The sequence below is a fragment of the Trichoderma reesei genome (genome assembly GCF_000167675.1).
Source record: "Trichoderma reesei QM6a unplaced genomic scaffold TRIREscaffold_1, whole genome shotgun sequence".
NCBI classification, from domain to species: Eukaryota; Fungi; Ascomycota; class Sordariomycetes; order Hypocreales; family Hypocreaceae; genus Trichoderma; species Trichoderma reesei.
Window position 1 is genome coordinate 793257 of NW_006711148.1, and position 239763 is coordinate 1033019.

A 239763-nucleotide genomic window follows, 5' to 3' on the forward strand; every position below is an offset into this window, starting at 1 on the left:
GACGCAGCCGATTCCTTCTTTTCCGTCCTCTTCGTCACCCTCCCTTTGTCTTGTGCGCTGTGCTTGTTTGCAGCCCGTTCTGGTTTCTCCCGACTGTTGCACCTGCATCCAACGCATCCGCGCATCCGCCAGTCCAGTCCTTCTGCCTCCCCGCCAGTTCTGCCGACTCTCACTTCTCTCCCTCTCCCTCATCCTCCCTCTCCCTCTGCTTCGGCTCACTTTGTCCCCGGCCGTTTGCTTGCTTGCCTGTCGCTCCCTCAGACTCCCTTTCCTTGGGCAACTCTCGCCGCGCCGCCTTGAAACGACTACCCTCAACCCTACGCCCATCCAAAAAGCCGCTAGTCAACTGTCCAGCAACTTGCGACATCGCCGTTGAAATTAAAAGAGGCTCCCGCTGAAACACGCAACAAAGAGCCACGCTCAGCTCCGAGCCTTCGACCACTCACTGCTCACCCACGCACCTCATTCACTCATCCGTCACTACCTACTCGTTACTATCGATTTCTAGTTGGTGACCCACCGCCCGTGGTGCTATGTTCAGTCGACGACACAAGAGCCAGCACGTCGACAGCCGCCGGAAGAAGGGAGACTTTTCGAGCACTCTTGGTGACCTGGGCCTCATTGCCAGCCCACGGTCGACACGGTCGGCTGGCCCTCGATTCAGGCCTGAAAGCAGTGCAACGGATGCTCCGTTCCATCTTGAGGGTAGGCATATCTCATCTCCCGCGCCCTCCATATAATACGCCCATCCCATCCCACCCCCCCCCTTTAGACTAGATGTCATACTAATACCATGCGCCGCGACTCGTTCCCATAAACACCCCCTGCCTCCCCTTTGCCACCAATGCTCCCCTCCCCACGATGAAGATTTATTTCTACGCCTCTCTTTGGCAATTTCACTAACCTTGACTCCTTCAGGCCAATCCTCCCTCAAGTCTCCAGCCTCGCGCAGCACCGTCTCTCTCCAGCAGCGAGCGCGGTCTGGAAGCTCTGCAAGCACCGCCACGTCTAGAAGGGTAGGGGGCATCGACAACAACGTCATGTCGAGCAGTGCGGATCGCGGCCGCATGCGGCGGGACAGGACGTTCGTCGGCAGCGAGTGCGCCGTCTGCGAGGAGCCATTGGAGCACACGCTGCGCGGCGAGCGCATCCTGCAGTTCTCCTGCTCTCATGTCTCCCACGAAGCCTGCTTCTACGAGTTCATCCGCGAGATGGAGGCACAGTACTGCCCAACGTGCGATGCACCCCTGCATCTCGACTCCAGCCGCGGCGGCAATGTCCTGGACATCAGTTCGTCCTCTAGACGCACGGAAACGCAGAAGCATGCCGCTAATGAAGATGTAGACAAAATCAGCAACATGGTGCGCACTGCTGGCACCGAGTCAAGGGCTGGCACCGCTACGCCGGCGCCTACCTGGGAAGGCCAGGGATCGTCCCACGTAGATAATAGCACACCGAGGCGACAGCAACAGCAACAACAGCAGCAGCAGCAGCAGCTGGCGCACACCCCAAGCGTTGGCAGATCCAGCGTTGGCAGGTCGAGCGTTGGCAGATCGAGCCATCGCGATATCAGGGACTCTACCTCGGAGCGCTATGCGTCTACGAGACATACTCGCAACGACAGCACTGGCATGGCCTCTTCAAACGGCTATCCCGAGACTGCCCAGAGCGGCTCTCAATGGCGCCACGACTATGACATTCAGACAATGGAGGCAACGCCCAGCAGCCCCCGTGCCGCTACAAGAAACCCCATCCCACCTCCTATCGTCACCATTCGTTCCGAGTTTCCCACCATTAGCCGATCTCGCCAGCAACAGACTCTCACCTGCCTCGTTACGGTCGAGGTTCCCGACAACAACTGGCGGCCAGACCCCGAGGATATCGGCTCGCCTGTGCAGTCGCAGTTGGCCATCAACCCGGGCATTACGGAGGCGGCCCCTCGCGCCATATCGCCTGCTCCGACGCCGACATCCAGCGCTCCACGCTTTCACCCATACGAGTCCGCCGAGGTTCTCGAGGAGATGACGGAGAATCTACGCAACCGCGTCGACAACTGGCACGGGCTGGAATTTAGCCGCTTCGGGCAGCTGAGGCTGTGCGGTACACTGCGGGTGGGCAAGGACAAGGTGTCTTGGCAGGAACTCGAGTGCTATCTCTTTTCAGAGATGCTCATCTGTGTCAAGGAGAAGAAGCTTCCGGCTCAGTGGGATGATGGCCAGCGAAAGCCAGCCACCCGCTGCACGCTTAAGGGGTCCATCTTGATCAAGAAGCACCTGAATGACGTGACGGAGACGGGTGCCATTGATGAGAATATCCTGACGCTCAACCTCTCCGTGGCCGAACTGCCCCAGTTCCATCTCAGATTCGACAACCGGAATCAACTGAAGCTGTGGAACCAAGCTCTCTTGGACTTGAATGCGGTCGACTTTGCGCCCTCTGTTCGGAGCCCCGACATGGACCGTGGCGAAATGTCTGAAAACGACGAGGACCCCGACTGGAACCGCGTTGGCCGCCAGCGCGTATCCTCCATCGCCTCGTCCTGGGGCCACAAGTCCGCCGCGACTGCGATGACCGAGTACACCAACGTGCCCAGCAAGGCGGCTCGCCTTCCGACCCCTGTTCACGTTCCGATTGACGTTGTCGTTGTTGTCCCCATTTCCTCGTCCATGCAGGGGGTCAAGATCAACCTCGTCCGCGACGCGCTGAAGTTCATGGTCAGCACTCTCGGCGAGAGGGACCGCATGGGCCTCGTCACGTTTGGCTCTGGGGGCGGCGGTGTGCCTATTGTTGGTATGACCACAAAGGCCTGGCCCGGTTGGTCCAACGTCCTGGGCTCGATCAAGCCAGTTGGACAAAAGAGCCACCGCGCGGACGTGGTTGAAGGTGCCAACGTCGCGATGGACCTGCTGATGCAGCGAAAGCACAACAACCCTATTGCCACCATTTTGCTCATTAGCGATGCATCGACGTCTGATGCTGATTCCGTGGACTTTGTCGTCTCTAGGGCAGAAGCTGCAAAGTAAGTTGGCCTTGAATTGCATCGTCTTCTCCACGTGTCATGTACTAACAAGACTGCCACAGGATCACGATTCACTCATTCGGACTGGGAATGACGCACAAGCCCGACACAATGATTGAGCTCTCGACAAGGACCAAGGCATCTTACACATATGTTAAGGACTGGATGATGCTGCGGGAGTGCTTGGCTGGCTGCCTGGGCAGCATGCAGACTCTGTCCCACCAAAACGTGAAGCTTAAGCTCAAGCTTCCCGAAGGGTCGCCTGCCAAGTTCCACAAGATTAGCGGCGCTTTGCAAATCACCAAGCGAGCCACAGGACGGGATGCGGAAGCGTCACTCGGCGACCTGCGCTTCGGAGATAAGCGTGACGTGCTGGTGCAGCTCGTGATCCTCCCGGACACCTCTTCTCAGGAAACGCTTGCTCCGGACCCGTGGGACAACATTGTCTCAGGGCTTGAGGCTCTTGGTGGCTCGGCGGATACGGATACCGAGAGGACTCTTTCGGTCGAGGAGGTACCCCTGATCCAAGCTGACCTCACCTGGGGTGACATCTTGCGGGATGGCACCACTGCGCAGATGCCCCGGCCATCCCTGCTGGCCATTACAATGCTCCCAGCAAACCATGGCCAGAAGAACAAGTGGCAGAACACGCCGCCCATTCCGCCGCACCCAAGCGTTGTCCAGAGACGCATGGAGCTGCTGACGTCGGACATGCTCACGCGTGCGCTGACTCTTGTGAGCCGCGGTCAGCACGACCGCGCTCATACGCTGCTGAACGAAACCCGCTCCATCCTCAAAGGCCTTGGAAAGGGCGGCCTACCTCCTGTGCCCCCTAGCAAATCGCTGCCCTCTACACCGCACCCGGGCAATGACGGGTCTTCGGCATCCGGAACGCCCGATCGGAGGCGTAGCCCGTCGCCCAACTCGGCAGCCTCATCCTCCGGCAACAACATGCCTGGCTCTGCCCTTGGGCCTCCTCCTCCTCTGGGTCGAACGCGTTCCACAGATGGGCTGGCGCTTGGCGCTGGCATCGATGCCACGACGGTATCTGCTCTTGATGCCGAACTGGAGAGCAGCCTGGAATGGATCAACCATCCTGCCGTGTTTGGCCGCGACAGCCGCAAGGCGGTGCTTCAAGCGATCGGAGTCATTAGTTCCCAGAGGGCCTTTACATCCCGGAGCCCCGTCGAGAGTCTGTGGGCGAACCGGATCAGTGGCATCAAGCGCCTTGCAGAGCGGAGCCGAGAGTGGCGAGAAGAGGGCGGCGGCGAGGGAGGAATCACAGAAGAGGCTTGATTCGACTATCTCTAGTCGAGGACGAAGGACGATTGTGTCTACTTCGTTTATAGCATGATCATTGGCGTTTGGGGAGGCTGGCGGGCTCTTTGCCTTTTTGCTTGTTTTCTTAGCAAGCTCTACGACGGCCTCATGGACCTTTTCTTTTTCTTTCTTTTTCTTTTCTTTTTCTCTTTGAACGCTACTCGGATTCTCTCGGAACGTCTGGACGTATTCACGACTCTTTTCTTGCACAAGATAACTTGTTTGCCGGAGTGCCGGCGATACTATCAAGCATAGAAATCTATGACGCTGCAAGCTTCTCTCGCAAAAGTATACCCCTCAAGACGCACACACACACACACACACACACACACACACGCACACAGACTCTCTCTATTCCTTGTGGATAGCCAGAGTAGCCGCTCTTCTGCTTGTTTCCTGACGTTTTGGTCTTTGACCTCCTTTCCTTTCCCTTTCTTCTTTGGGGCGTCGACTTATCTGAATCCCGCGGGGCAGAATGATGGACCTCATTGACATCTTTTCACTCTCGATGATATTCTTGAGGAGGAAATATATGCTGCGCATTGCTTGTTTTTTTGTACTGTTATTGAGTGCGACTCGTCCCTAGACTCTGTGTATATTTCCTTTATCCCCTCTTGTCTTGTATGTACATTGGACGGATCAGGTTGGAATTTTGGAAGATGGTGATCATCTTAGGGAATACTTGGCGGAGAGCAAGTTTGCGCGAACTGAGCAAGGATGCCCTTACGTGTAACATACATATTTTCCCATTCACATGTTATGGCTTCACGAGAACACAGCGGATCGGGTGGAGGCCCTGTTTTCAGTTGTGAGCGTTAGATAGTTTTTGTACTTTGATGCTGACTACAAGACTTATGGGCGTATTTTGCCGAGCACTTTGCTTCCATGACGGTCTTGTTGAGTGATGTACTCATATAGGTGTGTGTTCAAGAGGGCTGCTGGAGGTAGCTCATCTGGTAGTCGTAGAGACGCGGGAAAAGGGGGGGGGGGAGGCCCAGAGACGAAGCTAAAGATGTGAAAGATTCTATTCCTGTCCTTCTAACACTTGACTTGCTTCTCTTTCAAAGATGTTGGCCCGTGAAAGCTATTCAGCTCAGATCAGTGAAGACATGTAACAACCTTCTCCAGGGCGATTCAGAAGACGCATGCTCACTCATTCCTTCTTCTCAGCAGGAGGATTCGCCAACGCCTCGAGAATCTCCTCAAAAGACTGCACAATCTCCTCCGCATGCCTCTCCTCCCACTGCCTCCTCGTCTCCTCGCCCAACTTGCCCTCCCCGACAGCCAAGAAGGCATCCGGACCGACGCCGCCCACAAACGCAAGCTGAGGCCTCGTCTCGACAACCCTGAGCCCAACCCCGGAGAGCGAAGTAACGACCTGCTCGGAGGCAATTTTCCCGCCCGAGATGCCGTAGCTGATGACGGCGGCGGGCTTGCCGGCCCATTCGTTCTTGAGGTAGTCGATTGCGTTCTTTGTGCTTCCCGCCATGCCGTAGTTGTATTCGGGGACGAGCAGGATGTAGGCGTCGTGGGAGGCGATTTCGGCGGACCAGCGCTTGGAGTGCTCGTGGATGAAGGTGCCGCGTGCGGGAACGTTGGCGGGGACGACGGGTTCGTTGAAGATGGGGAGGTTGAAGGGGGCGAGGTCGACGATGGAGAGGGTTGCTTTTGCTTTTGCTTTAGGAGGGTTTGAGGTTGAGGTTGGGGTGGAGGATATGTGGTTTGTGAGGATGGTGTGTATGAGGGTTGCGATGGAGGGGCCGACGCGGGGGGTGCGGGTGCTGGTTATGATGAGGGCGACGTTGGGGGGCATTTTGTATGATATATACTGGGTGTGATTTGGGGGGGAAAAGGGGTTGGAGATATTGTGTGACTTGGATGTTGATGGGTTGAGTTTGAGATGAAGGTTGAGTTGAAGAGAGTTGTGATGTAGGGATGGGTGGACTGTTATATATATATACGTGTGACTTTTACTCCGTCTATCTATAGATGTAATGAGCCTGTAAGAGTGTATACAACTGTCGTGTTGCGGATTACATCAAGACCTTCTCTCCTGATAGCCTCATGGCTGGCAACGAAGAGCCCCTATTTCCGAGATCCATCAGTCCAGAAGCAACTCCGTTTGAGAAAACCTCTCTTTGCTCCGGAAAGCAACTGCTCGGTTAGACAATGATGGAACAACAACAACAACAACAACAAGGGGTACCATGAGAAGATAGGCAGATGATTTCTTCAACATCGACCAGGCAATTCAGTCCTCTACACTCAACGACACTGACAAAGAGACTTTCGATGCCAGGCCAACAAAAGACAAGCAACTGGATCCCGGCGTCGTCCCCCCTGATTCGCCAGTCTTTCAAGCTTCAAGCTCAACTACCTCCTCCTTACCGCGCGGCATGTCCCCCCTCCTCCCCTCTCTAGTCCCAAACACAGTACCAAATGAGAAATATCGAAAAGAGGAAGAAAAAAAGAACTGGGAATGCAGAGCTGCGTCCGGCGCTGTGATTCTTGATTGGACGGTTAAGCGGGTGGTCTATGAGATTTGCTTGATCTGTAGTTCTGAGGCTGTAATTCCGACATTTTGCTGGGCCGTTGTATATCCGCGTAATATATCGGCTTTACGGAATACCTCAAGACGACTCGTGTTGCTGCAACGGCGCGGACTTGCGATTCGTGTGCCTGTGGCTGCATCTTGTAGAGTCGTGTACAAGTATGGATACTTAAGTCGACAAGGCTCAGCGATGCCTCTAGTCAAAAGTCCGCAGGATGGAAAGCTCGAGTCGGAATTAACAGGTTGAGCACACAACATGCCTTTCCTACCCCTTATACAAGTTCCAAGACCAGGGAGCCATCAGGTAATTTGTACTCCAAAGATTGGTCCATATTGCTGCCATTCCACAGAGCAGACTCACATATATGTGATTAATATTCTATCATTTTTTCCCTGTCATCATATTACATAGCCTGCCTCAACATGGTCCGGGATATCTATGCTTTTATGCTCCCTCCACCCCTCAACCCCCATTCAACATTGTCCGTTTAGTCCTCATCCCAGTTCTGTGAAAGAAATAGTTAGCAAAGAACAATACCATAAACAGATTCTCATCACCAGCTTCAACTTACAGGGTTGGGGCCAGGAGGCTTCGGCCCTCCGGCTTGTCTCGCCACGATAATCTGGTCGACTGACAGGACCGTGCGGGCAGCCTCTGTGGCGAGATTGATGGCCCAGCTCTTGGACGCCAGCAGGTCGAGAATGCCCGCCTTGGTGGCGTTGAGCACTCCATTGCCCTCCTCATTCTCCACGTCGACGCCGACATCGCCGCTCTCGCTCTTGTGGTGAGCGGCATACAGCGTGCTGATCACCTCGGTGGCATCCAGGCCGCAGCTCTCGGCCAGCGTGCGGGGAATGACCTCAAAGGCCTCGCCGTACTTCTTGATGGCGTACTGGCTCAGGCCGGGCGTCTTCTCACCCTGCGCCTGGATCTTTGCGCTCAGCGAAATCTCCGTGGCACCGGCGCCGGGCACCAGCCTGGGGTCCTTGGTGATGGCCTTGACGACGTTGACGCCGTCATCAACCGCTCGCTCAATGTCGTCGAGGTGGTTCTGCGTGGCACCGCGGAGGACTAGCGTAGCAGTTCGCGTGACTTCGTCCTCTTGCCTGAAGACGGTGACGCGGTCGCCACCAATCTCAAGCGTCTCGACAACGTCGATGCTGCCCATCTCGTCGGGCATGGGGGCGCCCAGCCGAGCCAGGGGCGTGGCGCCGACGACGCGGCAGATTCTTCGCAGCTCGAACTTGCTGAGGATGCGGATGTAGAGGATGCCGAAGCGGTTGAGGTAGTGCGAGGCCAGGTCGCCGATGCGGTCGCCGCAGACGACGACGCGCAGGCCCGAGTCGTAGAGCTCCTTGATGGCCTTCTCCAGCTGCGCCTCCTCGCCCTTGGTGAAGTCCATCATCTCCTTTGCGTTGTGTAGCAGCACGGTGCCCTTGGTCTCCGTCTGGCTCGTGTCGATGGGGCACGTGAAGACGCCGACCTTGGCGCGGCTGGCCTTCTTGATGGACCCATCGGGCTCCTTGGGGAAGACCATGCCCTTGACGACCCTGCTCTGGTCCAAGCTGCCGCCCATGATCTTGACCACTCGGATGTTGTCGACGTTGAAGTTGGCGGGGTTCTTGGGCAGCACGGCCAGGACGGCCTCGGCCACGAGCTTTGACAAAAACTCCTCGTTTCCGTTCTGCTTGCTGGCGATGACGGTCCGCAGAGCCTTGCTCAGCTCGGCCTGGTTCTGAATGTCGCCCACCTTGTCGACGGCGAGCTCCTCGAGGGTCTCGAGAGCAATCTTCTGCGCCTTTTCGTAGCCAATGACAATGTCGGACGTCTTGAGGCCCATCCGCAGCAGGTCCTCGGCCTTGCGCAGCAGCTCGCCGGCCAGGACAATGACGAGGTTTGTGGCGTCGCCCATCTCGGCCTCCTGCTGCTGGGAGGCCATGACGAGCAGCTTGGCGGCGGGGTGGACGACGTCGAGCTCGCGGAGGATGGTGGCGGCGTCGGAGGTGAGGATCATCTTCTGCAGGTGGTTGATGACGACCTTGTTGCGGCCGTAGGGGCCCAGCGACGTCTGGACGGTGGAGGTGATGGCTCGGCAGGCGTCGATATTCCGCAGCACGGCGCCATCTTCTGCGTCGTAGCTGTTGGGTTGAGTGAGACGTTGGGTCAGTTGCTGCTGCTCTTCTTCTCTGTTTGAATACCTATCTGGAGAGGACTTGCAAAGTGGTATCACTTGTCCTGCCTGAGGTGGGTGGCATGGCGGGGTTGGAGCAGCAAGCAGCAACTCACCTGTTGTAGCCCTTTTTGAAGAGGCCCGCGTTGGGCGCGTTGGGGATGTTGAGAGACATGGCGGGCAGAGAGAGAGAGAGACACGGGAGGGTAGATGAAGTGCAATAAACGAAGCTGCCTGATATCCGGATCCTCACCCAGACACGCAGAGTTTGGGGAGTTGTCTCTTTTGGAGCTCCTTGGGAAAATCTTGGGGGGTCGTGAGTTGCTGGCAGCCTGGGGCAACTTTTTGTGGCGCTTGGCCAATCAAGGCGGCGTCTGGGGAGGAAAGGGTGTTAATCCGCCCGCCAGCAGAAAGGGCTGCCCCTCCAAGGCCGCTTCTAGCAGTGCATGGAAGAGGCCGAGAATAGGGGTTGCTGTAGGTATTAATAAGGTACCTCTAGTAGTTACGGGTGATGAGGGTGCTTTATTTGCGCCCAAGATGTTGCAAATCGGACATGACATCAAATACTCTTTCTACAAAGACTGTACTACTCGCTTTATGTACGGCGCCTTGAGGTGAAATTGTATGTATACCTGAAGAGATATGACGAGAGTAGCTGCAAGTACTGTACTGAGGCATCTTAGGTATAGTAGTCGCTGCTAGTAGTGGTACCTTGGACACGGACAATGCCTGGGTAAGTAGGCAATTCTTCAGCGACCTGTGTTCAGGAGACTGCTGTTGATGTCGTTTCCTGCATCCATCTCCAGATCCTAATGACTTTTTCGACACTTGAATATATCAGAGCCTCCTCTTAGCAGTCTGCAGCTCTTCCAAAGCCACGACGATGCATGGCCGGCTCAGAACTGGACCCCAACTCCCATTCATTGGACGGCTGCTGAGTAACGGCCTGATCCCAGCAACTGCTCGGCGCCTACATAGCCCTGCCCAGCTGCAGCAGCCGGGCTCTTCTTAGTGGCCGCTCACAGCTGAACCGCCCGCTGAAGCGCAGCCTCGCAGCAGCTGCAGCAACTGATTGAACATAAACCGGATGCCCTCCAGGTTCCAACAAGGCTCATCCTCTTCCACCTCTTTCTTCTCCTCTGCATCTCCCCCACACCATAGAAAGACTCAATTAGATGAAACTATAGCTGTGCTTCTGTCCTCTCTGGTCCCTTTCATTTCTTGCTCATCTCATTGCAATTCATTATTCCCTCTTTCTTTTTCCGTCTCCAGCTTGTTGGTTCTGTCTCTTTTTTTGTCTCCCCTTCACTTACAAGCTTTGCAACTCCTCCCGTATCGCTATCGCACGCGTTAACCCGCGCCTTGTGGAGCGTTTTCTGCGTCCACAGTCTCGTTTCCTCCTCGCGCAGGTCCGCTTTGGCTTGTTTGGCGCTGTGCTCGCTCGAGCCTCTCTTGTACTGCCTACATTCCATCGCTGCCTGCCTTGACCAAGTCCGTAGGTACTTGTACATCTGCGCATTGGCTTGGGACTGTTGGAATTGCCCACCTCCCGCTGAAGCGCAAGACTACGTACCTCGACTTTTATCATCAATGGCGCCCCAGCCTTGTGAGTCCTAAAGCCTCCAGCTTCTTTTCTGCCTTCCTCGTCCTCCCTTCAACAACGTCCAATCCCTCCCTCGACCATCTCGCCCGCATCACGCCGTTCCGCCCGTTGCCGCACCGCGTCAACCTGCGATTGCGAGACCGTCGCGGCTCGACAAATAAAAGAGGCGCCATCGCCATTCGCAACACCCACGCCTCGCTCTACCTACCCAGTCGCAACTTTTCAAGTCTTCCTTCACGCTTTCACGGCGAATCGATCTCGCGGCTCTCGACTCTCGACTCCCAATCCTCCTCGCTCTCCTTTCATCCTCGACGAACCGCGCCAGCCATGCCTTCCAAGAGGAAATTGGTCTCCGAGGCTAACACCGAGCCAGCCAGCGTGCCGTCGACGCTGCCGCCCTCCGTTGAGGAAGCCTATCGCCGGAAATGCGTCCAGCTCAAGAACCGCACCACCGAGGTCGAAGAGGCCAACGACGCCGCCCGGCTCCGTCTCGCGCGCATAAAGCGCCAGGTCGAGAAGCTGAGGATAGAACGAGCCTTCCTGCTTGAGCAGCTCGCCAAGCGCACCAGCACAAACGTCGAAGACTCCGAGGGCAGCCCCAGCCCGCCTCCCACGGTATGCCTCCTAGCGACTTTATTTCAGTCTTTTTCTGCTTCTTCTTTTCTAGTATCTACGCTGCGCCATCCGCCCTGGCCAGTTGCGATTTTTCTTCTGCTTCTCTTTCTTTTTAACCATCGCGCGCGTTGCTGCTGCTCCCCTTTCGCCCCCCTCTCTCTCCCCCCCAACTTTTTTCAGTGTTGATATTTGAGTGAAACAACAATAGGCAACCTCCTTCGATATCCCCAATGATCCGAATGCTAACCCCCGAAAGCCCAAGGATAAGCCGCTGCGCATCAAGAAGGGCCACCGGAAATCCAACGCCCCAGCCGACGCGGACGCCGACGCCGACGTCAAGGCTGGCTCCGCCAAGGAACCCACGTCCCCGGCCTCCGAGTCCAACAGCCAGGCCAAGCGGTCGCGCCCCAACGGCATGGCCAAGTCTCCGCAGCCAAGCAAGACTCCGTTTGAACTGTACTGCGAGGAGGCCCGGCCTGTGCTCGAGGCCAAGGAGAGGGACGACAAGGACGAGGCCGATGTCAACATTGACGAGGAGCTCAAGCGCGACTGGGAGGAATTACCGGAAGCCGAGAGGGAAGAGTGGCAGGCCAAGGCCGATCAGCTGAACAAGGCGGCACAGGAGGAAGAGGACAAGGCCGCTGCAGATGCCGAAAACAATGACAGCTCCAAGAAGAACAGCCCCAAGGCTGAGGCGGACCCCGAGGCCGATCCCGAAGCTGACCCTGAAGCTGACCCTGAAGCCGAGGCAGACGCAGACCCTGAGCCCGAAGCTGAAAAGGCAGATGCCCATGATGACGACGTCGAGATGAGCAACTATGACACCGAGGACCAGGAGACTCAGATGGACAAGGATGCCGATGATGAAAAGGATTAGAGAAAAAAAAAAGAAGAAGAAGAAAAGGGGGGTACAGACTACAAGTTGAGACGGGAGATGGCAGATGGCAGATGGCAGACATGTGCCAAAGGCGTTAACTTTTTTTGCTTTGCTTTTGTTTCCATTTTTTTGATGTGTTTCTTTTGGTACCAGGACACGGAAGAGGTTTTGCTTTTTGGGGCCTCTTACTATGGCATTCTTCAACTGCTTTTTTCTTTTCTTTTCTTCTTTCTCGCATCACTAAAAGGTTTTGTACGAAGGCATTTGTAATCTGGAAACGTTGGGGGTGGATGTGTATACAAAGGTAGCTCAGCCAGTCGTCTGAATTGAATCAACGGCGGATAGACATTCTCCATTATTCTCCATTCTCTTTACTCGCGATCAGGATATGCCTAATTCTCAAGAATGCGATATTGCTCTGTTGCGCTTCGATTCCAAGTGTAAGAATGTCACTTTATGTATATCAAACTTTGATGCTTTCCCAGCCATTGACGCCGCTCATCTCCGTGGTGATCCCAATCGCTTCGACAAATCAAACCAATTACCCATGGGCAAAAAGAACGAGAAGGAAACAGAAGAACAAATTCCACTTATCCTTTTAACGCAAGTCCGTGACTCCGATTGTTCCCAAGAAACGTACGAGCCCTTTGCCTATTACTTTCGTTTCAGATTTCCCCCGCGTACAAATCGACCACAATGTTGATTGCAGCCACCAAAATCTCCATGGCAATCAGGATGATAACTGAAATAATACAGTTAGTATCCCTCCATCACACAAAACAAAGGAAAAGAGAGCAATATATGATCCAAGGGGGGGGGGGGCGTCAACATACCAATCCACTCAAGCATTTCGCCGTGGCCATGCGTCAGCTGGTCTTTCAGCACCGCCAGCAAATCAGCAATAACATCCAACCGCTCCGTGACCAAGCCAACGCGTTGATCCATCTCGAGATAACTCCTGGCCGCCTGATAAAGGGGCTCCAGCTGGGGCTCCACCCAGAAGAGCTCAGGCGTGTCCAGCACGGAGCCGTTGAGATGGATGTTGATTCTCAAGATGAAGAGCTCTCCGATTTGCATGTTGATCTGTTTCCGGCTCAGGGCGATTTTGCCCGTCAAGGCGATCTGAGTCGGGATGTCCTTGCAGGTGTCGATGGTGGAAGCGATGAGTTCTTCAAAGAGAGATGTCTGTGAAGCCGCGTTAGTCGACTGCATACCTTCCTACCCATCGCCCATAGCGGATTTCACATCAATGCCCATCTTACCTTGACGCTCTGTGCCAGAGCATGCGAAATGGCCAGCTTGGTCATGTAGTTATTCTTGTCTCTCAGCGTGATGAAGTCGTTGTAAATCCGCGCCTGGTATTCCCTGGTGTAGTAAAAGTTGAACTGCTCCGTCTCGACATCATCAGGCGCCAGCTTCTCCAGTTCAAACTTGGCAATGTCTTTCAGGAACTTGGCCTCTTGCGCTTCCGTCATGCCCCAGATCACCACCACGCCATAGTCGAACAGAAAGACTTCCGGCGTGTGGATCTCGATATCAAAATCTGGTACAGAATCCTTCATGGACGTGTGCTCGGGCATAGAGGGACCTAACAGCTCTTCGCTGGGAAGTTCGCCAGCCTCCTCTCGAGCTTGGTCAATCATGAGGCCCTCCCCGTAGCCAGAGTCTCGGTTATCGTGGTGCAGGGACCTGAATCGGTCCCGGTCGGCCTCGCCGTCCACCGGTTCGCTGCCCGTTGAGTGCCGCCGTCCCATGCTATGCTCCGTAACGTCGTGATTACGCTCTGTCACCTCATGGTGTCGATGGCTTTTGCCGTACATGTAGGGTGTATAGATACACTCGTCGATGAGCTTGGGATTCGCGCCGCGAGTCTTGCCTCGACCCTTGAGAAACCTCATGAGTCCGTCCATCTCGTAGCGATTTGCGGTACAGTAGGCGGTGACGCGCGGCAATCGATCTCGGTCTGCTTTTCCAAGTCTGGCAGCATCTCGTCGCGCCGTCGGGTCTTTGATCCGGGTATACTGGGCATAGACATCCCTTCCGCTTTCCTCGTCCTCGGCCTCGTCTACGAGATCTGGATTCGGCAGCAGCTTGAGCTTCTCCGTCTTCTTGGTGCTTCTCTGTGGGCCAATCTTGGGTAGCCCCTGTGCCGACGCAACGGGCACGAACCCCTGACTGTTGCGCCTGCGAAGCTTGCTGTTCAGGGCCGCCAGCATCGGCGGGCCAACGGGAGCGCTACCACTCGCCTGATGGTTCGCATTATGGGAGGCATAGCTCCTTGGTAACCGCTGAGGCTCGGGCTCGATGGTTCGGCTGACGGGGTTCGCGCTAAAGGTCACGGTCCGTACGGGCTTCGGTCGAGAGGCGTCGGACTGAGGCAGCAGGGGTGTCGTTTCTCCAGCGCTCTGGTTGGCAGAGTCGGAGGAGTCCATTCTGGATGGCAGTGGCTAGGAATTGGGAGCTCTGAAGTTGGAGAATGAGGAGCCAAAGTAGGGGCCGCAGGCGGTTGTAAGCAGACCTGCCCGGAGACGGCTGTTCTATCAACAAGACGAGTAACGGATAGATACAAGAAAAAGTTGACAGGCTGTTGAATAAAGGGTATTATCGCTTGGGCATCGAAAAGAGAGACGGCATTGGAAGCGATTGAGCCAGAGAGCAACGGACAAGGCAGCCTGACAGGTGCTGTGATGAAGTTTGTGCAATCCGCGAGACTTGCAGATTGCCCAGCAATTGCTGTTCGATGACGGAGTTCAGTCCAATTTTCCCAAGCCGGTCCAGGCGAAAAGCGGTCTAGGCCCACCTGGGAACGGGGCCTGGACGGTGCAGGTTATGTAATCAGCAGCAATCTGGCAGATTTGAAGGCTTCTACAGCACGCTGATTGGCAGAGACTGAAGCACGTTTGCTATGAAACTAAATAGAGCCCCACTAGAGCTTCGTGCAGGATCCGGGACGGAAACACGAGCAAACGGGTATGTACATGCGGGACTGCAGCAAAACACGTGGAAAGCCAAGTACCTAATGCCTAGTAATCTTCTCTGAATCGGAAGATACAAGAAACAACATTCATCTCAGCCTTCAGCGCAGCATTATATGTGGATTAGCTGGTTGTGAATCGTTCTAGTGTCATGCTTCATGCGGTGCTCATCCGAGCAAACTCGGTACTTCCTGATGAATCGCCTCGAGCGTCGTATCATCAGCTGGATTACAACTCTCCAAACACGCACCATCAGATTCTAAGATGCTTCAGAGACACTCATAGAATATTGGCTTACATGAACTCATGGAAGCCATCTTTCTCTCGGGTATTCTTTGTACATACATACAACAGCTGATGCTCATTTGTCCTGGATTCGCGTCTCCATCTTGAACCCGCCATCACGAGCCCGATCAATCAGGCCTTGCCCAAGGCAGCACGGCGTATAGAAGCCTCCTTCTAGCCCGAGGTCATCTTCCAACACCGTTCGGGCACCCTCGCAGCAAAGCATGGCCGTTACTGTAGACATAGTCAGGAACATCCAATACCCAACAGAAGGATCGATATGTGCCACTTACAAGCATACATGCTACCGTTGTACCAAGCTCGACAACAGGCCTGCTTATTAGTTGGCGTCTCCGTGTCAGGGTTCGCTATGCCACGCCACTCAACCTCCTCCTTCTCCATTTCATCCCTCGATGGCCCTGTGCCTGGTTCTGGAACGATTCTGCGAAGAACCGCCCTGACTGGCGGCCCTGTAGCAACCAGCAACACACCAATGACGATTGCTAAATGGATAATTACTCCATGCAACCAATTGCGAGCCCTGTGGCATTCTGCCCAGTGAAAGTTTGGCCCGTAGAATTCGTCCTTGCGACTTGGAATTTGCGACAAGAGCCCCCATGAGCGTTCTACTACTGCCTGGTCGGCCGGATTGGTAAAGGCAGTGGTAACGGTCCCCAGATTAGGTACATGGTAAACGCCAAAGACCTTTTGCCAGATAGAGCGGCGATGTCTTTTTGGCTCGTTCGGGTGAGGCACAGGTGAGTGTGCAAAGGGCTTTCCAGACTCAGCCAGCTCGCTCACGGTGAAGTAGTCGAAAAGTGTGAGGAGAGTAGAAACGGTGCCTCCAGATGGAGCTGCTCTATATCCAAAGCTTTCAGTATGCACGCCTGAAAAGAGGCGGGGAAAGAATAGGCATTCAACGAACCGTATGTTGTGAATCGAGATGGTGACATCCTTTGTCTTGACACCCATCTGCTTTCGAAGCGTGGTGGCCAAAGCCCAAGTGCAGAGATCTGCCGGAGCAGACTCCAGGCCGATCTGGGGAATAAGAATAGCGCCGCTCCTTTTGGCGACCTTTTCGTACTTTTTAATCATCTTGTACGTCCAGGGACTCTCGCCGGTAATGTCAAAGTAGTGTGTGCCGGCTTCGGCGCATGCCTTGACTGCATGCTCTCCATGAGCGCTATATGGGCCGACGGTTGTTATCAAGACGAATGTCTTGTTCACCAACGCGCTCAGTTGTTGATGGCTGTCCACGCCCGCCGTTTCAATTGCTGGGTATCGTGTTGTCAGTCCTCTCGTCGGACTACCTGCTACGGTGAAACAGGCAGGCTGGAGATGATGGCTGCCGACATACCTGGCGGATTCCGGTCCGGATTCAGCTTCTTGCAGTCTTCAGCAAGGGCATGGAGCTTCGACTCGGAGCGACCTGCAATTGCCCACCTCGTATTGACCGGGAAGTTGGCGGTGATGTACTCGGCTGCCAATCGGCCGGTGTAACCTAGGGTACGATGTGCATGAGCATCGCCGTGCATCACCCTCGCCCAGCTTGAGGATTACATACCAGTGGCTCCAAAGACGACCAAGTCATACTGGCGATTGTGCTGCTTGAACGGCATTGTGAGGTCAAAGGTCCTGTTGCAGACCTGAGGACTCTGAGAGGTAAAAATCTCCTACAACGGCTAAGGTAGGTGACACGTCCAGTGGGCTGAATCACACAATCGTCTGTAGGGAGGTTTACATGAAGGGAAAGGAAGCGGCGTAATTGAAGAATTGAGCGTGTTCACAAGGTTTCCCAATATTTCCAACTTCAACAAACTGTATGAAGACTCTAGTAGTCAAGCTATAATCAGATTTATTTGCGGCTCGGTGACACTTATGATTTCAGAAATATTAAGGATACAGCCGACAACAGCGCCTGCATTTGGTCGCTGCCTTGCATGGTTGATGAAATCATTCGCTCATGGCCAATCGCCCGCCGTCGACCGCCACCCAATCCGAGCAACACAAGAGTGCCCGCGGTCAGTGGTGGAAAGGTACGAGAGTACTTTGCGTTTACCAGCTGTCACGTGACACAATTTGTCTCGTTATCGATAAGCGCACTTTGGAAGAAAATTGTGGTGGGGCTTCGCTTGGTCCATCGCTCACGTGCGTGCCCTAAGGAAAATCACAACTCCAGCTTCCCAGCACATTTTCGCGAGAGCAGCCTCCAACCGAAGTCAAGCAACCAAACATCCCCATCCCTACCACAAATCCGTCAAGATGACCAAGCGCACCAAGAAGGTCGGCGTGACGTACGTATACTCTCTCGATGGAACAGAATAAAGAAATCAGCATTTGCTAACCTATCTGCAGCGGTAAATATGGTACCCGGTGAGTCTTACCACAAGCACATCCGTCTCGAACCCCATTCCGATATATCGATCCCGAGCCCGACGAACGAGTCTTCAATTGCATCCCTACGGTTTTTTCGATGAAAAAGAATGAAAGAAAGAAAGAAAGAAAGAACCGTCGGTGGCTGCGTCTATGGCAACTCGCAATGCGACACACTCGGGACTCGAATGACTTCGAATGGATGGGACACTCAGGACGGACTGGCAACTAATACGATGGCTATAGTTACGGTGCCTCCCTGCGAAAGCAGGTGAAGAAGATGGAAGTCACACAGCACGCCAAGTACACCTGCACCTTCTGCGGAAAGACCACCGTCCGAAGAAAGTCTGTCGGTATCTGGAACTGCCGTGCCTGCAACCGAACCATTGCTGGCGGTGCCTACACTGTTGCGTACGTCGCCCACACCATAGCCACACAGCGCTCACTCGAACACATCTTACGAGCCAGGCCCGTGGCCACTCCCCGGGAAGCGATCTCTTACTGACCTTTTTTTCTCAACAGCACACCCGCTGCCGCTGCCATGCGATCAACTCTGCGACGATTGAGGGAGATTGCTGAGGTTTAAAGGTGTTTTCTTGGTAAAACGGTGGAGGATTCGGCTTTGCTTTTTCGGTCTGGTGTATGGGGGACATTGTTTGCGTGCATACACTACGAGTTGACGAAAAATGAACGTCGACGCTCGATCTTTGGTCATAGACACCGGTCGATAGGCAATGAAACAAAAAAGGGAAACTGCATTATCTCCGGACACCCGAACCGAGAATGACTCTGGTACCACCATCGACTGCAGCGCTTCGTGAAGGAAACTTGTCGGACAAGATTTGCGTGGGCCAGACTTGCACGGCCATCCTGTCGCAGATCGACGAGGATTGGGTCGATCTATCACGCAGCGGTACCATGGACCGCGAGCATTCGCTCCGCAGCGCTATTCATGCAGAGCTTCCTATTGCAACCATGGAAACACCTTGGATTAGTATTGGTCGGCAGTGCTTTCTGTGGCATGAGCCGTACACGAACGGCATGTACCCGGTCACCTGCTCGCCACACGTGAACTCTCCAAGCCTGAGAATTCATCCTGGACGAGGTAATCATGCGTGTAATCAGAAGAAGTGCTCCTGGTTTTCACACGATGAACGATCCAAGAGCCGTGCCTCGAAGGCCGGTCACTGGAGGTACTACTGACAGTACGATGATGTTGACATTGTTACTGACACAGTGCTCGTCCTCGCTCGTATTCATTCACAAATCACAGCTCATGGCCTCAATGACGAGCCGACAGCGAAAAGGATGAGTGGGGTTTTGGGACAAGAAAGGCGGCACAGCTCTCGTCGGTCCAATGCAAGTGTCTCATACCCGGGCTGCATCAGATGATGACGGGAGGTCCACAGCTAATGCTTCCTTTGCTCAGGTCGAATCTTATTCCCTGCCTTGGATGCCTTGCTGCTGCTACTAATGTCGCGAACGTATCAGTAATCGTAGTGAAAAGGCCACAGGATCGTGAGGTGCAAACTGTCCGAGGAGGCTTGTCATCTCACGCCTTGGGCAGAGAGAACAAGGGAGGCGAGGTATTACAGTCTAGGCCAGTTCAAGTCCGACCCGTCAAGTGACGAATGCAGCCTTGGTTCCTTGCATGCGCGGACGGGGCACGCGTAAAGTGCCTCTTTTTTTCTCTCTTATTCTGCCGACTGATACATGCCTGTCTTGTCTTCTCTTGTTGCTTCGATTAATCAGGGGGGTTTCTACATTTGGTGATATTATGTAGTAGCTTTTTTGGTCATGTCGTCTTCTGGCTTTCACATACCAGTACATGGGTCGCTCGTGGCACCAGCAGAAATTCGGGTGACTGTCTTGGCCCTCTTATCAAATCGACAGACGTAAATGCCGAAGGAGAGGCATCACAAGGGCCAAACCGTCTCGACATCCCCATCGACCCGTCAATTCCCCCTCTCAAACCCCCGCTTAGCCCTTCCAGCCGCCTCCCCTGACTAAAGTCGATTTTCAATCGCAAGCTGTCCACACGCATTCCATGCTCCAAAAACGGCTGGGACCTTTTCTCTCCCTCTCTCTCTCTCTGCCCTCCGTAGGTACGGCATATGAATATGCAATCTTTCATGTGCGTAACACCTTGTAAAGCCCTCTCCACACGCCGCCCTACCTGTGCCACTTGCACTCAAGAGGTACATACAACTCAGGTACAGGTAGCACGAAGTTACCACCCGGGCATCACGCTTCGTCAAAGATGCATTCCGCCATGCAGCTTTACGGCATCCGGCGTACTACTAAGCAGCAGCAAGCAGCAGCACAGTTGCCCCCTCAATTGCAAAAGCACCCTTGTGGCCGCTCCCCTCTTGGACCAATTGCGCCGTCATGATCCGTCACTCACGAGAACGCTGGCCGCAGCACGTGAGACTGACGAGCCCATTTTGGCAGGCACCATGTCCATGGTATAATACTTCGAAGGTACCTCTCTTGGTATCTTCATTCTGCCATATTCTGCCTCAACACCATATCAAGCATTTTCACACGGTAGGGAACAGGGTGAGGTAAGCAATCCCTGTGCAGGTGCTGAGTATAATAAAGCACCACTAGTTCGCATCATCTCTGATAGCTCAATGCCAATATTCTCAAGATATCACGAGTATTGCCTACCTATTCCCCCAGAAAGGACGGCTACAGCTGCAAGGAGAGGCAGGAATGTGCAATGACGGGCATTTGGGGAGCTGGAACTGGAGCCAGCCGTACGTCGTCTTTAGTACCTAGTAGGTACCGTGTCTCCTCATCGAGAGTACCTCCAGAGTACCCCATATCGCGCATGGTCTTTATCCCTCTTTCCCTAGAGGCCCAGCGGGCATTTTCCTTGGGGTTCTCGTTTCCGGTGCAGGCTGCCATTGAATGTAGGAGACGTCACGCCTAAAAAGTGTACTTGCAACGCCGTGGCCGCCAAACAACGGCCTGGGAACTTTTGTCCCAGCTCTTGTCCTTTACAAACGCCAAAGTCTAGCATTGCATCCCAAGAATGGAAGTCCAGCGTCTTCTTTTGATGAAATACTGAGCATTTCAGACTCCTAACGTACCGTAGTTTACCTACTTGGACCAATCCCGCTGGATCCTCCCGCCGCCAAACGATTGATGACTGATCTGATACGAGGTGTGACGTCCCAACCACAAGGCAGAGAGAAAAGCCTCTCTTCTTAGTACTGCATACCTGGTAGGCATATGTAGCGTCGTAGTAGCACTCCCTCTCAACGGACGGCCAAGGTATGACGGTACCTGAGATCAGTTAGTGCTCAAGTTCCGGCCGGTACCTCTCGAGGTTCACTCGTAGAATCTTCAAGTCTGCGGTAGGACGCGGCAGAAAAAAAACGAAGGACAGTCGTGATCAAAGCCCATCCGAGACACTCCTGCAGAACTCACTTCTCCCTGCCCCTTCAAGTGGTAGCCAGGCCTCTTACGCATCGCTACCTTACTCGCCTTGACGATTCTCCCAGTCTCTTCTCCAACTTCTCCAACGCTGCTAACATACCTCCAGGCTACCTCTCAATACACCCAGCAGTTGATAGCGCTCTCCGGCTTGCCGCGTCCCGACTCACTCACACGTTTCCCACCCCCGACCTTACTCACTCTTCGCTCTCCCGCTGTCAAGAGAAAAACCCCCCTTCACCTTCGCCTTTACCTCTGGCTACCTACAGTATCTTACTCTCTGCGTGTGTGCGCATCTTCCATCTTCCGCCACCGTTTCTCCCAGCGTCCAACAGCGGTTCAATTGACAGGCGTGGCGCCCCGAGCGCTGTGACTCGCCGACTGGCCCCGCCGCAGACCCCTAACAGGCCTGGCCTGGCCTGCGCTAAAGGTAGCCTCCAGTTTGCCAGAGCCCGCCTTTTCTAGGCTGTCTCTTAGCTGAACTCTCCCTCTTGCCATCCGAATCCTCTGGTGTCTTGTCTCGTCACTCTAACGGCGCTTCTGCAGAAAGGAAAAAAAAAAATTGGCCTTTGCAGCAGAGACGAAAGAAGGGAAAACAAGCCAGCAAGGTTCACGGCCGTTTGCTATTCGACCCTCACAGGCTATTCTCCGGCTACTGTCTCCTGTACGTACCTCGCCTCACCCGCCTTCTTCCCTCTCTTGCGCGCGCCGCCATCCTTCTTCCTCTCGTCCCCAACTCTTCTTACCCGTGCAACCAGCTCGCCCACCTCAACCACTAACAGCATCCGTCATATTAGCCTTCATACCAAAAACCCAGTTTCTCTCGCTGCGGCACACGCCACACACCCGTCGTCTCCCACGTCTTCTTTTCAAGACATCTTGAATCTTTTTCTGGTCCATCGGGGATCGTTGAATTTGTCGTCTTCTTTTTATTTTTACATGTTTCCATCAGTTCCTGGCGGCCATCAACACGACCGGCACCATGTCTGAGCCTGACCAGTGCATCATATGTTTGGATCCGCTGCCGCGCCCCTCGGCTGCGACTGACGGCGCCGTCAACGCCGCTGCAGCTTCCATTGCTGAGGCCGTCGAGGGCGAGTCGAGCTATCTCGACATTGTGGCCGCTCTCGATGGCTGTGATCACATCATCCACGATGCCTGCATCCGATCATGGGCCCAAAAGACCAATACCTGCCCCATTTGCCGCAATCCCTTTCACACTGTCCGAGTCTATAACGGCGTAGACGGTGAGTACCCGTAGCTCTCGCAACCCCTCTGTTTACCGATCTACATACCTATCCCTGCACAGAAGGCGGGAGGTTCTACAAACCACAACGATGCAGCTGCTAACGTAGCTGGGTTATCTACAGGCATCGCCGTTTCTACCTACGAAGTCGAGGACAAAAAGCAGGTTGCCGAGTTTGATGTGCAGCAGTGGCTCGGAGAGAACCCGGAAGAAGAGGAAGAAGAATCCAACCCATGCCCCATCTGCAACTCGGCAGAGCGAGAGGACATCCTCTTGCTTTGCGACGGCTGCGATGCAGCCTACCATACGCACTGCATCGGCCTCGACTACATCCCCGAAGGCGACTGGTTCTGCATGGAATGTGCCCATCTGAATCAGCCGAATGAAGAGCAGCCAGAGTCGGGAGCGGCCTCAGAGATCGCCCCGACACCTTCAGCCGCTCGTCGTTTAGCCACTCGAGCTCACCGGGGTTACCACGTCCGCACTCGAGCTCGCCTCAGGCGGGCACGCCGCCAAGCGCGCAACATCGAGTGGCAGGGCGCCTGGGGGCAGTTCTCCGGTCGCTTCTACGAGATGAGCGAGCTCGATCTCGATAATCACGACGACGAAGACGAAGACCTCGAGCGTTTCCGCAGGTTCCAGCAGCTGGATCGACGGGAGCTGCAGCGGTGGCAACAGCGAATCAGCATTGCACAGCGTCTTGGCGTGCAAGACTCCTTCGCAAGCAACATACCGCCGCAGATTAGCGAACGCCTACACCCCCCGCCACCACCCGTCGAGGAGACGCGGGACGAGAGGCGCGCCTGGGGAGCATTGGACCGAGCTCGGGAGGCCGAGGCTTCCAGTCCCCGCACTCGCAAGAGAAAGGCTCGGTCTGTGACGGCCTCGCCTACTGAGCAGCCCGCCCAAGAACCCGAGAGAAAGCTCAAGCGTCCTCGAACCCGACGACTGCCAACGCACGGCGAAGGCTCCGCAGCGACTGCACTCCCAACAGCCGCCGGTCCGTCCTCGGCAAGACTGCCCAACGGGACCTCTTCGAGAAGCAACAATGTCAGCAGCGCCAGCCGAGATGATAGTGAGCCGACCCTAGTTGTGTCTTCCCTGCTCAAAGAGCTGGAGCCCAACATTCACTCCGAAGATGAGGCATCCGGTGTGGCCTCTGGTTGGCGCCCCTTTCACGAGGCATCATCGCCAGCTCTCTCCCCATCACCCTCGGCATTCAGCAGTCCCCGGGCTCTTTCAATAACACCACCTCCGTTGCCCAATCTCAATGGACGTCCATCATCTCCAACCCTGTCTCTCAGCACGCACATCGAACCAGTTTACCCGCCTGCTAATTACTCACCCACCCGCTTTAGCAGCAGCGACCACAGCGACTCCGAAGCGCCTCCTCTCGTCAAGCCGGAGCCTCGAAACGGCGGCCGACCCGAGAACAGACTCGAGAGTCGCCCCCTTGAACTTCGGCAGCCTCGGCCTCGGCGCGCCCACGAGATGTCGCCAGAGTCCAGCCCGACGCGCGGCGGCGATGAGAACTCGATGAGACACACAATGACGACGGAGGAGAAGAAGAGCGTCAATGACATTGTCCGCAACGCTCTGAGACCGCACTGGCGGGCCCAGAAGTTGACGGTAGAACAATATGCGACAATCAACCGTGACATCTCACGAAAGCTTTACGACGAGGTGAAGGACGCGTCCTCACTCGATGACGAATCTCGACGACAAACCTGGGAGAAGAGGGTCACCCAGGAGGTGGCCCGAGCAATCTCCGAACTCCAAGCCTGATCACGGGTGCACAGCAAGAAGCATTTGGTTTGGCGTTTCAAGGCTTTTGTCGACGGTCCATATCATGGTTTGATACCCCCAGCCTCATTGACGGCGATGTGCATTTTTAGTTAGGGACACCGAGGTGTAATAGGAGTCGGGCATTTTGTTTTGCAGTTCTTGTCATACTGATGGCGCCTGTCGCCCCATGCTACAACGCATTGCGGTTCGTGCTTTGAATATGTATCGTACTGGTCATACATATCTCCCCTTTCTGTGGGCGAATTCTAGGGCTTTAGAACTAGGCAGCTGAAAAAACAGTTGGAATATCTTCGATTCGATGCAGCGTGTGCGGCAAGAGGCTGTGCACCTGATTGAAGAAATCTTAGCCAACAGGTCTGATGACTCAAGAGAAGCTTTACCGGCGATTGTAAAAAAGAGGAATCGATGAGCCGGTAAAACGTCTCAGGATGTCAGGGACGTTTCCTCTGCGCTCGACCGGTTGGAGTCATCGTGTTTTGGTAGAATCGTAAAGGGAGAACATCTTGTATTTCGAATTCGCTTCGCGATCACGGACTTAAGGCGACAAGAGACAAATGCCGAAAGAAGGAATATACAAGAGAAGATCACGGGTCATTGGTACAAAGCAGTGTTTGGAAGACACCAAGAAATCGCAGTTAAAACGGGGGCAGGCAAGGCACACATAAAGGGGGGTATGTTGGGACCACCCGACGAGGAACTCAGAAATCAGCAGGAATCGCAACTGGGACGACGGGATGTAAGCAGTATCTATCTAACAGAACCCAGTGGGAAAGATTGAAGAAGGTGCCGCTAGCGAAAAAGACTGCAATACTCTCTCTCGGCACACGAAAAATGATCAGGACGCTGTGGAGGTGGAAACAGCAGGTCTCGACGATAAGGAAATGGTGCCTTGGAGAGAAAAGGAAAAGAAAAGAAGAGGAAGAAAAAGAAGGGAGGGAGCAGAGATAAAGGTGTGTGAAACTTTTTTGTTATTGTGGCCTGAGGCAGCAGATTGAATCAAGCCCAAGACCCATGGCAGAGCTTTTAACTACCTACGCTTACCTAAGGCATGCAGAGAAGCACAGACAGAAGATGCAGCTGGATTCAGCAGTTGCTTGGTTATGTAACCCACAGCAGTTTGCACTGTGTTATGTAAGTTGGTTTCGAGGTACGTTGGTGGGGTTGAGGTACGTACCGCTGGATGGGAAAGAACCAGACCACCAAAAAAGTTCGAGGCGCAAGACATCACAGACAAAACGAGTTTCTGGTGGTTTGGCTTTTCTGTTGTACAAGAGCAGCCCCAGCGCAGAATCCGCCATGATGGCAGCCTCAAGTAGAGGCAGCAGAGCCGTTCGCGGCATCCTATCATGTGAGTTCTTCTCCTCTACAGAGCCTCTCCGGCCGCCAATTGATCGGCAAGGCATGCAACTTCATGAGCAACATTTGAGACTGACCAGGTGCCCGCATATATCAAACAGCCTCCACGCTGTGCTCCAGATGCGCAACCACATACAGCCCTCGAGCAGCGATATCCTCCCGCTTCTACTCTGCAGCCACAACAACAACAACGACAACAGAAGCCTCTGCCGTTGCCGCCAGCACTCCTCCGCCGACGGCAGAAACCTCCCCCAAGACGCCGTACCCGTACGACATCCGCTCCGGGCTCATCCTGACGCGGCCGCCGCTCCTGACGCGGACGCTGCACCCGTTTGAGAACGCCTTCTTCTTCTACCAGAAGCGGCTGGAGGAGCGCCTCAACACGCCCTTCATCACGAGCATATACTTCAAGCCCGACACGGCGGCGCAGCTCGACTGGAGCATCAAGGTGCAGGAGCGCGGCGGCACCGTGGCCAAGGAGCTGGGCACGTACCACGGCAAGAGCTCGCGCGCGTGGGACGACGAGCTGCGCGTGGGCGACCCGCTGAGCGCGCGCGAGACGGTGCTCGAGAGCCTGCTCAAGGACGCCGCGCCCAGGGTCAGCGACGACGCCGAGGTCATTGCGCCCGAGGACGTGGTGCCCGTCGAGAGGCCTGCCGAGAGGGTCTCGGAGGCGGACCGCAAGGGGGATGTCAGGAGGCTGGATAGGCAGATGGAGAGGACGCTCTATCTTGTCGTCAAGGGGGCTGATGGGTGGGGGTTCCCGGCGGATGTCTTGCAGGATGAGAATCTCCACGAGGTACGTTTTGGAAATCGTTTCCCTTTTTTTCTTTTTTTTTTTTCTTTTCTTCTTCTTCTTCGGGGTGTATATATCTGAGGGAGACACATGAGACGGAGAAAAGAGAAAAGTGTTGTTAGCTGACTTGGGAGGAATTAGGCTGCAAAGAGAGTGCTCGACCAAGCCGCGGGCGTCAACATGAACACATGGCTCGTCGGCCGCGTCCCCGTCGCCCACCTCGTCCAGGAGCCCGTCTTTGGCGCCGACGGGACGGTCCAGAAGAGGGGCCGCAAGACCTTCTTCCTCAAGGGCCGCATCATGGCCGGCCAGGCGGACCTCAAGGGCAATCCGTTTGGGTACACGGACTTTAAGTGGCTGACGCGGGAGGAGCTCGAGAAGGAGCTTGCGCCCGAGTACTTTAAGGGGGTGAGGAACATGATGGCTGACCGGTAAAGAAAGAACAGAATGGGGCGGTTGGGTGTGTGTGATGATATACATATACATTTTAAAAAGGATGATGAAATGGATGGGGCTTGTAACATTAGGAATTTGTATAATCTACATTATTATACAAGGGCTTTGCGGCCGCTGATGAATGTGTCTGAGGGCCTCAGACCCTCGTTTCTCAAAGGTAGTTGTGGGCTTCTGATCTTGACACGCATGCGAAGTACATGAAATTGAAAGTGAGACCAGAGGATGCCTAAGTATTTTTTTCATCTTCTCATCAGAGTTGAGCACTCCCCTTCATTATACGTCGTCTACACTTGATGTTAGATCATGTACACAAAACCCAAGAACGGAATCCATTTCGAGATGGACAGGCAATGACAACCAGACGACTCTGTGATTTGAATAAACCTCCTTTGCATCAAGCTCTATACAAAGTCTGGCGTCAAAGAGAGCTACCATATCGCAATCAACTCTCATTTCTTCATCAGAAAAACTCGTCTCCCAATTTAGCCAGCATCATTCCCTGCATACAAGAGTCGTACAAAAGTGACAGCAATAGTTATTAACCATCCTTTCAAAAAACAAAAAAGCACACGGGTGACCGCTTGTTCCCAACGCCCTTTACTCCGCTGTCCGCTTTCCGAATTTCTTCCAGAGTCGTCATTCACCACTCAATGGTGGTCCTATGTTCAATCTCAGCCAAGGCTGTGATAACTGCTTGTTGATAATATACAAGCAGCACAATGAGCCTCTTTAGTTTGGCTTGGCCTGGCCCTCGACAAAGTTGAGAGCATCCTCCGTGCTGACGCAGTTGATGGAACTCGTCTTGTTACGGAACGTCACGCCATAGCACTTGTCTGCAATGTGAACAATCTCGGGTCGGAACGTGGTGCAGATAAACTGCGTGCCGGCCTCGTTGGAGATGGACTCGAGAAGCGAGGCGACGGCGGTTCGGTACTGCGCATCCAGGTTGGCGTCGACTTCGTCAAAGATGACCATGGGGCTGCTTTCGGTTTGCTGCAGCGCAAAGATGAGACAGAGAGCGCATAGACCTAGCAGATTACGCACGCAGTTAGCAATCAACAAGTCACGACTCAAGGCATCAGCCTGCACTGTAGACTCACTCTTTTGACCACCACTGAGCTGCTGAATCTTTTGCTGCTCATCGAGATGCTTCGAGTTGAAGGAGACGCTGATGCCAACTCCAATGTAGTTCTCAACACTGCCTCGGGCCTCTTCGTCTGATTCTTCGGGTTCCTGACGACGATCCGTCTTCCTCTGGATAACCAGACGGCCGTGGCCGGCCGGCACAAGCTTGCTGAAAATGGTGGTAAACTCCTTGGACACCTGCTTGAAGGTACGCTCAATGGCCTCGTCCTTGCGCCGGTCGAGGTGCTCCACGAGCTCTTCGATGGATCCCTGAGAGTCGTCCAGCTCTTTCCGGCGCTTCATCAACTGCTCTTGCTGCGTCGTGAAGTTGTTGTACTGCTCAAAGGCCTTTTTGTTGACGTGCTTGTACTTTTTCAGTGCTTCGTTGACCTTTTTGAGTTTTGAGGCAATCTGGAGAACGGTTAGTTGGCTTCCATCAATCTCCGGAGAGCTAAAACTTAGGGTGATGCAACGACATACCGTATTGGCCTGCATATTCTCGTATTTGTCAAAAGCCTCCTCGGGCAAGACTCCCAGCTCCCGAATGTTCTTTGCGCATTCCGCGGCCTGGGCGGTCAGCAGAGCCTTGCGCTGCAGCGTCTTCTCCATCCTCTTCTGCTGTTTCTCGATTCGGTGGGAGATTTCCAGCTGGTTCTGCTCAAGGTGGAGTTTTTCAGACTCGAGCTGCTCCAGGCGAGAATTGAGCTCGTCGATCTGGGCCTCGGTCTGGCTCAGGTCGGCCTCGACAGCCTTCAGGGCCTTCTGCGCCTTCTTCAACTCTCGCTCGGCCTCCTTAAGGCCACCAGACGCACCGCCAACCGCCGAGTTTTCAAATGCTTGGCTGTTGAGCTGGTCCAGCTTCATCTGAAGATTCTGCCGCAGGTCAATCTCCAGCAGCTGCTTCTGTCTTTCCAGGCCCCTGCGGGTGTTGCTAAGCTCATTCCACTGCTTCTGCAATTCCTGGACTGCGCGGCTCGACCCTTCAAGCTCGCGTTCCTCGGCAGCCGTCAGTGTCTTCTTGAATTCCGTGCCCAACTCGGCCTCGTGAGCTGCAACTTCCTCCAAGAATCCATTCATGTTCTTTTCGACTGCATCTCGCCTCCTGATGGCCGCCTCGAGACGGTTCCTCTCGTTCTCAATGTGGGCAGACCTGCTTCGGAGCTCGTGCTTGAGCGGCTCGAAGCCGTCTTCAGCCTGTCGGAGCCTCTGCTCAAGCTTCTGGACTTCAGACATTGCGGCGGTAATCTCCTGGTCCTTGAGCTCGATCTGTCTGCGAATGTTGTGCGATTGTTCCGTAAGCCGTTCGTACTCTTCCCTCCACTTGTTGGCAGCCTGTACGGCTTCCAGCCGTGATTTCCGGGGATCGATGTAACCACCGGTCATGGCACCTCGTTTGTTGGTTGTGTCGCCTTCTGCGGTGATACCATCCACGCCGTGACTCCTGGCATACTGCGCAGCCACGGCAAGGTTGGGGCACACGACAACCTTTCCGAAAACCTGCTGGAAGGCCTTCTCAAACTTGGGGTCGTACTTGATCTTGTTCAGGAGGGGGACTGCATCATTGGAGTTTGGAAAGTTCACTTTGCGAGGGCGAAGCTGCGCCAGCGGCATGAAGGTGACTCGGCCACCGTGCTGCTTGTACATGGTGTCCGCGAGATAGGTGGCCGTGTCGGCATTGTCCACGACATAGTGGAACAAGCTGGCGCCGGCAATCTGCTCGACGGGCAGTCGATATGCGTCGCTGACATCCAGCAGGTCTGCCAGCGTTCCGTAGGCACCGGGGATATCCTGTTCCTGCTTCAGCCGGCGAATGGTAGCCAAGCCGCGAGCAGTGGCCCCATCCACTGCCTGGGCCAATTCGCGCTCAGCCTGCTCCTTCTCTTGCCGGGCGTTGGAGATTACAGAGTTCAGTTTGTCGTCCTCTCGGCGGATCAGCTTTCGTTCGTCATTCAACTTGTCCAGTGTCGCTCGTGCCCGGGCAGCTTGGTCCACGACCTCGCCCCTGTCGCCACTCCAATTGGCCAGACGCGAGCGCAGCTCTGCAATTTCTCTCTCGCCCTGTTCGATTGCGCTCTGGATTCTGGCAACCTCCTCATCGGCATCCAGCTTGTTTGCTTTCTGTGTGCTAATGGTCAGGTTGAGTTCCTGAATTTCTTGCCTGAGCCAGGCATCGCGCTCGGCCTTGTTCTTGAACCTGGAGCCGCGGCTCTGTTTTGCGAAGAGACGTGATCGTGATGCCTCGACGGCATCTAGCTGCCTTCTGGCTTCGTCTTCTTGCTTCTTCGCCTGGTTGTATTGGGGGAGGAGCTGAGCCAGCTCTTTTTCCTTGGCCTTGATCTCTTTCTGCACGGAGGCGAGTTCGGAGTCATGTTGCACCCGGGCCTGTTCTAGTGCAGACTGTCCTTCCCTCAGGTTCTTCACCTTGAGCTCCACCTTGGCCAGCAACTTCGCATTGTCACGCCTATCCTCTTCCTGCTGGCGTCGGTCAATTTGCAGAAGCTCCAGCTCCCTCTGCAGCTTGTGGATTTCGGCGTCGATCTTGGAAATCGCCTTTTCGCCCGCTAGGAACTGCGCGCGGCTCGAATCTGTGCTTTCCAGGCCGTCTTGCCTAGCATTGTCGATCTCCTCGAGGGCCGCCTGGACCGTGGTCTGCTCTCGGTGGTGGTATGCGTATTCCAGGCATCTCCTCTCTCGGTCCTTCTCCTGAAAGCCGCGCAGCTCTTCCTTTTCCTCTTCGAGCTCCGCCAGTCTCTCCTTGATATACTCGAGAAGTTCGTCAATCTTTTCTCGCTTGTTGTTCGTCTCCGTCATGATTTTGAGAGATTCGGCGCGGCGGGCTTCGTAAACTTGCGTACCCGCAACTTCCTTGAGCAAGTTTAGCCGCTCAGACTCCTTCATGTTTGTCAAGGCGGTGACGCGGCCCTGAGGGACGATGTAGTAGGGGTTAGAACGCGAGAAGCCTGCCGCCTCCAGCAGGTTTGTGACGTCTGTCTTGGTCACGACCTTGCGGTCGACGGAGTATTCGTCCTTCTTCAGGCCGATTGTGCGTCGCAGCACGACTTCCTTGCCTCCGGTCGGGAATCGGTCGTCGCTGTTGTCAAAGATGATCTCGACATAGGCCGACATGACGGCCGAGCCCGAGCCCTCGTGGAGAAGGCCCTGGCGCTCTTCACGACTCATCTGCGTGTATGCGTCGCTGAGGACGAAGCGCATCGCCGCGAAGAAGTTACTCTTTCCGGATCCATTGCGGCCAACGATGACGTTGGTCTTGGGGGAGAAGGGCTCGATGACCGTCTGGTCCTTGTAGCTGTTGGCGGCCAGTTAGCACACAAGCTCGGGTGTCTCTCACACAACAATGGCGGGGTTGCGCTGCAGCACCTTTTGAAGCCTTGGATGATGATTTGCTTGATATACATGGTCGGCAGCGCGGGCGCCGATGCGCGACATCCGAGAGGCCAGGGAGCTGCAGACTGTTGTGTCTTTTCTGCCGCAGGTTGCGCAAATGCAGCAGAGGGAAGAAGTTGCTGATATGCGATGCGACGCGTCTTTGTCTGGCCCGCGATTACCTTAACGCAGAGACTTGCTGAAGTCGCGTTGCACCAGCCCATCTAAGATTAGCGCCTCAGATATCAGGTGTCGATAGGACATGCACTTGGCGTCCACTCAGGCCTGTGCTTACCACCTACTAGAAGTACCTACCCTACAACTGAGCGATAAATCATGATAACATCTCAAAAGATGTAGCTCTTCCTTGCTTCTTGGCTCTCTCTAGATGTCTCCGGTGCCATGTGGTGTTAAGCCACGGCTAATACTAGAGTCCCCTACTATGACGATAGATATGTCCTAAGGAAGATTATGATTTCTTGGCTGCCACTCATCAGTGGCAGGCAAAGGTGGTGTAGACAGCATCGACGCCCAACACAAAGCCCGCTCGTTCACCTACCAACCTGGTAGATGTTGAATCGGTCTCATGTTTCCTATGTACCCCCCCGCCAAAAGGATGAAGTGACAGCTGGATGCCTCATGTAACAGCCCGGAGACGGCTATGGATTTTGAAGGCAGCATCAAAGTACAGGAGCCACCTTTGTAATTCCACAGCTGGTACAGGGCACCCACGTATCCCCCCGATTCGACAATCTTGACGCCGGCCGACATAAGGCTGATACACGACAACAAATCGTGTCTTACCTACTAGGTACTTTGCAATAGAACAGATAGCTCATCAGGCTCCTCTTGCTCATATCCCTCCTCCATGTCCGCTGTCTTCACGATACCCATCACAAGCGACGGCAAAAGCGCAAAACAGGCCATGACGGTCCATCGTGCATAACGGATCGTCACGGGCGGGTCGAATTGCAGAAACATACCAGGCTCCGCGAGTCAAACAAGCTGGGGATCGCTGGCGTGTGCCGGACCAACCACTGCTGCGCAACAGGGACACAATAGCGTCTCACGGCAATTTTAGATTACGGCCAAACGGGTCGGTCGATCTGGACAAGCCAGATCTGGCCTGCTCCAACCAACCCGGGCCATTTCTTTTGTCTCAAAGGACCAGCCAGGCGGAGAAAAATTTTGCGACATGGCATGTCAGGGGCGGCGCGTTTGGGGAGGGTTATTACATACACTGGGTTGCGTTGTGCTGCAATGAGAGGAAAATGACACTCGGGAAAGTGTGAAGAATGGATGCTGTCCCATCATGATCCCAGCGCCGGACGACAAGCAAAACCACCTGGGAGCCATGGCCCATGCCGTTGCCTGAAGCTGGAAGCCGACGACTCTTCATCGTACCCGTCAGCCTGCCGAGCGCGTCACAGCCAACACGGCTTTACCTTACCTACTAGTACCTTACCTCAGGAGGGTACAGTATGCGTGTACTTTGCATGGAAGGGAGAAGGAACAAAAGGAAGCTTGGAAGACGGATACCCAATATGAAGGATCCGACATTTGCCGGGGTCAGCAGCTGGTCTGTTTGCTGCTGCGCTCGCGATAGCGCCACAAACTCCCTCTCATCCATGCCAGCTTCCACAGAAAGGTGCCATCATGAACGTCACCAATCATGTACTGGTAAGTCATCGTCAGTATCGTCTACACTTGTCTGTAATCATCGCACGTACTTCCCGACGTCTCGGCGACAAATCTGCGTCCTGGTCGTCCGAGCCATGTGTCACTCCATGGCGGCTGATGCATCGAGAGCAGCTGGCGGCGTTACATTCAGCACGTTTCGTTGCAGCACAGTGGTTGCATCGAGATTCTGACGCGCCCTGTCAGGATGGTTTGTTTTCGAAGACGTAAGAAGCGTGGCGTGCTGCCCGAAAGCTGCTGGGCTGGCCTCGAGGCTTCTCTGGCCTCCAATGGGCGGCGGCACCACTTCAGCCGGCATACTGCCGCATCTTGAGATGCACCTCCATGCAGCCAGCTTGTCACTCTACTTCAAGTTGTCGACCTGATCTGGCCAACAACTTAAGCAACGCCCTCGTTTGCTCCCCCACGAGCCGCGGCTAATTGCACAGCGCAAGCTGCAGGAGGAGCTGGAGACAAGATGAAGGGCAGCGCAGCGCGTCATTACCTTGGGTTTTGCTTGAGGCTCCTGTGGCTACATACGACAACATGGTTTGAGAGGAAAAAGCTCATGGGTGACAGCTTTCACGGCTTGGAACAGGTACACTCTACCCATACCATCGCGATGGATGCAGCAGCAAGCCCAAGTACACGAGACTCGTGCCTGGATCCAGCCAGTGATCGATGGGCTCCAGCTCTGGAAAATGGGGGACGAAGGGCCCCGCTTGGGGCGCGCTAGCGAAGCATTAGGGACATTAAGCGAGGCGCCGTTGGTCGCTGAGACGGCGCAGCGTGTATAAAAATACAGGCATAGACATATAGAAAGCCCGGCCTGCCCTCCACTCAATTCTCCCCGTCCAGCCCTGCCCGACCATAGTCGCATCCAGCAAAACCCGCGCCCTCGCCCGAGCCCGAGCACAAACCGAACCGCAGCGCAGGCAGACGGGCGCCACCGGCCAGCGCTGCATTGATTGCTACCTCGAGCTACGTGTCAGCGCTGCGCGGGCTCTGCTGCCGCTGATACCTGCTATCACAGCTGCGTTTGCTTTGCCTTTGCCCTTGCACGCGCTGACTGATCACTCACGCCCAACTCGTCACTGCTCCGTCCATTTCCTGGTGCTCTTGTCTGCCCTTGGGTCACTCATTGATTGCACGGCAGCTGCACTTTTACCGGGAGTGCCTTTGGGGGAAAAAGACCAGGTGCCAGCAGGTAAGGTACCTTGTGCCTCACACCCCCGGCTGCGTGTTTCCAGGTACCGCCGTCCGCGCTCTGCCTGTGCTTTCCCGCGCCGTCATTGGCGTAGCTCTGCTCTTTGCAGCGGATCCCTCCCCAATCCAGTTGAGCAGCGCAAGGCGCTCATTGGAAGCCGCACGAACCACCACGTCTGAGCTCTTTGCAGTACCTGAACTGACAGGCAACCCACGCCAGCTTCGGCACATCCCAGCTGAGGCCGTAACATCGCCAACGGTCGCATCGCAGTTGCATCACGCCGCTATCCTTTTGGATTGGATTCACTTGCTGTCAGCCACGTCGGTCATCTGGCTGCACTGCTGTCCTTTCGGTGCATCTCACTGCATCGCCTGGACTCTCCCTCACTGAGCACCTCGGCGCTGTCCCTCACAGGCAAGTAGTACCTTACTTTTGATTTGTTTTCTGTTTGTTTTCTCTGCTGGGTTGATGAGGTCAGGTACCTTGTTGGTCTGATTACGCCATTTCCATCTCACTTCCCCCCCAATCCCTGTCGCCCTAGCACATCCCGATGTACCCGGTACAAGCACTCGCCTTATCTTATCGTCTTCGTGCATGCATCATCGTCAACATACACGATCAGCATGCCTTCCATTGCACTCCGTCTGCCATTCTCCCTCGATGCAATTCATTTCATTCTCCTTCACCTCTCCCAGCCCGGCTGCACCTCTCTTTCACATCATAAACGGACACATCTGCGGCTTGTATCGCAATGCACGTTGCCTCACCAGCACCTCTATGAAATCTGTTGCCCTGTCACGGCTCTGCAGTTGATGAACGCTGCTTCTCTTACCTTCACACTTCCCTCTCCTAGCATTGATGCACACAATCTCTGGCACCAGCATATCGGTCACATGCGTTTGATGCGCTTCGAAACTCTCTGAGAAGACCGCCTGAACAGGCAGCCAGATGTGCTCTCATCTCAACCCTCCGCAGCATCAGCATCATTTTACCTCGGACCTTGCACACTCTGCCAGAGTCTCACTCTTGCCTGCTCACTCATCCAACGCCAGAATCGGAACATCGTATTGAAAATGCGCTAACCGACTCAACAGAGCCTCAGCTGATTATGCCATGAGCCCCAAACTACCCTTTACATACTCCTTTAATATTACACGACGACGCCATGGCTTCTAGGTATGCCCTCCTTCACTCACCTCTTCTGACAGGATGACCAGTAGCTAACTGTATGGCAGACTTGAACGATTAGTTACGTATGTACTCCCGCTCCTCTTGCTCCTCAGTCTCTGGAAAACTTTGATTCCACGTATCGCAAGTTTCGCATCCCCTTGCAGCTAACAAATTTTCACAGCATCCTCGAGACGGGGAGCACGAGGCTCATTCGGGATACAGCAGTCAACCAGCTTGCTGACTGGCAAAAACAACACCCCGAAGAGCTATTCAACCTCCTCTCGCGGGTCATCCCGTATCTCCGCTTTAAAGACTGGGAGACGAGACAGACGGCAGCCAGAGCCATTGGTAAAATCCTAGAAAATGCTCCGCTCTATGATCCTAACGCGGGAGATGCGCCGACTGAGCCCAAGAAGGAAGAGACTGCATATGAAAACGGTACGATCAAGAAGGAAGAGGATGGTAGGGTGGCCTCCATTCTTTCCGATGACGACGTCTTCAGATTTGAGACGCTCGATGTCGACACCATTCTCAAATTTGGACGGCCGCTTCTACGGGGTGGTGGCATTGAGTACAATCTCGCCTCCCTCGATCCTCAAGCCCGTCTAGCATACCAGAAAAAGACACTTCTGGGTCGGTTGGGCTTACTCGGGAGAAGATTTGAAGATGAAGAAATCATCGTGGGAGATGCAGTGCCCAAGACTCCCCTTGATGCGCCTAATGGCGGCGGCATGATCAAATCCGAGGGCGCGCAGTCACAGGGTCAACCGGCGGAAGAGTCTCAGCTGAGCTCGAGGCAACTCAACGTTTTGAAGCGGAAACGCAAGAAGGAAGCGATGAAGGCGCAGGGAAAGGGCGGCTTTGGAGATCTCTCCTTGCGACGGACGACGACTGCTGGATCCGAAGGATTCGGCGACGACTCCCCGATGGAACACGAGTCCAAAAAGAATGGAAAAGTGAATGATTACTTCAATCTCGACCGTCCCGCCGACATTGACGAAGACGCTAAGGTGGTCAGCGAATTCAAGGGGCAGGTCATGCCGATTGGCTCCGAACTTGAAGCTGAAGAGTCCATGGAAGGCGCCGAGTGGCCTTTTGAGCGACTTTGCGAGTTCCTCAAGGTTGATCTCTTTGATTCCGCATGGGAAACGCGACACGGAGCTGCCATGGGACTGCGAGAGGTCCTCCGTGTCCATGGCGGTGGCGCCGGCAGAGTTCGGGGCAAATCAGTCGAGGAAAACAATGAGCTCAACCGTGTATGGCTCAACGATGTTGCCTGCAGACTCTGCTGCGTGTTGATGCTGGATCGCTTTACCGACTACAGCTCTGACACGTCTGTCGCGCCGATCCGAGAGACGATTGGCCAGACTCTTGGTGCTGTTCTCAAGCATGTGCCCCCAAGCTCCGTCTACGACATTTACAGAGTCCTGTATCGAATGGTCATGCACGAAGATTTCAAGCTTGACCAGCCAATCTGGGCCGTCTGCCATGGTGGCATGATTGGGCTGAGATACGTGGTTGCGGTCAGAAAGGACCTGCTGCTTCAAGATGGAGACATGATTGATGGCGTCATCAAGGCGGTAATGAAGGGCCTGGCGGACCGTGACGACGACGTTCGCTCTGTCAGTGCGGCCACTCTGATTCCAATGGCTCAAGAATTCGTCACGATGCGGCCGCAAGCCCTCGATGGCCTCACCAATATCGTGTGGGAGAGCCTCTCCAACCTGGGAGACGACTTGAGCGCCAGCACGGGCCGAATCATGGACCTTCTCGCTACGCTCTGCAGCTTCCCCCAGGTCCTCGAATCCATGAAGACGTCTGCTGCCGAGGACGAGGAGCGATCCTTCACTCTGCTGGTTCCCCGGCTCTATCCGTTCCTGCGACACACCATTACTTCGGTTCGCCTTGCTGTGCTGAAAGCTCTGTTGACCTTCGCGAACCTTGGCGATGAGACGTCTCAGGGCTGGCTCAACGGCAGGATCCTCCGCCTTATCTTCCAGAACATCCTTGTTGAGCGGGACAAGGAGACTCTCGAAATGTCCCTGGAGTTGTGGGCTGCCTTGGTTCGCTCATTGGCCAAGAATCCCGCCATTCTTGCTGACGAGTTCGCCCCTCACATCGATCCATTGATGAAACTGACTCTGCATCCCATCGGCGTCTCGCGGCACCCGATCCCTATGCACGCCGGCCTTTTCCAGAAGCCATCCGGGGGCACCTACTCGGCTCCAGGCCCAGTACAGTCCGGTAGGCGCCTTTCCTCGCCTGAGGGTGCCGAGAGGCCGGTGAAGCGCCGTCGAAAGTCTACCAAGGTGGAGGAAGTCACCCCGGCCAACCTGACGCACGATGTGGACGGCCACATGATGCAAGGCGACGTTGATCTTGTTGGCCTGGATATCTTGATTCGGTCAAGAGTCTCAGCTGCCAAGGCCATGGGCCTCATCATGTCCTTGGTGCCTTCAGCGAACCTCGACGACTACGATGCCCTACTTGTTCCTGGCCTCACCTCCGCTTTCTCCTCCACGCAGCTGACTGCCTGCCTTGTCATCGACGAATTCGCGAGAAACTGCCAAAATGCCGAGGATCCCGCCCGCTACCTGGAGCACCTGCAGCGTATTGTAGAGTCAGAACGGCCTTCGGCTTACAGGGATCTAGTGACGTTTGTCCAGAGAGCCAGGAGTCAGTGCCAGCAGTTGCTTCACCTGTTCCGAGACCATGGAAAGGTCTCTCATAGCAAGTTGCCAACCTTGCCGGTCGTGGTTCAGGGCGAGGCCGAAGCTGGCCCCAGTGCCTTTTCGATTGCCACCGCTGAAAAGTGTGTGGGCGAGGATTTCGAAAGGTTGCGCAAGATTATGCCTCCGGGTCAAAAGTTGATCGCTGGCCAGCAGCTGGATGAGGCCCGCGAAGATACATTATTGGCTATCCAGGAGGCCAAGGCATTCAAGGAGGCCCGCGACGTCAGGATCAAGGCGGGCGCTGCGTGTGCCATGGTCGCAATGAAGCTGTTGCCGAAGAAGCCCAGCCCCCTCATCAAGAGCATCATGGACTCCATCAAGACTGAAGAAAACCATCAGCTCCAGAGCCGCTCGGCGGAAACCATTGCAAAGCTCGTGCAGCTGTTCACGGAGAAGGGGAGGCGCAATCCCGCAGAAAAGGTGGTGGCCAATCTGGTCAAGTTCTCCTGCGTTGAGGTGGCAGAGACTCCCGAGTTCCCTGTGCACGCCAGCAAGACCAACTGCATCCTCTCCATGCAAAAGGAAGAGGATCGTGTCGACCACCCAGACGCCGCTAAGTGGGCGAGGGAAGCCAAGGCTGCCCGAATCACTCGCAGAGGCGCCAAGGAAGCTTTGGAAATACTATCCAAGACTTATGGCGAGGCTTTGTTCGAGGCCGTGCCCAGCTTGCAGGGCTTCATGCGGGATGCCCTGGTCAAGGCCTTTACAGGGGACCTGCCCGCGGAAGCTCGGGACCCTGAGCAGACATTTGGCCAGGAGATTGTCGATGCCATGTCGCTCATTCGAACAATGACGCCCACCCTCCACAAGAGCCTTCATCCCTTTATCATGGAGATGATGCCTCTAGTCATCAAGGCTCTGCAATCAGATCTGTCGGTGTTCCGCTACATGGCCGCCAAGTGCCTGGCTACCATCTGCAGTGTCATCACGGTCGAGGGAATGACGGCACTCGTAGAGAAGGTCCTGCCGTCAATCACCAACCCGCTTGACCTCAAGGTCCGCCAAGGCGTCATCGAGGCCATCTACCATCTCATTGCCGTCATGGGCGACGCGATCCTTCCATACGTCATCTTCTTGATTGTGCCCGTCCTTGGCCGAATGAGCGATTCCGACAACGAGATTCGCCTCATCGCTACCACGTCTTTTGCAACGCTTGTCAAGCTGGTGCCTCTCGAGGCCGGCATTCCCGACCCGCCCGGCTTGTCGGAAGAGCTACTCAAGGGACGGGATCGTGAACGGACCTTCATCGCTCAGCTCCTCGATCCGAAAAAGGTTGAACCGTTCCAGATCCCTGTGGCGATCAAGGCGGAACTTCGATCATACCAGCAAGAAGGCGTCAACTGGCTCCACTTCCTGAACAAATATCACCTGCATGGCATTCTCTGCGACGACATGGGACTTGGAAAGACTCTGCAGACCATTTGCATCGTCGCCAGTGACCACCACCAACGACAAGAGGAGTTCGCCAAGACTCAGGCTCCTGATGTCAGACGGTTACCATCTCTGATTGTATGCCCCCCGACACTGTCGGGACACTGGCAGCAGGAAATCAAAACCTATGCGCCTTTCCTCAGCGTCACTGCTTACGTCGGGCCGCCAGCTGAGCGCAAAGCCATGAAGGACAAACTCGGGGATACGGACATCGTGATTACATCATATGACGTGACGAGGAACGACTCGGATGTCCTTGAGAAGCACAACTGGAACTATGTTGTGCTGGACGAGGGTCACTTGATCAAGAATCCCAAGGCCAAGATTACCCAGGCCGTGAAGAGGCTGTCAAGCAACCACCGGCTCATCCTCACTGGTACACCGATCCAGAACAATGTGTTGGAGCTTTGGTCATTGTTCGATTTCCTCATGCCCGGGTTCCTCGGAGCAGAGAAGGTGTTCCTGGACCGATTCGCGAAGCCCATCGCGGCCAGCCGATACAGCAAGGCATCGTCAAAAGAGCAGGAGGCCGGTGCCCTGGCAATCGAGGCCCTCCACAAACAGGTGCTCCCATTCTTGCTCCGCCGTCTCAAGGAAGAAGTGCTCAACGACCTGCCGCCCAAGATTCTGCAAAACTACTACTGCGATCTCAGCGACCTGCAGAAGAAGCTGTTTGAGGACTTTACCAAGAAGCAAGGCAAGAAGATACAGGCTGAAGCTGGCAGGGATGACAAGGAGGCCAAGCAGCACATCTTCCAGGCTCTGCAGTACATGCGAAAACTGTGCAACTCGCCCGCCATGGTTATGAAGCAGGGAAGCGACGTGTACAACGAGACGCAGAAGATTCTCCAGAAGCAAGGAACGAGCATTGAGGATCCTGTCCATGCCCCCAAGCTCACCGCCCTCAAGGACCTCCTGATTGACTGCGGCATCGGTGACGACAAGGACGAGTCCAACGACCCGCTCTACCAGCCGATCAAGCCGCACCGTGCCCTCATCTTCTGTCAGATGAAGGAAATGCTTGACATGGTTCAGAACAAGGTGCTCAAGGAGATGCTGCCATCTGTGTCCTACCTAAGGCTTGACGGTTCGGTTGAAGCGAACAAGCGACAGGACATTGTCAACAAGTTCAACAGCGACCCCTCGTACGACGTGCTTTTGTTGACCACCAGCGTTGGCGGCCTCGGCTTGAACCTTACGGGTGCCGATACTGTCATCTTCGTGGAGCATGATTGGAACCCGCAAAAGGACCTGCAGGCCATGGACCGCGCTCACCGAATCGGCCAGAAGAAGGTGGTCAACGTCTACCGTCTCATTACTCGCGGCACGTTGGAGGAGAAGATTCTCAGCCTTCAGCGGTTCAAGATTGATGTCGCGTCCACGGTAGTCAACCAGCAGAACGCGGGTTTGGCAACAATGGATACGGATCAAATTCTCGACTTGTTCAACCTGGGCGACTCGGGACCAAGCCTCATATCTGACAAGCCGCAAAACGGCATCGATGGGAGGGAAGAGGATATGGTTGACCTCGAAACGGGAGACGTACTGCGGCAGCCGAGCAAGAAGGCATGGCTGGACGACCTGGGCGAGCTGTGGGATAACAAGCAGTATGAGGAGAGCTTTGACTTGGAAGATTTTATGAAGACTATGGCTTGAACTGGGAAAAGGGGAACTGGCGTCTAGGTTCTCGAGGTTTTCGAGTAAGAAAACCCCGGCTTAAGGGGAAGGTTTCCGGTCTGGAAGACCTGCAGCAGGAAAGGAAACAAGGACTACATACTTGGTCTTTGTGGGCGCGACCGGGTACTACTATACTGCATTCTGTTTTTCTCTTCGTTTTTTTGTTTCCCATTCTCTTTTCAAACACCAAAAAACTGACTCTCAAGGCTGCCCCTTGGCATACAGAGTAAGAAGGTATTCAGGTTAGATCAAGGTACTACCTCCTAGTGGAATGAGCGACGGCGCGACGTGTGTCTTTGTATGAGTAACTGGAAATAAAAAAGGCTTCAGTGAGGAGGGTGCGTTACATGAAGCGAAGAGAATTGAGCGCTTCAGCCCGATTGTGATTGATTCGAACGTATACCTACCTACTAGTAGGTAGTAGATGCATATACCTTGCTGATGATATCTTACCTAGTACTAAGGTATGGAGATCGAGCTTCGCCAAAGCTTCGGCGGACTTCTATCGACAAGGAGTGTGCCCCACCTCGACTCTGTGGTACAATTGGTCTGGTGATGTCAAGCTGGGCAGCTTCCCACTCTCTCCTTCAAGCTCGCATTTCTGTCCATCTGCAGCAACAAACAGGAAGACGACCACAATAGCATCACTCCAACGACTCCATTTCGTACTCGCAGTGTTTCTATCCGCTCCACTGACTGCCATAGCTGAGCTCTCGGAAGCTCCCACAGCTGCCCGCCATGCCGATCGACTACAGCCGATTTGTACGCATCCCCCCCCAAGCCATGGATGGATGCAGTGTCCGCCCCCTCCCCCTGAATTGCGCAGGTTCACTGACCGTGAGATGGAACAAAATAGGATGCAATCGAGGTCAGCGACGACTCGGACATCGAAGTGCACCCCAACGTCGACAAGCGGTCCTTTATCCGCGCGAAGCAGAACCAGATCCATCTCGAGCGCCAGCAGCGCAGGAACCGCATCGCGGCGCTCAAGTATGAGCGCATCATCAACAGCACCCTGCTGGGCCGGATAACGGCTCTGCTCGACTCGCTCAAGGCCGGCGCCTCCGAGGCCGAGACGGGGAACCAGGCCGAGATCGCCTTCAAGGCGGTCATCTCCACCGCCGGGAACCCCCAGGATGACCAGCCGCCGCCGCGACCAGAGGGCGTCTTCAACGACGACCAGCCGCTGCCCACTTACTCCAAGATGCTGATGCAGCTGCTGGACCAGGTGAACAAGACGCTCGACGAGAAGAAGCCCGATGATCGGTACAAGGCCATGATGGAGGAGCTCCAGGTGCACATCGACAAGATCAAGGAGCTGCAGGCCGAGCAGGCAAAGGAGCTGGAGACGCTGGAGAAGGAGGAGGGCAAGAAGATTACGAGCGACAGCATTCACGACGGGTTCAACAGTTCGTACATCAACAAGTCCGGGCCGTCGGAGAAGAAGACGAAGGAGGAAGAGACCAAGGTGGAGCTTCTGAACCCCAACTTTTCTTCCACATCTGGACCGGCAGCATCGTCGTCATCATCATCAGCAGCAGCAGACAAGGTCGCGGTGAACGAGGATGACGAGGTGGAGGCGTCGCCCAAGGCCAAGGAGTTTGCCAAGATTCCCATGACCGACTACTCGGCTAGTCTCAAGTTCCTTGCCCAGAATCCAGAGATCCTGACGGAGCGAGAGACGGACGGGTTGCTGGTGCTCGCGTTCGATGCCGCCCTGGAGCGAAAGGATGACTTGGCTCGCCAGTGTGTTCACCAGGCACTCCTGCTGCAGTACTGCCGTGCCCTGGGCAAGGATGGCGTTGCGCTCTTCTTCAAGCGAATCACGACCAAGGGCCACCAGGCGCAGGACGTCTTCTACAAGGATGTGCAGGACACATACATGAGGATCAAGAACCGGTCGCTCGAGATCATCGCCGAGCGGGCCAAGGAGCCGGCCGAGGGCGTGGAGCAGATCCAGCTGCATGCCATGGAGCCCGGCACCACGATCAACATTACGATACCCCCTGCCGACAGCGACGATCCGGATGTCATGGCGGCCCGGAAGATCTACGACAGCTTCGATCCCGAGATGAAGGATGCGCTCGAGTCTGGAAGCCTGGACGAGGTCAACAAGGTGCTGGGCAAGATGAAGGTGGAGGAGGCGGAGGAGCTTGTGGCCAAGTTTGGCGAGGTAAGTCGAGCACGCTGATGACTTTGTTGTTGTTGCAAGACGAGATGTCATGAATACCCAGCTTACACGTTTGTTCTACCAATAGGCAAACATTCTCAGTCTTGAGGAAGAGCTGATTGATGCGACGACGGAGGAGGGGCAGAAGCAGCTGAAGGCGATGGAGGCTGCGGCAGCTGCGGAGAGGGAGGAGGCCAGGGAGGCTGAGGTGGAGGAGATTGGCGATCCTGAATGATGGTGATGGGTTAACCAGCCAAATTGTCAGCTTGTTGTGTGTTGGGAGAGAAGGGGGGGGGGGGGGGGGGACGAATGGAGGCATGAGATGATATGGGCAAGGAATGATTATGATACCAACTACAGAATGGGAGCTTGTGGCATCAATCGTATTAATTCGCAAACAGCAGAGCCTTGATTGCGGAAGGTTGACTTGTTGTTGTTGTGAGGTGACAATGGCTGCAACCATGTGATGACAATTCAAATGATTCAAGGTGCGTGTGGCTGTGTTCTGTTCAAGTGATGGGCATCCTTAGTATGGCCCGGCTTGAAGATATGTGCTACGCTGGTAGGGGGACGAGATAAACATGAGCCTGGCGGAGATCAATGTCCTGGGGTCGGGGAATATAAAGCTGGGCTTGCATATCGAATTCTCTGTTTGAAGACGGATTCGCTTAGAGTACCTATCACAATTTACTTGTCTTTTTTGCCTAGGTACAACAAGCCCGAGGTAGGAAGTATTGCGAGTACCTACCTTACACATCTAAAACAGTCCCGGCTTGTGGTTCTTCCCACTGCGGCGCCGCTACAAGAGGAGGCTTACATAGGATTCTGGGGATTCGAGGCTGAGCGGTTTGATGGATTGGATGGATTAGAGGGATGGTTGGCTAAGTAGTGAATGGAGCGGGCGAAGAGACGTGGAGACTCCACTGACCGCGCGGCCTTTTCCTGGGGTAGAACGGTGAGATGAAGTGGCTCCGAAGGCAAATTCTGTAGATATTACTAGTGTGTTGTTCTTTGTACTGTATTGATGATGATTTCTTGTCTGTGTTGGTGATGATGGCTTGGTCATGTCTTGTTTGACGTGGCTTGCATGAGATGCGTGGGTGAAGAGATGGATTGCTGAGTACTATTTCTTTTTTCCCTCCGCCGAGGTTTACGTATGTCCTGCCTTCTTGGGAGGGGAAGATGTACGATGATGGATACAAGGCGTGGCTGAGATGGCGATGAGATGGGCAGGATGCGATGGCTCGTATAGGTAAGTTGTTGGCAGTTGTGAAGTTGGAATACGTAGTAGTTCCTCCGGAGTTTGGACATACTGAAAGGAACGCTTTGGGCTTGTATAGCCTGTCAAATACGAGATTGTGGAGGAGGAGGTTCATGGATTGAATCGGCGTTGGACTCGTATGAATTGAATGCCAGCTCAAAAAGCTTATCGCGTACCTAATTTTTTTTTTTTTTATCTTGATTTATTAACAAAAGAAGCAGCGCGAGGATATCAAAAGTGTCATTGTCATGGAAAGGTTGCCTTGAAGAGGGTTAGTGGCGCAGGTTGCCTGCATGTGGGATGAGATATAAATAGGTAGCTGATCTACTAGTAGGTACTCTTCGGTAGTATTAAGGTACCTATCTTGTTGTTTTATCTTGGGCGAGGTGTTTCATTCTTTACTGTGTGGTAATGGGTACCTCTATGTACTCGTAAGTGATTGGATTCCACCGACACAGCCTCTCCTCGTCACACTGATGTTTCGTAACTGGTACAGTATAGACACAGTATAGTACATAGAGTACGGCGAGCCATTTGTAGAGGCCATTTGCTGGGTTGCCTTGCAATAATACCTACCTACCTTGGTTTGTGGCACGTTTTTGGGCGTTGTCGGGGCTTGAAGATGTAAGTGTTACGGAAGAGGTGGTAGGTAATAATGATACAGACTATATCTTCTCTACCTTATTGCTAGGCACCCCATCTCATCATTTCGTCTTTATAGATACAGTACTGTATGGTTCAATATCAACCAAGTAAAGAATCTTCGTCACCTTGCGAAATTGATACTGTATCACCACCAAACAGAGCCGCCTCCATCAGATCTGCAAATGCCGCCCCGTCTTAGCCCAGGGGTCTTTCTCTCTCCGTCTTGTGCAGTTTCAGCGCGTCTCCACTGCTGACGTCTCGAGGCGCAGCTCCCGATAATACTATGTACCTAATACACTGACAAAACTTCCAAGGAAAGACGCAGGGATCCATCCGCTTAGACAGCAAGATTGTCAGTTCAATCTGTTTCGCTTCTTCGTGCTCGATAGGGGGTCCAGCGAACTTCTCTTCTCTCATACACTACACCTTTTCTTCTTCTTCTCCATTTCTCTCACTCTCTTGCAGGATCAATCTTTTCTTTTATATCGTTTTCCTTCTTTCTATTCTGGTCTGGGGATCGTTTATCAATACCTCCTTCGCTTCTTCATAAATGCTTTGCTAGTGTTTCATGGATTGACCTCTTTCGCATCTGTATTTCCCCTTTCGTCGTCTCGTCCCATTCGTGTCTCTCGCTCTTGGATACCTACCAATATCAAAGATCCTGTACATCTTCACTCTCACAACCTCGCAAGGATACATATATACCCAGTCATATCCCTTGCCCCCTTTTCATATCAAACTCCCATACATCGCTCAGACTTGATCGAAAAACTTGGTACAGCCAAGGTAAGTGATGCATGGATCGATCTAAGCGACTCCATCCTCACCACCTTTTACATGAGCATCTGATAGCTGACAAGGGGGGCAATCTAGGGGGGGGTGCAACGCCTGATCAAACCTCATCTCATCCAAGTCATTCAAGGGCAAAGAACCTTCAAGAAAAAAGCCCCAAAGACAAACATGCGCTTCTCGCTGTCCGGCATCTTGGCCGGCGCCCTGGTCGGCATCGCCGGCGTCTCGGCCATGCCCCAGCAAGCCTCACCGGCCGTGGCAGCCTCCTCCTCCTCCGCCTCAACCTCCGTCGTCTCATCACCGGCATCGACCTCGTCATCATCGTCAAACTCGTCGTCGTCGTCGTCGTCGTCCCAGGTCTGCAACAACTCGCCGGTGCTGTGTGACCGCCACTACAGCGACATCACGCACATGGGCGCCCACGACAGCGCCTTTCTGCGCGACGACAGCACGGGCAACTCCATCGCCGGCAACCAGTTCCTCAACGCCACGCTGGCCCTCGACGCCGGCCTGCGGCTGCTGCAGGCGCAGGTGCACCACGAGAACGGCACGCTGCGCCTGTGCCACACGTCGTGCGGCCTGCTCGACGCCGGGCCGCTCGAGAGCTGGCTGGCCCGCATCGCCGACTGGGTCGCCGGCCACCCGTCCGACGTCGTCACCATCCTGCTCGTCAACTCGGACAACGCCGACGCCTCGCAGTTCGCCGCCGCCTACCAGCAGGCCGGCCTCGCCAAGTTCGGCTACGTCCCGCCGAGCGCCACCCAAGAATGGCCCAGCCTGCGGTCCATGATCGCCAACAACACGCGCGTCGTGTCCTTCATCACCAACATCGACGCCTCGTCCGCGAGCCCCTACCTCCTGCCCGAGTTCGACTACGTCTTCGAGACGCCCTTCACCGTCCTCTCGCTCGACGGCTTCAACTGCACCGTCGACCGGCCCTCGGACGCCGGCACCGCCGCCAACGCCTTCTCCCACGGCTTCATGGGGCTCGTCAACCACTTCAAGGACGAGGAGATCACGGCCGGCATCAACATCCCCGACACGGAAAACATTGCCCTCGTCAACAGCGCCGCCACCTCGGACGCGGGGAACCTGGGCCAGCACATCCAGCAGTGCAACGACCAGTGGAACCACCGCCCGACCTTTGTCCTCGTCGACTTCTGGGACAAGGGCGACACGGTCAAGGCCGCCGACGACAGCAACGGCATCAGCCAGGCCAGCGGGAGGACCAACGCCTCGGCCGACAGCAGCGCGAGCGATTCCTCCTCGGCCGACGGGACGAACCAGACGCGCGAGTTTGGCACGGGGGCGCTGATTGCCTTTCTGGCGGCGACGCTGCTGATGATTTAAGGGGGTAGTAATTGTATCTCAATGCGGGAAGAATGTAAGCCTGGATACGAGAGAGGCCGGACCCTGGGGGGAAAAATGAGATATCGGGGCATCTTTGAGGGGACATTCATTTGGCATTCATTTAAGCGAGGCGTTTCCCTTTTTTCCCTTCTTCTTCTTTTGTTTTTCTTCTTCTTTTACGAAAAGGCAATCTAGACTGCATTGTGTTGGGCTTCATTTCTTCCATATAGAGCAAAAAGGAAACAAACCAGTCTCTGTTATTTTGAGGTTATAGATTTCGCTTCAACTAAGCATTGAGATGACGAATGAAAAGTGCCTCTTGCTATATATCGCAATCAAGACTTTGACGGTCAAGAGTTGATGTTCAGGTCGTCTCTTAAACTGTGTCAAACTTGCTACAAATCATAGTCTGAGTTATCACGCACACAGCCTGGCCTGACAAAAGCCGCTAAAAACCAACCATATTCGATAAACGATCCAACCCCTCCATACGTACATACATACATACATGCATCATCCTCACCTCTCAAGCTCAACCTCGTCTCACCACCTCTTCCTCTCAAAGAACACAAAAGCACCACCAACTTTCCCTCGACAAATCCCTTGAATGCTCCGCCTCATCTCCCCCTCACGGCAAATCTACGCTTCCTACCCATTCCGCCGAGCATTCACCACCACCGTCGCAAAGACCATGGACTACGACTCCATTCCGACGCCGGCATCGTGCTATGCTGATTTCTGTCTGATTCCAGTCCGTCATTTTCCCCCTACCAATCTCCCACTCTCTCAAAAGAAGAGAAATCAAAACATACTTATATCGGGGTTTCCTGAATGCTGAGATGCTGGACAGGTCGGCACGGGAAGCGTCTCCGTGGCAGAAGAAGTCGCCCAAGTCCAGCGCGTGCTCAAGGCGAGCGGGCTCAAGTACACGATGCACTCTGCCGGAACGACAGTCGGTAGGTTTTTTTTCTTCTTCTTCTTTTCCTTTTCAGGTGCTCAACAAGGGGCTTGAAAAAAGGAGGGAGGTTCGGGCTGGCTGACGTGCTTGTGTGTGTGCAGAGGGCAGCTGGATCGATGTCATGACGGTAATCGGCAAAGCCCATGCCGCGGTTCACGAGAGGGGCGTTGTCAGGGTTCAGTCGTCCATGAGGGTTGGCACGAGGTGAGTTTCCTTTTTTTGTGTCTTGCGATGCTCCTTCATCTAGTACTACTTTTGATAGTACCTTTGCTGGGCTGACGGCTTTTTTTTTGTCTCTGACTGACACTCTGACAGGACGGACAAGAAGCAGACTGCAGAGGACAAGGTTAAAAGGGTGGAGGATCTGCTGAGCAAAGAGGCAAAATGATGACACGTGAGATAGCCTCATGAATGTGATCAATCGAAGACGCAAAGCAACTGCATCATCATCATCAATGTGCATGGTATCATTAGATTACTAGATACTTTTCCCTTTGCCCTTGGAGTGGAAATCTCATACAACTCAGCCCTTCCCATGCCCAACCATCAGCATGTGAGCAACAAGTCATCGGAAACGATCCCCAGCATCGAAATGTACAGGAAGTTTTCGTACATATTACACCATTTCATACTCGTCCCCCCCCCTCTCTCCCCTTGCCACAAGTAACGCCGCCTTGTCGTGCCATCGTCCAACACTTTCCCGTAACTTAACCTCGCATCGTCATCCGCTTCTGCGACTTGCGCAGCTCCTTCTCCCTCTCCTTCTCGAGATACTTCTTCTGCGCCTTGGCGTCCAGGCCCTTGAGCTCGGCATCTCGCTTGGCCTTCTTGGCCTTTTCCTTCTCGAGCAGGCGCTCCTCGTTCTTCTCCTCCTCAATCGCCTTCTTGATCTGCGCAATCATGGCCTCGCGGGTGGCGCGGACTCGCTTGAGGACCTCGGGGCGGAAGTGGGCGTCCCTGACGAGGGCGTCGGGGATGCGGAGGAAGTGCTCAAACAGGGGCAAGAACTGGTCATACTTGTTGTTGGACGGGAGGCGGTACTTGAGGAACAATCGCTTGCGGGGGGTCGTCTCTTCCAGGCGAGTGGGCTTCTCGACGGGCTGGTCAGAGATGATGATGTAGTCGAACAAGTCGCCCGCCTTGGTGACGGCCTCAATCAGCTCAGGGGTCAGGAAGGTGTCAGTGATCTCGGCGCTCTCGCTCATGATAGTCAGCCACTCGGGCAGCTTGGAGTTGTCCTTGGTAGCGGTCAGAGAGACGTCGTAGCGTTCGTCGCGCAGCCTCTGCATGCTGGACTTGTTGACAATGGCCCAGACAAAGCCGTCGTACGTGCTCTTGCTGTCCTTGGGGCGCGCATCCACACCGCCGGCCGAGGGGGGCAGAGTGAGCTCCTCCTTGCCGTCAAAGGGGTAGATGGTCGCCTCGACAGCCTCCTCGGGGGCGGGGAAGGTGTCGGTGATGAGAGACAATCCGTGCTCGATGTAGTGCAGGAAAGGGTTGAACCTCTTGGCGAGGGTGATCTTGACGTCCATGAACGCAACGTTCTGGCGACCAGTGGCATACGAGGCAAACTCAAAGAGCGACTTCTCCTTGATGAACGAATTGGGGTCAAAGTCGGCATCGAGCGTGGGCACGCCCCGGAAGCCGACGGACGCGAACTCGCGCTTCATGACGGGGGCGTGAGCCTGGATCCAGGCCCTGGCCTTGGCGCGGTTCGCGCGCGTGCCAAAGATGTGCAGCAGGAAGATGACGGAGGCGATGACGAGGATGATGCCCTCGGGCTTGAACTCGGACAGCGAGTGGCGCTCGTGGACGTTGTACCACTTGGTCCAGACGACGTCGCCCGTGGGCTGCGCGGCGGATCCGGTCAGCGTCGCGGCCTGGGGAGCGGCCTCGGGGACGGCATCGGGAGCTCCGGCGAAGTCGGCAAAGTCTGGGGGAGCAAACATAGGGTCAGCCTTGTCTTGTTCATTCTCTGGTGGTGGAGGCTGTCGCCATCATCACAGACAAGTTGTGACGGGGCGAGTTATAGTAGAATCCTCTGACAAGAGAGAGGGGGAAAAGGACAACTTACCAGAGTCTGGCTTGGCGGCAGCAGGCTGCTCCGGCTTTGCGCCTCCAAACATGTTCTTGAGGACGTCGGCCATGGCGGATTGGCGAGATCAATGGCGAGAGGTTGGAGGAGGAGGAGGAGGAAGAAGAAGAAGAAGAGACGAGAGAGGCCAATTGAGCCAACGTGGATTCTTTTGCGGAGGTTCCCCAAGGCTGTTAGAGTGGGGTCCAGCTTTCTCTGCGCTTCCTGCTTTAGGTAGTCTGTCTGGGGAATTTCAAGTTGTTGCTCGATACTGGTCTTTTTCTAGGTCTTGTACTGTAACAGAGAAGAGGCTGGTTGATGCCCGTCCTTCTGAAGCAGCTTTACATCCAATTGGTTCGATCAAATTTGTGATATAATCCATATAGGCAGTTCAATGTCCGCAGTAGTCACTTGAATCTCATTGTGCGTCCCTCAAGGGTCTCTTCGCCCCCCCATGTAGCTCGTCAGAGCTTAGCTTCCCCAACACATGCAGACTACAGATTGTACTACTGGCAGGCGGTACTAATACAGTGTGATTACCAGCATTGTCAACCATTCGTAGCTATCAATTGAGCTACAGCCTTGTTCGTGTGCGTATGTCAACCATTCTTATCATGGGTAGTATGAGCATTGAAGACAAGATCCATCAAATCTGACAGTACCTTACATCAAGGGATTGATTATCAAGCCTCTCTGACTGAGTAGCAAGCCTCTTCAGTACCTAAGAAGCACGATCTACCCCTATAATCAAGACTATACATTTTACTATACAAAAGTCATATTAAGATAAAAAAAAAAGCTGTATATAGGCCAAACCTCAGGTTAGCTGTTAGGGTTAGTTATTAAGGTTAGGGTTAGTGGTTAGAGTTAGGGTTAATGGGTAACATTAGTTATATATGTACTGGGAAAGTAATGTGCGTCTTGAGGCATCCCCGAGTTGGACTAATGGACGATTGGCAGCTTGCACCTTGAGAGGCTTGCTACTCAGTTGGAGAGGCTTGATAATCAATCCCTACATCAACCTTAACCGAGTGTTAGCGCTGCCTCGTGGAAACAAACACATATGACGTTGCACTCCAGCGGTCCATTCCGGGCTGACTAACACCGCCAACAAGACGCTGTTGCCTGGTCAACCACGGACCCGACATCTTCAAATGCCCAACGTGAGCATCCATCACGTTGAACAAGTCAGGATCGCCAAGCAAAGACCCAAACAGCACAAGCTTGTAAATCAAAGATGCGACGCACAACAGCTACCCGGCAATATGGAAAGCAATCCAAAAAGTCCACGGCGGAGAAGATGTTTGCGGAACTGGTTCAAACTCCAGTCCGAGAGCCGCGAGCCAAACAACACCAATATGCACAGGCAGTCGAGGACCCAGTCACGCCCCTGACGAGGAGGATATCAGAGATACAAATCTACGACACCCCTAGGGGACCCATCAAGCCAAAGAGGTTCTCTGAGAAGGACCCGCTGATTGTGGTGGATGAGGCCGAGGTGCCTGATGTCTCTGAGCTCAAGGTGGACGTGGATTCACCCCTTTCGCGAAGGACGAGTGCCATCAAGAATGAGATTCCGAAAAAGAGAATATCGGTCCTGGAAGATGAGGTCACGCTACACCAAAAAGTCAAAGTAGAAGAAACAAAAGCCAAGCCGAGAAAGACCAGGTCAAGGCTCAGCCCGGTAAAGCGCACATCTCCAACAGCGCATGAGTCCCTGCGAGTCCTCACGTGGAGCGATGTCTGTCCTCCCGGAGACCAGATTGTCAAGATTGCCGAGGCCTCATCCGCAGAGGTATACCGCGTCACCAACAAGCGAGGCACGAGCATCATCAAGGCCATTCGACTCCCCTCGCCAATCAAAGCGCTGACCAAGACGCAAGTGGCCGCGGGTCTTGTCGACGAGGAGCCACATTCAGAGAGCGACGTCAACAACGAGCTGCAAATCTCCGAGTGGCTGTCTGATATTCCCGGGTTTGCCGTGTACAAGGAGCGGTATATTGTCCAGGGCAAGACGACGCCGGAGCTTCTCGAAACGCATCAGACGGTCCAGAAGAAGATGAAGAGGGAAGACCCCGGAAGAGCGCAGTATTATCCATCACCGAGTCGGTATCTGGATGATACCAAGTTCTTAGTGGTGGAGCTAGGAGACGCGGGAAAGTCTCTGGAGAACTGGGAGCTGGACAGCGCAGACCAGTTATGGGATATATTTCTATTGGAGACGATAGCGTTGGCGAGGGCTGAAGAGGTTGCCATGTTTGAGGTCAGTACATTTCAACCCCTACTTTTCCAACCACCCAATCCTGTCAATGGCAGTGGTCTAACTCACCACAGCATCGAGACTTGCACGAGGGCAATCTCTGCATCAAACAAGCACGTCCTCCCAGGAAGAGGCCTCCTACAGCAGACGGCTTCTTTGGATACTCGGGCCTGGAAATCACAATTTTGGACTACGGCCTTTCGCGAGCCGAGGACTTGTCCAACGATGATGCCGCGCCCATTGTGTACGACCTAGAGAGAGACCTCAGCCTCTTCACCAGCACCTACAATCCGCAGTGCAAAGTATACCGGCAGATGCGATCCTTTCTGCTTCGGGCTGACAGAGACTGGCTCCCACCAGAAGCCCACCACGTTCCATACGCCAAGGGCATCGACGGGCCGCTTTCTTGGGATGTGTATGCGCCTTACACAAACGTGCTCTGGCTGGCTTACACCTACGAGTACCTGGTGGAGAATTTCCAGGGGACCAAGAGGGAGCTTGCAAAGTTCACCAAGGAGACGGCAGAGCTGTGGAGGTATCTGAACCCAGACGCTCCCAAGAATGTGCCTTCCTTTGGATGCGCGGCCGACGTGGCCTGCTTTGCGTTGGAGGCTGGCTGGATACGGCAAGACGAGCTTTTGGAGGCATCGACTTCGGTGATAGACCACGAGGAGAGCATCATTGTTGCGAAGCAGGATGTTGAGGCGTCGCCGCGGAGGACACGAAGACAGCGCGGGGCTGCATCATGAGAGACCTTTTGCGGGGGACAGGACCAGGAGATGACGATCATGGTGATATATAAGTGTACATAAGACGTCTGGTGTTTTGGGTGCTTTACTGTTGTCTCTTATGGCCATCTGGAAACGGTTCAAGATACTTACGAAGCTAACGACGATGCATTGATTGGAATTCCCGTTGAAATGGGTAGCACACACAAAGACGGCCGCTGGACGCCAGAGACACTTTTACCTAGGTAGACGAAGGGAGATAGATTCACATGCTTCCGGGTCACCTGCCAACTCCCCTCGAAACCGTGACATTCCGTAATAATACTACTACTACCGCACTTTATGGTCACATTCAACACGACACGACTCCTGCACTGACCCGAGACGAGCAGCCCCATCCATGAACGCGCAGGCCCCCGAATGAAATTGAAATGAACAGCAGCACCGCAGCGCGATGGCGGGCTTCTCGAACGGGCTCTTCATCTCCGGCTCTTGGCCTCAAGGGTTGATCCCTGCCACAGCAAGAGAGCATCCATCAGGTGTTGGCCGCAAGTAGATCGGATAGCGGAGGTTAGCGCGGTACCCAGTGTCACACAGCAGTCTGCGCGACAGGACAGGTAGCGGATAGCAGGCGCCATCGCAAGCCGGCCTCGGTTGACCTCTGCTCAGCTGTGTGGAACCCGCGCAGGCCGCTCTGGAGGTGCCGAGGCTCAGACAGCAACAGCTGGGGCCGTTTTTTGGGAGGGAGGGAAAAAAAGGCTGGTCTGCCCACCGCCAGCCACAGTCAATAAGTAGTAATAATAATAATATGACCTGAAGTGCTTGCAGGTCGTCGGCGGTGGACAAAAACACACTCCATGACAGACCAGCGCAGCTGAATCATCACTCTGTTTACCTGCCTACCTACCTTACTTCTATCTCCTACCTACCTACCTCTACCTACCTCTACCTACCTACTACTAGAACCTTTCCTTAGGCCTCCCGCTTCCGTGCTACTTGTAATAGGTACCTACCTACTTACCTGTTATATCTGACATCGCGCCATCATCTTGTTACTTGCTTCGTCTCCTCTCCCTTGCCATCCCTTTTCCTCATTGATCCCGGGCTCGAATTTTTTGTCTTCTAGCGGTGCGCGCATGGCATAGGGATAGAGTAGCCCTTGATTGGCGCTTGCTTCCTCTCCTTGTTCATACCTACCGACCCGGCGGACCTGGCCTGGGCCTCCCAATCCCGACTTGACTGACGCCATCGCCGACTTCCATCATCCTCATCGCCTCTCGCCCGGTCCGTCGCCGTTGATCCGGAAACAGCCTCGCCCTCTCCTCGCCATGGCGTACGGCGGCTCTTATACCGCCTCGTTCAACCCGGCCACGTCGAGCAGCGAGTCCTTTGGCAGCGGCCTCTTGGCCTCGTCCATCTCCTCCCTGTCGTCGTCCGGCTCGAAGCGTATCTCGCCCGTGTCCAAGACGTACCGACAAGCCTCGACCCTGTTCCTGACGCGTCGCCTGCCCGAGGCTCTCAGCACGCTGCGCCCGATCATCACACCGCCCAGCTCGGCCGACGATGGCGAGCCGGTGCCCGTGGCCAAGTCGTCGCGAGGGACCCGGATCAAGGTCTGGAGCCTGTACTTGACGCTGCTGAATGCAATTGTCGAGCTGGAGCCCGAAGAGGGCAAGGAGGCCTTTGGCAATCAGGAGTGGAGGGCGCTGTGCACCAAGGTGCGGGATGGCTCCATCTGGGAGGAAGTGGTCAAGAATGGCTACCACGGCGTCGAGGGTGATGTTGATGCGGACGTGGTGATTAATCTGTGAGTCTCGACCCAATACCCGCCTCTGTGCCAAATTGCACGACTTCAAGCACCGCGACTGACCCAAATGCGCGATGATAGCGCGACGCTGCTGCTTGCGCATGCCCGTGACCAGAGTCTGAATCAGAAGAGGCTGGAAAACTTCCTCGCCTCGTCAAACATTCCCAACCTTGATCTCAACGACTTCACAGCGCCGTCGCGTCGCTACCAGTCTCCCGCTAGAAGAGCCAATGGCGCGAATACCCCGGGAGATCTCAATTCCCGCGTCAAGCTCCTGGAGCTCTATACTCTCCATGTCCTTCCCCAGAACAACGAGTGGGAATATGCTCGCGAATTCATCAACGTCAGCGCCGTGCTCGATGAAGAGCGCAGAGAGGCTTTCTTGCAAGCCCTGCAAAGCCTGCAGGAGGAGCAAGAGGAGCACGAAAAACGAGAACGGGAAGAGCGCCAACGACAGGAGGAACAGCTGCAGCGGGACATTGCCGAGGCGAAGCGGCTCAAGGCTGAGAACGAGGAGAAGGAACGGAAACGGCTCAACGAGGAGCGGCAGATGCGAGAGACCAGCGAGGGCGACTACGGCATCGAACAGACGCCCAGCTTTAGCGGAGTAGGGAGAGCACAGCCGCCGGGATCGCCCCAGAACAACGTTGCGCGCCCTCCACGCCCGACGGGCAAGTCGCGATCCAAGGCCGCGACTACGTCCGGGTCCACCACCATCACGGCCCGGGCTACCATGATCCTGTCGCGGTTCCGAACCCTGTTTGAGAGCCTCGCCAGCTCATTCAAGGGCAACCCGGCCGTAGTCATGAAGCTGCTGGTCTTCACCATGGGCCTGCTCGTCATGCTGGGCCACAAGGCCACGAGACAGCGTCTGGAGCAGATTGTGGGCAAAGCTTGGGCAAAAGTTGCCGCAACAGTGGGTATGGGTACCAAGGTCAGTTACATTTAAAAAGAGCGGACGCGGGCCCCGGGAGACTGTACACCATTGAATTCTTTATAATTATTTTCCTTTGTCTGTAATTCTCTCTGAGCTGCATGGAGATGGAGTTTTTTTTGTTGGATACCTAGCTGGTATTTGGCTGTACTGCAGTCGTCCCAAGTCCTCGCGGACACGATATAATATTATGATGAATACGCCCTTTTGCTCTTGATAGCTCTGTAGATTTAAAGTCATCTTGTAAAGCCTGGTATATCGGGTGGTAGTCTAACAAACTCTTGTCGATACATGTGATGTGTTTGCAAAGCCAGATCCATAATTCAAACAGGCTGCGATGATGCCCCTATTACTCGTCTTCCTAACGCCGAAAACTCCATTCCAGATGTACAGACGCACACATTCTTCAAATATGACATGAAAGGGTTCTTGCGTGCTCCTCCACAACCGCCGTCCTGCCCAGACCCGGGCCACCGCTGTGTTAATAATTCGCTTGCCGATTCGTTTTCTTTTGGTAAAATAACTGCAAAACATGGCAACGTTAGCATCCAAAACACACGCACACACACAATTGGACGTCCTCCCGGAGAACAACGCGACAATATCGCGTAACGAGAGAGAGAGAGAGAGAGAGACCGTAGGGGGAAGAACCAGAGGGGAAAGAAGAAAACGTACGTCTGTCCTTGAACTGCCCAGATTGATAATCTTGGGACACCCGTCGCGATCCTTCTCGAGGCGCGTGCACTCGTAGCAGTAAAAGGCGTCGGAGATGCCCTCGCCGCCGCAGACGACGCACTTGTTCTGGTAGTTGCCGAAGCTGCACTCGTCGCAGATGCGCACGAGCGTCGTGGGGCGGACGTAGGAGTCGCAGACGGGGCATTTGCCGTCGCACTTGTCGCAGAGGCGGCCGATGGCGATGCCGGGCTGCTTGCGGCACATGACGAGGTCGCTGTAGGGAGTGAAGAGAGAGGCTTGGTTAGTATCGTTGTGTTTTGTTTGGCGAATTGGGAGAGAGAGAGAGAGAGAGGGGATAGGAATGGGGATAGCTTACGGATGATGGCGAGACATTGTGGGTGAATGAGAGAAAGAAAAGAGAGGGAGAGGTTTGTTAGGAGATTGCTGTTGTCGCTGTTTGTTGGTGTTGAGGTGAAGAGAAGAAGGGATTTGAAGTTTGATATATCAGAAGAATGTGAAGAGGAAGAAGGCGAAAGAAGAGTTGCGAATAGCGCTACAGATTCCAAAGATCGCCCAGGGACAATCTAGTAACAGCTGCAAGCGTGTGGATTTCTCATCAGCCTTGCAGTGACGTTAATAAGAACTGAAAGGGCAAAAAAGAGAAGAGCTGGAGGCGAAAAAAAGTGATACTAGTACCTACTACGTACAGCAAGAAGCGGCAGCTTATTCACCAATCAACGCGCTAAAGAGGCAGCTTTCCGATGGTGGGGGGAAAAGAGACGCCAATTGAACCAGTCAATTGTTTAGTAGGTCAAGCTTTCTTTTTCCTTTCGCACTCAAGCCTTGAGAACATCTTTTTTGTTTCGTTTTCCGGACAAGAAACACACAGCCTCTCAGCCTTGTCATATCGCTTCGCATCGGGTTTTTGGTCGAGAAGTGTCATTTGTGTTGCTTTTTTAATTGACGAGGTAGCCTGCTTTTGGCGACGACAAATGGCTACGATGGGGGAGACGGAGCCGGAGACGTAAGTGTGGGCTGCCGTTCGTGATCGCAAGCTCGAAGACTGACAGGCAATGTTTGCCTTTTGTCAGGGTTGAGCTGCGAAAGCCGGTTGAAGAGAGCCAAGCGACTCCGGAGAAGGCTCCAGACACGTCCCTCAAGCGGAAAGCCGAAGACGAAGCCCCCGAGGAAGATTCCTCCAAGCGCGTGAAGCACGACGGCGAGAGTGACAATAGGGACGATGATGGCGCACCTCTGGAAAGACAACCTTCGCCTAGTCACGACCACCGCGACGGCAAAGAGCCAGGCGACGATGCTGCGCCTTTGCGACGAGAACCGTCGCCCAGTCATGACCACCGCGACGATACTACATCTTCCCAACGGCAGCCATCGCCCAGCCATGAGCGCCGCGACAGTGAAGAGCCAGGGGACAATGCTGCATCTTCGCAACGACAGCCATCTCCCAACCATGGCCGTCGCGACGACGATGCAAAGGAAGGCGCACCGTCAACCGCCGCGGTAGAGGACCGGCGCAAGCAGGTTATGCAGGAGGAGAAGCGGCGCGGGAAGCGACTGTTTGGCGGCCTTATGAGTACCCTGAGCCAGACTTCTAACACGTCTCAGCAGCAGAAGCGCCGACAGGAGATTGAGCGTCGGCAGCAGGACCGCATGCAGAAGCAAATGGCTGAAGACGACCAGCGGAGAAGCGAGAGGCTGGAGAAGCTGCGCGCCGTGCGCATGGCGGATCAGATTGTGTTTGAAGAACAAGTGGTATGGCGATACGATGGGCACTTTTGATATGAGGAAGGTTGATGATGCTAACTCGGGGATGCTTAGATGAAGAAGAAGCACGAAAAACGACTGGCCATGGCGAGGTTCTTGCGGACCAGAGCAGAGCCTGCAATCGTATGCACCCCTAGGCTTGTTGGCCATCTCTCTCTATTGGATGACATACGCTAACGCTGGCCATGTGCAGTTCTATCTTCCATGGAGAACAACAGCCGCCCAAAAGGACACCATCGAAGACCAGATGCAACAGGCGAAAATCGCCAACGACAAGGAGGCAGAGCAGTTCAAGGCCCGAAGGCAGCGGCATATTGAGCGGTATGGTCCCCCAACGAGGCAACGAAGCGTGACCCCTGATGAACCCGCTGCCGCGAGAGCGCCCGAGGGCGAGAGTCCGCCCCAAAGCCCTCGCCACGGCAGCGCGGACAAGCCACAGGTACAGGAGCGGAGAGCGTCCTCCGACGGGCACAAGGGACACCATGACGAGCTTGGTGGCGACCTGGAGGAGGCAGAGGAGGACATGGTGATTTACTGACTTACCCCATCGATGATTTCCCCCAGGTCTCCCTTGCGCTGCTGCTGGAGGCCCCTTTGTGATACCTTTTTTTCCTTGTTCTTCTTTCCCCATGTGATTACCGAATTACAGGTTTGTTCAGCTACACTACGGTGTCGTTGTAGTTCTGCTGTCCTGGAGGCTGCAGACATGTCGTATAGTCAAGAGACATTCGAGAGACGGGCACTGCTACGTGTATAACTGGGGGCGTCGACATTGTCACCAATTTACGGCTATGGCTATGTAGAGCAGACATTGTCACCATGACTAGCAACCTAGCAGCCAAGAGTTTTTGTGAGATGCGTGGAACACAGAAAAAGAAGCATATGTCGACGGGCCAATGAATGTAGTGGAGAGGCTAGTATCAATACCATTAACTCAGGTTTCCAGATGCAGCCCTCTATATCCCGTACAGTAGCTCCGGCAGATCATTCAATGATCAACGGCGACAAATATTGCTGCATTTTGATACAACAAGTGTCCATGCATAGGTAGGTAGTAGGTACCCACGGTCAGGTCTAAACGAAGCTGATACATGTCATAGCTTCCAAACTTGGGATAGATTAGGTACCTACTGATACTTCGCATGCCCCATTCATGTCTCTTCCGAAAGACGCAGACATGTCGACCAAGAGCAGCCTCGGCACTTGTCCAAACCCCTGCTCTGATACCCACGGACGGGGGGGTTTGAGGTAAAACTCCGTAGTCGTACTACTACTAGGGGGGTCTCAAAAACGACCGCGTTTCCCATCCTAGCCCCACTAGGACGGGGGGCACGTTGATTTGCAAAAGGGTCGTTGATTCGCAAAATACTTCAGTCTTGGTGTGCATGCCATATAAATTAAAGTACCGATTTCCAAAACCATTATCTCTGCTCTAAAAAAAGCTTTTTCACTTAAATCCAGCATCGCCTTGCAATAAGGAGCAGCCTGGTAGTCTTTCTACTCTAGAAATCGCAAGATTGGTGGTTGTTAAGGTACATCATATTGTATGGCATACACACTATAAGTGGTGTATCTTTTTTTTGCGAATCAACGGTCCTTTTGCAACTCAACGACCCCCCCGTGATAGTCCCACTATCACGGGGAATGCGGTCGCTTTTGAGACCCCCCTAGTACAGGTAGGTAACTACCTACCAAGTCCGCTACTAATACTTGTTCGGTGAAGACCGCCGGCCGAGGCACGGAGTGGGGGGGTTTTTTTCCTCGACGCTGTGGATGTCACTGAATTGTCACACATATATAGGTATATATGACGGCTCTCGGTGTGTGGTAATTGCCTGCGTCGTTGTGTAACTGTGGCATTCATTGAGTCTACGAGGTACATTGCATAGTGTTGGCTCTCTGCTGATTGAAGGAGTATAAGAAGAGGCTTGAGCCAGACTTGAAGCAGCTTTCATGTTTCTTTTGTGATACGGAGCCCCTCACTGTTCCTTGAACCAAAGGCAAGTCTTTCTGTCTCTCTCAGTCTCTCTCAGTTTCTCTCTCTCTCTCACTGCATACAAGATGTAATGAAGTACACAATTTAGACGGGAGCTCGATCTTCTCAACTGAATACCTTTCTAACAAGACTTCCACCACGCAGCACTGGTCGCCCCTTCTCCACAACCAGTCAATCGTCCGCAAAAGAAAAAGAAAGAAAAAACATGGACACCAGCAAGCTCAAGCCAAACGACCCCCGGGTCAAGTACGAAACCAAGCAGATCCGCGGCAAGACATACTCGTACATCCTCGGCGAGCCGCAAGGCCCCAAGCTCGAGACGGTCGTCCTGGTCCACGGCTGGCCCGACATGGCCTTTGGCTGGCGCCACCAGATCCCCTACCTCATGTCGCTGGGCTTCCAGGTCGTGGCCCCCAACATGCTGGGCTACGCGGGCACCGACGCGCCGCGCGACCTCTCGCAGTTCACGCTCAAGAGCGTCTCCGCCGACATCGCCGAGCTGGCGCGCTCCTTTGTCGGCCAGGATGGCCAGATCGTGCTCGGCGGCCACGACTGGGGCGGCGCCGTCGTCTGGCGCACGGCCTACTACCACCCGGAGCTCGTCAAGGCCGTCTTCTCCGTGTGCACGCCCCTGCACCCGCTGAGCGCCGAGTACAAGCCGCTCGAGGACATTGTCGCCGCCGGCCACATGCTCAACTTCAAGTACCAGCTGCAGCTCAAGGGCCCGGACGTCGAGGCCCGGATCCAGGGCAAGGACATGCTGCGGCGCTTCTTCCGGGCCATGTTTGGCGGGAGGGGCCCCAACGGCGAGGCGGGCTTCAGCACGAGCGACGGCGTTCACTTTGATGTCCTTGACAAGATTGGCGCGCCGCCGCTGCTGGACGAGCAAGAGCTGGAGTACTATGTCGAGCAGTATGCGCTGCAGGAGGCGCCTGAGCTGCGTGGCCCGCTCAACTGGTATCGCACGAGGGAGCTCAATGCAAAGGACGAGATGGACCGCGCCAAGAACGGGCCGCCGCTGAGGTTTGAGATGCCGGCGCTGTTTGTTGCGGCGAGCAAGGACAATGCTTTGCCGCCGGCCATGTCCAAGGGCATGGACGCTTTCTACAAGGACCTTACCAGGGCCGAGGTGGATGCTACGCATTGGGCTTTGACGCAGGCTGGGGATGAGGTCAATCGGGTGATTGGAGAGTGGTTGAACAAGGCGCTCAATGGTGCGACCAAGGCTGCGTTGTAGAAATCGAGGAGAATATTCAAATGATCATGAATTGGGCTAACATAAGGAAACCCCCGACTTGCTTGGATCTCAGCATTTGCTAGACATCTGGTAGCAGCTTGCTGTAACTCCCTTTTGTACATGTTGAGCTATGACCGTATACCCCTGAATATAGTTCCCGTAGAATCTAGTTGTGCCGTCCATATCGTTTCGAGGTTGACAGGTATCAAGTAAACATTTCTTCGTGACTCTGCCTCCAACATGTCTCCAAGGTGTTGGGGATCGTGTGCCGCGTTTCTTGGGCGTTGCTGGTGTTGAACAAACATGCTGTTGCTTTGTGGCCACACGCACATACACACACACGCCGCTTTGGGGAGATTCCGTTCACTGCTTCGCGCCCCTTCTGCTTTAGTACCTTCAAGAGTCCATTAATTGATTCATTCCTGGCGAGTCATTTCACTTCAGAGTGTTTTTGTAAGCATCAACAGTCGGTGCCTTGGAGGTGGACTTTTTGTTTGGCTTTCCACACATGGGACATGCTGTGTGCTAATGTGAGCTTGGGTGTTCATGTGAAGGGGGAAAAGGCGGAGAGACTCACAGTCCGTCTGGTAGGCACACTTCTGGCAATAGGAATGGCCTTGAGTGATTTTGGTTTTGCACTTTGAGCACGAACTATTCCCACTGTCAGTCAAAAGCGCAATGCACATATAGAGAATGCGATTGCGTAGGTAGGATGGTGCACATACCTGGAGTACTGTGCGTATGGATTCTTTGCTGCTTTTGACAGCAGCTTGCTCTGGAGGCCCGTTAGCGAGCATTATCGAGGAATGACGGGAAGCAGTCTTCGTTTACCTTTGACACTCCGGTGTTGCCCAGAGTTGCTGATTTGGAGCTGCCTGCCTTTGCGCTGGCTGGCGAGCCGTAGTACATTTCGCTCTTCTTCTTGACCTCTGGAGTCGCAAGCTTGGTGCTCTTGGTGAGCTTCAGACACTTGCTGCACACCATCGCGGCGTCTGAATGGGGGGTTTATCTGATTGAGTCGGGTTGAGTATCGATGGATTTGATAAGGAATATGTCAGATAGCGTTCGATACTATTGTCCGTGGTTCAGCTTGATGGCCGCATGCTCGACTTTCTGGTGTTTGATGGGTGAATCGCAGTGGCAAGGCTGACATCAACGGCAACGCGAAACCCGGCACTCCGTACGGCTTCCGCGGCCATACTGTTCCGAATTCCCAACGACCAGCTGCAAAGTATCCTCAACCGTGCTCTGGCATTCGGCAAGGTACCATGCTCGCACAATCTCGCTGGTGGGGGACTTTGTCGCAAAAGGGACAACGCTCAGGGGGACCCGCCAAACAGGCCTCTCAGCAGTGGAGCAGCAGCAGCACATCAGTGCAGTTCAAGGCGAGGTCCAGCCTGTGGCATCCCCCCAAGCGATCCATGGATGCGCTAGAGCACTTGCAGAGAGAGCGCTGGAGCCCTTGGACGACGTTGACCCCGGACGGCCCCCTTTCAGGCCACTTGGCGCAAGAGAGCTTCCAGGTCATCAAGGGTTCAAGACGGGCTCGTATGCATCAGATCAAATCAAACAGCATCCCAGGGGAGCGCTGGAGAACTTGAGCTTACAGGTGTTTGGCATTGATCCGTGCTCCCAGTCTATAATTATTACCCTACGGGGGACCTCTCGGGTATCAGCGCCTTGGTCGCAGAACTGCACTGAGCTTTCGTGCCCCCAAGATTCAAATCGTCGGGTCCAACTGCGCCTCTGTTTCACTGCCGACAGTGCTGACGTACCAAACGCCTGAGCCTCGACAGCGTCCCGCTACGGAGTGGGAGCGATTTAGCGGCAGCTCGCCGAAACGAGGCTGTGCAGGGACGGGAACCTTCATTGGATTGGAACACCTTCTCGAACGCTTTTTTTTAGCGGAACAGCATCAGACTCTACAGCGAGCGGCCCTGCCCTATCGATATCGCGGGACCAGACCAGGTGTCGACCCCGATCGTTCTCGAGCTGCTGTGCGAGTCCGTCTCCTGCATACCTAACCTAAGGAACCTCTACCTATAGACATCCAATACATTCGCATCCACCCGCGAGCGGCTGCGGTTTCACATTCCAGCCCTCCCACGGACGCAGCGAAACAGCCGCGAAACATCCAAAAACACCACAACACACACAGCTTCTCGGGCTGGCCCACCCTCATCGAAGCCCGCATGCGTTGCCCCTCCGCCTCAGCGACCGCCTAACCACTGCTCGTCCTCCGGCATGGCTGGACGACATCCCATAGGAGGCCATGGCGGGCCCTCGACCACCGACGACCTGCTGCTCGACCTGGACAATGAGCAGCCCGTCTACAACGCCGGCCAGCGGTCGGCCCTCAATGACGACGACCTGGCGCGGGCCTACGAGCACGACCACGACAACGACCCCCAGAGCCGCCCGTCGGTGTCGTACGACGACTTTGTCGGCGCCGAGCCGTCATATCCCCCAGCAGGGCGCCCCGGCCTGGCGCAGGCAGCGCAGCCGTCGGGGCAGTCGTCGGGCCCGTACCACGCTCAGCAGTTCAGCCAGTCGTCGGACCTCGACAACTTCCCGCGCTACGCCGACGACTTCGACGACGACGACATGTACTACCAGCACGGCGGCGCGGCGGGCGCGGGGCCGGCGTCGGCTGGCAGGGACAATGCGAGGGCCCGCAACAGCGTGCTGTCGCTGGGAGGCGGCCTCTTTGGCAAGCTGAAGCACCGCCTGGGCATGGGCCAGGGCTACTCCGAGATGGACCTCCCCTTGACGGAGCCGGGCCACGATCGAGGCGGCCCCATAGCGGGCTCGTCGCAGCCGCCGGACCAGCAGCCCGCGGGCAAGAAGGCGGGCAACTTCAAGTTTGGCTTTGGCCGCGGCAAGCCCGATCCCGCGTCCCTGGGCCCGAGAATCATCCACCTCAACAACCCGCCCGCCAACGCGGCCAACAAGTACGTCGGCAACCACATCTCGACGGCAAAGTACAACGTCGCCACGTTCCTCCCCAAGTTCCTCTTTGAGCAGTTCTCCAAGGTCGCCAACATCTTCTTCCTCTTCACGGCCGCGTTGCAGCAGATCCCCGGACTGTCGCCCACCAACAAGTACACCACAATCGGACCCCTGGCTGTTGTGCTCCTGGTTTCTGCTGGCAAGGAATTGGTGGAGGATTACCGGAGAAGAGTGGCGGACAATGCCCTCAACACATCCAAGGCGCGAGTCCTGCGCGGCTCGACGTTTACGGAAACGAAATGGAACACCGTGGCCGTGGGCGACGTGGTTAGGGTCGAGTCCGAGGAGCCGTTCCCCGCCGATCTGGTGCTTCTGGCAAGTTCCGAGCCCGAGGGTCTCTGTTATATCGAAACGGCGAACCTGGATGGCGAGACCAACTTGAAGATCAAGCAGGCCCTCCCCGAGACGTCGACGCTGGTGTCCCCCAGCGAAGTCAGCCGGCTGGGAGGTCGCATCAAGTCGGAGCAGCCCAACAGCAGTCTGTACACGTACGAAGCGACGCTGATCATGCAAGCCGGAGGAGGAGAAAAGGAGCTGGCACTGAACCCTGAGCAGCTGCTTCTCCGAGGTGCCACTCTGAGAAACACTCCCTGGATCCACGGCATCGTCGTCTTCACCGGCCACGAGACCAAGCTGATGCGAAACGCGACCGCGACGCCGATCAAGCGGACCAAGGTCGAGAGGCAGCTCAACTGGCTCGTGCTCATGCTGGTCGGCATGCTGCTGGTGCTCAGCGTCATCAGTACCATTGGAGACTTGGTGATGCGAGGCGCCACCGGCGATTCGCTTTCGTATCTCTACCTGGACAAGATCGACAGCGCTGGCGTTGCGGCCTCGACGTTCTTCAAGGACATGGTCACGTACTGGGTGCTCTTCTCCGCGCTGGTCCCCATCTCCCTCTTTGTCACGGTGGAATTGGTCAAGTATTGGCACGGCATCCTCATCAACGACGACCTCGACATGTACTACGACAAGACGGATACGCCGGCCACTTGCCGAACGTCGAGTCTGGTCGAGGAGCTTGGCATGGTCGAGTACGTGTTCTCTGACAAGACTGGCACGCTCACTTGCAACATGATGGAGTTCAAGCAGTGCTCGATTGGCGGCATCATGTATGCCGAAGAGGTTCCCGAGGACCGCCGAGCGAGCGGCGCCGACGACGAAGAGACGGCTATTTACGACTTCAAGGCGCTCCAGGCCAACCTGACCCAAGGCCATCCGACCGCGGGCATGATTGATCATTTCCTTTCGCTGCTCGCAACCTGCCACACGGTCATCCCCGAGATGGATGAAAAGGGTCAGATCAAGTACCAAGCGGCCTCTCCCGACGAAGGTGCCCTGGTGGCCGGAGCGGTTACCATGGGATACAAGTTTACTGCACGAAAGCCAAAGTCGGTCATTATAGAAGCCAACGGGCGAGAGATGGAATACGAGCTGCTGGCCGTCTGCGAATTCAACTCGACGCGCAAGCGAATGTCTGCCATCTTCCGCTGCCCGGACGGAAAGATTCGAGTCTACTGCAAAGGTGCCGACACCGTCATTCTTGAGCGGCTCAACGATCAGAACCCCCACGTCGAAATCACCCTGCGGCACCTGGAGGAGTACGCCTCGGAGGGGCTGCGGACGCTCTGCTTGGCCATGCGCGAGGTGCCCGAACAGGAGTACCGCGAATGGCGCCAGATCTTTGACACGGCGGCGACGACGGTGGGCGGCAACCGAGCCGATGAGCTGGACAAGGCTGCCGAAATCATTGAACACGACTTTTACCTCCTGGGAGCTACTGCCATTGAGGACCGCCTGCAAGACGGCGTTCCGGAGACGATCCACACGCTGCAGCAAGCCAACATCAAGGTCTGGGTTCTGACAGGAGACCGACAGGAAACGGCCATCAACATTGGCATGAGTTGCAAGCTCCTGAGCGAGGACATGATGCTCTTGATTGTCAACGAAGAGTCGTCGGCCGCAACTCGTGATAACATCCAAAAGAAGCTCGATGCCATCAGGACGCAAGGCGACGGTACCATTGAGATGGAGTCCCTGGCGCTCGTCATTGACGGCAAGTCCCTGACATATGCGCTCGAGAAGGACATGGAGAAGCTTTTCCTCGATCTCGCCATCATGTGCAAGGCCGTCATCTGCTGCCGTGTGTCCCCCCTGCAAAAGGCCCTGGTCGTCAAGCTCGTCAAGAAGTACCAGAAGCAGTCGATTCTCCTCGCCATTGGCGACGGGGCCAACGACGTCTCCATGATCCAGGCGGCGCACATTGGCGTCGGCATCAGCGGTGTTGAAGGTCTGCAGGCCGCTCGGAGCGCCGACGTGGCCATTGCCCAGTTCAGGTACCTCCGGAAGCTGCTGCTTGTCCACGGCGCGTGGAGTTACCAGCGCGTGAGCAAGACGATTCTGTTTTCGTTCTACAAGAACATTGCCCTGTATCTGACGCAGTTCTGGTACACGTTCCAAAACGTCTTCTCCGGCCAGGTCATTTACGAGTCGTGGACGTTGTCCTTCTACAACGTCTTCTACACCGTTCTTCCGCCGCTGGCCATTGGCATTCTGGACCAGTTCATCTCTGCGCGCCTGCTCGATCGCTACCCCCAGCTGTACATGATGGGCCAGCAGAATTCCGCCTTCAAGCTCAAGGTCTTTGCGCAGTGGATCGCCAACGCCATCTACCACTCCCTCCTCCTCTACGTCTTTGCCGAGCTCATCTGGTACGGCGACGTGATTGACGGCCAGGGGCAGACCGACGGCCACTGGGTGTGGGGAACCGCCCTGTACGGCTCCGTCCTGCTCACCGTGCTGGGCAAGGCGGCCTTGGTGACCAACAACTGGACCAAGTACCATGTCATGGCCATCCCGGGCAGCATGGTCATCTGGTGGGTGTTCATCGCCGTGTACGGCACTGTGGCGCCCAAGGTCAAGATTTCCCCCGAGTACTTTGGCGTCATCCCCAAGCTGTACAGCAGCCCCGTCTTCTGGCTGCAGATATTCGTCCTTGCCCTGCTGTGTCTGTCGCGCGATATTGCTTGGAAGTACGCCAAGCGCATGTACTGGCCGCAGACGTACCACCACATTCAGGAGATTCAAAAATACAACATTCAGGACTACCGGCCTAGGTATGTACACGTGCCCAGCACAGCCCCTCTCCTCCCCTCTTCTTGCCCCAGGAATCCATCTGCGGTTTGAATAGAGGCATGTCTATATATGAGAGAGAGCCACGCGCTAACGTGCCATGACAGGATGGAGCAATTCCAGAAAGCCATCCGCAAGGTTCGGCAGGTGCAGCGTATGCGCAAGCAGCGTGGCTATGCCTTTTCGCAGGCCGACGAGAGCCAGACGCGCGTGCTTCAGGCATACGACACGACCAAGCACCGAGGCCGATATGGAGAAATGGCCAGCTCACGACCTATAGACGGGATATAAAAAAAGCAAAGAAAAAATTGGGGGGAGGAAAGAGCAACAGTTTTGTGTTTTAGGGGTGGGCTGTAATGATTTTTATCTGCCATCACGTCTCATGTCATCAAGAGAGAGAGAAAAAAACAGAGGAGGGTGGTGTTACTCCTTGGGGGGGTGAAAGGACGAGGAGGAGAGGGCAAGCGGCACACAAGGGAGGTGCGTCCCTTTTGTCCTCGTTATGCCGATTCGGAAGCCAGACGAGGGCTATGATGGTTGATTTTGTTTGCTGTTTGCGGTTTTTCTGAAACTAGCTATTATGCCATATATGATGTCTTTGTCTGGGGTGTCTCTTGTTGGGTGTTCTTTTCTTGACATTTATTATCATGGCTTGTTACTGAAGGGGATGTGAGATTTCTAGGTAGAAGGATAGGAAGGCGGTTGAATGGAAATTTACATTGACATGAGATGCTTGGTTATTTGAAGTGAGGAGAGGTAAGAGTGATGGTAGTGTTGGTATATGGATGATGTTGCACGGTGCGATGCATTGAGCTTGAAATGAAACAGCCGTGGAGATTCGATGTTCACTGAGAAGAGTTGGCTTGTATACTGGTTGGGTATAGATATCTCGTATGTCTTGTGCCTCATTCGCACGATGTCTACCGTACGATGAAGAGGAAGCTTCCGCCTGCCGGACGAGCTTCCCATGCCGGAGAGTAACTCTCTCTCTCTAATCTATAATAGGTACTTTGCCTTGGGCCTTACGGTGGCACCGTTTGAAGCTTATATCAAGTCACTGACAAAAGTGTGTAAAGGATGGATAAATCTCCATAAACAGATTGTTTCGAACGGACCTTGGGTGAATATCCCGTAGCAGATGGGACAATACGACACTAGATTATTGACAAAGAGTTTCGGAGACACAATGTCACACAGGACAACAACAGACTCCTCCCCCACGGATAAGATAGATTAGAGTGGCGGAGATCCGGAGATGCACCCTTCTGCATGACTTGACGAGAAGCGCAAGAGTCTCTACCAGGTATTTCTGTAAGGGGACTCGTCGTACGAGTTTGAACAGCAAATACCTAAGCAAGAGAGGAGTATGAACTTGCACAGCATTATATGTGCGACTACCTAGATACGCTGTGTCACATGTTTATATGCCGCGATGCTGTTGTATCGGCATCTGTTGCATTGTATACCTAATTAGTTGTCTTGATGTCCTTAATACTATCTTCTAAAGTACTAGGTAGTTGATACTATGAATAGTCTACCTACTTTATATCGCACGCAAGGGGCGAAGACAATGCGTGGCGTTGCATGAGGCAGTCTCGCGCACCACGACACGACACAAAGAGCACTTTATAGGTAGGTATGTACCTAGTTTTTTGGCTCCTGTTCATCCCGAGGCAGGTGCACTCTAGATAGAAGAGGACTAGGCAGTGCTGCGTTTCCATGGCTTCAGATAGGTACCTATCTACCTACCTACCAACCAAGGTGTTACCTTATTTTGTGTATGACAGCTTTTACCTTAGGTAATGAGCAGCACTTCAAGACGGACTCTTTAGAAGAAATCAGAATTCGAGAGCCAGCTCAACAACGGCAAGAGTGATACTGGTATTTGTCATCTGCCTACATTGCTGGATGTGTTAAATCAGGCAAACCTGACACAATATCGGTACACAGTCTCAATGCCTGATGCAAAGCCAACTGATATCACATCCGATTCTACCTAAAAGCAGCATCATGTACGAGACGGTATTCTTGACCTGCATCAAGCTTTCGCCCCCCCCCCCCCCATATGCGTACGTCCCGTATCACAGGCATCAAAATCCCACCGATATCCCATGCAGGTCCCCCTTCCATCTCTCACAGCTTCCCCCCCTCTGTAACACCACATGATGTACAGTACAAGCCACGCTGCACCGCAGCTCTCCTACATAATGATACTACTACTAACACCACCACATACATACAGACAGACCCCAATTTCCCCTTACATATCCCCCTCCCCTCTTCACACCAAAAACGGAAAGAAAAAAAAATAAGAGGAGAGAGAGATAAGGTCCGTATCATTGGTATGAGAGATAACAGCTCTGTAGCAAAAGATTGACATCTTGCATGCTTATCAGCTGGTTCTCTTGATTCTGAATCCTCAGGCCAGAAGACGCGCCGACATCGCTGATGTACTCGAGACGATTGCAACCCAAACCAATCACATCCATCACACTTGTGCAGAATGCTGCCTTTCAGCGAAAATTTAACCATGTTCAATAACATTATCCTTTATTCATTGATTTCTCAATTGCTTCCTTGCCATCTATGGGTTCTGTTCGCGTCCCCAGAGATGCATCGCCGTCTTTTGATAAAGTATATACATAAGTTGACTCCCATGTACAGTTGCCCACCAAACATCAAATTACCATCCAAGTACCCATATGCCGTGCTTTATATCTAACCCAGTGGACGTGTAATAATCTTGTGCCAAGAGGCCATAACAGTCTTTGTGAAGTACTAAGAGAAACAGGAGGAAAAGGGAAGTGAAGAAAAGGAAAAGAAAAAGAATCCACAAGTCGAGTTCGACAAGATGTCGAAGCGAGGCGACGTAACGCTCCGGGGTCAGGATTGGTGGATTGCAGTCACACTATGCGGTGCATGGTGACAAGCAAGAGCGGCTGATAAGAGAAGCTCGAGTTGGGATGTTGAAAAAGCGCCGTGAGGGGCCCAGATTGAAGCCGTCCAAAGTGGGAAAGGATCCGAAATCCCCTCGCTGCCGGACCACTAATGACAGTGATCGAACAGTGAAAACAGTTGAAAACATCAAAACTTTTGTTGTGCGTAAGTGTGTATCTCCCTGAAGAACGCCAAAGGGAAAAAAAAAGAAAGGAAGAATAGAAGAATAACAGTTGTGCGGAGTGTGGTGCGAATGGGCTCGGCAACAGCAAAGGAGCCGGACGAGACCAGGACCTCAAGTCGGTTGGAGGTGGCACAACAGCGTGCTGCCAGTCGACGGCGAGACCCTTGCCGCTGGGCATCCGCACCCCTGTAACCCCGCAGTCCGAATCAATGCGCCGTTTGGCCAGAATTCTGGCAAAATGCGGAGGCGCGGTGTGCGTCGGAGGTCCCATCACGACATCTGCACGCGCCAGTCCTTGTTCGTCTGCGTCTTATTGCCTGGCCACCCCCACAGCGGTGGCCGACGCTCCCAGGCCAGTCTGGTGATAGGCCGCTGCGAGCCCAGCTGCTGCTAGCCGGCGTGCCGTGCGCAAGGGGGGGGAAAGGGGCCGCTAGAGACGCTCGAGGCGGATGGGACTGCAGCCAACCGCTTCGTCCCATCTCAGGGCCTCAAACAATTAACCCCCCCGCCAGCACACCCACCTGGCTGCGTCCGAAATCACCGAGTCAGCATGGGGATGACAAGCTCGACGCTCTTTGGCCGCGAGCTGCCGCCTGGGGTCCTCGAGGGCAGCGGCCGGTCCATGGCCCCAGACCCTGCCTCGTGCGAGTAGGTGCCCCCGTAGGCCAGGTCGAGGGTGCTCGGGTGGCTGTACAGAAGGCTGGCCGATGGTCGCGTGTACGAGTTGTTGGGGCTGGTAGCTGAGCTGCGGCTGAAGGGCCAGATGCCACTCCCCGACGGCGACGGGGGGCTGGGTGGCCTCACGTTGAGGGATCGCAGGGCAGACATGGCCGAGGTGTGGTAGTTGAGCGCGGTGTCTGGTGAAGCCGGCGGAGAGTTGGTGAAGTGCATCGAGCTGGGCCGTGAGGGCGAGGCCCGTGGCACAATGTCTCGCGGCTCGGACCCGGCCAAGGACTCGGTCAGGATGCGGCGCTGGTTGACGTAGACAGAGGAGTAATAGCTGCGAACCGACTTGGCCTGCGCGGACGAGTCTTGGTCTACCCGGCGGCATCTACACACATGTGTGTTAGTGGACGTGATCAACCCAGCTCCTCCAAGGTTCGTCGTCAAGAAGAGAAACATACGCATCGGAGCAGTACAGAACCAGCTCGTCGTGGGTGTGGAATTCCTTTTCGCAAATCATGCTGCAGGAACACAAAAGGTCAGTTACATGGCCTCAGCAGCGTCACAAACAACAGGAGTGGCTTCCATACCAGTACTGAGGGAAGCTCTCTCGCTCGTCGTTGTCCCAAATCTCCGTGTCGGTCTCGCGACCACCTCGCCCCAACTTCTGGGCGGCGGACGGAGTGTGTCGTCGAGTCATGGTTGGTCGCTTGTACTGAGCGGGTGTTGCGGTCACTGCCTTTCGCACGTCTGTTGTCGATGCGGTGGCAGTGTAAGGGCCGGACTTGCGTCGCTGGTGAGGCATTTGGAATGCAGATAGAAGAGGAGCAAGGGAAAAAGTGCGTGGGCGAACTCGAGGTGTTATCCTGGCAGCTCGGAGAGCGTGGGGGAAAACTACCAGGACCGTCCAAGGCGTGAGACGACCAAAATCAGGGAAGCCAGACAGAACGCTGTGCTGGCTTTATCTCCGGCAGGCAGCGCAGCCAAATCAGGCGGGTGTATGCGACACGTCGTATTGGAGAGTGCGCGAGATTAATAAGAGAGTGACGCTTTGCTCGACAGGCGTGACTTGGGCTGAAGAATGACGGGAGGTCACACCGGCGTAGAGAGGGTGAAGATTGATCGACAGGACCCGGAAGATGGAAGGATGCTGCAGATCGATTCGTCGGGCAGATTTGCTGTTATCCACTCTTGGTGTTCAGTTGACAGGAGCAGAGCGTCGACTGCTGAGTAGCTTAAAAGGGCCAAATATAGCAGTGGTATCGACGGTCAGATGATAAGCACCGCAGAGGGTGAGATGAGGTGGATGGGAGGGCGTTTGGTGTAAGTGGTGGCACGGGATGAAGGTCTAGTGCTGGGTTGACCGGAGGCTGAGCTGGACTGTGATGTGTCGTCGATAATGGGGTGGTGGTGTAAGGCGTATTCGCAGATTGATGGAGGAAGGGAAAAGAACGGATGAGGAAGTAGATTTGAACGAGAGTGAGAGGAGGAAGAGGAGGAGGAAGAGGTCGGAAAAGACTGGCGTGTGAGACGCTTTTGTTGTCGTGCTTCTGCTTCTCCGTATTTGTGCAGGCTGTAAGAGGTACTTGTATAATATGCAATCTGATGGCAGCCGAAAGCGGAGACTCGCAGTTCACTGCTTGGTGACAAAGTTTCCAGCAGGGCGATCGGCGCGGACGGGAGTAACTTTGCGTCCAGGGCGGGTGCCAGCAGCAGCAGCAGGTACCGATGGTGACACACTGTCGACGCCGGGCTCCACAATGTCGCGATAGTGGTACTTTGGCCCTCGACTCGGACTTTGCTTGGGGGGGGCAGGCAGCGATGACTCTTTTGTTTTTGTGGGCTCTCTTGTCTCCTTTTTTCTTTCTTGCGTTAAGCTTCTTTTTGTGAATGCTATTTTTTTTTCTTCTCCTTTATTCCGCTTTAATATATTTTCCCCTTCAGAAACAGAAAGAAGCTTTCCAATGTTTCAAAATAAAACGTAAATTGTGGAACACAGTCTGGCAGGCTCTTGTCGAAGTCGGGCGTGGTGCGAATCGCTCGGATGAAGCCTCGGTGGTAGGGCTGGACTCGTTCGGGCGGATGTACTACCCAGTACTCGTGTGGAGGTACCTGTAAGACGGGATCGCGCCGGAGAGGTACTTGTGTGCACAGGTGGGAGCGGTCGCAAGGCCGTAGCGTTTATTGAGTTGCTGACGTGCTTATGGGCCAAGATTCGTACAGTATTAGAAGCTGGAGCACGAATAATACCCAAGCATGGGGTGCAGCAGTTGGTTTCAGTTGCTTGTCTTGCTTCTGGAGACGGCTGGTCGAGGGCAAGGGTCGGCGTGAGGTGAAGTGTAATACAACCACAAGGTGAGATGCCGCCTGTCTGTACGATGCAATGGCGAGGGCAAAGAAACTTGCTCGAGTCCAGTCAAGACAACAAAAACTTGCTCAAGAAGGAAAGAGAAGGAATGAGAGAAATACAAAATCCTCTCGTGATCCGGGGATGCTGAGGAATTAATAACCCAAAGTCTAATACCTCCAAGGCACCGCCAATGGCCACGGCAGCTCCAGGTACCTACCACGCTCACCAATGCTCCGAGCCTCCTCGTCCCTTCTCGCAAAGCCCTTTAGCATCGTGGCTTCGCTGCCAGGCACGAGCAGAGGAGGGCCAATGGGCAGCAGCACGCGTTCCCACGCAGAGTGACGAGTCGTCCGCGCCTGGTGGGCTGAAGTGGACGGCCCCGACTTGAGCTAACAGTGCCAACGATGGGCCTCTGCTCGTTGTTCCGAGTGGCGATCGACGCACGGGGGACCGCAAAAGGGCGGCCAGGGGGGTGCAGTGGCAGCGATTCCATTTAATGCACGGTACGGAGGACGGGAACCGATCATGATTCATCAATCGAGCAAGTGCATTAAACAGCTATTGACACGGCATCTTAGGTATGAATTTCCAAACATGCTGAGCTTTCCCTCCATCGGGTTGAGGAGCCCAGGCAAGATGCTCCCCTTTGCGGCCTTGCTCGTTTCGTCATGAACCGCTGCAATTTTTTCTCACTGCCTGTGGGTGAGCACTCGCAGGTAGCAGTTACCGTGCACCCTGCTGGCCGGCTCGTACCCAGTACCTGTGCTCCGCCCAACATGCATCCGGCCAGGTTCCAGGGACCCCAGGGCTCGTACCATGCACCGGTGGAGCAACCTTGAGTTGGCACGCAGCGGCAGTACCGGTACTCCATCCCGCCCACTGGCAAGGTTCCTGCGGGCCAGGGTTCTTCCAAGTTCTCTCTTCCAAGCTGCTTCGAAACCCGCTTTCCCCTTCGGAGCTCTTGTACGGAGTACCGCGCAAGCTATGCGGCCATCAGGTAGTGGTACCTCCTGTGTCCAATTTCGCTGTGCCTGTTTCTGTGTGCTCGCAGACACCAGACGAAGATCAGAATCCTTCGACGCCTCTTCCTTCTGCCGCTGGCGGCTGCCATTGGCCGTCCCCCAGTCGCAGTCCTCGGGCGGCGTCAGGGCCCGGTGGCTTGCTGCAGGTATTGTGGCATTTCCCTTTGTGTTTCTTAATCATAGCGGCAGAGTGAGACCATTCCTCGCAGATGGTAGCCATGGCGGCGCCCCTTGTCGCATCCGTCTCAACGGTGTAAGCCCCTGTGAGCATGCACGAAAAAAACTTGTCTTCACAAGTTACGGATACAAACCCTTACGATCGCAGACAAGGACAGCAAAGGCAAAAAGGGAGATTGAGTGGTCTCGTAGGGGGGGGGCCACGGCAAAAAGGGGATCAAGCAGGAAAACTTTTCTTTCATTCATGCACTGACACGAAGCCTTGCAGCTAATACCTTGACTACTACCTCACCTACAGCATGTATGTATCAGCCGCAGCGCATTTTACAGTGGGTGAAGCAGGACAGTGGAGTAGAACAAAGTAAAATTTCACTTTGAATCATTCTATTCTCATCGTGCCTCATCCACAGTCATGCCATGAGGCATCTGCTGTTTTCCAGCATGGCAGAAACGCCTGAAATCTCTGCAAAAAGTCCATCCTGATCCCGTCAGGGCGTGGGCCCTCCCTCTTGAGACGGAAGAGACGGCGCAGGCTGACGAAAGCAATCCGTCCATGGCACAATCCGCAGCCATCCAGTCCAGCGCGCACGTTTCCCGAGCGGCTCCAGATTTCCTTTGCTCTGGTGCACCCGCCGAGATCCAATCAGCGAGCTCCGACGTCCGAGCCCTTCGGGGGCCACGGGGGGGTTGTTTCTTCTTTCCTGTTCTTTCGTCGGGGATTTCCCAGGGCCGATGGCTGCCCGTTCCTTTCCTTTCACTTTCTATGTCCCCCATTATGATTAAGTATTATGGAGTCTCGGGTGTCTATTTCTTCTGTTACGCAAGTGTGATGTGTGAACATGAGTGGTGGTTTTCTGTCAATCTGAATTTTCATGGTCAGGTATTAAGATATTTTCTTGTTTGCATCTGTCGTTTCGCGTAGCCTGTTGCTAAGCTCAAACTGGTAATTATCTAGCCATCAAATTCAAGCATCACAGCTTTTGCAGGGTTCAAGGAAAGAGCCATCACGGTGCTTCCCAATGCCCCGCCTGTCCGCTCACCTTGATGTCCGGGCCTCCGTTTCATGACGCACCGTCACTGTAATTCTACCGTATACAAATCTCTTGCCCTTTGGTTTTCGAAACTCCGAGCTGCCGCCGTCGAATTCTTACTCTTCCTACCTGCAGTAGGAACTTAAGGTAGGTACTATGATTATTCGCTTCTCTCTTCTTTGTCATCAATCATCCCCGACATAGGTACTGTACAGTAATATGTCCACGCCATCAGGGTCGTTTACGTGTCACTTGTGCGTGTCCTTTCCTCGACATCCTCTCGACATCCTCTCGACATCCCCGGACTCCGTTCGACCGCCCAGCTCGGCCCCGACGACTGCCTGCCTACTACTACTACTACTACTACTACTACTACTACTACTACTACTACTACTACTACTACTACTACTACTACTACTACTACTACTACTACTACCACCTATCAAAGAGCTCTCCGTCTTCTTGGCAGTTGGTCCAGCTGCTCCGTACTCCGTGCAATAGCCTGGAGTGCATGCGGTCTTGGCTACTGCTTCAGGCCAGCAGCTGAACTGTGCGAAACATAGCCGAGCCATCAGTCGATGCAGGTCGGCAGGCTTCCAGACATGCAGCTTGCTTCGCCAACGTGATTCGCTTCGTCGTCCAGTCCAGTCTCGCCATGGCCCTACAGTACAAAGTACTATTGTCTGCTAGTCTGCACGGCGAATTGATGTGACTGATCGCCTTTGTCCCGTCCCGCTCTGGTCATGGTACAATCACTGAAGACCTCTTCCATACAGAATTACACGTGGTCTCGACGTTGGTGCTTTGTATCGCTACCAACAACTTGTCGGCCAGAAACTTGACTCGTCGTCTGTGGGGTTTACCCATTGCAACCGCATCTTCAGTGGCACATGCCGTCTCAAGCTCTCCCCATTTCGGGGAATGCTCGTGCAATGGATCCGGCTCTCGCTTCAGTCGAATCTAAATCAACCTTTGCGGCCACAAGTCCTGGTGCCTGAGACACGGAAGGTTATCGGCTGCCTACGAGTATGCCGCCATGCTACAGGACGCATCGCATTTGCTAGCTTCAACACGCAGCGTTCTATTACCTGTCAGACTGAGCCCAAGCAACGGCAGAACATCCGTCTTAGGGCTGACGGGCCACGGCTTCCGCTTGTCAGACAGAAGCTGGCTTTTACTTTGCCTTTTGTGCCTGAGCGCTCCGCTTCCCAACCGCTTGTCGTCGTACCCGTATTACCGCTGATACGCATGTTGTTTGGGGCGAAGCATCGTAAGGGAACATGAGCTGATGAGCTGTTGTCCAAGGCTTCTGTTGACCCGTCGCCCCTTGCTCCCCTGTTTAGTTGCCCGGCGATGTATCCACCTGCGGCCTGCGACTTGTTCGGTTACGGCCATATTCGGCGCCAAACATTGCGACTCGTTCTCCAGACTCCAGGCTCGTGGGATCCAAGTCCAGAGCCATCTTCGCCTAGGACGGGTCTCGCCTCATCGGCCCACACAAAGGTAAATGAGGAAAAATCGCAAAATCACATTCAGCTGTTATCGGTGCCTGTGCTAAGGCATGAAGAGCTCAAGCAAGAGGACGGACAACTAGTAATATCACGAGGTAAGATGCCAGGTGAAATCCCTCGATGGCTCATCTGCCATTGATAGCCGCCGGCTTCTCTAGGCTGTGGGGTGCTTCTCCAACGACCCCAAGTTTTGCTTTTCCCAAGTTGAGGAATGGCCAGGATGATCGTGGCCCAAATCAACCGCCAAACTGCTCCCTTGATACCGCCATTCTCTGCAGGAGCAAGTGTCGATTCCGGCTGAAAGGCATTGTCAGGCTCACTGGGAACCACTTGCTCTTTTCCCTTGGGTAGTCTGTGGTCTTCTATAAGCACACGTTAGGTGCCACTGTATGTACAGACTCGACTCCATCGTGAGCATCGCTGCTACGGTATGGGCAAGCTGCACAGGGAAGCCACCCGTTTCTCCCGGCATACCGCCAGACGGCCAACCTGCAGCTTGGGGGCCGCGGGTCCGTTTTGATGGCCGTCTCCCGCCCCTTGCCCAAGGACTCCGAGCCGCAATGCGAAGTTGCCACTTCCAACACCATCACCGCCAGTTCGGACAAGCCCAGCTTGTCCGCCTTAACAAGGATGTCGGGAGGGATTCTGCCAATCAAGGCATCCCACGCATCTAAAGTCTTGATGGCCTCTGCATTGCGTCCCAATTCCAAGCCGGGAGGTACTGGCAAGACTGGTTTGACTTTATCTGGTATAGATTGGTATTCCTCAGACGGCAAACCGAGATGAACTGAGGGAAGAAGAAGAAGAGGCGGTGGCAACACCTTGGCACCTGGCCTATTACAGGCCATCATTGCGAGTGATACGAGTGGTAGTACTAGGTATCTGTCTTGCCATCGTCGCACTTGATGCCTGCTAGGCTAGATGCCACCCCGCAATCTCATCTCGGGCTTCGATAGCTGATGCAAAAGCGGTGCAGGTTGATGACATCCGAAGCACGTCCGTGCTCCTGCCGGTCTGCTAGCATGCGCATATGTATGCACGTCTCATCCAGAATGTTGACAGATGTCATGAGCCATCTGCCTGAGCAGAGCTGCGACTCGAGTGTGACACGCATGGCCATTCCATCCATCCGCTGGCCAAAGGGCTGTCGGACCCTTGCTGGCATACTACGTGTCGATATGCTTCTTCGCCAAGCTGCTAGTAACGCACCGGAAAACCTGGCTTATCAACCCGGCCGGCTCTCTATTACTTTGTGGGGTCAAAAACCTACATTCACACTTGCTTCGCTTCCCTGATTCCAGAATGCCAGCGAACACGACATGACAGGACAGCCGACCCTGCGGCACTGGAGCGGGTCAATCAACCACATGCAAAGTCCTTGTCCTTGTCCTTGTACGAGAACAAGGGCATCCGTTGCGCCTCACATTTGCGCCGGATTGCTCGCCAACCCGCCGACGGAGCTCTAGAAGAAACAGGAGGAAAATGCGATGGGCACATGGATCAACTTGGACGGAGACGGGGGCCAGTATTAGCTGGCAAGACTCCCCGCCGGATGGATCTGCGCGGGGACGGTCCGGAGGGCTAACATGGCGCCCCCGTTCTGCTGCTGGAGCACACACGAGTAATGCCGCCCTGGGCAAACCGCCCTTTTTGCATGAATGCTTCGTCCCCTGACTAGCATACGAGTATACTACGACTACGAAGGCAGCTTTGTCGCTGATGTCCGTGGCCTGCCCTGTGAGTGCGGCCAACTATTACAAGCAGAGGACGGAGAGAGGGTCCTTTCGCGCCGTTGTGTGCCGCTGCGTCCCGTTTCTCGGTCTCGATCTGGATTGCGTTTGGGGTAGATTAGGGCTGGATGTTTAGGGTTCTCGACGATTGGGGACCGCTTCCAGACGCGCAGCGGTTTGTCTCATTGCGAAGCAAGCGGCAGAGTCAAGAGGGCGTTGTTCAAGGCTATTAGAGCCTACAGTAGGTACAATACGGTAGAGCATGGCATTGTGTCTCTAGAGTGAAGCCGGCCTGATCCACCATCTCTGATGGAAGTAGATTGATCAAGATGGGGGCAATGTCTCGAAGTACAAGCGCTATACATCTTCCTTCGTAGACTTTCCTCTTCTCCTGATGAATAGGGGGGGCGATGGTACATCAATCAACTCATCAAGTTTCGAGTCAGTACGGGCTCGAGAGTGGGTAAATGTTCAAACGAGGGTTCCCGACGACAAAAGTTTGCGTGTAGATTCCATTCCACCTCATTTGCACCTCATATGGCTTGATAGTGGCGCCATGAGCGCAGGCAACTCAACCTTCTGTGTCCCATCTTTCGTCTACAGTGCATAATTTGACTTTGTTTTTACCCCCTTGAGGAGCGAGACCGGAGTCGATTGCACCATTGTTTCCAAGTGTTTTGCATTATAAGTGGCTGGCTGTATCAACGCAACTGTTATGTAAAGATTATGTGCTCGGATTCTCACAAGGAGATGATGCCTTTTGAAGGTGTAGTTTCGTCATGACAGACTTTCGATTAAGCAGTTTACTCTTGGATTTTCCGTCTACTCTAGAGGCTGACTGTACTCGCCCAGGCATTGACGTAAACTTGAAAGAAACTCGGTCATATATTCTGTTGCTTTTTAGAGGTTGTATATGGCTTTGTTCGTGCGTGTGAATCATCAGTGAGACGAAGACGGCCTTTGGCGACTGATCCCTTCAAGTTCCGTCATCCATTCATCAAGGGGCAAGTCGAACGATGGCAGATCCAGCGAGCTTTCATCCGTGACTGTAATACTCGATCCAGCCGTTCCTCTCCCGTCATTCATCTTGAAATCCCCGTCTTGCGGCCGAATCGAATGGTAGTCCATTGCGACGCACTCGCCAAGCTCCATATCAGGCGGACAACTCGTCTCCAGCTGCTGCGAGGCGGCCACCCTGAGCGCAATCTGCAGCGACGCTTCGTACAATTGCTCAAGCCTCTCATCGGCGTCCTTTGGGTTCAAAAAGCGCGTCACAATGGGCCGAGAGACGTGCCATTCCTTCCAAATCGTTCGCAACGCCCCGAGATGGCCTAGGAGAGTGATGTACGATTTATACATGCCGTATGCTTGGGCCGTAGGAACCTTGCTCTGCTCGCCGAGATGGAAGAGGGAGAGAGCGCGGAAGGATTCGCTCGAAAGTGAATGATGTTCGTCAATGCCGGTGAGCAGCTGCAGAAGCATTTGTCGATCGTGAACGGTGCACAAGCCACCGATCCCTTGACCGCTCAGATGCTGCGTGAATGCCTTTAGGGCTCCTCCGACGTCGTTTGATGAGGAAGCGCGCTTTTCCCATGTGCGAATCTCGAAACCTCGATGCAGCCATTCAGATGTCGCTTGGACAATGCCCGCCGATGCGGAAAGTCGAAGGGCCAGCCCGATCAAGGCGGGAGGGAGCGCTATGCCGTCGAGGGAGAGTCTCGCGCCGAGATTCCCAAGGAAGCCCAGGATTTCCAGATGAGCGGCTGCTTTGTCAGGATGTTGGTCGAGGACCTGGAAACAGGCGTTGCGTATTGCCCGGGGGACATGTTCTTCTGTAATACCTGAATCATTGCTGGGGTGCCTTCGATTGAGAAAGTATGTCTTTGCTGCTCCTTCGAAGCTTAGGCTGTGGAAGACCAGTCGACGGATGCCGGTGATGGATACTTGGGCCTTTAGAGCAGCAGTCAGCTCGGACGGTGACGACGGTGGCTCGCTTCGATTTGCGATGCTGCGGTGGAGGCTCTTGTACCGCAATATCATCCACTCCAAAAGGACCTGGTCGTCTTGTAACGCATGAGGAGGGATTCCGTTCTCCCGACAAAGTGTCTTGAGAAATGCCGGATCCTGCCTTGATGTCGATCTCTCAGGAGTTGAAGAGGATCCTGAAGTCGGTGCAGGAGCTTCGACGCCATCGATAGCCGTTGGTTGGCAGCGAAGAGCCGCCGAGAGGACATCGTGAGAGTTGAGTCTCCAGATGTTTGTCGGATTCGACAAGATCTCGTCTGCTTTCCGCCGTGACTCGGCGATTTGCTGCCGCAGTTCCTCCAGCTGTTTCTGGGCCTGCGTTCTCCTCGGATGGACGTCCCATTTCCTCTCCAACCGCCGCTCATCGCTCTCGTCCACCTGGCGTACAAACGGGCTCTCCTCTGCATCGAGGTCCAGCAGCAGATCCGGCATCTCAAAGAAGTCGTCTCTGACGGGAATCGCATCCGGCGACTTGGGAGGCCGCTTGTTGGCTATGGTGTAGTAGACCTCGTTGTTCTTGTCGAGTCTCCGCACAAAGGCCCTGCATCGCTTCTGGTTACGCGCCACAGAGCGCTGAGCTGAGGTTGTAAGTCGGAGCGTCCAGACGCTTTTTGAGAGTATCATGTTGAGCGGCGTTTTGATGTAAGGTGAGCCCCCCATAAGATGCTCGATTTCCAGGCTTTTTCCTGGTCCTTCAGGGGCCAGTTATCGTGAGCAAAATATGAGGTTGCATCGGGGGTTTGTCGAACACATGGTGAAGACGGCACGGCACAATATTACCTACCACCTTATACGGAATGCCTATCTTACCTTACGGCTCAAGCAGCAGGTACTGCTCCAGCGAGCCAAGCTACAGCGGCCGCGGAGGTACCCAACGCTTACCCCGGATTCCGCTAAATCGTCAGCGGATCCGCGCTGGATCTCCCACTAAAACAGAGCGCTGAGGCGCTGCAGCTGGTTCCATACTCTCAGTGGGCTGAGGCTGTCGGAGGCCGCAGTCACGTAATTCCGTGTCTTTGACCCAACGCAATCTTAGTACTAGTACTACTAGTAGTAGTATGATCTCGGACAGTGAGGCGTTCGAAAGGTTTCTCCAAGTAACACCAATCTACGTCCAATTCTACATCCCGGCCATCTCGAGAGAATTCATCACCCTCGCCAGACTGTATCGCTGCGAACATTATTGCAGAAAAGTCATCTGATAGTTGACTTGTCATCTTCTGCCACCATCGACGTCAACCCGAAATCAAACGCCTTGTCTTGATACACCGGCCATCGCGTCTTATCTCGCTTCCAAGGCTTCATCAACTCGCTTGACAACAAGCCCACTGATTATGGCGCCGCCGGCAAAGAAGAGACGCACCAGGGCCGCCGCAAAGGCCGAAGCCGCAGCTGCAGCGGAAGAGCAGGCACAACAGTCAATAGCTCCCGAAACCACAGCCCAAGAGCCTCAGGTCGAAGAGCCTCAGGTCGAAGAGCCTCAGGTCGAAGAGCCTCAGGTCGAAGAGCCTCAGGTCGAAGAGCCTCAGCCCATCGAAGCGACAGAACAGCCACAGACTGTCGAAACAACGGAAGAGGACCAGCCTATGGAAACAATGGAAGAATCCAAGCCTGTGGAAACAATGGAAGAATCCAAGCCTGTGGAAGCTCTTGAAGAACCCCAACCTGTCGAAGCCGCTGAAGAGTCCCAGCCCGTCAAAGACGCCGAAGCCCCTCAGCCCGTCCAACCGGCTCCCGAAGCGACTGCCGAAGAGAGCAAGAAGAGCGAGGAGGATGCTGCAGCCAAAGCCAAGGACCGCATGGCTCGGTTCAAGGCGCTTCAGGCCCGCGCCAAGAAATCATCAGAAACCAACTTCAAGGAGGCCACCCTAGAATCGCAGCGCCTCTCCACGAACCCAAGCGAGCTCACTGCTCTGCATCGAAGGCACGCGATTGCGTCCCACAAGCTGCTTAAGGCAGACACCGAGGAGGCTGGCGAGGACTTTGAGCGGAAACGCGCCTGGGACTGGACCGTGGACGAGAGCGAAAAGTGGGATAAGCGCATGAAGAAGAAGGGGGCGCACCGCGACAACAACGCCTTCCAGGACTACCACCAAGAGGCCAACAAATCCTACAAAAGGCAGTTGCGCAACGTCAACGTCGATCTGGAAAAGTACGAGAAGCAGAAGATGGCCGCTATCGAAAAGGCTGCGGCGTCAGGTGGCCTAGATATCGTGGAGACGGAGGACGGCGAGCTCATTGCCGTGGACAAGGACGGCACCTTTTACTCGACGGCCGACACGACGTCTTTTGCGCAGAACAAGCCCGACAAGGAAGCCGTCGATCGATTGGTCAAGGATCTCCAGCGCGCAGAGGAGGTCCGGCTCAAGAAGCGAAAGGAGCGCATGGCGCAGAACGGCGAGGACGGAGATGTCACCTACATCAACGAGAAGAACAAGCAGTTCAACCAGAAGCTGTCTCGGTTCTATAATAAATACACAGCCGAGATCAGGGACAGCTTTGAGCGCGGCACTATGATCTGAGGCGCTGATCCGGGTATGGATATAAGGACTCAAGTATATGAGAAGGGGGTTTTCTGTTATTGTTTCTCAAGATTACACTGCACATATAGACGCACAGCAACTTTGCATTTTTAATGACACATGGACTCTGTTCATTTACAGCATTGTCTTCCTCCAGCCCTTTGCTGCAAGCTCCTCAATCTGCTTCAGTTCGACTGGACCCTTTATCGTTTCATCTGCAAGTGCCTCGACGACGGCTTCTGCAACCGTCTCAACCTGGAGAGGCTTGGTCCCTGCCGCGCCCATGAAGCCCTTGAGGATGTTTCCTGTCAAGCTGTTGAAGACGGACGCCGCGCCGGCTGCCGCAGCGATGCCCATGGTGATCTTGCGTGAGCTGTCATACATGAACGGAGGCCGCATGAAGATGCCGCGCATCTCGGGGAAGTTGGTGGCGATGGCATTCTCGGCCTCTCTCTTGGTGGAAATGTATCGCTGAGGCAAGACCGGCGCCCCGGCCGCGGCGGAAATGTAGCAGAAGGCACTGGTGTTTTCGGCAGCGGCGTGCTTGGCTAGTGAGATGGCGCTATCGCGGTTCATGACTTCGTACGACAGCTGATCCTTGGGGTTGGGAGGCTTGATGGCTGCTCCGGGCTGACTGTGGATGGGGTCGACGCCCCTGTCCCGGGCCGAAGCAAAGGCCTTTTGTAGCCCTGTGATGGGAGACTCGCGGCCTGAGATGACGCCTTTGTAGTCTGCCTCGAGGAGGATGCCGAGGCTGTGGACGACGTAGTCTGAGCCTTTGAGCAGAGGTGCGTATGTTGAAGGCTCGAGGATGTCGGCGCGCTCCCAGGATACTTTGTGAGCCCATGGAGGGGGTGTTGCAGATGACGATACTGTGTCCCATCGAGGCTCGCCCGAGCGACTGTTTTGATGTGGCGAGTTTTGTGTAAGCCATATATTCACAGCGGCTTTTATTTGGATGATGTTGATGGACTGAACTTGTAATAAAGGTGATATGCATGGAGTTTAACAATAATTACCTGATTGATGTCACATCCCAGCCTCTGGCTACGGCATATTTGCAGATGCGGGAGCCCAAGAAGCCGTTGCCTCCACAGACTATGAGCTTCTTGGCCGCTGCTGACATGACTGGTGATAGTGGTGCGATTCAATGGGGGCGGCGGTTTGTAGCTGGAGATGGCGATGACACAAACGGCCTTTTGACTGGTGTTATTGTATTTTTTCTGCAGTGGTGATGGTGAAAGAATGACAGATGTGAGTCAAGAGGGAATCATGAAACTTGCATTGACAACCGGAGCATGTGAAAAAGTCGATGAAATCATGCATCACGCCTCAGTGAGGTAAGAGCAAGAAGCTCAGCCCACAATGAGGCTGAACGCCTCGAGCTGCCAAGAGCTTGGGCCATACGCGAATCTCATTGGCCAACCAAAATAATGGGTCCCGATGACATTTCTGCAAGGCTGAGAAAGCACCAGCGCTTTTCTTTGCCCTTTCTCTCCAGATCACCGTGAATGCGCCTTCCCCTTCTCTTATTTTGTTTTGCAAAAGTTCCCATCAAAACGCGCGACTTTCTGTCTGCGCCCTCTTCAAATCCTCACCATGGCGCCGTCGAACCAGTTTGGCAAGCGCGTCAAGCTGACGCAGGTCCGGCGGCCGTTTGTCGTCGGCAGCACAGCGCTCCCCTTCTCGGACACGAACCCGCGACCGCCTGGGACGCCTGATAACCACACGCACTCATGGCAGGTCTTTGTGCGCGGCCTGGAGGACACGGACATTACGTACTGGCTGCGGCGCGTCCAGTTCAAGCTGCACGAGTCTATTCCAAACTACGTTCGAAGTAAGTTCTCTTTGGCTCTAGAATATGGTCCGGTTTTCGGCGGAGTGGCGCACGTGGCTAATCGTCGTCGTTGTTGTTTCTACCAGTGGTCGAAGGAGAGCCCGGCAAGCCGTTTGTCGTCAACGAGACGGGCTGGGGAGAGTTCGACATCACGATCAAGCTATACTACGTCAACGACTCAGGCGAGAAGCCGCAGACGCTGTACCACTACCTGCGCCTCCACCCCTACGGCAGGACCGAGGAGGAGAAGCAGTCGATGCTGGCGGCCAACGGCGAGGTCCGCGCGTGGAGCTACGAGGAGCAGCTCTTCAACGAGCCGTACGAGGCCTTTTACCAGATCCTCACCAGCGGCGCCGTGCCCAAGGGATGGAAGCCGGCGGCAGGAGGAGGAGGAGCAGCAGCAGCAGGCGGTAAGGGCAAGGGCAAGGGCAAGAACCGCGCGCCGCCGCCGCTGCCCGCGCCCGACAGCGGCGAGGTCTGGGAGCGGACGGCCATGATCCCGAACACGAACCGCCCCGGCCAGCCCTTTAGCCGGGAGACGGAGGCGGCCGAGATCAAGAAGCTGGCGGACGCGCAGCAGAAGACGGAGGAGATGACGCGGCAGCTGCTCGCCGAGCTCAAGAAGAAGGAGGAGCAGCTGGCCAAGCTCAAGGCGGAGAACGCGGCGGCGGCGGCGGCGGTGGCGGCCAAGACTTCGTAGAAAGGAGTTGCGCCTTCATCGCCGCGGCCGGTGCGGAACCGCAAGAAGCGCCGCCGGGATTCGTCGTGATGTCGGTTTGGAAACAAGCCTTGCCCGACAAGCCCGGAGCCGAGGCCGGACGAGTCGAAGCCGTGGGATGAGCAAGAGGACCATCCGGGCTGTTTAGCGACACTGTATGCATATTCGGCACCAGATCCCCCGCTCCCGTCACTCTGAGCTTGGGGGCAATGGGGAGCTGCCAATGTTTGTTTCAAGCATGATACCGACACCACAAGCATGCCATCTCCGGGCTTGCCTTTGGTTGGGCCAGCCGCTTGCCAGCGCATTGGGCCACCGTTGCGTTCCACCCCTTTCTTTCCTTGGAAGTCTCTACGCAAGCAGCATGAAAGGGCACTGGTCTTTGAGCGAGGGGCAAGCAGCATTTTCCGCAAGGCCGCAGCAGACGGCCGCATGAAAATGAGGGGAAGAAGCCGAGTCAAGCGCGATATTGTCACCAATGGCAAACCACCTACTACCGAATTCACAATGTTGACGGCCCCCTTCTCGATGGGATTTTTTTTGGGTGGGGGGGATTGGCATCCGTTCCCCCAAAACTAATGAGCAGGGTTTATGGAGATCTACTAGAGATTTCATACTTTGCACGACTTCAAACCCCCCTCGATCCATCTGGTTTAGCTATATCATACGAGAAGAGTTCGGGGCAAGAGGAGAAATCAAAGAAAGAGGGGTTGTCAGGTGAAAGGACCGTGCAAACGAGTCACCACCACCACCACCACCACCACAACCGCTGAGACACCATTACCCGCTCTAGCTGCATTGGCCTCCATCTCCCTTTCAAGCAGTACCATTGGGCAAGACACACAAAAAGTGAGGGGAAGTGAAGATGGGCATCAGATGGTCGGTCGGGCCACAAAGACAACGACGACGACTACGACGACAGCGGCACAGACGCATGAACCCCACCGCTTTGAGGTCGTTTATGCCCTACCCTTTTGTTGTGGGTAACAGCTGCATAGTAAACCAATCTGATAACAGATACCCAGCTTCTACTACTACATCGTAAATACAGTAATATATGAGAGATATATGTAAAGTGCTCGCCCTAAGCGTGAACCAAGCACCCAAGAATAAGTCATGTCTGCTGCCCCCTCTCTTGTGCCTCCCCCACCTCTTCAATTTTGACCTTGAGGATTCTGGCAAGTGATCATGTGGACAGAAATATATACAAAGTAGTGTGGTTGTTACCTACTCTCCCTACATGGAGATGTCAGGACATGTATCCATATTGTTTCAGACTCTGGACGCCTTTTAACTAGTATCGCTGTGAATATTCTTCGAATTGGAGTTGTGTCTGTTTGTCTGTACCTAGTAGTAATATCTCGACCCCGCGAATCCACACACTCAATGCGCCCCCCAGAACCAGCTCCCAATAGTATCCAATAAATCGTACAAGTACACGATGATAGTACACAGAAACTTGGTACTGTAATAGTTGTACATTCTGTCAGTGCGCTCAACAAGAACGGAAGAGAGACATCAGGAGAAGAACATAAAAATAACAGATTGAGTTATACAGTGATATGCCTTGGGAACGCTCAACGCTCAGACAACGACAGATAAACGCCAGCCAAATCATGAGGGTGCAATGCCCAGGGACTGTCATGAAGGAATCCCGCTGCTCGAAATGCCATGATGTCCAGGTCCAAGGGCTCACAATCTCCATATCATACACGCCCGAATTGGCACGGCTGGCCCACCAAAAGAAGGGAAATGAAGGAGAGAAAAGGACAAAAGAAAGTCAAAAAAGGCACGCATCCATCAAGTCGTACACGCCCACTTGCTTGCAGACGGCTCCATAGAGAGGGAAAGGGGGGGGGCAGCAGACCTCTCGAGAAACACGGAAAAAGTGACACACTTCTTTTGGACCCAATCGTCTTGTTCAAAGTGCATATCCGGGTATCAAATCATGCAACCAAAACAAAAAAACACCATCCCTGAACCCCCCACCCCGGTTTTTTAAATCCTAGCCAATCTTTGTTTTCTTCTGCTCTTCCTCGCTTGCTTCTGCTTTTTGATCTTCCTGCCTGCCCTCTTCGTCCCGCTGCGTACGAAATTTTTGATGATGCGTGCCCTGCATTCCCCATGACCCCTCTCTTGATAAACGCCGAGGTACGAATAGACCAATGTGGTGAGCGTACGTGCATGTTGTGTATGCCATCAAACAAAGAAAATGAAACAAAAAAAAAAACAAGTCTAGTCCAATCTGTATGTCCGCCAAACGGTTTCAAAACAGTGTGAACAAGGCTGTACAAGGGACGAGGAACATTCAGGCTGGAATGCGCATATCACGTCCTCACTGCCCAAGGCTGATGTGAGAGCTCAATGGCATGGAGACTGGGGTGATGCCTCGTATGCTGGGGGCGGGGCATCCTCCGCCTCGTTCCACTTGCCCCGTTGCTGGGACCGCTTCTCATCGTAGACGCGGCGTGCAATCTCGCTCGCCATCTTCATGACCCAGTCTTGGTCCAGGACATCAGGCGATGTTTGGGCCGCGGCGCCAGCCGCCTCCCGAGGGCTGCCCTTTTCGAGACTCGGCCTCCGGCTGTTGGCCGTGGCGTCGGCAAACATCTTCAAGTCCTTCAGGGCCGAGGTGAGCTCCTCTAGCGTGGGCGGGTTCTCGCCAACGTCGGGGACGAGCGTCTGTGGGGTGAAGTGGTCGCCGGTGAAGTGGTCATCCTGCAGCTCATCTGCCTCTGGTATCGAATTGTCAAACAGCGGCTCCGAGAGGGGAACATTGACAGAAGTGGGCGTGCTGGTTCCAGCTTCGGATTGGCTCTCAGGAGTTACGGCTTCAGACTTGGTCTTCCTGAGATTGACCACGCGGTTCTTCTTCTTGCGGCCGGGCCGTGATCGAGGATTGCCACCTACACTGAGGCCCATGGAGGAGTTGACGCTTGTAAGTGTCGGCCGCGACGATATTGAGCCATGAAGCGTGCTTCCTGTGTCGGAAAATGTATATGTTGTGCCCGTGGTGCCAGTGTATGAGTTCGTCCGGACTCGGCTTGGGGATGAGACAGATGGGGTAGCGACGTCGTTGCGATCGGCACAGCCCGACCAGGCTCGGAATACAACGTCTCGTATGCCGGGCGTAAACAGAGACAGGGTCCGATGTGAATCTGTGAGCGCTGCGAGACGCAGCAGGTTCTTCTGGGAAAAGAGAGACTGTGTCTCGCCTCCGCCATTCAGAGAGATTTCGGAGATGGCGCTTGGGTCCAGCACGTTGCCATTGGCATCGACAGGGTCCAGAGGCGGGCTCGATAGCGGGTTGACTCCTTCTTCGTCCGTCTCTTCTTTGGGGGTTTCGACGCCCTTGTTGGCCTGATCGGGACACCACAGTTGCAGGGACAGTCGATGGATGATCGCCGGCAGCTCGTCCATCATCAGGTTCCGCAACTGCTGCTCAATGGTCCGCTGCAGATAGTCCCGCACGAACTGTATCGAATCAAAGGTCGAGGAGACCTTGAGCGACTCGAGTGGGTCATTGCGAAACACCAGGGTCAGTCCTTTCTGTTTCGAGAAGACCAGGATGATAAAGGCCGATAGCTTGATTTCGGACAGGGTGATGGAGAGGGGGATCGTGAGGCCCGATGCTGCGGCCAGCGGCTGTGGCGAGGTAAACTCCGGCTTGGAGAAGAGGTAGGTGTTGAGGGGATTCGCCTATCATCGTTCGCGTTAGCCATGCACTGCTCCGGACATCCAAGGCTGCTTATGCGTAGCACTGCCAGCCAATCTCTCAAAAGGAACTGCTTCTTCAGCTGGTGGGAAAGGTGTGCGTTGCACAGAGCTAGCAGAATAGCGGCAATGCCGGCAATGGCAAATTGCATCCCGGCAGAGCGGTATTTCGAAGCTTCATGCCCAAGCTTGCCAGACACTCGTCCAGCCCATTGCCACTTTTCGATGCGGGCGGACTGCTGCCTCGAGCAATTCTCCCAAAGAAGGATCTCGGCTTTCGAATGCATTGTCGTGGTGGCGCCAGCTTTAATTTGCTTCGGGCATTATCGGGTTTTGACGCGGCGCGAAGGGAAGCTTCATGAAGCCGGAAAAAAAAATCGGTGGTGCAGGGATAGAGCATGAAGCTCTGTGTGTTCCAAGCAAAAGCTGCTGCCAAACGTACCTGAACCCGCGTCTTGAGCGTCAAGTAGGCGTCTCCGGCGTAGGTCATCTTGAAGATGCCTCGGAATCTATCTTCTGCCAGGTCGCCGATTTCCAGGATTTCGAGGTCGGGCGGCACGGTGCCGAGATTGAACTCGCTGACGAGGATGTCATCGACGATGATTGGGGGTTTGGGCGACTTGTTCAGCGCCTTTGTGAGCAGGTCCCGGGCGCGCGAGTAGAACTCTGCGTCCGCCGTCAGAGGCGACCAGTTGAAGTTGAACGCCATGTTGAAATGGCTGTTATGATCTCGGGACCATGGGACGCAGGGTGGTCATGAGCCGCGAGGCTGCTCTTCTCGATTTTGATCTTGATTTTGATTTTCCCCTTGCGTTCTATGGGTGGGGGATCGATCGTGGGAAAAAGCGCTTGGGGTTTGCCAGCAGGGGTTTGCAATTTTTTTTTTTTTTTCGATGCGTCGTTCCTCTGGCGAATTGTAGCGATACGGAAGAGCGATGGTTGGAGGAGGGAAGCGAAGCCAATTACTGATGTGAAGCTCGAGGATAGGAAGAGCGTCAGGGTGTGAACAAGAGAAAATCGGATGCGAGAAAGTCCTGAGCCAAAGGTCACGAGGAGGCACGAGGTGGGAGCAGCAAAAGCCGTGGAGATGACGCTATTAAGAGGGTTTCTGCAAGAGCTGAGGCCCAAAGGCCGTTCGGAGCGAGCTGCGGAGCGAACCAAGGGCACCTCACCTCACATTGAAAAGCGGGCAGGAAATTTTTCACGCGTTGGAGCCCTGGAGCTCGGGGCCTCCACCCGCTACGACGCGGACGCACGGATGGTGCGGTAGGTGCTGGAAGCCGCTGAAACAAACCCGCTAGGCCGTCGCTCAGCGGGGCGCTGTAGGCGGGTTCGTCCGCGGTCTCTGGGAGGGCTGTGACGTCCACTGGAAACCGAGCACCCTCTGCTGTGATACCGTACTGCTACCTAGGTATAAGGAGCAAGGGACCCATTGAACTCCCGACATGCACGTACGGTGCTTGATACTGTGCAGCGCTCTTGAAGCCGTGGATGCCGGCAATGATGAGCTGCGATAACCCCGAACGCTGAGCTTCGCCATCTGCCCACTTTGACCACCTGCAGCTGGATTGGCAATGGCAATGGCCACCACCACTGGCAAGCAACATAAGCGACTGTTCAAGGGCAAAGTGATATGCAGGGCTAAGTGTCTGCAGTCCCCCAGGACGAAACGGCGGCAGCGTTAGCCGGATTGGACGGCGCATGTCTCCTGATCGCGAGCACTTGGTTGTTGCAGTTTGCTGCATCATCAGCTGACGGCCAAGCCCATCGATCGGCTGTCCGGAGGTTTGATGGCACCAACCAGCCTTGAATGTTTCTTCTCCTCTCTTGATAGTACCTACTCCTCGCATGCCTACTACCCAGTGCGCATTATGTACCTACTCTTATGAGGTGAGTGGAGATAAAAGGGAGCTGGATGCCAAGATCTGCATCTGCAACAGACGCCGCCAACCTCTCTTCAGTACTGTAAATGTATGTATGTACTGTGGAGGCATTGCGATGTCGTCAAAAGGGCAAGTGAGTCAGTCAAGGTATCACATCCATGGATTATAGTACTAAGGTACTTTTAGTCCTCGCAGGCCTGCCGCAATAACACATGTAGTAATGCGACGAGACAGCAGCGCGTCTTGCTCACTAATTGTCCTGGACAAAAGCCAATCAGTTGCATCCAGGCGACGCGCTGTTGATCTTCTAGCAAGTCTGCATAAGGAGACGAAAGGAGCTAATCTCACCACTGCTGCTTAATATCGGCAAAGTTGACCAAACTCGGCATAAGAGGAGAAAGCCCAGCCGGGAGGAACAGGAACAGGAACAGCTCGGAGTAACGCAGCCCTTTTTCCAGAGGCACTTTCCGGAACGCAAATCGTGCGCGATGCCCGGTGGGGAAAATCGCACTGTGCCAGCGGTCCCCCGTATCACCATTTCCGATGCAAGGGGACGAAAGAGGCAACGAAGAAGAAAAAATGTGGCGGAAGAACCTGAGGGACTGGATGTGACAGAACAGGAGGCGCTATTCGTGTCTTATCGAGAGGACAGACTGGGTGATGGGAGAAATATGACAGGAATAGTATCATATGTTCGCCACTTTAGTAGTGGAAGCACCTTGGGCATATTTCAACGTTGGCCGGATGCATAGAAGAATTTGGCGTACTAATACAGCAAATAGGTAATCACTACAACCACAACAGTGGAAATATACAACCCAACAGTGAATGGAAAATTCACCATAGAACAGCTTGGACAAAGCGAAATCTCTGGCGAAATCGGAAGAACATTCTGTCAGGCGATTCAGGGTGCATATACATGCTCGTGCATACTCGTAGCAGATTAGCTATAGGTTAGTAGGTGGTTGCTGTAGATCCATGAGGTAGAGGTGGAGCAGACGTCAAGACTTGTTGACTTCATCCACCTGCTTCGTAGCACGGACACACAGGCACAGTTGCTCATTGTCAATATCAAGCAATTTGCGATCCCGCTTACCTTGTGATATCCGCCGAATCGCAGCAACATGCATATGCACTTGCACACTATGTAAAAGCACTCAAGTCCCGTGCGATTCGCACGACAGCACAAGCTTCAAGTTGTTGCTTACGCATCTCTTGCCTGCTACTACTTAGTACTGTAGTAGGATCCTCGTATGGGGACCGTGTGCTGCACCTCGACGTCAACCCTACTATCGAGTGCATGTGGCTGGCTCCCTAAATGACATCACAGGGTCTGCAAATCCGGGGCAAAAAGGGTGCCCTCTCCTGGGTAGCCACAGTACTTGACAAGTACCTCTTTGGAACAGTATCCGCGGCCTTGTAGCAGTCTGTTTTTTTATTCTTCTCTCTTCTCAAAAGATGTTGGAATCGGTTCCGTGATAACACCCGTAGTCCGTGATAGAAGGAAGATGGGTAGGTAGCACACCACCTTTGGAAAATGGAGAAAAAGAGACGACAGCTGGTGCTCTGTGATGCATCACATTCGGGTCATACATGCATACACGTACACGGTCAGGCGCACACTTGATCGTGGTGCAGCTGCAGACGACTTTAAGTCGCCAGTGACAGCTTGCGAGCACGGAACGGGGTACAAGTTGAAGTACCTCCCACGACGGAGATCAGCTCGTTCAACTGAGCCAACCTGACAGAATAGGTTTGTATGCAGTACCTCGCCTCCTTGGTGTCAGATGGAGCAATTCTAGGTTGCAGGTACTTGAGCAGCGTAAAATGGGTGGTAGCATTGACCCACCATCGCCGGCATCGTGACATCAAAAGGCGGCGGTGACATTCCCAATCCCAAGGCAGAAGAAGAGAGACAAGAGGAACACACAAGAGAGACAGTTCGTGTCAGGAGCTTCAGCAGGGCGCGAGGAGGCCGCATAGCCCAAGGAAGCGCCATCAGCCTCACCTGTCGCCCGCCTATGAGATGCCCCGGACGGGCTCGCACGCAAGCGGTGCAACCTCCCTCCCTCTCGATCCCAGCAGCACGCCGTCAGCACAATAGGTTGAGGTGTTCAGCCCTGCTCCCCCCCCTCCCAGCTGCTCCAAGGCTGTATACATAAGCCCGCCGAGGTCGTCGGTGTCTCGTCGCTGTGATTGGCAGCGAGCAGAGATTCGAACCGTCTTAGCAGCAACCACCACCGCGCTCTCGGTTCTGCCGTTGTCCTGAAAGAGCCCAGCGCGAGCTGCGGAGTCAAGGGGGGGAAGGGGAGAGGCATGCACGTCACTAGATGCGACTTCAGCTGCCTGTGCCAAGTCGGCACCAAAGTCCCCTCAATAATGAATGGGAATCCGCCCTCGTTTGCGGCGAGGGGTCTTGAAGTGAGCCTTTTTGTACGCCACCGCGAGAAAGTGGTGGTGGGCAGCAATACCTAGGTTGGTATGTAATGGAAGGTGCCTTATGGATGGCCTGAACCGCTCTGCTACGTACTTACTGCATAGGTACCTGGGTACGAATACAACCATCCATGACAGATGCCCGCGGCTGTGGTGAATCGATGCTAGAACTTGAGTACATACCTAACATTGTAGCACCAGGCACAAACGCAAACTGGTGGTGGTGGTGGTGGTGGCTTCCAGCAGGCTTCCGATCAGGTTCCAGCTGTCAGATTCGCAGCTCAGATCACCGGCTGGGCTGAGCCACTCGACAGGATGCCGACCTGCCTGGCCACTGTACTAGACTGCTGTAGTAGTACATACACACACATACTAACATACATACCGGCCTCCCATGCCTGACCCGGCACATAGTATGTATGTATATCTACTCTATCCCATCGGTCTGCTTGCCGTTGCTCATCGACGCTCGCGGCGTGCTCTGCTCGTGCCTGCGGCTCTCCTTGTACCTGTGCCAAAGGTGCGTACCTTCAAATGTCCATCCTGTTGTCAGGTATTAGCGGTGTAATTTAGACCGCAAGTCAATCAATGGCAGCCATGGTCATAATAATAATAATAATAATAAGCTGGCCATAGCGGGCGGCTTTGCCTCCGGTCCTCGATCCGTCGACTACCTACTACCTTACTATACTATACCATACCTATCTTACCTACCTACCTACTACTACTACTACCTGCCTACGCAAAGCTTAAAACTACCTATCGACCATCAACAAGCCACATTTTCTCACTTCCCCCTTTCTCGCAACCTCACCCCGGCCAAGATCTCCTGCAAAGGCACCTCTCGTCGCCTCTCGCCCTCTTCCGCCTCGCCTATCAGCGAGACTCACGTCCTGATTCCCTCGCAAGGATCATAACCGCCGCCACGCTGCTCCTGCTCTCCACCATTGGGTCCCGTCGTTTCATTCGGCGTCGACCTGCGGCCAAGCGACGAAGAACGAGGGGTGGCAAGACCAGAAGAACAAAAGAAGAGAAAAAGAAAAATTGAACACGAGAGGTCCCCCGATGAGAACACCTGCGTTACACGGCACAAGATAGCCCTGGGATTCAACACTCCTACTTGCTTTGGACAGCGACCTGCGCATCGAGCACCTTGCGGCGATATCGCTTGTGCCCGTCACACGCGGCGTCTTCCTCCCTTGGGCTGCAGCACACAGCACACACACACACACACACACACAGTATCTGCACCTACCTAGGCTCGATCCATCCATGCCTCTCGACCGCTGGGCTGGCCTCTGTGCTCCCTGAGACTCTGCCGCTCCAGCGCCATCCCACCCCCCCGACTCAGTGCCTTGCAGCCCCTGCGGAGGTCTTGCAGCAGGGCCTGCAGGACGGGGTCCAGCGACCTGCGCCCGTCCCCAATCATGGAGGCGCAGGCCTTCTTGCAGCTGCCCCCCCAGCTGCTCTACGACTCGGCTTCCAATCACGGGTCCTCCGTTGCCGGCGGCGACTGTTTCGACGACGACTTCCTGTCTGATGCCGGCAGAGACTCGCCCTCCAACGCCGACTCGCTGGCCGAGGACTCTGACGATGAGGCTGTTCCCGGCGCTGTCAGTTCGGCCGACATGGCCCGGCTGCGCGCCATGAGCTACGACCGCTCCCGCAACCTCAGATGCGCCTGTTCCTGCGCCTGTGCCTGCGACTGTGCCCGCGACTGCGACGAAGACCGCAGCAACGGCCAGCCCTGCGACAAGGCCTGTGAAAGGGCCTGCGACGACGAGGGCGAGGGCGAGGGCGAAGGCGAAAGCGACGGCGACGGCGACGGCCAACAGCGCCGCGACCAAGCTCGGCCCCGAGCTCGAACTCGACGACACCGACATCGACACCGACATTTACAGACAACCCCGATCCAGGCGCTCGACATGAAGATCGACGGCAGCAGAACCAGCACTGGCGGCAGCGGCATCGACGACGGCGCCGACGGCGCCTACCACCCGCTGGTCAGCATCCTGCCGCGAGGCACAAAGCCCGTCAGGCTGGTCGGCGAAGGCGCCGCAAACGCCGTCTTTGAGATCAAGGTGCCCCCCAACAGCCGCGTCGGCGCGCAGTTTCAAGGTACGTTGACCACCTCACCTATCCTTCGTTCCCTTTGCGCATTTTCCCGTCTCAGAGAAGGCGGGCGCCGTACGACCAATGACGCTCGATGGCGATGGCAACGAGCGGGCTGAACCCCCACAGCCTGGCAACGTGCTGGAGCCTCGAAGCACTCACCCATTCGTTCGTCCACGCTAGGTGGTGGTTACACAAGGCCGAGTGCGCAAACTGCTTCATGCTAATTCGTGCCTTGTGCTTGACTCATAGGCAAACTCCTGAGGGTGGCCAAAGCCCCGTCTCTGGGCCGCGCTCCCACCTCCTCCGACTACTACTTCCGCCAACAGGAGTTCTTCATCCGCGAGATCCAGCCACATCTCGGCGACCATGCCGTGAACCAGGAGCTGGTTGTGCTGCACAAGTCCGGCATTGTGGACGAGCTCAACGCCATGCTTCGGGACGTTAACCACCTGCGCAAGCCCAAGTTCCAGGCTTCTTTTATTGGCCACGCCTCCTGGGGGTTTCTGGTGGAGGACATGCGGCCAAAGGGTGAGTGTGGTGTACTTGGTTAGCCGTCTGCTTACGCTGTCTCCTATACTGCCCGCTTTGCTCTCAACGTCTTGCCCGTCTGCCAACTCGGTGCTAACAAATGTCCCTTCATAGGCGATGACGGCTCCCTTCTCATCGAGTTCAAGCCCAAATGGCTGCTGCAGTCACCCAGCGCCCCCAAATCCGCCATCAGGTGCAGGCAGTGCGCCCTGGAGCTGCGCAACTATCTGAAAGCCCCCAGCGCAAAGGCGCCGCGCCCTGAAAGACGGCCATGTCCGATCGCGATTGCGAACCCCGACTGTCCTCGGCAGGTCTCGTCACCGTTTCGAATCGCTCCGCAGCTCGCCGGCCTGCAGGACGACAAGCGCATCCAGACCATTCTCGACAACATCATCAACCATAAAGCACTCCGAAAGCTGAGGGATTGCCAGAAGAGCCTTGATGACGTGGGGCCATTGCGACCCCCTACGAACCTCGACTTTGTCGTTGCCATGACGCTGCGGGACTGCACATGCTTTGCGCTGGTGCCTGCCAACGATGAGGGGGAGATCAAGCTTCGGTTTGGCGACTTCGACTACAAGGACCCGGAGAAGAAGTTTAGCCACTGGCGCGGCACGGAGCAGGACCTCATCGAGGGGGGCTTTTACACCGCGGACTGGGTCGTCTGCGGCGATACCCACTATCACCCCCCGTCAATGTGTGCCCTGGAGTGGTCCGGGCCGCCTCGCACGGGGGACGCAGTCATTTTGTTGATGGAAGACGGTCCCCCGAAGACTCATAGCAGACGCTCCAGCTGCCTGAGCAGCGACATTGCCTCGTCTCTGGGCGCGGGGAAGACGGTGTACAGGCACACGACGGATCTTGCGACGCTACACAAGGGCCTGGAGCCTTTCAAGAGAGAGACGGGAGGCGCATCGTCCACTTCCATATATCACAATCCTCTGAGGTGTGATCCTTTGGCCAGAACATGATGGAACTTGAATTCTTGTTACTACCTTTTCTACTACCTCACTGGATGGACTGCTTGCTTTCTTCTTCTTCTTCTTCTTCTTCTTCTTCTTCTTCTTCTTCTTCTTCTTCTTCTTCTTCTTCTTCTTCTTCTTCTTCTCCTTTGAACCCTTCTCAAAACTTTTTCACGTTTCTACCTTTCTTCAACTTTTCATCCTTTTATTACCTGCAGAGCATTTGGTATTGGGAAATCGAGCACACAAAACAAAGAGGGCGTCAAAAGGCTAGATACCTGAGGTATACAAACATGCATGTGAAGGGGGGAATTGCACCGGATTTGATGGCTTCATGGAATTCGTTGGGGTTGGGATGGGAGAGAGGGGGGGTGATGGCCGCATGGAACACAGAACGGCGGCATATTTTGAAGGTTCGCATGGTGTTTTTACACGTTACCATGATCGTCTTCATCAGTACATACATGTTCGTTTCTTGTTTTTGTATTCTTTTTTTCTATCTTCTTACTTGATACCTCTTTTCTCTCGCACATCGCCCGTTCTTTGTTCTGTCACTGAGATAGATTAGATTGCTCATTGGATGCTTTCTAACGAATGCCTCGGAAAAAAAAAAAATCACACAACAATACCCTGTATGCAATATTGTACACGCTCCAATGAAGATACAAAACAAAAAAACAAGAACCGCCTTGCAAACAAATGACCCATTAGATCCAAGATGCTAAATCCCAGATATCGTAAAGCTCAATAAGCTGCCCGACGCGAGGCCGGCAACCAGGCACAAGCCCATGAACCCGCCAGTCGCCTCCCGCTCGTGCTCCTCCACCCACTCGCCCGAAGCAATCATGAAGCTCGATCCAACCCAGCCATTCGTCACGCCAAAGACCAACTGGACGACGAATAAGTAGAATAGGTCGCTCGGTACGATGGCGCCCCGGCCATTGATGTTGCAGAGGAGATAGAGCGGGAGCAGCGCGATCCTGGCCACGGCCAGCGCGAAGAGCAGGCGCGGCCTATGTGTGAGGGAAAAGGGCAGCATGGTGGCGACGCGGCCGGCGAGGTCGCCAAGGTTCCAGAAGAGGAAGCCGACGGGGATGAAGACGGCGGGCTGGAAGAGCAGGCCGCCGTCGTCTGTGTGCACGGAGAGGATCTTGACGGTGAAGACGGGGAAGAACATTGTGACGGCGAAGACGAGGGCGACGCCGCACGCGAGCCAGCGGAGCTTGTTGAGGAGGTGCAGCAGGGGCACGACCTTGCGGGTGGTGGTGGTGTTGTTGCGCTCGGCCTCTTCGATGCTGGCCATGGAGGAGGCGAGGTGGTCGGGGATGCGAGCCGCCACGAGGCGGTTGTGGCGCCGGACGAGCGGGATGATGGCCACGAGGGTGACGAGGGAGATGACGACGGCGGCGAGGAAGTAGTAGAAGGCGGAGGACTCGCCCGTCGTCGTCTCGCCGCCCCGGCCGTCGGCCGCTGCCTTGTTCTCCTTGCCCGGCGGGAAGAGCAGCACGGAGACGACCTGCGCGATGGACGGCAGGACGCCCGCGACGCCCTGGCCGACCATGAGGGCCTGCATGTACTCGGGGCGGGCGAAGCCGGCGGCGAAGGCGAAGGCGCCGTTTTGCATCAGCCCCGCGGCCCAGGAGGTGCACGCCACCATGGCGAGCACAAAGGCCAGGTACTGCCGCGGCGAGGCATCGAGGAAGACGGCCGTCGAGGCCGTCAGCAGGCTGAAGATGACGGTGTTGATGGCCAGGGCGAGGTTGATGCGGAAGGGGTACGAGGCGGAGTGCTGGATGTGGGAGAGGATGAGGGCGGAGACGAGGTTCGTCAGGGTCGAGACGGTGAGGATGGTGGACTGGAAGTTGGCCTCGATCCAGGAGTCGCCGGCGAAGCGGGCGGCGAAGTAGGGGGCTGCGGCGAGGAACATGTTCCTGCGATGGCGCGTTAGCAGTCAGATATCTATTTGATCTGGTCCATGCGTGAAGAGAGAGAGAGAGAGAGAGAGGAAAGCTTACCAGGCCCAGAGCATGGCCATGCCGAGGAAGCAAAAGATGCCATATTCGATCCACGAAAAGGGCACCTGTTGGCCGTCCTCATCTTGGCCGCCTAGAAGAGCCGAGTCTTCGTGCGTGGCTCCTGTGTGGTCGTCCACATCGTCCAAGGACTGGTACTCTGGCCTCGACGCCATTCTCGTCTCGCGGCCCGTCGAGCCGGAATAGAAGAACGCTGGAGACGATTGCGCGCCGGTGATGGTGGTGATGATGATGATGCCGTTATCGTGACTTGTTCCCGGGAGCCAACGTTCCGGTTTCTTCTTCAGATGGTTCCGCGTCGTCCAGGCAGAGACCTTCTGCAAGTAAGAAAGGGAAAGAGGGAGGGAATTGTGGTGTATCCCTCACGCCCCGTCTATCCGGGCATCTGGCGAGTCGGTCGCGTGAGGAGGCCGACGGAGTGAACTCGTGACGTTTGTGAAAGGAGCATCTCGAGGCAAGTCAGTGGCAGTGACGTCTGGGGTTCGACAAGGTAATACTTGCGGGCTGCTACGGCTGCTGCAGGGCGCATCTGGTCACTGCGCTGCAGCTGGTCAGGCGCGGGCGTCGATTACTACTAGGTAAGGTAAGGTACTAGGTATATGGACCGCCAAGGGCTGCTGGAGCGGCAGGGCGGGTTTAGTTGTCGCTGCTACATGTACCTATCACTACCGGTGAATACCTCCGAAGAGGCTGGGGTCTGGTGGCTGGGCATGTACTCGCGGATACTGTTCCGATGTAAGTCAATCAATCAGTCAGTTAAGGAACCTCTACCCTTGAGATGAACAAGCTGGTCGTACCAGAAGATGCCTGTAGGTGACTTGAATTGGATCCCGATGGGTTTAGAAATATCAATCACCTGAAATCGAGAATTGACAGCGGATTGTCTGACACATTTACACGCCACCGTGGGACATGGCTTGGAGTCTTGGACCTGTTGTCGCACCCACAGTCGACTCGTGGCATCAATACTATGTAAGTCGGACGTTGCACGATGAAGGAGTAACTCGAAACTACTACTAGGAAACAAGGAAGATTATGAGATGTGGCTTTATCACGGTATTATGATTGCACGGTATTACTAGTCTGTTTCTTGTTTACACGACACCCAAGTTGCTTCAACCCTCATCGCGGAAATGCCCACGTGATGGACACTCGGTGCGCGCAAGCTTCCATGTCTTGCAGCTTTGTTCTACATCAAGGTAGGTATGCAAGATGACTGCGTATCTACCTATACCTATGTAGTGCCAAGGCAGCTTTTATTTCATCAGCCCAGGGCTCACTCGGTTAGACTGATACAGCCTGAATACAGAGAAGCCTGACATGATGAATTGAAGCAATTGAATACAAATGCCTGCTATCTACTAGATACATGACCAGCCATGTGCCCTTCAAATCCCCTCGTCTTCCCAGCCACATGTATTGACAAAGGTGAGCACAACAGACAAAATCGCACCGGAATATGTACAAATATCAACATGAATCGAAAAGGCAATCGCCACTACTGCCTCGCCAAGTCCAAAGCACCAGAATCTCAAAACACCAAACCTCACATACCTCCCTAGACATGCCGGGTGCCTCTCATGGAACCCCACCCCCCTATCCGAGAAGAATGTCCACCTGATCCCTCACTTGTGCATTCCATGCTTTGAGCAAGATATGCCCAATGCCCCTCCGGTAGCAGACTGTGCCGATCCTCTCAATCCACAGCACGTTGACAAAGTCCAGTATGCCGTCCGCGTCCTTGTTTTCTTCGAACCGCTCCGGCGGAAATATGAACGAGCCCTTGCGCTCCATTCCCGTGCTGATGGCGATGAACTCGAGCTTTTCGCCTCCGTCGTAGTTGGACGTCTGGACGCCCATCCAGGCATCGTGCGCTCTGAATTCGCCAATCCATTTCCCAGACCTGCCCCAGATATTTCCAATCGCAATCTGTGGGTTGGATCCGTCTTTGGGCGCCATGGTATCGGCAAGGTCAACGTCAAAGAGACCAGCAGCCGTCCTGAAGGACAAGAGCGGCCCCGGGAAAGTCTGCTCGGCCGGGGTCGGCGCATGTGGTCCGTCTTTGGGGGGATCTGTGACAGGCACGGGATACTTGAAGACGGTCGTCCGGTCGCTGTCGTGCTTGAACGACGTTCCGCTTCTCGACCAGCCACGGGGCAGCGGTGTCCCGGCATTCTTGCGCGACCGGAGATCTCGATACCGCAGCCCGTTGTTGGCTACGGGAACTGTGGTAGCTCTGTCTGTAAGGTGCCAAGTGACGGTGGGCTTGATTCGGAAGGTTTGCATGGCCTGAAGCCGCTTGTGGTTGGATCCTATCTTCGTCGGACTCGTCTCTTCGACATAATCTGCCGCGGCCTTCCACAGAACCAGGTCGACAGGCACCCCATCGAACCACCACCCCATCCATGACCATGATGGGAAGAAAGGCGCTCGCGGGGGCGCCCTCCGTCGTATTGAAGCCTGAGGACGCCAGAGCAGAGCAATGTCGAGGAACATGAGCGGCATGCCGTACATGAAGCCGTCTGAAAACGTACGGGACAGCATAGAAGTGATACCCGAAAAAGCTCTCAACGTGTCCTCGACATAGGTCACCCTCCTTGCGCTATAATCGGCCGCGATGCGGGCATACTCATCCAGGTCGGGCCATGGAGGATGCTTATAACCGAGAATGGCAGAGGAAAGACGGTTGACGCAATCGTGTCGACTGCTGGCCCGCAGCTTGGGAATGATGTTTATCGAGTTCTTCTGCCAGAGGTTGCAATGGCATTCCCAAGTTACCGTGTCCTGGAAGAAGAAGACAGTGCGGCGCGAATAGAGCAGCTCCTGAAGAGTCCAGCCACGGTTGTTCCACTTGGACTGCCGCAGCAGTTCACTGTGGTCCTTGCTGCTGCTGCTGCTGCTGCTGTTGCCGGCCTTGGAGTCGCGCTGATGTCGCCGCGGGCTGATGGGAAGGAGGCCGGTGTAAAGGTCGCCATATGCCGCGGCAATGGTGAGATATGCATTTGCAAAGATGTACGGCATGTGTCGGACATGGTTCTCCTTGTCCACCTCGTCATCTTGGACGATGCAGAGCTGATCGACCCACAGATAGCGGAAGCCCAGTTTCCTCGCCATGTACATGGCGTCGAGAATCGTCTCGGGAAGATCCACCTCTGGGAGGTCCGACTGGAAGGCCTCGATGTTCGACTTGAGGAGCTGCACCACCGTGGTAGGACCGCCTCGACGCTGGTTCAGGGGCGCCCAGACATAGCTCAGGGCAAGGTAGCGATCCGTCGGCTTGGCCTTGACCAAGCATCGCTCCACCGAGTCGACGAGGTAGACGGGCCGCCAAGTCTCGGCATCCGGATCATCGCCGCTGCAGTGATGGCTATGCTGGGCGTTACACGTGTCGAGCCATGAGCGGATCCGCGTCATGGGCGACGACTTCTCGGCGACGGACGACCGCCGCTTGGCGGGGGCCGGCGGCGGCGGCGGCTCGTTCTTGACCCTCTCCTTGGTGTCTTTGCGGACCTGGTTGAAGGACCCCAGCAGGCGGTTTGCGATGCTTTGGCGCCTCGTGGGAGGCGGCGCATGCTCATGAGGCGCATGAGGCGCATGATGCGGTGCTGAAGTAGAGACGCGCGCGTGAGGCTCTGCTTTGGGCGGAGGAGGCGGCGGCGGCGGCGACTCGCTGCCAGACGAGGAGAAGTCGCTTTCAGGCTCTCTCATGATATATGCGGCGATGATGGCGTTGGGAAGAGGCGTCCGGATAGGTATCTAGTAGTGGTTGGTTGATGGCTGTGATGTCGCCGAACCGCTCAAGTGACGATGAGTCGCTGGACTGAAACCGAGGCCGAAGGGCTGCAATGACATGGAAGGAAGCGAAAACGGACAAGATGCTAACAGGACGACCTGATGCCAAAGGGCAGCCCCCTCATGGCTGACCGTAGGACAAGAACTGAGGCGACGTGATGGTTGGGTGATGTTCTGGCCTGGACGCTGCTTGGGCGAGGTAAGGCGCTATATTATGACGAGGCATGTCGTGCTACGGCGGACTGCCTACCTAAGGTATCAGGTTTGGGCTGTGTGAGAGGCGACGCGTTGCTGCGCTACTGGAGGTAACCTTGTATTACCTACTGCCTGCCTGTACCTGTATCGGTCTGGTGCCTGTATCTTAGTATTTGTACCTGTAACCTGTACCTTCATTGTTTGATGCCCCTCCATGGATCCTGAAATTGATCGATTTAACAGACCCTGCTTGGCTGAGACACTATGACGTCGGGCCTGATTGGTCAGGTAAAGCATCATCTATGTACCAACGTGGACTGCTGTCTCTATTTCTCTTGCTTCGATCTTGTCTGCTGTACCATGTCCGTGAAGATCATGTATGAAGCCGACTGGGCTCATTTGTAACAGTTACTCTCATCCCAGGCGGGTTGTTGATTGTTGATTAGCGACACGATACAGGGGCAGAAACTCAAAATTAGCCGAGTCCCAATCCAGGCACATGTACTCAATACCCCCCCATGGTCATCAAGTTACTGCGACGACAAGACACTGCCCTCGTATTCCAACCATCATCACCAAGAACCTACCAAGGTACTTTGATAGAATCTTCCGGTTTGACTACGAAAATTGAGTTTGTCAACATGAATGCATATTCTTTCCAGCACACACTCTCGTCTCTCAAAAGTCTGCACCATCCCTTCGTTTCTCCTTCTGAGCAAGGCATGTACAATCACAGAAATCCCCATACCTCAGCCAATGGCTTGCTTCTTCTCCGCAATCTTCAGCATCAGCATTAGCTGCTTCTCGCTAGCTGCTGCTGCTGTGGGGCTTACTCTTCAACCTCTGCTATCTTTGATCTCATCTTCCTCCCGTCTTCCTCTAATTCGCCACCACAAATCACCAACACACCTTTGAGCTATGGACATGTCCTCTGTCTCTCCTCAAGATCGTTCTGGCTAGGAGATATAGTGTCCCGAAAAGCGCGGCGAGAGGACTATCAGGCCACCACAGCCAAGTTCCAATTGCATCTGCTAAGGTCTGGAATCCAATACCACGCATCGAGGTCGAGAACCTTTTTTTCCCCCTCTAATTTGACCCAAGCAGTTCATAACCCAGAAGAGCCGTGGAATACAAATAGAGAGTCGAGCATCGGTTTTTTTTTTTTCCCCGAACGTGAGGCTGTAACCATTCAGCTGCACGATCAACGCATTAAGACGACCTTTTGAATCATACAGGTGCAGCCGTACTCCTGTCTCGCCGTTTCTGGGGAGTTTGGTGTTTGGTGACCACGACATCACATGTAGCCCAAACGTCTGCCGGAATTACTTCCTCCACGGCTACATGTGTATAAATCCTCGACGAGATACTCACCTTGTTCCCGCGACATTCGACTATTCTGGGGGGCAAAGTATCTGATGGCGTAGGAGGTGAATCAAACACTATGGGAGCTTCCACGTATCATCAATCCTGTCAAGTTGGCAGAGTGCGCATTGACATCCGTCATGAATCAAGCAGCCATTCAGGCTCACACCAACTGCACACCGAAGGTGGCATCCGGTCCCAGTCATGTTTCTTTCTTTGTTTCACAAGATATCATCATACCCTTCGTCCTGTCAAAGTCGATCAACTGTATGAGTGCTCCTGCTGTTGTTGGACGGGACTTGCGACGAGATGAATGAAGTCCTCCAGCGCCACTGCTTTACGCCTGGCCATTGTATCAGCTCGCTGTCTCAATTTAAATCTGAAATCAGATTAGGGTGGAGGAGTCTAAGATAAATGACGGTGAGCAACAAGGCAGAAGCTGAGAAGTTGATGCTGCCCATAATCTTTTACCCGACCATGAAGCACAATCCATAACTGAGACCAGTGAGTCTCTTGTGGACGGGTCCAGGTTATATGCTAGTGATATAAGGCTAGTAGCTAGTAGATTGACAGAAAGACCTTAGGTATTTTGATTCTCATCTTTGTGGGAGAATCACTCATGCTTACCCTGCTGTGTCAGACGCCTCAGGAGGAAGCCCCAGGACGGACAGCTTTTGTTCACTAAGTGTAGATTCATGATAAGTCTTTATCCCTGTCAAGTCTGTCGTTGCGTGTTTTCCCTACGTTGAGAAGCCGCCATGGTCCAGATCCATTCCGACTTCACCATGAGAGCATTGCTGATGTTGGTTCCCTTTTCCCTCCTATTACAGCATTCTATTGGAAGATATTGCCTCATACTTCGATGGTGAAGAGGCCAGGGCGAGTAGAGGTGCTTGGTGCTGCTCTGCTTTTGAACATGAGATAGATAACCTGAGTATGAGAAAGCAGTGAAGAAAGGCGACCTAATCGTGCCATTGACCTCATATAGCTTGATACTCTCACAACAGTCACGGCAAGATTCCATCATGTAGGTAACTGGTCAGCTTTGTCTATTGGCGCCGCTACTTGGGCATGCACATGCGTTGGGATTTCCATTATCATAACAGGAAATCTCATTCTGGTATTTCAGATTTCTAGCTGAAATTCGTTCTTTTTTTTTTCTTCTTCATGCTCATCCCATTATGAGAGCCCCAAAACCCAGCCCAAAATAAGCAAGGCAAACCGAAAGATCCGACACCAATGCAATGACCATGACGCGCAAAAAGGAAAAGAGTAGGCGACGCGCACGTTTATGCGGAGGCCAGATCCTTCTTGAGGGTGCCCTGGTACTGCTTCTTCTCCGCAGGGGTCTGGAAAGCACCGTGGCCGAACTCGGACGAGGTGTCGATCCACTTGAGGTTGATCTTCTCCAGGGCCTTTCTTGAGGTGTGAGTCCACATGGACTTGCGCAGGGTCACGACACGCTTCTTGGTACCAGGGATAGAGCCCTTGACCATGACGAAGTCGTTGTTGACCTCACCATAGCGGACGAAGCCACCGAGACTGGGAGGGAAAAAATGTTAGCAAACCTGTGGCCGGGAGATAAAGAAAAAAGGATGGGCTAGAAAACATACGGAGTAATCTTCTTCTTGGTGACATCGACGTCAGTGGAGGCGCTGTCCTCAGCATCACCCTTGCCGATTCTGTAAACCTTGTGGTTGACAGAGGTTCGGTGGTGGTAACCCTCCTGACCGGCACGGGCAACGGTCCACTGGACGTGGGACGGGTGCCAGGCACCGATACAAGCGACCTTTCGGAGACCCTTGTGAGTCTTGCGGGGAAGCTTCTTGGTGCCCCAGCGGGCGGTGACACCGCTGAAACCGTGACCCTTGGTGACGGCGATCACGTCAATGACCTCATCCTGCTCGAAGATGGTGTCGACGGAGACGGGCTTCTCGAAGAGGTCCTTGGCGAAGTCGACCTTGTCGGCGACGGAGCCGCCGTTGACCTGGATCTCCATGAGGTGGGCCTTCTTCTGCTTGAGGGGGGTCTTGCGGATCTGGGTGTGGGCAAGGATGCGGACGACGGTGCAGTACTTCTTGATGCGCTCGAGCTCGCGGTTGATGGAGGCGCCGCTGTTGTCCGAGTGCTTCTTGGCGTACTTGGTAAAGGCCTTCTTCTTGCTCTTGTACCAGTTCTTGTAGAATCGTCGCTTGACCTCGTCGCTCAAGTGCTCGGCCCAGACGGTGGTGAGGGAGCGCAGACCGCGGGGAGTCTCGATGTAGCCCACAAGACCAACAACGATCATCTAAATTAGATGTTAGCCATAGGCACATAGCCAAGCGGGCTGCATTGTTCGTACAGGGGGGGTATCAATGATCGAAACAGCCTCCACAACTTCCTTCTTGTGTGCCTTCGCGCCGGGTCGGTCGAGGTCACGGACGATCGTGGTCATACCGGCCTTGTAGCCCATGGCGGCGGTCAGGTGGACGGGCTTCTTGGGGTCATCCTTGGGGAAGCTGTGGGAAAAAATCGCGATTGATTAGCACTGAGTTCTCTCCATGTGTTTCTCCTTCAAGGTGAATCCATCTCGAAAGTTTCTCTCTTTTTTTTTTTCCGGGAAGTTCTTTGTCCATAAACTTACGACTTGACCTTTCCGCGGTGGCGGGCAGCGCGCTTCCGAGGCAGGTAAGCCAGGGAGCCGTGACGGGGAGCCTCGTACTTGCGGTGCTATCCTGATTGTCAGCATCGTGAAGCCGTAAACGACTGTCGTCGTCGTCCTTGGTTCGGAAGTGTTCACATACACTCATTTTGGGCTGTTGTGTGGTGATGAGGTTGGTATGAAAAATTGACGAAGCCTGCACGAAGCAGAAAAGTGAAAAGGGCTTCCGGGAAAATAGTTTGTGTGCGAAATTTTAAGCGAGACCTGAGGTTCCCAGATTGTGCGGCCCGTGCGTCCACAGGCTAGCCTTTTTGGGATAAAGGACTCTTTCAGCCAATCAAATGTGGCCAATGCCTGCGCGCAAACCCAAGGATAATCTGATCACGTGATTCAAAAAGCCAAGCACCTGAGCGGTCTGCTCGACCTCGGCAGGACACATACGAAGGGGGAACATATATACTTCGTAGGTAGGTAAGCCTACAATGGACGGGGGTTGCTACATGTAAACTATGTGTACGTGCAAATTGGTCACAGAAATATACACGGATTGGTCACAGAAATATACACGGATTGGTCACAGAAATATACACGGATTGGTCACAGAAATATACACGGATTGGTCACAGAAATATACACGGTAGCAGGGAGAGCATCAGCATAAGATAGTCTTTGATAGAACGAAACGACTACAAGTATCATACGGAAAACGCTCCCTGGCGACAGTTCGTTTTAGCCAAGACCAATAACCCGTTTTTCCCTTGCCGTCCGTCACATCAGCCCCCCCCCCCCCAAATATGAAAACAGCTAAGTACTGGGTAATAGAGCCGGGAATGGCAGTATGATATATAGCAGAAGAAAAAGTGTAAAAAAAAAAAAAAAAAAAAAAAAAAGGAAACAGACGAAAGAACGCGGGGTCACATTACTCAAGACTGCAAAGCCGCCGTCTCCCAAGACGCCCGTAAAACAACATTATCCCTGCTCTCTCGAAAGATGTTCTACTCAGACTTGGGCGCAGGGCCAGACGCCACGTTCACGCTGGCAGAGGAGTTCGCAGCCTTGAGGTCGCTTGAAGCTGCGGAAGGCCCAGAGCCATTAGTGAGCACTGCCTTCTTCTCGTCCTCTCCGCTGTCGTCATAGTCCTCGTCCACGTCCATTTTCCTAGCAGCACGCTCGGGTTCTGAGGCTGGCGGGGGAGCTGGGCGAGCTGCGGAACCCTGCTCAGCCCGAGGCTCCTCCTTTGGAACGACGGGAGGGTTGGGCTTTTCGTGGACGACGCCAGTCATGGGGCCCGCTCCCGGCTGCATCGGCGGCAGGTGGTTGGAGCTCACACTATGGCTCTGTGTGTGATGAGCAGCCTCGGAAGGATGGTAGCTCTCCGCCTTGTGGCGTGGCTCATCAGGCCTCCTGGACTCTTCGGGGCGACGCTGCTCTTCCGTTCGGCGAGCTTCGGATGAATTGCGACGATACGCGTCACGGGCCGGGGGAGGGGTGGATGGTCTGCGGTGTTGCAAGTCACCAAGTCGTGCCCGCGTCTCTTCGTTGGCGGGCTTCTTGGACACGGGTTCCTCTTCCCATTCCCGATGTCTCTTGGGACCTACAGACGAAGGCCGATCCTCCATGCGCTGTGGAGGTGGCTCAGAAATCGGCGCAGGAGGAGGCGGGGGAGGCGGGGGCTGTGCGTTGTTTTCAGGGGCGCTCTGAGGGGGCATCTCCGGGTGGTGAGCATAATGAGGTGGAGGAGGAGCCGGGTGCTGCGGGTAGGCCGACTTGGGGGATGGCATGCGGTTGTCATGGATCGGAGGACGGCCGTCGGTGCGCGGGCTGCTGGCGGGCCGGAACGGAGTCATGCCGTTCGGAGGCGGGTTGTTGGGAGGCGCAGATGCTGAGGGCGTCGCACCACCCCAGTTGGGGTTGACAACTCGTCGCTCAGCTGGCGCGGGCGCCGGAGGTTGGGACTGGGGAGGCGGTGGGGGGAGAGGCTGGGCATATTGATGAGCCGGCGGCGGCGATGGGCCACGCCGGGATGGGCCCGGTCTGTTGAGCTCGGGGTACGGCTGACGTGCCGGCGGCTCCTGCGGAGGAGGGCTGGGCTGTCGGAGAGGCGGCGCTGGGCCACCACCACGGAAGGGCTCGCCGCCTCTGCTTTCGTAGGGGTTAGGTGGCTGGGGCGGCGGGTTCACATTCGACAGCCTGCCCGCCCAGCTCTCGCCAGCCGCCTGAGTGGCAGCAGGGGGGCCAGCAGACTGCTGCTGCGCAGACCCTCCCCATTGAGGAGGACCCGTAGGGCCTGTCTGGTATGTCGATGGATGCATATCAGCAGGCTGAGGAGCTGCAGGCGGGGGGCCGCCATTGGTGCCGCCAGACCGGAGAAGCTGGAGGCGAGCCTTGATGTGCGGGTTGCCTGGATCCAGCTCTGCTGCCCTTTGGTAGGCGTCGAGGGCGTCGGCGATCTGGTTGTTGCAAGATTCGTACTGCTCACAGTATTAGCAACCCGTCGCCCGTGAAGTGAAAAATCGCAACGATGAAAGACTGAACGTACCAGAGTACCCAAGTCGTACCAGACCTCGGAAATGTAAGGGTTGAGACGAATAGCTCGGGAGTACGCGTCCAACGCGTCTCGGTACTGGTTGATCTGATAGTAGAGCACACCAATCGAGCACCAGAAGGTGGGATTCTTCCCATCGCGGTACACAGCCTGTTGGTATGCCTCGTAGGCCTTGGGATATTTCTGCTGGGACATGTAGCAGCGACCCAAAAGATACCAGCTTTGCGCATCTTGGTTGTCTGGTGAAACGTGTCAATTATGCCGACTTTGGCAGTACACCGCCGATTATGAATGTTGCTTGACTCACCTGCCGCGACAGACTTCTCGAGATACTGGATACCGCGTTCTTGGGAATCATATGCTGGGCTTTGTTGGTGGTACAGCCAGCCCAACTGCTGCAGAACTTTGGCGTGGTTTGGCGACTGGTCCAACACACGCTGGTAGGCGGACTTGGCGCCGTCGAACTGCGAGACAACGTCAGCAAATGACAAATTCGGGCAGAAAAGACGGCCAAGCACACAAAACTTACATCTTTCTGCTGTTCGTGCACGTGGCCAATCTGGAACCAGATGTCTTCCTGGGTCAGGGGCCCCGGAGGGGAATTGACAATGTACTTGAAGCACTGGAGATGCTGTCAGTAACAATGGCCAACGTTGGTGTCTGCTCGCAACAAGAACGTTGCCTTACCTCTAAGCTTTGGGCGAACTTGGACTGCTGCTTGTATATGATGCCCAGCCGGAAGTAGATTTCATTGGCCTTCTCAAAGTCGGGCTGGATCGTCATGACTTGGGAGAATGCTTCCTCGGCATAGTCGTAGCTCCCGTATCTATCATACAGAATTCCAATCCCGTACCACAGCATAGGATCCTGTGAGTGTGAGTGCCAAGGTTAGCCAAGCACTCGGGCGGATGCGGGCCATACAGCGCGTTGCCTACGTACCTTGGGATCTCTCAGGTTGACGAGGGCCTGTTGGTAGGCATCGTACGCCTTTTGTAGGTTTTCGGTCATCAGGTAACAATGGCCTGCAGAGCATCGCATGAGCATAGATCAACGAGATTCGAATGGCCGTGATCGCAGCTTACCGAGATTGCCCCATGCTTCACCGTTGTTTTGGTCGAGCTGGACGATGGCTCGGAAGAACTCGAGCGCCTTGTCAAAAGCCTCGCGCCCCTTGAGGAGCATTCCGATCGCGCTCATCGCGGCGGTCGAGTTGGGATTCGCCTGAAGGGCTCGCTCGTAGGCGTGCATTGCTTCTTCGGGCATTCGCAGCAACTCAGAGAAGCTTCCTATTCAGATTATCAGTACCAGAGTCGAGCCAGGGTGAGCTGGCAAGCAAAGGGGGAGGGGGGGAGACGGGGCATACCAATCTGCAACCAGACGGCCTCGTTCATGGCCGCAATCTGGTGCGACGGGCTGAAGTGGTTTGGCTGGACATTCTGAGGCGGCGCCACAGGAGGAGGTGCTTGATGCTGCATCTGCATCATTGTGGGCGATGGGTGATGGTTCGCCATCGCGATGCTCCTGGCGGCGGCTTGTCGCGACAACGCGGGCGGTGAAGGGTCTGAGCGGCGCGGGCCTGGACGAATTGTCGATCTGGACGCGATCGCGCGAGAGTGCTCTTCAGCCGGCGACGGGTCGTGTCGATTAAAAGGGCGGTTGGTTGCGGCGACAGTCCAATGGCTCGAGTGTGCAAACACTGCGAGGAGACGCAGGCCGACTGAGGGCTGCTGGTGACGGCAACACTCGGGCCGACGAGCTGAAGAATGAAGAATAAAACAAACTACGCAAGGGCAATAAAAGGTACGCCGAGCGAGAGCAAAAGGCCGACGAGGCTTAGAAGTCTAGGCAGAAGAAGAGCTGGAGTGTCGCGATGGCACGAGACTCGTCAAGGTCCACGATCCCCGAACGCTGCTGGCTACGGGCTGCAGACTGTGATGGAGGGGAGAAAAAAAGAGAACGGGTGACGGGGAGAGGGCTGGTCTTGTGGAGGACGGACCTGCGCTGCTGAACCGACAAACTTACCTTACCCATGAGAATGATGAAAATGGGAGGGAAAGGACGCGCTACAGCCACGGCGGGGGTGTCTGGGAAGCGAGCGGGGCCACCCTGGCCCTGTGGGGCCTTTGCATGCTTGGCGGCTTTTTGGTGTCTTCCTTGCCGAGGGCACAGAGTGGGGGGGTGGGCAGGGTCCTGTGCGAGATGGTGTGGCAGTACGAATTGCGGTACGTACCGCCCGGTACCTTGCCTGTCGTGCCCGTACCTGCCCGCTCAGAGCTGCTCGCGGCGGCTGGGGGGGAAAAGGCGGGTCCAATCGTCAGTGCAGGCTACCTTAGGCAGGGTAGGTACGTACCTCTCGCTGTAGTTTGTGAGGTAGCGCCCGAGACTCAGCAGCACGAGCAGCCCACTCACACTCGCTCGAGATGCGATGACGGGTCGCCGCGCTGCGAGGGGTACTAGCAGTAAGACGGGAGACTGGAGAGAGAGCCTGAGCATGAGAGCACTAGCAGTGTTTCAAACGACCCGGTGCCCAGGCGAAGGATTCTTGGGCAAAGGCGGCTGAGACGGACGACGGCGGGCGGCTTAGAATGTTCTGCCAGACGATGTGCTGTGAGTGAGTGTGTGTTTGTGTCTGTGTGTGTGTGCCTTGCGTTGATACCAAGAGCCTGCGCAGTCCTTGAGGTAAGTAAGGTACCTTAATAGTGCGATTAACGAATATACGAATAAGTACTTGATTGGGGGGTGATTGATCGTTGCATGGGGGGATACACTGGGGTAAAGTGGTTGGAAGAGAGAGAGAAACAGGTCACCTCACTTTCTGGCGGCGAGCTGCTGAGTTGCGGCGCACAAGGGCGTCGTCCTGGGTCATTCATGCCTTGGCGATGCAGCCTCTGGCCACGAGCTGAGAGTGCGCAATGCCATTCTGGGGATCAGTAGCCAAGTGCCCGGTTGGGTGCTTCTGCCGGCGACATCAAGTTTTAGGTAGAGTGCATGGCTGCAAGACTACATGTACCTACTTTACGGTCGGTTGTGGTGGTTGAAGCCACAGCGATACGGCGATTGAGTGACGGCGGTCGCAAAGCCACACAGGATCATCCGATGCTTCCCTTTCCTCAGGAACAGAGTACGTCGTAAGAGGTATGGATATAACCCGAAATCCAAGAATAAAGAATGAATGACTACTCCGAGTGCTCCTTATTATTTCATGCTTTTACAGCACACCACCGCATGCTGCTGTGCATGTGCGTGCCCTTTTCGCAGCAGAGCCGCCGCATCGCTGTACGATATGTATCGCGGGCGCAGGGCCACGGAAGGGTCCGCGTCCCAATCGCTGAGGACCCATGGCCGCATCGAGGCAAAAACAAGCATGGCGCGGTGATCCAGCGGGTAAGCCAACCGGCAGCAGCAGCTCCCTTTTAGCTCTCGGGGGGATCTTCAGTTATCATTGGCGACGCCAGCCAGCTCTCGATACGAGTGGCCATGGCAGTTCAGCCCCCGGTCTGGGTCCGGGGGGGTATAGACATTGCGTTTGGTTGGCTCGTGGGCATGCGTTGTCAGCAGCACCTCTTGTCCCGAGTTCTGGCGGGCGAAACGATCCACGGCCTGTGGCACCAGGGCGTTTGGCAGTCGATGGCGGTAGTATTGGCAAAAGGTATGTAGCACCGGCCGTTGCACAGGAACAGAGGCGTTCCCCCATTCGGCATGCGACAAAGACGCGATCCGAATCGACAGGGTGGCTGCCAACCGAACTCGACTTCATCGTCGTGGCGCCAGCAGAACGGTGGCGTGCGGCCAAACGGGCGGTTGAACTGTGAAGAGGAAACTTGGTTGGCAAGCCACTCGATTCGCTTTTCGCCGGCCGTTGAGGGGGTAGTAGTATTAGGTATTGCACCACAGGCAGAAACAGTCATACGCATCGCATCCCGCGATCGCATAAGGTTAATCGAATGGTGCTGAGTGCCGACGAGAGGTCTGCATCTTCTCCTTGTCGAGCCCTCGCACTGTTCAGGCGGAGTCTCCATGCAGGACGGCTGCTCTCACCGGGTGGCACCTCATTTCCCATCGTCGGAGCAGAACCGGTGATGAAAAACCACACTCTGAAGAGGGACACGGCGGCGGCTGCGGAGCGCCAGACGAGAAGTTGTTTAGTACTGTAAGAAAAGGTGCTAGTACGTTCAGGGCAGTAAACTGGTAAAAGTAAAGAAAGAAGAAAACGGGAAAGAAAATGGTGTCAACGGAAGCAGATGGAAAATCGAAGGGCTGGCAGCCCGGGGATTTCTTGGCGTCTGGCTCCATGTCGGGGATAATCGAAGCAGGATCAAGGGGAAAAAGCCACCGAAACAGCGCAAGGCCGGTCATGTGATTGAGGCTGCAGCGCCTAATGGGAATAAGGTAGTATTAGAGGGATGGCGCGGGACGAGTTGCGAGTGAGTGTGTGTGTGTGTGTGTGTGTCTTTACCTCCCAGAGCCTCCGAGTCAGGATCAAGATAATACCGGGACCCGCATCTTGCATTCGGCCTTTTTCCTGCAAGCATGAGGCAGCCTTTGTTACATAAGCAACAGGCCCATGGACGGCTGTCGCCAACAAACAGAAGGTGAAGATGCGGAGCCGGCCTGGAGAATATTACCGCAGATTGCTCTGCTCAGGCGCCCCGTTTGGAGCCGCGGCGGCCGATGCAAACCCATTGTTGTTTTGTTTTTTTTTTACCTGGAGGCGGCGCCGGCAGGTTGAAGCACACTTGGCTGGCCTGCATCTGCTTGCGGTGCGCTGCCCTGCGTACTCGTACAGCACCTACAGGCAGATGCGTGCCCAACAGCCGGAGCCTCGCCGTGGGGACGCTTTGTGCTGGCTTGCCACCAACTACCTACCTACCTCAGGGCTTCGTCCTACAACACCTGGCACCTTGGGTGTAAACACTTATGTGATGTGATGTGTCCTCATCGTCGAACTGGCACGTTTTACTACATACCTACCTAGTAGTACGTAGTAGCGGTAGCATCTGTGCGTTGGCCTCGTTTGGTGGGGAAGTCCCGGAGAGAGCGACAAGAGACAAGTCGTCGAGGCAAACACGACAGCGAGTGACGAGAGGCACAACATCTTCTCAGATTCGGAGTACACGTACCGTACTGTACTGTATGTACTTGCAATACCTCCTGCTGCAGCGGTGCCCGTGTTTTCTGCGTTAGCAGCAGCAGCAGCAGCAGCGCGCACAGCTGTGCTCCACGTGCTGTGCGTGCCGGCAGGTACGAGTACCTCGTGCACCTATCAGATTGTATGAGCCGCTGGTGCATGGCCCGCGTGCCCTGCAGTACACGCTACATATGTAGGTATGCCCACATGTCCATGTCCATGTAGGTAGGGCAGCACGCCTGCTGACGATGGAGGTGCGTCAATGGTCAAAGCTGGCTCGGCCACCAGCCGCATGCTGGCTGTGCGGGTTGCCAGGCGCTAGGGACAGGCACACACACACACACACACACACACACGCATGCTGCCAGTTCGACGCAGTCGTACGAGTATTAACACATACATGATACTCGCACCGCACCGAGCGCGTCATGTTCCCGTGAGAGCTGCTAGTATACTAGGTATGCGCACATCTTGGGGGGGGGCCATTGTGCGCCAACTCCCTTTTCCTCCCTGTGAGCGGTTCCAGCCCTCTCGCTGCGCTTCTTGCATGCGCACACCCCCTACCGTGCCGAGTCAGGATCGGCCCCGCTTTTCCAGCAAACCCGCCCACATGTCATTGGGAAGGGAAAAAAAAGAAGTTCTGCCAACGGTCTCCGCTCACTTAGCGCAGTGGGTCCCTTGGTACATGGGATACCTTAGGTTTAGTGCCTATTCCTGGTGCGGGTGGATTCTCGTGCCTCTTTGCTAATGTATCCTCTTAGCACTATCCTCCTCTTCCTCCTCCTCCCCTCTCTTCTGTGTCTGCCCCAAGTGGGCACCTCCTGAGCTGCTCAACACTCAACGCCCACCCACACACTTCCTCTCTGACGTGCCACAGCCAGCCGCCGGCGGATCTGGCCATCTGGGGCTCTTCCCAGCTCCAGCCTGCTACTGCTAGCCTCCTGCGCTCATCTCCTAGCTCGGCCCCTTGCCTTGCCCATCAGCAGCGGACGCGATGCGTGTGGGCTCCCAACCCCAGAGGTCCAGAAGCCCCGAGGCCCGGCAGGAGGGCGGCAAGCAGAAAAAACAGACAAGCAGCGGCGCCGTCACCCAGCTTTGTTATCAGGCAGCCCAAGCTTTCTTCGCACACTCTAGCGGTTTCTAGCCAGGGCTGCTCCAATGCTTCGCGCACTACTACCTAGCTGCTTCATCATGAAGTAGTTGTACGGCTTGCGCTGGCTGCCTTGTTGGATTGGTTCGGTGAGGCCTTGTGGGCTGGGAAGCACAGCACTGCGCAGTTCCTCGCGCCTCTCTGCGATTGATGGTGCTGGCAGTCCACATCACCAGCAGTGGGCATTTCAACGAAAAGAAAATTCCCATCTGATGCCAAGCGCTGCACATCATCTGCATCGCGTACAGATTGTGAGTGCGGTCAATGCCAACGATCATGTTTTCGTGCAGGGCATTATCCATCTGTCCCTTCATGCAAAAAAGACTTGTTTTTTCGCGCCATGTACCTTGCCGGACGAGCTTTGCCCGAATGGAGCCGCCAGATTCCCGACTTGCCAGGTTTCTCTTGCTGGCTCAGTAAGGAAGAGAAAAAAAGAAAAAAACTCAGAGGCAAGGCAAGACAAAGGTCTTCGGATGACGGGAGTACGGGGTAGTACGGAGTACATCTGGATGCAACCTGCCTGTACCTGTAGTCTCTGATGCTCTGTGCTCCGGCGTCCGAGCCTGTCGATGCCGTACACTCGTGGTAGCACACTCTCTTGCATGCCGTACACACACACACGTAAAGGTGAACCCGCGAAACGGGGCAACGTTGTCTTGTCTGGACGTGTTTCCTTTCCTTTCGGTCCCGGCTGGCCGACCAAGTGCCTGGGCTTCGCCATTGGACAACACAACGAGTTGACACTTGTGTCACGGCGAAATGTCGAGTCTGCACGCCCCCTCCCTGCCTTAACCTCGCGGACCTGAAAGGCGAGGCGACAACGAACGGCCAAGGGGGGGGGGGGGGGGGGAGACAAAAAGGATTGGATGGTATCACCAACCTAGAGAAAAGAGCTGCCTGGTGAACAGGCCCGGCGGACACTCAATTTGGATAGATTGCTCGTTATTACTGCTACCCTATGTGATAATACCTTACCTATGTAAAGGGGGGGGGGAGCGCCTCGAACTCCGGGGTGATGCGTCATCTTTTCTCTTGCACTTTAAATCAAGCCTGCCCATCTGAGACTTGTGTGTGGAGCTTGTTCTACCTTCTCATGATGGCTGCTGAGCTAATACTAGATGTACTCTCAAACAAGCGGAGAACATTCTGGGAAAAGAAGAAGAAAAAAAAGGCAATTAGGCTCCCTCTCTCCCCTCAAGCAGCCTCGTAGGCTCACCCTCACAAACTCCAACATTCAACCCTGAGAAAAGGAGAGAGAGGGGAAAAGGGGAGTAAAGCCGTGATGGCACGACATTTCACATCGGGGTACCTTTAGCATCCTCATGTACTACCTATACCTCTCTATTCTACCCGATGCTGGGACGCCGAGCAAAAGCCACATTGTCTCGTACGCGACTTTTACAACTCCCCCCTACATATAAGGCAATCAAGGTTCCTGGCGAATGGAAGCAACTTGAAGCTTAGGATGGTGCTATTTCAGGATATAATTGCCTTCTATGCTCTTTGGAGCCCTCTGTTCAGCTCGAGTTATAACCGTTAATGGACGCTTTGTGTGCTGTCGATAGCATTTTCCGCTACACCCTTGAGCCGTCAACTAAGGTACATGAACCTAATACAGATGCGTAGGTATGCACATACAGGCAAGTGGGCAAAGGAGGTCCCTCGCCTTTCTCAAAATCTCTCAGCTCTACCCAAGTACATTCCCCCTTGTGATGCGGTACTACCCAGCATTGTTTCCGATCATGTATCCGCCGCTCTGTTGTTCATTTCCCAGCTGCATGTCTGTGATATCTGCTGCCATCCAGCTGTCCACCATCTCTCCGTACACCAGTGTGCATCGAGCCGTCGTGTCGTACCATAGGAGGCCCTATTCCACCACATCTGGCACTGCCAAAAACAAGGCCGTCGCCTCGCTCTCATCAAACCAGCTCGATGATTGTTGGCTCATCATTCTCTCCTTCTCTTTTGGCTCCGCCTTTCCCATGCTGAAGCACAATATGAAACGCAGAAGCCAGTGTTGCATGTTCCCCCTAGGTGTACTTTGTGAAATACAGCAGCGCAGCCATGCTAGATTGACATGTTCCCCGCATCGTTATATACCTAGGTAGCTGGCAGAGCACGATTCATTTCCCATGTGCTGGCTAGACAATTAACCCCGTGATCCGTGACAACACCAAGGCGCCAACTTACTATCCTCCAATCCAATCCGCTTATATCATTACACTCGTGTGATTCGTAAAGCACCGTTATCACCCTTACACCGAGGTCTCATCCCAACACATCGTCTGTAGATTTGCGTCCAAAATAGTCCCACCCCCATGAACCGCCTTCTATGAATCATCTTCCTCGGGCTCAAACTTGGTCTCGCCAAGCATCGGGCCTGGCTCAGACTTCATAGCCGTCTGAGCACCTGCCTGGGGCTGGGTCTGTACGGTTGGCCCGCTTGACTGAGCAGAAGCTGGCGGCGGCGTCGGCGCGGAGGGTCGAGCAGCTGCGGTTGCGGCATTCAGCCTCTGATCGAGCGCCTTCAGCGCAATGGCTCTCCTTCTCTCTGCTTCGGCACGGGCACTCCCCGGCGCACCTCTCTGCGCGATGCTATCATGGCGACTGGTTATGCCCCGCTGCCCCGATGGCTTGCAAAGCCGAATCGCGACGAGTATGTTGAAGACCTGATCTGACACGGCGGCCACAAACGGCTTGACGGGACCCGGGAAGAACTCGGCAAAGGCAAATGTTTCACTGGCGTCGCCGCGCAGCGACGCGGGCTGAGCCGTATCGAGGTCGGGAAACACGACCTTGAAGAATCGCAGGTATGTCCAGCTCGTGAGGAAGCCGTAGTTGGCCAGCCAGAAAGCGGCCCGCGACAGCAGTGGTGTGAATGAGAGCACGGTGACGATGCCGATGTAGATGAGGGGGGTCTTGGGGACTCGGAGGGAGATGACGCCGCGGAAGAGCGTGACGGTATGCGCCGGGATGAGCTGGCTGAAGGCGACGAGGAAGGCGATCTGGAAGGGGATGGTACCGCCGATGACGGTAAGACTTGAGAGAGACGCAGATGTTAGTAAGAGCTCTCGCAATGCTCACCCGACGGTATGTGTATAATGATGCTATATGGGCATGCTCACCTCCAGTCAGGGTTCCTCGTCAAGGTGAAGAAGAAGACCATTGTAAAGAACGTCAGGACATTCGGTATCAAGGAGACAATGGCGATAAACTTGGCCAGGTCCGCCGACGACCAAGCCCTCTCCAGATACCTGCCGCCGTGATACAGCGTCGCGGCGCCCAAGGCAAACGTGAAGACATTGCCCTCGACCAGGGAAGCCGTCAGAAACGTCCACGGGTAGGTGATGGACAGCTGAGGAATGAGCGTCAGGTACGGAATGACAATGTCCGTATCCTCGGACCACTGGCGATACCTAATCGCGGCGCTCAGGACGGACTGGAAGAGCAGAGTGCCGAGCAGGGCTCGTGTGACTGGCGGGATGTTTAATCGCGGGGGCATGGCGACGGGATTTGCGGGATTGCTGCGGGATGCGGGATGATGTCGTCGTCGTCGTCGTCGTCGTCGCTGTCGTCAACGTGGGGATATTTTCACACGGGAGTTCATCTGTATAGCGGGGTTGTTGAGTAGGTAGGTCTTTGGCAAGGCAAAGCTAAGAAGAGGCTTGCACGCTGGCGAGAACGCGCAGAGAGTGGCTACCAGGGCTTGCTGTCCTCTTTTGCAACGCTGCAGGCCACGGGCGTGTGTTTCGCTTCAATTGTCTGTTTGTCGCAGCTTGTGGCCAAAGCAACGGCCCTCATGCTAGGGATGCTGGCAATCTGAAGGGATCGAATCACTCGGGAGCTCCCGACTGGCTAGTGAAGCTTTGGCCTCAGGCATCCATTGATGATACAGTACCTAGCAGTACTCGGACTCGGCCACAGGTTTTCCTTGTTGCAGCATATTTGAGATGGGATTGTCTGTACCCTGATATTGTGATGGCCTTGTTGACGCCTCTGTTGCAGTATCATCGCCGTCATTGGTGATTCAGGCTTTTTGGCTCTCTTGAATGTCTTTTGGAGTGTAGGTGCGTCACCTAAGGTAGGTACAGGTGGGTAGGTAGTAGTACATAGTCGTGTGGCTGGCACGAAAACGGCATCTCAAGCTCTCAGATTCTTGTATCAAAGGCACGGTCAGAGTGACTTTGGCCACAGCAAGACAGCAGACTCTATAAAGGCTGTGAGAAAAGCTCGACTAGATCCGGCAGATGCAGCCCAGGTTGCCAGTCCCATTTGAGACTGTTTTGTGTATACTCGTACATCATCCTCACCTGTCGTCTCTCTGAAGCTCAGAGCTCTCTTCATTTGTGATGATGACTCAGCAAGCCATCGAACCAACAACAATGACCGGCTCCAAACGGTGGCAGATCCTCGGCAGACGGCATCCACCGGCCTCTTCTCCTATCGGGTCCATCAACCTTCACTCGGCAGCAGCCTGCAACTGAACTGAGCATCATGTGGGGTTGCGCATGTGTAAACCCCGTCCATGCTCATACTACCTCTTACTTGTACCTACTACACTAGGCTGGCTGGATTGACCTTGTGCGAATCGAACCTCTTTGTCTGTGAAGCATGACGAGTACTTGTACGTATGCAAGGTATGTATTCGTGCCAGGTTACATGCTGCATGTGTGGACTTGGTACTACCGAGGTGCTTGTGTCACGGAATACGGGGGCCACCAGAGACAGGCGGAGAACCCGTCCCGAACCAAAACTTGGCGAGAGATGGGAGGAGACAGCGTCGGAATAGCCGATCTCGCATCGTCCTGAATGTTTGCACAGGCCCTTGGTCATACTCGGAAGTCGATCGTCGAAGACAAAGGGACGACGCTTGGATAGTACCCTCTCCAAGCCAGGCATTGACCAAGAGAGGCCCTGGAAGGATCGCGGTGGTGCCTGGGCGGAATACATAAGTAGGTCCCAAGGCCAGAAATAGGGAGTGCGTACTTCAGGTAAGGGAGGCTGTCGTACGGAACGCTTCAAGCTCATGTGCAAAGTACGAGGTGCATGTGCTCCATCTGTATGGAGAGCCTGGTGCACTTGACGTACATGTATGTACATGCGCGTTCGAAGCCAACGACTCTAGCCTGCCTCGCGATATTACTTGTCCCTTTGCTCGGAGACAAGAGACACACACCTGATCCCGTCACGACTCCAGGCTTTTGACTGCAGTTGGCTGGTCGGTCGCGTAATCATCGGTATGTCCCCCCTCGTCTGTGGCCCTTGCCAGCCGGTCCTTTGGCGCGGGTGCTGGTGGGGCGAGCTTGAGGGGCGCATCATCAAAGATCCTGGCGTTTGGAGTCCCTTGAATGGACGGATTCTTTCTTTGGGGGGGACTGTGGATTGTGTGGATGCGTGGATGATGCGTGGGCGTGGGCGTGGATGCGGATGCGGATGCGGATGCAGTTTCTGCTCTGCCGTGACAACAGCTTCTCAGGTCCGGCGAAGCGAGATTCAGCGCCTGTCTCCTCTCCTTTGCCCGCCCCGAAGCAGCAGCTCTCGCAATGCTGGTGCTGGAGTAGTAACATCTGTCCAGTTACTCCATCCTTCCGTCTGGCGTCTTCAAAGTTGTGATACTAATATCCGGACGCGCCAAATGCACACTGGTCGAGCTTGGGATCCATCATTCCACCTCGTCTCATCCACCGTCTCCCGAGCTATAATAAGCCCTGGGCGGCCATCCATCTCATCGCACCCCCTGGTTACCGGCACGCACATCGCAGCCGTCACCCCAACCCCTGTGCAGATGGACGGATGCATTTCACAGGCATGGAGGAACAAGGCAAGCTGGCGGCGGCGCCACCCTCCCAGCCGGACCACCCACGACGTCGCCGCCCGCCCCCTTTATCGCCTGTGACCAGTGCCAGTGCCACGTAGTCTGACGATAAAGTCACCTCACCCTCCAAGACGTTGCTTTGCGCCGGGAGGCTGCTGCGAGGAAACGAGACCGGCCGCGAGAAGTCGGAGTGTCATCCTTGGCCGCTGCGACAAGCTTTTCTCTGTGCTGCCAGCTCGATAGGACTCGGAAGAAAATTCCAAGGCAAGGAGGGTGGATGGTGGACGTCAGTGCGCTGCGCGTACGAGTAAGCAACCTGCCTCTGCATCTTGAAATTCAGGGCCACCGTTCTCAGAGGCTGAGTAAACGACGCGTCGAGGGACAAAGGAATCGTCGAGGAGGAGGATATCAAGCACTGGTGATTTTTTAGGTAGGCGAACCAAGCATTGAGAAGAGTTAGCACATCCCGGAGCAGCGAGGCCTTTCGTAACGAACTCGTCCCATGAGCCCAATTGACGAGATCCCGTGGCCGTCACGAGAAGACCAGAGCATGGACCTGGGGGGACCAAGGACGGACAGACCAAGGACAAACCAACGCCTGCGGGGCGCGGGATGTCCAGGCACTATCAGGTCTTCCTCCCTTACATGTTACATGGAGAGGGAACGAGGCCGTGTCTCCATTTCTGGAGTAGCGCCCAGCCGATCTGCAATCCGTCTCAGATTCCTCAGCATGCAGCAACGCAGCTTGTTTGTGCAGCCCTGCTGGCGCGCTCCGGGGGTTGTCGTCTCTAGTGTCGTGGCAGCAGCAGAGCCCGGAGAAAACGGAGAGAGAAACGCAGGCGGAAAACGAACGGGATGTAGCGAGGCGTGGAAGTCGTCCAGACGGGGGAACGAATGAAAACAACGTGCTCCTTTGGCCGATCGGAATCTCGATTGTGCTGATGGGAGGCCCAGCCGAGCTTGCTGCAGACAAAGACCAACCGACCTTTGCACTTCGCCACCGCATCCATCCAGTGAGGCTTTTGGGGCTGCGCTACGAGCTGGAGACACAACCCTGGACCAGGGCAAAGTGCCTGTCTCGGCAGCGCCTCTAGTAATTCCGGGGACTTTCTGACCCTCACACTTTGTGTACGAAGTACCTTGCCAACCCAAGCTTGACTTTCCACAACGTGCAATTGACGAGTCTCCAATTCCCCCCCTTTGCAAGGCTTTCGGGCCATGGATTCTCTTGTTAACCGAGTTCGTGACGGTTAATACAGCGGTTTGGCTGGAGCGGATTCGACGGGAAATCAACGTTTCGGCGCTGTTCCCTTGTTTCTGCTGAGGCGTTCAGCCCAGCTTCTGGGCTTCGGAGAAGATTCGGTCGTAGAGACAGGGGGTGGGAAGAGACACGGCTCGTAGGTAAGCAGGCAGGCATCACGAGAATTGTGAGAATGAGAAGCAACTGCAGAAGCAAGCAAGGACAAGGTGAGATGGGGGTTGACTGACGAGGAAACCAGCGGTTGGCGCCACTGACGCTAGGAACCGGTGCTATCATGTACTCGTACCTCCTCCCAATGCCTCCCTTCTGCCTCTCTTCCCAGATCCGAGCCCTCATTCGCCCCTCGAGGCTGGCACGCGGCGCTGCCACGCTGTCGAGCCCGATTTCGTGACGGTGCCAACGTGAGCCCTTTTTTCGTACACTGTACTGAATAAGGTAACCCAGGTCATCATCACTGTAGGCGGCAGTACCTTGTTTTTTGTACACAAATCTTTCTCGCCGATAAAAGGTAGGTACAGTAATAATGCACGCACTCGTCAGATCGTGGCACGCATTGGGCGACCTCACTCGTCCCCGCAAGCCAGTTTCTTCAACGGCGGCGAAACGTGCGAGTTCCATCTGCCGTCTCACTGCCGTTTCCTCGTCCGTCTCCCCCATTTGTGGGAAACCCGAGGACCCCGTGAGGGATCAAACCTTCGACTCCCCCCGGTGAAGCAGTCAGTATCTGCTGCCATGGCTACGAACTCGACATTCTGTCAAGAAGTTCTCGGCACCTTGGCCTCGGCGTCAACTCCAACTACTAGGGTTCTTCCCCCCCAATCCCCCGTTCCTCCCGTTGCCCTACCGTCATGCTATCTCGTTCCACAGCGATTTGAATGCTCAATCTAGCGCCAGGCCAGTCCACTTTCGTGTCCGACTAAGTGCAGTAGTGCCGAGTACGCAGCAGTACCTGTTTCGCAGCAGTTGCCGCGACGTCAGCTGCGGTACTGCTCCGTATCTCGAAAACAGGGGAGCCATCCGCCTTTTAGGTTACGGTAATCTTTTGCCTTTGGCCATCGCAAAACTGTGGCTTCAAGGGCCTGGACGTGCCGCGGTGACAAGCCGAACGCCTTCTGGCACTCAAGGGCAGCCCAGCCGCTGGCAGTGAGCCTCTGCCCGGTCTCAAAGGAAAGGTAAGGTACCTTGATCAGGCAAATCTGCCGTCTGCTGCGATGTGCAAACACCCGCCCTCCGCCTGGCCTGATTGGGGGCTGCCGACACGCGAGAGTGTCATGCTGCAGAGGCTCGTTTGTGTGCATTTGGGCCCCCATGGCAAGGCTAACAATGCGGCCGTGGAGGCGGATGTACCTCGCAAGGTGCAAAGTACCAGCCAAGTCCATTAGTACCTCTCTGCGCCTAGGGGGGGCAGATTTGGGGGGGAAGATCTCGAAAAAAGGACCCCCTCCAGCATGACCTCAGGTTTTGGAAACGCCTTGAGTGCGACCTCAGCCGGCCCTGTCATTGGGCACGGGAGTCCTTGCGGGCAGTTGCACGGTACCAAGAGTATCGACGCCAGTCCTTCTAGCTGATTTGATCAGTCAATGTCTGGCGCCGGCTATAGCGCAAGTCCATCGGCTGGGTCTTTGGTGTTCAAGGTTCTCTTTCGGCGCCTCGCCTTTTCTGGACTGTCCAGGCTGGAAGACCGGTGCAATGGAGGGCGGGTGCATGTACCTGTAGGCGGTACTCGGCGGCTACTTGAATGTGGCGCGCGCGGTGGCGGACAATCACGTACTGGAAATGTGGCTACAGGTACCGTATAGGTAGTAGTACCTTAGCACCACTCCATGCGCGGCATGGCAAGGGCCAGCCTGGATGTACCGACAGACAGACAGACAGACAGACAGACCTGGAGGCACGCCTGGGACTGGAGGTACTTGGTACTTGGTACTTGGGACTAGCACCTTGAACCAGGTTGTCTCTGCCGAATTCGATTCCATCTTCTCTTGAATCTTCACTCACGCATTCCCTCTCACCACCAGCCTGTCATCCCGCCTCTGCTTTGACGGCTCGCCATCACGCCTCACCTGCGACCAGACCGCTGCAGACTCGCCTGCGACGACCAGCCGTGACACTGCCGCCACCTGCTGGCGCGCTCCCCCTCGATTCTGGACCGCCGGAGCCATGGTGCTCAAGGAATTTCTCGACTCAGACCGAGTCAACTTTCTCATCTGGAGGTTCGTCGTCACGCCCTCGAATGCTACTCCGCCAGCCAGCCTTGCGCCTGTCGCCTCTCGCTCTACCTTGTCCTCATTTTTCATCCATTCATCATGCACTGCACCGTCTCAGGAACACCCGCTGCAGCCCAATCCTTGTCTCCAGTCCTCCCCGTTTGCCCTGGCGGGTTTTCCGGTTCCCAAGACGCTTTTTTTGCTGACCCTTTCTGCGCAGGTATTTGCTTGAAGGCAGTACGTGGAACCGCGGATTTTCTTCCCTCCCCATCTCTATTCCCTCCCCGTTTCCTCTGTTCCATTCCCGTAGGACCAGATCAGGGTGAGAAATCAGAGTCTAACCCGTGAACCATTTTTGCCTCTCCAGATTACAGAGAAACCGCCGCCAAATTCCAGAAGGAATGGCACGTCAAGGAGCCGCAACGAGACTTCGAGTTTGCGCGCCATGTCAAGGGCCGTGCTCTAGTGTCCGTTGTCAACAGCGGCCTCATCTACTATGCTCTCGAGCGAGAGTATGCACGCCGTCAGGTACGCATTGAATCATTCTGCCCTTCTGCCGAGGCGCTCTGAGTTTATTCGATCCTTTCTTTCTTTCTCTCTCATGGCCGCGATTGGGCTTGAGGGCGGCGTGTGCGCCAATCGCGCATCGCTGTTTGGAATTCCCTTGTGTTTTTTTTTTCCCCCTTTGGCCCCCCCCTTGACTAACCATCCGATTCGGCAGCAGATGCCTGAAGATGTGGCTGCACAAGACGAGTCGCTGCACAACGGCATTTTTGGACCGCTGGAGGTGCAACCGCCGGCCAAGATGGAGGAGGACGCCGAGAACGATGAGGATGCGCCGGGGGAGGAGGACGACGAGGCGGAGCTGTCGCGTAAACGGAATCACACTTCACTGCCCAACGGGTCGCCCCCCAAGCGCCCACGGCTCGATAACCGCTGCGAGAGCAAATCCGATGCAGCCACCGTCAGCACCCCCATGGATGTGGACCAGCCCGACGACCACCATCAGGACGACCACCACCAGGACGACGACCAGAGCCTCAACGACAACCACGCCTACCCGTCGCCGCTGGAGGGCGAGCAGGTGCCGGCGATTGTGCGGACAGAGGGCCCCGAGCAAGGCACGCAGGTCGACAAGGTCGAGCAGCTGTTTGCTGGCACCACCTTCATCCGCCTTACGGACGACTGCGCCACCGACTCAGCGCCTTCGCCCTCGGCCGGCTCTGGCTCGGGCTCTGGCTCTGGCTCTGGCTCTGGCTCTGAGAACGCTCCCATCCTGCTGCAGTGCGAGTGGAACCCGACAGACCCATCAATACTGGCGGCTGCTGGGACCGATGCGCTAGCCCGCGTTTGGACCATTTCGCGTGCCACGGCAACCGACCAAGGCGACCATCACGTGTCTCCCCACGCCCACGCCTTGCTGGACCCCGAGGCGCCCAAGACGACGACGGTGACGGCGCTGGCCTGGATGTCGGACGGCTCGTCCATTGCCGTTGCCAGCGACTGCGGCGGAGCTCGCGCCGCCATTCACCTGTGGTCTGCGGGCGGCGAGATTGTCCAGGCGCTGGACGTGTCGGAGCCGCCTGTTGTGCGGCTGCTGTGGAATCCCAGCAACACGGCGCTGCTGGCCATCTCCCCAGAGAACAAGACCGATACGCTGGTGACGGTACACTCGATTGCCACGAACAAGTCCCTCCGCTACCGCCTCCCGGGCCACAGCCTCGACACGGGTCTGGACGCGACATGGACCGGCGACTCGGAGTTCTTAATCTGCGGCGGCGGCACGTTTGAATGCCTGACCGTGGGCGAGACGGCGATCCAGAGAACTCGGAAGTTTGAGACGAAAGAGGACGATCACTTTGCCCAGGTGTTGTTCGACCCGCGGTCACAGCTCGTCGCTACATCAAGCGACAAGGGCGTTTTGGATGTAAGTTGCCAAAGCTGACGTGTGGGGTAGAAATGGTATCAATGCTAACCTCCGTGCAGCTGTGGGACGAATCAGGGCAGCGCCGGTCAATATCAGCCCATCAAGGATCAATCACAACGATGGCTTGGCAGCCATTGCCGTCAGGCGAGTTGGCCGCAGACGACGAGCGGTTAATCGCCACCGGAGGAGAGGACGGTGCCATTCTGATTTGGAACGCCAGGAGACCCGAGAGCAAACCGAAGTGCTTCTTCACGATGGACTTACCTGTCGTGCGTCTCGCCTTTACTCCCGACGGAGCTTTTATCGCAGGAGCCACTCCCAGAAGCGTCATGATCTGGAAGGTCGATAGCCATTCATTGCCGCGGGCCGTATGGAGGCCTTCCAGAGACGAGTTTGAGAATTTCAGGGGCAACCAAGACTCCGAGGAGGAGGATGAGCACTGCTTGTGCTGGGATAATACTGGTCAGAAGCTGGCTTACGGCGCGAACAGTCGGGTGAGTATTTTCGATCTTCTTTTGCCATATTTTGAGAGGCATATGACTTGTGGATAATGTGCTAATCAGGCTCTCCAACAGCTTGCTATCATCAGCTTCAGGGCATAGAGGTCACTGGCGCTGAGGATGAAAAGACGCAAACATGTCCGATGGGCGAACGCTCACGAACGTGGGGTGGGCCGGGTGCCTCTAGAAACCCTCGGGAACAAAACGAGAAAGCGAGGAGAAACAGACTCCTAAACGAAACGGCATCGGCGGGCGCTGTGAGTCGGCTCAGCTCATCCCGACAGTGGAATCCATCCACCTAACTCATTTTCTCTAATTGCTTTCTCCCCAGCCTCTCTCTTATTCTTTCATTGAGCAATAAGTTGGATAGATGGGTCGGGGAGGTGAGGTGCGGTCGAGCGCGTGACTTGGGCCAAAGTGCCCATCGCATCGATCCTTTTGTATACCGGCATTCGCCGTTGGGCTTTCTTTTTCTGGTCACGAACCACGATATATGTGGACAGCAGCAGGGGAGCTGGACTGGACTATGCTAATCATCTTGACTATGCGGATACACTCGAATGAAGGGCAGGGATAAAACGGACGTACGGAGTACGAGTGGATTTCTTCTTTTCATTATTCCTTCCCTTTTTTTTCTTCATCTTTCCTCTAGTCTTTTCTTCATGCTCCTTTTGCTCTATCTTTGCTTTAGCCTCTCCATTGAGTTCAAGGCAACGGGGAGCAAGGAGCCAGCGATGGCCATTCTCTTTGTCTACAGCATGTGTTTGAAATAGGTATGGGGTAGTGCGGCTGCTTCGTGTACAATAAATCTGCAGAGTACTATCAATATATATACAAGGGACAGGGTCCCAGTCATAAGCATGTTTTCTTCTTCTTGTCCCATTGCAGTGAATAATAATACATGTTCGATAGTAGGTTGTCAGTAACTGTGCCTGAAATGATGCATCATGATGCTGGTTGGGTACCGGTGCAGGTACAGGTACGTGCCTTTTGCGCCTGGAAAAAGGCGGGGGACCCGAAAGGACCGAACCTGAAGGCGAATCGACACTAAAGCCCGGCAACCGTGAGCTGCTAACCCCATTCATTCAATCATTCATTCATTCATCCTCTCTCTCACTCCTCCTCAGCTCAACGACAGCTTCTGTTCCTCGAAACACGCGAGCCTCATTCCTCAGTCATCTGCAATTTGAGGGAGGGCAAATCAGAACCAAGTCCCCAAGCAAGCGGCCCATCAGAACAAGCGGCACCCAAGGGGCCCAAGACGGGTTTTTCAAAAAGAAGAAAAAAGAATAGAAAGCACAAACAGAAAATGTCGGCTCAACAAGCGAACCTCAACCTCCAATACCAGCAACAGCTCCAGCAACAACAGCTCCAGCAACCACAGCTACAGCAGCACAGCGCGCAGCAGATTACACAGCAACCACAGCTACAGCAACCACAGCCACAGCTACAGCAGCCACAGCTACAGCAGCAGCGCCGCAAGAACTCGGCGCAGCAGCCCGCAAAGAAGAAGACGTTTCCGACGGTTGTCTCGCCAGGGATGCGCGACCGGCAGGCGAGGGGGAAGAATACGCACAGGAAGCATGAGGATGACGTGACGGATGAAGATGAGTATGATGATGATGATGATGGGGAAGAGGAGGAGGAGGGAGAAAATGGACAAATGGAAGGGTATGTTTTTGTTGTCAACCTCCCCCCCCCCCCCCCCCCCTTCTGCCTTGGCCTTTTCTTCAGCACGCTCCTTTTATGTTCCTGTCCTTTTTTTTTTTTTTTCTTTTATGCGTGAACTTGACCTCTTTTTGTGTGCGCGTTCTTGTCTGACGTGTTGTTTTGGAATATCGTCGCTGTTAAAGCCGTAATGGACGTGAAAGAATCAAAAATGATAAAGGCGAAGAAGAAGAAGAGGAGTCGGAGGACGACGAGACTAACTCATCCAGCTTCAGCTACAGATCGGAGCCCTTTGAGATGCGCGAGCGGAGAGCCTATGCGCTGGCCGTGCTGGATCGGCCGGAGCAGTTGATGATGTATGCAAACACCACAAACGACGTACGTATACCAATCCCTTGGGGGGGGAGTGTTGGAGAGAAAGAAAAAAAAAAGGAAAAAAAAAAAAAAGAAAGAACTGCTGCTGACGTTGAGACTGTTGAGAAATTTCGCAGAGCGTCGCAGGCCAGAGAGTCCGCTTCACGAGAATGATGTGCGGCTTCGACGACGAAACGGACTGGCGCAACAATCTGCATTACAAGGCGGCCCTTGCGGCCGCCAAGGAGAGGCAGATCAAGGTCCGGAGGGGCGCGAGTCTCCCGAGGGATTTCTGATGCTGGGCTTGGCTCTTTTTTACTTCTATTTTCGTTTATTTGTTGTCTCTCTCTCTTTTTGTCTTTCATGATGGTATTTTTTACTCTTTGAGTTTTTATGTTCATTTTTCAACCTGATGGATATGCTTTCACGGACAGCTTTTTAGCGATTCTCATAACGACTGGATCTGGGACCGACTATGGATTACTAGCAAGATGGCTCTTACAGAATGATTATGCCTCGTCTTGACAAAGTTTTGACAATGTTTTCTATCCTGTTTCTGGTTACGAGGTGCACACACACTGAGCGGGCAGTAGAGACACAACTAATCTCTTAATCTAACGATGGGTATGCTTGTCCAATATGTATATCCCAAGAAATTGGATATAAGCCCGTTCCCTCTCTCATAAGTCATTAAATGGTGCCCCAACCGAAAACGCCAAAAGAGGGTTCTAACTATCCAAGCATATATATATAACCTTTTTCACAACTTCCCTCTCCGAAAGATCCAAAGCTGCTCCTTAATCATGAGCAAGGCGCACACACGGGGCCTCCTTGAACAACAAACAAACGAGGAAACATCAAGAAACAACCGTGCAAAGAAAAAAACAAGTGCAACTCGCCAGTGATGTCCACGCTCTCAGGCGTACCGCTCCATCCTAGGCCTCCACTGCTGATCAGGAGGAGGAGCAGGAGGAGGCTGTCCGTATTCGGGAGGCTGCTGCTGCCCGTACGCAGGCGGCGGCGGATCGTACTGCTGCTGAAGATCATTCATGCCATACTGAGGCGCTGCCGAGCGGTTCTGGTTGCCTCCCCACTGCGTCCACGCCGCCGCCGTAGGCGACGACTTGGGCGCCGCGCGCCGTCTTGCCCGGCGGCAGCAGCTGATGATGCCACTTACGACCACGATAATAAGCAGGACGCCGACGACGACGGCAATGGGAATGACAATCTCCTTGTGGCTGGTGATCCAGTCCCGAATCTCTCCGGCCGTGGACGTGCCCTCGCATTCTCCGTTGGAGCAGTGACCGCCAGAGCCGCAGGGTGTGCCGTCGATGAAGTTTTGCCCAAACAACAGGCACTGGCGCTGCCCAAAGGCTGATTGCCCAGTATAGCAGGAAACGGTGCAGCTGTCTCGGGTGTCTGGGCATGCCGTGGTCGAGCTGTTATCGGCCGAGGTGCCAACGGCCACCTGGCACTGCCTGTCGCGAGAGGTGCACTGACCCGAAGCACACCGGAGGCCGTCGCCACTGCCGCACCCATCGCCGTCGGACTTGTGCTGGTCGTCGGGGCACCTGGCTGCGTCGCCGGGGCACGTCTCCTGAACGTCGCACTCGCCGGTGCTGGGGCGGCATACTGTCGAAGAGGACGCGAACTGGCACTGGTCATTGCAGCAATCTTCGTTGGACGGGTCGCATACGGCATTGTTCTTGAATTTGCAGGTCCTGGCGTCGCAGCACGTGTTGTTCCCGCAGCCCTGGGTGCCGCCGCAGTCGCATTCCTCGCCTTCTTCAACGATGCCGTTGCCGCACTGGCTGCCGGTGATAGTGGGCACGTTCTTGTTGTCGGTCAAGCAGCTCGACAGCGCCGCCGCCTTGAGGCTGGAGCAAATGTTGCCCACGCTGCAGGCGGAGAACTGGGTGATGCCGGTGCCTGTCGACGGGTTCATGATGAATCGTCCACCGGCATCGCAACTGCCAGCAGAGAGCGGGCAACATGCCTGCGAGGAGGGGTCAACGGGGCACGTAGAGCTTGTGCAGTCGTGGACGGCTCCAAAGGTGTGTCCCGACTCGTGGGCAAACACCTGCCATTCCGTCGAGGTACGCACAACGACGTTGGCGCCAGCCACGGTCTCGTTGTTACCTTGACCGTCCGAGCTGGTTCCTGACCCCTGACGGCAGACCTGGCTCCTCCAGGCCAGCCCAACGGCGGCGTCTGTGGGACAGGTGGTCAGCAGACTCCAGTAGGCGTTGCTGTCGAGGGACCTGCCGCGCCAGGCGGAGAAGAGGTTAAGTCGATCGCTAATGGTGGTGTTGTCTGAGCAGCCTACATTCCAGGGCGTGGCGGCAGAGGGGGCGCCTGGGCACCCGCGGTCGAGGACGGTCAAGTTCCTGATGCCCAGTGAAATCTTGAATGCACTCTCGTACACCTGGGAGGCTTGGTTCACCATGCCGATGACGTTCTTCCTAAGTTCCTCGGATGAGTTGAAGCCGTTCCAGTAGGTACAGTCGGTCGCAATGCCGACCAAGGCCACCTTTTTCGTCGTAGGGCATCCAGCCGTTTGTCCAATGCTGGAAATAAGGTCCTGGCCACTACCCCCACCGTTGGAGCCTCCGTCGATGGACTGGCGACCAAAGAGACTCCTGGGGTCAATCCCTCGGAGCCCAGTTGATCGCTTGAGCTCCAGATCGAATTGGTTGTTGAAGGTTAACGAGTCCGAGATGCACTCTGACGGCTTCGAGACGTCGCGCTTGAGTTCCCCACGGTCGAGCGAGCCTCGGACATCAGAGTCGCGCCATACAACCATGACTTCATCATGGTCCTTTTCCGGCCAGTCTGAAGGCAAGGGATCGTCCTCGTGCTTGATGTTGATATACTTGGAGCCGGTGTGGATGTGGTGATCGTCGCCATCGATGCGAAAAGAGCCGTCAAACACCGGATGCTTGCCGTCACGGTGCATCGTAATTCTCGCCCAGCCGCCCAGCGACCAGCCATCCTCTCCAGGCCGCTCGACGTAGGCATCGCCTCGATAGACCTTGTGTTCCCCGCGCTCTACTTTCTCTACCGACTTGACCTTTCCTTCGGAGTCGAGATACGTCACCTCCAAGTCGTCGTGGAGGATGTCGTGGTTCGGGTGCAGCGACAGTCGGAATTTATCCTCTCCATCGTGAATAGAGAATGTGAGGTCGAAGGCAGAATGCGCATGGACTCGGCCTGATGGCGTGTGTATCTTGACATTGTCAATGACAGAGACGTAGTCCAAAGGACTTCTCTTCAACGAATGGGCTAATACAGCCGACGTCAAAGGAATGCACCGTCAGCAGACTGGGACACACAAGAGACAGTCACAGGCACAGGCAAAGGGAAGACAAGACAATACCGATCGCGGACTGGGCCAACAGGGCAGTGCTAGCAAAGGCGGCCACAAGAGACCGAAGCGCAACCATTGTTGCGGGGAGAGAGATTGCAGGTAAACAAACAGCCCGCCTCAGGCGTGTGTTCAAGAGAGGCGGCAGCGTTGATATAGGTCAGGTACTCCGTGGACCAGAAGCACGAGGGGAGGGACAGCCAGCTGGGATTATTGCACAGACAAGGCCATCTGGAACGTGTGCGAGTAGGAGCCCTGGATCTGGACCGGGGCCGGATTGGTCGCTCTCTTATTTAACTTTAAAAACAAAGAAATCCTCGTTGGGGAAGCAAAAGACCAAGAAGCGAAGAAAAGGGCTTGCGTCCGTCAGCGTGGCGCAGAAGAATCGGACTTTGGAGACGTAGCCAAGGGAAGACGACGAAGGAGAAGAGCCGAGCCAGGCTAGGAGGCGATCTCGGAGAGTGGAGAAGCGGAGAGATCGGGACGTGCCTATGCAAAAATTCAAAGAGAAAAATGATGAGCACGAAAAGACACGCAAAGGGCGATGGAAAGTTGCTCAGACGAAGCAAGAGAGAGAGGCTGAGAGTCCAAGAGTTGGGAGGGGAGAGAATGCAAACCTAACTGGAAGCTACCTACAAAGCTGACACTCGGATGCGAAAATCATTAGATGACGGGTTTCAGTTGGCTTGGGCGCTGTGGACTCGGCAGCTTGGCACAGCTCTTTCAGGGGGGGGTCCGCTAAGCATCAAATACTGGGAGAGCGCTAGGGGAGTAGGCTGGGGCAGTTTAGTGGTCGATGACAGCAGGGCCCGCGCAGACTGGGGGGGTGGAAAGGCGCCTGGCCTCTATGGCAATTGGATGCACGGATGGATCCATCTCGCGTCTGATCTCTCGAGGTGGGCTTTGCACGATTGCTCGGGTGCTGTTGTTGTTCTGTTCGGGGTGGCTATGCAGCGAGACTACGCGCAGCGCTAGCAGGTATCATTATTATCTTGTCTGTGTGTGTGTGTGTGTGTGTGTGTGTGTGTGTGTGAAATCACTTCAAAGTTGACTCTTCTGTTATTAATCTCCTTTCTCTCCAAAGATACCAACCTGCGTGTGTATCCCATATTGTCGTCCCATGGCCGGCTTGGGGCATCACAGGCCTCCCATCCATCCTTTCAGCCTCCACCACTCAAGCCCTTGTTGTGCATAGGTAGGTACAGGTACTGACGTCCGTACGACGCCCAGGAAATGGCCCTGCCTGAGACCCTCCATGTCCCTGGAGCGGAAATCAAAACCCCTGCAGGCCATCCGCCGGGCTCGTGTCACTTCACCTGCTTCTTCTCATTCCCGAAGATCCATCTCATCCCATCTCAGCCCCGCTGCTGACCCAAGAATAGAGTGCCCACGTTATCCAGACCCTTGGCGCTTGTTTCGTTCGTATCTGACGGGCTGTAGTATGGACCATTGTAATATCAGATCAATCAAGTCTGGCGGATCGAGACATTGGAATCGCAGACAAGATGCAGTAGTGCTCGATCCATATTTCTAGCACCTTGCTCAGACGGTCTACAAGTGCAGAGAATATGATTGCTTGAGACGTTCTCTGTTCGTTCAATCGGTAGGTACCCAATAAGGTACAGTGACAACCCAACCCCGCCATCGCTTGCCCACCGAATAAGAAATCAAGGTTAATTGTGCCCAGTGAAAACCAGCTCATCTCGTCTCGCACCAGAACGCCCCCCATAACAAGCGATTTCTCACTTTGGAAAAGACATAAAGCTGAGCCACTCTCGGCCACAAAAATGGTCAGAAAAAGAAAGGAAAACCCCCCATGACCAAAGTTCACGGCAACAACATGAAATTTGATTCAGCAAAACAGAAAAGGAGAATCAGCCTCTCAGAAACAACACGAGCTGTAGTTCGTGAAACAACACGAGCTGTACTTGAAATATACAATCTATTCAACAGCCAACCCAAGCTTCAGCCCACCCCCCGTACAAAGTATATCCTCAGATTATCTCTCACATCTACACGATGTAAGCCAGCCATGCACGAGCCGCCATCGGAATCAACAACACCGACAGGTATCCATCTCAATCCCAAAAATCTTTCATCACTCCAAACACGCAAAACAAAAAGACTCGTATCGTTTCTTTTCTCCTCAACCCAAAGCCAACTCAACATTGACACACACCCACACACACACACCACAAACATGCGCCTCATGACGACTCCCAAGTCTTGGCGCAGATTCCACATACACATTCTGTACTCGGTCCATCAATAATTCGACCGGTTGGTTCACGTCGTTCCCTAGCCTGTTAACTCCGATGCAAAACAACGGCCGGAACACTGATTTCATCCGGGACACATCAACTAATATCCTCCCGTTAAAACCACGTTTTTTACCAAAGTACCTAGGCATTGCCAAAAGCATCGTTCTATGGCTTTTCCCTCCGGAATCATCGGCGTGGGTCCGCTCCGATCAAGGCTGTGCCCGCATCGCCAGTCTTGGCTCGCTCATTCTCACAAACAAAAACATCAACCTCTCCTCTCCACCACCACCACCGCCGCCGCCGCCAATCCCCTTTACTCCTCATCCATCCCCAAACCGGCGAATTCTCACACACCGAGCGTACCTACCCTATGTAGGTATGTACAACTCGCACAATACCAGGCTTCAGCCACCAGATATGCGACGAATCTACCTACACAGCCCTCGTCTCTCTCTCTCTCTCTCTCTCTCTCTGTCTCTTGACCCATCCCTTGCCTTAACAAAACTCGAATGCACCGCCTTTGGCCTAGGGCGTTGTTTTCAAGACTCCAACTTGCTAGCATGCTATGTACCCGGTAAAGCGCCTCGGCAAAGGCCAATGATTGCATCGAAGAAGCTTAACCCCCAAACCCCATGTGCCAAACCTTAATCGCAAGTTATGTACCTCTCGGCTTTGACGTCTCGCCTTCTTAACAAGCCACAAGCGGACAAGTAGCAAGCATCGTGTACGCGCGTCGTCGTCCTCGACTCATCAGCGTGTGGACCTCATCAGCCTTGGCCTCTCTCATCGTCAGCACCCCTTGAGCTGAATCATCATTCTGTCAGCCAACCATCACATCACAAGATGATCCGTACCCAAACTATCACATAGGAAACCCCGATTTTGTTGTCTTCGATATCAATTGCTACATGGCATCTCGTATCTCATCCGAAAAAGCGAGAGGAACTCAGTCTCCCCTCCAGTATTACCCTGGTTTTAAACCCTCCGGCGGACATTTGTCTTCATGGCCGCCGTCCTCAACCTTGACCCAATTGTACTGACTGACAAGCTATATGCAAAAAAACCAAACCTGCTGAACCCCCAAATTTCGATTTCACTTTACCTATTTTCCCCTGGCCTCGTGGACGGTGGCAATGATCTTGTCCACAACAGAGGGATCCGACAGCTATACCAAACACTTAGTTATACAGAGTCTTACAAGATCCAAAAGCGAAAAGAACGTACCGTGGAGACATCGCCCAGCTGATCCTCCTCGCCAGCCAGCACCTTTCTCAAGATGCGGCGCATAATCTTGCCACTTCGCGTCTTGGGGAGATCGCCAATGATAAAGACAGCCTTGGGCGCGGCAAAAGGACCGATGCTCTTTCGGACCTGCAGGACGAGCTCCTTGCGCAGCGCATCGTTGGCGTCGTTGCCATCCTTGAGGGCAACGAAGGCGTTGACGGCCTGGCCGGTCAGCTCGTCCGAGACACCAACGACGGCAGCCTCGGCGACTGAGTGGTGCTCGATCAGAGCAGCCTCAATCTCGGCCGTTGACAGACGGTGACCGCTGACGTTGACGACGTCGTCGACACGGCCGCGGATCCAGTAGAATCCCTCGTGGTCACGAGCGGCACCATCACCGGTGAACTGCACGTCCATGTCAGACAAGTACTTCAAGCAATCGCAAGCAAAGAGGATGGAAATCTTACGTAGTAGCCCTTGTACACGTGCAGGTAGGTGTCCAGGTATCGCTTGTGGCTACCGTAGACGGTACGGGCAATGCTGGGCCATGACTGCTTGAAAGCCAGGACGCCCTCGACGTTGTTGCCGTGCAGCTCCTCGCCAGAGACGGGGTCAATGATGGCGGGCTCAATGCCGAAGAAGGGCAAGGAAGCACTGCCGGGCTTCATGGGGGTGATGCCCGCGAGAGGAGTGATAACGTTGGAGCCGGTCTCGGTTTGCCAGTAGGTCTATATATAACACATGTCAGCACATCTCAAACCATCACTCGCCGTCTCCCATAATTCGCGGTGGTAGCGGGTTAAGAGGCGGGCTAGAGAAAAAGGAAAACCTACATCAACAACGTGGGCGCTCTCCTTGCCGACAATCTCGTAGTACCACTTCCAGACCTCGGCGGCAATGGGCTCGCCGACGGAACCAAGAGTGCGCAGGTACTTGAAGTTGCCGCGGACGTGCTCGTCACCAGCCCGCTTCAGCAGTCGCAGGGCAGTGGGGGCGACGTAGAACTGGGTGATGTTGTGCTTCTCAATAATGTCCCAGTACCTTGAGAAGTTGGGGTAGGCGGGCGTGCCCTCGAACACAACTGTGGAGACACCCAGAAGCAGGGGGGAGTAGACGACGTAGGTGTGGCCGGTGATCCAGCCGACGTCACCACCGCAGAAGTAACGGTCGCCCTCGTGAATGTCGAAGACGTACTTGCCGGTCAGGGCGGCGCCGAGCAGGTAGCCGGCGGTGGTGTGCATGACACCCTTCGGCTTTCCGGTCGAGCCAGAGGTGTAGAGGAGGAAGAGGGGATCCTCAGAGTTCATGGGCTCAGGGGCGATGTAGCTGGGCCACTTCTCGACCTCCTCGTGCCACCACAGGTCACGGCCAGGGACCATGTTAATGTCGGCGCCGGTGCGGCGGTAGACGAGGACGTGGCTGACGTCGGGGCACTGCTTGAGGGCATCATCGACAATCTTCTTGGTGCCGATGAACTTGCCGCCTCGCTTGCCCTCGTCGGAGGTGATGACGAACCTGGACTTGGCATCGAGGACACGGTCCCGGAGAGCGTCAGCGGAGAAGCCGGCAAAGACTACGGAGTGGACGGCGCCAATACGGACGCAGGCCAGGATGGCGACGACGGCCTCGGGGATCATGGGCATGTAGATGGCGACGGTGTCGCCCTTCTTGATGCCGGCCTGCTTGAGGACCCAGGCGACCTTGGAGACGTCGCGGAGAAGCTCGCCGTAGGTGACGTTGCGGCCATCGTTGACCTCGTCGGCCTCGTAGATGATGGCGACACGGTTGGGGTCCTTGTAAGCATGGCGGTCGACAGCGTTGTAGCAGGCGTTGAGCTGGCCCTCTACGAACCACTTGACGTCGCCGTCGGCGAGGCTGCCAGCAGAGACGGTCTCAAAGTCGCGGGTCCAGGTCAGCAGCTCGCGGGCGGTGCGGCCCCAGAACTTGTTGGGCTCGGTGATGGACTCCTTGTAGAGCTTCTGGTACTCCTCGAGGTCTGCGGGTTAAGAGCGCATGTCAGTCAATGATTGACTATCCCAGTACAGGTATTTCAAATTGCGTGACCGCGACAAGCTGCAGCGCGCCGACCGGACAGGCGGAAATAACGCGCCGTTGCATTGACGCCATTCCGGGCGTCCGGTGGCCCCCCCGCGGGACGTGCGCCGAGACCGGTGCTGAGACGGCGCAGCTGCTTTGGGCGCGCTGAAGAAAACTGGACGGGCTCGACTTACTGGCAATGTGGGGTTTGCTAGGATGCTCTGTCGAATGGGCGAAGGAGAGAAAAAAGACGTCAGCTGGGATCCTATCCTAAGAAGCGGCTAAAGCTGGTAGGGGGGTTTCTCTTGCGTTCGGAGATTTCGAGGAGCCCTGCTAGCGAGCGGGCGGGCAGAACGTACTTGCGAACATCTTCTCAGGAGGCTCTGTTGGGCGCGCTGGGTTAGCATCTTGGCTGCGCAACTGACAACAAGGGAGAACAGAGGCATTGGATGTCCTTACGGTAGGTCTCGTGCTCGTGGGCCTCAGGGACCACGCTCGGTGCGTCGGCCATGGCTGCGGATGTTGCGGTTGTTGCTTGTGTGCGCAAAAAAGCGAGGAGAGACGGTTTGGAGGGGCAGAGCCGAAGGATGCGCTGAAGAAGGCGGCCGAGTGCGGGGTAGGTCCTGTCGCAGAGCTTGCCAGCGGTATCACGGGCAGGTGCTACGTTGCGGTGGACACGAGTTTTTTCCCCCAACAAAACAGAAAGACACCGGGCGAAGCTGTCGTGATGCGGTGCGGCGCGAGGCTCAGGACAGCGGCAAGCAACAGCAAGTCGATGTTGTCCCTGTTCGACTCACGAGGGCTCGAGGATAACAGCTGCAAGCTGGTGATCAATCCAGAACAGACGCTCGTCGAAAGCTCGAGTGTCTGCTTCTTTGGGTAGGGCGAGGTTGGAAGAAAGCAACAAGAACAAAGAGGAGATGAGGTGTAAGGCGGCAGACGAGCGGAGGGGGGGCTCTGATGCCTTTATAAGATCAAACGGTGGAGGCGACCCTTCTGCCAGACAAGGGACCGAGAGATGGAATTGCCCTCTGGGGATACATAGCTCTGCTGCTGGGCCACCTGCTAAAGGAAGCGAGCGTCGAGGCTCCATTGTCAAGCTACCCTGATGGAGCAGTAGTAGCGACACCACCACCACAGTCTTGCAAGAGTGGACCGCGATGACGGGAATGCTGGTGCCGGACCTCGTCAAAAGCAGCGAGCAGGCACTCCGTAGGGCCAGTACATCTGGCCGGGTACTGTAAGGGAGGTCTGGCAAGGTAGTAGCAGTAGGTAGGGAAGAAGAGGGGGGGGGGGGGGGGGGGGGGGAGGGGTGTTGCTCCAAGCTGGAAATCGAGATGAGTGAGGCCGGTCGCGACAATGGCACAGAAAGGAGGCGTCTCTATGCTCGTCTCTGTGCTTCGCTCCCCCGGACGGGCTTGACGCCATCCTCATCACCATCAGCCCGTCACCCTCACCATCGCCACCAGCCTCCCGCCGCTTCTCCTCACTCCCCGACTTTCCCCAGGCTTCTGTCTCACCCCAAGCAGATCCCCCCCAGAATCCAGAATTCCCTAGCGGCTTGTCCTGCCCTCCCTCCTCTCCCCGTATGCGCCGCTTGGGGAAACCATCACAAGCCCGCGCCACGCCCTTCCTTGCTGCAACGGGTCAAGCACCAGACACCAAATTCGTGCTCAGCGAAGCACTTGGTCCTAGTATTCTTCCCTCTCATCCTCCTCGCCCTACCAGCGGCGCTGCTCTCCCGATGGGCCGGGTGGGGTAGCAAGTGCTCCGTTGCCCCGAAAGGCGCCAGAAAATCCCAATCTCGAAGCAGCGTCGGTATCTCATGACCCACGAGTCATATGAATCCCAGCTTCACCGTTGGGACGCTTGCTTTCCTTGGTGTTTTACGGAGTACCCTTCTCGTCTCTCTCGGTGCCCGCCAAGTCTCCCATGTTGCCGGAGCCGCACCCCGCTGGACGAGGCACGCAGACATGGCGCCTGTCGTCCGAGGTGCCGCGAGAACACCCAGAACGCTGCATTATCCTCGGGACTCTGGCTGGGCTTTCCGGTCATTCTCGTGTTTTCTGGCTCAAGGTTTACCCGTAGTCTTCCTCGGACGACAACGATAACTGTACACACACAAGAGGGCATTTTCTGGGCAAGAGACTTGCGGCTCCGCGCAGACGCAAACCCTCTATCGCGCGTGGAGCCTCTGCGAAGTCGCCTGCGCACGATGCAACACACATGGACCGTGGTAGTAGCTGCATGAATCCCTGACGGCGTGCTAGACAGGACATGCCAACCAAGTAAGTAGTATCTAGTAGTAGCAGTAGTAAGCGATGCCCCCCATCTAGCACCAATCTGAAGCTATGGAGTAGCGAGTGTGTGCTTTGTACGAACCATTCCGTGCTGCGGCATGGTAGGGGTCTTCTTGTCCATCATTTTAATCAAAAAAGACTTGTGGTCCTGATGAATCCCGGCTCTTGACATGGATACGACACTCCACTTCCTCGTTGTCTTGCTTGGACGTTGACTCTTGTCCTTGCCAACCCAGTACCGACTTATCCGCTTGTCGAAGCACTGGGAAAGGAGGAAAACTGGATAAAGCGCTGTGAAATACTACTATAGTTACATACCCGTATGAGTAAATGATACACGAAGCCCTCATGAGCCCAATGCAAGTCGGGCAAATAGGGGAACGGGCTGCTGTTGCGCTGTTGGCCCTGACATGCTGTCGATTACCTTGTTGGAACCCTGGCTTTCAGGAACTTTGTCGTCCCTGCGCTCTGCCCCTCTTTTACCCTCTTGTCACCCTCCACTTCCGTCCATCCAGTTTCCTCAAAGGTTGCAGCGAACCGTTACCCTACAGAATTAGAGTCAACGTTTGAGTAAGGACCGCATGCCCTCTTCCCCCCCCAACGTCTGGTAGCTTTTTCGCAATGTGGTAGGTAACCCAACCAACAGACTGGTACGGGCTATGCGCTATTAAATCGATGTGTATTCCTTGTGTAGAGTCGTATTTGGTAAATTAGGGGCTCGAGGTTTGAAACAGTGAGCGGCTCTACCTACCTACTTGCCCTCTTTGAGGCTTGATGGGATAGGTATTGCTATTGCTCGTAACTCGTACACACAGCACTGTATCGTGTGGGAGATGCACTTGCAGCTTGGCAAAGGCTGCCGGTTAAATACCAGCAGATGGATCGAGAACAACTTTTCCCTAGGCAAGCAGGCTATCTCGTCGCCTTGGCTCCATTGTGGCCCCGAATTGCGTGAATTCTGCTGTAATATCTCATCGATGAACCGGAAACAAAGAGATGGACACAAGCTGAAGCCCGCACGACCTCACCTATGTACCTTACCTGTGACTGCGTCCTACCCACTGGGGCAACACCGTAGGTATGCGTGTACGGACTATTTCCTTGGTACAACCAATGATTTCAGCCGTGCCTGGATAGTCTCTCGTCATGAAGAAAATCACTCGTTGCGACCTCGTGTTGGTCTGTTTCAACTCATGTCGAGTTACATTGCCCCTTTCACCGGAAAGGCGGCGATGCCTCCCGTCTGTCCCTCCACCATCCATGTCCCCGCTGGTTCACGCATTCATACAAGGTAGGTACCATAAGGTAGCTAAATTCGGGTGCATTATGTATGCTACCTACTAAGCTGGGTATTGAATGTCCTAACTGGTATTCCAAGAGGCATGCTATATTACCCTCCCTTGATTTTGCCAGGTCAAAGATATGATTGAGAACGATCCACATAGACAGTAACGAGGCCCGGCGTTGAGCCATTATATATCACAACCTTAACTAAAGTAATGGAAGCCGAGTAGCGATCATGGCCGGGTGCCGACTGCACCGCTCACCGCGGCTCATTCACACTTGTGCAGCTGAGAAGCAATGAACTTGCGAATTGCATAGCAGAATCCCTTCGATATTGACATTGACATTGACATTTACATTTTTCTACCAGATACTCCAGACGCCGCCTGACTAGTCGCTAGAATTACATGTCCATGCTCATCAGATACATTTCCAAGATGCGCATAAACTTCGCCACAAAGGCCTCCAGGTGAAAGATGACCTTGGTGCCCGTCTTGATCCGGTGCTCGTAAAAGGCAGACCACTTTATGACTTCCGCCTTGAGCCCGTCGTCAATGAGGTTCAGCAGCTTGAATGTGAGCGTCTTGATGATCGTGGTCGGCGGGATGCAGTGCGTCAGCAGATCGTACAACTTGGCGCGCACCTGCAGGATCCGCGCAGGCGTGTGTTCCTCAATGATCTCCTTGGCGATCTGGCCGATGAGTGCTTCCCAGTCCGCAGGCGGGATAGGCGTGGTATCTGTGACTTTCTCACTGCGGCGCGCAGGTTCGTTAGCAAGGTGATGTAGAGCGATGGACTGAGTCAAGATTGCACTTACTTTTGTGCGTGAACGGCCTCCAACATCAACAGCGCACGACGCAGATTCCTCCCGCTCTCCTCAGCTATCCGCTGGTGTAGCCCCTGAACAACCTCCCAATTCTCCCTCTTGGCCGACTGCGCGAGGGCGTCGCAGATTTCGGCATGTGTGGGAGCGGCCACTCTAACGAGCAATGTTCTCGAACGAATCGGCGCAATGATATTGGCCGTCGAATTCGCCAAGAGAATCAGACGCAAGTTTGGAGAGTACTTTTCCATGGTGCGACGAAGCGCTGCCTGGGCATCTCGGGTGAGATGGTCCGCCTCGTTGATGACCACGACCTTGAACCGCTGCTTCGCCGACTGGTCCACCTGCTGTGTCTGCGCCACCTCTTTCAACAGATCCTGCACGACGACTCGATCGTATTGCCCCACGTCCGACGGCGTGATTTCCAGGTGGTAGTTGGAGGCGACAATGTTGAACTCGAGCTTTCGGTTGCTAGACGTCTGGAACACTCGGGCGTCGATCTTGATCTTCTCCACGCCGGGGCCGTACAGCTCCTTCAGCGTCGCTACTATCCTCGTTTTCTTGCCGGCTCCCGAGGGGCCGTAGACGAGCAGGTGCGGAAAGTCGCCGCTTTGGGCCTGTGACGGGAGGGTGTTAGCTGGTGCAGCTTGGGTTGCAGACTTGCATGTGCGTAGGTAGGTAGTCACATCGTACCAGAGACTGGAGTCTTTCTGAGAGCTCATGGTGATATGACAGAGCCTCGAGGGACCGCGGGCGATGCTTGTCGACGATGAGGGCCATTGCGGCGGCGGAATGGGTTGGCGTGGTGGTTGAATGGGAAGCTCCAGGGTTTGAAAGGTTGGAAGACGCGTCGTCGCGTAAAGTGCTGTGCGATGAACTCAGAGTGGGGAAGATTGGGTGCATGTGCCTGTTGCTGTTCCCTGCAGCCGCTGGACTTTGCAGCCGCTGGACTTTGCAGCCGTAAAAAGCCCGGGTCACGGCTTGTCAATCCAGGACACCGTTCCTGAATTGCGCATCTACTCTCCAAGTACGAGTATCGCATGATTTTCTTGATTTTCCTTGATTCGTTACCTCGGATTGTGACTCTAGTCAATTGGACTGGTGAGACTCTTCGAACGCCGATGAGTTTGGGGGTCACAGCATCATCTAGGTAGTCCATGTTTGTTACGAGACATATCTTGGTTGGTGTTGTCCTTTATTGTTTTTTTTTCTTGATTCATCAGGCGGCTTTTACTCTATATACAAAACTCTTATAGTACATGTTCTTTCTCCTGTTGTTTATGAAGACGCAGACGGTGCAGAAGGGCTTCCAGCTTCCGCCGCCGCCTTGGTAGCTGCAGCCTCAACAAGCTCTTGAGGGGCCAGGTGTTTTCTTGGCCTCTTGAGATCCTCCAAAGTGACGCCGTCTAGCTTTGTGATTCCAACAACAGGAGGGTCTCCCTTCTTCACAAACTCCCACTGACCTAAAGAATCCGGTTAGCAGCGAAACAAAAAGGCAAGACGATGGGGATCTGTACCAGGCAGCTTGTTGCCAGCCAACCGGAAGGCATCTCGAACAATCTGCTCGTGGATCCGGCCCTTGATCTCGAACAGGACCTGGCTGACGGCCATTCTCGTAGCCCAGTGGTCAAAAGAACCTTTTCCTTTACCCATTCGCATCTGCCTCAAACGTTTAGCTTGCCATTCCCTTATGAGACACCTCAATGTGAGCACTCCGCACCTCGTTACCGCTGACGTAGACGCCCACGTTGCAGCACTTTCTCTTGTACAGTCGGTATTTCTCTCCTCGAAGTCGCACTTTGATCGTATCCTCGGCCATCTTGAGCGACTTGGCACTAATTCGTCGGTGGTGGTCAACCATTCGCAGTCCGTAGTCGCCCCAAATCACCGTCGTTCCCTTTGTTGATCCTCCCGTGGCGACTCGCGGCCGTCCCTTGGCCATCTTCTTTTTCCGGTTCAGGCTGGGCTCGAGCCATGTGCCCATCATGGCCGGGCTTGTGGAAAAGGCTCTGCCATTCTGGAGGAGTTGGGCGGCGGCGCCCAGGACCTTGGACGGGCGCTGGACCGGGGCTCTCAGCTGTCGCAAAGGGGTGCAGGCGGAGATCCTCAGCCCCTGGAAGGCACTCAGCAGTGCGGAAGCGCCATTGGGCCTCATGGCGTCGGTTTGGCGGGTTGTCGAGGCCTGTCTGTCAAAGTCGCACGACTGCTGCGATATCTTGAAAAGAATCCCACCATGCATGGCGCCGGGTCAAAGTGGGGCCTGAGATCTCAGGCCCCGAACGAACGACGCCTGCTTACCTCAGCTCTCGGCTCGGCAGCAATTAAGCCCAGGTCACGCACCTCGCGTCAGCTTCGCGTTGTGCAGCTGCAGGTGGGATCTTCTTAGTGCACGTCACTGAACGGCTTCCAGGCTGCATCTTCGCTTTTGCACGCCAGACCCGCGATTGTTCAGGCAGCAGCCTCGAATTGCGGCGAAAAGGGGCCTTGAAGTGAGGGTTTCTTAAAGAAAGATCATTGTACCTGTCATTCTCCTTCGATCTCATCTTCTTCCAACCTCTACTTCCCTCTGGTCGAACACAGCGATACAATGCCTGATATTCGATCATTCTTCGCGCCAAAGGGTGGTGCACCCCCGAAGCCTGCGGCTGCAAAGCCAGAACCGCCGGCCAAAGGAAAGCGAGGAAGTGAGTGCTTTTGGACTTCCATGTTCTCAATTGAATGCTTACCAGTATCTAGAAGGGCGCAAGGTCATCGAAGATAGCGACGATGACGAGGTGGTAGAGTAAGAACCGGCCACACCCCTGCTTCTGTCTACTGCTTGGATCACGTCCCGCCTCTAACCTATAAATTAGAATAAAGAAGCCCGCACCGAAACCGCCGGCTAAGAAAAGGTACTATATACTGTGCAATGAGTATTGCTCCCTTCCATGGAATGTGTTAACCCCAATTAGGGAGACGGAACCAAAAGGCGTAGCAATATCTGCCGACGACTACTTTGCCTCCTCCAAAGATCCCAAGACCGCTAAAGCATCTCAAACTCCCAAGAAGGGCGACAAGAAGACCATCATCGAGGCCGATGTTCCTGTCAGGTCCAGTCCTCGGCCCAAGAAGACTATGGCAAAGCCGGCTGCACCGGAGGATGAGGATGAGGATGAAGATGTAGCTTCTCGACCGAAGAGGGCCAGAAATTCATACAAGGCCGCTCCCGCTCCCACCCACGACGATGACGACGATGACGTTTATATGGACGACGGTGACGAGGACGCGGACGATATCTTCGCCGCTGACGCCAAAGGCCGAAATAAGCGCAAGAACGACGATTACGAGGAGGAAGACTCCGAAGACGAGGTCATTCCACAACCCAGACGGATCGCTTCACGGGGACGGCCTGCCGCTTCTGCCAAGAAAGCTGAAGAAAAGGTAAAGACGACGCCGGCAACCAAGAAGAGAAAGTCGCCTGAACAGGAATCCGATGAGGAGGAAGAGCTGCCAAGGAAGAAACCTGCGGCAGCAAGCAAACCGCGCGCGCCAAGGGCCAAGAAAGCAGACCAACCCGAGGACGAAGCCATCCAGAACATCCTAGACAGCGTGGCTACTGTACGAGCGCCAACACCTCCTCCCAAGGATGGCAAACCCTTTGATTGGAGGAAATCAGCCTCAGGCGGTAATGCCTCGGCGCAACCTTCGCAGCCAGCCGGCGAACTCCCAGAGGGCGAGGAAGAGTGTCTCAGTGGATTGACCTTTGTTTTCACTGGCGTGCTGCAAACGATTGGCCGCGAGGAAGCTCAGGCCCTAGTCAAGCGATATGGGGGCAAAGTTACGGGCCAGCCCAGTAGTAAAACGAGTTTCGTCGTGCTCGGAGACGATGCTGGACCGTCCAAGTTGGCCAAGATCAGATCAAACGGAATCAAGACCATCGATGAGCATGGCCTCTTTGACCTGATCCGCAAGCTCCCAGCATTTGGCGGGACGGGCAAGGGCGCTCAGAAAGCGCAAGAGAAGAAGAAGGCGGAGGAAGAGAAGGTGAGGCAACAGGTTGCCGAAATGGAAGCGGAAGAGAAAGCACAGAGGCGAGAGGCCGAGAAAGAAGCCAAGAGATTGGCCGCAGCCCGAGGGCAACCCAGCAGCACGCCTGTCAAGCCTGCAGCCGCGCCCACCCAGCTCCTCACGTCCAAGTATGCGCCGACACAGCTGAACCAGATATGCGGCAATAAGGCACAGGTGGAGAAGATTCAGCGATGGCTTCACAACTGGCCGAAATCGAAGAAGTACAACTTCCAGAAACGTGGCGCTGATGGCATGGGAGGCGAGCGAGCCATCATCATCTCTGGGCCCCCCGGCATTGGCAAGACTACAGCTGCACACTTGGCGGCTAAGCTTGAAGGCTACGATGTTCTGGAGAGCAATGCGAGCGATACACGAAGCAAGAAGCTAGTCGAGGCCGGTCTCAGCGACGTCATGAACAACACTTCCCTGCTGGGATTCTTTGCAGGAGATGGGAAGTCTGTCCACTCTGAGAAGAAGAAGATTGTGCTCATCATGGACGAAGTCGACGGTATGTCGGCCGGCGATCGCGGAGGAGTTGGCGCCCTGGCCAAGTTCTGCAGGAAGACGGAGGTGCCCTTGATCCTCATCTGCAACGAACGAAGACTGCCCAAGATGAAGCCGTTCGACCATGTTGCGTTTGATATAAGATTCAACCGTCCGACGGTCGACCAAGTCCGGTCTCGCATCATGACGATTTGCCATCGAGAAGGCTTGAAGATGCCTCCGCCAGTCGTTGATGCTCTCATTGAGGGCAGCAACAAGGATATCCGCCAAATCATCAACATGATTGCGACAGCGAAGCTCGACCAGTCGACCATGAACTTTGACCAAACCAAGTCCATGTCAAAAGCGTGGGAGAAGCATGTTGTGCTCAAGCCGTGGGATATCTGCCAGAAGATGCTTGGTGGCGGACTCTTTGCACCTGCAAGCAAGGCGACGCTCAATGACAAGATTGAACTCTACTTCAACGATCACGAGTTCAGCTACCTCATGATCCAAGAAAACTACCTCCAGACGAAGCCCATGGCCCTCAGCGGCTCGGGGTACAGGGGTCGAGAAGCTACTTTGAAAGCGCTCGAGCTCTTTGACCAGGCGGCAGAGAGCATCAGTGACGGTGACCTTGTGGATCGCATGATCCACGGACCGCAGCAGCAATGGAGCCTCATGCCTACGCATGCCGTCTTCAGTACTGTGAGGCCTGCGAGCTTCGTTGCCGGCCAGTTGCTGGGGTCCAACTTTACGTCTTGGCTCGGAAATAACAGCAAAGCTGGAAAATTGGGCCGATACATTCGAGAGATTCATTCCCACATGAGGCTCAAGTCATCAGGAGACCATAACGAGGTTCGACAGGAGTACTTGCCTGTGCTGTGGTCGCAGACGGTGGATCGGCTGCAGAAAGAAGGAACTGAAGCCGTGGAAGAGGTCATTGACCTGATGGACAGCTACTACCTCACCCGAGAAGACTTTGACGCCATTCAGGAACTGGGAGTCGGTCCCATGGACGAGGAGCGTGTCAAGATTGAGACCAAGACGAAGGCTGCCTTTACTCGAACGTATGTAACCTTGTCTTGACGACACTCGAGTCATTCTTACAGCAGATTGTGCTAACTGAGAACAGATACAACTCCATGAACCACCCATTGCCCTTCATCAAGGCCAGCAATGTCTTTGCGCCGAAGAAACAAACGAAGGAGATGCCCGACCTGGAAGAAGCCATTGAGGAGGAAGATGACGCCGAGCTGCTGGAAGCTCCAGACGTTGACGAGGATGACGAAATCGATCTGAAGAAGGATAAGTATATCAAACAACCAAAGGTCAAGAAGCCGGCGAAGAAGGCATCGAAGACGAGTACTGGAGATGACGACGACACTGCGGATTCAAAACCGAAAGGCCGCGCCAAGGCCAAGGCAACAAGCGCGAAGGGAAAAGCAAAGAAATAACAACGCCTCGGGAATGGATCAACATAACTACATTTGCGTGTATGATCTAGCGTGGATAGTGACATTTTCGACGCCCGGAGTGTCACTGGTATTGACTTGATGGCTGTCAAATATGCAAGAATTCGGAAGCAGAAACAGCAATGGCGCGGTACAGCTTGCTTCAGTGTGTCTGCAACCCCGAGTTTACGACTACTAATCTCACACTGAGTGGATAATGGGCGAATTTCTCATTTTGGAGTTGAGGTTCGGGAGAACATCATCGTGCGTCAGAATCATACACAACCAAGAGTCTTGTGCATAGGTATGTTATGAGGATGCTGGAGTGTGCATCGACACCCTTGGAGGCGGTTGATTTCAAGGGGAGACGGCGTCCTGTGACTGCCGCTCAGAGGACGAAAGTGGTATGTACATGTATGGTATATCTCATACAGAAAAGACTCTTTCATCTTTAACTTTCACATTCGTATGTCCAACTTTCCATGCATGTTGCCCTTCCCACCCCATTCCATGTTGGTGCTTCATTCCCTATGCAGATATTATGAAATACCTTTTTCTTCCTTTTTTAAGGCCGCCGTCATGAGAGGAGCAATATACACTTTTGAAACCAAACGCCAAGCCAACGTCAAATCCGGTAGTAGTACATGTACAGCGGTGCGTCTGTATGATGGGGAGTTGAATCATGACATCCACACGCCTTTTGGTATATTTTCTTTCGCTTCTTCTTGTAGCCTGTCCGTTCTTGATATCTTTCGAGTTTGTGATCAAAGGAGTTGAGATGTGAAAAAATGGCGTAAAGTATATGATCTTCTTTTAAGCGTTCTTGACGACGCCAACCTTGGCGGCACGCAAAACGCGGCCATTGAGCTTGAAGCCCTTCTGCTGGACGAAGAAGACGGTGTTGTCCTCCTTGTCGGGCTGCGGGGCCATGAAGGTGGCCTCGTGCTCGTTGGGGTCAAACTTGGCGCCCTCGGGCTCGAGGCGCTCGAGGCCGTGCTTGGCGAGCGTCTGGATGAGGATGCCCTCGGTCATCTTGAGGCCCTCGTAGAGGTTGGCCAGCTCCTTGAGGTCCTCGGTCTTCTCCTCGGCCTTGAGCTTCTCGACGGGCACGGTGGAGAGGGCGCGGTCGAGGTTGTCGACGCTGTCGACGAGGTCCTTTGCGAACTTTTGGATGGCGAAGTCGCGGGCGGCCTTCACCTCGCGGGCGGTGCGCTCCTGGAGGTTGCGGAAGTCGGCGACGGTGCGGAGGCATTTGTCCTTTTAAACAGAGACAGGTCAGCAAGACATGTTGTTGTAAGAAGATGGAGCATGTGGATGGAGAGAGAGAGAGAGAGAGAGAGAGAGAGCGGGGGAGGGAGGGAAGAAACAAACCTTCCAGTCGCGGGCCTCCTTGTCCTTGGCCTCAATTTCCTTCTTCAGCTGGGCAACGGCATCGGTCTCGCCGTTCTTGTCTCCCTCTGATGACTCAGTCTTCTCCTCGGCCTTTTGCTCGGCGGCGGCGGGAGCCTCCTTGGTCTCTGTGGCCTCCTTGTTCTCGCTGTACCACCGGCTGGCGATGGGCTGGAAGGCTCTTATTGAGATGGCGGGAGCGGCATTCTGGATCTGAGGCCGCAGAAAGGCGCGGCTGGCGGCGATGGTCGGCGTGGAGCGCAGGGCTCTGGAGGAGGTGGCGAGGGCTTGTCGAAGCATGGTGGGTAGTAGAATGTGAGAGAACGAGGCTTTTCGAAATTTATGAGGCTACAGCCGATTGGGCGACGCTGTGCGGCGGTGGTGAAAGGGGGAAAAAAAAGAAAAGAAGAAAAAAGCTGGTCGTGTGTTGTGAGATGCTATCGCGGCAACTTTGTGTAGGAGGGGACCATGAAAATTGATTCCGTCCACCAGCTTCTCCGGCCTGCGGCGGTTCAGCCCACCAACAAGAGCCGGGCGGATCATTGACGGTCCGTCTGGCGGTACCGGCGCGGGCGCAATGCGTAGTACAGGCTACTCATGACACAGGCACGACGCCGCTGCTGACAAAGTACCTGTACTCGTAGCGCCTTAGTACCTGGTAGTGGGACTTGCAGTGCTGGGCTACGTCGCGCAGTGGCTACCTGGAGGGACAAGGTGAAGCTCCGATTGTTCATCTTGTTCATCTCGATCCTCTCCCAGCTTTACAAACATCATCCATCCACTCAACACCAGCAACTTCCGCCCACTCAAGGCCGCACACGAGCATCCTTTGATTCAACACATCGAAGCGGCAATAACCATCAGCGATAAGCAACAACAGCCGTCACCCGCAACTCCCTCGACTCTCCCTCACGAAGCTTGTCAAACTTCCCCCTCCTCCATCATGGCCGCCGGCGACTCGAGCCGGGTCAAAGAAGCCCAGGACCTGGTCAAGACGGACCCGAGAAAGGCAGAGGCTGCGTTCAAGGAAATCATATCAAAGGCCCCCACGGCCACCTCAGACGCGGCCACGCGCGAGTACGAGGCTGCCCTGATAAGCTTGGGGGAACTCTACCGCGATGAGAAGTCAGCTTTTGTCCATTGGCAGCGCGACACCCTGTTGCTTTTGCTGAGCTAACATTCTTTTCAACAGGAAGACCCAAGAGCTCGTCACCTTGGTGCAGGAGAGCCGGACGGTGTTCTCATCCTTTGCCAAGGCCAAATCCGCCAAGCTGGGTATGTTTTGCACCAAAGCCACCCACCCATTGTTTGATCACCAACTGACGCCTTGCGCAACCATCCAGTCCGTCAGCTCCTGGACCTCTTCAAAGACATCCCCAACAGCGTCGACGTCGAAGTTGCCGTCACCAAGGACTGCATAGAATGGGCCACCTCAGAGCGCCGTGCCTTCCAGCGCCAGGACCTCCAGGTCCGCCTCGTCACCCTCTACATGTCCAAACAGACCTACTACGACGCCCTGACGCTCATCAACGGCCTCCTCCGCGAGCTCAAGCGCCTCGACGACAAACTCCGCCTCGTCGAGGTCCAGCTCCTCGAATCCCGAGTCTACCACGCCCTGGGCAACATTGCCAAGGCCCGCGCCGCTTTGACGAGCGCCAGGACAAGCGCTGCCAGCGTGTACACCCCGCCGCTGTTGCAGGCCAACCTCGATATGCAGAGCGGGATGCTGCATGCCGAAGATAAGGACTTCAACACGGCATTCTCCTACTTCATCGAGGCGTTGGACGGATATCACACCCAGGAAGAGTCTGCCAAGGCTCAGGCTGCGCTGCAGTACATGCTCCTCTGCAAGATCATGCTCAATTTGGTCGACGACGTCAACCAGCTCATGGCCTCCAAGCAGGCCGTCAAGTACGCCGGGAAGAACCTCGAGGCCATGAAGGCCATTGCGCGCGCCCACGCGAACCGATCTCTGGAGGAGTACGAGAGGGCCCTGTCTGCCTACCGGTACGAGCTCGGCAGCGACACCTTTATCCGCAACCACCTGCGCCGGCTCTACGATGCCCTGCTGGAGCAGAATCTCATCAAGGTCATTGAGCCCTTTTCGCGGGTGGAGATTGACCACATCGCCAAGATGGTGGGTCTCGATACCCAGCAGGTGGAGAGGAAACTGTCGCAGATGATCCTCGACAAGGTCATTATTGGTGTTTTGGACCAGGGCGCTGGCTGTCTGATCATCTATGACGAGACACAGCGGGACGAGGCGTACGACGCTGCTTTGGCGACGATTGAGAAGCTGAGTAACGTGGTGGATGTGCTGTATACGAACCAGGCTTCTTTGCTGGAGTAAGAAGGGAATATTGAGGAAGGGAGGGGACACGGGGGGTGGACATGATGACTTTTGCATTGTATCGTGTCAGTTACAGTAGACGAGGCTTGATCATTCAAAATAAACTGCCGTCCCTAGTACTGAACCCGATGCGTCACAATCCTGCAGTTATGTGCCCTTAGGGACCTTGACATTTCGAAAGCACCTTGCAAGTTCGATACTGATAGTTAGATGATGCTTCGTTTTCTCCCTGAAGAGTGAGGGACGCCACGAAAGCAGATCCGCACATAGGTACAACAGACTTGCTCCGGCCATACATCCAAGTGAACCTCCTTTCCTCTTGAACTGAAACCAAGCCGAAAGAATTCCAATCTGCTCAAGTGGTATCCTGTTTATTGTCCCCCCTGCCCTACGTACAAGGATAGTGTGATAATCAAAGTGAAAAGCAAGAAAAACAAGTAAACAACGTGAGCCAGAAACCAATGCCAGCCGAGTCATAATCCAGTAGATAACATGATAAATCAAGCCGAATTTCCCCCTCCCTTTTTCTTGTCCAACGCCAACTCATGCATAAACAGTTGAGGCAAAAAGGGGTGGTCAAGAATCCAGACTCTCCCAACACCGGATGAATGCTATATCAAAAAAAAAGGAGTACTTCGTACACTTCGTACAAGGGACAACGGTTTCCTGCCTTGTCTCCCGCCATTTTATCAAAGAAAAAACCAGTGGTGAAACAAGAAGAGCAAAAAGAAGGTAAAACCAGGAGACAATCAGACAGCAAAGCTCGGCCAATTCAATGAAACATGACGCCAGGAGACGACTGCCCCAGCGAAGCCCGTCTCCGCTGTGCCTCCCCCAGTATCAGCGCAAACAGCCTCTTGGCCAGCTCCCCCTCGTCCCAGCCCTTGATCTGGGACTTGAACGCGTCGACGCACTCGAGGTGCCACTTCTCCAGCACCAGGGACTCGCCCATGCTAGTGACGACCTTGCCCAGGTACCGCTGCGACACGGGCGCGTACCGTTCGCTAAAGGGCCGCTGCCGCCGCATCTGCAGGAGCGTGTCGAGGAAGATCCAGTGCTGGCGGGTCCAGACCGTCTGCGAGGGGGGCTCCCGTCGGCGATGCTTCTTGACCGGTGGCTTCTTCGTCACGCCTGCGGGCTTGATGATTCTTGGGGCGAGAATCGAAGGCCGGTTCTGATTCTGTTGTTGTTGTTGCTGCTGCGGCTGCGGCCGAGGCATGCTGCCTTTACCTGCCCGTGGCTGGACATGGTTCGGTACCGCAGCGGCAGTGCCGATATCCTCTCGGGACACATCCCCGTTTGCCCGGAGGCGCTGTTCGCGGAGCCGAGCTTGTTCCTCGGGGGACAGCACGCTGCCCGAAAACTCCACCACTCGCCCTGGCGTGTGAGGCTTCAAGGGAGAGCGAAGATTGGACTTTTTGGGTGAGGCATGCCTTGGCGGCAAAGGCCTCAGTAATGGCTTGAGGCTGGGCGAATCGTCGCCAGCATGCGATGTTTCGAGCTGCCATCTCTGAATGTCTTCATGAGTCAACTGCATCCTCGTCGGGCTCGTACTCAGCTGAGACGATGAGGGCTGGAAGAATGAAGAGTCGTTGGCCTGTCGCGGCCGTGGAACAAAGTTCTGCTTCTGGGCAATGGTAGGGAGACCGCGTTCCTCAGGGGTAGCGGGAGATGAGGCATCTTCAACTACCTGTCCCTCCACCGGTGGATCAGAGGGAATGGAGGAAGATGCAGGAGCTGTGCGACCAAAATCCCGGGAGCCGTTTACCGTCTGATCAAGGCTGGGAAACAATGACGTCGTGGGCAGTGTGGGAGATTCCTCTTGTTGGGCTGCTGCTTGTTGATCGATCTGCTGAGCAGAGGTTTTCGGTTTGGTGGATTTGAACTTTTCGGCCAACAACCCTGGGAGCGCAGCCGGCGAAGAAAAAAACGACGATAGGTCAAAGCGCTTGGGATTGGACGCTGTTGCCGGCGCTTGCTCAGGCTGCTTTCGAGACAACTGGGGGGACTCATCATCCTCAACGTTCCTGTCAAGCTGCTGTCGACCGACCGTCTGGTTCGTGCGTGACGCATTTGGCAAAGCTCTTGCCGCAGTAACGGCCGCGGGTGCCTCTTGTGCGTCTCTCCGAGAGCTTTCAAGGCCCGGCGCAGTGTTGTGCTCTTGTGTCATGGGCATCATGGGCATCAGCGGCTGCTGTAATACTGGGCGAGGCGGTACTTCCCGCTGTGCTTCGTATTCCCAGAGATCAATGTCATCGTCGTCATCTTCCTCCTCTTCGTTCTGCTCTTCTTCTTCCTGCTGCTCCTGCTGCTCCTCCTCCTCCTCTTCCATTTGGGCTTCTTCCCGCTCATCTTCGTCTTCTCGAACTTGATACTGGTCCTCCTCCTCCCTTTCCCCCTCCTCGTCAACACGATCAGGCTCCTCTCCGGCACCATCAACCTGGACAAGGGGGAGAGGCTGATGAAGGCTTCTGATACCCGAATAGCTTGATGGTTGAAGTAATGGTTTATTGCCTCTAAAGCCGGAGCTTATGGGGTGAGTCCTTGCGAACAAATCCGTGGTAGCGCCACGTGATGGAGTGTCGTTCAGGGAGCTTGCTTCTGACTCTCTCGAGGGAGGGCGATTCCTGTTCAGGGGCTCTCTTGCACTCGTATCAAGCACTGGACGTGTGCTACCGAAACCTGTACCGAAAAGCCTAGATCCAGCACTTCTCCTTTGGTTCGCGGTCACCCCATTAGCAGCGGACTGGTCACGGACAAAGCGAAATGGCTGAGGCGGGCTTTTGCTCGGAGGCGGCTGGCTACCTTCGGTGGCGCTGTGGGATGGCTCTTTACTTGCAGAGCTCCTGAACGGACTCCTCAGCTGTTTTTCCCGTTCTCTTGGTGAGGGAGGGTCGGAAGTGACGGTCTGCAGAACTCGACCAGCTCGCATAATGGAGGAAAGGACCGGCCGCAGAACCGGGTACTGCACGTGGTCCTGAGGGACGGATTGAGGGTCCTGAAGTGGCGATGACATCTGCTGGGGCGGTGTGGCCTCGACTGGCTGCACCTCACGCTCAGGTGTAGGCTCTAGCTGCTCAGGTCCTTGTGAGGATCTGGAGTGCGTATCTTGGTCGATATGGTTTCCCTTGGTTTCTGGCCGGCGGCGCGCAAGGAAATTCGGTCTCCAACGGTTTGAGAATTCGTAAGGGCGCACCTCACGCTCAGGTGTGGGCTTCGGCTGCTCGGGCTGTTGGGGGGGAACAGAGTGCGTTTGTTCTTCGGCATGGTTTTCCTTGTTGTCGAGCTGGCGGCGGGCAAGGAAATTTGGCCTCCGGTGGTTTGAGAATTCGTAGGGACGCACTTTGCGCTCCTCGCGCTCCTCGTGGTGTTCTTGCTGCTCACGATCCTCATGATGCTCACGATCCTCGACCTCTTCTTGATCCTCGTGTTCGTCATGAAGTCCATCGTGCTCGACCTCTTGCTCCTCATCTTCTTGTACCTCATGATCTTGAGCCTCATGAGCCTCGAGCTCGTCATGCTTATCATGTTGGTCGACTTCCTCTCCATATTGGGCATGCTCTTCGTATTGGTCGACTTTTTCTCCATGTTCCTCGAGTTGGTCATGCTCATCGTGTTGGTCGACCTCTTCTTCGTGTTCCTCAAAGTCCTCGTGGTCGTCGTGGTTCCCAGAGTCCTCATGGTCGTCGTGGTCCCCAAATTCCTCGTGATCATCGTGCTCGTCGCGGTGGTTGAAGTCTTCTCCATGTTGTTGAGGCTCTTCGTGCTCCTCAAAGTCTCCGTCTTCTTCCACATAGTCCTCGTGTTCCTCGTGCCTCTCGATTTCTTCGTGCTCTTCAATCCCTTCCTGCTCGGCATAATAATCCAAAGCCTCCTCATGTTCCTTGTGATTTTCCTGCTCGTCCAAGTCCTCCTCTCCCCCTTGCTGTTCGTGGTCTTCCGCTTTCTGCTCCTCGTCATACTCTTCCATATCTTCCTCCTGCCGCCCTAGGTGTGTCGGATGTTCTTCTTCTCTCTCTTTCTCTTCATGGTCAAGTTCCATATCTTCCCTCTGTCCCTCCTCCTCCTCCTCAAATTCCTCTTGTTGCAGAAGCCCCTCGTCTTCCTCGTACTCTTCATGCTCTTCATATCCCTCATGCTTTTCGTGCTCACCGTGTCCCTCGTGCTCCCCATGTTCTTCGGGCTCCTCTTGCATCTGTTGCTCCTCTAACTCTTCAGCAGGCTCTTTATAGTCAATTTGCTCCCCATCCTCTTCAAGAACGCCCTGCTCGTGGTCTTGATTACCCCCGTGATATTCATAGGCCCCGTAGTCACCATAGCGCCCGTGCTCCCGGTGCTCACTATCCTCGTCTTCGATATGTCGTACGGGAGAACTCATCTCGGACATTGCAATCCTCATGGGGCCCAGTGCGACTGCACTGTACGGTTGTGTGGCAAAAAAAAATTGTTGCGGAGCATTGTTGGCAGATTCTTGGAGGTTGTCGTCCGCAGGTGCTTCGGTATGCCAGGCTAATGCCTCGCCGTGTTCTTCCTCGACATGTTCTTCGGCATCTTCCTCTTCGACATGTCCTACCCCGGCATGTGCCCCTTCAGCACGTTCTTCTTCAGCATGTTCCTCGGCATATTCTTCGGCATGTTCCTGGGCATGTTCCTCAGTATGTTTTTCGGCATGTTTTCCGATATGTTCCTCTTGAGCATGGTCCTCTTGCACATGGTCCTCTTGAGCGTACTCCTCTTCCGCATGCTCGTCCTCTCGATGCAACCCGTACTCCTCCAAGTCAACCCTTCGGTCGTCCTGGGTGGCAGAAAAGTTCAAGGGCTTGGGTGCTGCAGTATCGAGATAATTACGAGGCATCTCAGAGAAAGATTCTCGATAGTCGTTTGAGCGATCTCTCCTGGACTGGGCGGATGACGGCTGCTTGCCAGCCTTAGTGGGCGTCGGCTCGTCCTCCCTCTCATGGTCAAATCTGAACAGTCTCCCCGACCTCTTTGCCGCTGAGCGCAGCAGAGTCTGATGCCTCAGCGGAGAGGCCCCCGAGGTCCCCATCTTCTTAGGTTTACGGGACCACCACGGGCTCAGGCTCAGGCGCGCGTTTCTTGCCGACTCTCGAATGATTGGAACAAACTCGGGCTCGGGCTCCGGCTGTTCTTCGATCTCTGGCTCCTCCGGAATCTCGATTTGCTCCGTGACCTCTACTGGGTCACTGCTTTCGGCAACTTCTCTCTTGAGCGATGCCAGTGTGTTATTAATGATAAGGTGCGTCTCGTCGCCAACATCGTCATCATCCTCAGCAGGCTGAAAAGAACTGTTACCGTTACGACTTCCCTGCAGCGAGGGAATGGAGTCCATGAAAATCATGCTGAAGTCCTCTCCCTGCGCGATCGTATCGTTTGTTTGAGAACTATAATCATTGATGTGCTCGTCCACAGTGGAATGATCGCTTGCTTCTGGAGCACGGTGGTCATGGTCACTTCTGGAGGGCAGCCGAAGAGTCGAGGGCTGCGCTGCAGCCCTAGGTGTCGCATCATTGTTGGGTCCTGGTATCCAATCCGATTCCGTGTCTGCGTTAGATGCAGCATCCGATCCATGTGCAGCATCATTCTGGGCGCCTTGCCTCGACGGAGGAGGTTGTATTAGATCCACGGCGTCGCTTTCGCTTACGCGCCGACCGCTTTGGACTTGGCTTCTTTCTGCTGCTGCTTCCTCCGCTATCCCAACCAACTCATCGGGGGCCATCGCCTGTCGTCTACGGCCTCGTTTTGTAGCTCCCAGTTCGCTGGATGGTTGAACGGCCTGGGCTTTGGGCGGCCGCCCTCGCTTTGCGGTTGCTGGCGTGGCGTGAAAATTTTCCTTGCCCTCGTCAAAGTGCAGCTGTGTGGTGCTTTCCCCTCCTCCTCCTCCTCCTCCTCCTCCTCCTCCTGCTCCTCCTCCAAATCTGTCGGTGCGTACACGGCGTGGATTTCTGCTGATCGGTGAACCCGCCCTCCTCTTGACGCCCGCCTGCGGAGCGGGAGTGCCGTTGGACTTTCGAGGGCGGCCCCGTCTCCTGCTGGGGGTGATGGCGGCTGTGAGCTCATCTTCGCCGGTCTCCCTCAGCGGAACCGTCGTCGTGACTGCGTGGTCGGTTCTGCGCCGGACGGTGGAAGGCGACTGGACCGGCGACTTGAACAGCTTCCGCCTCGTGCCGCCCGGGGTCGAGGCCATGGTGTCGTTGGCGCCCCCGTCGCCGTGGCCCTCCGTCTGGACCTGGACCGCGACCGACAACCGCTGCGACGACGCTGGTTTGCCCGCTTGCAGCAAGTTGAGCGTGTGTTTCCGGGGCGAGGCTGCTGGCGAGATGGAGCGATGCGGTTGGCTGTGCGACACGCGACGCGACGCGGGCTCGGTTTTTGGATCGGGCGCAAGGCTGCTGTTAGCACTCGCAGCAGCGGCGGCAGCAGTGGTAGCAACTGCGATTATAGTGGGTTCGTCCAGCGGGTCGGGCGAGCTCATCAGATCAAGGCTGTGGCGTGTCGGGGGCCGCGATGCTGTGCCAGCGGAGGTTGGACGAGGCAGACGCGGGCTGGGATCCGGGCCTTGTGCGCCGGGGCATCTGCCGAATGTTTCATTCCAGATCTACGGATTCGACTCAGTACAGTATGGTATGGTCGCCAAGCGCCTTTCGCATCACAAGGCTGCTAAGGTACTAAGCCTCAGCGTGAGGTGCGTGCAGAGGATTTGTTTTTAGGTAGGTTGTTTGGAGGTACCTGATTCATCCACTGACTGACCGTGACGTGTAAAGCTACTGTACCTACACATGCATGTAGCCTGGCCCTTCCGGGCGCTGCCTATAGCGGCTTAGCCTGGCCCTTTTTAGGCCCTCTTCACTTCGATTCCCTCAGTATTACGAGGATTTCTTTGAACCGCAGTATCGTTACTCCGGGCCGCTCCCAATACATACTAGTATACAGCTTGTTACCGTTGTGTGCAAGTGATCCATGCCCTCCAAATGGGGTCAGCAAAGGACCACCAGCTCAGTGACATGGATGCTCTCTCATCTAGTAGTATTATTACTTCCCCAGATTTTGCCAGGCTTCCATTCAATGCTCTCGGATAAGGTATTATCCAAGCAGCTCCCACTACTAGCAATACCTTCCTGGTAATAATAATTACAATAGCCAGCGGCTCATCTTTAAACCCAACCTACACTTGCGCCTTTAGTGACTCCCGCCATCCCCAATCCAGCACCAACCTCGGCATCGGCCAGATCTTGAAACTCTCCATCACCAGCATCTCGTCTCCTCCCCGAAACACCCCGCCAGAGTCACATGCAATCCCCCCAAGCTTCAGCGCGCTAGCGGGTTCCCACGGGGGGAGGCATGACTTCATTCCAGCGCATTTCTGCCGCGCTAGAGCGCCATTGACTGCCGTGACAGAACAGCACCCCGAAGCATGTCGTCGGCTTTCAACCTTCATCCCCAGACGGAACCTCGGCTTGCATCGTGCCAGGGGTGGCTGCAATCGCATCAGATGAATAATCCTACTAGCTGAACCTCCAACGTACATAGCTTATGCTATCCTCGCCGATATATCATTGAGCTCTAGCAGCTTTATCATCACTCCAGTCCAAGGTAGTCTTTCAAATCGTCGCGCGCCTTGTCATCCCGGCACAGGAAAGGGCCTTCTTCTCACTTCACAACAACCGACCGCCAAGTTTCCAACCTTGACTCCCTCGCTCGACAAACTTCAACGCCAATGTCTGCCAAATCGCCTCTTCCGCAAAACGACAATGTCGCCCACGCCTTGGCCGGCGCCGGCGGCGGCATTCTCTCCATGGTCCTGACGTACGATATCCCTTCCCATCTTTGTTTCGTTTTGTCTCTTGTCACCGTAGCCCGCTGTCGGAATCGCTAACATGTGTCCCAATCCCCCCCCCCCCCCTCGCGCGGACAGCTACCCTCTCATCACCCTCTCGACCAGAGCCCAGGTCGAGTCCAAAAAGGCCGAGAGCAACTTCACCGAGGCCATCCAGAAGATCATCGCGCGCGAGGGCGTCTCGGGCCTGTACTCGGGCATCAACTCGGCCCTGTTCGGCATCAGCGTCACCAACTTCATCTACTACTACTGGTACGAGTGGACGCGGGCCTTTTTCGAAAAGGCCGCCACCCGCGCCGGCCGCGCCAGCAAGAAGCTCACCACCGTCGAGGCCATGATCGCCGGCGCCATCGCCGGCTCGGCCACCGTCATCATCACGAACCCCATCTGGGTCGTCAACACGCGCGTCACCACGCGCCGCCAGGAGCCCGACCTCGAGGCCGCCGGAGCCGACGGGAGGCGCGGCAGCAAAGGGCCGACCACGCTGGGGACGCTCATGTCCCTGCTGAAGAAGGAGGGGCCGCGGGCCTTGTTTGCTGGAGTCGTTCCGGCGCTGGTCTTGGTCATCAACCCCATTCTCCAGTATACGCTCTTTGAGCAGATGAAGAATGCCGTGGAGAGGAAGAGGAAGATGACGCCCACCATCGCGTTCCTTCTGGGGGCCCTGGGCAAGCTGTTTGCTACTACCGTGACGTATCCCTACATCACCGTCAAGAGCCAGATGCACGTCGCGGCCCATAAGGAGAAGAAGGAGGGCATGTCCCAGGCCTTGAGGCGCGTTATCAAGGATGAGGGCTATGCCGGTCTATACAAGGGTGAGTCAGATTCATACCTGTCAACTGATCGAAGAAGCAATGTGCAACTGACGAAATAAACAATAGGCATTGGCCCCAAGGTCACCCAGAGCGTCCTCACCGCTGCCTTCCTCTTCGCCTTCAAGGATGTTCTTTATGAACAGACTGTGAGGCTCAGGATGGCTCGCAAGAAGGCGTAAATCTAATCGTACCGCGCCAGTGGTCTTTCTGTTACCACTACACTGTAATTCAGTTTCTTCCGCGACAGTTTGGATCGAAGGTTCGAACGTTGTTTAGGGGACCCATAGATAGGGGCCTTTTGACCTTTCTTTTACTCCTAGGCTGTACCATTAGTGTACCATCACCACACCCAAGATGATATTTCTGTAAGGACGGAAGGTGATATTTCTGTAAGGACGGGGGGCGATATTTCCGGGAAGATAGAATGGGCTCTGGAACTATGTTCAAAGAGATATTGGAAGTTAATCGATGTATGTATGTATGTATGTATGTTTGCCACGAATGAAGAAAACTTTTGGTTCTGTTTCATCTTTCTTCGTGTCCTCCTCTCCTCCGCACAGATACTTGAACAAAGGTTGGGACTTCTTGATATTAAACACTACCTACGTCTCTCATGCCAACGGCACTATCTTTGGAACAATCCAGAACGCATGATACGCCCTCTCCGGTGTAGGAACCTCGACTTTGATCTTCAAATCATCCGGATCCGCGGCCTTGGCCACCGCCTTCTGCACCGCCGCAATGGCAATCTTGGTTGCAATGCACGACTTGAGCCCGTTCTTGGCACCCTCGGCCCACCGCTGGTGAGAGCCGACCGAGAAGGACTCCTCGGCAGTCATCTTGCTCAGCGCCTCGAAGCCCCTCTTGGCGCCCTCGACGGCCCGCTCCGCGTACTCAAACAGCTCCTCCATGTCCGTGTCCGGCTGCGTCGTGCCGGTCGTGAATTCTTCAAAGGTGGGCAGCACGGGGAGGCCCACCGGCGCAAACGGCCTCATCCGGATCTCGTACCGGAGCTCGTCGGTGCCGTACGGACGGGGAGGCGCCTTGATGAGCTTGAGGCGGTTGAGGATGGTGTACAGGCAGGACAGCGAGTCGGAGAGCTCCCATGTGACGGCTGCGTCGAGCAGGGATAGGCGGGTGTACATGAGCGATCGCTGCAGTTGCGTGCCGACGGTGTGGTCTGAGGGCATGGGTTGGGCTTGCGCCTCTTCGACCCTCTTGATGACGAACATCTTGATGCGCTCGGTGTGGTGCAGGCGGGACTTGGAGATGTAGTTGAGATACCAGTACATGCCGGCGAACTCGTCGGCCTGGTAAATCTCCAGCTCGAAGCCCAGCTGGATGATTAGCTCCATCTGTCGTAGCTTGTACAGGTACGTCCACGAAGACAGGGGCAGCGAGTAAGACTCCACGCCGCCACTGCCAATCGAGGACCTGTACATTGTCGGCTGCTCCTTGGCCTTGACCTGGAGGATCTGGTCGATTTCCTCAGCGTCCAGCTGGAGAGCCTCCCAATCGCGAACAAGGTGGCAGAGCGTCCTCCTCACCCGACACCGGTTCTGGCACGCCGTGCGCAGGATGTCCAGAAAGGGCTGTGCCGCCCTCGTCCTGAAGAGCTCCATTTGCTGCGCCATGGCGTATCGCGGATCTTGGACGGCCTCGACCTCGTCGTTGAGCCTGTCCAGGTATTGGTGTGCCGGCATTGTCAAAATGGCAAAGTCGTCGTCGAGGAGCTGTCGGATACTCATAGACCCTAGAACCTCCATGGCGTCGAAGAGGAACGTCTGCAATAATGTTCGCACGTACACGATGGGCTGCGGCTTCTTTGCTTGGAACGTTGTTACGAACGTCTGATGTTTCCTCGTCAGTATGCCTAGACAGTCGCGTACACCGAGTTCGCGTCACTTACCAGCAAGCACTGCGAATCGGTGTAATGCAAGACGTTGATCAACTCCAGGGCGTCTTCGAACAGGCTATTCAGGTGACCAAAAGCGACGTCAAAATCCAGTTGAACAATGGGCCGCGGGGGCATAGTGCTGGCCAGCTTCCTCTGCAGCTTAGCACTGAAGGCTTCGTCCACCGGTGAGGCAAGTGAGTGAGTTTTCTTCAAGGCTGGCAAGATGGCAAGGCCTTCTTTCCAAGGCTTCTTCGCCAACTCAGGCTCCTTCATGTGCTTGGGGCATTCCACAGCATCCAAGAAGATGTGCCTCAATTGCAGGCGAAGCAGCAGGGCTTCAACTAGATGTTCCGGTATAGAGCTTGTCTGCGACTTGAGAGCCGCCATGGCCTCGAAAAGGTTGTCCTGGATGGCGCTTGTGGGTAGACTTGCGAGAAGTGTGCGGTTATATGTGTTGGTGACAAAGTCTTCCTCCTGATACGAGGCTTAGCAGCAGGATCACCATTAGCACCAGAGCATAGACGCTCACCTCGTAATAGTGCTCCGACTTGATCCTCTCGTTGACGTAGCCGCAGCTTTTGAGCATGCCCAGGCAGTACGCTCGGAGGACCTGAAGCATAAGCTGCTCGTTTGGGTCATGACCGCCACCGCGGATGAAAGTGGCCTCCTGAATGCTGCGAGGATCCGGCATAGAGAGTGCCTCGACGTAGAAGCTCGTGAAGAGAGTCTGAGAGAGAGGATATCCTAGGTGCCATGACATCTGATGAAGCATGAGCGCATGAAGCACGGCACGGCGCATACATCTTCGAACTGACCTCGTGACATAACAGCTGGTCTATGATGCCGAGTACCTCCTCTGGGAGCAGTGGCCTGGAGACGTCGTAGAGTTGTTCTACCTCAGCCTCTGCAGCCGCGCATCCACTGTCCATCTTTAGGTCCATGATCTATCACCACGTCAGCATCCCGGAGCCTCATACTAGGCCTAGGCCATATGCCAGCAGAAAGACGAACCTCCAGGGCTGCGACGGAGTCAAACAGCGTAAAGAAGCCATCTTTGACGATGGCCCCCGGCTCAAGCGCTGTTTGTTTGGTTGTCTGCAGTCAGCTTCCGTGTACTGCAAACCTGCAAACCCGCGCATCTCTTCCCCCTCCGAGAATGCAGCTTTGCTCACTCTTGACGGCATCTGAAAACTTTGCTGTAATGTCCACGGCGATGATGCCCTCGCTCCGGATGCTCGGCGCTAGCGTCTCCGCAGGCGAAGAGCCCTGGCCCAGCGACAATCTCGCGATCTCTGCGCTGCCTTGCGATTAGAAATTATGCTTGGAGTGGGTGATGATGAGCCTTGAGTGAGCCCGTCTTGGAGGGGGTTTTTTTTTCCGCACCGTCTGGCACCCCAACGCCAAAGTCAGCCATGTTCTTGCAGATGCGATGTTCACGCTCGGCGGAAGTCAGCTTTGCATAGTCTTCTTATTGCGCGTGCTCTGTCTATGAAGAGGAGGAGAGATAAGGAAAAAGCGTGAGGTGATCTATGCTCCCTTGGTGGTGGCTTGAAATGGGGACTTGGATTTTGGGTGACAACTAAAAGGTAGGTACGGTACACCGTTCGCGGGCCGAGACACAGGCCTACAGCGAAGGACAGCAGCACAGGACAGTGCCAGGCCGTTTTGAGCAACGTCGCCTTGTTTGATACACAGTTTTGACGTGGAACTGCATGCAGAATTTACAAGAGAAGAAGAAGCTTATATTGAGCTTCGTTCGATGCATTTTACCGTAGTGACGCCGGCGGCTTCATCGCGAGCTTCGGTCGCATTCCCCACCATGCATACAATTCTCGTCGAAGCCAAGTCACCCCTCCTAAAGCGATACCAATTTCACAAGGACAAGGCGACTCAAGCTCTGCTCGAAGCTCCAGGCGGCCAACGTTGGATGATTCAGTTGCCTCAATGTAATGATGTATTGCAGCAGTTAGTTATTTTTACATGGCCAGCAATTGGGAAGTCAGCCCCCAATCGCATGGCCTTCTTGTCGCTTTCCACCATCTATAACACCATTATCTCGCCCAACTCGTCCCTTTGCTTTTCTTTTCCATTGTCCGGCTTAAGAAGAGGCGCTCTCGGCCATGGCGGCGGCGTTGGCAGAAGCCAGATCCTTGGTCTCACTGGGCTTGCCGTTCTACTGAGGCATTAACATCCCGATCCCGGCTCTTTGTCGACATCATCTCGATCCCAGTCCACATACCTTCCAGGTAGCAAATCGCAGCTCGGAGACAGCACGTCGCTCAGCAACAATTCTCTTGTCCTCCTTAAGGCTTCGGCGGATGGCGCGGGCCGCGACGGCCAAGTAGCGGTTGTAGCTGTTTTCATGGCAGGTTAGCGATATGGGCTCGCGGGACTTTGGCGGGTGAAGAAAAAAGTGTCGCAGCGCAGCGGTCGGGAGCGCATTCGGGGCAGCCGAGGACGAGATCGCTTCGGCAATGGGGGATCAATTGACGTACGTCAAACCGGCGGCTTTCCACGCAGCAGTCATTTTGGCGGATGGATAGGGTTGAACGGGCGAAGAGAGGCGTTGTTAATGATTGCCGATTGAATCTTTGCCAGGATCGAGCGCTTGAGCCTGCAACTAGCACCTGAGGCTGCAAAAAAAGTCACGTGTGTGGAATGATGACTCAGCGGCTGGTTCCGCGTCTTCCCGTCAACTTCAAGTTAGGTAGTCTTACCTTACCTAGGTACTCAAGACTGTACCTTACCTGGTACGGAATCACCTCCTCTGTAGAGCTTCGAGTTCTCCAGCCATCACCATGAATTGATCAATTACTTAGTGCTTCCTACAGCTACACCAATTCACAATGGACACAGCCTGTGCTATCACAGCTCGCACAGGCCAGCAAGGCAGCAACTTGAAGTGCGCTTTGCCCGGAATCGGCCATCTCGCATCAGCGGATCCAGCAAAGACGCAGATGATCAAGTAAGCAGACAGGGTTCATCTCCCATCTCTGTGCTACGATGAGCTTGATTCGGTCATCTTGAGCTCAGTGCTTGTACAGATGGAGCGAGAGGAGCATGCAAGGATCCTGGAAAACTGGACTATGAATGCGGAAGGCTGGCAGAATATCAATGACACTCTGAAGAGAGCTGAGACGCGGAGTATCTTACTGGCAAGGATTCAAGAATTGGAATCCCTTATTGGTTCATGATATCTTGCAAAGTGCCGGTAATCGCTCCACTGACGAGAGCTCCCCTGTGGCAATGGTTCTACTTATAGCCAGGCGTCCAGAGCCCTGATGCCTCATCAGCCTGGCTTGTCTCTCAACCTTCTCTCTTCACATGTGCTTGTATACTTGGTGTAAGTAAGCAAGGAGAATGTCCCTTGCTGTCCGAGGCAGACGACGCCCGCTGCAGGAGCTGCTCCTCCCCAACGGCAAAAGGATAATCGTGACACTTCCTGAAGATCTCGAGGACATTCGCCGCCAGTACCTGAACGATGAACATGCCCAAGTGGAGGTGATTGTTCATGGCTCTCTGGAGCACAGCGAATACCTTCGCCAGTCCCGAGACCATCACGAGGAGCGTCGGCAGCTCTTGCGGGAGCAACACGGTCCTGCCTTTGAAGAATGGGAACTCGTCCACAGCCAACTCGCCTCGGTGAATACAGAGCTAGAGCGTCTAGAAAACCACGCGTCAGGGCTTTATGGCAATTTTGGCAAGTTTGGCTACGACGCTGCTGTGCGGACTTACAGCGATGAAGATCCGCCAATTCCTTCTTCTCACACGTCAATATCTGGCAGAGTTCGAGGGCAGCATGGCCAGGAGGCAGAGCGTCGCGGAGAAACGACCAAGTTGTTCAAGCGGCCAGTTATAAGGCAGTGGTTCCATCAGGGTCTGCTATGGAGAGCGTCAGAGCAGACGGAAGTCATGGCTATTGAGCTCTTCCTGGATCTCGTATACGGTATGTTGTCTGTTGCCACAAAGGCTCGACATGAATGATCTTGGTTAGTAACCGCGGCATCAGTCGGCATCATTCATTCCAACGGGGAGCACATGGCGGAAGAAGCGACAGCACGCGAACTACTTCGATTCGTCATCACGTTCGTCATGACCTGGAAGATATGGACAGACATAACCCTCACGCTCAGCTGGTTTGAGACGGACGACGTGGTCACCAGGCTGGAGATTTTGTTCTGCATGTCATGTCTCATCGGGTAAACCAACATCAGTATTAGAAATTGACACAATAAGGCTTTGGCTGACATGCAGCAGATTCACTACAAACATGACCCATATTCTTGTCGAAGATCCTGCACACAATACCTATGTGCAGCTTGTGTCTTTCTACCTCGCCACACGCATCTCAACCGCAGTCTTTTATGCCATTGCTGCCTGCCTTTTGCCCATGGTCAAGGGCGCCATGCTGTTCCAGATAATGGGCATTGTCGCCCCGACTGCTCTATGGATCGCCAGTATCCATGTCAACATGCCCGGTCGTCTGGGGTTCATCATCCCAGCATTGGCTCTCGACATGTACAGCCAAGTATTCTCCATCAGGTTATTCAGATACGGCCAAGGGCAGGCCCCCGAGAGCAGGTGGAAGCAGCGGCTCGGTCGCATGTTTGAGTTTTATCCCGCCATTAGCATTGAGCATCGAGTCGAAAGGATGAATGCGTTCGTGTCCCTGGTTCTTGGCTACTCGGTCGTTGCCATCCTGTTCCAGAGCGATGGTGGCTACAACATCAATGCCTTTCTGGGGAAAGCCATACTGGCTCTGATGCAGGCGTTTACGTTCAACTGGATCTACTTTGACGTCGACGGCAGCGGCGTCAGTCTGCATGCCATTCGACGCTCTGCAGTCACTGGTATAGTCTCTCAAACTGCTTCAATCTAGAAAGGTCCGGCTAATAATTATGCAGCCGGCCTATGGGACATTGCTCACCTGCCGTTCATCATGGGTTACATTGTGGCCACAGCAGCCCTCTCGAGGCTCGTCTTAGCCACCGACGTGCCAAACACCAATCCAGGGCAGCTCGCAGTGTCTTACCGAGACAGCGCCGAGGATCAGTTCGGCTCCGGCGTGCGTTTCTTCTACTGCCACGGCCTGGCCATTGCTCTTCTTTCGATGGCAGCCATCTCCTTTTCCCATGAGCACAAGAAGCCGCCAACCCTTCGGCTGCACAAGAATACTCGGCTCGCCAACCGCATCGTTGCTTGTTTCATCATGTTCTTCTTGCCTATGGCGCACTCGCTTCGATCTCTTGATCTGATCTCTATTACCTTGGGCTTGTCGATATGGGTGCTCATCGTGGAGCTTTGGGGGAAGTCGTGCACAGATGACCCCTTCATCGGCGAGAAGGATGGCTGTTGCATTACGTACCATGCAAACTGCAAGAAAGATGACCTCAAGAGGGTAAATAATTCAAATAGGAAGCAGATGAATAGTGAGGTGCTGGAGCTAGGTAGAGGAGATAAATCTGCTGTTTAGCTTGAGTCTCGTCTTGCATCAACTGCCAGGAACGACACATAGCAGAAGCATTTCTTCACAGACGTATTAAGCTAAGAATATTATATCTTGCGATATCAAACATGATGAACGGTCTATAACTCAACAGGTAGCATATTCATCGAAAACTTCCATCCCTCATCAAGCAACAAGCGACGCCGTAGCAATGGCCTGCTGCATCCTCCTCCGATCAACCTCCTTCTTCAACATAACAAGACAACTCGCCACCACCAAAACCTCCATCTGCTCCCCCTCCCCCTTCGTCCCCTCCCACTCCCTCAGATCCACCATCAACCTGCCCCCGTTGCCCGCCGTCGTCGCCTTCGTCCCCTTCGTCCTCACCTCTTCATTCCGCACAAACCGCGCCACAGGGATCCTCCTCTCCTCCTGACCCCCTCCCTCCAGCGCAACCATGACAATCCTATCCAGCACCAGCAAGCTATTCGCCCCCGCGGCCTTCCTCTCGCTCTTCCCCGCATAGCGCCACGAAAACGTTCCAAGATGCGTGCGAAAGACTTGCGCCCTGGTAGTGAGCCCTTTGTTCACGACTTCAAATTCCTCGTCGTGGGAAAGGGCGCCTGTGAGTTGCATTCTGGGCGGACGGCCGGGGCCCCAGCGGTACGTAGTTGTGCAGACGGGATTCTCCTCGGAATCGCCTGCGCGAACAAGGATGCTGTTGCCGGAACAGCGGAGGAGGCGGATGGATTCGTATGCGAGGTGTGTGACTTGGCCGGAGGCGAGGTCTACGTTGTATATCGGGATGGAGACGGGTCGAGGGGGTATGGGGAGGGCGATGAGGGGGTGGCCTTGGGATTCGATCTGGAAGGCTTTTGTGCAGTGGAAGGATGGTTGAGAAGGTGAGCCGTAGGCGTCGAGATGGTGGTAGGTAGTGTCGTAGGTGGGAGGCGAAGAGCTGGAGCGAGAAGATGTCGTCGAGAGGGCTCTGAGTTCATAGCTGCCGGCTTCATAGGGGGGTAGAGAGGGACTTGTTGTTAATGATGATGATGCCCGGGAGGACTTTTGGTTGTAGAAGAGGACTTGTGTTTGAGTGGTGGTGGCCATTGTATGGAGTTGGCGATGAGGATGTCGTTGAAAGGCTGTGTCAGTAGACTCGGGGTAATGCTAGGTACCTAGGTAGGTAAGGTAGGTAGTGAAGTGATGTTATGTCTTGAGTGTATCTGGTTTGATATGAACCGGCTGATGCATGATGCTCCAAGATGCTTCTCAACGTCACTTATATATCTTTCCAAGCAGCCTTATACTGGACTAACCTCGCATGATCATCATCATCCACTACCTATCTGACAGGCACCTCATCTCCCCAAAGCCACCAAGGCAGCCAAAACGCCCCCCCAAATCTCAGCCAAAACTGCCTAACCCGACCAATACGGCCTTTCCAAAATACCTACTTAGCCTCAGCCACAACCACAACCATCCAGCTCCTGCCCTGCCTCACACATCTCGACAAAAAAGAAAAAGCGGATCCCGCGATGGCTCTTGCCTCGCTCAGCCCAAAATACGTGGAATACGATGAGCGCGGGCCAATCAGCTTGCAGCCATGGATAGAGACCATGGCTCTTAGCGTTGGCGCCGTTGGGTAGGAGGATCGGTTTTGTGGAGACTAACAAAGCATAATCGCACCTACCTTGATGCCCGGCAAGGGGTGTCAACGCCTCGTTGTCCGTCTCGTGGGAAGCCGTGATTGGCTATATCGCCACCATCACTGGTATAAGATGCCCTGGAGTGCTGATGCCTGTACACTTGGAGATCTCGGTGTAAGAGACCGGCTAGTATCAGGAGCAGTTGATTGCTTTGATGACCGCATCAAGACTCTCGAGGCTTGGCACAAGGAGTAAGAGTATCGGGGAGTCGGCATATCTATTAGACCTCCAACACCATGGTATAACGGCAGATGTACAATCGTACTGCTCGTATCAGCATCGGCTGCAGGTGCATGCACGAAGGAGGTCCACGCAGGTGGGACTACTGATGATTTCCAGGTTCACGAGACATCGATCTGCCCTTGATCCGTCCTCCAAGATACAGGATACAAATCATCTGCCTCCCCAGAGCTTTGCAGCCTTTCTTCCCATGTTTGGTCTCTGATATCAGTGAATACACGAGTTTATCGTCAATGGGTGTGGCTGATAAAAAGCAAGCTCCTCTCCTTCTCCTACACTGCCTACCTACTAATGAGACACCAGATGCCAAACTCCTTCAAACTGAATGAAATTGAAGCCTCGTCCAGACGCCAGCTTGTCTACGTCAGCAGATTCACTTCAAGTGCCCATACACTACCAATCACCACCTTGTCGTTCCATCCACACTTTATGCCACACTGTAATCAATAAAATGTCCGAAAACCACACACACGTGTGATGCCAATGTGTCGCCACGCTCGCATCGAAAACAGCTGCGCCTCTACAGACGCTTTCCGAAAAAGGTAATGTCGTTGTCCAGTTGTTCATCCACCCACATCGGCCACTGGTTGAACCTTTGATGTTCATGATCCACTCGCGCGTTGAGGTGTTTGAGCCATCGGATGAAGCCAGGATCGATGCGGTTCTCTTGTCGAGCAGGATGCTTCTCTCGCACCGCATACTCTTGCTCGTTGATGAATGCCATGATCTGTGACAGCCCAATCCAATGAGAATGCAACAGAATAATGACTTGGTTGTTGGCGTTGATGAGATCTTGAAACGAGGCATGAGGCATCAGCATCCACCATGCATATAGTCTCGAATTTGCCTTGTATGCTTCGGTGAAAGAAACGTCAGCAATGCCAATGTCATCGAGTCCGGCAATCGGCTTACCATCAAACGAGTTTGTGAGAAGACGGGACGAAACCGTCATGAGATGCTCGTGGTACTCGATTTCGACTTGCCGCGTACACAGGGGACGCAGGTTCGTAATGGCTTCAATGGCTGCCTCCGCCCATCCTCTCTGGATCAGCGGCAATCCCTCCATATATGGGGCGAGGACATCATCGCTGTTTGTTTCAAACAGATTGCTGAAGAGGGGTTTGATGCTCTTGAACATCATCTGCATCCCCACAATGACAATGCCGCGGATAAACGTCATGTACTCGGCCAACCCATCTTCAAGGCTGACAGATTGGAAAGTCAATGCAAAGCACGTGGCGACCAGGGCATTGGCCTCCTCGAAATTCGTGTCCATCTTTGACGTCTCCATCAATCGCTTCTTGATCGCCTTGACGGCCTTTATGCGGTGCCCCATGGCCACAGGAGCAAGGCTGCTGTCAGTATGCATCAACTCAGACGCTGCGTAGCCCAGGATGGCGTGCATAAGGAATTCATGCTGGGGGGGCGTTCGTTAGTCAAGAAAACATGGCTTCGCCAGGCATTGCCGTCGTTGCAAGGCCAACTACCTATGAGCCTTGGACCTACGTTATGTGCTATGCTTGGAATCTCATGGGTCCAGATCTCCTCCTGCTTCAGCGGATGGTGGGGGTAGCATTGGGTCAAAAAGTATTGGAAACATCGCATATCCTGCAAGCTGAAGAGGGGTATCTGGTTGTGAGGCTGCTACATGTGTCAGCGCAGTTCGCGATGCCGGCCACTTGCCGAATGAATCGCAGAAGTCCTCTCGAGACATACCTGATGGGTAATCTGGGGCGAGGCGGGATATTCGCACTTCAGGCCTGTCTTAAGACAGTGGCCGCAGGCTGGATGTGTCTCTTGGCACTGCAGCGGAGCACATGCAGCAACTGTCGCATCAGCCTTTTGTGTCCTGCCAATGGCTACAGATGCGTTGCGTTGCGCCTTTACCTTGATGCGCCTCCTCTTGCAGTTGTAGCATCCCCGGCGGCTCTTGGTGTGGCCTCTCCTCTCTAGCCGCAGCCTGCCTTGTTCCGGCAAGCGGCGGAGGCTCAGGTCGAGGGGGTTGCCGTTGTCGCCGTTGCCCGACAGACCCCTCGCGCCGGGATCAGGCGGCGTGTGCATTCCTTCTCCTGAAGAGCCCGAGAGAGACGCTGCTGATTGACCCTGCATCGGATCCGTGAAGCCCACGTCGTCGGCCTGCAGAAAGGCGGCATAGTCGAATTCAGAGGGGTCGGGGAACGACATGATGTCGTTGTCAAAGGATTGCAGATCCATGGCGGGCGACGGTCAAAGGAAAGGGCGTAAAAGGGCCTCTCGGCAAGGTAGACGCACGTCGTTACGGATTCGGTCGCCGGGTGACTCCTGTGCGGCCCCACGCAGTCTGCTCGGGAGAGGACGGTGGTGACATATACGCTGGGCCCGTGATTGGCGCGCAGACACAGTCGGTCTCGGTCTCGGCGCTCGCGTAAGAGTCGTGAGAGCTAAGGTAGGTAGGCAACAAGATGCGGCGGGCGGAGGAGCAGACGGCTGAGCAAAAGTGAAGCTGTTTACCGTCTGGTCTTGATCATCACATGCAGTATTAGAGGGAAGTGTGAAGCTGGTCGTTTTGAGAGTCGGCGGCGTGGGTACCATGTAGTAATTGATTCTAGCCGGAGCTGGAACGGAGCTGGAGCACCTTTACTCCGTCCCAAGGCAGCAAGTGGCTGTTGAGGGCATCCCATCCTTCCCATCCAACCAATATCTCGGAGGCGGTATGTTGTTTCTATAGCCACCGAGGCGGCGTACATCCATCTTCTGGCCATTGAGGGCCAAGCTCTCCAGTAACGTGATAAAGACTCAGCCTTCTGCACAGCCTCCCATCGTCCATCTCCCGGTTCATTCTTTGGCTGCCATGCGTCCGACTCGATTCAGCCTATCTAAACAGACTTACTCAAGAAGTATCTGACCGCATCCAGCCTCCTTGGAAGAAGAAGTGCTAGTACCCAGGCGTGGTGACCAAAGACCCAAGTCGTGGCAGTCTCATTAATGCCTCAGTAGAGCTTCATGACGCCTTCGCACGTTGCGAGCCTGACGGCGGATTGTGCCTGGTCTGTGGCGAGAGGGCTTGATTTTAATTGACAAGGAGATGAAAGGCACGGTCATGTGCAAAGCCCAGCTGCGAGCTCCCCATCGTCTCTTGGTCTTTTTCTCTCGACAAATTCTAGGGGGGATCAAAACGCCTTTCCGTAACATGAAGGCATCTCCCAGGATGCATCGCATCAGTGCTGCCGTTCCTTCGTACTGTGCTTACCTCATCAAACTGCCTTGGCTTGGAACAAACTCACCCCGCGTTTCTCCCCACGCCTCCAGGTTAATCCATCAAACAGCTTTCAATAGGCGGCGATGATCAATTGGGCGACACCACCACGCAGCGTGATATTGGCGCTCGTTGATGAGCCTTGTGAGGCATTTTGCTCTTGGCATCCATGTTCCGGCTTGAAGCTGCACAGCGTTGCCAGGATCGAGTGGAAGACGAACGCATCTGGCGCGGCCGTTTGACAATCCCCCTCGAGCTGGCGGATAATCGGCACCGAAGCGGGTAGGAATGCCTGTTTGGTGAGGGATTCCAGCGCAATGCGAAACAATGCGCAATTTGAGACGTTGGGCTGTCGAGCCTCCTGAAAAGAGCTTCACACGTGGGAGGATTTGCCTGGAGTTCTTTCTACCTATCTCGCGGTTTGTCTTCTAGTACTAGGTAACCGCTTTCAACTGATATTGACGCCCCGCTGCCGAATTCTCCCAAAACCTACGCGACTCTACAAGAGTTGTCAGATTCAGCAAACATTGGGTGCCGGAAACCTCATTCTTGGCGGCCATCCACAGCTCGGTAGCTGCCGATTGGAGGCCAAGCGTAACAGCTGGCATTGAGATCTTAGCAGTACTCCATTGTCCGCAGACCTTCCAGTATCGGCTGGTCAACGAAGCGATAAGGATACACCGGCGCGACCATGAGCATCATTCTGTCCAGGTTCCCCCAGGAATATGGTGCTAATTAGATGGATACAATGACAGCTGAAATGGAGCTACGATGGTGGCGCCTCGCCGCAACTCGACCGGGACCTGTCAACCATCGTGACATGTCAATTGCTGGTATTGATGCTTTTTTTTCTTCCAACGTTCTCAGCTTGCTGCCAACGAAACTCAGACCAGGCTCTGGCGCCTACTGACACGCAATTTCCGGACATGAGGCGACTCATAGTGATCTGGAGTTGGATGCCCCAACCAGAACAGCCGAGATCGTGCTCTCAGTGATGGGCACAGCGGGTATCGATGTCACCAAGATTAACGGAGAGACAGATTGAAGCTCCAACTGAAACGCCCAAACACACTCAATTAATCAACTCGACATGCCTTTATGCTATACGGGTAAGTTGAAGTCGGTCAAACAGCAGGACCAAACGCTCCACCGCGTCCAAGTCGGCCCATTGGTCGAACAGGCCGGGCAGCGGTGACGGGTTGCGTATTTTGCTCCGTATCTACAAAGTCCTCGTATGTGTTATTTCACAAAAGCGCCGCTTCTGTCAGTCAAATGCCCGGGGACCTGCCATGATTCTCCCAGGGTTCATGATCCTTGCCGAATATCCTGGCCCCTGAACCTGGATACTACTACAGTACATGTACTACCATGCATGGGGCTTCTTACAGTAGAGTAAGGTACTTACGGAATCAAGGTGCGAGCACACCGACGACCAGGCCCGTTGACGTTCTTGGGCAGAGTCTAGAATCCAGAGCCGGAAAGGAAAGGGGCGAGCAATTTGACATATCGCGCCATCCGGGTAAGGGAACGCGTGGAGTTGTCTCTCTCGGCCTTGATCACACAGCCATCGAACTCTCCGGAGGCACGACAGGGCCAACGGTTTCCAAGAAATTGTCTGCCCACCTCCTTTCTTCTCAATCTCAGGGACAAGGCCTCTATCTGGGTAATGATACGGTGCGAGCCTGTCTGCACAATGGAGAAGGGCCCGGAGTACAGATACGGAAAACTGCAGGCAGTGTCCAAACAGGCTCTTGGACCGAGGTGCAAGCTTCGAACAAGCATGCATACAGTGTTAGGAGCAGTATCCACCACGAAAGGCACGCAAACCCTTTGATTTGATGCTGATGATTGGCTTTATATGGGAGGCATATCACTGTGCAGGACAAAGACGTGGTGGAAGGACATCCTATCCTACATCTCTGCTGCCCATCAGATCCTCGGCGGCTTGGAGCCCTAGACGCCAGGCGACCAGGCAGCGCACAGGGCACAAAATCGAGAAGCGTTCTACCGACGCAATCCCTGCAATCGTAAGTCGAGGCGAGGCTGAACGACTCATGTCTCTGTATGCCAAGCAACGCCGGAGGAAAGAGGCAAAGAAACAAAAGGCAATAAGAAAGGAAACAAAAAAGCCACCGCCAACTCTTTTTGTGTGTACTATTATCCCGGGTAGTCTTGGCGACTTACCGAGCCAACGTGGCCCAGGGGTGGAGCCCTCGAGGTACTAAGTACCAAGGTCGCCGCCCAACTGAAAAGGCTCAGCTTGCAAGTGCATCGTGGGCCGGAAAGCCAAGTTTGTTGGTGTCTTAGCTAGCTGCGATCTTAGGCGGCTGGCTCTAGCCCCCTTTGTGACCAGACCTGGCGGCCTTTGTTTCAGGATATGCCGTGGCGTGAGAGTTGTGTACAGTAACATCGTTGATAATACTACAGTAATGTGCTCAAAGAGGAAGAGAGACAACATGCGGGATTGGAGCCACGTCTTCATGAATGCAGAGTTTGCGTCCCCCAAGCAGGCTTGCAGCTATCCGGTGCTGATGCAGGGCGCGCAAAACTCTATTCAACGCAGCAGAACGGTGTGTCACAGCCCCGTGGGAAAAAGAAAGGCTCAGGAAAGATGCCATAGCCGGATCCATGGGGGATGCTGTGCTGTAGGACGTTCCCACACTGACAGGCAAGAAAAAAAAAAGGAACAAAATAAGGGCCTGGTTCGAAAGTCAAATGAAATACCCGTGTTCGATTGTTTGCGGAGAAATGACGAGTCTCCATTCCTCCTCGTACAGCGGAGTACTGTCGTATGTACTCCCGTGCGCGCCCGTATTCCATATATGCTTCCATTGAGGAAACATTCCTCGATGTTTGCTTTCTCTGCCCACTGGGCTTACGAAGCAAAGCCAAGATGCTGACCTCCCTTCTATTTTGGTGGGCATGAAACCAATAGCCCGGGCATCGACATCCCCTGCAGTCGAATCGACAGGGGTTGTACGACGCGCTGTCTGGGAGGGATGACGAGTCCTTCCTTGTAACTTTTCTGTCTGCTGGGTGGAAGATGCCGAGGGTCGGACAAGGACGGCGTCAGTTTCCAAAGACTGCAGTTCTGCCGGGACTCCTCTTGCGTGCGTACTATGTATACCTAGGTAGTGCCTCGTACGACGAGTGGATGATAAGGACATGCTCATGCGTTAGTACCTACGAGTAGTCCCTTGACCTCAAGCTCAGCAGCTCGAGGAGGCCCGGTCAGAATGTGAGCCAAGACAGACTTTGGAATGGAATACGAAAGTAATCATGTGTGAGCAAAAGCTGTCAGACTCGTATTACTACTATTAGTATTCGTCAATCTCTCTGCGTATGCGTGCGTTTGCCAGTCGTATCTGCACCTGCATCTCGTACCTTACATGTACATGAGACCCTCACAACCCACTTTACAGAGCAAGGAAGATGCATTCGTAATACATAAGGTACTTGCAGCTTGTTTTTTGATTTGTCCGAGCAGGAGAAAAGGGCAAAAGCCCGCATCAAGCGCTGATCCCTACGATATACATGTAGTTTGTGTATCAGGAGAAGATGCCAGCTGGAGCCTGCAATTGGGGCTGCCTGCAAGATATTATCTGACGGATGAAAAAGTGACAGAGACAGGCACCGATGGCGTGGCCGAGGCTCCTCATTGTGTCCGGGATTGCCTGGCCAGAGCATCGAGGACCGTCTCCACCGGTGCTGGGCTCGGGCAACCAAGCGAGGATCTGGGTACAGTACAGCAGAGAAGAGACTTGAGAGAGAGCCATGGCATCCCAAAAACCCTCTTCCTGTTCCCATCGCGGGACAAAGAGAAAAAAAGATTATTGAAAATTCAAATTCCAGAATGCAGATAAAAATCCTGTTGCCAGATCCCACCTCAGCCAGCCGGATCTGGGCTGGGCAAACGGCTCGCCATGCGAGGGCGGTTTCACCTTGACTGCAAGGGTGGCCGCCGAGCGAAGCGATTGGGCGCAGGCGGGCCGGCCTCGGGCGCTGCAGCTGGCTGGCAGCCAACCGGAAGCCTGTGCCTGGCGGTGCGGCGGCCAATCAGCAGCCGGCGGGCTGAGCGCCAGCAGCCTCAACTGGGCGCTGTTCCTGAGGAAAAGCCCTCCTCTGACCCCTGGCGCTAGAAGGCCTGGGCCGGCGCTAGAGGACCACCGCGACTGGGGCCTGGTCGGTTAACGGCCCAGCTTGGGAGCGTGTTGGATAGGCCGCGGTCGGGGCATTTCTTGCTTCGTGATCCCTGCATCCTTGCTCTTTTTTTTCCTTTTCCTTTTCCTTTTCTTTTTTTTTTTTGACTTTGGGTTTCCTGCTCGCCCAGTTTCTGTCGTGGACGGACGACCGGCATGTGCGGAGCTTTACAGTGTTTTACTTTTGACTTTTGGTTGCGGTGCGAGGCGATTGTGCTACGCGAAGGGAGACAGGTCCATGTCCAGATAATGCCGTGAACGGATCAGTTGGCATGCAGTGCCGTACTATTGCTGCTGCTGTGCGCCCCTTCAACCACTCGTCCATTCGATATCAATGGAACAAACGGCAGCACTACCTTCCCGGTTACATATATGGGATTCTGCCTGCCAAGCAGGACTTTCCTGCTGAGAGCCAGGAGGTACTTGTACATGTCACTCACTGTGTGGACCGTGGCAGACTCCATCGAGGCCAGCTCTGACAAGTATCTGCGAGTGACTTGACAAAACAAGGCACGCTTTGTACCTGATAATATTGCCAGGCTGTGGACAACGACCCGAAGCTTCAATGTTCTTTGTGCTCGTTTGTGAGCTGCTCTGTTTGCGTTGGGAGCTCTAGAAAGCCACTTACCTTGGGTGCCAGCCATTGGCTGTCCGCCCTCGTACCTTATCTCGTCGAGCACAGCAGCTTTCCTCCGCGCCTCTGTGTGCCTATCACGGTGCCAAGCTGCAGCCAGCTTCGGTGCTTCCAAGCTGCAGGAACCCTCTCCGCCCTCTCGCAGCAAATCATGCAGCCCTGAATCGCGCCTGTTTGTCCTCTGCAGGTACCGCCAGCCTTCCATCAATTGCCACAGCACTACTAGAAGCCCCCCCAAGGCCCCTCGCCTTACAGGGGTCCCGCTGCCTGCCCCCGTTGCACTTGTACCGCTACCTGCGCCGGGGCCAGCGCCTGTACCTTGCAGCAGGCCCTGCACCTGGCGGCTTCCACTTGCCGGGTACTTGAGGCCCCTCGCCCCTCTGCTCCCCAGTTCATCTCTTCCCTTCTCCTTCTCCTCACCCTCTGCAGCATTTCTTTTTCTCCCCTTCGTCTTTCCTTTATCTTCTCCAGTCGCCAGTTCGACTTCGACTTCTTCTGAACTCAGCCAGGCTGTTCCACTCCTTACTCCTGTGTCTTTGATAGACCCTTCACTCCTTTACCGGCCGCGCCGAACTCCAACCCAACTGCCTCGCATCAGAACAACACAACAGTCAACTCGACTTGTCTTCACAGTCTTTATCTCAACTGCCAGAGCATCAACAAGTAAATCACACAAACCGTCAACACCAGACAAAATGTACAAGGCCGTCGCCCTCACCTCCATCGCCGCCCTCGCGGGCCAGACCATGGGTCTCAACGTCCACCGTCACGACCACCACCAGGTGGCCAAGCGAGCCATCGAGACCGACTGGACCACTGTCTGGGAGACCGTCTATGTCACCGTTGACCCGGGCGCGTCGACTGCCGCTCCCGCTCCCGCTGCTGCTCCTACCGGCTTCGGTGCCAAGGACATCCCCAGCCCCAAGGCCTCTGCTCCCGCCGCTGGCAACAACGCTGGACCTGTCCCAACCGTCACCTCGACGTCCACCGTTGTCATTGCCTCGTCCACTGCGGCTGCTTCGCCCTCTGTGGCTGCTTCGTCCGCTGCGGCCGCTCCCGCCAAGGACACCACCACCTTGATCACCGCTGTCCGCCCCAGCACCGTCGCGGCTCTCGACATCAAGCTGCCTGCTGCTTCTTCCTCGGTCCAGCAGTCCTCCTCTGAGCAGGCCGCTTCCTCCACCCCGGCCGCCCCGGCCACCACGGAGACTCCCACTCCCACTCCCACTCCTACGCCTTCTTCCAGCTCTCAGGCTCCTCCTCCCAGCACCACGTCCAAGGCTCCCGCTCCCAGCAAGGCTGCCTCTCCCCCGGCTAGCAGCGGTGGCAGCCCCTTCCCCAGCAAGCGTGGTATCGCTTACAACGATGGTCTCCTGGCCAACACCTTTGGTGCTTCTTGCGACAAGTGCGGCTGGGCCTACAACTGGGGCTTCTATCCTTCCGGCATCGACACCAGCAAGTACAGCTACGTTCCCACTCTCTGGGGCCCTAGCCCTGACCACTCTACTGGCTTCGACGCCCAGGCTGAGGCTGCTATTGCCGCCGGCTCCAAGGCTCTCTTCAGCTTCAACGAGCCCGATATTGCCAGCCAGTCTAACCTGTCTCCCGCCGATGCTGCCTCTTCTCACGCCCAGTTCATGAGCAAGTACGTTGGCAAGGTTCTGATTGGTGCTCCCTCCGTCTCCAACTCGGGCGCCCAGGGCCAGGGTCTCTCTTGGCTCCAGAGCTTCGTTGATGCCTGCAACGGCATTGACGGCTGCTCGTTCGACTTCTGCAACATCCACTGGTACTCTCCCGCCTCAGCCATTGACACTCTCTTCACCCAGCTCGAGAGTGCTCACCAGGTCTGCGGCGGCAAGCCCGTCATCCTGACCGAGTTTGCCACCACTGGCAGCTCTGACGCCGAGACTGCCGATTTCCTGCAGCAGGCTCTTCCCAAGCTGGATGCTCTCGACTACCTCATGGGCTACTCCTACTTCATGGTTGGCACTGGCAGCCTGATGTCTTCCACCAACGCCCTGAGCTCCTTTGGCAACACCTACGCCACCGAGTAAAGCGGCGGCATCGAGAGCATCTTTCGTTTCTTGTACAGTACCAGCTAGGGATATCTCGATACATCTTTAGCCATTTTCTCGGACACAGGATTTTTCTTTTTATCCCGGCGGAGGAAGCTATCTGGTGTAGGTCAGAGCAGACAAAAACAACAGGGCATAGGGGGGAAATAGGCGCAATCTCAATTTCACTTGTACATATTTTCTTACCAACTGGTTCTTGGATGCCTCCATCCACAGTATCGGTACACTGATTTCTTTCTCTCTCTCTCTCTCTCTCTCTCTCTCTTTTCCATTGCTTTTTTTGCCAAATATTGTTTTGTAAACGGAAGTGAGCTCCAGTCATGCTGCCATGGTCGCCTTTGGTGGTCATCTCGGCCTTGCGTCCCATATTTCACTTCAATGTTGCATGAGACAAAGGACAGAGAGATGTTCACGGAAACGAAAACACGAAAATGCAGCATGTACCTATGTATCAGAAATCGGTCGCGGACAAGACCTAGCATACCTAGATCTACGAGCTACGAATGGGAACAAAAGTCCTGCGATTGTACTCTTGTTTTGCTTCTGCCCATTGTAATCTGTCGGTGAATTCTGTAACCTTCATTCAATCGCCTGTCGCTTCGGTACTAGTTGAGGTATTGATTCTCACATGTTTGCCTTACCTATAGTAGTTCATATGCTGTGACTTCACTCGTTGCATAAGTGACGGCTTCGTCGTTCGTCATGGCATTTCACGTGATTGACCGTCACCTCTAAGGCTGCACGTGATCATATCATAACGGAGAATCCGCCTGGAAGTACAGGTATCAACATCATAATGAAAATAGGTAGGTACCTAGGAGTACAGGTATCAACAAAAGAATTCCATCAAGGCAATAGGGCAACCTAAGCAGCCGCTTGCGTCTCTCCAGTACCGACTGGTTGACAGTAACAGGCATCGGCCTTGTGGCCAAACTCGTCTCGAAAGTGAAAACCCCCCGGCGGAATCCTGGCCTGCGGCGAATACAGCCCATCTTCCGCCGCCAGACTGGGCCTGCGCGACCTTAGACAGCCGCACCCACACCCTCGCAAAGACTCTCTCGGTTGACCGATGAAGCTGTATGAACGAGGTCGCGTCTCGCTCTTGATTGTTGTCGTCACCAAGACGGCATTGGATGGTTTATCGGCCACCTTGTTGGCGCTGGCATCAGAGGGGCCACCGTCATGAGGATCAACATCGTCGGTTCCCGGTGATCGACGCCTGGTTGGCACGAGCGAGGTGTCGGCGAGAGTGGATAGCGGCGTCTCGTGGAGCTCGCTTGGAGTGGATATGCGGTTGATCCCAGGGCCGAAATCTCGTGATCGTCGAGCTTCCCCAGAGGAGTTGCTGCTCATGGTCCCGGCGTTGTCCCTGGACGTGACCCATTGGATCACGATCGCCGAAAAGAGGACTATCGTGATTGAGCAAAGAGTCAGCCGAGGCCATCGTACGGAGAAGACGTGGAAGTAACAAACTGTCACAGTTGCAGCACATCAAGCATACCCATCCCGGCTCACCATTAAGGGCCATCAGGACGGATAAATTACTGCAAACAATGGTCAGCCAGCGACGTCGCGGGGGAAATCGAGTCATACACAATGCTGCTCACGAGCGTGCAGACTGCTCCGCAGAATGTTCGGAATGCGGCCATGCGAAGACGGATATTGGCTCGCGTCCGTGGCATGTTGTTGAAAGAGTAGAGCTCTATCATGTTTCAGCTTTGGCCATCCCGTAGGCGGACCCTATCGTGGCTCACTCTTCAAAGGTATGAGAAACATAATCGTCAGGTAAACGTTGATCACGGTATCAAAGGATATGAGAGGGACCATCGCCGCAGTTTTCATCCCGATGATGCATTCCCCGTTTTCCATGTCCGTGATTCGGCTGCTTCGATGTCAATGAAGCTCTTTCGCGCCGAATATATGGAGAGCTTACAAAACGAAATTTACTATAACGACTGCGACGTAGATGGTGAGCATGCCCAGCGAATTGACCAGGTATAATCTGGATCTCAAGCGTGGCATTGTTGCACCGCGAATGATGTACTGGCTTGCAACGTCAGTGTACAAGTTATCTGTTGGCTTGATATGGAGACTCACAGCCTTTTCAGCGAGAAACAGGTAGATGAACTGGACGTGTTAACAGGGATGATATCCGACCCATGGCATGGGGAAAATATTTGCTCACAATCTATCAATAGTATCAGATCGGCAATGAAACATTTGAGCGTTTGAACCACAGCTGGTCATGTTACCTTTGTCGTGACATAGCACACGAGGCAGAGAATGATTGCCGCTTCACATATACCGTAGCTCGAATTGACCCCGAGCGAGTGCTGGAGGACAGCAGTAGCAACGACGAAGACGTATGAGTCCGCATATATTGCGAATACCACTTGGTGGGGTGTCAATACATCTCTGCCGAACATATAGAGAATTGCTTGTGGGTTGTTGGGGAGCAGAACTTACACCAAACGACCGGCGGCAATCTCCTCCAAGCTTTAATGACGAGAACTCTTTGAGCTGGACAGTGCATGGCGTTTAGCTTCCATCATCACGGTGGACATGGCAGCTAGCAGCCTCACTTAGAAACAGTGTCAGGACAGTTGTCGCTGCAAGAGAGATGGCAACGCTGATGACTTGTCCGGGAAGCGGAACTCCAGCCCCTTGATGTTGTGACGTCGTCTTGGGGGTCATTTCGGCGTACATGCGTGGACGCCGATAGAAGTTGATGACAATTGTATGAAACTCGAAGGGCAAAGGGGCTGCTGCAGTACCAGGGTCCTCTGGGTTCCGTATCCAAAACGGTTGTAGTATCCAAGAAAGGCGAGAGCCGCGAGAAAGACGGGCTAGGAAAGAGTCATGCTGTAAAGAGCAGAAGAAACAGTAGATTTGAACTGAGACGAGGATGAGCAGCGGCGCTCTGTGGTTGATAGGAAGCAGTTGCAGATACTAGGGTTGCTGAAGTTGGTGGAGGTAGAGGACGAAGAGTTCATGGTCTGGGATAAAGGCAGAAGTTTGGTTGCCTGAGGAGAAGAGAAGAGGAACTGGTGCGTAGAGTCCTCTGAAGACAAAGGCAAGTGCGAGTTCCGGGGCCTTATTTCCATTTCCATGAGGAAGAGCTCAATGTCTGAGAGTCTGGAGGCACATGTGACTCTCTCCTTCCCAAAGAACAGAAAAGAACAGAAGGTGGGCTCATAGGTAGTGAATTGCTGGGAAGGTCCAGCTGGTGATCTACTATTACATTGGTTGGTAACACAGGCAACACGGTACCTATACCTAGTACCTCAGGTAACTTACCTTACCTTGGTAAATCGCGTCGACTGCGATATGCTTCGTCTCAATGGAGGGTAGCCCTGCAATTCCCTTATACCAACCAGTGCACTTGCTCAAATTTCTTCCACAAGGTAGTCCCTGATATATTTTGCCCCTTAAGAGTACACTATGCAAATCCAGGCTAGATTCACGATGTATGACGGTATCACAGGAAGGCTGAAAAGCCAGCTTCTGGTTTGCTCTCGGGTGAATAGGTGCAACACGCTCTATACGGCGGCGAGAGATATGCCTGCTGGTCCCGACCTTGTGGGGTTTACTCTAGATCTCAGCTTGCACAGACTCTCGTGAATACAGTACTCTGACCAGCAGGATACATGTATCGATGCAGCGTCGTCTGGAGCAAATAGTGCGGTCCTACGTCGCCGGACCTCTAGTACAAGGACATGTCCGAGACAACGACTCGGCGCGGATAAAGAAGAACACACTCAGCCGCCATTCAGCCTTTGGCCAGTCATGACCAAACTCTTCCATAAGGCCCGAAAAATCATGTCTACTACTACCTAGGCATTATAGCTCTCCGTAGGTATCAGCTCTTGATCTCACAAAGAGTCGATACTTAGATAAGCATGGCTGTGACGGTGGCAAAACTCTCCCCTGACGATCCTCGTCACCAGCAACCCCAATCTGGAGTCTCCAAACCGCCCAGAAAAAGACCTAAATATAGCACATCCAACATGTGCAGCGCCTCCAGCCACGCAATTCGAGGTTCCACTTTCTTTCTCGCATGCCGCGTCAACGCTTTGGAATTCAATCGTCATGCCCTTTGAATCTACAAGACACGAGATCCTCTATTTCCTCCCTCTGTTCTTTCAGCCGAATTGCTTTTTCTGGGCGTCTCTCTCTTCAGCTTCCTTGCTTCCATCGTGGTTAATACTCACGTGCGATTCTCTCGACATACTAAGGTACCTGTTTACTTGAGTAGGTACCTCCCAGTGGTGGGGTGAAACCAGCTGCATCTCGTACATCCCACCTGACTTCCATACCTCAGATCTCTAATCGAACAACCACCTACAAGATACCCTAGCAGTGACACTACCTACTTTGTTTTCCACCTCTTCCCCCCAACATCACCAGAAGCCTCGTCTGAAAATGGCACCGTGGCCGCCTCTTGAAAGCGCTTCCAGCATCCACGCCTCCTCCGAACTTCAGCCCCATCACCATGCCCTCGTCTCTCGAAATCTCCAGCATCCAACGCACACCCAGGCCGTCACACTGGGTGTCATTGGCGGCTACGTCGTGGCCATTGCCATCCTCTGGAATGTGCCGTACCTGCGCATGATTCTCTGGCCATTCAAGGTAAGCACGACAAACCTCATCTGAACAACCATTTTCCTCTCCTCAAAAGGGAACAGTAAGATATATGACCTGTTATGACACACTGCTAAATCTCTCTCCAGATGCTCGTCATTGCCTTCCACGAGTTCGGCCACGCCATCACCGCCATCCTCACCGGCGGCCGCGTCAAGTCCATCTCGCTCGACCCCAACGAAGGCGGCGTCACCCACCTCTCCGGCGGCATCAGCGCCATCACCCTCCCCGCGGGCTACCTCGGCTCCTCCCTCATCGGCGCCCTGCTGACCATGTGCGGCTTCGACATCGTCGCCAGCAAGGTCGCCAGCATCGTGCTCGGCGTCTGCTTCCTGCTGACCCTCTGGTGGGGGAAGCGCGACTGGCTGACGGTCCTGACGGTGCTGCTGGCCGTCGGCCTGCTGGTGGGCTGCTGGTTCATTGTGCATGCCGAAGCGCTGCGCTTCGTCGTGCTCTTTATTGGCGTCATGAGTTCGCTGTACAGCGTGTGGGACATTTGCGATGACTTGATTCTCAGGAAGGTGAACGAGTCGGATGCGAGCGTGTTTGCCAAGAGATATGGCGGCTCGTCGCAATGCTGGGGCGTGATCTGGTCGATTATCTCGGTGCTCATCATGGCGGTGGGCATTGTCGCTGGCTTGGCGGCCTTTTCGCAGTCGTTTCAACAGCAGGAGGAGGATTCCAAGCACTTTATTCCCACCTAGATGCCCATCTTTTTTTTTTTCCCCTTGTTATGCAATGAGTCGGTATATCGGAGATGAGGGTGGTGGCAGACGCATATTGCGCTCAAGACTTGCAATGATTTTATGATACCCAGTGTTAGGAAATGACGAAGACTGATCCATTGACGAATAGCCAGCTTTGACAGTATGAGACAATGTATAATCAATTCAATCTAAAAAGAAAACGGAGCTATATATAGTAAAAAAGAAGGGAAATAATGCTACTATATAGTAGACATCGGAAAACAGGACATGTATACATCTATTCAAAACCTACCTACCATCACGTACCAGCCACCTGTTCCAGTTCGAGTATCGCCAAACACTTTGCCGTTATTTATTTCAGAGCGTCGACAACCTGGTCCTCAAAGCCGCTGTTCTGGTACAGCTGGGACATGTCCCACATCATGGCGCCAGCAAAAGTGTCAAACTTCTTCGAATACTCAAAGACGGACTTGAGCTGCGCGTCGGAGACGTATCCATGGCCGGCATTCGGACCAGCAGGGATTCCAACGAGGAGCTTGACATTGGGGTTGGGGCTCGTCTTGGCCCAGTCCTCCCACGTCTGGTAGTTGTAGTTGTTCTGCTGCTCGGAGCCAGGCGTGTACGCGCTCACGCCGCACGGGTTGTTGTAGAACTGGATCTGGATCCAGTCCATCGGCACGGCGTTGATGAGCGGGCCCACGGCGGCGTCCGGGAAGAAGCACTGCGGCGCGGCGGCCAGGTAGAACTTCTTGTTGCTGTCGGTGGCGGCGGCGTCGCTGAGAGTCCGGAGCTGCGCGCCAAAGGCGACGAGGTTGTTGGTCGTGGACTCAAAGTCAAAGTCGAAGCCGTCGACGACGGCGTCGCCAAAGGGGCGCGGCGCGGAGCTGTCGGACTGGACGGGGCCGAACATGGCCCAGACCTGGGCGGCGGCGTCCTGGGCGGCCTCGGGGGAGGCCCAGCCGCCTTGCGAGTAGGTGTCGCCGCCGAGGGAGAGGAGGATGGTTTTGCCGTTGGCCTGGCAGGTCTTGATGTCGGCTCTGCGGTACGGTCAGGTTGGGGATGCGTAACGGCAAGTGTCCGGGAGAAAGAAGGGACTCACTCAATCTCGGGGCAGCTCAGGAGCCAGGGGTTGTCGGAAAAGGGGGTGCATCGGTCACCGGCGTTGGCAAAGTTGGTCATGGGGGGGTTGATGCCGTTCAAGAAGGCGATTTCAATGACGTTGATATTGTCATCTTGACAAGCTGTTAGCTGTCTCTCTCATCTTTGAAATATTGTTCTCTTTGAGGTTTTGATGATGGGACAAAGACGTGTCGTACCATTGCAGTAGAACGAGAGGCGCTGCTGGGTGCTTTGCGAGTTGGCCGAGTTTTGCCCTTTACACGCAAGTTAGACGAATGTTATTCTCACACTTCCATGCCCAATAGATGCACTTACCCCAGTACACGGCAATGTTTTGTTTCGAGTCTGGGTTCCAGCCAGCCAGTGCCGAGGGAACCAGAGCGAGGAGGCCCGCGAGAGCAGTCAAGGAAGGCATTGTGACCAGTGTTTATATCAAAAGTAGCGGTTATATTGTGATGCTTGTCGTTTTTCTTTGGCGATGAGGAACAGAATGCCATCTCGAGAGGTTGGACAAAGTCCTTTTATATCTCCTTTCCCCCCTCTCTCGTTCGGACATGCTAGAACACACAACGTGAGGAAGACGCTTTCCATGCTGTCTTACACTGATGCTACATCAACCTTGTGAGCATACGTGGCATCGAGAAACGCATCTTGCAATCCCCTCATCGGACGAAAGAGACGATGCGAGACGGGGGGGCTCATGAAGGGGCCCGTGATAGGGGCATTGCTACCTTGGGCGGCTTCGTGAGCAGGTAGCAAAGAGGGAAACACCAAATCGGTATCTCGCCTTGAAATCGCCCAAGTCATATCGGCAAAGCCAAGATCATGCTGTTGGTGACTGTGCATATCGAGTCTGCCAGGTGACATGAGATAACTTGGCAGGACGTAAGAGGTTGGTGGCATCTGGAGGTGCATGCCGAGACTAGGCTGGGTCGATGGTCCGAAACATTCAGGGGTTTCCTGACTCTGCATACATCAGATGCAGGTGCTCAGCTGCAGTAGCACAAACATTTAAGAGAGACGATGTGATGTAATGTGTCTTTGCTTCGAGTATGACCAAAACGGTGCCAGCGACTTGCCGTCTGTTGTATGAAGTGGCGATGCACGGCCCGGTCCTTGTTTTGCGTGATGGCTTCAGCTGATATCAACCCCCGTGCACATGAAGCGGAAGAGGCAAAAAAAAAAACAAGAGACCCGCGCTCGACAGATGTGTTCACGCGTGAGCGCCTGCAGACACGATGACGATGAAAACAGATTTTTCATGAAAAGCACTTCGCGGGGAGATCCTGGATGACACCTGATTGGAGGAGTTGATGCATCGTGACTTGCGTCTTCCCTCGTGGAGGAGGTGCTTGTAAGGTGTAAGGCCTGCCCAGGACCCAGGGGCGTGAACGCTCCTCCTTCTATCTTTGGCAGCTCTCCAGATCCCGATCCTGGCTTGCAATCCCACATGATGGATTCTCTTACGGCATATGGCGTAGATGGCAAGGCAATATGGGCAGCTTGTCTCAGAGCTTGGACAGCAGCGGGATGTTTGACATCAGCTGCTGAGCCTGAGACCATCAGGAGCCGGTCTAGAGATGTACTATGGAGAATATCGGCTACAAACTTCAGAATCATAAGATAATCAAAGTCGCGAGTAGAGTTACACATACACATTGCCACAGTGTATTTGAGCGGTAACATGCAATCAAGTATAAGAGGCCCTTACTCTACCCAGGCGGTGGTTGATATCGGAACATGACGAAGATGTAAACTAAACTCTCCCTACGTAACAAAGGAAGAGAAGGTCGGTAATTCCGATACCAGAAAAGCACATAAAAAGAGTCTCGCCTTGCCTTGAGGGCATCTTGATTGAGCTTCTCGCCTCGGCTGAAAAGCATACAGATAGGCGAAAAGGCTGTGTAGATGGCTTCCGTCAACTACCACCCATTAGGCTGCGTGATCCCTGCAAGAATGCTGGCCGCAGCAATGCCCTGCCCCCTCTCTTGCTCTCCATCTCTCATACGTACAAGGAGGTTAAACTCGAGCTTGATTTTGACGTAAGTAGTATGGCAAGGTAACGCCTTGCAGGGCGTGTCGGCTGCCATCGGCACTCGGCTGGATGAAGCTCACATGCTTGCAAGTCAACAACAACGTGATCCTCTCAGATGTTGCTGATATAATCGACGTGTTCTGAGACACCATATCCAGCATGAGATATATAGCTCGCTCTCTAAAGCCATCCCAGCTCCAACAAACACCACTCCCAACGATCCAGATCCACGGCCATATCACATCTCCAAACAAGCACACGTCTTTATCCCCTCCCCCTTAGGCCCGTCACTGCAGGGCGTTCCTTGCATCTACCATACTGTTCCATCCCTCTAGCCTCTTGGCAGGCCATACAAGACCGGCCGCTCTCCTCTCTTGGGAAGTTCGAGCCTCGAAGGTCCAGACTAGGCCCGTGGCTGCCACAGCTGGGTAACGTTATACTGGATGTCAATGCCGGGCTACACAGAAATCTTTGAATCATTCAGGTAGACGAGCAGAAATGGTGTATCTTCATTCTCATTGGCAGGTCTCTAAAGTGTATATTCACATACACTTACCATGCGTGTAAGAAACCACATTTCATATCTCCATCGTGGCCACTTGCCTAAATCATCCATTATCGTGACAAAGAGGTAGCAGCGTTGTGTGTTGCTGCCGGTGTCCCCTTGATAGTGCTCCTATTGGTGTCTTCCTTGAAAGATCACGTCCGAACGGTAGGTGTGACTTGTATTCGCTCTTCCAAGATAGCCCATAGTCTGTTCATCTTCGATAGAGATCAGGCATCCAGTGGCCGTCGGTACCAGATTGGTAGCCCAATCATGCGGACCGCCAACTCCCTATGGTGACCAGTCGTGCCTTTATTCCAGCGCTTGGAGTCGGTAATGGTAAAAGGCACCCAACGACATGCTCAGTCTTCAGCCGCAAGTTCGAGAGCGACAAGTAGACGCCCCTCACGCTTGGACATGCCCCGTCTCGTAGAGTAACAGGCCCTCAACGGTAGTGGTCCGATTCCCCTGTCTTTCGCGCTCATCGCCAGTCCATCGCCCCAACGATAATGTGTCACTACCATCGCCCGCGACGTCCACGGCCTCCAAATCCACCTCTTCCGCCGCCACCTCCGGCCATGCCCTGATCATAGCCGAAGCCTCCTTGGTTCCCACCAAAGCCACCGCCAAAGTTCTGCCCCTGGCCCCCTTGCGCGCCTGCGCCTCCGCCGGCGCCTTGCATCCCGGAGAACATGGCCGCCATCTGACCCGGGTCCATCTGACTCGGGTCCATGCCCGAAGCCATCATCTGCTGCATCATGGCCTGCATCTCGGGAGGAATACCGTCCATTCCCGGCATGCCGCCGGCAGCTCCGCCGGCGCCAGCTCCAGCACCCGCTGCGCCTTGCATGCCCATGCCGCCCATCATCATCATGTTGAACTCCTCCATCATCTTCTTGTTGTTGGCGGCAAACGCATCGGCGCCGAATTCGCCACGGATGGACTCTTGCTTGGCGGCGTATAGCGCCCATGTGAACTCGTCGAAGCCGTAGTTGAAGTAGTCGCTTATGTCTGTGCCAGGCTTGCGCCACGGTTTGTCATTGTCTGGTAGATCTTGATGGAACAATTTTGTTAGTTGACTAGATTTGCCCAAGGAGCCAATGAATAATGTCATTACCTTCGTCAATGTTGACCTGTGTTATGGGCTTGCCGGCGGGAGGGTAGACTGGGTTGGCATTGATGTCGATGGTGGATTTTGAGGCCGCAGCCGATGTCTGGTCCGCGCTGGGGGCGGCAATGTTGAGGGCGCTTGTCGGCTTGGACTCGTCGTCCCTCTTGACCGGTGCCGACGGCTTGGCCGAGACGTCGTTGGAGGCTGACCGCTGGGGAATATTCCTGATGTCGCTGTATTTCGTCTGTCTGTCGTCGCGTACCTAGTAGTCAGCTTCAAGTACCAAAAGGCGCGCTCGGCATTGCCTCAGTGTGTTCCAGTCGACGTACGGTGGCGGCGCTGCCTTTGTGCCGTCCTTTCGTTCTGTGATGATGTCTATATCCTGCAAGCCCGCGAATTAGCGCGTGGACTGTGGCTTGCGTCAAAGAGCTTGTATCGTACTGAGTCGTCCTCATCGTCATCTTCATCCATGGCGCCGCTCTCGTCTTCCTCCTCGCCCTCTTCTAGCTCTTCCGTCTTGTGCTTCTTTTCCTCTTCTGGCTCGATCTTGGGCTCCTCCGGCTGGTAGAGATCGTCATCCTCGTCCATGTCCATTGCGGTGACGAGTTGCTTTTGCTCGTCAAGAGATGTTTCAGGTACAAGAGGGATACAACCGAGGTCAATTGAATCAAGGTCAGAGTAACGGGCGCGTCGAATGTTGCAAAGTTGAAGCTCTGGGGAAGCTCATCTGCAGGCTCGAAGTTCAACCACTGCTAGTAGCAACAATGGCTAAGCTAGGCTAGCCTTACGGAATCCCGATCCTCTCACCTTATCTTGCTGCAGCATTTCGCAGCCGCCGGGGTTTATCCGCATCCCTTCACCTTTCCAGACCCGCTCGAATCCCCCAAGCTCTGGCATATCCAGACAAGCTGAACGAGCTCCACACGAATTTGGGCCCTTGACTCGCTCCCGGAAAAAGTGCTGTTTTTTTCTCGGTTTTTTTCCCTCTGGTTTCTCAGCGGCGGTTCGCATGTCTCTGGCGCGGTCTGCCAGCGGCCCAGCGGGTCTCAGCATCAACACTTCGGCTGCAAATACCCTGTAAGCTCTTGCTAAATCTTCCAACAGCCCGCGCTCTTGAACTCTTGAACTTTTGATATCACCAACCTCTGCCTTGCACTACCGCCTCTCAGCTCTTCAACGCCTCTCATTCTATTCAATCAGCTGCGATCGTTACAGCTGTCCTCTCATTCGGCTCCCTTCTCTCATTGTCGCTGACTAAACGCGCCACAGAGGCACGACCTCGCAGCCAGCGGCGACTCGACCACTCTTTGGCTCTGGCAACGCGTCGGCAAGTCCATCAACGACGAGCAGCATGGCGACCGGTGGCCTCTTTGGCGCCAAGCCAGCAGGCACAGGGCTCTTTGGCTCTCCCGCCACGCCGACACCGCAGACAAGCACCGGCGGAGGTCTCTTTGGCGCTGCCACGAACACAAGCTCAACCACAGGCACAACGGGCGGCGGCTTGTTTGGGTCAACGACGCCCGCTCAGCCGGCCTCTGGAACGACCACGGGAGGGCTGTTTGGGGCCAAGCCTGCAGCGACGACGACGACGACGCCGGCGGCAAGTGGAGGAGGTTTGTTTGGCAGCACTACGGGCACCCAGCAGACGACAACAGGCGGGGGACTGTTTGGAAACACAGCTACAGCTCAGCCCAGCACGGGAACGACTGGCGGTGGCTTATTTGGAAGTGCAGCGACGACACAGCAGCAGCAACCAGCTAGCGGAGGGCTGTTTGGCAACACGGCGAGCACCCAACAGACTGGGGGCGGTCTCTTTGGCTCGACTCCTGCGTCAACTACCACTGGGGGTGGACTGCTGGGTCAAACACAGACAAAGCCTGCTGGCGGACTCTTGTACGCAATGCCTAACGGATCTATCCTAGAGGCTATTCCAATACCGAGTTGCTAACTTGACTGTAGCGGAGGAACCACAACTCAGACGGCCCCGGCCACAACTCAGACTGCGGCTGTCCAAGTCAACTACGACAACCTGCGGCCGCGGTCGCGCTTCGACGACCTCGCGCAGCCGATCCAGAACGAGATTGCCCTCATCGACAAGGGCATCCAGCGCGTCATCAAGATGAGGGATGAGATTGGGGAATTCATGCCTCAGCACGAAAAGGACATTGACCAGCTTGGGCGCGACGTCCAGTTCGTCGAGTCCAAGTTCAAGACGGTCCAGGACGCCCTCAACCGCGACATCCTGACCGTCAAGGCCCTGCAGGACATGACCAAGAAGGACGTGGCCGACGCGCAGCTCTCCTTCAAGGCGGCCGACAACCTCAAGCTGCCGACGCACTACCACCAGACGGGCCTCTTCGCCGGCCCGCCTCCCCCCGGCGGCGGCGGCGACGCCAACTCGTCCGACGCCTCGTCGGCGCATGCCAGCGCCCAGGACCTCATCACGTACTTCAACCGCATCTGCGACGACGTCGAAAAGTACAAGAAGCGCCTGGACGAGTACCGGTCGCAGATTGAGCGCGACATGCCGGGCGTGGAGAACGGGCTGTACGAGCAGATCCGCAGCCTGCGCGACAGCAGCAGCAGCGCTCCCGTGCAGGACCAGCTCGGCCAGGTGCTCGCCGCGCTGCGGGAGATGGGCAGCGCCATTGTCGCGCAGGCGGCGCAGATTGCGGACACGAGGGAGAGGCTGTCGCGGCTGCAGTCGGGCTTCTTGGATACTGGGCTGTACTCTGGCGTTGTTTCATGAGGCGGCCATGTCCAGCAGGGGATCTTTGCTGTTTTTTTCTTCTTCAGTTTGGGCAATGAGATTTCTTTCGTCTCTTCAATGTAACAGGAATACGTGTCTCCATGTGTGTGGTAGCTTTTGGGGATCGTTCACCAGGCGGCGCTTGCTGTACAAGGGCTCGTTTAAGGCTGAGCATGGCATATGACAGGATGTCTGATCTACCACTCAGTCGTCGTGGCTAGGAAGTGGATGGGCATGCAGGATGGCAGCAGAAGAATACTGAGACAATGACATGGCATGTAGGGGGCGTTTGGCCCTCTGATAATGTGAATTACGGCGGCCCAGGGGAACCTCCTGTTTTGCGCGTGCGTCTCATTACAAGTTGTGACTCATTCTGGCGGCACGAAGCCAAGTGAAGGGTATAAGCGTGTATATATGTACAAATGCGAGTGAATACGTAGGTAGATGAAGAAAAATGCTCGAGTGACAGCTTTTACCCCGAGCAATCGTTCCCACTGACAGCCAAACAACCAAGTAGAAAGAGTCGAACAGCGTCCTCTGCCGTCAATATGTGCCTTCGCCATCGTCCCCGTCCCCATAGTCATCCCCGCCCTCGTCGCCATTGTCAAAGTACGTCTCGGCATCGTAATCGCCCGCATCCTCGTCATCGTACACCTCATCCTCCTCCTCCTCCTCCAAGCCCTCGTCATCGTCCAGATCGGCCGCGTCATCGCCCTCCTCGTCGCGCAGCGCATCCAGCCTCTCGAGGATATTCTTGCCGTCGACGGGCAGAAGCTCGTCGTCGCCCTCGAGGGCGGGCATGCCAAAGGCCTCCTCGGCGTTGGGCAGCGCGCTGACCTTGCTCAGCTCGAGGCGGCGCCTCTTGCGCGCGCCGGTCGCGTCCGCGGCGTCAATGGTGTCGAGCAGCTCGGCGGGGAACATTTCCCTGCAGATGGGGCGGGCGGACCACTCGGGCAGGGCGCGCTCGGGGCGGGCGAAGCGCTGGGAGTAGGTGGGCATGGCGACAAAGGGGTCGACCGAGGCCTTGCTGCGGACGTCGTAGAGGGCGTTCATCTGCTCGCGGCCGTAGATCTTGCGCGGCGCGGTGGGATCGATGAGCGAGGTGCGCTTGGAGGTGTAGAGGGGCGACGAGTGGATTTGGTGCCGGAGGAGGAGGAAGCACTGGACGCCGTTGTATTCCGTCGTGGTGAGAGGGCGAGGCGTGGGCACTTCTCGGGGCTGGACCAGAGATGTTCAGTCAGCTGTGTCTTTTCAAATTGATCATGAAGCAAGTTCTTTCTTTGAAGTGTTGTCCAACTCACAGGGAACAGCTCAGAGGGCCGGGCGTCGGGCTCGTCCGTGTCGTCCCATGGCAGCGCTGGCCGGCCTCCTCTGCCTCCGCCTCGTCCTCCTCGACCTCCTCCTCGACCACCTCCACCACCTCTTGCTGCCATTTCAGCTTCAGCTGGAACGTCCGCCGCTACCGCTTTCGATTCTCAATCGAGCCCCGTGTCCAAGAAGATGGTTTCAGCTGTAAGAGTGAGACGGAGCGCTGGATTGCTTTGTAGCAGTATTATATTCCTCGATTGAATGCGACGAGGCCAGCTTAGTAGAAAGGCAAAGTATTTGCAGGATGAGAGAAATGGCTGGGAATCTGACAAAAGGCTTGAACTTGACGAATGCGCGCGACATGGGCAGAAAAAGTTATGGTGGGGAGCGGAATTTCCTCCGCTACTATGACGCTGCCCCGCCCTTTTGCCTGGAAGCTCTCTTGCCGTCAGCGCATCTGCCTGCCAAACGGGTTCGACGACAGCTTACCTACCCTGTAAAGCATATAAATCTGTCCCCGTCCACGATCTCTCGAGTTTGACACACACACATACATACACACATACACACACCAGCTTCTCCATACATATATATCCGCGCATCACAAAGCGATCTCTATAGCAGTCTCTTCACAATAGATCAAAAAGACCGTCTTTGGTCAGGGTCACCCCCCGTCAACATGTCTGATCGAATCATCCCCAACGGCTCCTCAGACAGCCATCCCATCTCCGGCCTCGACGACTTCCAGACTCACCTCCAGCACCTCCAAGATGATCCCTCTCAGCCCTTCAACCTCAAGCTCCTCGACGACATCGAGCTCCAGCTAACAGGTACCATCCCCCCTTACACTCTCCCACTCACCTCCTTAGCAAACTCCCACAGAAGTACTAACACGCAAGTCCCCCCCAAGAATCAAACATCCCTCCCCTCCTCCCAACCGTCCTCCCCCCTCTCACCCAGATCCTCAAAACCACCTCCCAAGATCCCTCCCCCTTGCTCTCCCTCACAATCAAGCTCCTCTCCCCCCTGACATTCACCCGCACCCTCACCATCGCCGACCCGCCCTCCCTTCTCGCGGCCCTCTCCTCCCCTCTCCCAGGCGCCAACCTCCTCGCCCTCGCCATCATCCACAAGGCCGCCAAGACGCCCACCGAGGTCGCCCTCCTCAGCACCCTCCCGGACGTCGTCGACGCCCTCGTCACCCGCTGGCTCGACAGCCCAGACGTCGGCGTCGGCGAGCGCGCGGCCAAAGTCCTCGGCGACCTCCTGGAGACGGACTGCGAAATCATCCGCGAACCACCACCACCACCACCACCCCCGGCAGCAGGCAACCCTAACGGGAGCACTCATGGCTTCCAAGTCTTTCCCCCCGCCACTGCCGCAGCCAACAGACGGCGCATGCTGCCCGGCCACGGACGCCTCTGGCGCTTGATCCTCCTCGAGCGGCCCATGCTCCAACGCATCACCACCCTATGCTCCCCTGAGACGACGACGACAACAACAACAACAACAAGTAGTCCACCTACCAGGCCAAGACACCAAACGTCGCTCTCGCAAGGCCGCCTCCTCCGCCTCCTCACGCGCCTCGCAACGCTCAACATCCGCGCCATAAGCCAGACCTCCTTCCCAGAGCTATTCCCCCTGTCCGACGCCGCCGCGCAAGCCCTAGGCCGAGGACTCCTGCAGTGGGCTGCGCTGAGCATGGTGTCCAGGACGGAGGACGTCCTCATGCACTTGAACTTGATTGACTTTTTCGAGACGTTTGTGAGCGTGATGCGCGTGGCTGGGCTGGATGCCGAGGAGAAGAGCATCGTGAGGACGTTGGTCAGGGTCGCGGCTGCGGAGGACGGGCAGTTGCGGGATGCGTTGAGGGGCCTGCCGAATAGGACTGTAGAGGAGGAGGCCGAGCCTCTGCGAGCGTATATCAGCGATATCCTGGGTGGAAATTGATCAACATCTCTGCCTGTTCCAAGGCAGTGTGTGTCTACGAATACCCGAGGAGGAGCGATATATAAGCCACTGGTACAACTAGCATGTAATAAACAGCTGGCACAAGATGGGACACTTTGTAGAACGCATGTGGGAGTGATAAAACACATCATAGCATTAGAACGTTCTTTTAGGCCCTACATAACAAAGCAGGCATACCTTTTTCCTCGACATACACACGCAAATGGTGCCTGTTGCTAAGGATCAATGAAACGCAAACATTCTAAAACCCGCCTCAACGCCAAATAGATTCATCCTTCCGCGTCATACAGCCGTCCACCTTTGAACCGCCTCACAGCATCTTGCGTGCCGCAGCCTCCGAGCTGCCAGCAGCAGCCTCCTCGGCGTTGGTGCTGGTCGTGCTATCCCGCCTCTTGTCCCCAGCCCTCGTCATGCCCTCGATCCCGAGCGACACCTCGCCCACCCTCCGCAGCACCCCGAGCAGCGCGCCGCGCAGGTCCGCCGTCAAGTCCTTTTGCAGCAGGTCAATGGCCATCGGGTAGAACGAGGGCAGGTGTGCCTTGAAGGCCTCTTCCGGGAACGTGGCGAATCCCTCCAGCACGTCGACGACGACCGGCCGCCACGCGATGATGTTCCTCTGCTGGCTCTCCTCCGCGAGCAGCGAGTAGCCCGTGATGATGTCTTCGCACAGCGGCACGAGGGCGGCTTCAATGTCGGGCCTGCTCTTGAGTCGCTCCGGCGCGTCGTCCACAAACATCCTGAAGAGGATCGACACGTACGTCGCCGCAGCACCGCTTTCTTGCTTCAACAGGTTGGGAGGCTGTTTCATGAAGCCCTCGCGCCAGAGCTTCATCCGAAGCTCCTTATCTTCGTTGAAACGGCGTGCGAACTGGAAGGACCGCTTAAGGAGAGCCATGAGTCGCAGGAGCTCGGTGGAGGGGATGTTGGCGTAGACGGTGTCGTTGCTGAAGAGCTCGTTGACCGTCTCAATCATCAGCAGCTGCAAGACGCAGCGAGAGATGATGCGGTTGAAGAAGCGCCGGCGGGCTGCAGTCACCACAACGGGCTGCTGTTGGAGAGTGGAGGATGGCTTGAACTCTTCCAGCTGCTGCCCATTAGTGTTTGCTGTCGGCGTCCGCGACTCGTCGTCGTCAAGCTTGTGCAATGTCGGGTGATGGATCGATTCGGTATCGGAAGCAGCGCTATGGTCATCACCGCCATTGATCTTGAGGGACTTTTCATCACCGGTAGGGACTTCGCCAGTAGTTGGGCTGAGGGGTGAAGTGAACTCGAGTCCGTTAGACGATGACAGTGACAAAGCAGTAGAGGCCTCCATGTTTGCTGCGGTAAAGAGCTGATACGCCGTTGTCCGATCAAAAAGCTCGCAGAATGCCCCGACAATCTTGGTCCAATGCACCTGGTTAAACTTGGTCACATTCTTCAGGATCAGCTGTTGCAGACAGTTGCTGCCGATCCGAGAGATTGTGTCGTTTTCTTGGCAGATGCACAGGGCCAGCAGCTCCAGAAACCTGTCCAGCATGTACTCGAGGGCATCGAAGTAATGCGTGAATAGCGTGATCATGTTGCGCAGGGCTTGGATCATCGTAGTCGATAGCCACACAGACAGCTCCTCATGGTTCAAAACATTGGTCATTTCTGGCCGCGAACGCAGAACCATGAAGATGGGGTACAGCTGCTGCCTCCAGAGGATATCCCAAAATGCTTGGGTGAAGCCGCCTCCGTACTTGAGCAGCGCGGCAAAAAAGTACTCTAGAGCGTTTGAACGAACCTCGAGGTCTTCACCCGTCATCAGTACGTCGTGAAAGGCAAAGAGTACCGGGAACCAGTAGCCCTCTTCCAACGACGTCTTTGTCTGCGCCTTCTTGTTGACGCCGGGAGTGGGTTCCACGTCCCCGTTCTCAGACTTGGAAGCGGTTGACAGCGGGCACTCTGGAGTCTTGAGCATGGTTGGGATGATGGACTTGAGCAGCTCTAGAGCGCCAAGACTCTTCTTCTGAAACTTGAGGTTCTTTGAGAATTCCGTCAAGCAGACAATGAGATCCGTAAACGCTCCCTGGGAGATGACGACGCCAAACTTCTCCTTGTAGACCTGGGTGACGTTTTCATACGCAAGGTTGACAATGCTCTCGTACGGCTCTCTGGCAGCAACCGTGAAGACGCCAAACATGGTCCTCCAGCCGGAGCGGATGTTGTCGCCCCGAGCTTGAATCATCTGGATGAGACAGCGAAGCACCATGTCCTTGACGGTGACATTGTGCGAGTTGGACAGGACGTGCTCAAACGGCTTGAGGAAATCCTTTTGAAACTTGAAACCCGCAAGCTCTTCGATTTCCATGAACCGCATGGACAGCTGACGCAGAGAGTCCAAAGCAAAGAAGACAATGTTCATGTTGCTGTGGCAGCCGACCTGGTTGAAGTGCTCGCCGAGAACAGCCCAGATATTGCTCCATTCGAACCTCACGCGGTTCATGTTGTAGTAGCTGATTTCGACAATCTTTTGCAGGCTGTACGTGCGAGGAGAGTCGTTGGAGCCAGAGACCTTGATCTCGTCCCAGCTGACCTCGGTCAGGGCCTTGGCAAAGTACACCATGGCTTCGCCTGAGAGGTTGGCCGTGTTGGAGAAGATTCGGTCGACACTGCGGACAAGCTCATCTGAGCGGCTCTCCAGAGCGATCTCGCTGGAAAAGCCTCGCGGGCCAGTGCCAGACCTCTGTCGCGTTGGTCGGGATTTCAGCTGCATGGACGGGCGAGACTCGGACGTCCCAGCACGCGAGGGGGGGATGAAGCGCGCTTGGGAAACGTCTGGGATGGCACTCTCGTCGACGCCACCAGAGATGAGCTGCAGCCGATCCAGTTGGCTAATGCACATGAGGATGTCTTTCCACGACTCCTGGAGGACATTGCCCTCGGTCTGCGCGATATCCAGAATGACCTTGAGCGCCTCAATGTTCTTGGCCTGCATCTCCTGCGGGTTGTTCAGGTTTGTGGCATTGCGGAGCGCGGAAATGAACGCCTCCCGAGGGGTTGACTGGTTGAAGAGGCAAGCAATCCGGGTCGCCAGCCGCATGCCCTCCAGGCACAGCTTATTCACCTCGAGATTGTGTGCCTTTTGCATCTGGCCCGAGAGCGCCGAGAAGATGGACATCCAGGTGATGTCGAACATGGCCTCTACGTGCTTAAAGGACGTTGCTTCGATGTACTTGGGTGCCATCTTGGAGGCGTTTCGGCGCTGGCTCTTGAACAGGTTCTTGAAAAGCTGTTCCGAACGCAACGCAATCTCCTCCGACTGCTGCATGTATGCCTCTCGCTGCAAGTCACGCCCGACATTGGAGAAAGCCTGTCCCAAGCCTGCGGCCAGGCCGCTCGGCTGGGTAGGGAGGTTGCCCTGGGCGGCTGCAACGTCGCGCTCGCTCTTGAGGACGATCTCGTTGTTGGCAATCTCCTCATAGATGGATATCTGGTAATCGTGAGGCAAGTCTGCGTTGTCGTTGATGCCCGCATTGTTGCGGATAAACTCCTCCTTGGTCATCCTCTTGGCGATCTTGCTGCTGTGCAAATCTGTGTTGAGTAGGATGACAGAGTACGCGAGCACATAGGCGGTGTCGGCGTTGGCAAAGGCATTGGGGTTGCCCAGCACATAGCGCTCAGCAAACTTGAGCATGAAACGATCGATTTTCTGCGCTTCTCCCGGCAGACGGAACGACTGCAAGAACTGGCGCAGAGCGTCGACGAATCGCTTTTTGGTGAAGTCCATGGAGTCGACGAAGGCATGCATCGTCTCAATGTTCTTCGGGTCTCCCTCACCGAGGTACTCGCCAATCTGTGCCTTGTCCAGCTTGTCCTCGTTCAACAAGAAGGTCGCAATATCCTTGGGGCTATCGCTCGGGATGAAGCCGTCGCGGATCAGTAGCTCAATGCCCTTCTTGGGCTTGAAGTTGAACTGCCTGATACCCTTCATCAGAGCCGTTTTCCTAGCCTTTTCCTTGCTCAGATAATCGGGGTCATCCTCCAAGACCGGGGTCGATGGCGGCAGAGGCGTATCAAAGCGTGATGCATTCTCGCTTGTCGGGTCGATGGACGGCCTTAGCTCATCGAAGGAGGCCCTGGTGTCGCCGTCCGGACGTGCGTTGTCACTGTCTGAGCGCACGGGGGCGGACCAGTTGACCAAGGACCGGAGAGTCTCGACAAGGGCCTCTAGTGACAGCCGCTTGATCGCATATTCCTTGGGATAATCGGTTTCATTCTCCTGATGTGGAGCGATATGCGCAACCGTGAGTGAAGGAGGCAAGATGCCCTTGAGCTGCCACTCGCTGGCGGGTGTCGTTTTCGCCCTGTACTCCTCATATGCCTGCTCGTGGATCGATGTGATGGTGACCGGCGCTGTCGCGAATTTGGAAAGGTCTTCAATGACTGTCTGAAAGATGTTCTCTACCGACTGGTCGCAGTCGTAGTTGAGATAGGTTTCCACCAAAGCTCGGGGGTCGGCGCAAAGGCGGTTCAGAATGGAAACAAAGTACAGCTTTTGTGTCAGGGGCGCGTTCTTTTGGGACAAGAGGGCCAGGTAAATTTCGTTGAGAATGACCTCGATTTCTTTCTAAGATGGAAAATGAGCTCTCTGAAGCAATTTGCGCATGGACGCAGTTCGACCATGACGAGTCAGGGGAAGTAAGAGGGGTCTTGGCCTACCTTGAATGAGGGGCGCATGTACTTGAGCATGAGCCAGAAGATCTCACAGCAGATGTCAAAGATTCGATCGACCGAGCTGGCTCCGTTGCGGGTGATGCTCAGGCAGAGATAGAACTTGATGGCGTTGAGGAAGGTGGTGGGCTCGTTGCTCTTGGAGCTCGTAATGGTACAGAGGGGCGACGTGAAGACGGCGATGTTGTTATTGAGGAGGGTGTGGATGAGATGTAGAGAGACCAGCTTGGAGCGCATCGGCTGGCCGCGCAAGTCGAAGAGCTGGTCGGGCGCCAGAACCTTTGTCGACAGGTTGCAGAAGGACCGGAAGACGAGGTAGGCGTCTCGGATGTAGACCTCGTCCTCGGCATCCAGCGCATCGCTGTCTTCTTGCGGGCCGGACTGGCCCGACACGGACACGTCACTCTCGTCCTTCTTGTCCGACTTGAGCCGTGTAACCATGGTCGGCCCATCGCCGAGGGTGGAATCGTCGAAGCTCTTGCGGTGCTCCAGGTCCTTGAGCGTGAGCTTGGCGGCATTGGCCGGCTCTTCCGGGGGAGCATCGGCGCTCTCGGGCGGCGCAGGCGAAGCCTCGTCGTTGTCGTCGCTGTGCTGGGTGCCATTGGCGATCTCGGACTGGTCAAAGGTGACATTGCTCGCGCCGTGGTTGAGGTTGTTGAGGCTCAGCCTGCTTTCCTTCATGTGAAGCCTGGTCTTGACCCGCTCAAAGACGGTGCCGACCATCTGTGTGAGAGTGCCCTGCGCAACCTGCTGATTGGCCGTGCTCCGCGAAAGCAGAAATACATTGTACACCTGGCGCACGGCCTTGAGCAGGCCCGCGCCGTGAACCACAATCTTGTCGTTTAGGACGGCTGCCAGAAGCGACTTGACAATCTGCAGCTGGATCTCGACGGCGGTGGTCTCGCCCTGGAAGCAGTCGCAAATGGTATCAATGGCTCGCTCGATCAGCGGGGGCGCCGGCGCGGCGCCTTCTTTGGGAGCGTCATCCTTGGTGGGCAGCGAGAAGTACGAGTAGGATATCAGCTTCCCAATGCAGTCGAGGGCTGTTGTCGTCAGCTGCGGGCTGTTGGTCTTGGTCGCGAGCTGCAGCGGCGCGAAGACAATCTCGGGATCGGGCAGCTGGTCCTGCTCTTTGATGGCGTCCAGGGCTGTCTTGGTCAAGTCGGCCAGCTGCTTGTTGCGCTGGGCATCTTTGGAGGTGGCAATGGCGTCCAGAGAGGACACGACGAACTTGAGGGAGCTCATGAGGCGGACCGGAGGGAGGACAAGGCAGGACGGGACAGACAATCGCCGGGGGGGGGGGAGAGACGCGGGAAGTTAGGGACCTTGGGCGTGGTCCATCGATTGCGTCGCCTGGCTGTGCGGTTCGGAGGCGAGGCGAACGAAGGCAAGGGTGAGGGCGAGGGTGAGGGCGGGGATCACGGCGGTAAGGCGGGACGGAGGCCCTCGCAGCAAAGTTGACAGACGCACAGCTGGTCCCGCGGCTGGGAGGCGAGGAGTTGAATGGCCGCGATGCTGGTGGTGATACGGGACAAGTGCCAGGTGGTTGATGCCTCAAGGGGACTGGCCAGCATTTCCAAAAGCAAGAGGGAGAGCCGGGCGGGACCCGTTGCGCCGCGTTAGCCTCTCCAGTCTAGCGGGCAGTTTCAGCGGTGCCAGTGCCTGAGGGCGAGCTGAGGTTGTACAAGTACCTTACTCTGGCCTGTGATACCTTACAGTAGGAACATGGGGATACGTACCACGGTTGGCAGCAGAGAAACGCGTCCTGCTGATGATCATCATGGTCGCCTGGCGCCGAGGTACAGAGTACTCAGGGCATGTCCGCACTCGGTGCTGTCAAAGGCGGGAGGTGCCGAGAAACGACCACTCGATCCCAGGTAGCCGGTACCTTTGATCTGTGGTTGTTATTGAGCGGCAAGCCACTCCAATTCAAGCCACAGGTGGGAGATTCAGGGTCCAAGGTGAGGCTGAAGACTTGAGAGAGTTGTAGCAACTTTCCAGCATCCAGAGACCTGTCAACTACTAGGTAGTACCTTTTTACCATTTCTGCTTGCCTTGTTGCAAATCAGGGGGCCAATTAGTCGCAAGTCATGGTTTCCGACATGTCCAGTCATCCCGCATAGGCCAAACATACGTATGCAGTAGGAGCATTGCGGATTGCCTTGCTGCAGTCTGACACAGTCTGAATCTGTATCTGCCCGCATCGACAGCCCAACCCCTCTAGATACGGTATGTTGATTACAGAAGAGACCGGAAACTGAGGATCTGCCCGTAGTGCATGTTGTTTCGAGGCTTTGTCTCTGTTGTCCAAGATTGCTTCATATCGGTAGCTTACTTATCCTTCTAGCATGGGGCAGGACGCAAAGTGTAGCAACTTTGCCGCTTTGATACACACTCAACTTGCAGTAGAGGTACAGGTGAGGATCGGATTCATCCCGGATTCCGTAAGTCAAGCCCTCGGCTCCAGCATTGTGCCTTTCAAGAGCCATGCGCCCGCCCAGGCTGAGCTAAAAGAGTACATACCTAACAAATACCTACCTAGTAATGCGATGACATGCCGAGACTTGATCCTATGTAGGTAGTAGCCCAGCAGCGATGGAGCCGTGCTATAAAAGCAGCGCCCCTCGGCCTCCTCCGGATGTGGTGCCGAAGAACGAAAGGAGCAAGGACGAAGTCTAGAGATGGAATCACGGGAGGAAACACTGCCCCATGGTTTGACTGATGCATGCTCATGATTTGGAAAAAAAAATCGTGTGGGACCATGCTCATGGAGATGAAGACAGCAGGTCTGTAGCCGTCAGCAAGACACACCGTCTGGCCCGGCCATGTCCCGTACATACATGTATCCATCCCGTCGATTCCGTACGGACTCCGGGGAGGATGCATAAGAATCCCGTCGAGCTGTTGGCGGACCAGCTGCCAATCAGAAGCGCTGGCGCAACTGGAATCCCGACTGCGTGTGACTTGGCAGAGCTGCGTATAAAAGAAGAGCGATCTGATGGGCTCGTGTGGCTTGCTTATTACGGAGCAACGATGATACCATCACCTAGGCTAGAGGTGGCTCTGCTCATTGTTGGGAAGCAGAATGCCGTGGAGAAGGTCTATCGAATCTTGAACGAGTTCGTCGACAAATCGTGGCAGTTATCTAGCAGTAGATCTCGTGGTCTAAAAACAGACGCAGCTACACCGCTTCAGGGCCTCGCTTCCCATCAAATTCCAAATGCGTTCCCTGGAAGCGAACCGTCGCGATGCCTCCTCATGGGGTTATGTATTCATGGAACCTGGCTGCTGCTGCTGCTGCAGCTTGCTCGCATGACGGCGACAGACCGCTAAAGCAGGCAAGACAAGATATAAAGTCTATTTGGCGGGCTCGAGTCGCCCAATCAGTACATGTATGTATCTTGGTTCCATCATTCGAGGTCGCTGTCAATCCCGGCCTCATCAGCACAGCACCCAGTCCAGCCCACAGCATCAAGGCAGTGCAGCGCAGTCGAGAGCGAACTGGCATTGCCCGACTATAGGTAGAAGGTAAAGAATTGGCCCGCCCGCCCCCATCCAGCACTGCAAACAGCCACTCGAGCGTATTCCGTCTTTTCTTTGCGGCCCTTTGATGAGATCTTTGACGTTAGTGCTAGCCGCAGTCCGCTGGAGCCATTTTCCGCCGCCCCCGGACGAGGCGGGCCATCAATCCACCGTCCAGCGGTGGCTGATCCCGATCGCAGAAGGGATTTGAATCGCTAATAACACCTCCTAGTAGTATAGTATAGTATAGTAGTACTATGTACTATAGTATACATGTCATGCACGAAGCGACAGCAGCAAAAAAAGATTCAAAGGCGTCTCACGTCCCCTCTTCCATCTGCATGCTCCGACCTCGCGGCTCGGCATCGCCATTCTCCTGCTCCCTCCAGGCTGCATCGCATCGCATCGCATCTCATCGCATCGCCTCGCACCGCATCGCCAGCCTGTTCGCTTCACTCCGTCTGCGCTTCTCGCCCGCCGTCGCCAAATGCGCCCAGCCTCCGAGCGAGGCGACTGATGCCCGCCTGCTTCGGAGCCGCCAACGAGAGCTTCCCGACGCCGCCGTCGAGAGAGCTGCACTGCAGGTAGAATCGCATCAATTCCGCATCGCCTAATCGACGATTCTCTCTCTCTCTCAATATTCATCCCCATCCATTGAACAATTAGCTGCTCGATTGTCTCCTCTCGCGCCGCTTCTCGAACAAGCAACCGTCTAGACACTACAACCACCCCCACGACATCGATATACCAGACCCGCCACCATCAACAACCATCACGAAGCTCAAGCTCGCACGCACCAGCACATCGCCTTTGCTCGAGCGCCGAGATACACACAATCACAACACACACACACACACACATACACGTAGGTAGCAGTCACAGCTACCTACCTACACCTCTTGTGCACGCACACTACACAGGCGCGTGCGACAAGATGCTTCTACACATACCGGCCGTTGTCGGCCTCTTTGCCATCGCCGCCGCCGACAACAACGTCTCAACCTCGCCCGAAACCGACACTCCGCCAGACTGGGCCACCAACAATGCGCTGCAGATGAACCTGTCGGCACCCAACGGACAGGCGGACCCCATCCAGTACACCGTCATCCCTGTCATTCCGAATGCTGGGTCAAATCCGTCAAGTAATCCTTCTCAGGTATGGCTGGCTTGTCCCCCCAAGAACTTTGACATGAACCAAACGCTGACGAGAAGACAACAAAAGACCATCAACATCACCGGCGTCATGATTGCCACCGACGTGTCCAACTTCAACAAGGTGACAAATCCCAACGATGTCGCCTATCTGTCATGCGACAATCCCTCGTCAGATTCCTTCATCAGCACCAATGAGATGCTCAACGACATCATTGCTCAAGGCCCCAAGGCCATCGTCCTCTACTCGCTTGCCAGTACCTGGTGTAGTCTTGATTTCGGGACCCCGCCGACCGTCTCCAACATCCTCTCCATGGCCGACAGTGGCGAGGCCCAGGGGGTTCTCAACTCCCTCAACGGCACTGCTACCGGGCGGCTGGTCAATGTTTCCATCACGGGGAACGCATCAAACAACGACTCTGGCGATCCCGGCCCAAGTGGCAACAACTCGACTGTTGCCATGGCCATTCTCTACACCATCACCGCCCTCATTGCCATCTTGTTTGTCGTGATCATCGTCACTGGTGTGGTGAGGGCTCAGCGACACCCCGAAAGATACGGCCCCCGGCGAGCTCTGGGAAATCGGCCCCGGCAGAGCCGTGCAAGAGGACTCGCCATGGCCGTTCTCGAAACGCTGCCCATTGTCAAGTTCAAGAACAACCAGGACTCGGCCAAGCCGGATCCCGACCTGGAGCTGGACGCAGCCACTACTGGCGACGGCAGAACCCAGCGGTCATCTTCCATCTTTACCAACGACCCGCGGCATGAGGCTTCGAGGGGAGCCGCGGGAGCAGCCACAGGAGCCGCGGGCCATGACGAGGCTCGTGATGCCCCTCCAGTCGCAGAGTCGCGCGGCGCTGCTGATGCCGCTCCTCCTCCCGAAAACGCGGGCTGTTCCATCTGCACAGAAGACTTCAGGGAAGGCGAAGACATGAGAGTTTTGCCCTGCAATCACAAGTTCCATCCGACCTGCATCGACCCCTGGCTTGTCAACGTGTCCGGCACATGTCCATTGTGGTGAGTTTCAATCTACCCCCATCAAAACTCGTGCTTTTGTCGCAGATTGCTAACAAGCACCGAAATAGTCGGCTTGATCTTCACGAGGCCGCCCTCGTTGCTGAAGATGCGGCCATCGATCGGACTGTTTACAATAGAAACTCCACATTGCCGCCTCCTCTGGCGCTGGACGGTGAGGAGGACGAGGGCTCTCACGGACACCACCGCAATAGGCTCTCTCGCCTGTTCGACATCAACAGGTTGCGACAGGCCACGCGAGAGGAGCAGATCGCCGCCCTTCGTCAGATGCGGACAAGTCGCCAGACCGAAGCAGGGGCTCAGGACTCGAGCAACCACGATGCAGAGCGTGAAAGGGGCCAGAGGGCCCACCTCACAGCCAAGCTGAAGGAGAAGTTTCGCATTCGAACCAGAGCCCGGTCTCCGGAGCGGCATACAGACGACGACTACTGAAGCGTGTGGTCGTCTGTCTTTTGACTCTCCTCGAGTTTCATTTATTAGCTCTTTGGGTTCTCTTTTGTCTCACTTCTTCTCCTCTTTGGTGTCACTTGATGATAGTGGCTGGCTGCTCGGTGGTGTTTTATGGTTACAGGTTCTAGTTATTAACTCTCTCGGCGTTTGGGATAAGGAGGCTTACGGAAGCATTACAAGGAGTTTACGGTGTCTTGTATATCCCTGTGCTTTGAAGCTGCATTCTGGAAGGGGTCTACACTGGAGTTTGGGAGGCCGGGTCGAATTACTCGAAACGAATAAACAAGACCAAGGTACAAAATGATGAGAGGGCGGGTTTCAAGGACTCACAGCGGAGGCATCGATATCTATCTTTGATCACGGCATATTGCGAATAACCCGTCTGCTGTGTCCGTTCAGGTGCCCATGTATATTTTATATGTCACTGGCGAGCGTTCTCCTCATGTGACGCTCGCGATCTCGAGGATTCAATCTGTAAAGCCACCCTGCATCAACCTTGACGACGCCGTGCGACAGCAATACGTAAGGAACAGCATTGCAACTATATTGTCGAATCAAGTACTCCGCGCCTACAGATGATTGACGGGCAAAGCCAGCAGGCAAAGAAGTCCACGCTCGCAGCCGAGAGGACACGATGTTGAGGCTATTCCTGAGCGCTGCTGTGTCAAGCTGCATCTCTTCCCCCAACAGAAACGAGTTTCACTTGACAAAAGGTTATATACATTGAAATAACCTCGCGGGATGTACAGCCGTCCCCAAGTTGCGGAAATGCCTCGCATTGCTCACAGCCAAGTTCATTGCTCATCTTGTCTTTTGACGCCTGTTACAAGGACATTCGCTGGTGGAAAACCCATCTTTCAAGCAATGGCAACTCCCTACTGTTATTCGTCGATTCTCGCTTCCACGGTCTCGATAGATATGTACTGAACGTATGAGAGAAAGAGATAGGCTGCTGAAATAGTGGCCTATCATGATCGGTGAAGGGCTTTCCGTATCCCAAAGGCTCGTCATCATCCAGCAGACGATGTACCAGCGTCTCGTCCTTCCACAATCAAATCTTTCAGGGAAGAACTCCAATCAGGCTCTCGCATTCTCATCACGCAACGTATCCGGTTTGCTTGACGATATTACAGGGGAAAATGTCGGCGTCAACCAGGGTCAATGTGAACTCCACTTGGCCAACTTTTCTCATCAAGAGGCAAGCCTTCGAAACAAGGATGGGGGGGCGACTTTAGAAGACATGCTTGCCTTGATGTGGCCATCAATGCTATTCACATCGATCTTCTCGACAACACACCAGTCAGGCAACGTTGTTCAAAGCATTGTCTCGACTTGTGACCACCTCAACTTCACCACCCACCACGTCTTCCATCTCACCACAAGTCAACTCAACAAGCACACAATCTCGATCCATCCCCTAAACAACCACATGTCCTCTCTCCCCCATTCCTTCACCATACACCTCCTCCCATACATCCTCATTTCAGCCCCCCCCATCCTTCAACAATCCTACATCAGAGATGAAAAGTGCAGAAACCGCTTCCTCCCCACCATATACACACAGTCGCCGAGAGCCAGTCCAGACCACCAAAAAAGGCCAACATCTGCCTCGTCGCCAAAAACATCTGATATATGACAGCTGCATGCGAGATAACGTGTGGCTCGTTTAGCCATGGAAAGCCAGTGCAATGCAATCTGTCCACTTGCTTTGCTGCCTTGTTCTTCCCCCTCGGCGTAGGATTCGGGTCGTTTCGAAGGCACGTACATACATGCTACACGCTACACACACATATGATGTTGCCAGACAAAAGTAAGCTGTATCCCACATGCCCTACCTAATGTAATGTAGGATAAGGTAGTAGGCAGGCATATGCAGGTGTGCAGGTATACGAAGCACAACAAACAGGGTCTGATGTATATGCATCCTGCCTCCCCCATTGTGTACGAGCAATCCTACATGTTGCGCAGGATTCCAGGCCTCACTTCTCACCCTCGAGGGAAACATGACAGGTCACTCCCATAGCGAAGCCACCGTTGATTGGCACGCCGCAATGCAGGCAACTTGTCCCAGGTAACGAGAATTTAAGGTAGGTATGTAGTACCAGCCATTAAACAGGAGACGACACCAGGCTTGTTGCCTCTTGCACCACACAGACTCGAAAGATGGCCGGCTCGCTGTGCTCAGTGACCTGTCTGTTCTCAACCAAAGGTTTGCCTCCAGACCGCGCATGTTCATCTGAAATATGCGTTGTACAGACTCGGCTACACAGAATAACCGCCAAGGGGCACAACATGGACGAAACCAGTAACCCACCATCTTCATCCAGTGGAAAAAAACAGAAGAAGCCACCGTTGGGGAACCAACAGAGCTCATCACTGGTCGCTCCGAAAACGCAGGAGCAGACAGGCCGGGCGCGTATTATGCAGGCCCAGCCAACGGACAGAAGGCTTACATGACATTTACGAAGCCTTTGAAAGAAGGAGGAGGAGCGTGCCCTCCGGTGACTAAACAAGGCTGAGCCGGAGCTCCCTGTTGCAGGCCTCGGTGAGAGCTTGACAACAAGCCAATCCTTTATTCTTTTTTCTTCATCGTTGCTTAATTTGGTGGCGTCAAAGCCCGAATGCAAGAGGACAGGCGTTGCAGGCAATAATACGCCCCGAGATGGGGTTCGTGTTGTTCCGCTTTCATTGAAGAAGGCGTGTCAGAAGATGGAGATGGGAAGCAATAAGAAATCAGCAGCATCGTGACTTGCAAAGCGGCGTTGCCTGCGTATGCAGCGTATGTATCCTCCCTTGGCTTGACACGAGGGGACGGGCGTCGATGCTGACGGGTTGCGGTGATTGGGGACGTCTAGAACCACGGGAGACCTGTGCATTTTCCAGAACAAAAGCCAGGGTTGAGCGCCCACCGCAAAGGTTCGGGCAAAGGAACAAGGAGAGAAAATAGACCAACGAATCAAGGCAAGTTACTGCAGAGTGGCCCGTAATAATCGGAGAGAAGAAAAGGAAAAAAAGGAACGATTGATTATGGCGGGCATCTGATCACCCGAGGGAGCGGTACCGAAAAGAAAAAGTCCAGGCGTGTGTCCTGTTCTCTCGGAACTGGACTACTGTAGGGAGGGGTGCGATGATGAGGAGAGCAAAAGGGCCAACCAACAAGCGGATCGTATTGATGCCGAGAGCATGACACGGACCACGATGAATGGGCGCTGCTAAGACTTTGGATGATGAAATCGATAATGGCTCAGCAGCACAAGGACGAGTACAGGCGGACAAGATGAGACAAGATGAAAGACACAAATGACAAAGAGACATGGAAGAAGCAAGAGAATGAACAAGACAGGCTGCCTAGCAGAAGATGGAGGGTACCGTGACAGGCGCTGGCTGCTGGGTCGGAATAGCTTCAGAAGCCGGCACGCACCGTCTGATTATTGGATCCGTGGGCTGGTTTAAACCCCCCCATCCAACCAGCCGGGACACGCGCTCATTCGCCCAGGGATTGACGGCTCGGAAGGGACGAGGCCCGCAAGGCGCTGGCGAACACGGGACTGAAATGATGATGACGACGACGATGGTGGTGATGATGATGATGATGATAGATGATGGAGACGGAAGAGGGAGCAGAAGAAGAAGAAGAGGGGCGTGAGTATTACATACATGTACATGTAGAGAGGCAGATCAAGACACCATCCGTCCATCTCCAACAAGGGCTTCCTTTCAGCTGGGCAAATCAGCAGCACACGGCCCGCCATCTCCAACAGTTCTCCTCAGTTGAGGCTTTTCAATAATTGATGTTGTTCTCACGCCCCCCCTCCTCTTTTACTACTACTACTACTACTACTACTACTACTACTACTACTACTACTACTACTCCCTTGCATCAACCACCACACGATAAGTAAGTAGTAGGTTTCTAATCTAGTACATGTATTATCCAGAGCATCGCTTAATGCTTCGTACGGGTATCATTACATATGTACGAGCATGACTTGGCCCAACTTGATCATCCCCTTTCCCCCCCCCCCAACGGCCCGACATGTGTCTCAGATAAATGTCATCAACTGGCAAAACCAGCCTCGTCTCTAAGTTCTGACCACCACCCACGGCGTCAACCCGCTTCCATCAAATCAAGCACGAGAATGCGATGGTATGATTCGCAGGGCGGGCGTCAATGACTGAGGAGGATTCACAACGCCATCGACGCCTCTCTTTACGATTTTCCCACTTGTATCTTCCGTTTCTCTTTGGCAAGTTTTGGGGCATTTCCTCCACGAGCCGCCAAATCCCGCTAGATTGGGCAATACTTGGGCTACCGCGGCTGTATAGAATGTTGAAGGATGATTCTTGTATAGGAAATAGCGTGATGCAGTGAAAATACGCAAATCGAGCTGCCCGGTTTTCTGTCGCGCGCAGAAAGAAGCATGTACATGTAAGTGCCTCTCACCGAGGCCTTTTTTTTTTGGGGGGGGGGGGGGGGGCGCTGCGTCCCGTCTTCAATGTCTCAAGACACGGCTCCAACAAAGACGTTCTTTTATGCGTTGGAAAGACAGAAAAATACCTGGAAAGGAAATGAAAGCGACAGACACGCGCTGGTGAGAACGACGACAATCCGATATATGATACAGAATCCTTCCATACGCCGCCACCCAATCAAAGCCCATTAAAACCCGGCCATGAACCTGCGGCTCAGAATCTCACCTACCTACCTACCTTACCTAGGTACTTACCGTACACAAGTCTTGGCCTCATCCTTTGACCCGTCCGTCTGGCTGAGCCAATAGCAGCGACTTCAATCCTCAATCCTTCATCCAAGACGTGTAAGCAGCACCACTTTTCAGAGCAAATCCCAGAGACAAAGAACACATTGCAAGGGCGTTTGCCATCACTGGACTATGAGGCTCACCATATGGATATCCACAGCAATCAACATGTCGGCATGTGATAGATTTGAGGCTTACATCTCATGCTCCGTGGTCTGTAACTTGAGCTGAGCACTCATCCCCCCTTTATCCGCTTGCACCAACATTGCGGCATAGTCCCGTGCAATACCTATCTTTCCTCAACTGAAAAAAGGCCAAGTCTCTCATCGCGGAGCAGTGGACAACCAACGAAGCTACTGCGAGATTTCGCACAGCTCTAGCCTCGGCGTCTTGCTCAGCCCTCCGGTGTATATTCCTGTTGGTCCCCATCAAAAATGGTAACGCGGCAGCAGATGAAGCTCGAAAGGGAACCCTCCACGGCCATCACCGGCCAGTGAGTGATCGCCTTTCAAAGTCAGCCGCAAGATAGCCTTGAACCCAACCTCGATACCTTGCCGCATGAGTAGAATATGAATGATCTTTCCTGAAAGAGACACTTGACCCTGACGCCGCCTTGGGGTGTATGTATGTTATTGAGGCCAGCCCGGCGATCCCATAGGCGCATCACCAAGAGGCTAGCAGTCAGCAAGGCCATGTGGTTTGCTGCTTCGTAAAATAGGGAAGAGGCGATCTCGCGCTTCCTGGTTAGCCTCATCATGTGGAAGCCTTGACCTTGGCTCCAAGAAAGCCTAGCATGGCATCCTTTTCTACATCTATTACAGGACGAATCAGGCCTACCAAGCCGGGTCAAAGCAGCTAGCAGCCTTGCTTTTTGACTAGTAGTACGATATGATATAAAAGATGGTGGATGAACATGGGCCACGGAGTAGTAGTATTAAGTGCGAAGCAGATCCAAAGCCCAAATACTACGCAAAGCTGTTTTTGTCAACCGGGGTCCATCTCAGGTCGCTTCAATCCTGATGCAGCACCCCCCCTATGTTGAGGCTCTCTCGACTGCCAGACCCTTGCCAGTCTCTACTACTATCTCACATCTCTGCATCCCCTCCCACTCAGTCCCGTCTGACCACTATTACCTACTTGTACGGATAGGTATTAGAGGCCTTGGTGTTTCCCACGCCCTCCCCATGCCAGCACCAGATGATGCCGGCGTGGAATCACAAATCTCATGAGCTTGTCTGCTTTCAGGGCCTGCCTTTATCCCTGCCCTGCCTAGCCATGTACATGTAGTTTCTTGGCAGCGATATTGGCAGCAGCTTGCGAATGAAGAGATACTAGTACAGTACAAGGCACGGAGCTTCAACCCATATCCGGCCTTGACTGCGAAGCCGCCTGTACGTAGGCTTTGCCATGTCTGCTCTGGAGACGCTGCCTTTTGAGTTGTCCGACCTCTGATTGGCCACGATACGACTCCCGAGGACGAGGCCGTGAAATGATAAAGGGCTTTTCCTTACTAGACTGTTGTATTCCTCAGCTTGCTTTTCGGCTGTCGTAGATCTTTTCTCTGGGGTCTACGAAGCCAATATGGGGCGCTGTCGAAGACTGAACTCGATTCAATACAGCGGTTCTCGAAAAAAAAAGGAAAAAGGGTCAGTTTGTATAGATGAAAACAAGGCAGAAGTCACAAGTTAGCTGCCAGCCAATGACGGCACTTGGCAAGATTACAGCCGCCTCGCCCGCCAAGAAAAACAAGATGGATGGAGAGGGCAATCTCATGCAGCTCACAATCTATTGATTGGATTTTGCCCTGATAAGACGACGGAGGGACTAAATCAGGGAATGACTGCAACCCTCCATCAAGGAGAACGGTTCGTTATGCACGCGATAATATGGCAGGCAGCAAATGAAGACGATTAGACGGCTACTCCCGTGATCAAGATGGCAATAATTCACTTTCACATGATATTGAGACGGCACCCACAACCTTGTGTCTCAAGGCATCAAAGACGGAGAGGCATCAATGATAATACTAACTCCTTACGACTACGGAGTACTACCTACAACTCGGGTCAACAGTTGGGCCCAGCCAGAGATTCAACTCCCCCATTATTACTAGCCAGGCGGGAGGCACGGCACGAAGCCCAGACCCTACATGTATGTAGGTATGTGTCTTCCCAGAAACGGCAGCCAGTCCTCTCTGCCCTTTGTCCCAACATGGGAATCCCCAGCCGTCTCTCGACTAGGGATGAGCTCTGACGCCGTGGCTGAGTTTTAGCACTCGCCGTATTACTACCTAGTTCTGGCCCGCCTTGTGACAAGAAAGCGTGTCGACGTGCTGAAGCGCGGCACAAGTCCATGACGCTGCCACCTAGATACTCGATAGACACGTCTCTCTCTCTCTCCCTCTCTCCCTTTTCCTGCCTCCTCTGCAAAACTACTAGTACTAGCTGTTCCAATGGTGAAATCGGGCATCTTTTTGTGTGTCTCGGTTCGGGCATTGGGACCCGAGCAATCGGCGTCCACCAGTCTCGGCGCTGCCTCGAACCATGTCCATTCTGTTGCTGTTGGCAGGTACATGTAAAGATGAACGCCGAAAGACCCCAAGCCGCGTGTACTCTTCCGTTTTGGAAATCCGGCGATCCAGGAAACCGGTGAGCAGAGGGGAAAATACAAAAACACGGGGTGCAGAAGCGCAATCCACAGTTTGTGCGGAGCGTTCGCTGTTCCTGGGTGCCCGCAGCAAACTATTGAAGCAGGGGAGGGGAACAGCCAGACGCACGATGATGGGAAAAGCGGCCAAGAAACAACATGACGAACGAAAAGTCCACATTTTCCAGGAGACCTTTATCATTACTAGTAACCCCCCTTCTCCTTCTCAAAAAAAAAAGAAAAAAAATACAGAGATGGACGCACGGCAACAATACTAGCCAGAAGACGCTGGTGACAATGCAGCCCGAAGCACACAAACACACACAGGCCCCCCTGTTCATGCGGATGGATTACTAGTACCTGATAGAGGCGCCACACAGCCAATGAATGACTCTTGCATCCTCGACTGGAGAAGAAGAAACCAAAAGCAGGAGAAGAAGAATGGGCTGGCGCGCGAGAGGAATGCGGGGAAAGCTTGTCATCTGTCACAAAGGTCCCCATTCTCATCAACGCCCCCCAGCATGCAGCTCGAAGAGCCCTTTTCTCCAAAAGAGTCCTAGACAGGCCAGACCAGCAAAAAGACGAGAGAGGGGAAGCAAGGGAGGAGAAGAGAGGGCGTCATGACAAGAGAGACAGCTGAACGGACGGACCAACAGACAGAGCCAAAAGGGGCGGGGGGGTTTGCAAAGAGGCCGAGTCCTGTCTAGACTTGGGGTCCAGGCCAAAAACAGCCCATAACGGCGACCATCTCACACACACACAGCTTCAGCCGTTCTTGTCTCAGAGATGATGCAACAAGGGAGAAGAGTCGAGGGCCAGCCGCCGGGCTTTCAGGCCTTTGGCTGCTCCTTGGCATTCTCGAGGTCTCGGAGCAGACAGCGGAACAGAGGCGCACTATTGTGGGCGAGACATTGCTAGAAGCAGCAGGGAAGAACACCATCGTCTCGCGTCGTACCGTGCCATCCACCATGTATGGAGTGAAGGGGGATAGTGATCAGTACACGCCTCTTCTGTTGGCCCTTCTCTGTCGAGCCTCTCTCCCTTGCGTCTCGACTGCCGGAGTACGCTGGGATGACGGTCAGCTATGGATATAGGTATCATGTAGAGCAGAGTCTGGAGCTCACAAGAAGTTGCTTTTCCCCCCGGAATCTGCACCCTTTGTGCGCCATGACATGTGCACTAGCACCAAGAAAGGACGTTGAAGCTATCACATATCATCAGCTTCATTATCAATGTTCCTCTAGAAGAGAGATAGACAGACACACAGACACTCTCGTGTCCTCTTCCCTCCCGAAAAAAGAAAGAGTTCCTATTAGCCCTCCCGCTTCCGCCGTCGCAAACGCCTCCAGCCACGATTTGACCTCGACAGGCCTCCCACACGTGGCAATCTTTTCCCACTCCTCTTTTCTTTTTCTCCCCCCGAAGGGCAGATAGTTGGAGCGCGGCGGCAGCTCATGCAAGGCGAGTCAGACAGACACATCATAGGAGGGAGGGGAAGAAGAAGAAGAGGAAACGAAAAGCAAGAGCCTGGATAGCTTCGGGTTTTCTAATGGTTCATGCAAGGGAGAACTTGGCTTTTTCTTCCGTATCTGGCCGCGACATGCATACGTTCATGTACATGCGGTGATGAAGCGGGTTTCCAGTCACTCGGTGCGATTTTATTCAACTTGACCATGATGGCATTTTCCCTCTTTTTTTTTTTTTTTTTTTTTTTTTTTTTGCTTCAGAAACCCCCTTCCCTCCCAACTCGCTGGTGCTGAAAATCCATACCCTTTCTACGCCTTCATTCTGCCCATAAACTGGGAATGCGAGAGGTCACGAGTACGGCTCTCGTGCGTACTGTATTAGGCTGCGCAGATTTTCTTGCTGAAACGGTTTACGGACCCTTGTTCGTTCCTCTTCAACATTAGAGACAAATGACGAAAAAGAAAGCCGCCATCTAGAAGCGAAGGGAGAAACGGAGGGGGGGGGTGCCAGTAACAAAACGAACAACGAGCACAGGAAGAACAAGAAGAAGAGAAAAGCAAAAACAGAAGGAGAGAAAAAAAGAAAAAAGATCAGACAAACCACATGGCAATCTCTCCTTGCATCGAGCCGCCCAGCCAATGAGACTCGCCGGACGAGCGTCGTTCATGCAAGGCACGCGCAGGCCAGGCCAGGCCAGAACTCGGGCCACGATGCGCTTCGTCTGGGCCAACGAGAGAGAGGCGGGAACAGGACGAGACCCTCGCCGTTGTGGAGGTTCTGGACCAAATGACTAGTAGTAGTAGTAGTAGTAGTAGTAGTAGTTCTTATGGACGCCCTCTCCAAATCACCTGAGGAGGCACTGCTCGAGCTCTTGCATGTAGTATCCCTGTATACGAAAAGAGGTACACATGATTGTGGTGAATGACAGAGGCGATGATACACTGTTATCCCAGATTGATAAGCCAGCATCCACAGTCGTTGCACGCATGAACAAGCCGGTAGACTACCTTGCTATAATCTGCTATCTAGGTAGGTACTCCGCTCATTGAATGTAGTATGTGAAGTCGCGCATCCATCACATCTGACATTATGACATCGAAGCAAGACTTGTTTCGGAGCTCTTGTCCATTCCAGTCCTCTTCTACATAGTAGCCGACGCCCTCTCGGCGCTGATCACCCGTCCCGGAGACTAAATACTTTTGTGTTTGTCTCCTCAACATGCAGGTCACATCTATCTTATAGTAAATAGTAGTAATTAAGGGACATTGATGGGAGATGCCTGCATACAAGTACTAGTAGTAGTCTCTCCGATGGCCTTGTTATGTCTAATGCCTCCCGCGAGCCGAGAATAGCATCCAATCTCAGACCATCTCAGAAATTTGAATCAACTCCAGTACTACTAGGTAGTAAGCACCAGCGATCCGCTGCGCGCGCGCTCGCGCTTCCCAGGAAAATCACCCGAGATTTGAGATTGTAGGGCTCATACGAGTAGGTACCTTACATGAACATGAACATGCCCATATTCCGGGGTGCAAACGAAGCGAGACGCCCGTGCTAGAAGCGATGCGGCATCGCTTAATACTACATACCGTATATACCATGAACGGCACTTGGAACTGTCTCTTTCAATTTGATACGTGCTCCGTTTTCGATCTCCCTCAGGCAAAGATTGGCATGATAAGGTAATGAATCGCAGCAAGAAGTGAATTGCACATGGACATGGATGGTTTCACTGCCGAAGAACTGCCCATGGCATGGCATGGCTTCATGTTCTTTCGTCGAAACACGCCCCCCCTTCTCTCTCACTCTCTCCCTCTCTCCACTTCCTTCTAGCATCTCCTCCTCCCTTTTCCTGCGACAAAAAAGAATCAATGTCGTCACCATTCAAGACATTTCAGCCTCTTCTGTCCCCGTCGAGTGACTCTTTTATTTCTTTCATCGGTGCAAATGGCTCAAACAAGCGCATGCTGATACGACCAGATGACCGCCAGCCCCCCCGATCCAAAGCTCCATTGTTCACACAAGTCATCGAGAGAAAAGAAGAAAAAAAAGATCTTTCTTTGTCAGGTGGATATCACCAAGAAAGACAATAACCTCATCATGCCGAGAAAAAACGTGCGACACCAAAAGCGGCATCGCACGATTTCCCGCCCAAAATGCATCATTCTGCCCCATTATCGTACCGTATCGCAAATACATACATACCCCGTGTTATCTACTTGGTACCTTGCCTTTTGATGCGCGCTTCGAATTGGAGACTTGAACTGACTCGACAGGAAAAGGGGGGGCGTGCGGTGGGAGTGGCGCCATCATCGTCTTTGCCCTCAAAGATGAGCCCAAACGAGCGAGCCTCAAGCGCAGAGCAGCGTTCAAAACGGAACCGCAAGTGGATTCCCCTTTTTTTTTCCTCAGTTTGGTCAACCGTTGTCAAATTCGACTGTCAGTGTGGATCTGGCATAAGGGGAGGGGGGGGGGGGGGGGGGCGTGCGATGAAGTTGCTATGTTTGGCTGCTGAATGTTTCGTGTGAATCACAGTCTTTACGTTCTAGACGGAACTCGAACCGTGTAGAAGAATGACAGCTGGAGCCTCTGAGATTTTTGCTGCGAGCTGTATGTACGTGCCCACGTACTCGTACCTTCAGGAAGCTTCAAAACGGTGGATCAAGGGACGACCAGGGGTGTCGGGAGCTCTGGGCATAGATCTCATTTGGTGCTGGTACGAGAGCAGGTACATAGTTGCGTGCCTTGAGCGTGGATGAAACGGACTCGAGACTGGAGAGGCGAGATAAGGCGCCCGTTATCGGTTTGCTGGGGGTTGACGATATTGGCAATCTGGTTGAGCGCCTGGGGACGCCAGAATCGATCACCGTAATAGCTCGGCAAGTGGCATTTGTCTGTAACGGAAAATATATATATATATAGATGCTGGGCTTCTTTCTAGACATGCATGGATCTTTTGCCTTCTTGTGACATCCTGGAGCGATGGTGATAACCATGGCAAACAGCCAACGTGCTTTTACTAAGTATGTAGGATATGAACATGAGAAACGAACCGTTTCTTGAAGCAAAATATGCCCATCATGAGGAAAGTTAGCAATATTCTTATGCATACAGGCACCTCAAACGGAGCCAATCAAAGCGCATCGTTCGATCGGGAGATTTGCTCTGCCCATTGGTGGGGGAACCAATAACAACCCTCGTCTCGCACGCATTCAGCTCAGCTCGCAGCATCATCAAATCTCAAGGTACATACATAGGTACAACAGATAAAAGGCACAGCAAAGGCAAAATGCCGCCTTCTATTTACAAGTTGGCCAGTGCGGAAGCTCTAAAAACCGTCCTTTCGGCTTGGGGCTTGGCGAACCATTTCCCGTCTCCTCGAGTCATTCACAGACCCAATGCAAGGGCACGTGGTCTGGTTATAAGAGATGCAGAGGAAACAGATTGCGAGTGTCTCCAGATGTGACTGTTTGGCCCAGAGTTGCGCAATGGTGTTCTGTAAATGATAATGATGGTGATGATGATGCGCATACGAGCGCTCTCCAACTGACGGCTGGTTTCAAACTATGGATGAGCATCCACCTCAGGCCAAGCATCACCATCTCGGTGATCGTCTAGCACATGAAACAGCTCTGTATAATCATCGACAACAACCCGTGCAAGCTACATAATACTCGTACTCAAGTCACGTATGTATGTATTGCCCAAACCGATGGCCGGCGCTCGACGATCACCCGCTCATCATCGGCTAAGAATGGCTCTCGCCCACAATCGCCATGACAAGGGCAAGACAAAGACGGCTTAGACGCTTCGCGATAGCCTCAACCAGCCCCTCGAGTCATCCGTCCAAAAAAAAAACAGCCCAGAAGCCGTCGCGCCATGACCCGTAGCGGAACTAGTCTAGCTGCCCCCCCCCCCCCCTTTTTTTTGTATTTCCCTTGCAAGGCGTGCTCCAACAACATCATGAACCAAACAACACTCCCGCATGTCACTTCTCACTCTTCCCACTCCCCTCTAAAGTCACCATAAAAAAACTCCACCATGAGACGAGCTGAAGTCTGAGCGGAGCCCGCGTCCGGCTCCATAACGGTTCGAACAACCAAGATCCGCCCTAAAGAATAAGGGAGATGCTTACTTAGATTCCAAGCGTCTAGTTGAGCCGCCCACGTGCCCTATTCTGGTCTTTTCCTTCTGCGCAATTCCGATGCCCTGGTCTGGTTTTGTGTCGTCTCAGCTTTTTCCCTTGTTTGTTTGAGACGATGGGTCGGCACGAGTGCGAGCCTCGACCACGTTGACCCGCGAGAGGCTCGTGTTTGCTGGGGAGCTTGACCTCACGCAACTTTGAAGATACAAGTGTAATTTGCTGGCGGTTCACCCGTTTACTCACTTTCCCATCATTCCTATTGCTAAAAAATTGGATGAGCACGAGGAGATAAAGGGGCCTCGACGCCACGTTTCTCTTAGATCGCGCCATCGCATCTTGTCCCATGGGCGACATCCAGCTGCTCATTCGCCCACGGCTCTCGCTGCGAATGAAGCCCAGGACCCAAACCGGGATGGATCTTTCGACCAAGCGTCCAGCCCACCGCGCGGCAAAGGCGAATGGCCCATGACCAAAGCCCTGGAATCCCAGCGCCGTGCTCTTGTTGGCTGGAACGGGCACCGACAGAGTGGACAAGAACAAGCAACAAGCAACAAGCAACAGCACAAGACACGTGAGAAAGGCAGGATAGTACTAGTAGTACAGTAGTATGTAGAGAGAGACAGAACAGACCATGCCATCGCCCGTGCCCAGGATGACGTGCTCTGTGGTGGACCAAGAGCACATGTTTCAAACATTGGAAGCCGGCACCACTTTTTCTCTTCTCCAGGAGGCGGTACCTGTCATACATACAGAGAATGAGCAAGTTAAAGCTACTAGTACATAATGTGTATCCCTATTCTCGGGATCAAAATTAGTTGCTGTGTCATTATGGAGATTCGCAAGCCATCAGGGTGTTTCGTTTCGTCGGTTTTGTTAGTGCTGTCGTATGGGCTCACGATATAAGTGGCGAGTCTGACGGAATTCAACCAGGGCTGAAACGGTGTCGAGTTTTGCGCCCGTTTTGATTTGCCCCTGGCGACCATTACAATTAGGGCTGAGCCTTTAGACAGACTACAGTAAAAACAAAGGCGCCTTGTCAGCATTGGCGTGTTTGTCGGTCAGGGCGTAGTTATTTGGATTTCTGGCTGTGCTGCCGAAATCGGCATCTCCATTTCCTTTCATCGCGAGTAATACCCGCCGTTTGCAAGTCATAATGGGTGCATGTTGCCGAATATGGCGAGAGCACCTTGATGGCCCAGGACCGACTCCATTCTCATCAATGGCGAAATGCTCTCATCATCCGTGCTCCGGGGCATAAGGTACATACTACCTAGTAATCGACTCCAGATGGGGACAATCTTTTCCTGCAGGTACATCGTCCGCATCATGCAATCCAAGTCCCCACGGGCCTCTGAAACGGTGAATGCCAAGCTCAGCTCAGCCGTTGGGCGCTCACGATGACACCCGTGCGTCCACAAAACCATTCCGAACTCCGTCCACCGTTTTAGGGGCAGCTTGTTCCCTCTCCACCAACTGCTTATACGATACCTGTCAGCGTACATGGCTTGTCTCGCCGCGCCCGCTGCGCTGGAAACAAAAACCTCCGAGTCGGGACGTCCCAGAGGCCGAGCCCGCTCTGGCCATTCTTGTTAGTAGTAGTTCTAGCGTTGACTTGACGCACAGGCATCGGAGCGACAGCGGCGAGAGCTTCCCTCCTCGCGACCCCGTCTCTGCTGTTGAACGTATTCGTGCTAGTAGTAGTACTACATAGTAGTTAGCAGTGCCTCCCCAGGTATGGATGCTGTCATGTAAGACCTCAGGCTCTGTCCGCACTAGTGGCGATGTGAAGATGGCTGCTGCCAGCTGCTTTTGCAAAGGATCGCGTGGTTGGCTGGTAAAACTTGGGGTAACCGGGGTCCTGGATGCCTCGGAATGCCCTCAAAAATCCTGCTGATACCCCCGAATTTTACTGTGTGTATTCTCCCCCCTCATGGCGCTGTAGTGCGCCAATATTCCTAGTGATTGCAGGTCTTGAAAGCTTTGGGGTCTTTGTGGTGGCGCGTGATGCGATGTTGAGGCTGCATCCCCGACAAAACTCGACAAGTCGTGTGTCCCCCAGAAAGGCTTCCCAAGCCTGCAATACTCTGGGGTTTCTGGGCCAGGTTGTCCTTCCTGGAGGAAGAAGCTTGACAGGGTGCCAGTCGCACAGACACACAACCTGTTTTTCTTTCCGCCAGGCGAATTGGCCAATCCTTTTTGACGTCCTTGATGCAGGGTAACTCACGATAGAAGCAAAAAGACGCCTTTCACGATGATGAAAGGCGATGTAATTGCATCATCCCCTCCCCTGAGCCGTTACCAAGGAACAACCATTGCACACACGCGCGCGCACGGCATATCGGAGAACCAAGTCGCCCTTTCTACACTGACGACATGCTGTTCTACTATTCCGAGGATGCAGCGAACCCGACCCCTACTGTACGTACCTACTCCGCGATAATGCAGGTGATGTATCGGCTTGCTTGCTTGCTTCCTCCAAGGCACACCGCGCGCGTGTGTGCCTGTATGTGTGTGTGTGTGCTTGTATAACTGCGCAGCTCGACGGTCAAAACGATTCGTCGAGGGTCCAAAAGGTGATATCATCTGCAGGCTTGCATTACATAGATTATATCGCGGGGTCGGATGTGTTTCCAGGCCTCGTCTGAGTGGCCTCACAGTCTCCCCAGGACCCTCTTTGTGTCAAGTGGTGTTGCTGTCTGCACGACCACTAGGATAGCGACCCTTCCCGCCGTTTTCTACAGCCGGGATAGTATTCAGTTCGACGAGCTGATACATGATGGGTTGAATCCTTCGGCAGGGCGTCCTCAAATTACATGGACGACGCCAGGGATCATCCAGGTCGCCAACCAACTGCTCCCGCCTTATCGCTATTCTCTATCGGATTCCTTCCCCAGGGTCCTCTATTCGATACCTACTTACTGCGGCAGCCTGTCGACCCCTCACGGCTGCCTTCTGGTGGCTGCCTCGCAGCACGAAGCCATCGCCGCCATTGGCACCAAAAAGTTCGCAAGGCACATCGCAGCAACCCACGCCAGGAAAAAAAAAATAAATGGTGCCCTCTTGGTGTATGTATGCATGCATTATGTGATACCCTGCCGATCGCGATGTCTCGTATCCTGCTTGTCATGTCATGTCATGTCATGTCATTTTTCGCGTCTGGGTTTCTTTCTTTGCCGCCACGACACCAGGCTTGGCGTTCTGCGAGGGCTTCACCCAACACAAACCCGCCCTCAGCGTCAAGACCATCCTTCAAAGCAACTGCACCTGCATCGCCCCCTTAATGACCACTCCCTGTACAATAGCAATACAACGAGGAAAAACGTAGTACTACTACTCGTAAAAGTCCTGGGTCTTTGTTCCAGGCCAACGTCGCGCGGCCCCCCGGAATGCGCCTGCGCCTGCGTCCTTGGCTGCAAGTTCTTTGCATCTCGACCCTCTCCCCCGGTCATCATCCTTCGAACCCCCCCCAATTCGCCAAGAGGCTAACTCCGTGTTTTAGTATACTAGGTAGTACTAGTAGTATTCGATTTTGGCCCTAAAGCAAAACAAGCCATGGAGTTTTCCCCAACTTTCTGTCACTTTTTGCGGTATCGCGCGTCTGATGAGTCTGCCGCTTATTCTCCTGCCCCGTACTCCGGACTCCGTTACTACTGATCAAATCTCTCCACAACTGCCCAGTCCGGGGAACCTGCCATTGCATGTCCAAATGAAACGCACATACACACAGTACATACATACGCATGCTCGCTTCAGGGGGGGGAGGGGACTACTACATGCTTCGTACCTTGCTTGATGCTGTATGTAAGGTCATGTACGAAGTAAGGCCAATGTATGTACGTCGAGCAAGCGAGCTGTTGGTTCAGTTCAGTCGTTTCTCTCCCCCCCCCCCCCCCCCCTGGGGGTCTTGGCCCTTGTATACCTTCTATCCACCAGCCACGCAAATTGACTTGATACAAAGGGATTTTGAGCAGCAGCACGGAAGCCATGTGTTTTTGCTGGAGATTTTTGTCTCGGTCGGGAGGCCAGCGCAGCGCCCGCCAGTGCCCGTGCTAGCACTTTTAGTTGAAAGTACCTGAATAGTAGCAAGAGGACGGACTCGCGAGTCGTGAGTGTTAGATGACGCTGGGCATGGGTCGCGTTGATCTGGAGATCCTCCCCCCAGCAAAATCTCCTCCACGGCTGCCGACGTCCTGCCTCGATCTCTTGGGGTTGACGCTCAACATGCGCCTCCCACAACTGCACGGCCTGGTGAGGTCGCAGCAGGGAGACGAACGGGCATGGCGCCCACTGCAGGCATCCGCACAACCATAGGCTTTTTTTTTTTCTTTTTTTTCTTTTTTTTTCTTATCTTTTTTGTGCCATTCGCAGCGTTGCAGTGGGCAAAGTCGACGCTACATATGCCGCTTCCTACTCGTACGGAGTGATGCCGCCCTCTTTGCAATCTTATCAACAGCAGCGGCGTATGTACGCACCCGTTTCTTGGCCAGATACTGTACACAAGTTTGCCCCAGTCGTTGTGTTATCGAACAGTCAGTCGTCTCGTCAGGTGATGGGGTGGGAGAAAGAGTTGAACCCTTTGTTGGACCCCTCAAACAAGTAGGTACATCTCCAAATCCCCAATCCGCCCAACAAGTGCTAGTCCTACCACTATAATACTTCAAGTTCTTTATACGATCCATGCTCTCTCCTCCGTCCAGCTTGTATACAAGTAGCGTGTGTGGTGTGTGTACTGCAGTACTAGTAGCAGGGGCACCAGACCCCAAGGTCATGATCTAATTCGCGCTGCTAGCAAGAAGTTGCTAATAGGAAGAGATATTATACTAGCAAGCTAAGTGGGGATAACCGTCTTATACTATCTAGGGGCCCTGGTTAGCAAGCTAGGCTAGAATTATTATATAAACCTTTACTGCCTTTACTAAGGTATTTAACCTGCCTTAGGCTTTATTAACAGCTTTAATAAGGCTGTAGATTAAAAATACCTTAATTTATATAGTAATTTTATTATTTTCTAAGTTACTATAAGTTAGTTAATAGTAACTTTATTTTAAAAAGCCCCTTAAAGTTCTTTATTAATAAATATTTAGTAAATAAATACTTAAATACTTTTCTTTTTATACCTTTTTTTAAAAGTAAAGTATAATAACTTATTAAAGTTAAATAAATTAGTATACTTATAAAAGGCTTTAAAAAAGTTATAGCTATACTTAAAAATATAATACCTTAAGTATTTTTAAAAGCTAAAAAGCTTAAAAAATAAGTATTAAGATTTTAAAAAGTTATAGTATATATTTAAAAAGGCTAAAGGCTATTTTAAAATAACTTATAACCTTAATATTAAAAAACTTATAATAAGCTTAAAAAATATAAAAATAATAATAATAAGGCATTTTTTATATAGCTATAAAGTTATTATTAATAGTCTTTTAGTTAATAATAATATTATATTTAAGACTTAAAAAGAGATATTCTTAAATAACCTGCTAGTAAAAAGGAATATTATTAAAGCAGATAATATAAAAAGGTTTATTAATACTAGGTATTAAGTTTAAAAAGAAAATACTATTATTTTTAAAGTAATAAATATAAAAAAGGACATAAACTTATTTAACTTTAGCCTTATTAATAATAATAAAGCATTCTTATTTAAAAATAATAGAATTTTCTTATTAATACTATTAATACTAATGCCTGCAGCCTTATTTTAATAGTTAGTAACTCTAGCTTTATTTTAATAAATAGAATTACTAGTAATAGCTTTATTTTATTAATTAGTAATATTAATAATAATATTTTAAAGTATAATTATAAAAGTAAGGTAAAAAAGGTTATAAGGTTAAGGAGATACTTTAATAATACTTTTTAATAGCTTTATTAAGGTTATAAAGGCTTTTATAATATATAACTTAAAACCTTATAAATATATTATAAATTAGTAAGTAGTTAATATAAAAAACTTTAAAAAGGCTATTAAAAATTACCTACTTTTTATAAATAAATATAGTATAGGTTTTATTTTTTATTTATTACTTTAGATTTATAAAGATTTAATAAATCTATTAATATAGAATTTATTATAAATAAAGGAGGTAAAGAATAAGTAGTTAGTAATTAACTTTTTAGTAGATTTTTAATATTCTTAAATTAATATTATATTTTATTATAAATAGCTTTAAAAAAAACACTTAATATAAGGATATTAATCTTCTAGTATTAAATATAGTAAATTTACTTTTAAATATTATAATTTAATATTAATTTAATACTTTCTGCCTAGCTATTTATAACTTTTTTAATATTATTAACTTTATTATTTTTATTACTTTCCTTATTAAAATACCTTATATACTGCTTTTAAATTATTTTTATAATTTACTACTTTATTTAAAAATTATTTAATAGTAGAAAAATAAAATTTATATATTAATATACTTAAAAAAGGACTTCTTATTTATCTTTTATTAATAACTCCTAGTTTAGCTATTAATATTTTTTAAAAGTTATACTATTAAGTTATATAAAGTTAAAAAGCCTTATAATAATATAAATAAATATAATTTAGTTTATAAAGTTATATTTAAGTGCGCTATAGTATATAATTTTCTATTTTCTCTTATATATATTAAAAATATACTTAATAACTATATAAAGCTAAGTATAGTATAAGTTATATAACTTTTTATTAATTTATAGTTATTTATTAATATCTCCTTAATTATTTAAATAATAATAAAGTTTAATATAAGATATAATAATTCTAATTCTTAAACTAAATCTAAAGTTAATTAAATAAAATCTTTTAAAAGGAATCCTTAATAATTAAGTTAATGCTTATAATAAAAGTTATATATTATTTATAAAACCCTTAGCTTTAGTAAATATATAAGAAAATAAGCCCTTAAAGGTAATAGCAGTAAGTATATTTTAAAATATATTATTCTTTTTTAAAAAAAAGTATTATTATTTAATAGTTAAAATAAATATAAGAATATATATATTATTAATAGCCCTAATTATATTATTAAAGCTAATATATTTATTATTTAACTTAATATATAATAAGAAATAATTAAAATTTAGCTATTAAATAAATCTTATATATAGCTACTATATTAAATTAATAAAATTATAAAAAAGCCTTAATATACTTAACTAACTTATTTAAAATTAATAAGCAGTATTTTTTTATAGCTTATTATATATATATATTTATAAAAATACTATAACTTTCTGCTTTAAAATTTACTTTTAACTTCTTATTATATTAATATTTATTTCTAGCTATTTATAAAAGCTAAAAAATACTACTTTTAATATATAAAATAAATTATAAAATATTATCTTTAATAAGTTAAGAAGTTTTATATAATATACTTTTAAAATAGCTAAAATAGCTTAACTACTTATTATACTACTAACTTACTTAGCTAGCCTTAATAGCTTAATATAGCTAAAAATAAATATTAATATAATAATAGCCTTATATATATTTATATTAAAATTATTATCTTTTTTAAGAATAGCGCCTATTAGCCTTATAGCTAGTATTATTATATTTATAAATATTATTATAATTTACTAAAATTTTACTAGTAAATAAAAAATAGCTAGTATATATATTTTCTTTAGTATTATAATTATATTACTACTAATAGAATTTTAGTAATCTTTATTAATAACCTTCCTTATTATAGGTAAATATACAGCCTCTGCAAGCGTAATACCTTTATTATAGGGGTCTTGCAGCGTTATATAAAAAACGCAATTAAAAAAGGGATAGCTGGCGTTTTATGCAGCTTGCTAGCAAGCCTGTAAGTAATTTCTTGCTAGCAGCGCGAATTAGATCACGACCCAAGAGGAGGCAAAAGAACAATATGTTGGACAGCCACACACTTGCCAGCCCACAAACGCCTGGCCCTGATGGGCCTTTGTCGTATGTAATTGTGCTTGAACGGGCCTTTCGCCTTCTTGCAGCAGCATCTGGGAGAAGGAGTGCCGTTGGGCTGCTGCTAGTGGCTGGTGATGGTTCTCTCTTCCCCTCCCCTTGTCGAACCGGCAGCGCTCGCCATGCACCAATCCCGTGCGACGCCCAAGCCCTCCAGGACGCAGGTGAAGTCGCAAAGGGCATGGTCTGCTTGCTTCTACTATGTACATACGTACTGTAGCGGCCTCCACAGCCATGTCCCCCACCCCATTGCTATCCCTCGAGGGCAAAAGGCACATGGCCGCGTCGACGCATGTCCAGGGGGGGGGCCCTTGTATGCAATACTTGTAAGCGATATGGACGTCTCTTCTTTCTCCGTTTTGACATCGTACATACTGTATTAGGCCAACACCAGCATCACAGCCCAGGAAACAGCACGGTTTTGGCGTCGTCTCGTCGTCCGGACGTGGAGGAGGGGCCAAGGGCTTCGCTAGCGGGTAGTTGGATCCAACGGCGCCCTATCGAGGCAGATCTAAAAGGCTGATCATCATCATCCGTCCTTTTCCCGCCTCGTCATGGCCAATGGGGCGTCATGGTCGAGGTGCGCCTCCCGTGATAGTTGATGCGCAAGTCGGCTAGTACTAGTTATCGTATATTGGGTTGGGATGGGCGGCTCGGAAATGGTGGGATGGGCGTCGTACTCGTACCGTTTCTGCATCTACAAAGGGGGAAAGCGACAATTCTTTGGTTGCATCATTTTGTTCTCCAACAAGTCCTGCACAGTACGTACATCGACACCGTGGATGGTGTTGGGAAAAAGAAAGTTGTCTTCCATCTGCTTCTTCTTGGCTGCCTAACATCGCCATCGGTGCTGCAAAGTCCTATCATGGCGGTTGCAACCAAATGAGGCGCCAGAGGTGTGCCTTGACGGCCATGTCCGAGACACGAACATGAATGAACGGTAGCAACAGGCGCAACAGCGACAGCAGCAGCAGCAGCAGACTGAAGGTTGATAGCACGGCGCACCATCCGCTAGTGAATGCGACGACAGGCCACCACCAGCCGTTTTGGACCGCTGGTAATATCCGGGGGCCGCCCCAGACGATGCCTGGCTGTAAGCGCTGTGGTGCTACGAAGCACAGAGATGCCGTGCGACGATCTGGGAGCTGGCTGGCTATCTACAGGACTGTGTGCTGTGGCTGTTGGTACACTTTTCACATTTTTACACTTTTCTGTTCTCATTTCCAGTTTTTTGTTGTCTCTTGGTGGCCCGACTGGTCTGGTGCCGTGCTATCTCACACACTACGTCTTGGACGCCATGCCGCATGCTGTTGCTTGTGCATGTCGATGCAGCTATTCGCAGTCAAGGCCAGCGCGACGCCAATGGGAAGAACATCGTCGTCATGGGCATGCCAACGAGAGAACCCATCATTTCTCAGGGTCGGCACCCCCCCGTTCCCCCTCCTACGTAAATCGTCCCTCATGGGGGGTGGTGTGTATTGTACTGTACTGTACGAGTATGTATTGACAACGATGCGAAGACAAAAGTGACGACGAAGTTTGCCGCGTGCCCTCAAGCTGCCAGATCTCAACTCGTAATATGGTGTCAACTGCTGCCCGTATCAAGGCACGCATCTTTTGCGTTCTTTTTGCCCGTGAAAGAGGCATCCGCGGGATCGATCCACATGACATGACGGCAGTCTGCTGCGTGCCTCCCTTCCCCCCTCAAACCCCGGGTCTGATAAGGGAAATATGTGGAAATGCGACTCCGTGGTGGATCTGCTTTCTAAGATCAACTGCCGGTACTGCCTTTCGAGGAATTTTCTTCACGGGGCTTGAGGGGTGCGAAGATGGTTGTCCATCAACCCACCACTGGCCGTCACTGACACCAGACGTCTGCACAGTAATGTCATCCTGTCGACCAAGTCAAAGAGAAGGGGGGGATGATGATGATGATGATGATGCCGATGATCAATGGAGAGCTCCCCCCCAGAGCGCGGGTGACTAGCTCTAGAGGGGACTAGTGGGGAAGACTACATACGTGTACTGTACTAGCAGTACTAGTCCCATCTAAGCATGCCTGCGTCAAGGCCCCCATACGGAACTCCAATCTCTCCACTCGCCGCTGGAGGTTTTTCCTGCCTAAGGCACCAAGGATCTTGCACTCTCATTTCCCTTTTCTCTCTCCGCAACGGTAGAACATTCCAGGGGCCAGAGAAGATCGCTTGGGCAGCTTCCTAACTGTGGTTTTTGGACCAGATGATATGATACTTAGCGAGACCGGGGATCAGAGCAACTGCTGGCGGGTTTGATGGCGCCTGAGCGGAGAGGGGAGTTGAATTGAATGAAAGAAGCGAATGAATGGCCGCAGGGGGGTGTGTCGCTTCGGGAGATGGTCTTTCCAGTATGTATCGTGTTAGTATTACCTGGTCGGCTGGCGATGGGCGCTGAAGTTTGATTTGATAAAGAGATGTATATGGAGCGACTTGAACGGCAATCCATTCTCTGGAGTCCCTGCCATGTGTCTCATGCCAATTGATGAAGAATATCTGCATGCAGATGGACTCGTCTCTTTCCACGGGTTTCCACGAAAAGAGGCCAATCTACTGGTAAAAGACGAAATTTTCTGGAGTTTTCGCGTCCATCAGACTTAAACGAGGCCACTTCAGAGTACATTAGCACTGTTGCACAACCTCTGTGACATGCATACACACCCGACAATTGGGAGGTTCGTTGACGATTCAGGTAGTGTCGCACAGCATCTGTAACGCAGCGCCCCCCCCCCCCCCCCCCCTTTCTCTGTGTGGTCTGGTTGAGCAGAGAAAAATAGGTGGGCTAGACCGAGTTACAAGGGCTCGGGGGGCCAGTTTACAGCGGCCTTATTACAGAGGGGTCGGCGGTCGCACAGAAGGAGGGGAAAAGGATGGAAAGGCCGGGAGTCGTCGTCGTCGTCCATGGGCTCATTGGCCGCGGCGATCACGACAGAGATGTGGATGAATTCTCATCATTGAGCAATGGGTGCTCTCATCAATATCATCAATTGCGCGAATGCACGGCACTTACTACTCGCTGCATCGGCTGTCAAATCTGATGGATGCTGGACAATCAATGATATGGGTGAGAGTCTTTGTACACGCTCGTACTACAACTCGCCGCCCTGGTAAGAATGAGGCAGAGGCAAGTTGCTATGGTTGGTCCATGGTCTGTCTGCACACAGCTTTGTCCCTGTGACACAGATACAACCTTGAGGGCATCGCCAGCCCGTCACCATACATGCGGTTACAACACTTGGCGGAAAAAGGGGACGAGAATCTGGTTTGTCCTTCTCTGATACGCAGACGCGATCAACCTGGTGCGCATCGAAAAATTTTCCTGCTTTGTCTTTTCTCTTTGTATATCTTACAAATCCCGGCACCCATGCCACGAAGATACAGTATGTATGTCTCCGTAGAGAGCTCCATGTCTGCCCGAGGGGCGAAAAAACAGCCCACCAGCATTGCAAGTTGGCGTCACCTCTGTATTATTGTCGCGATGCACTGTCAATCCGCCCATAAGCGACCGGCATCCGGAAGCCGGCCGATTATCGTTCTTTGTTGCTTTCTTGAGTCACCGTTTGAAACCAAGGCACGGCCGTCCGTGGCATCATCAGGCGGAGGGCTCTAACAAAAAAGTCGAATGTTTGTTTGTCAGTTTCTTGTTCCGGCGCCAAGAGACTGAGCAATAGGTAGGTAATAGCTGGAGACCAAGAAAATTCATCAAAGGTTAGTAGTATGAAGTATGAAGCGAGCTGAGCCTATCCCATTTTCCCCTCTGCTGGAGCTATGTGTGGTGCCCGGAAATCGCCTGCGCAATTGCGTCTTGATGGGCGGCCGCTACGGCTATCGCGAACAAACTTTTCTTCCCTGCGGATGACAGCTCAAGATTGAAATCCTTTTTTTTTTTTTTAAATCAGCTTTTGCGCTGGGCTGATGGCGGGCCCGAGTATGTAGAACAGCAAGCACCCCCCCGAAAAAAAAGTGCCACTATTCCAGCGCCGGCAACGGACCTGCCCGGCCGCCTAAAGCTGGGGCTTGGCTGATCAAAGTTTTTGGACTCATGATTAGTCTGACAGCCCTCATGAAATCTCTGCCCTTCATGGCGACATTTCTGGGCAGATTTTCGAGGGTTCAGGTCTTGGCTAGTACGAGTACAGCACGATAATGCAGGACAAGCCGACAAGCCACATCCCAAAGGGCTGTGCACAACAGCACAACAACCTCACGAACAGCAGCCAGAAGGAAAAAAAAAAAAAAGTTCGAACAAGGCAAGCCACCATCCCAAGGGTTCAATTTTCCACTTTGCAAACTCGCTCGCTCGCACACCACCACCACGCCCACCCCCCAAACAGGGCATGGCATTGACGTCGAGTTCATTTGGGGCAGAGGCGCTATTATCTGGCCATCTTGCTGCAGGGCATGAGACCCCAAGCAATTTTCCTTGACGCCCTCTTCAGGTTCATCCATGGACCGTGATGGCCTGGCCTGGCCTGGCCTGGGCATCCGCATCCTCGCACGCCCCCTGGACGCTGCTCTGCAATATCCAGTCATTCTCAAACCATTTGCGGCCCACGCCCCCCTGTTGCCTGCCTGCCTGTAATCAATTGTACTGTCTGTCGCTGTCGCACGCACTGCGACGAAGCAAGCCTGGATGCGACGCTGCAAGGCTCCTGAGCGTCCAAATGCACAGCAGTTTTGCTGCTGCGTACATAGAGTACAACTGCGAGTATGATGCGAGTGCGACTCTGCCCGCAGTGCGACCTCGAGGAATTCCTTGTACAATACATTCAAGGAATGAGGCCCTGCCAGGAAAGCAAAACGTCAAAGTCGCACTAATACCGCGTTGATCTGCCCATGCGTGGGCTCATGGCTGAGGTCCTCGTACGTAAGAGGCCGCTGCCGTCCCCAAAGCACAGCCTTGGAGGTTGCAGCGCGCAGAAAACGGAGGCGGTACGGTACGTCCAGACCAAGTCTCTCGTGCACGCAGCGGTGCAGGGAAAACGTCCTCGCGGCAAGGTACCCTTATTGCCCTCCTCCCAATGGCATGGCCCAGGCAGGTACCAGCGCCCATGCAGCCCGCTAGCAGTGTCAAAACGGTGGCCATCCATCCCTCGCCGTTTCTCTGCCTCTGCCTCTGCTGCACTTTGAGCCTAGCAGAAGAAGGAGGGGAGGGGGGAGGGTGTGTGTGCAAGGATGGACAAGAGACGGCGGCCTGAGGCAGCGAGCGTCGAAAGGGTACAGGCTCGTCTGGTATCTTGCGCACAAGAAGGCGCTCGGGCCTCGCAGCAAGCAGCACCTTCAGTTCTCGCAGCTTTGAAATTCTCTTGCTGCTGGGGTGGAGCCCTGAGCTTGGCCAGACGCTGGGGTAGCACTAGCGGGGGCTCCACTGTGCTTGAGGCCAGCCTGGAGGTACCCTCGTACCTGCTGCCGAGTGGAGCCGGTACGCCGTCGCAGGTACTGGCGTTCTCCGCCCTTTCTCCACCTGCACCTGCCCACTCCTCTGCCCACACCACACACCACCAGACGCACCAACCACACACCACCTGGGCTGCACCTGCCCACCTGCCCACACCACCCTTCCGTCCACACCATTTTTCCATTCTGCACACCACTGGCCCTCCAACAAGCCCAGCGTCGCACTCGAGCATTTCCCAGCACAAGTACATATGCATCCCGCTGCCCTCGCCTCAATCGCATCTCGTCTCCTCTTGCTTCTGCTTCCTATCCAACCTCAGCTACCATCTTCTCTTCTACCAAGACCTCCTGTCCTCTCTCCTTCAAGGCATCACGAAGGCTCAACCTCTTTATTATACCACTATAATAACCCACCTTGGCCCTTCGCCCACTTTCTGCTCTCGGCCTCTGCCTCTCTTGACTCACCACCACAAACACACAACTTAACAACCGCCTCTGTTGTACACCAACAAGCAAGCAACTTTCAACTCGAACCTTTTACTCCTCCTCCTCTCTTTTCACAATCAAATCACCGCTACAATGGCCCTCGACATGTGGACCCACGAGTTCTGCCTCGCCTGCGACCGACAAGTCCAGGTCGACGGCGACGCCTACTGCTCCGAAGCGTGCAGAATGGCCGACTTCGAAAAGACCCCCTCTACACCCAGCTCGCAGGCCAGCTCGCCCGGCTTCTCTCCAGTCTGCTACGCCTCCTCAGGCAGCCTCTCCAGCCGACCTGCGCCCACCAAGTTCTACCTGCCTCCCGCCTACGACTTCAATCGAGCCCAGCCCTACGGCTCAACACCTCGGACGTCTGCTTCCTTCAGCGGCTACACCTCCGACATGTCGCCCGCGTCGACACACCGGGGCCTGACGCCCTCGAGCTCACACAGCAGCCTCTGCTCTATGCAGAGCGTGTCCTCCACCGCCGAGTCCAGCCAGCTGTCAGACAAGGCACGCAAGGAGCTGCGAGCATACGCCGTTTCCTTTGAGCAGGTCAGACTGCAGCGCCGGCGATCATACTAAGCAACCACGCATGCCTCCCACGCACGAACACATACACACACACTCTACACTCTACATCACTCTACCGCTACGCAACTCCAACCCCCCCAATCAACACACAATATGACCTGATACGAAACCACCTTACCACTTCTTGCTACATCGCTCTTGTCTTACACATACTTTTATCTTTTCTTTTTTGTTTCCTTGTTCTGTATCAAGACGGACATTACACGGAGCACCGCATACCCCCAAAAGCACTTTTTTGCCTCTTTTGGATTTAGTTAATCGAGGGCACTGTCTTCTACACTCACCTCTTTCTTTTGTCAATGGAGTTTCTTTTATCACGGAATGGTTGGACTCAATGGACCCCGCCTTGGGCGTCTTGTATACCACAACTCACACAAACAAAGATTGGGCGGAGACTTGATATTAAACTGTTTATTATTAGCATGGCACAAAGGGAAACACATTTGGGTGCTGGCGGGAAACACATTATGATATTTGGGACATGATCAGCGGCGCAGACCAAGACTTGGGAATCAAAGCAAAGAATGATGGCGCAGACAAAGGCAGTCGGCGAGCTGCAAAGCCGCCTAGCCTATGGAATTTACCTTTTGGGGGGAAAAAAAGAGCCGAAAGGACCAAGGGGAAGGGGATCCCAAAAAACGCGGTGATAGGACTGGGAATTGGATAGCTATCGAAGCTGAGAAGCTTTTTTGCATCGCAATGAATAGAATACACTGTCTCAGACTTGGTCAAAAAAACTCTCGCAACTTGTCTCGCCTGTGATGCCATTGGTCTGGGAGATTGGGCAGCGGTCGAAGGCGTGCTCCAGTGTAGTGGCGATTTGGCGGCGCGGGTGATGGTGGTGACGATGATGCTGATGGTGCTGAGTGAGCAGCGACATCGGATTGACGACGCATACCGTGGACGCTCAGACGGATGATGCCCAATCTCGGGATACGAACTACATGGAACATTGCAGCCCTTTTTTTTCTTTGTTACTCGGCAGATGCGATTACGCACATTGTGCTGTATAACAGTGGTATATTCCGTATAGACTACATGTTGCCGAGTGAGGCAGAGTAAGTTCCTGAAGCAATGTAACTGGAAGTTGTATCACTTGAGGTTCACTGCTTGTAAGGCACCTATGCGAGGAGGAGGAGGACCCTCGACCAGAGAGAGAGAGAATGCCCAATGCAACTTGCAGCATCGCAATCTTTGCACTTTGCCGTCCAAGACTTCCTTACATTGTGGGTTTTTTCCGATTGCGTACCAAATGCGCGATGCTCAGCAGCAAGACAAAAAAAAAAAAAAGAAAGCAAAAGCAAATGCAAATGCAGAGGCCATGCAATGCAAGGCGAGGCGAGGCTCGGAGCAATCGGCTTAAAGGAAGAACACACGCACACACACAAATTGTGACAAGCGAACGCAAGGGAGAGACTTTTGAGCCGATGAGCGGTGATGGGGAGAGAGAGAGAGAGCCTACGGTAGCCGTGCCTGACCGAGTGGGGGAGACATGAGATGGTGGGAGCTTCAATTCAAAGGGAGGGGGGCAAAAAAAAAAAAAAAAAAAAAGGATGGCTTTGTGATACTAGTATGAGCTTTTCTTTTGGTGTGAGGTTCGTTGGGTAGTTGGTGTTGCGCGAAAGGGAAGCTAGGAAATGTGCCTGAATGGAGTGGCGAATTGGTTAATTAAAAACAGGCCATGGCCTCTACCACTACCTACTAGATGATAGCAAGGGAAAGGGAAGAAGAGGAAAAACGCTTCGTCTGAGTGACGAGACACCAGAGAATCTTGCTTTGGGGGTGGTTTGTTTCCCTGCCCCCTTGTAATTTCACGATAGTGGCATAAAAAATTCTTCCAATGTGTGTTTGTGTGTGTGTGTTTGTGTGTCTTTGTTAGGGGGGGTTAATTGGCTTTGAGCCTTTGATTCGATGTACAGACTGGGATGCTATTCGATAGCTCAGTTGTAGGCAAGTTGTTTCTTGTCTCAGGCTGCGGAGGTAGCCGATGCATGTTATTCGATAGGTAGGTAATAAGGCGGCATCGTCAGACGGACGGGCTGCCTTGACCTGAGAATTTCTCTCAGCTTGCCTTGTTTCTCTCCTCTCCCCCCCCCTTGTTGAAAAATTCTTCAGTCACTTTGCCCTACCCCTGGGATTTTGTCTATTGTTTTTGTTTCTATTTTGGAAGAGATAGAGAAAATAAGACATTTGAATCCTGCCGTACGGGGGCGCTGAGGCGAGGTTTCTGCTGCCTTGTGGTTCCCTTGTGAGGCTGCGGCCCAAACGGGGGAGGAAGGATATGGGGCTGGTGTTACATGGATTTTTGAGGTGGTCCTTGTACATATGACTTGTAAGACTCGTACGTTTCTTTGCTAGGGAGTTCATGTGCAATTATGTGTCAAGATGTCAATGCGTCGTCGCATCGAGATGCTTGTCTTGTTATGGGGATGAAACAAATCAACAGGACGTAGCATCGGGACGAGGTACATTTTACTGGTGCTACCTAGTAGTGCTGTATGTATGTGTGTACAAAGTACAAATAGGTAGGCAGCAAGGTGGACTTCACATGTTGTGATGTTCATTCTGGATGCCTTGCTGGGAAGCTGATAAGGGTTTGAGCTGCCTTTTTCAACAGGGGTTCGGGTACGTATACATGGGAGGGCTGTGAGATGTGGTGAACTGTAACAATGATTTGCTGCCAAGATGGAATCGCAAAGAATAGACACTTGGGAGATTTCGTCAGAAGGGATGAAAAGAGAAAGAAAAAAAAAAATCTGCATCTGCAGGACGAGGAAAGCAATTGCCTCTGATTTGTCCAATCTCAGATCAACCCTCGAAAATCTGCCAACTCATCGGCCCACAATAGAGATGTTTTTTCCCCCCCCTTCTTCTCTCTGACGATGCTTCACTTGTCATGTATGTATGTATGTACACGCACGCACGCACGCACATGCAGAAAGTGTTTTTTTTTCCCTCTTCTTTTGACGACACACCCCCCGGAAAGACATTTCATGGATGAGGCATTCGCCGGCTGGCCGGGAAGTGGACACTCGGAAGGGGGGATCCGGAACGTGAAGGGGGGGGGGGAATAAAAGACGAGAGCCGAGTTTGCTGGGATGCTGCTGCATGAGGT

At 54.1% G+C, this 239763-nt stretch overlaps 60 protein-coding genes across 60 annotated transcripts; 28 read left to right on the forward strand and 32 right to left on the reverse strand.

Annotated features, from left to right (window-relative positions):
* Nucleotides 1-986: 986 nt before the first annotated feature.
* Nucleotides 987-4315, forward strand: TRIREDRAFT_52979 (uncharacterized protein; the record flags this gene model as incomplete). The annotated part of the gene is made up of 3 exons (XM_006961130.1): nt 987-1290; nt 1345-3019; nt 3082-4315. Coding segments are annotated over 3 exons (3213 nt in total), but the record flags the coding sequence as incomplete, so codon positions are not given.
* A 1177-nt stretch (nt 4316-5492) lies between these two features.
* TRIREDRAFT_53282 (uncharacterized protein) lies at nt 5493-6152 on the reverse strand (the record flags this gene model as incomplete). Its single annotated transcript, XM_006961535.1, has 1 exon — nt 5493-6152. The coding sequence occupies one exon, from the start codon at nt 6150-6152 to the stop codon at nt 5493-5495; it is 660 nt and encodes a 219-aa protein (XP_006961597.1).
* Nucleotides 6153-7281: 1129 nt separating this feature from the next.
* Nucleotides 7282-9313, reverse strand: TRIREDRAFT_73733 (uncharacterized protein). The gene is made up of 3 exons (XM_006961536.1): nt 9178-9313; nt 7463-9029; nt 7282-7396 (listed from the first exon to the last, which is right to left on the reverse strand). The coding sequence occupies exons 1-3, from the start codon at nt 9234-9236 to the stop codon at nt 7379-7381; spliced, it is 1644 nt and encodes a 547-aa protein (XP_006961598.1). The 5' UTR covers nt 9237-9313; the 3' UTR covers nt 7282-7378.
* Nucleotides 9314-9786: 473 nt separating this feature from the next.
* On the forward strand, nt 9787-12156 carry TRIREDRAFT_119633 (uncharacterized protein; the record flags this gene model as incomplete). Its single annotated transcript, XM_006961131.1, has 4 exons — nt 9787-9794; nt 10249-10268; nt 10561-11279; nt 11488-12156. The coding sequence occupies 4 exons, from the start codon at nt 9787-9789 to the stop codon at nt 12154-12156; spliced, it is 1416 nt and encodes a 471-aa protein (XP_006961193.1).
* A 665-nt stretch (nt 12157-12821) lies between these two features.
* On the reverse strand, nt 12822-14588 carry TRIREDRAFT_54202 (uncharacterized protein; the record flags this gene model as incomplete). The annotated part of the gene is made up of 3 exons (XM_006961537.1): nt 12822-12898; nt 12990-13341; nt 13419-14588. 3 exons carry the CDS (start codon nt 14586-14588, stop codon nt 12822-12824), a joined length of 1599 nt encoding a protein of 532 aa, XP_006961599.1.
* Nucleotides 14589-15492: 904 nt separating this feature from the next.
* On the reverse strand, nt 15493-17035 carry TRIREDRAFT_54458 (uncharacterized protein; the record flags this gene model as incomplete). The annotated part of the gene is made up of 5 exons (XM_006961538.1): nt 15493-15650; nt 15710-16275; nt 16342-16690; nt 16774-16917; nt 16981-17035. 5 exons carry the CDS (start codon nt 17033-17035, stop codon nt 15493-15495), a joined length of 1272 nt encoding a protein of 423 aa, XP_006961600.1.
* Nucleotides 17036-17678: 643 nt separating this feature from the next.
* On the forward strand, nt 17679-18506 carry TRIREDRAFT_43814 (uncharacterized protein; the record flags this gene model as incomplete). Its single annotated transcript, XM_006961004.1, has 4 exons — nt 17679-17710; nt 17772-17789; nt 18036-18200; nt 18312-18506. 4 exons carry the CDS (start codon nt 17679-17681, stop codon nt 18373-18375), a joined length of 279 nt encoding a protein of 92 aa, XP_006961066.1. The 3' UTR covers nt 18376-18506.
* A 3561-nt stretch (nt 18507-22067) lies between these two features.
* TRIREDRAFT_43817 (uncharacterized protein) lies at nt 22068-24406 on the forward strand. Its single transcript, XM_006961005.1, has 2 exons — nt 22068-22477; nt 22601-24406. Exons 1-2 carry the CDS (start codon nt 22213-22215, stop codon nt 24259-24261), a joined length of 1926 nt encoding a protein of 641 aa, XP_006961067.1. The 5' UTR covers nt 22068-22212; the 3' UTR covers nt 24262-24406.
* Nucleotides 24407-25581: 1175 nt separating this feature from the next.
* TRIREDRAFT_102593 (uncharacterized protein) lies at nt 25582-26869 on the forward strand (the record flags this gene model as incomplete). The annotated part of the gene is made up of 3 exons (XM_006961132.1): nt 25582-25630; nt 25740-26437; nt 26576-26869. 3 exons carry the CDS (start codon nt 25582-25584, stop codon nt 26867-26869), a joined length of 1041 nt encoding a protein of 346 aa, XP_006961194.1.
* Nucleotides 26870-27619: 750 nt separating this feature from the next.
* Nucleotides 27620-31431, reverse strand: TRIREDRAFT_54541 (uncharacterized protein; the record flags this gene model as incomplete). Its single annotated transcript, XM_006961539.1, has 4 exons — nt 27620-27918; nt 27991-28426; nt 28496-31322; nt 31394-31431. The coding sequence occupies 4 exons, from the start codon at nt 31429-31431 to the stop codon at nt 27620-27622; spliced, it is 3600 nt and encodes a 1199-aa protein (XP_006961601.1).
* A 4183-nt stretch (nt 31432-35614) lies between these two features.
* On the forward strand, nt 35615-41272 carry TRIREDRAFT_53381 (uncharacterized protein; the record flags this gene model as incomplete). Its single annotated transcript, XM_006961133.1, has 1 exon — nt 35615-41272. A coding segment is annotated over one exon (5658 nt), but the record flags the coding sequence as incomplete, so codon positions are not given.
* A 677-nt stretch (nt 41273-41949) lies between these two features.
* TRIREDRAFT_21181 (uncharacterized protein) lies at nt 41950-43698 on the forward strand (the record flags this gene model as incomplete). Its single annotated transcript, XM_006960914.1, has 3 exons — nt 41950-42055; nt 42150-43466; nt 43552-43698. The coding sequence occupies exons 1-3, from the start codon at nt 42032-42034 to the stop codon at nt 43696-43698; spliced, it is 1488 nt and encodes a 495-aa protein (XP_006960976.1). The 5' UTR covers nt 41950-42031.
* A 2694-nt stretch (nt 43699-46392) lies between these two features.
* TRIREDRAFT_53495 (uncharacterized protein) lies at nt 46393-47511 on the forward strand (the record flags this gene model as incomplete). The annotated part of the gene is made up of 1 exon (XM_006961134.1): nt 46393-47511. One exon carries the CDS (start codon nt 46393-46395, stop codon nt 47509-47511), a length of 1119 nt encoding a protein of 372 aa, XP_006961196.1.
* Nucleotides 47512-48202: 691 nt separating this feature from the next.
* On the forward strand, nt 48203-48857 carry TRIREDRAFT_102599 (uncharacterized protein; the record flags this gene model as incomplete). The annotated part of the gene is made up of 4 exons (XM_006961135.1): nt 48203-48262; nt 48362-48467; nt 48571-48673; nt 48785-48857. 4 exons carry the CDS (start codon nt 48203-48205, stop codon nt 48855-48857), a joined length of 342 nt encoding a protein of 113 aa, XP_006961197.1.
* Nucleotides 48858-49010: 153 nt separating this feature from the next.
* TRIREDRAFT_119638 (uncharacterized protein) lies at nt 49011-50616 on the reverse strand (the record flags this gene model as incomplete). The annotated part of the gene is made up of 2 exons (XM_006961540.1): nt 49011-50402; nt 50544-50616. 2 exons carry the CDS (start codon nt 50614-50616, stop codon nt 49177-49179), a joined length of 1299 nt encoding a protein of 432 aa, XP_006961602.1. The 3' UTR covers nt 49011-49176.
* A 1572-nt stretch (nt 50617-52188) lies between these two features.
* On the forward strand, nt 52189-53552 carry TRIREDRAFT_54171 (uncharacterized protein; the record flags this gene model as incomplete). The annotated part of the gene is made up of 2 exons (XM_006961136.1): nt 52189-52806; nt 52878-53552. Coding segments are annotated over 2 exons (1293 nt in total), but the record flags the coding sequence as incomplete, so codon positions are not given.
* Nucleotides 53553-54426: 874 nt separating this feature from the next.
* Nucleotides 54427-56530, forward strand: TRIREDRAFT_73749 (uncharacterized protein). The gene is made up of 2 exons (XM_006961137.1): nt 54427-55338; nt 55420-56530. The coding sequence occupies exons 1-2, from the start codon at nt 54860-54862 to the stop codon at nt 56285-56287; spliced, it is 1347 nt and encodes a 448-aa protein (XP_006961199.1). The 5' UTR covers nt 54427-54859; the 3' UTR covers nt 56288-56530.
* Nucleotides 56531-56753: 223 nt separating this feature from the next.
* On the reverse strand, nt 56754-57340 carry TRIREDRAFT_102603 (uncharacterized protein; the record flags this gene model as incomplete). The annotated part of the gene is made up of 3 exons (XM_006961541.1): nt 56754-56795; nt 56948-57221; nt 57324-57340. 3 exons carry the CDS (start codon nt 57338-57340, stop codon nt 56754-56756), a joined length of 333 nt encoding a protein of 110 aa, XP_006961603.1.
* A 1131-nt stretch (nt 57341-58471) lies between these two features.
* On the forward strand, nt 58472-59048 carry TRIREDRAFT_54285 (uncharacterized protein; the record flags this gene model as incomplete). Its single annotated transcript, XM_006961138.1, has 3 exons — nt 58472-58717; nt 58784-58852; nt 58923-59048. Coding segments are annotated over 3 exons (441 nt in total), but the record flags the coding sequence as incomplete, so codon positions are not given.
* Nucleotides 59049-60930: 1882 nt separating this feature from the next.
* On the forward strand, nt 60931-61962 carry TRIREDRAFT_53220 (uncharacterized protein; the record flags this gene model as incomplete). Its single annotated transcript, XM_006961139.1, has 1 exon — nt 60931-61962. The coding sequence occupies one exon, from the start codon at nt 60931-60933 to the stop codon at nt 61960-61962; it is 1032 nt and encodes a 343-aa protein (XP_006961201.1).
* Nucleotides 61963-62397: 435 nt separating this feature from the next.
* TRIREDRAFT_71284 (Hypothetical protein) lies at nt 62398-62946 on the reverse strand (the record flags this gene model as incomplete). Its single annotated transcript, XM_006961542.2, has 4 exons — nt 62398-62480; nt 62540-62622; nt 62688-62737; nt 62794-62946. The coding sequence occupies 4 exons, from the start codon at nt 62944-62946 to the stop codon at nt 62398-62400; spliced, it is 369 nt and encodes a 122-aa protein (XP_006961604.1).
* A 1251-nt stretch (nt 62947-64197) lies between these two features.
* Nucleotides 64198-68644, forward strand: TRIREDRAFT_43831 (uncharacterized protein). The gene is made up of 2 exons (XM_006961006.1): nt 64198-68087; nt 68211-68644. The coding sequence occupies exons 1-2, from the start codon at nt 64207-64209 to the stop codon at nt 68392-68394; spliced, it is 4065 nt and encodes a 1354-aa protein (XP_006961068.1). The 5' UTR covers nt 64198-64206; the 3' UTR covers nt 68395-68644.
* Nucleotides 68645-71761: 3117 nt separating this feature from the next.
* Nucleotides 71762-72692, reverse strand: TRIREDRAFT_102607 (uncharacterized protein; the record flags this gene model as incomplete). The annotated part of the gene is made up of 3 exons (XM_006961543.1): nt 71762-72275; nt 72349-72408; nt 72478-72692. The coding sequence occupies 3 exons, from the start codon at nt 72690-72692 to the stop codon at nt 71762-71764; spliced, it is 789 nt and encodes a 262-aa protein (XP_006961605.1).
* A 10663-nt stretch (nt 72693-83355) lies between these two features.
* TRIREDRAFT_54852 (uncharacterized protein) lies at nt 83356-84255 on the forward strand (the record flags this gene model as incomplete). Its single annotated transcript, XM_006961140.1, has 1 exon — nt 83356-84255. The coding sequence occupies one exon, from the start codon at nt 83356-83358 to the stop codon at nt 84253-84255; it is 900 nt and encodes a 299-aa protein (XP_006961202.1).
* Nucleotides 84256-84390: 135 nt separating this feature from the next.
* Nucleotides 84391-85993, reverse strand: TRIREDRAFT_119642 (uncharacterized protein; the record flags this gene model as incomplete). Its single annotated transcript, XM_006961544.1, has 3 exons — nt 84391-85156; nt 85275-85374; nt 85990-85993. The coding sequence occupies 3 exons, from the start codon at nt 85991-85993 to the stop codon at nt 84391-84393; spliced, it is 870 nt and encodes a 289-aa protein (XP_006961606.1).
* A 3178-nt stretch (nt 85994-89171) lies between these two features.
* On the reverse strand, nt 89172-91466 carry TRIREDRAFT_73760 (uncharacterized protein; the record flags this gene model as incomplete). Its single annotated transcript, XM_006961545.1, has 2 exons — nt 90967-91466; nt 89172-90509 (listed from the first exon to the last, which is right to left on the reverse strand). The coding sequence occupies exons 1-2, from the start codon at nt 91231-91233 to the stop codon at nt 89172-89174; spliced, it is 1605 nt and encodes a 534-aa protein (XP_006961607.1). The 5' UTR covers nt 91234-91466.
* Nucleotides 91467-96270: 4804 nt separating this feature from the next.
* Nucleotides 96271-98457, forward strand: TRIREDRAFT_102612 (uncharacterized protein; the record flags this gene model as incomplete). The annotated part of the gene is made up of 3 exons (XM_006961141.1): nt 96271-96961; nt 97208-97486; nt 97601-98457. 3 exons carry the CDS (start codon nt 96271-96273, stop codon nt 98455-98457), a joined length of 1827 nt encoding a protein of 608 aa, XP_006961203.1.
* Nucleotides 98458-99169: 712 nt separating this feature from the next.
* TRIREDRAFT_73764 (uncharacterized protein) lies at nt 99170-100736 on the reverse strand (the record flags this gene model as incomplete). The annotated part of the gene is made up of 2 exons (XM_006961546.1): nt 100464-100736; nt 99170-100379 (listed from the first exon to the last, which is right to left on the reverse strand). Exons 1-2 carry the CDS (start codon nt 100634-100636, stop codon nt 99170-99172), a joined length of 1383 nt encoding a protein of 460 aa, XP_006961608.1. The 5' UTR covers nt 100637-100736.
* A 1141-nt stretch (nt 100737-101877) lies between these two features.
* TRIREDRAFT_119645 (uncharacterized protein) lies at nt 101878-104666 on the reverse strand (the record flags this gene model as incomplete). Its single annotated transcript, XM_006961547.1, has 2 exons — nt 101878-104237; nt 104661-104666. 2 exons carry the CDS (start codon nt 104664-104666, stop codon nt 102078-102080), a joined length of 2166 nt encoding a protein of 721 aa, XP_006961609.1. The 3' UTR covers nt 101878-102077.
* Nucleotides 104667-107114: 2448 nt separating this feature from the next.
* Nucleotides 107115-108636, reverse strand: TRIREDRAFT_73765 (uncharacterized protein). The gene is made up of 5 exons (XM_006961548.1): nt 108614-108636; nt 108454-108539; nt 108172-108328; nt 107444-108117; nt 107115-107372 (listed from the first exon to the last, which is right to left on the reverse strand). The coding sequence occupies exons 1-5, from the start codon at nt 108617-108619 to the stop codon at nt 107120-107122; spliced, it is 1176 nt and encodes a 391-aa protein (XP_006961610.1). The 5' UTR covers nt 108620-108636; the 3' UTR covers nt 107115-107119.
* Nucleotides 108637-109799: 1163 nt separating this feature from the next.
* TRIREDRAFT_102616 (uncharacterized protein) lies at nt 109800-112500 on the reverse strand (the record flags this gene model as incomplete). The annotated part of the gene is made up of 8 exons (XM_006961549.1): nt 109800-110921; nt 111011-111255; nt 111324-111480; nt 111546-111638; nt 111704-111883; nt 111956-112038; nt 112099-112302; nt 112380-112500. Coding segments are annotated over 8 exons (2205 nt in total), but the record flags the coding sequence as incomplete, so codon positions are not given.
* A 7124-nt stretch (nt 112501-119624) lies between these two features.
* TRIREDRAFT_102617 (uncharacterized protein) lies at nt 119625-120796 on the reverse strand (the record flags this gene model as incomplete). The annotated part of the gene is made up of 2 exons (XM_006961550.1): nt 119625-120333; nt 120420-120796. 2 exons carry the CDS (start codon nt 120794-120796, stop codon nt 119625-119627), a joined length of 1086 nt encoding a protein of 361 aa, XP_006961612.1.
* Nucleotides 120797-126530: 5734 nt separating this feature from the next.
* On the forward strand, nt 126531-129830 carry TRIREDRAFT_73769 (WD repeat-containing protein; the record flags this gene model as incomplete). Its single annotated transcript, XM_006961142.1, has 7 exons — nt 126531-126583; nt 126798-126814; nt 126945-127105; nt 127299-128504; nt 128564-128998; nt 129080-129261; nt 129336-129830. 6 exons carry the CDS (start codon nt 126531-126533, stop codon nt 129104-129106), a joined length of 1899 nt encoding a protein of 632 aa, XP_006961204.1. The 3' UTR covers nt 129107-129261; nt 129336-129830.
* A 483-nt stretch (nt 129831-130313) lies between these two features.
* TRIREDRAFT_102619 (uncharacterized protein) lies at nt 130314-131322 on the forward strand (the record flags this gene model as incomplete). Its single annotated transcript, XM_006961143.1, has 3 exons — nt 130314-130675; nt 130876-131050; nt 131164-131322. The coding sequence occupies 3 exons, from the start codon at nt 130314-130316 to the stop codon at nt 131320-131322; spliced, it is 696 nt and encodes a 231-aa protein (XP_006961205.1).
* An 845-nt stretch (nt 131323-132167) lies between these two features.
* TRIREDRAFT_53343 (fungal ADAM-like protein) lies at nt 132168-134309 on the reverse strand (the record flags this gene model as incomplete). Its single annotated transcript, XM_006961551.1, has 1 exon — nt 132168-134309. A coding segment is annotated over one exon (2142 nt), but the record flags the coding sequence as incomplete, so codon positions are not given.
* Nucleotides 134310-137660: 3351 nt separating this feature from the next.
* Nucleotides 137661-140782, reverse strand: acs1 (acetyl-CoA synthase). Its single transcript, XM_006961552.1, has 7 exons — nt 140372-140782; nt 140272-140295; nt 140107-140133; nt 138709-139871; nt 138343-138603; nt 137876-138280; nt 137661-137816 (listed from the first exon to the last, which is right to left on the reverse strand). The coding sequence occupies exons 1-7, from the start codon at nt 140421-140423 to the stop codon at nt 137754-137756; spliced, it is 1995 nt and encodes a 664-aa protein (XP_006961614.1). The 5' UTR covers nt 140424-140782; the 3' UTR covers nt 137661-137753.
* A 3117-nt stretch (nt 140783-143899) lies between these two features.
* TRIREDRAFT_73778 (replication factor C, subunit 5-like protein) lies at nt 143900-145123 on the reverse strand (the record flags this gene model as incomplete). The annotated part of the gene is made up of 3 exons (XM_006961553.1): nt 145013-145123; nt 144314-144936; nt 143900-144248 (listed from the first exon to the last, which is right to left on the reverse strand). Exons 1-3 carry the CDS (start codon nt 145097-145099, stop codon nt 143900-143902), a joined length of 1059 nt encoding a protein of 352 aa, XP_006961615.1. The 5' UTR covers nt 145100-145123.
* A 451-nt stretch (nt 145124-145574) lies between these two features.
* Nucleotides 145575-146474, reverse strand: TRIREDRAFT_119651 (uncharacterized protein; the record flags this gene model as incomplete). Its single annotated transcript, XM_006961554.1, has 3 exons — nt 145575-145782; nt 145837-145978; nt 146040-146474. The coding sequence occupies 3 exons, from the start codon at nt 146472-146474 to the stop codon at nt 145598-145600; spliced, it is 762 nt and encodes a 253-aa protein (XP_006961616.1). The 3' UTR covers nt 145575-145597.
* A 438-nt stretch (nt 146475-146912) lies between these two features.
* TRIREDRAFT_25225 (replication factor C, subunit 1-like protein) lies at nt 146913-150222 on the forward strand (the record flags this gene model as incomplete). Its single annotated transcript, XM_006960950.1, has 4 exons — nt 146913-147003; nt 147056-147101; nt 147211-149919; nt 149985-150222. Coding segments are annotated over 4 exons (3084 nt in total), but the record flags the coding sequence as incomplete, so codon positions are not given.
* Nucleotides 150223-151116: 894 nt separating this feature from the next.
* TRIREDRAFT_73783 (uncharacterized protein) lies at nt 151117-152099 on the reverse strand (the record flags this gene model as incomplete). The annotated part of the gene is made up of 2 exons (XM_006961555.1): nt 151675-152099; nt 151117-151560 (listed from the first exon to the last, which is right to left on the reverse strand). The coding sequence occupies exons 1-2, from the start codon at nt 151990-151992 to the stop codon at nt 151117-151119; spliced, it is 762 nt and encodes a 253-aa protein (XP_006961617.1). The 5' UTR covers nt 151993-152099.
* Nucleotides 152100-152635: 536 nt separating this feature from the next.
* On the forward strand, nt 152636-154042 carry TRIREDRAFT_54454 (uncharacterized protein; the record flags this gene model as incomplete). Its single annotated transcript, XM_006961144.1, has 3 exons — nt 152636-152817; nt 152885-152967; nt 153036-154042. 3 exons carry the CDS (start codon nt 152636-152638, stop codon nt 154040-154042), a joined length of 1272 nt encoding a protein of 423 aa, XP_006961206.1.
* Nucleotides 154043-154814: 772 nt separating this feature from the next.
* On the reverse strand, nt 154815-160845 carry TRIREDRAFT_102627 (uncharacterized protein; the record flags this gene model as incomplete). The annotated part of the gene is made up of 2 exons (XM_006961556.1): nt 154815-160635; nt 160838-160845. The coding sequence occupies 2 exons, from the start codon at nt 160843-160845 to the stop codon at nt 154815-154817; spliced, it is 5829 nt and encodes a 1942-aa protein (XP_006961618.1).
* Nucleotides 160846-161536: 691 nt separating this feature from the next.
* Nucleotides 161537-163132, forward strand: TRIREDRAFT_21193 (uncharacterized protein). The gene is made up of 3 exons (XM_006960915.1): nt 161537-161866; nt 161976-162712; nt 162779-163132. The coding sequence occupies exons 1-3, from the start codon at nt 161778-161780 to the stop codon at nt 162889-162891; spliced, it is 939 nt and encodes a 312-aa protein (XP_006960977.1). The 5' UTR covers nt 161537-161777; the 3' UTR covers nt 162892-163132.
* A 191-nt stretch (nt 163133-163323) lies between these two features.
* On the reverse strand, nt 163324-165902 carry TRIREDRAFT_54813 (uncharacterized protein; the record flags this gene model as incomplete). Its single annotated transcript, XM_006961557.1, has 6 exons — nt 163324-164562; nt 164622-165083; nt 165139-165369; nt 165425-165553; nt 165621-165688; nt 165782-165902. Coding segments are annotated over 6 exons (2250 nt in total), but the record flags the coding sequence as incomplete, so codon positions are not given.
* A 643-nt stretch (nt 165903-166545) lies between these two features.
* On the reverse strand, nt 166546-167136 carry TRIREDRAFT_73790 (uncharacterized protein; the record flags this gene model as incomplete). The annotated part of the gene is made up of 3 exons (XM_006961558.1): nt 166546-166782; nt 166849-166963; nt 167105-167136. 3 exons carry the CDS (start codon nt 167134-167136, stop codon nt 166708-166710), a joined length of 222 nt encoding a protein of 73 aa, XP_006961620.1. The 3' UTR covers nt 166546-166707.
* Nucleotides 167137-167969: 833 nt separating this feature from the next.
* TRIREDRAFT_53747 (uncharacterized protein) lies at nt 167970-170082 on the forward strand (the record flags this gene model as incomplete). The annotated part of the gene is made up of 4 exons (XM_006961145.1): nt 167970-168555; nt 168619-168808; nt 168867-169459; nt 169514-170082. The coding sequence occupies 4 exons, from the start codon at nt 167970-167972 to the stop codon at nt 170080-170082; spliced, it is 1938 nt and encodes a 645-aa protein (XP_006961207.1).
* A 159-nt stretch (nt 170083-170241) lies between these two features.
* TRIREDRAFT_54659 (uncharacterized protein) lies at nt 170242-171162 on the reverse strand (the record flags this gene model as incomplete). The annotated part of the gene is made up of 1 exon (XM_006961559.1): nt 170242-171162. The coding sequence occupies one exon, from the start codon at nt 171160-171162 to the stop codon at nt 170242-170244; it is 921 nt and encodes a 306-aa protein (XP_006961621.1).
* Nucleotides 171163-172521: 1359 nt separating this feature from the next.
* Nucleotides 172522-174607, reverse strand: TRIREDRAFT_73792 (uncharacterized protein; the record flags this gene model as incomplete). The annotated part of the gene is made up of 5 exons (XM_006961560.1): nt 173889-174607; nt 173718-173804; nt 173508-173645; nt 172914-173418; nt 172522-172856 (listed from the first exon to the last, which is right to left on the reverse strand). The coding sequence occupies exons 1-5, from the start codon at nt 174213-174215 to the stop codon at nt 172522-172524; spliced, it is 1392 nt and encodes a 463-aa protein (XP_006961622.1). The 5' UTR covers nt 174216-174607.
* A 6742-nt stretch (nt 174608-181349) lies between these two features.
* TRIREDRAFT_54198 (uncharacterized protein) lies at nt 181350-182123 on the forward strand (the record flags this gene model as incomplete). Its single annotated transcript, XM_006961146.1, has 1 exon — nt 181350-182123. A coding segment is annotated over one exon (774 nt), but the record flags the coding sequence as incomplete, so codon positions are not given.
* Nucleotides 182124-183479: 1356 nt separating this feature from the next.
* TRIREDRAFT_54134 (uncharacterized protein) lies at nt 183480-184838 on the reverse strand (the record flags this gene model as incomplete). The annotated part of the gene is made up of 9 exons (XM_006961561.1): nt 183480-183553; nt 183618-183688; nt 183738-183846; nt 183899-184026; nt 184078-184187; nt 184242-184271; nt 184397-184536; nt 184611-184664; nt 184727-184838. Coding segments are annotated over 9 exons (828 nt in total), but the record flags the coding sequence as incomplete, so codon positions are not given.
* A 1728-nt stretch (nt 184839-186566) lies between these two features.
* TRIREDRAFT_54583 (uncharacterized protein) lies at nt 186567-187489 on the forward strand (the record flags this gene model as incomplete). Its single annotated transcript, XM_006961147.1, has 2 exons — nt 186567-186773; nt 186875-187489. 2 exons carry the CDS (start codon nt 186567-186569, stop codon nt 187487-187489), a joined length of 822 nt encoding a protein of 273 aa, XP_006961209.1.
* Nucleotides 187490-187654: 165 nt separating this feature from the next.
* chi18-12 (glycoside hydrolase family 18) lies at nt 187655-189026 on the reverse strand (the record flags this gene model as incomplete). The annotated part of the gene is made up of 4 exons (XM_006961007.1): nt 187655-188529; nt 188592-188724; nt 188809-188865; nt 188927-189026. 4 exons carry the CDS (start codon nt 189024-189026, stop codon nt 187845-187847), a joined length of 975 nt encoding a protein of 324 aa, XP_006961069.1. The 3' UTR covers nt 187655-187844.
* A 182-nt stretch (nt 189027-189208) lies between these two features.
* Nucleotides 189209-190270, reverse strand: TRIREDRAFT_102637 (uncharacterized protein; the record flags this gene model as incomplete). Its single annotated transcript, XM_006961562.1, has 2 exons — nt 189209-189577; nt 190079-190270. The coding sequence occupies 2 exons, from the start codon at nt 190268-190270 to the stop codon at nt 189209-189211; spliced, it is 561 nt and encodes a 186-aa protein (XP_006961624.1).
* A 1437-nt stretch (nt 190271-191707) lies between these two features.
* On the reverse strand, nt 191708-192997 carry TRIREDRAFT_119658 (uncharacterized protein; the record flags this gene model as incomplete). The annotated part of the gene is made up of 4 exons (XM_006961563.1): nt 192743-192997; nt 192631-192683; nt 192308-192549; nt 191708-192243 (listed from the first exon to the last, which is right to left on the reverse strand). The coding sequence occupies exons 1-4, from the start codon at nt 192893-192895 to the stop codon at nt 191708-191710; spliced, it is 984 nt and encodes a 327-aa protein (XP_006961625.1). The 5' UTR covers nt 192896-192997.
* Nucleotides 192998-193850: 853 nt separating this feature from the next.
* On the forward strand, nt 193851-195035 carry TRIREDRAFT_40053 (uncharacterized protein; the record flags this gene model as incomplete). The annotated part of the gene is made up of 2 exons (XM_006960977.1): nt 193851-194194; nt 194261-195035. Coding segments are annotated over 2 exons (1119 nt in total), but the record flags the coding sequence as incomplete, so codon positions are not given.
* Nucleotides 195036-195593: 558 nt separating this feature from the next.
* On the reverse strand, nt 195594-196483 carry TRIREDRAFT_102640 (uncharacterized protein; the record flags this gene model as incomplete). The annotated part of the gene is made up of 2 exons (XM_006961564.1): nt 195594-196268; nt 196352-196483. The coding sequence occupies 2 exons, from the start codon at nt 196481-196483 to the stop codon at nt 195594-195596; spliced, it is 807 nt and encodes a 268-aa protein (XP_006961626.1).
* Nucleotides 196484-197037: 554 nt separating this feature from the next.
* Nucleotides 197038-198308, forward strand: TRIREDRAFT_102641 (uncharacterized protein; the record flags this gene model as incomplete). Its single annotated transcript, XM_006961148.1, has 2 exons — nt 197038-197188; nt 197269-198308. The coding sequence occupies 2 exons, from the start codon at nt 197038-197040 to the stop codon at nt 198306-198308; spliced, it is 1191 nt and encodes a 396-aa protein (XP_006961210.1).
* Nucleotides 198309-198570: 262 nt separating this feature from the next.
* TRIREDRAFT_43877 (guanine nucleotide exchange factor for ADP ribosylation factors) lies at nt 198571-204272 on the reverse strand (the record flags this gene model as incomplete). The annotated part of the gene is made up of 2 exons (XM_006961008.1): nt 198571-202923; nt 203016-204272. 2 exons carry the CDS (start codon nt 204270-204272, stop codon nt 198640-198642), a joined length of 5541 nt encoding a protein of 1846 aa, XP_006961070.1. The 3' UTR covers nt 198571-198639.
* Nucleotides 204273-207483: 3211 nt separating this feature from the next.
* Nucleotides 207484-209168, forward strand: TRIREDRAFT_54868 (uncharacterized protein; the record flags this gene model as incomplete). Its single annotated transcript, XM_006961149.1, has 3 exons — nt 207484-207686; nt 207759-208718; nt 208787-209168. 3 exons carry the CDS (start codon nt 207484-207486, stop codon nt 209166-209168), a joined length of 1545 nt encoding a protein of 514 aa, XP_006961211.1.
* Nucleotides 209169-236153: 26985 nt separating this feature from the next.
* Nucleotides 236154-236639, forward strand: TRIREDRAFT_1818 (uncharacterized protein; the record flags this gene model as incomplete). The annotated part of the gene is made up of 1 exon (XM_006960859.1): nt 236154-236639. One exon carries the CDS (start codon nt 236154-236156, stop codon nt 236637-236639), a length of 486 nt encoding a protein of 161 aa, XP_006960921.1.
* Between the last annotated feature and the right edge of the window lie 3124 nt (nt 236640-239763).

Bases quoted from the DNA above. Each gene is read 5' to 3' on its own strand.
- TRIREDRAFT_73733 (XM_006961536.1), bottom strand. From the start codon at position 9,236: ATGTCTCTCAACATCCCCAACGCGCCCAACGCGGGCCTCTTCAAAAAG. The intron at 9,030-9,177 runs GTGAGTTGCTGC...TCAACCCAACAG, and splicing joins TTCAAAAAGGGCTACAACAG to CTACGACGCAGAAGATGGCG.
- TRIREDRAFT_43817 (XM_006961005.1), top strand. From the start codon at position 22,213: ATGTCTGAGCCTGACCAGTGCATCATATGTTTGGATCCGCTGCCGCGC. The intron at 22,478-22,600 runs GTGAGTACCCGT...GGTTATCTACAG, and splicing joins AGTCTATAACGGCGTAGACG to GCATCGCCGTTTCTACCTAC.
- TRIREDRAFT_73749 (XM_006961137.1), top strand. From the start codon at position 54,860: ATGGCGTACGGCGGCTCTTATACCGCCTCGTTCAACCCGGCCACGTCG. The intron at 55,339-55,419 runs GTGAGTCTCGAC...GCGCGATGATAG, and splicing joins GCGGACGTGGTGATTAATCT to CGCGACGCTGCTGCTTGCGC.
- TRIREDRAFT_43831 (XM_006961006.1), top strand. From the start codon at position 64,207: ATGGCTGGACGACATCCCATAGGAGGCCATGGCGGGCCCTCGACCACC. The intron at 68,088-68,210 runs GTATGTACACGT...GTGCCATGACAG, and splicing joins ATTCAGGACTACCGGCCTAG to GATGGAGCAATTCCAGAAAG.
- TRIREDRAFT_73765 (XM_006961548.1), bottom strand. The intron at 108,329-108,453 runs GTAAGTTTATGG...TTTTTCCCACAG, and splicing joins CACCGCGGAAAGGTCAAGTC to CTTCCCCAAGGATGACCCCA. The intron at 107,373-107,443 runs GTATGTTTTCTA...TTTCCCTCCCAG, and splicing joins ACCAAGAAGAAGATTACTCC to TCTCGGTGGCTTCGTCCGCT.
- acs1 (XM_006961552.1), bottom strand. From the start codon at position 140,423: ATGGCCGACGCACCGAGCGTGGTCCCTGAGGCCCACGAGCACGAGACC. The intron at 138,281-138,342 runs GTAAGATTTCCA...ATGGACGTGCAG, and splicing joins ACGTGTACAAGGGCTACTAC to TTCACCGGTGATGGTGCCGC. The intron at 137,817-137,875 runs GTACGTTCTTTT...TGTTTGGTATAG, and splicing joins AGCTGGGCGATGTCTCCACG to CTGTCGGATCCCTCTGTTGT.
- TRIREDRAFT_21193 (XM_006960915.1), top strand. From the start codon at position 161,778: ATGTCTGCCAAATCGCCTCTTCCGCAAAACGACAATGTCGCCCACGCC. The intron at 161,867-161,975 runs GTACGATATCCC...TCGCGCGGACAG, and splicing joins ATTCTCTCCATGGTCCTGAC to CTACCCTCTCATCACCCTCT. The intron at 162,713-162,778 runs GTGAGTCAGATT...AATAAACAATAG, and splicing joins CTATGCCGGTCTATACAAGG to GCATTGGCCCCAAGGTCACC.